We start from the raw sequence: 259,032 nt of genomic DNA on the forward strand, positions 1-259,032 counted from the left end.
TGCTGCCTTTTCGTTGTCGGTGCTGCCAAATGTGCTGCCTTTTCGTAGTCGGTGCTTCCAAATGTGCTGCCTTTTCGATGACTGTGCTTCCAAATGTGCTTCCTTTTTTGTTGATGGTGCTTCTATTTTTTTAATGATTTTTTGACTCTAGTATTTTAGTAAATTGTTCTTGATTTGACTAGCGTATTATTCAAACCGGTTAATGTATATAAACGAGTCCTAGACAGCAGGACGCTCAGTTTGTTACTGCCGTCGACGGTGTACGGATCACCTATTTTGTTTCTTCTGGTGCATAAGTCGTGTAATTGCCTGGTCTTGAGACTTCGATGGCATCTTTACCGACTTTAACGTCGAACTCGATGGAGGTTGTACCATCGACTACGGGAACCATGACGTCAGCGCCGACGATGTTGGAGCAGATCCCGTTGGCAACGTCTCTGACAACACTGGAGGAGACTTCGATATGTGCTGTTCCACCATCAGCTGAAGTTTCATCAGCATTGAATACTTCAATTAATGAAGAGCGTACTTCGCATCAGTGCAAATACTGTGGTGCATCATTTACTATCACCTCAAATGCTCGCAGACATGAAAGAAGCTGTTGTTCTAATAATGTTCAAAGAATACATTTTCAGTGCAATAAGTGCAATAAACTAATTTCATGTCTCGATAGCTTACATCGTCATTATAAAAAATGCTCCGAGACGTATAATGAACATGGTTATTGATTTGACTCATGTGTTGTACGGGCTAATGAGGCTATATAAGTGATATGAACTTCAGTCCGTCTCTGGCTGTGGTGATGACCGGATCGGATAGACATTTAAAGTCATGTAAAAGGCTTAGTCCGTACAATAATACGACTGTTTGAATCGAGGAATCCATAAGGCTTTAGTAATTTGTCAGTGTTTTTTTTTTGTACTTGTAGTAGTGTATTGAATTTATGTAATATTTTTTTTTAAAAGAACTTGTGGTGTTTTTATTTTCTCAAACCTAACACTTATTTAGTATTTTTTTTTAATTAAAGTGTTTTGTATCGGCCAGGGATCGAACCAATGACCTTAGTCGATTTAATCAATCATTATATGGATTACAAATTTATTTAATGAATTTTGAACTTTTTCCCGAATCTCTAGCATTACAATTACGAATTTCCAATATGGTGGTCTTGATGTCTGATGGGATGATGGTAGTAGATGATTTAAAATCTCTTTACGAATGTTGAACATGGTTTATTGAAATTATTATATTTTACATAAAATTAAACGTTATTGCATCGATCGGGTATCGAACCGAGGACGGGAATCGATCGAATCAATATGTAAATTAATGAGTGATTTATTTAATGAATTTTGGAACTTTTCCCGCATCTCTAGCATTAAAATTACGGATTTCCACGATGGCGGCTAAATGACAAGATGGCGGGTGTCACAGCAATAATAAATGATTACTGCACTCTAGCGGGTAAGAATTAAACTAACATAGCGTCAGCGCACTCTCGCCGACGATACATTGATGATGGCTTCCAGCATCGAAGACAAGATGGCGGACATGTCATACTAGGTGACGATATATATGAATGGTAAAAAGTGGTGGGAGTCAGTATGCCAGCACCCACCGCGGGGGGAAGGATCGGTCGCAAATTTTTTTTGCCCTCACCTGGTTCGAACCGAGGACTCCGAGCTCCGTGTCGTTAATGTATATTTTTTATAAATATTTTTTATTAAATTTTTATTAATTGAATTTTTTTATAAATTTTAAAAAAATTTCATTAAAATCGGATAATAAATAAAGATTTTAAAGATGGCGGCCGTAACGGAAATTGCAACGGTGACGTCATCATCCACTATGGCTGTCATGGCATCCTAGTTTTCAAGGTCATGACCTCGGCGGCCTAGAGCGGCTAGCTCTTAGGAGTTTTAAGCCGCTTTTAGGAATTTGGGTTTTTTCTAGGGCAAAACGACTTTTGAGGATTTTTCGAAATTCAAATTTTTGGATTGTGGAATTTTTTGAGAATTTTTTTCAGAGAAATGTAAATTTTGACGAATTTTGAGGAATTTTGGGCAGTTTTTGCACAATTTTGGCGAATTTTGAGGGTCAAAGGTCAAGGTCATACTTGTCCCATTACGCTGTGTCCCGTTACACTCCTCCAAGATGGCCGCCGTGACGTCACAATCCAAGATGGAGGACGGGCCCACAGGCTCCACACCCAGGACCCGTGTCCCCGGAGCCCCTATTATATACTACTTACAAGTAAGTCGGAATGTCAAATTATAAATACGAATACTAAATGTGAAGTACTGCTGTATGTGACTCTGTGATATATACTACAGTTAATAAATAATCTATTATTCTTGGCATGATATCGTGGGGTTTTATTACATGAAAATATAAATATTGCTGTTGACTAAGTAAGTTATGTGTATTAAATATGTCTTGGCTACAAATACATATATATTCTCATTTGATGGTAATGTGTATGACTCTAACACAATGAATTCAAACAAATGTATCACTAATATGCCTCAGATATATCAGACTTGATTTGTGATTCATGGAATGTCACTTCATAATATTACTTTATTTATTTCTAACACAAAACCAAAACCCTTTTGACATAAACGATACACACAAGACAAAACATAACCATGAGTTTCAAAAACACCGAATTATCACAGAATATCAGTGCGTGCAAATTATAATAGTATTACTATTTAAATCTTATCTTACATCATATTTTTTACCTAAACTAAACATTACATTATCATTGGGACCTCCTACAAGCCTGCTCAAAATACAAATGAAATTTATTCCTGTACATATATAACTGAACAACCTGTAGAGCACTATATTTCCACAGTTTTTCTTTCAATTTTTATATATAATCTTCAGGTAACTCATTAGGTTAACAGTAGTATAGGTTGGCCGGTACTGGGACAGGCTGAGGATAGGGATTGTCGGGGCGCCAGCTTGGATTGTGACGTAACGGCGGCCATATTGGATGACCGTGACCTTGACCTTGCCCCTTCGGCCATTTTGGATCCGCCAACATGGTTCCGAAATATTTAAATCGAGCGCCCCACTCACTCTTGATGAAATTTTCGTCATGCCCGTCATATTGATTTTTTTTTCTGTTCCGCTGGAGGTCACCATCTTGGATACCGTCAACTTTGTTTCTGTTGTTTGTTCCTAGAGAGCGCCAATGTCGCTCTTGATTTTTTTTTGTTCTGCTGGAGGCTGCCATCTTGGATATCGTCGAGTTTGTTTCTGCTGTTTGTTCCTAGAGAGCGCCAGCGTCGCTCTGTCTCATCATAAGTATAAGGCCGATGTTCCATTACCTACCATAGCTATTATGGTCCTTAACGGCATATTAAATTTAATTTTTTATGCAAAATACATTGGAAGCGCTGTGATTCGAACCATCGCAGCTCTGATCTATAGGTTGGAAAACATACGCCTTTAACCGCACGGCCATCGAGACATTTACCTGAGTAAGAATTAAATAAGGTATATATAAAAATAACATGCATATTCGGACTTGTAATTTTTTTAATTTAAAGTAATAATATCATCACCTTTTCGAGACAGAACCACCATCTTGTATTAAGATGTAACTGTTGCAATTATCGTTACGGTTGCCATCTTAAAAATATATGTAATTTTTATGCTAGAAATTCCGAAAAAATTCCAAAAAATATTTTAAAAATTGCCTACTTCAAATGTTTAGTTATTTAAACGATTTCGGTCCTTGGTTCTAATTCTGGCGAGAGTAAACCAGTATTTTATTAATATATTTAAAAAATTCTCAATAAAAAGTAATAACAACAACATTCTGAATTATGTCACCACTTGTATCAATTATCGTGAAAGGTACCATCTTGAAAATCTTTATTTATTATCCGATTTTAATGAAAAAAAGTTTAATATTCACCCAGAAAATTAATTTATTAGAATAATAATTGATTATATGGATTCCCGTCCTTGGTTCGAAACAGGTAAGAGCAAAAATAAAAAACCATAGATCCTTCCTCCACAGAAGCTACCTACAGACTGACCTACCAACACCAATAACAAGGTATATATATCGTCAGCTGGTATGGCGTCATATCCACCATCTTTTCTTCGTCCGCTGGAGACCACCATCTTGTTTTTGTCTGCTAGAGTGTGCTGATGGCATGTTAGTATAATTTTCTGTTCACCATACCATTGACCTCGACAGTAGGCATTGATATTTGACCTTAATGTTGAAATTTGACCTTGAAATTTGACTTTGACCTTGACGATCATCATGGATCCGACATTTTGTGTTCAGTACGTGCTACCAGGAGCTACCACCTGCTATAGGACATTGCCACCATCTTGTTTTCGTCTGCTGGAGAACACCATCTTGTGTGTGTACTCGTCTTATAGAGTGCATTTCCATCATGCTAGTTTTATTCTAACCTGCTAGAGTGCAGTAATAATTTATTATTACTGAGGTGCCCGCCATCTTGAAATTAGGGCGCCATATTAGCTAGAAATGCGGGAAAAATTCCAAAATTCACCAAAAACATTTAAACCAATTTACAAATTTATTCGATCAGTTCCTGTTCTTGGTTCGATACTTGAACAGTAACAAGTGTAATTAAATATTAAATACATTTTATATTTTGGTTTCCATTACCTTTCATAGAGTTTATTTATCATTATCTCTTCTAAAATAAAACTCATTCAATGTACGACAATGTTCGATGAATTAAATACGTTGCCGATAAGCCTGACATGAAAGTCTAGTTTTTCGATACTTAGAATAACCTCTAATCCGTTCATGTACAAAGCCATACATACATAAAGACCAAACGTCTTCGGACCGTGAGACCGGGTCATAAACAATGTCAGATGTATAGACCGGTTATTTCTGAACCTCACGACCTTCTTTATTGACAGCTAATTATATTCAATTAAACCAACGTAACATGTTTTTACGCTTACAAGAGGACCAAGAATCCCATCAAAAAGGCAGCACTTTTTGGAAGCACAATCAAAAAGGCAGCACATTTTGGAAGCACAATCAAAAAGGCAGCACATTTTGGAAGCACAATCAAAAAGGCATCACATTTTGGAAGCACAATCAAAAAGGCAGCATAATTTGGAAGCACAATCAAAAATCCAGCACATTTTGGAAGCACCATAATCAAAAAGGCAGCACATTTTGTAAGCACCATCATCAAAAAGGCAGCACTTTTTGGAATCACAATCAAAAAGTTGAGTTTTTGTTCATACCGGTATCGAACCAAGGACGGGAATCGATCTAATCAATCATTATTCTAATAAGTTAATTTTCTGGTGAATTTTAAACTTTTTTCATTAAAATCGGATAATAAATAAAGATTTCAAGATGGCGCCTTTCACGATAATTGATACAAGTGGTGACATAATTCAGAATGTTGCGTGTGGCATAAGAAATTGTTATTACTTTTTATTGAGACTTTTTTTTAATATATTAATAAATTACTGGTTTACTCACGCCAGAATTCAAAGCGAGGATTGAAATCGTTTAAATAACTGAACATTTGAAGTAGGCAATTTTTAAAATATTTTTTGGAAACTTTCGGAATTTCTAGCATAAAAATTACATATTTTCAAGATGGAGACCGTAACGATAATTGCAACAGTTACGTATTAATACAAGATGGTGGTTCTGTCTCGAAAATGTGATGATATTATTACTTTAAATTAAAAAAATTACAAGTCCGAATATGCATGTTATTTTTATATATACCTTATTTAATTCTTACTCAGGTAAATGTCTCGATGGCCGTGCGGTTAAAGGCGTATGTTTTCCAACCTAGAGATCAGAGCTGCGATGGTTCGAATCACTGCGCTTCCAATGTATTTTGCATAAAAAATTAAATTTAATATGCCGATAAGAACCATAAAGCTCTGGTAGGTAATGGAACATTGGCCTTATGTGATGAGACAGTGCGACGCTGGCGCTCTCTAGGAACCAACAACAGAAACAAAGTCGACGATATCCAAGATGGTGGCCTCCAGCGGAACAGAAAAAAAAAATCAATATGACGGCTATGACGAAAATTTCATCAAGAGTGAGTGGGACGCTCGTTTTAAAGATGGCGGATCCAAAATGGCCGCCGGGTCAAGGTCAAAGGTCAAGGTCACGTTCTTAAAAGATGGCCGCCATGACGTCACAATACAAGATGGTAACCCAACAATCCCAATCCTCAGCCTGAAGTCTGTCCCAGTACCGGCCAACATATACTACTGTTAATTATTTCTGTCCACGACTAGTCAAAGGTTTGCATGAAAAACTAATAACGAGAACATCTGGTTTGAACTTTCAAATATGCTTAGTCTTGCAGTTAATTACAAAATTTAATGTCTGTAGTTCTGGGCAGTTGAAATTAAGACAAATAACTTTAACAGTTGAAAGTAATGTCTCTACGATTCTAACCGCAGGGTTAATTAAGCCCAAAACTGCTATAAATAAATTTATAATGAGCTCATCAATCTCTTCTGGCAATAGCTATTACATACTGAGCCACTAACAAAGCCAATTTTATTAATCGGCCATAATTCTTGCTAAAGTTATAGAATTCTCATACCAATAATACTATCACTGTATTTACTTCAATGGCACTGATTTGTGTGATAACATGACCAAACCCTGGCCTAAATGCCAATAATTATTCCCTAACTGAAGCCATGGCTTCCCCAAACTTCCTTTTTTTTTTGTCAATAAAATTTTCCTATATCTCAAAATTTTAAATCTACACTCCAAACTTTGGAACAATGCCCCTAGTTTAAATCAACATAACCACAAAATGGTTGCCTGATACATTAGATTTAAATTTAGAGTTCATCTATGCACAAATGCTAGACATTAGTATTGTTACGATTTATAATGTGGAGAGAATTGTGTTCGTAAAGGATAGCTCAATTACGTTTATTAGAGTTTTATTGATTACTACTAATATTTAGATCGATAATAAATAATTTTACTTAAAAATGTCCGTATACAAATCACTGGCACTTAAAAATGTTTATTCTCAACTTACTCAATGTCTATCAAGTTCCACAGTTCGCACTCCTCACTGGAGCTAAGCTTAACAGTGGTTCGCCCCTTAGGTACTACACGCCTGTCCACACACACACAGTCTCTCGCCACTAAGTCGCCGCACTCTCACACGATCCAGTTGAACTCCGCGTCACGCCACTCTCTAATTGGGGGGGGGGGGGGTAGTCTCTCACCTTCTTCGCTTCTTCGCAGATGTTGCACTTCCCTTCACTCGGAATCCGCTCGGAACTCCCGCGTAGGTAGGCGTCACTGCTTAAGTACTCTTGGGTCGTCTTTACAGAACAGACGAGAGCAGCTGTGATGCGTCATCCCGGGCCGACCCGACGCCCGAACAATCCAGAAGGGTAGCGTCCGTTCTCGCCACTCCGCGTGGCGGCCCGCGGGATTCCGCGGTAGATAACGACGCCGAGGCAGGATGAAGCGCGCGGAGCCGGGGGGGGGGAGAGGGGGGTAGCGAAGACCCTCGTAGTCCAGCCAGGCACGAGTGGCATGCCATTCGGCACGTGACACGGCGCGTGACTCCAGTGGCTGTGCAGGGCCGCCAGCCAGCCCCGAACCTGCCGCGTGTAGTGGTCCCGCGTTCGTAACAGTTCTTAAATGTAGGGAAAATTAAATGAAAATTAATCAAAATATTTGGAGTCCAAAACAATACATGAACTAAGACATAACTGAATACACAAAATTATTTGCCAAAGAGAAAAATTAATTTCAACATATATAACCAACTGCTAACATAGCTTTACAAATCAGTCGAAATCAGAAATAGCTGTAATTGCTGCTAAAATAATATTATCACTAACTAGATCGACTGGTACATTAACAATATTAAAACTTTTGAGGCAAGCTATGTATGCGCAATGCGTGCTGTGGGAACTGGAGTAGTATATAAATAGCCATTCTGGCACAATTGTAATTTCAGGTAAAAAATATTTATATAATGAAATAAGTATTGCAAAAAAACATTAAAAAAAAATTGCTTAAATTTCTCATCCAACAGCTGTCAGTAAGCTACCAATGCCATCTTGGCCGCCAGGTTTGGAAATTTGTAAGTATTAACCTAGATATTAGTATAAATTTACAAAAATCACCAAAAAAATAGTTTATTAAAATAATGATTGATTCGATCGATATCCGTCCTTGTATCGATCCTTAAATCATGCAAAAATAATTTAATTAAATTTACTCAAAAAAGTGACAGGTTCGAGAAATGAACCAAAATTAGAAATAAAAATGTATTATGTAATTTCTGCAATAAGAAAAATAACACTAGCACTTCTCGATTCCTGCAATCATCTTAGAAGGCGAAGCAGGTCCTTTACATGCCTTGACATGTATTTTCAGGGCAGATCTACATTACAGATGATTAACCAGGCACGTTCAATCAGCGACTAGGCACGACCAGCTGTTGGCTAGACACATCAAATTGGTGGTAAGCATTGGCGTAGCTGTGTTCATAAAGTTGGGGGGGACAAATAATGATTTTGATGTCATGTAAACCCATTCCCCTGTTACTAAGACGGGGGGTCCGGGGGTCCTCCACCGGAAAATTTTGATTTTAAAAGTGCAAAATAGAGCTTTTTAAGCAGTTTTTGTATCTAGCCATTGGATACATCGATGTTAAAATTATTATTGTTTCTTTAAGATAAAATTTGATGTGTGAAGAAATTACAAATAAAGTTGGGCAGAATAATATTATAAAATAAAAATATCACGGTATAGAAAGTTGGGGGGGGGGGGGGGAGGGGACAGTCCCATCCACCCAAAAAGTTCAGGGGGACACGTCCCCCCTGTCCCCCCCCCCCCCGGTTTCTACGCCCTTGGTGGTAAGGTAAGTCCAGTTGGTGGCCAGGCACGTTTAATCAGTGGCCAGGCAAATTCAGTAGTTGTTGGCCAGATACCTTCAGTCTGTGGCCAGCCACGTCAGATAGGTTGGAAATAAATGTTTTTGGTGGTCAGGCACTTGCAGTCAGTAGCCAAGAGGTGTAATATTTCGATACTTGATATACCTTTCAAACAAGTCATGTACAATGTCAGGCGCGTAGGCCTAGTGTCTTCGAACCATTTGGTATTTTTCGTTGATACTCAGCGAACATTTTAAATAGGTCATATTCAATGCCAGGCTTATAGAACTACGCGGCAAATCATATCATGACTATAACAATTTTCAATGCCATTCGTCAAAAAAAGAAGCACATTTAACGAAAAAGACGGACATTTGGACGAAAATTCAACTTGGTAAAATACGACACGTCACAAGGACACGAAGAGTAAACGAAAGTAAACATTATGTCTACGCGTTTAATGAATATCAAATCTAATGATAACATGTGACTGAAAAGGCATTGGTGATTCATAGATGACCCATACAGCTTCAGTTGATCCGATATAATGGCCAATATAGAAATTTGTAACTTCATCAATTAGTATTTGTTGAGCTTGTTCATTACTCCCTGAACCTAATTCAATAGATGCACTGTCATAGCCTTTATAAACGTATTTATAAATGTATTTTACATTTTTAACCTTAGTGCATACTTCATTATTTATATGGCAATTAAATTTGGCAAGTAAATTTGGATTGTATGGTACAACATAACGATTGTCAAAGCAACTACGGCGAACTTCAGCAGTAATACCATTGTTACGCCTTCTGTATAATGGATATCAATTTAATGATTCACATATAAAATGCTTAAAACTGGGCTACTCTCGCAACAGCATACGCACAACACACTCACAAGGAAGTTGAATGTACATAAATATATAGCAGCTCATACATTGAAACATATGTACCACTCGCAAAAACGCGGATGGCACAGATATACCTAGTTATTGAACTTCTAACCTTCCTTACTTCTTTGTGGTGCTGTGCGCAAATTTTGGTTAGTGGCCTATGATCACACGAGCTTACGCATAATTTAATTTCCTTGGGGAATGGGGAATAATAGATTTGTATGATTTTTTTATATTTTTTATTTCGTAATGAGGGATATATCCTTACACATTCTCCCTCTGCATACGCTTCTTAATATTTAATCATAAACTACATAGAGTAACTTACGATTGTTTTGATATGTGGATTTAATCGATAAAGAGGGAATATAATTAGATATTAGAATATGGTATTTATTTCCGAGGCACCGAGGCAATGGTTTGTAGTTAATCGTTTATATACGTTAAAAAATAATAATACGTAATTGAACGCCTGCTTTGAGGTAAATTAATGCTTTATATAATAGCTGACAAAATTCCGTTTGACGCTGAAAATTTCAACTGAAGTAAATATTTGAAGGGGGGGGTTGAACTATGTTGGGTGAGAATGTAACTTCGACTTCTATGTTATGGGTGAGCAGTTTTGCTAATTACATGCTATTTGGGTGCAACCGCGAATTTAACCTAGGCCATGGCCTTAGAAACCAGGTTTACATGCAGATAAGATAAAATACGTGTATAGTATTGAATTGAAACTCACGCGCGAAATTCATATTATTATGTTGACAAACTTTGTAACCAGTATGTGCCAACCGCAAAATACTTTTTAATTAAAAATAAATAAATAATGCATGCACATTTTATTTTATATGATGATTTTTTATGAGTTTAAAATCGTTTCTTCGAAACTTTCAGTAGATTAATTTTATTTTAACGTTTTAATTTCACAATTTTGTTGGTGAACTTGAAATAAACAACATGTGTTGAATTATTTTGCGGGCTGTTTGATATGTCCGTGTCAATTTTTTTAAATAGGTACGAATTGTTTTAAGCATTTGTACATTATTTATAAATGTCAAGTTCAACTTCTCAAAGTAGACGAGATTTTCAAGTTGTGGAAGATATTTCAAGTCCGAGAGAACAATTGCCACTTCGGAAAGTTGTGAAACAGAAAGTTTGGGTATGAAATAATTTACAAATTCTAGGCCGCCTTTAACGTATTGATCAGTTCATCCTTGTAGTGATTTTTTGTGTTAGTTTGGATACAGTTGACGGTCACTTATTTGCACTGGTGTTGATGTACCAGATATATGTCATTAAAAGTTTCATTAGTTAAGAATCTGCTATAATTTTTTATAATGCATTACAGAGGTGCCCGAAATGCAATTTTAACTCGAGCCAAGCTCTAAAATTATAACGTATTCAGTAAAATAATGTAAAAAAAGGGAGGTGGTTAGAATAAGAATACTTATTAATAAACAAAAATTTTTGAACACCAAATATAATTAGGCGATTCCGAATTCAAAAGTTGCTCACTCTTTCTACACTCTCTATTGCTCACACTATTTCACTCTCCATAATTGCAGATTTCTTCCCTTTGTGGGAGTAATCTACTTCGCAATTCCATAATAACACCATAACTTAACCAAGATGGCATCACTTATATCATTACCATCCCTACATTCTTATGGGATAAGTGCTGGGGTATGGGGGTTTTGGGCAGGGAACTATAAACATGCTATTTTTCACGCATTTCATTTTTTGAATATTATACAGTTTTGGTATGTTATAATATACTATAACTCTAATAGTATACTATGGTCTAGTCTATTTTGTGATACCAATATTTCATTTTCAAAGAAATTTATGTGTGTAGACGTTACATCTTGTGGCGGTATATTGAAGTATAACAACGTGCCCTATTATCATATTATGAAATATGCAAAAATTACTGTGTCTACATTCTCTCATGCCAAAACCCATAAATTTCTCCGCTTATATCGTAAGAATGTACAGTTCGTAATTGCTTCAACACAGCCTTGTTGATGATTTCATCAATATCCCCTATCTATTGTGATTTAAACATATTTTTTATTAGCTGACCCACCATTACAATAACTTTAGCTTTGTTTTATCTCTTCAACGGTTGCAAAACTAACCTAAAACACAACTTCCCTCCCACCTAAAACATAAAACAAAATGCACATAAAACTACAAATCACAAACACTTAAAAGTTATAAGAACCCACTTACCTTTCTTGCTTTATGGCAATAATCTTTTACTATCAATATTTCTCTTGTAGATATTAAACAAATGCCAAAACAATTGCCATTTCTCCATTTAATTTATACTACATTGTGAAACATGAATCCTCATTTACCTGCTCACTACTAGAATTCACACCCACACATTCTTTCTCTACACTGCACCGTTATATTAATTTAATATATATAAACATGACCTTACTCTTTTCTTGTGACTACTTCACTTTCTACACATATCCAATTAATTTCTTAATGTCTACTTATTACTTCTTGTGTAATGATGTATTCACTTTATAATAATATTTATTTCTTTATTAATGCACTTCTCTTACCACGATTGCTCTAAAATTCAGCTATCATTTGTCTATTTTCCCCTGGGCCATTTTGTCTTTCGCTTTTGCCAATTCTACAGATATTATATTTTCCTACATTCCTCAATTCAATATGTTGTCATTGACACTGCAACTTCCATGATGTCATACATTTCCCCTACTTTATTTCCAACCAATATGAATCCAGTATCGTAAAATGAACTTGACCCCCTCTCGGTTTAACCATGGCAAACTGGATTAATGTGTTTTTGCAGAAGATGATTGAATACTGAAAGGATTAATGGCTACATACAAACACACTAGATGTTATGCATTCAAATGAAAGAAATGAAAAAAAATGTAAATGTATAAGGGGTTAATTCTCTGCCATATCCTATTTTATTTCTAAAAAAAACATCTGGTCTAACAGCTGTGTATTAAAACAAAGTTTTTTTACAACATTAATGACATATATTTATGAAACTGAACTATAACAGCTTTCAAAACCAAGATGTTTACCAAAAAGTTGGTGAGAGAGCGGAAACCCAAACGTAAGTGTAACAACAATCAATCAATCATTCAAAAAATGAGTGAACATCGCCACTCACTCTATCTTTGCCCATCTTGCTCCAGTACAGTCAATGAGATAGCACACTCTCTGACATCAAGAGTAAGTAAAGCAAGAGACCTGTGTATAGATTCTGTAGACACCATTTTTGTGATTTTTTTTTCCCCAGAACGAAAACCTAACACGCACAATGGACACATTAACCTATCTGTCATTAGCCTTAAAATTAGAGTACTGACTGTTTTATCACAGTTTCAGTGATTTTCATGAAATAAACTGATTCAGTGCTAAACACCGAAGATTATTTTTTAGGAGAAACAATTTGTTGCAGTCCGTCATTATTTATAACAATATATTCCATTAAATTATTTGCTATGTGTGAAAGAACAAAATTTTTTTTTAATGATATTAAAAAATTGTTTAAAACAACAGTTGAAAACCAGAATTACCACTACTTTGAAGTAAAAAATTAATATTATCATATGATGTTTTTAATGAAATACAAAGGAAAATGTGTTTCCAAAATTCTCATTTCAAATTTTACATTACAAAATATGTTTCAGATAAATAATAAAATTTTTCATTACATTAGGGATCGTCCATTAATCACGTGAGGCTCGAAAAGGGGGAGGGGGGGGGGGGGGTTGTCGGAAAAAATCACGAAATATCACAAGGGGGAGGGGGGGGGGGGGTGTAGAGAGATATCACGTGTATTTTTTTTTCGCCCGATTTCTACTAACCCGAAAAGCGATGCGTGACCTTGAGTCGCCGTAGCCAGGCAACAATATCCCCGCCCGCCGCAACATGAACCACCGGCTCGGCTTGCCAGTTGCTAGTAAACTGTGATTTTGGCGCCGAATATATGCGTAAATCACATATAAGCCTTTCCTTTATTATTTTTATGCCAGTGAGAATAAACCTGCAACCTAAATGTGTATCTGGACATTTGTATCACTGTGCTTAATTTTCCAGAATTAAATTAGATTATACATATATTTAAAGATAATATTCCGAAATTTTAAAAATATTTTGCACCAAAAAATACACGTGATTTATTTGGGGGGGGGGGGGGGGGGTTTGTCTGAAACCTCACCACAAATCACTAGGGGAGAGGGGGGGTTAAAAATTTGCTAAAAAAACATCACGTGATTAATGGACGACCCCTTATCAGTTTTTTAAACAATTTTTGCTTATGGTGTAGACCTGGCAATATAACAAACCGAAACAAGGACAGCGCTAATGGGAGAAATCATGTAGGTGTTGGATAGAGTAGGTACAGTAAGTAAATACCCATTTAAATGCACACTGTAATCTAAGGATGAGACCCGCTATAGTGTACCTGCTAGATTCATCTATTTAAAATTAGATTGGTAAACAGGTAGGTATACCCTTTGTGTGTGGTCACTCCAGGAAGCCATCACATAAATAAAAAAATAAAAAACTGGTTAGCTTTAAAGTCATGAGAGAGAAAACAAAGCGTTTTTGATCCATCGTATTTTATAAGCAAAATAAACTATTGTTGTTTCTTCTGTACCTACTTAAAACTGATACAATACTATGCAAGGCAAAGCAAGAAGCCAAACAGAGTTTCTGTATAAATTTGTTAACATGAATTTTCCAGTTCATGTGATTATCTGCATAAAGACAAAGAAATTTAGTGTCTTTGTGTTCTTTAGTTCCAACATCAAAATTTATAATTTTTATCTCTGAAATATTACATTTTGCATGAGAAACTGTACAAATATATGTTTTTTCAATGTTATAATATAGTTAGCTGCAAACAATTAATTCGACTGTCAAATTGTAGTATTAGCAAGCTGATTGAGATCTTCTGAAGACTTACCAGATATTATGTTCTTGGTATCATCTGCAAATAAATAGGAGTGGTATATGGACTTAAACTGGATGGTAAATTGTTTATATAAATTAGAAATAGGGGAGGTCCAAGAATTAAGCGTTTGTGAACCCCATGAACTTTCGCAGGTTTTTAAATTGAACAACATTTAAGTTCACTTTAATACAAGTATGTTTCTGTCTTATCATATAGATTCATTTTATCTGTAGCACTATATCCTAAGTTTGTAAAATCACAAAAATTCTGAAATTAGATTTATTTTAATCAAGGGTGTTAAGGAATGTAGGACTAATTAGTTTCCTCTAAACACGTATTTGAAACACACTACATAGCAGTTTCGCGCCAGGGCAGTGAACTCCTTTTGGCACGTGTTGAATTTTGGGTTGCGAGCTAATTCTGGATCTTTATGAAAAAAAAAAGATTTGAAAATGAGACTGTTGAAGTTAATTTGTATTCATTACCCTGCAGGTGCAAAAATCAACAGTAAAGAGTAATGTGCAAATCTGATATAATGAATGAAACATCTGTAAATAGGGACATGGTACAGTATCAGTATTAGTTCAGACTTATTTAAAATCTGGCTGCGTGGTCAGTACATCCAGTTCTCTCTTTTACTTATTTACGACTGAGTGAGTGAGTGTGAGAGAGTGAGCAAGTGAGTGTGTGAGAGTGAGCGAGTGAAAGAGAGTGAGCAAGTGAAAGTGAGAGAGAGTGAGCGAATGAGAGTGTGTGAGTGAGAGAGAGTGTGTGTGTGTGCACCAAATCTATTTGATTAAATGTAAATGATTTTGTCAAAAAAAATTATATATATATATATATATATATATATATATAAAGTAAGTTTTGTTTCATCATAAAAAAAAAAAAACTTATATCTCCATAGCAAATAAAGCTAGATGTAAGAAACAGAGCATGAAATACTCAAACTCTGAATTACATAGGAGGCTTGTACCATTTTTCCATATTCAACCCCAAAGGCAGTGAACATTAGTTTTTATATTAAGAAATCATATATCCAACCAATTTAAGACCTTTTATATTTTTATCATTTTTTATATTTGACTGCAAAAGTGGTGAAAAGGTGACATTTTTTTTTACTATAAAATTTGTATCTCTAAAGCTAATCAAGCAGGTTGTATGTTATGTGGTATGATTTATAAACGTGCAAAATCTGCAATCTCTTATTTACTACGTGCTGAAGTTTTACTTTAAATATGGTTTTAACTTTAAAAAAATATCTTCTGATAAAATCAAACTTTATTTAAGATATTGGAAATTATTAGTAATTACCTTCTCTTATTCAACGTTCTCCGAAGTATCATCTATTCATTTGTAACAGAGGTTAATATTATAAAAAAATGAAAAAGTTATTGAATCAGTCTTGGCTAGATAAATTTTAATTCACTACCAATGTAAGTTTATTATAATTATTTTGGAGTTTACACAGGTAGTAAAAAAAGGAATAGGCCCTAATTTTAGTTTCATTTGGCTAATGGATATTGCCACACTTACTTAGTTTTGAATTTTTACGTAGCTATCTTTGTGGGAAAACACAAGAAAAATAAAAAATTGGGAATTTTGTTTAAGTAATTCTAAGCATATCTAAGAAGCAACTAATACTTGAGATAAGAAATTTGATATCTGAACTCTATATTTCAAATAAAGATGTAAATGTATCAAATATCTTAAAATAATCTGGGTATTTGTAATAAGATGAAATTATTTAATTCTTCTAAGCTTAGCTTTAACCATAATAAATAAAAGTTTTAGTGTAAATGAAGGCATAAACTTAATTGAAATGAAATAATTGTGTTTTTAACAATTTTTTTAACTTGTTTACCTCGTGAAATAAAAATGAGGTAATTTTGATTTCATCAAGGTAAAATAATCCTCAAACACATTAAAACATGAGTGATGAAACTAGATACTTTATATACTAAAATTAAAAATGCCTGTGCATAAACACTTCAAAAAATTTCATTCATAAACTGTTTTGTTATGAATTAAATCTTTATGCACCTGATAGTTTATTCTGTCTGTTTTCTTTAGTAATAATGTTTGAATTAATCCCATATTTTTCTCTCAATGGTAATATTTCAGGAATACCTTGAAATTATGTGAGCAAAGCCGCAGTTTATTAGCTAGTCTATGATAAAGCATCAGTACCACCAGCGAACCAGAAACGTCATTTATTTCTTGGAGTCATCATGACACATTAGCACATACCAAACAGAAAAAGGAAAGGTGGATCAGGTTCCTCTTTATGGCCTACATCTGGCTGTTGAACAAACACGTGTCACCACTGACAACTAATCCTTTGGTACAATGGGACAATATGAGAGCTATATTTCCTTCATTGTATAATGGGTACCTTTCAGTTCCAGCAGCATTGGTGAATTTCACTGACCGAACGTTTATTTTGGAATGCTATGAAAGAGATTATCAGCGAAATGATAAGATAAAATATTGTTTTTAAATTACTGCACAATGGAAGAGTGGGAAGTTAAAAGGTCAAATTTTCTTTATTTCCATTTAGGTTTCAGTACTTATAAATTGTTCACAGTTGCACTATAGTAGTTTGTTTTGTAATTTTATGTCATGTCATGTTTTTTTTTGTGGTTTGTAACTGATTTAATGCGTGTCTTGTAAGTATATTAGTACAATACATTTTTTCCAATGCTACTGTTGAGAACAGTATTAATACTTCTCATTTAATACCATGTCCCTCTGTTAGAATTGTAATAGAATAAAAATTATAAAATTGTAATACTCCAACATTGGAGGATTATTATGAGCTTAAATAATCTTGTAAATCTTACAGCCATCATCTGTTGATTTGCCATTATTCATAATTCTATACATTAAGTTAGTACATTTATGGACATGATATTTCTCCAGTATATTGGTGTTGCTTAATTTTGCTATAGTGTTGATATTGAATTCATCCTAAAATCCAAAAAACCTCATATGTAGGGATGCCAATGAATATCATATATAATTTATCAATTAAGGCTGTAAGATCAGGCTGAAGTGTCGTGAGGTGGAAAACCACCTCAGTCAACCTCACTTCTAGCGCCGAGACGGCACACAATTAAATTAAGGGGCTCTTATGGTAGAGCCATACAGAGAGAATCTGGCCAATAATTAGTGTTGCCAAAATGGCTGTGATAGACAAAAAAAAGAAATTCAAAACAAACGTATATTTATTTGTAAACTATTCAAGCAAATAACAATTTTATATATATATAAAATGTATAACAAGTTTATAAGACATAACAAGCGCACGCAATTCATAAAATTATTACAAAATTATTAATCATGATAAATAACAACCATCAGTAATAAATACGGTTAAGCATTTTGAAGCTAGAACAAATAAAAGGGGCAGTAGAGACAGTCAAGTAGAGTCGAGAGCAAGCGTGCCCAAGTGTCTTATCAACCAATGCAAACATTACTTAAGTATACATTAAAACAAACAACTAGAAACTGTGCCCATTAGCAAACATTACTTAAGTATACATTAAAACAAACAACTAGAAACTGTGCCCATTATAAAACAAATACAAAAAATACTTACGTGCTGCCTGTCCGGGGGCGTGGTGGTACGTCAGTAAAAGATCTATCAAGCTACACCTCGCTATGACGTCGCCCACAACAGTCATAAGGTGCCTGACCAATCAAATCAACCAGAGGCACGGAAGTCCGTCAACCTCACCAAAACTAAGGCGACTCATAACTGCAATGAATATAAAGCAAACTTTAAGGGTGGCTACAAACCAAACGAAGTTAAGTATTAAACTGTACTTGGTCACAACAAGCACTTCAAATCAATTGAAACGTGATAAACGTGTGACACTGACGAGAACTCTTGACGAGACCACAGTCACCCATGGCCCTCGACACACCACCACACAGCTGATGACCCCGGACGAAACAGCCCAGCTGAAGGCTGAACCAAGGCTTATATAACACACATCAAACAAGGGGTGCCACCAGTGTGAACGTAAGCTTGGAGAGTGGAGGGGGCGCCTACGTCATGAAACGTCAGAAGGGAAGGAGGGGAGGAAGGGATAGGGGAGGTAAAAGTGAAGGAACGGCAACGGGAGAAGTGGGCGCCTACTTCAAGGCCTTGAGATATGTTTTTTTGACGGTCATTAGAGCTGTAACACATGTTGACTCAATTTATGTTATTGAGTAAGTAACCAACTAGGGCCTTTTATAATTTTATAGACTACTTCCAGGAAACCTTGGAAAACTGAAATCACTATAGCCGAAGGCAAAAAAAAATATTAATGGATACGTCTGGCATTAAAATTAACACTTTTCATTCATATATATCTACACACAGCCTAGAGGTTTTTCTGTTGTAATAACTAAAGAAGAAACAGCAAGAATAATGACTTGCATGTAACATCAAAGAAAAATCTCTGGCATAGCATATTCTGTAGCTGGGCACCAATAGAGTCTCTCACGGCCAAGTTGGTTTCAGTAGGTCCGTTTGTTCGCCTAGGCCACCAGCATTTTTGGTTTGCTCAGAGTTTATATTTTCTGTCGTTTTTCCACAGTTTTTCTTGTTTTTTAGATTATTTGAAGAAGAAATCTGAATCACGGATGCAATGTGATATTATGAGATTTTTTTAAACATGTTTGCTCATCTGTGTTTTTTCTTTTCTTAGAAGAGCTTATTTTAATTTTTCTTTGATATTCCCGTTAAAACTATATCGATGTTCATTAATGCGACATGGCAGAGGTCCCTTACGTGCCGAATTAAAGACCTTTTATTTTACCTATTAATATCGTAACAACTACGAGCTTGGGAATAGGAGGGAAAGACCGCAATATTTATTATTGTCTCTTATACGTAGACACTTAATAGTAGACTCGTTTGTTATTTCACTATATAGACCTGTAAAGTTATTCAAACCTTTCTTTCAGAACCTATAAATTTAATCAAGACAGTACTTTTAGTTTTATGTCCAAATAAAATACGCTGTCAGAGTTATAAAATACAGTATTAAAATATTTTTTTTCAGACTGAAGATGAAGTGCCTCCCTCCCAGAGTCCGAGAAGGGACATGACCGCAGGCAGCTCTGACGAAGTGGATACCTCTCTAGCGGAGTCGAGCAGCGGCAGACATCGGTCGCGCGACAGGGAGCCGGGTTCCTCCGCAGCCGTGCTCCAAGCACGCGGGGCCGGCGGCCGTGCTGCCGTGTCCTCGGCAGGAGGCTCGCCTCTGGGGACAGTGCCCAGGCTCAGCACAGTGGATGAGAATACAAGGAGTCGGAGCACACCCTCACATGTAGGTGCCTACATGCTAGAATTCATGGCATGTTGTGTCAAGATAAGTATTCTACTGTGTTGCATTCAGAGTTTTGATTGTATCACTTGTCGAGTGTCCTAGACTGGTGAAACTACATTTGGGCCAGAAAAAATACGTAGCTGACTTGTCTAGTAGACTGGCAAAGAAATTCTATTTTTTATTTATTAAAAAAACCAGAGGAATAGCCTGTGGTACATCGCGTGTAGGGCAGTCTTTGTTTGAACACCGCTCATAAAAGACGAACACTAAAACTATCGTTAAACCAAAACCCTACTTGTGCCAAAACAACGCACAGCAACCATGAAAAAAGATGCACAAAAATGTGAAAAAAAATTTGAAGTTCTTATACATTGTTTTCTCTATACCGACTGCAAAAGTGGGGGTTTAGACATTCCTTCCCCCTCCCCTCATCGAGGTCATATGTTGGCCATAAGTATTTTGGTACTTCGAAATGTGATGTGGGTATGATTTATAGCATTTTGAAAAATGAGCAGTTTTGACCCCCACCTCCCTCGAAAGGGGCCATAGCCAAAAGTCTTGGGCAAAAGTCAAATTCAATGTAGAGAATTTTTTTGTAGTCGCAAACTTTGGAGAATTGCACACAAAAAATGTGAAAAATTATCAAAATCCTTATAGGCTACATTGTTTTGTCTGTACCAACTGCGAAAATTGGGGCTTGGACCCTCATCTCCGTTGGAAAGGTCATATGTTTGCCCAAAGCATCTGGATACTACTTCAAAATACGATGAGGTTATGAGTTTCAGCATTTTGAAAAATGAGGGGCATAGCCTCTTCCCCTCTCTGGAGGAATCGGGCAGTGGTCAAAAGCCTTGGGCACAAGTCAGAATTTTTTTTCATAGTCTCAAACTTCGAAAAATGACTCACGAATAATTATGTGAAAAATATTCCAAACCCTTGTACAACTGCAAAAATTATTAAGTCCAATTTTCATTTGTGGTGGAGGAGGGGGGGGGTGTGTTTCTGTTACCCCTTCCGTAATTTTATGGGGGCTTCCTTAGAGCTTTAATATAATCTAGCCCATGGATTTTTTTTGAATAAGAGGGGACCTAACCCTCCCCTCCCTCCAATTTCCCTGGGATGTGTTAGAATTATGCATGAAACTTCTTTCTTGAACAATGGGTTTCAAACTGTAACTGTTAAGCAGAATGCCATTACTACATTTTACGAATATATTTATTTAAGGTGACAGTTATAAGTTAACTAAATGAATGTCACTTATTTCTGTAGATTATTTATAATTAAAAATAATTTTTTTCAAAACAAAAATTAAAAAGCAATGAATACCAATGAATAGCAATGGTCTGTTGGACAGACTGCTCTGTTTCATGAAAGTAACTTACCATGATCACTTTTGTGTTAAACACACATTTTTGAATGGGTATCAATTTAAGTTTCATTAAATTTTACTCAAACTTAGGTTAACTTGCTTTCAGTCATTTAACAGAAAATCAGAAAAAATATAATGTTTTAATTTGGTATTAAAAAAGCAATGTTGTAATGATATTCATAAAATGTATTTTGCAATATAGTATGATTTGTTATCAAAGAAATGCACAGGAAGTTTGTATTTGATTGAAAATTTTTAAAAGTCATGATTAAGATATAATTTATTTTCAATGCTTTTCCTTTGGCATTTTTCAAAACCAACAATTTTATGGACCTAAAGACTCATGTCAGGTCAATCACACTAAACACATATAATATAGTTACAAATTTAAATTTTAGTTATGCCTATTACAAAAATTCTTATCCTAAGGATTATAAAAAAATAACAAATATTCAGCATCCACAAAGTCAGCTTTCGCCTTGACTAGTAGCTGGTAAGTGTTCCAGCTAGTCTGACAGTCATCACTGGCTACAAGAGGATAAATTTCAGCTTTTCTATAGCCTGACTTGTAACTTTCGGATAAACGTATTTTTGTTATGACAAGTAGTTCAACATTTTAACTTCTCAATGACCAAAAGGAAACACTTAGCAAGAATTTGAAGTGCTCAGATTAGCTGTATCGCACTTACTTCAGTGTTCACTAGCAGGGCTCAGATTGAGAATCAAGCAACAAGGAACGGGGTGTTTCATGCTGCACAGTAGTGCCAAGTGCGAGCCACCAGTAGAGCTTGGTACAGCACGTACCTGGGTAGAGTTGCCTGCGGTGAGTGGCACCAAGCTTCTGTCAGTAAGTGATTGAAAGAAACTAGTTTCCCCAGTCGAGTCGCCGGCGATGACGGCCTGTGTGGGGACAGGGCTCTGTGAAGAGTGGTGCCACCGGAGAGTGGCTTCCGAGGGACAGCTCGCAGCGCCAAGCCAGGGAGACTCTGAGCGTGGGCAGCTGCCCCTGGTCGGGGGAGGAGTCGTCTCCCGACCGCAGCCGCAGCGTGACGTCGCAGTCCGACACCCGCTCCTACCGCGACCGGCTGCGAGAGAGGTTCCACGCGGTCAAGGTGCACAGCCTATGGTTGTCTCGTACAGTGCAAGCCCACCCTACACGATGCCCGATTTCTGCATCTGCATCACGACCGTTTGTGTTGCACAAGAGAAGATAGCATTTTTTACTTCACACACAAAATTTCTAAGTGCAAACATAAAATAAGCCAACACATTTTCCGACCAGATCAATTTCTAATCTAGGTAGGAATAAGTGAATAAACAAGTTGCTGTTCAATTTAATGAGGGAAAAAAAACCAAACTTTCAGCCATTTATTCAAAATTATGCAACCTGGGGAATGGGTTTTTGGTATTATATTTTCTATACTTCAAATACAAAAAAATGCAACGAAGTTTTCTTACTGTGAAAAATAAATTCCATCCTAATTTTGAATTAACAGGATTGAATTTTCCTTGTTAGGCTAGTTTGGAAATCTAATAATATAAAATTAAAAAAAATACATTGTAAGTTATTTATGATATAATCATAAAATGACATGTCATTAGTCAGCTCTTCGAGATAATTCACATTAATAATTGCGTGCATTTAATCCTGAGTGTTAAAAGTATGTACCACCAAGCAGTGGTGGATCCAAGGGGGGGCACCAGGGGCAAGTGCCACCCCCCCCTCCCCTCCAAAAAACCAGTTGTCTGCTACATTAATATTGCAGACAAAAATTATTGTTTCTGAAACAAATAAAATATTTTAATATTATTAATGAATTTCTCGTAGAATCATATAATCTGGTGTTTGGATGTTATGTGTAGTGTGAGTAGATTAAATACAAATTTAGTAATTTGAAGACATTTTTTCTCTGGCTATTCTGAAATCCTAAAGTGCCCCCTCCGAGGTGAACCTCTGGATCCGCCACTGGCACCAAGACACATTTGTAAGATATGTTAATTGATTACTAATTTATAGATGATTTTGAGGAATAGTAACAAATAATATTTTTTACCTAGCAAGACAAAGAAACAAGTAGAGAATAAGATGATAGTAGTACACATTATAAACTTAAATTCTAAGTGAAAGAAAACCATCTCACATTTTCATCAAACAAGTATACTAAAAAGTTTTTGTTTATCCATCAATTAGGGAGTTATTTATTTTAAGTATTTTGTGTTCATATGTATTATTAATATTTATTATAGCTATATAATAAAGGCTATAGGCGTACTTAGTATGACGTCATCAAACTAATGGACTGAACTACGTACGTATTAAAAGTTATTATAGCAATTAGATCAACAACATATATTTCGTAAAATGTGATTTTTATAAATTAGTCAAATAAATAAATAAATATGTGTATGTATAATCAAGCATATAAATTATATAAGTTATTTATATAATCAGTCATATAAATAAATATATATATATATATATATCAGTCATATAAATAAAATGGAAAAAAATTATTCCAGTGACATGATTTTAACTATGTCAAGGTATTATATCTGAAGACTGGACCACACACGTGGCCACAATGCCTCAGACACACAGTTCAAGGAGGGCTGACACTTCAAATTAACAGTTCGGTAATGCTAGTTTTCTTATCTATTATTAAAGTTTTGATTACTATTTTTGTTTTCTATTATTAAAGTTTTGATTACTATTACTTTTTATGTTCATAAAATATATACCGGCATGGATTCACTATTATCATAAAGTTTTACTTACCACACCAATAATTTAGATATGTTCACCGATGTTCACAAAAGAAAATATAAATATGGGTGTATGCTGTCATACGGGGGCTTGCCATATTGATGATTTTGTCTCGTGGGCATAGCAAAAAAATAGAAAACATTCTGGCGTGGTTTTAGGCAAGAATTTGGATATGAAAACTTTTATACCCAAAGCCAGACCCTTGGAAGAGTGCTGAACTGGCACCTACACACGAGCAGATGCGCTAGCAGAAAATGGGCATGAAAACTGCTGAGGAAATGGGCATCGTGTGGGGCTGGCTTTACTGCCACACAAGATAAGTAGACTGATGTAAAGCAGCGGGCACAGACCTGCCACCTTTGTAGAGGCTATGTAGAGGCCTAAAGTGATGGAACCTCTGGGGGTTACAATCAAACAATTAGGGTACCAACTTGGTACTTATAGGTAGGGTAGATATTTTTCGTGAAATGATCTGATTGCTTATTAGACTGCAATAAAGTATGCCTGCAATATAGATTGTTCCTTTGCATTTGGCAACCGTCTGCAAGATAAGCCATTGCCCTGTTTGGCCGGGCCACTGAGGACGTGTTTGCTCTCGCACTGGATGTCTGTGATTGGTGTGCCTGAAATGAACCCAGACCTTTACGAAACACAGATTATGGTACAAACGTTTTAACACTCAGCTAGTCTGGAAATATTTTCATGAAAAATGAGTTGCCGTACTTACAGGTTCATTCATGTTGTGGACTGGAATAGAACCCACGACCCTCACTTGTTGAGGGTGACGCCTCAGCTATCTTGACCACCTAGGCCCCCAGCCTGGGCAACGTGAGAGTTGCTCAGGTGAGTTGGGTGTGGAGCAGTGTTGGGATGCAGTGAAGGAGGAATGGGAGTAATGCCAAGAAAACCCTCCACCATCTGCCATGTTCCCCACTTGTGGAATTTAAGGAGGCCTCACCAAGTTTAAATCACAGTGGTTATAGACCCGCATTTTAACTGCATAGCCATTGTACCTCCCACTACAGATTGTCAAAATCCAAAAATTAGTCTGGGTATCACCATGTTAGAAAAAGAGTAACTGTCTAGCTGGTAAGCTTCCGCTCACTACCTGCTCCTGCAGTGTATTGTGATTCCTGGACAATACCTCAACATTCATTAGCAGATCATATGGAAGTGTCTTTTGTTGCCTAATAAATTAAGTGTGTTGTCTGCATTTATATAGAGAAATTGTATTGTACTGAAATGTGCATAAAATAGAGCCTTCAAAGTTACTTTTGATACTGTCAAATTGGTGCTTTTGCATAAAAATTTATCAGTAATTTGAACATTGATTCTTTATGAAATCTGGTAACAAAAATCAAATTACTAAATTGAAGTTACAGGCATATTTTCAATAATCATTTTCTGGTTCAATTCACTGTTCAGCTTTGTAAATTATATGTGTACATTTGAGATCGGTCTAGGAACAACAAAATCTTAGTTACATTTTTTATAAATCTTCAATCCATATGTACTTCAGCTAGTCACCTATTATACAAAAAATAATAGTGACTAATAATGCTAATAGCTTTGAAAGGAAGAAAGATTGATTTTTGGAATCAGTAAGCATTAAATAAATAATGAAAATATTTTAAAAATGTGTTTCCTTATCACTAGAAATATTATAAAATTAAAAATTAATAAAGCCTATGTAATTGAGTACTTTTAATTTAGTCAAACATTAAAGTGAATCTGAGACTGAAATTAATTATCGCATGATGCATATGCCATCACTGCGCTGTTTATTACAAGTACATATGTGTTTAAAAGAATATTTAAGTTTTACCTGAAATTGTACTTATGTATTTAATTTTGGAGACTATCTTATTTTAAGAAAGCTAATAGATATTTACACAATTTTTTTAAATTTTTTAAATATTTTATTTTAATATTTTTTTTATAGACTTCCCAGTGATCACAGAAACTAAGCATATATCTTTTAGCAGCAGTGTTCTGCAATAATGTCACTGTTTTGTATCACATTTTTATTTGAACATGGTTCTTATGACTGACATCTAGATGTGTTCTTTTAGCCCCTAAACTGTACAGCAGTTCAGCTTGGAACTGATAAATAGTTTGTCAGTAAAGTCATACTCACTAGTAAAACATGCTTGCTTGACTGATTTTGTTAATATATCTTGCAGGAGCAAGTTGGCAGTTCTCTTGTAGATACACAAAATAGATCTCGCATGCGACGCAGAAGGGTTGTTCAATCCACAACACCACACATAGATGAGCAGGTGAGTTGAATAAATTTGTATAGCTTTAATAGTTCATTTTTTACAGTCATCTCATCTGTGCTTTTTTCTGGACCTGACTATGATCTTGGACTTTTCTTCCTATCGTGCCACTCGCACAATGCCACAAGAAGGCGTTTGCATACAGTTGGAGGGGACACGTCTGGGAACGTATGGTTGATAGCCAGTCAACCTTTCAAGAACGAGAGCCTGTATATGGGTGGGAATTAGTAAGCATGAAGCACTTGTAAAATGACATTCACCTCGGTCGAATGGGTGGCAGGCAGGCTCTTGCAGCTAGAGGTCGCAGGTGTCTTGAAGTGCGAACAGTTCTGCCAGACTGAGGAAGAAAGGAGTTGGGGCGATGATTCCCTAGAGGTGATAAGTCAGGTCAAAAACTAGAAAAGTTTTTTTTTCACCCAGCCAAACTAAAGCTAAAGTGTATGTGTTGGAAGGGTCCATGTTAGGGAGGGACCAAAGTGCGTCTCATGCTGAAGCCTGTACACGTCATCATGCTGGGAATTTACCATGCAGAGAATGGGTCACATGCATTGTGTGCTTTGTTTTGAGATTGGCCACTCATAATAGTGATTGATGTAATGCAAGCAGGATAAGTAGGGTGCAAGAATGTGGTCAAGAAGAAGAGTTGGGTGGGTAGAAATATTGCCATGCTGGAGTTGGGAGCTTGGACCTTCGCTCTCTTTGCTCTACATTGTTTACTTTATCCACCTCTGAATTTTTGTTTAGCCGGGGATGTATGCTACCATTCTATCACCACCACCCGGCTGCCAGTCAGCTCCTATGAACTATAGGAAAGAAAGATAAAGTATGTACATGCTTACAAGCCAAGCACTTAGGTATATTCAAGTTTCAGCATAGCAGTCCGCCCCACAGAGGATTCCACCTCTGCTGTGGCTACTTTGTTTGTTATGCCTATTATTTTTAATTTGGGTGCACATTGCTTGAACTATATTTAGAGATAATAGATTTTTTGTACATATTTTTTTCTTAGTTTTTTATTTTTTATATATAATTATTAGGTTATATCAGGGTATCTCTAGAACTGAATACTTTAACACTGCTGTCATTGGCCACTCAGTGTATGTTTTACCTATTGTGTGCACACTTTGTTGGTACAGTCGTTAGAGATGGTGACACACAACAAAAATCAAGAATATTGTAAATAATTGAGTCTTAGCTGATAGGAAGGAACCATCCTAGCATTTTTCTGGAGTGTTTTTGGGAAACCCTGGATGGTGAGCCTGGGACGTAGGTGCAGTGTGACCACCCTGCCCTGTTGTTTGCAACTACTGGGAGGCACGTAAGTAAACTCAGGTGTTACAGCTGAAGAGGGAAGAGGAGGAGGTCGTGGCAGCCCTGGAGAAACACGAGCGTGTGCGAACCAAGTGGCAGGATGCAGCACTACAGGTTTCATCGTCACAGGTAAGTAGTTGCGTGTTATAGCTCATTTACATCTCCTGCTTGAGCTGGTGACTAGCAAGCTTACTGTGGGTATTGCATGAGCTGAGGAATACATCTGTTTTCAAGTAGTGTTGATTGATTGGTTGCATTAAAATATTTAAAAATAATCCTCTCTCTCTCTCTCTCTCTCTCTCTCTATATATATATATATATATATATATATATATATATATATATATGTGTGTGTGTGTGTGTGTGTGTGTGTGTGTGTATACACACACATATATATATACACACACACACACAAATACATACACACACACACGTGTGCGTGTGTATTATTTACACATATTGGGGGACTCTTACTTCAACATAAATAAGTGCTATGATTTGCACGTAGTTCTTAGAATCTGAGGTTTTATGAAAATGCTTAGTCAAGAATCTCATGGTCAGAAATAGTCAGGAATCTTATTAATAACATGCACCAAGCCAGGAATTGCATTTTAAAATATTTTTTTAATCAGGAAAAAAAATATCTTTTTTTTTTTGGATTATCTATTCCACTCATAAATATAATCTTATTTTTAATTTCTAATAAATAAAATGTTATTCACAAACCAATTTACCACTGCCAAAACACATTCAGTTTAATTTGGGTATTAAATAAGACTACTATTTTATACAAGATTTTCTTTTATTTCTGAACTCAACATATATATTTTGCCATTGCTATTGAAAGTGCAAGACCCAACTACCTAATGCTGTGCAACTGTCAGTCATCATGTAATATAAGGTAAACATTTTTTTACTGGTAATGTGAGACACTAGAATTTGGAAAACTAACAAACATGCACACATGCATAATTTATGAATCTATATTTAGTATTCAAATATTTGTTCAATTGACAATCGGGTCTTACTGAATTGATTGTTCGTAAAGCCAATATTATCGTAGCCTACTGATGAGATTGTATCCCTGTGGCGAGAAATTATCCCTGTGTAGAGAATATATCCCTGTGGTGAGAATGTTTTTTCGCGGATTTGAATGTTTGTGCACATATACGTACATCCTTTTCGTTAAACGAGTTTCCTTTTTGTCGAGTTTTCATCCAAATGTGCGTCCTTATTTTTGAATGTGCTTCCTTTCTTAATGACCTTCCAAATGTGCTTTTTTTTAGTATGCTTCCTTTTTTGAATGTTGTTATGACTTGCATTTTAATATAAATGGTTTGTGTTTGACTAGCATATTATTCGAGCAGCCGCGGGTATATAAGCGAGTTAAAGACGACAGGGCCCTCAGTCCTCCTCTGACAGCTGTGCAGTGCAAATTGGCTCTTTATTTAGTATGTTACCTGAAGTTAAGTTGCTGTTCCAATGTTGAACGCCATTAACAGTTTACTATCGACGACGACAGTTCCTGTTGGCATTGACGACGGCAGCTACGTATACCTTGATGGATTGTGTACCATCGACATCAGGGACCCTGATGGCAGCGACGTTGACATCAACACAGATTCCATTGGCATCATCGACGACGACCACAAAGAACTCGATGGAATGTGTACCATCGTTACCGACAATATTTAAGGATACTTCAACAGGTATAGTTCCACTAGCAAAAGAGACTTCAAAGCTTTCAGTGCTGGCGGCAGAGGAAACCTCGATGAATTACGTGTCGCCATGGATGGAGACTTTAATGGCTGCAGTACCACTAGTATTAACGATGTCTCCTGAAGGTGCATTGGCATCTACCCCAGCATCAATGTCGTTAGTGTGACATAATTTTCTCGAACAACAGTAATGCTCGTCGACACGAGAAGAGAGAATGTGCTAAGAATCTTTCTCACAAAATATTTAGCTTTAAAAAGTTTTGCATGCAATTAACAAGAAATGCTAAATTAAAAACACTCATGATAACATGCAAAGGCTTTGCTGTTCGGCAGAAAGTAAAGGGTTCGCTGCAAAAATGATGCATCAGTGTGCATAGGAGTACCCGGGAATTGGTAAAACTGCAGCAACATCATCCGGTTCAGGTCTGGAAGGTTCGTCTTCGTCAACTAGACTTTCTTGTGGCTACTGCGATATGTCGTTTGCATTTGTCCATGATGCATGAAGACATGAGAGAAGTAAATGTATGAAGAATCCATCACGTATGAAGTTTTGCTGTGATAAGTGGAATCCTTAGTTTACTCGTAATGATAATTTGAGACGACATGTGAAAAACTGTAAATGTGAAGTTCATGCTCCTACTGTGGAACTACCTGCAGATATTTCAACTCTTCATGCATGCAAGCACACAATCAGATAGGCAGCAACTGATTGCGATGACATGGACATGAAACCAAACCGAAAACTGTACTCAATGTATTACAGGTAAATGATAATAGATTCCACTTGGCGAAATTTGCATTTCATAGAATGTTGAAAGACTACTTTTATCTAAATACACTTAGTGAGTCGAAAGACATTTGTTCTTTTCTTGACAATATCAAGCAGAACATTATCAATCAGCTTACTGATGAAGTAGCAACGTACGGACCTTTAAAATATAACTTGTGGCTGGACTGTTTATATGTTAAACTGTATTTGTTCAAGGATCAAGAGAAGAGGTGCACTTTCAAGACATTAGTTGCTACAGTTTATTCTTCTGATGATGTAAAGCAGTCAGTTAAACATGGTATTGAGAAACTCTGTCAGGTAGAGGAAGACTATGTCAGTAAAGAATCTGGCTTGTCCCTGTCTTCAGTAAACCGATTGGAGCTGAGTATCAGTCAGTTCAAGCCAATGCATAACTAAATGTTTATTAGATTACTATGTTTCACAAGTATTCCTGTAATAGAGTAGAAATTACATAAAAAAAATTATTTGTAATTTTGTTGCTTTATTTCTAGAACCTTTAATACTTCATAGTATTTTAATAAAATTATATTTTTTACATCAGTCAGGCATCTAACCAAGGGGAGCGAATCAACAATAATTTTTTTAGTGAGTGAATTTTTTTTAAGAATTTTGATTTTTTTTCCAAATTTTTAGCTTAATAATTCAAGATTTTGAAGATGGCGGCCAATACGGCCGACAAGATGGTGGGTGCTCTGGCAATAAATGATTCCTGCACTCTAGCAGGTAAAAAATTAAACTAATATGGCGGCAGCGTTCTCTAGCAAACAAAAACAATATGTTGGCAGCTGCCTCCAGCAGACGAAAACGAGATGGCTACCATTACGTCATACTGGCTGAAGTAATATCTGCCTTGGCATTAGTGAAGGGAGGTCAGACTGCCGGTGGCTTCTGTGAAGGAAGGATCCGTTGCCATTTTTAATCAATTCCCTTCGCTGGGTTCGAACCTAGGCTCTTATGATGTAAGTATGTTTTTTAATTAAAATTTTTTTAAGTAAATTTTTATGAATTTTAAAATTTATAACTTTAAAATTTATAGCCCCAAAATTATGGATTTATAATATGGCAGACAATTTTTAATATTTCGGAAGTTCTGTTTATTAAAATTGTATTAATTATATTTTTTTATGAATTTTAATTTTTTCCCATTAAAATACGTTAATATGTACGAAATTTCAATATAGCGGCCGAAATGAAAAGTGCCACGATGTTGGTCAAGGTCAAGGTCTATTCTCCCCACCATATGCTGAGTGGAGGCTTGTAAATGGTGAATTTAAGCCTCAATGGGAAATCTCAAGCCTCTGTCATTTTTGGGGAATATTTGTGGAAAATTTCTTTCAAAATGGAAATTTTTCCCTCAAAATAGCCCAATTTCTAGGAATTTTTATCAATTGTAAGTAATTTTTGAGGAATTTTGAGAAATTTTAAAACCAAAAATGGCCACTCTGACGTCACAATCCATGATCGCGGACTGTCAGTCACAATCCGCACCCAGAACCCAGGCACCGAAATGTTGAATCAGCTCAATAAGGTTGTTTGTTTGTAGGCAGTATTTACATATCGATTTCATTCGTTTGAGTATAATATGTGTTTTAAAATGTTTCAGTAATGCCTAGAAGTATAACTTCTAATGTGTGCGGAAACTTTATGGTATTAAATGTTTAGTGAATTTTAACAAGATGGACAGAATTTTAGTAAAATTCCTTGTTTAAAATCATATCCAAAGCCAGGGTTTTGGATTGTTTCAAGTCATTTTTGCTTTTATCGGAGCTGTTTCTAATAGTTTGAAATTTTGTGTTGTTTTGTGCTGCTATCTGCGCGTAATGGTGGCAAGCAACTTTTAACGATTCAGGCTGCGAATTCTAGAGGTGCAGAAAGTATGTGTGTGATTTGTATCCAGAACTTTTGTTAATTGAAAAGCTACCATTATACTTATATTTATGAAGTTCTGAATTATTTAAAGAATTCTATGTAAATTGTTGTGTCCTAGTTTGGTATTATCAGTTTATTTTGAACATGAACAACATGAGAACGCATGAATTTGCCTGTTACCGAGGTTAGATGATTACATATCATTGGCAAGTACTGAAAGTTTCTTAGATTTTTTTTTTATTAAATGCCTTGCAAAGACATCTTGCCAAGACATATTTCAGGAGCAGTAAATAACACGAGAAGAGTGATGTCCTGGTACAGATGGGCTGGGTAATGCTGTGGCGTATGTCTTATGTTGGTATGCCCAGTAGTTTTAAGTAGAGGGCAGCATATTTAGGTAATACTTGTGCCATTTAATATTCTTGTGACATGAAAAGGTTTGTGCTCTTCACCACCTAGCAGTATTGCAGATTCAAAATAGTTGGAATATTGTTTTTTGTTTGTGTTTTTGTTACTACTCAAGGTGGTGATTATAATTTGTGGTTCATCAAAAATTATAAGACAATTAAAGGTATAAAGAGCATGGTGAAATGCACCGTGCTTTTTTTCTCTTCTGCACTCTTATTACCTCATTTTGTATTTGACTATGTTTAATTTATCCTGGTTTGTAACAGTCTGTTATAACATTAAAATAGCCATGCTTGTGTAGAGAAAAAAGTTTGTGTACTTGTAATTGCTAGAGTATAAATATAGTTATATTTTACTATTCTGCAAGTTACTAAACTAAAGTTTTTTTATATAACTTTTTCCTTATCATTTTAAGATGTAAACATTCAGATGGATTATAAATAGTATCATGAGAAGTGTTTATACCATAATGAGGTTAGTAGTTTATAAATGCTCTTAGGTATTGGTAATCTTATTGAAGTACAAAATAATTCTGAATGTATCTTGAGTGAAAGAATTTCTTGAATTGGGGGAATATTAGCAGTACCTACTTACAACTACCTAGTCTGTAAAAGCTCCCTAGCAACCACAAACATTATTTTTACTATCCACACTGTACACCTAATGTAATATATTAGCACTGTTAAATAGATTCAGTATATTAGAATAAATAATCAGTTATGTCAGTTTGGTCCTTCGAAAGTCATTGAAGATGGAACACATCTGTAAGATTTCTGGTCCCTGGTAATAGGGAAAATAATTTTTGTGATTTAAATTTTTAAATAACTGCCACAGCCTCATGCCCGGCACAGTGGCTGATATCCTCCCCCTTCTCCGAAGTTGGAAAGTATCAGGGAAGCATTGGGTAATTTTGGGTGATGTCAAGGTTCTGATATTAGAACTTTGTGAGAAGCTGTGTCGTCTGAGGCTACTTTTGCAACTTCAGTCAGTAATGTTACGAGGCGGCCAGAGACGGCTGGAGCGGCGCGCCGGCCGCGCTTATCTCTGGGGAAACCCCGCTGCGACCAGGTGATGCCTGTTCATCCCCCTTCCCCTCCTTCAGCATGTTTGTAAATAGTCTGTGCGCCCTACTGTCTCTGCTGGCACATTCTGCGCGTCCAGAGAGAGCCGTCGCGTGAAGTGGCGTAACTAGGACGCCATTGTTCTCGCAGCTTCGAGTGTTTAGTCGGGGATTCTGACGATGCGAGTGGGGATTGTAAATTGTTTTAACCAGACGAATATTGCATCTATTAGGTAACAAATAAAACTGCATTTAATTAGTAAATATCGCAGGCTTTCGCGGCCATTGTCTGGAGTTGCTTGGCTTCTGGGTTGTAGTCGCGTCAAAGACGAAGAAATCACCTAGCTCCCTGATGATGGCGACTGCAACGTTGACCGAAACGTCGGTGATATCTTCGTCTTCGACGCGACTACAACTCAGAAGTCAAGCAATTCTGTATTTAATTAATTGGGCTATCCTGTTCGGGTCGGTTACGGTTTCAGTAGTAAGTTTTTTTCGATACACATGTTAAAATAGTAATGTTTTACTATTTTTTAATTATTTTAATCCCGCCCCCGCCCCTGTTTGAAAAAAAAAATTCCTTCTCCGCCACGGCTCGTATGTATAGTATAAGCGAGCAGCTGGAAGCCGGCCGTCTGGCGACACACGTGGGAGTCAAGGAGGCGGCAGTTGCGGCCCGCCAGGTGGCAGGAGGGCGGCGGAACAACCCTTATCGGTGTCTCCCCGTGCGCTGTTTGCGCAACTGCCCGCCGGCTGGAAGACCTGCCGCGCTATTGTGTGCGGAGCGGGAGCCTCCAAGACGCCGCGGGACATTGTCGAGCGCCACAAAGGCCGGCCTCGGCCGGGCAGCTGGCCGGCATGTCGTCCCCGCTTGCTAGCGTTCACCAGGGTGCCCGCCTTGTGGAAAGTCAGGGAATCTACGGGAAATCTGGGATAAGTCACGGAAATTCTCCAGTAGTAGCAATTTTAAGGTAAAAAATTGTGTGCTCAAAGCTGTTATCACTCGGACAGTGAAATATATTTTTCCAGATAGTGTTTTAGTACACACACACATCGATATATATATAAATAAATCGATGTATGTGTGTATGTATGTTCCTTATGGACTCCAAAACGGCTGGACCAATTTGGATGAAATTTCCAGGCAATCTTCATATTAGCCCAGCGGGTGATCCTGTGAAGTTTGGTAACGATCGGTTCAACAGGTTTTTTAAAAAATTTTAATGTTTTGCAATTTTGTTTCGTATTTTCAATAAAAATGAATAAAAAATTAGATTTTTTTTTTTTTTTTTAGATTTTTGAAAATTCACAATTAAAACCGATTTTAGGATCGCTAGTATATGTATATATAATAGGATATTGGTATGCATGACGTCAATAAACTCCGACATCTCTTGGCCGAACACCATGCAAGTTGGCACAGCGAAGTGTTTTTTCATGGAAAAGGTTTTTATGCTATCCATTTTTTTTTTGTAATTCGCCGCTAGATGGCGCTGCAGCCATCAACTTCTAAACCGTTCAGTCGATCGCCGTGAAAATTGGTTTGCATAGATATTTGAACACTGACAGTATTTTTGCGATATCCATTTTGCTATAACTCGCCACTAGATGGCGCTGCAGCGCATTAACTTCGAAACCGTTCACCCGATCGCCATGGGTAAACAGAAAATCATAGGTCGTAGAAAGAAAAACAGCAATTGTGTGTCATTTCTCTATGTTCAACACACTGGCATATAGCGCTATCCATGTTGCTGTAACTCGCGGACAATATATCACTCTGTGTTCATCCCGGGCAACGCTGGGTACTGCAGCTAGTACACTATAAAATTGCGTATGCAAGGTTCTGTTTGAATGTTCATTTTGTTTTATAATTCAAAGTCAGCTGTGGAAATGTTGAAAGCTGTATTTTCGTTATTTATTTCAGAAAATCGCAAAGTAAGTAAATAAAAAAAACAGGAAATTTTAACTTTTGGTTATGGTAAGTTAGGGAAAATTCAGGAAAATTGTATTGAATATTTGTGTGGACATACTCTACATATTTATCCATTTCTAGGTGGCGTTTTAAATTAGTCTTTTTCTTCTAAAACATTTTACGTTAATTTTTTTAATTTTGGGAGACGTAATCGCTAATCGAATTCAAGGGGAATGAACTTGAGTGCGAGGCATTGTAAGGCTCTGCTTCCACGTTGCCGCAAATCGGGAAGATAAATAAATAATTATAATAACTTGCCCTGAATTGCACCACGGAAACGTGCATACGCCTAGATGTTACAGGGTATAGAATTATAATATTCCATTAGCAGTGGCGAACCGATTAAACTGGCGAATGAGAAACTTCGTCAAATAAACTTCGTATTGAGCAGAATATTGGCAATTACGACTTTGAGCCCAAGGCACCGATTATAGCAGCGCGCATCCGCGTGTCCGTGGTGAAAAGAAACACGTATTTATCTATTATTTATTTTCCTGACTTTCGGCAGCGTGGTTCTTTGAGAAGTGGACTCGGTGAAAGAATGTCGGGGTGGGCGATCGTCTGTGACGAGGGTGCCGCTAAAGCTACGGCCACGCAGGGCGCTGTGTTCGCTACACGGTAAGATGTAGCCAGCTGCATCTCAGGTGTCACGGCCACACAAAGCTGTTTGGTTCTCGGCTCGTTTTTCTAAAAACGTCGCTGACTTCGCGCATGCGCAGATAAACGAAAACATCTGTTCTCGCGCGGAATAGTTCTGTACTTTTGCGTTTGCTTTACATAAAGTTTAATTTCTCTCAGTATTGTGCTTTAAACAGTCAATTCGATGAAAAAGTTAATTGAAAGATTACGATGATATCCAACTTTGTGGAATAAATCGATGGAAGAATATAGAAGGCATGCTATGCAGGACAATGCATGTGATTTGATTCCAAGGGGATGCTATCAAACTGAGTTGAATTTATACTGAAGTAACTCATTAAATTGGTTTCGTCCTCACCAGCAACTGCTTCATCAAATGAAATTCTGCAAATTCTTTTGTTTTTATATTAAATTCATGGACGCATTTCCTTTTTACGTTCACAACGTCACACTTGTCACTTTTTTTTAAACTAATCTGAGGAACACGCAAAATGCATAAATATTTTTAGTTTCTTACAACTATTCTTTAGTGTTGTATTTTTCTGCAGAATAATTAATTTATATATTTGTGCGGCATGTGTTGAATAATCGAGAAATAATTCTCTTAAAAACAGTTCTTACAAAAAAAAAATAAAAATTAGATTAGGTAACATACATTACAAAATAATTTTTGTGTAAATTTGTTCTTTGGGAACATCATGGCTACATAACAATATCTACTGACATGTTATTCTACATCTGCAAACCAATATGTCTAATACAAAACAGTTTACCTGATAATTGTTTAAAGATTAATAAAGCTGGATAAGACTCGGATACATACAGGACCAATGCATTGATAATAATGAAAACACGTATAAAACATGTATGTACAACACACGTGAGCACGTGTCACCATATGTGTGGCCACTCTCTGGAGTACGCATACTCGATGTTGTTCATCTCCGTCGAATCTCGACTACACGTGCGTACGAACAAGCGGCGGAACAATGTTGAACGATGAACAGCGCCGCCAGGCAGGAAACAAAGGTACTCTGCGGACGTCGATTGTCCAAGTGCGATAGATAACACATCTGTTCATTCGTACGCTCACAGTGTTATATTGCTGTGAATGCTACAACTAACACAGGTTTGGATACCACATACTACACCCTTCACTTTCGTCTGCGCCAGTTCCCGATCACCCTGTGTTGTCAGATTGCTGAAGCGGGCCGCGGGCTGCCAGTGCAGTGAGTTCGGGGAAATCAGGAACCAGGATCCTCTGTGTGTTACCACTGAGCCACCTCGCTCATCTTGGAGATAAGGGCGAGATGAAACAATCGAGATCCGGATGCCTGGCGTTGCGTTTGTCGCGATGAGATCTCAAGACTAGCGGTGTTGCGTTTCTGTGTTCCCGTGATTGGCTGAGATCCTCCCTGGTACACGCGACTCGAGCCATCCAGCGCGTCCTGAATGGCGGGCGAAACAGGGCAGTGGCTGTACTTGCAGACGGGCACCATGGTCCAGTCAGTCGATACATCGTGCCTTGCAAAAGGTGGGTAGAAGCGTTTTTTTTTTGTACATCGATGCCAACATTAGGAAACCAAGTTATCCGACATGGCTTATTTGCAGTCCAATGAGCGAGTGAACTCATGGCCCCAGGCCACGCTTGAGCCGCGGGGGGCGGGGGCGGGTGTTTCTTCCCGCGGGCCGTCACAAAGAGCCCTCGTCTTGAGCAGCTGGGGTCGTCAGCCTCAGCTGCCGCGCTCTCCTCGTCCGGAGGAGTTGCAGTTGGCCAGGGAAAGTAAGGGCATTCACTTTCAAGCTTAGACTAGTCATGGAAATTCCTCAGTGATAAGTGATTTGAAGGTGAGCTGTGACGTCAGGTGCTGATATATCAGACCAGAGCAAGCTTCCGAGTTCAAATAGGTCAGACAGCAACATCTGCATCTGATTTCATTGAAAATTCTCGCCAATGAGAAGCTTGGTCAGTACAAACTAACTGCAAAGTCGCGCGAAAATAATTATTTCCAAACAAACATTTTAATTGCGAGTTATCATTTCGTCTTGGGCACCGTTTTGTTTTACTTATTTTGAAAGTACGCAAACGTATGTAATAATGAAAAGAGCATGTTTGGCCAAAATATAGATAAACTATAGTGTAATTCAGAGAAGTATCGAAATTCCATTAATAAACATTCCAATTAATCTTATCTTGTATGAAGCTCTCGAGTGAAGCCTACATAAATATCCGCAGCATCTACCGTGCTACCTTATATGTATCTTCATGTGAACCAGATGCATCGGACGAGTGAGGCACAATGCTACAGAAGACGTGTCACACAGCATGGCCAGACAGCATGGACGCGTCTGCGCCCTATCAGTCCACTTTCCTGCCGGCCTAACCTCCACTCAGACAACATACCTGGTCTGGCCTTGCACAGGCGGCCAAGGCACCACACGTAGTTTCGACGTGTAACAGCTTATCTCTCGGTACACGGCATTTGGTACAGGCCATTTCGTGAATGGAACAGAAGTCGCATGGAACGGAAATGTGTAACCACGGTGCTGCCATCTGCGGCGTATGGCGCTGACGAAAGTTCACAAAGTCAAAGGTAAACTTTAGTCTATAGTATTAACTGCTTAATGTATTTTAACAATATGGGCAGTATTTTAATAAAATCAGGACGAAAGCCGGGGTTTGGTATTTTTTCAAATATTTTTCGCTTTCATCGGAGTCGTTTCATTATATAATTTAATTTCAGTCTGCAAACGGAATGGTTCAATAGCTGCTCCGGCAGCAAATTCTAGCGCGGGTGCGGAAACTACGGTGATTCGCGTCCAATAATGTAGTGAAAAACACAATTTGCGTGTATTTATCACGCTCGGCATTATATTAAAGATTTCTACGTTAAATTCCGTGTCCGAGTTTCGTATGATAAGTGTATTTGCCACATGAGAACACATGAATTAGCTCGTTACCAAGGTTAGATGTTAAACATCCCTGGCGATTTCTAAAAGACACGCACAATTGTTTTTTTCGTACACTGCCCAAATTTGAAACTTTACTGGTAATTATCTAGTTTAAATTATCAGTTTACACTTTATTGTTCGTCACACTAAACTAAACGCGTATGAAATCAGCCTCTGAATGACACCACTCTTTGTGTGTGCCAACGTAGGCCTATGTACAAATGCATGAGCGACGTAGTCCGTCTCTCATGAATTAACTGTAGAAAATTAATAAAAACAGGAAAAAATATTTTTTTAAACAATGATTTAAGTATTTTCAACGATTTATGTAAGCGTACTTCGGCTTGGAATTTCCAAATTCTCATTTCAACAGTCGAACATCGTGTAAACGAAGTATAATAACATAATTGTCAATGGTGGTCAGTAGGACATTGCGTTCCTTCGGGCGTAATGTATTAATTATGGGGCTGTGGCTTGGTGGCTTACTCAGTTTTGGCTTAACAGTCGTGAGGATTCGGCTATGTTCGGGCGTGTCCGCCAATCGATGCCTATGATAGGCAGGTCACCGGACATTTTAGAAGATTCCATATACGCCATATTGGAATCCGCTATTTGCAAAATCTGTATTTATTAAGCTAGAAATTTGGAAAAAATTCATAAATTCATAAAACAATCACTTTTTAAATATTTTATTGATTGATTAAATTGATTTCCGTCCGTGGTTCAATTCTTTCTCGATGCAAATAGTTTATTTTATGCAAAAAAAAATACTTATTTTATAAATTATGCCGAAATGCCTGTAAGGGGCATAATTTACTCATCTACCAGACTCCAATTGATTCGATCGATTCCTGTCCTAGGTTCGATCATTGTTAAATGCTAAATTTTTATTTAAAAAAAAAAAAAATCATGGTGAAAAATCCTAAAGATTGCTTGAATTCCTCATCCACCAGCCGCCAGTAAGCTACCGATGCCTACTTGGCCGCCATATTGAAATTATGTAATTTTTTAGCCATAAATAAAAAAATCACTTAATATAATCATCGATTCCTGTCCGCAGTTTGATACCATGCAGTACAAAGTTGATTAAATAGATTAATTATATATTAAACAGTCTAGGGTCCGGGGTGCAATAACTAAAGAAGCATCAATATAACATGAAACAGCAAGACAGGGAAGAAGCTAGCACACACCAAGTGCCAGTCACTCATGTGGTAAGGACCATGCGATCGATACCCACCCGCTAACTTTGTATTTTTTTTCTTGCCTCGTGTAGAAAAATAACTTCCAATGCATGTGAAGTTAAAAGTATTCACGTACGACTAGTCAAAGTACCTAAATTCAAGCTCGCTAACCACAAAGTTGTTGAAAAATTCTCAAGGCTATAGACAGAGGCTGCCGGACGAAGCCCGACTGTCGCTGCATGCCGCGCGCTCGCAGAAGTGGCGGGCGGCCGTCCATCTGGCCGCTTGCTCGCGGCACGCATAGCACGGGCCATCACGGCAATACGTACAAACATGGTTGAAATCGTAACCAGGTACATGCAAAGTACTTGTTGGAATGGCTTCAAAGTACTAAAAACGGAACGAGAGTAGAAAACTACCCTACGAATGAAACATTTTCGCCCCGAAAATTTTTGTAGTCCATTGACCAGAGTCGAACCCAGGTCATATGCCACAAAAAAAGACATCGCCACAAATCATAAGAAACACCAAATCTTCATACAGTCCAAGCATCTCCGAACCAACAGGTATTTTTCGACGATGTTCGGAGGACATTTTCAACAGGCCATATCCAATGTCAGGCGTTTAGGACAAGTGTCTTCGAAACCAAGAGGCCAGGTCATGTACAATGCCAGGCGTATAGACCAAATTGATACGGAACAAGATGACTCATTTTTTCGATACTTGGTATTCCTTTCATACAGACAAGAGTTTTCGAACTGTCAGACCAATTTGTATGGATTTAATATAATACAAGACCAAGAGGTTTTGATTCTTTAAATAGTCAATCCTGACGATAGATTCAATACGTGCATTTAACGAAAAGTACACAGTTTATGACGAAAATTCAACTCAGTAGGATACGATCTCGCGACAGGGATACGATCTCGCGACAGGGATACGATCTCGCCACAGGGATACGATCTCGCGACAGGGATACGATCTCGCCACAGGGATACGATCTCGCGACAGGGATACTATCTCGCGACAGGGATACTATCTCGCGACAGGGATACGATCTCGCGACAGGGATACTATCTCGCGACAGGGATACTATCTCGCGACAGGGATACGATCTCGCGACAGGGATACGATCTCGCGACAGGGATACTATCTCGCGACAGGGATACTATCTCGCGACAGGGATACGATCTCGCGACAGGGATACGATCTCGCGACAGGGATACGATCTCGCGACAGGGATACGATCTCGCGACAGGGATACGATCTCGCGACAGGGATACGATCTCGCCACAGGGATACGATCTCGCGACAGGGATACGATCTCGCGACAGGGATACGATCTCGCGACAGGGATACGATCTCGCGACAGGGATACGATCTCGCGACAGGGATACGATCTCGCGACAGGGATACGATCTCGCCACAGGGATACGACTGGTAGGATACTACGAGACCTCAATCTTAGTTAGAAATCAGATTACGAGAATAAAACTATCATATTTGAAATCCAATTAATTGTTTTTTATTTTTATTTTATACAAATGCAGGTAAAACAAGTCATTATTGTATGTAGCCAGCTTTCCTCAGTTCTTTGAGTATGAAGACTACTTCGTTTAGGTGCTAGTAGTTTCCTCCACTAATCGATGCCATCAGTAGTCGCAGACGATCGATCAATATGTTACGATTTTTTCATGATGTATAATCAATCTCTTCTGCTATCTTCATCTTCTTGGAATATTTTTTATTAATATATTTAAGATCACTATCGTCCCAATGAGCGTCGTAAGTTTGATCAGAATGATTTATTTTATCACGTCGTTTCCATCTTTTTGGTCTCAGTGCATCATCGTTGCTAGCATCAAATGCTTCTATTTTGTTCTCATTTTCTGTAAAGCATTGTTGCTGCCATGGCCTCCAGTAATATTATTTAATCCTTCAGCTTGAGGTAAAGTGAATCCATCAGAGAATTCTGTAGGAAGATCAAATCGTTCATGACTTTTTTTAGGAAACTTGTCATCATTTTCTTACTGTAGAACTGTATCTTGGTGCCATTTTTTTTTGTTGCTGGGATTTCATTACATTTTAATTCACAGGATGCAAATGTTCAAGTGTGACGATTTTTGCCAATTTCTCATGCATTCGGTTCAAACACAGACTTTTTTCTCAGTAGACGAAAAAAAATGTACCATCGCAGGTTTCGATTTTTTTTTTATCACTTCGTCCAAACTGAAAACCGCAGTTGTCGCAACGTAGCACTTTCCGCAAAGGACTCTTTGTCCAATTGCATTTGTCAAGACCTCGAGCATTGTTTGTTTTATTTTAGTAAACGAAATGCCACAGTACCGACACCGATTTTGAAGTATTTGTTTTTGACTCTTTGCCAACATTGAAAGTGAATTATTCCCTTATGATGAAAGTTTGTATTTAGTTGTATTTAAAATAAACTGAGTTTTTTTAAGATGATCATTTGTTTTATTATTATTTCTCAAGAAAAACATAAGTAGATCACTGCTTAGCCTACATGTCCAGATGATTTTCCACACATTCACTACAGGCTTAGCTCGTCGCTCGATTCCAAAAATAATAATTGAAGTTCCTTTTTTTATATGTTTAACAAAGGTTCCAGTAACCCGCGGAAAATATCCCGGGTGGATAAAAACTGTCACCCTGGGCCGATGCCGACGCCTGAGGTCAAATTTCTAACTAAAGTCCAAAAATTAAAAAAAAAAAAAAAAAAGGGTCATGTTTCGGCCTGGCCCCGACCAGCAGGCGTGAAATTCTCTATTAGTAAATCTCACTTCATTGTGAGCTGCCGACGACACGCTCGCACGCAGCGACGATCGAGCGACAACCAACTGAACAACGAAGTTGTCTTCGCTTACCAAGGTGACAACAAAGGGGAGGCAACCCCGTGTCGACTGACTAATCACAGGACAGGATCCAGAAAAATGACCATATATGTGGAGAGATACTGGAAAACGTTTATTCCTGAAAGTCTGGGAAGACACGACATCACACCACCTCAAGGCTCGCTCTGATTGGCTGGCGAGGCAGCGCTCAGCGAAGGTTCTAGTCCAATGCGGCACAGCCGCGCGCCCACGTGCTGGGTTTCCCCCCCTCCCTCGTCAGTTACTTACTGGCGTCAGTGTGTCGCGTCCGTGTCTTCCTTTCCTTTTAAACCTTATAGATCCTTCTAGAATGTTACAGTCTTACTGCCCAGAATATGCTTTAAAATGTTACAAACGTAATTAATAGACATTTTAATTTTAATGATCAAGCAAACTATAATTAAAAAAAAATTAAACACACTACATTCAAATCTCTATCAAACCACGTTAATAATAATTAATATTATAGCACAAGCAATATGACTTAAATGCCTATACGTAATAGAAGGAACATTAGTACAAAATAATTATGAAACATTAACATAACATCATTAAAATAACATATTCTAATTACAAATTTATTAGTAGCAGGGGGCAGGAATTATGCTAGGTTACAGCTTCTCCAACAGATTTTAAGTAAATTGTATCAATGATCTTTCTAGTGAACCTTATCTCAGTTTCTTCAGTTTATCAAGTTAAAATATTGAAACTTTAGATTTTGTTTTATAACATTGTTTAGCAGAAATAAGTTTTCACGTATAAAAATGCCTCAAAATATTTTTGAATTAAATTCTTCAAAAAAATGGAGATGAGAAAATATTTATAACCTTTTTTTGAACATTAGTTTCTTCAGTGTGCAATTAATTTGAAATGCATTAAAAAAAATAACAAGAATAAGATATGGTGAAACATCAAACTAATAATTAAAAAATTCAAGATAAAACTTTTAATGTAACAAAATTTCCTCAACTTCTAATTTATAATTTAATGGTGGTGAAACTGGTCTTAAGGTGACTAACATGTATTAGTGCATGCTCCATCTGCCAAAAATTATGATGCTTTGCCTTGTTTGATGTTATAAATGTTAGCATTAACTACTGTTTCGTAGATTGTATTCATTAGCAAATGAATACGTTGACAATTCGGAGATATTGTTTGCAATTAATTTATTCGTCAACTGATTACAATATGCATACAATAACACGAGCTACTACTTGACTCTGTTTACATAGGCCGGCCATCTTGACATTACTGGTCTATATTCATGACATCCTCCCTTTTCCAACGAGTCTATTCCAGTGCTATCGTGACAGTCTGACAATTACTAATTCTACTTCTAAATACACAACAGTACCCTAGGCTGGTATTTACATTACAGGTTCATTTTGGATGGAGGAATCACGTATCTTCCGCTGCGAGTCTGCTTAGGGATATGTGTGTCCATGCTTGTGTTCCTTTGGCTGAAACTGGTGTTCATGGCAGGGTTCCTATGCTGGAGGTTTTCCTTGAACCCCAGCAAGTTCGGAGAAGTGCTCCTTGAGAGTGTCCTATCAGACGTGGGTGGTTGTGCTGCTTCGCCCGCTGGGTGTGGTGTCACTTCCTCTTCGTCCTTTCTATTTTCCCCTGGAATGTGCGGCATTCTCCGATGTACGTGGTTGCTGAGAGTCACGGAGGAGGGACCCGAGGGTTTGATAACCACGAGTTTCTCCTATATCTACCAGTGGGTGTGTCAATGGTACTGGTTGAACAATTTTTGCAGGAACCCAATTCCTGTGTGCTTCCCGGTAAAGAACTTCGTCTTCTGGTAAAAGAGAAGTGGCTTTGATTTGTTTTTGTTGAACGTTTGTGTTTCCGCATGTCGTAAAAATTTGAGGTTATTTGCAATACCTTTTACTAGTGCTGGTAGCAGCAACTTATCACTGGTTGGAAGCAGCATTTTTGTCCTGCGACCCATGAGGCGTTCGGCTGGAGAGCCTAGCCTTCCTCGAGGGGTATTCCTGTGGTGCAAGAGGGCAAGCATTGTGTCTGTCTTGTCTATGCTGCATTTGCGCAATAAATTTTTAGCCTCTTGGACGTATCGCTCCGCTAACCCATTTGAGCGGGGAAAATGGGGGCTGGAGATGCGGTGTGAGAAGTTCCACTCTTTTTGGAATTTTCCAAATTCAAAGGAGGTGAACTGTGGGCCTCCATCTGTCCTAAGTTCGTCTGGAATCCCCTGTTGAGCAAACCATCGTTTCAGTTCTTTGATAACTGCATCACTTGTAGTTGATCGTAACTGTATAAAATCAAAGTAGCCTGAATAACTATCTGCTATGACGAGGAAGTTGTCACCCTTTATCTGAAATAGATCCGATGCCACGTACATCCACGGACGAGATGGGATGAGTTCTGCACTGAGACATTCTTGAGGAGGGTCCCGTTGTGACCGGTTGCAGGTAGCGCACTTTTGGACAAATTCTGTGATGTCCTGCGTCATTCCTGGCCAGAACACATGGTCCCGTGCGAGCTGTAAGGTACCTAGGATGCTCTTATGTGGACGATGTAAGTGTGACAGCACCAGTGGTTTCATGCTACTTGGGATGAAAATTATGTCCTTGTACACTGCGAAATCTTCTCGATAAGTCCAATATTTGCGCAGGCATTCTGGTAGAAGTTCCTGTTTGGACGGCCATCCCTTCAGTATAGTTGCCCGTAAGGTGAATAGTTTGTCACAATTGTTAATGGCTTCTAGCAACTCCATAGTGCGCTCCTTTGACAGTGGTATTAAGACGTGGATTTCAAAAGTGGTTGGACTGTTTGTTTCTGGAATGTTGTGGCAGTCTCTGCTTAATGCATCGGCTATGTACAATTGTGCTCCCCTTTTGTACGTTACTGTGGGGTGATATGGCAATACCTCGAACAGGATCCTTTGCAGTCTGGCAGGCGCGTCCAGGAGTGGCTTTTTGAAAATGGCCTCCAGAGGTTTATGGTCAGTCTCAATTAGTAGGTTTGTGTTTCCCCAAATATACTGGTGAAATTTTTTACATGCTGTTAGTATGGCCAGGGCTTCCTTTTCCATTTGGCTATAATTTAGCTGAGCCTTTGTCAGTGCCTTTGATGCATAGGCGATGGGCTGATCTTCTTGCATCAGAACTGATGCTACTGAGTGGCTGCTTGGATCTACTGATAAGGTAACTGGTTTTTGGGGGATTCTTGAGGCAGATTTTTAGTGTCTCGAAGGCTCTTGTACCCAGTGCCAAGCGACATTTTTCTCCAAGAGCTGTCGCAGGGGTGTCGATATTTCTGACACCTTCGGTATGAACTTGGACAAGTAGTTCACCATGCCAAGAAATCTCTGTAACTCTTGCACTGTTGTGGGTTTCTTTATTTGCTCGATTGCTTCCACTTTTTCGGGGTCTGGCGAGAGTCCTTGGCTGCTTAAGATGTGACCCAGGAATTTGACTTGCTCTCTATTGAAACAGCATTTACTGGCATTTAGCTTCAGCCCCGCGTCTTTAAGTTTGGCTATTACGGTCGTTGTAAGGGATTCCAGTTTTTCCTTTGTGGGGGCATGAATCAGGATATCATCCATCGAGCATTCTGTACCTTCAATGTCTTGCAAGAGATGAGTCATTACTTGCTGAAATACCTCTGGAGCTGAGGCTAGGCCAAACGGCATGCGTTTGCAAGCATATCGGCCCCAGGGTGTTGCAAAGGTCAAGTATTTTGAAGTCCTTTCTGATACTTCTATTTGCCAGAATCCTTTTCTACAATCTAATAGTGTAAAGTATTTGGATTTATTTAAGCGAGTCGCGATTTCCTCCAGCGTCTGAAGTGGGAAATGCCGTCTTTTCAGGTTTTTGTTTATGTCAGAGGGATCAATGCATATTCTAACTTGACCTTCCTTGCGTACAAAAACCATGGGCGAGACCGCCGGGGTGGGTTCAGTAATGGGTGTGATGATGTTGCTATTTACCATACTGTCAAGCTCTTCTTTGACCTTGTCCCTTATATGATAGGGTACTTTCCGAGGTGGGTGTACTTTAAGGTTAGGTTGGTCTACTAGGTCTATATCGTAAACAAAACCCTTCAAGCGCACTATACCCTAAAATAATTCATCACATGTGTCCACAATTTCCATGCGTTTAACAAACTGTAAGCTTTCACATGTTTTCCTTCCAAGTACACATTGGTTTCCCTTCTCGACAATCAGAAACTTGATCACTGTTACTCTCTTTCTGCTAGTTACTACTGTTGAGTGTGCTTCACCCAGCACTGCCACTGCGTCTTTACTAAAGGACAAGAGGCACTTGGTTTTTGATGGGACAATTTCCAGCTTACATTTGTGAGCAATGGAATCAGTTACAACATTGCACTGTGTGCCAGTGTCTAGCTTGAAGTTTACCTTGTATTTATTTTGTAGGGTCAATGTTTCCATCCAGTCAAACTCTGCTTCGGACCTGGCCAAACATGACACTAGAAACACTTCCTCCGAGTCTTCTAATTGGCCGGTGTTCTGCTGCTGTTCTACTTGTGAATTCACACTTGTAAGTGTTGTAACTTGCCTGGACTTGCACATGTGTGCAAAGTGCCCTGGTTTCTCGCATTTTCTGTAAGACTTCCCAAACGCCGGACATGATCTCCTTTGATGAGAAGTGCCGCACCTGGAACACTCAAACGGTGGTGAACGATTCCTTTCTGTTCCTCTTGATGAAGGCCTTCCTTTTCTATTTCTGTCCATGCAGATGGCTTCAACTGCTGGTGCATTATCCGTCTTCATCGTTAGTAATTGCTGTTTAGTTAGTTCTGCAGCTCTGCAAATTTTTACTGCCTGGTCAAAGGTTAGCTTTTCTTCAGCTAGCAGTCGTTCACATACGGAATCCCTGTAAATTACCACCGCTATTTTATCCCTCAAAAGGCTATTTGTCAATTCCTGGAAGTCACAGTTGTTTCCTTTATTTATGACAAAAGTCAGGAAATCATCAAAGGGATGGTAGTCCATTTGCACAATTTTGTTGAAGATATACCGTTCGTAGGTTATGTTCGATTTAGGAGAGAAATATGCATCAAATTTTGTTTTGATCTCTGTTAAATTTCTTTCTTCTGCCTGTGTGAATGAGAAGATATTATATATATTAGCTGCATCCGGGCCTATTATTGTCATGAAGGTGGCAACTTGTACTTCCGGACTTTTTTCATGAGGTTAGTTGCGACAGAATACCATTCAAACTGTTGACTCCATAATTTCCACGCATTTGCCATACCTTGTTCTGTAATAACTAATGGTTTGGGTGGTTTTAAGCTTACCCCCGACTCCGTGGCCATGACGATTTCATTCACGTTAGTTGTATGTTTGTTTAACTCTTCATAACACAGACCCGGGTTTCGGCACCATGTATTCATTAGCAAATGAATACGTTGACAATTCGGAGAGATTGTTTGCAATTAATTTATTCAACTGACTACAATATGCATACAATAACACGAGCGAATACTTGACTGTGTTTACGTAGGCCTGGTCTATATTCATGACATAGATGAACTTTAAAAGCAAAAAGTACATTCTGACCTCACAGAAAAACAATTTTTTGAGCATTTCCATTTAACATTCTAACTGCCCATAGGGCACAGTTAACTAGTTGTTGAGATTTTAAATTATTTTAGCACTTTGTTTTTATTCCAAACCATTATTACCACTTGTACTTCCACTACATATCTCACTTTCTCACTCCCACTCTTACCCTCTTTCCCACACACTATTATTACTCCATTAGACCCTTTTCACCCCCTTAGCAATCAAATTTTGGAAAATAAAAAAAAGTAATACATATCTTAATGTTAATTCGAGCTCAGTTTCTTATCTCTTGTAAAATTAGCTTTAAAGATATGATTTCTTATAATAAAACCAGACCTACCCCTTCTTCACGATCTTTTTCACTTCTTTAAGGGCTTTTTCATTTGGAAAAATTCTTCCTTACATTGAGTAAGTAGTTTTTTTCTCCAAATTTAATGTTTTTACCAATAGTAGTTGAAGCTGAGCTTTGGTATGTCACTTAGTCAGTTTATCCTTATGTACATATTGATTTTATGTACATTGTAAAAAAAAATGTTTTACTTTGTATTTTTAAAAGCAGTGCAAAGTAAGGAAACAATTTTGTTTTCTTTTATGATTTAATAAAAAAATATTCTATTGTGCTTTTCTTTAAAAAGTTATTTTTGGAAGAATAAATTTGAATTATATGTTGTATATATACATGGAGCTTGTCAAGATCAATATTTTATCATATTCTTAGTTACAATAAAATAATAAAACATAAAATTCAGTTACTAATACTAGGATAGGAAAACTTCTTTAGAAATACCATGCAATATCTTCCAAACATGATAATGGTTGCTATGTAAGCATTTTTAACAATTTTGTGCATCAAACCAAGTTGACTGTCTTGACTGAGCCGTACACCAATATGGACTATTGAAAATAGGAACAAGTAAATGATTACGTACCATCAAATGCAGACTCCATCTAAAATTCAATTTAGTAATAATCTTCAACCACAGATTATTTCATGAAAAACTACCTACTTATATTTTAGACTGAACTGCAGGTTACATCACAAAGTGCCTGTTTATGTGTGTGAAAACCACAGGTCGCTGTATGTTTAGCATGCTATCCTCCGGCTAGGGTGATTCTCATTTGATCCTCTGAATTTCCTCATATAGGAAATGTGACGAACATGATTAGCGGTAGAAAATTGTTTTTTTCTCATGGTAGTTACATACATTTAGGTTCTTATTTCATGTCATTTTGAGGAATTGTCATCATTTAGGCATACTAAATCAGAATTTTGTAAGTTGGGTGGAGTGTTAACTCTGCCTATTTATTTTTCATCACATTATTGTTGGTTCATACGTAAGGATTTAAAACAGTCTTGGCTTTTGGGTTGAAGCCATGTCATGGTGCAGGCTCATCAGGGTGTCAATAAAGCATTCTGTGGCCATGGAGCCTGACCATCTTCAAGGGTTTGCAGCATGTGCTTCTCGGTTGAAGAACTGGGTTTGGTCCCTAATATGTGTGTGAGTATGTTGGTGAGAGTCTAGGTGGATGTTGCAGGGCCCCAGCGATGTGGCTGTGTTGGACTTCTTCACACAAGTGTGGCAGGACGAGCAGCAGCTGGCGCCCACTTCAAGTCCCAAGTCTCACACAGGTACACGCACATTGCGAAGTTTTCATTGTGGCATCAGACTTAGACAATTACGTTTGAAAATATCTTTTCAGTCGCTATTGCTTGCCAACCAAGGACAGTTTGACCATGTAATAAATAAGTGTTTTTACTGTGTGTGACATCATCCCGAGTTACAGAGTTTAAAACTTAGCATCTGTTTAAAATTTTGATGCTATACTCCGCACAGAATACCATCCTGACCACATTGCCCAAGTAGCTGAATTGCCACAGCATTGCCGCTTCCTACTCTTGGCATCACGTTGTGGTGGTTCCTTTCTGATTATCCCAGATGTTGCATGTCCTAGATGTTTGGAGATTTATTTTTTTCCTTTCATTTGAGCAGCAGTGTTAGCTAGTATGAGGTGTTCAAAAAACCCTTTCTCATTGCAGAAACCTTGTGGTTGGTCAGAAAGATACTGCATTTCTGTCTGTGCTTCTTTGTCAACTCTGTTACAGATTGTTTTGTTTTGCTGTAATGCTGTCAGCTAGGGCCAAATGACTCAAGGGTTAAAAAAAAGTGCTGGTGGCTTTAGCTGGGAAAGAGAGAAAAGGAAGGGAGGGGGGCAATGAAGACAAGGGAAAGGCTAGTTAGTAACCTTGATTGGCCAAGCACAAGGGCTTCTTATACAGTGTTTGTGAATTTCACAACCCACTTTCACTGGCATTTTAAATTCAGTTCAGTATCATGATTATCCATGAGGAAGGAAAAAGGGAGATTCTAAACATCCTCTACATATACTCTACAGCAAACAATTTGTCAGTGATCTTCCGGTAAGAAGGGTAGTTTCATTTCAATCTACCAGATGATTCAAAACAACATTGACAGTCGACAGGTGATTTGTTACTAAAAGACAAAACTTTACAACTTGTTCCCTAAAGTGATTGTTAACATGGGCGACACTGTCATATCATTCCATAAGTATTTACTATGAAGGTGACCAACCTTTTTTTTTGCATGAATTTAATCTTGTTCCACTAATCATTATTGAAGGAAAATTATATTGAAACCATGTTTACACTGGTGTAAAACATTTGGTATAAGGTTACGTGCTGATTTCTTTCCAAGCTACAAAGAGTTTTTGGTGTTATAAATGTTTCATTTGAATTTAGGTTTGAGCCATTACGTGTTTTAGATTTCCCAGTCAGCTATTGACAACTTACAACTGGAACAGAAAATGTGGCTAGTATACACATCAGTTAGCTCAGTGAAAGTTGAGAAAAGTATATTATCCTCGACTTGACTCATTGGAGCTAAGTGCACTATTACATTCCACAATTTTAATCGCTTTTATTGTGAAATTGCGCAAAATAGAGGCTTTAGGTCTAGTGTTAGAGACTGATAATAAGTTAGCCTTGAATACCAGCTTAGAATCCAAAAACATACCATAGTTGTAGTACAGACTGAAAAAATTAATACAGGTTGTGTGCAACAATGCCATAAGTGAAACTGCAAATTGCAAATGTTTAAGAAAATATTAAAAAATCACTAGTTCCGTACATCTTAAAGTACTAATTTCTATGTGTACTACCATGTACATATTAACTTTGTGGTGACAAGATTGAGTTTTTGAATTACAGACAAAGTGACAAAATTCATATATCCTGACATAGTTCCAAGTTTGAGGGCGAATAAATAAAAAAACTAGATCTTGTAACAACGAAGCTAATATGCTGGAGCACAGTTAAGGATAAGTACTTTAATGAATAGTAGTTCACAGTGAGGTTCCCCAGTTTGTTTTTTTAAATATTCACCCTTAAACTTGGCACTTTGTAAAGAAATTATAAATTTTGCACTATGTTAAGGGTAAAGATAATACATGTAGTAAACACAGACATGTAAACTTAAGGTGTAATAGGCCTCTAGGAAGTACCCCTGTTAATCGATTACTAAATATTTTCTTAAACCTAGCACTTTCTTGCAAGTATGCCATTTTTGCACAAAGGCAGCCCGTACCATATCTATGCTACCTATGTTTTTGTTAGGTTTTTGTATTCAAAGCTGTGATTCTAAGCTAACTTATCCTCAGTGCATTACCTCAGCCTTTGTGACTGACGGGCACAGACCTATGCCTCTTACGTAATAGGTGTAGAACTTTGGCTGTTAATTGCTATGGATGGCCCCCTACATGTAATATCGACAATATTGTGAACATTTCTACCGACCCTCCATCCCTAATTTTGCAAGCATGTTTTGTTGTATTGTTTGATGTTTGGCGACACGTGAACTGTCGCAGGGGATGGCGAGGGGCAGGGGGAGCGGGAGAAGCTCCTGGCCAGCGAGGTGCTGGGTCTCGGGAGCGACTGGCAGCTGCTGTGGCACGCATCTCCCGAGTGCACGGACCGGGCGGAGCAGGTCGCCAGGGAGCAGGACCTCCTCTTCTGCCCCGGCTCGGGCCCCGGTGCGTCCACTTCCATCTCACTTCTACATCACAGTCTTGCTCATCTGAAAACTACTCTTCCACTAGTGCATTTCACAGAATAACAACATTTATGTCTAGACTGTGTGGTTGCCGCCCACAAAGGGATCACAAGAGGAAGGGTTGATTAGAGCGATACACAGACAGAGTGTTGTGAGAAACACTAAGTGTACTCTTAAAGACAAGTACAGCAGCGCACATTTACTGGGAGTACTCCTCAAACCCAAACTATAAAATAAGACATTTCAAAGTTAACAGAAAGTAATTTTATCATGAAAACCAACAAATTATTGAACCTATCATTATCATGAAAGTGAAACAATTATATTACAATACTAAAGTGAAAAAAGTTAAAATACTATAATAAAAAATTACAAGTGACTTTAAATGGTCTTATTGGAGCCTAAACGCAACTTGCTAAAAATGTCTATGAGATACAAAGTGTTTTCACTACAAAATTAATCACAATACAAACACAATTAACCTAACTCTTAACTTAATAGTTGCTGGAAAAAATTAAAATTTTACAAGTTCATTACACCTTGCATACATGCTTTATCAAATTATGTTGTATTAGGTCTGTCCAATGTGTACACTATATTCACACCAAAGTTAAACTTCCCTGTTAAGCGGGTGATGACTCAGTTGACACTCGCTTTAAAGATTGTTGAAAGTGAGGGTCCACTCCCGGAACCCACTGCAGCGAGTCGTCTCGTCTGCCGTACCTCGTCGTGCGTCGTCGTGGTGCCTGCTGTGTAGCACCCCTTCCCTAACGATGCTCAACACGGACTTCGCTAGCACGGACAAAGTGCGTAACACCAAGTTCCCAAAATGACTTCCACAGCTGAGCGAAAGAGCAGCCACACCTCGCTCTTCCGATGCTCATGACCTGTCACACTTATAATGGAGAATCACCATCATGCAAACATCTCCACATTGTTCGCGTTCTGAAGCTCTGATAGTGACATAAACTCGTCACACTTCTGCAGTTTCTACTTTGTCTAACACCCAAGTCCACAGTAGTGTTTGAAAGTCAAAGTAGGATTATTGTTTTTCTGCCTTTATATGTTGGCCATTGCCCTAGTCACACACACTAAGTCCTCTTTGTAGCCTTTGACGACATTTGCTTTTCTAGCATAGATACGCTCTGCCACTTGTCCACTCTCAGCGAGTAGAAAAAAAAGGTTGTCTGCAAATATTTTCATATTTTGGGGCAACTTGCTCTTACCCAAAGGTCGTAATTCCACTGAGTGGTTTTTCAGAAATTACGAGTCTTTGAACGAGTGACCAGTTACCTCTTCTGCAGTTGCCTCGTGTTGGCACCTCGGTGCTGATCTGGCCAATTCCGAACTCATTTGCGAAAATGTTAAAAGTTCAGCTTACTGTCTTCTGAGGCTAAATCCTACATGCAGCTTGGTGTGGCGTCAGGCAGAGTGACATTCCTGGTGATGTAGTGACGGGCAGCGTGACACAGGGCGATGTAGTCGGGTGTGAGAGCTTCCACTTCCACCTCTCCAAAGACTCTGAAGACTGCAGGCCGACCCAGGCCTTTATATACTCCTTGGGCTGGTATCGATATCATTGTTAAATCATCCAGAAGCATGGAGTTACTTCCCCGTCTCCAGGGGAGGAAGGAGGGGTTGTGAGGTCAGGTGACAAATCATGTGGTTCCACCTCCACTTTGTCGTAGCTGTAGACGAAGCACACCTGAGGGATAGGCCACCAGAGATATCTAGCTGTTCTGCCGGTAGAGTCATGTTCAAGGGCTTATTTACAAAACATTGTCACAATCAAGACTACGTTGCAGGCAGTGAAAACCAACCGCAACAGAGCATGAGTCAAAAATAGTCTAAATTGTCATATATAGGGGAGCTGATCCAAACTACTTGAGGCAGGAATCTGTTTGGATTACCATATTTTTGGATTAGCCGAAAAATTGCTATAATGCAATGGGATATTGTAAAATTAATCTCTGTAAGTATCAAGTTATTATACAACAAACTTTTAAAACACAAAATCAATAAACAATTTGATAATTGGTCAAGACATCAAAATTTTTTTTTAAAATACACTAGTTCCAAGTTTTTAAAAAAATATTATTCACCCTAAACTCTTTGCGGTTAGCCAGGTTTTCATTTTACTGGGTTTAGAATTAGCGGGACACAGCTGTATTTTATTTTGATTTTATATCAATACATAAATTTAAAGTTTAGCTATGTTATATATTAATAAATGTAGTTTCAAAATAAACTGTACACAAAATTTACAAAACAGATTACAGTGTAATGTTAAAAGTAAAATTAAATCTCTTGTGAGAGATTCACTTTTTGACATAAACTCTTTTTCTTATACAGTCTAGATATAATGATTGTTGTCATCTGCTCATGAGACTATATTTGCTTGTAGTTACTTCAGAATCAGCTAATGTAAACAAGGACACTGGGAGTTTGTTTACAAATGGTACTCCAACAGACATGTTTTTTTGCTAAAATTGTTAAACGTAAATTAGTACTTTGAGGCAGAACAGATTTTACTATACAAGTAATGAAATATAAAACACTTATCACATGTAGACATGGGAATGCAAAGTGCTGTGAAATTTTATAACCTCAATTTTTGCACTTGCAGTCTGTTTCCATTTTTAGTAAATGGTGCATTCTATTTATTTATCTTGACACTGTCTGTTCCATGCAGAGAACAGTGGCAGAAAACAAGGTTGACTTGTCCATTGTGAACACTTTTCTTAACAAAGAGAAATGTTTTAACCCACAGTAATGACAGTTAATTTATTTTTGAGCTCTAATTTTGAAAATTTTAAATTTATAATAAAATTCAAACCTGTTTTTATGTGATAATTTTTTACTGGTTATTTGCACAACTTAAAAAAAGTAACCTGTGCTTATTGTCAATACAAGCATTAATTTTTTTGTAATGTAAAAAAATTAAGAAATATAACTTTTTTCTTGTTTGCTGTAAACTATTCTCTGTGCAAATGAGACAGTGTATTGTTTTAAAAGAGTAAATGCAACTTTTGGAGAAAATAATGCTCTTAAAAGTTGACTTAAGAGTGCTTGAATTACCTAGTGAAAATGTATCGTATGTTGTCTATTAGGATTTGAAGAAACTTAGCCATTTGGCCATTATGAGCCAGTGAATGAGTTTTTTTATAGTTCACAATAAAGTTTGAAAATAATATTAAAAAGTTTCTGTGCAATTTTAGTTAACTTTTTTTCCAAATTAGTGAGAAGGTGGGGAAAATATTTCAAAACCTCATCTAGTTTTTATGTTACACTTAAATTAATAGCATATGAATAAAAAAGAGAAAAATATCGTTAAAAAGCTTAAGTCACTTTTCTGTTGTCATATCTTGAAACTTTGATACTGAAACAACCAGTAGACCAATTTAATTTGGCCATTAAAGCATAGCCATATTTTTTCCTCTGGATAAAAAAAAATCTGGATAAAGTACGTGGGGTTTACATCAAGACACCTGTCGTCATTAATGTTATTTTTGTTCAGGAAAGCTGAATTCAGACAATTTGTTCTCGTAGCAGTTTAGTTGTGACCACGGTCTAAGAAGGGGAGGTCTGGACACTCCCCAACCAGGCCAGCATGCAAAAGTGGCACACCTAATGTCTCCGTAGTTCCGCTCCGCTCCACCATCTGACCTGTAGCGCTGGTTGTTCTGCGGTGGTATTTTAAGCTTTGTTGTTATGAACAACTCAACATAATAATCATTTAAATGTTAATTTAAATGTTAAAAATGCATTCATCTCCATATATAGATACAGTATTAAATTGGTTGTGTTTATTTTTTTATAAGTTTGGGAATTATTTAATAAATTAGGTAAATTAGGTTACGAAGTACAGTTTCCACATTGGCATTTGCAGGAAGCCGGGAACTTCATTGTGAGCAAGGAGCATTGATTGTTAGTAAAGAGAATAAGCGTATATTATTTTAATTGTGAAAATGCTTAACCATTGTGTTGCACCTGGGTGCAAAACAAATTATCAGGCAAAGTCGGACGAGAAAGTTGCAATATTCCGAGTTCCCAATGATGACAATGTTAGGCAATTGTGGCAGAAAGCAATTCAATGAGACAAGTTTGTAATTAAAAGATCCCATTATGTATGCGAAAAACATTTTGTGGAAGACGACATTCTCACAAAAAAAGGAACACAAAGATCAGTTCGGAAACGTCATTGGAATAGTAAGTTAAATTTTATTATTTGTATGAATGTAGTCTAAAGATTACTTATTTTTGTATAGGCCCAACTTTTTTAAAAATGGAATGTATGATGTCGAATTTTATTAATGACCAGCACAACCCTGATAATACCTGTTTGTAAGTAGTTTGACAATACACCATTTTTTATTAAAATATAAAATTTGCAAAACGAGTGCGGTCTCTTCCTTAAAAAAAATAATAAAAATCACAAAAAAATTTTATTCAGTGCTCTAAACTTTCCTTTGTTATTTCAAAAGGCGCAGATACGGAATTCCAACTCGTTTAGGAGTAATCGCCGTTTGTAATTTACATTACAATACCTGTGCATTCATGTGGTTGAAGACATTATTTTTGCTTGCTGTGTATGTGCGTCTTGTTTGTTTTCGACAACTTATAAAAACGTATATATTTTTTTTTGGATATTGTAATGCAATGTAAATAAAAAATTTAAAAAAATACGTCCCTACTATGCACCCAAGCTGAAGCGTCAACCCTTGACATGAGACACAAAACATTGACGATAGCACTTATTTGTGTAGCAAATAATGTATTGTAAATGCAGGTTTGGTATCGTTATTCAAATACGTAAATCAGTCAAGTTATGTAATTTGATTCAGCCTTTAATTTTAAATGTTAAAATATAGTGTAATTATATTAAAATTCATTGCAGTGCATAAAATACTGTAATAACTCTCTACGTTTGTAATTATGGAGTAGAGGGCCACCAGGGAAATAAAAAAAAGTAAAAAAAAAACTTATTTTTACTTCCTTACATGATTCCTGATTATTCTGCAAAACGGCATTGCGATATTTTCAGAAATTTGCATAAAATTACCGTTTTAAACGAGTGTATTTTTTTTTAAGTTTTATAGATATTAACATAGTTTGCGGAAACGTGGCTCTATGCCCGATTATCGTTACTGTGCGTCCTCCGGCGATGATTTTAAACTATCGTTGTATCGTATATTATTTACCTCTTGTTTGTTTTTCACGAGAATTGACAAATTCATCATAACACCTAGTGATATATTTCCACCGCAAGACACCTAGCGCTAGAGTTGAATAGCGGACGTCTTACGAACTATGGAGACAGTAAGTAGTCACTTTTATCTGGCGAGTGTCCAGACCTCCCCTTCTTAGACCGTGGTTGTGACTTAAATTCGTAACCCTGAACAGAAAGTAAAAAAAAAAAAACAACTAATCAGATGGCTGAGCGTGTGTGTCGTGCAGTGTCGCTGGAGCAGAAGCTGCCTCCGGGCCGAGAGCCGCGCTACCTGGAGGATGAGGGACTGTACGTGGGCGCCCGGCCGCCCGTCGCCCGCCGCAACGCCTGCCGGCTGGAGCGCCGCCTCGTCTCCGAGGGCAGCACGTGAGTGTGGGAGCTCTTCCAGCCAGGGGTGCTGCTGTGGGACTCCCCCCCGGTCGTAATCCCTAGAACAACAGAAACCCTAACCTGTGATGTCAATACAATTTTTTTGTAAAAAAAATTAATTTTTCATTTTTTGAAAGTGTTTCTGTACTGATTGTCAGATTTACAAAACTTCAGTAATCTTAAAAGTCATATGCAACCACAGATTTGGTGATGAATATTCAATAAATTAAAATTCTTCTAAACTTTTTTTAAAGAAGTTATTATTTTTCATAACTATGGACTCCTATTCAGCTGGCAGTTCCATTTTTTTCATAGCCCAAAAACACTTAGGTCGTCCTCCCTTCTCTGAAATCGGAAGCCGTGTCGCCACTGAGTTGAGCCGTTCGGGTTAGATTCCAAGTGTTGAACTTGGCTGCCAAGTCTCACTACGGCACTGCCACAATTTTCAGTTTGCTCAGTGTTTATCACTGTTGGTTTTCATTTCAGTAGTGTTTCCTGTTTTCTAGGGGGTCACATTTCCGTTATGATTTTTTTTTTGAAAAAGAGATTGGAATTACAGATGTAAAGTGATATCAGAAACGTTTTAAATGGTAACACTCATCTCCAATTTTTTTATTTATGTGAGCAGCTTATTACAACTTGTTTTAAAAAGTACTGATTATTCATTTTTCTTTCATATTTCCATTAAAACATTATTGGTGTCCAATAATCTGGTTAAAATCGGTAATGTCTAATATGGCATGGTCATGGTTCCGAAAGTGCGTGATTGAAGATCTTTCACTGCAGCAGTTAATGTGAAACATCAGCAGAAATGATTGAATATGTACATTGCACCCTGTTGGATTTGTAAATAGTGCTTACCCTAGATTTATATTAACTAATCCAAAGTGTTGGATACTTCAAAATTCAAATATGGCGCCATTTTGCTGCCATTAACTCAAGCGATCCTGGTGGCCACCAGGAAAGACTCAGTGGTTCATCTGGTACCGGCGTCATACGACGTCCGGCTATCGTTTTTGACTTTCATGTTATCTGGTAACAGTTTCAGTACGAAACATTTGGTCCTCCGAGCCGGATCAATCCGCTAACCGTGATTACTGAGCTATTGGGCTCAGTTATAGTTACGTGGAGAGATTCTGAGTGTTTGTTTGGGTCGTTCGGTGTACCGAGTCTCCTTTGTCTATCGTTGCGCCGCCATTTGAACGTGAACCGGTTATCATCTTAATGTGCTATCAGCGTCCTGAGGAAGGGAAGATAACAACTGAGTGCGTAAGGGAAGATAAGAACTGCCTTTATCACACGGACGGTGCTGATGAAGCCCTTTTTGTCGTGCCACACTATTATTTCTTATCATCTTTCCACAGTAACCAGATACTGATAATGACTGGTCTGCTATAAGATTGCGTGTTTTCTAAGACTGGGGTTAAATATGACTATGAATTATTAAGTAGACCGTTAACGTAGATTTTGCCAAGTCTTTGTTCTGCATTACTACTCATATGGATACAAAATCGATTCAGAAAGTCGATTTACAGGACATGGAAAATCAATTATATAAACAAAACTTGGTTTAGAATCGATTTTTAGCTGAAAAAACGATTACATTTAACTTTTATATTTCGTGCTCCCATTCTTGTCTGATTGAGTGTATTTCAGTAGAATAAACATAACCATGACTGACAATGTTTCAGCTCTGGAGCGACGTGTGGAGCGTGCCAAAAACCGATTACAGCGTGCCGCGGATCTGGCCAAAAGGGTTACTACAGACACTTCCAAGCAGTCATTATTCTTTGCAACCTGTCGGGACTTATCTCAGCTTCGTAATGGGTTTGAAGATGACCATTTGGCTTATGAATTGGCATGCAAGGAGCAAGTTGATTTTGATGACACAAGGCATACAAGTAGGCTAAATCACTTCGACGATCTATATTATGAAGTTAATGCAATCTGGGACACATTAGTGCAGGATTCTAAGAACCGGAACAAAGAAACACGTAATCAATGTGCAGCTGGGTCGTCACCCCGTCTGCCATCTATTGATTTACCCCACTTTCAGGGTAATCCAACAGAATGGCTCATCTTCTCTAATCTGTTTGAGGCTCTGGTTGTAGACAACCGAAGTCTCACCAATGTAGAGAGACTATCTTACCTAAAGTCATCTTTGTCTGGTGACGCGTTGGCAGTAATTCAGGCATTACCCTTGACTGATTCAAACTACAGTATTGCTTGGGAGCTACTGTCTAAGAGGTACAGTAACAAGCGCTTGATTGTTTCATTGCACTTTGAAGCAATTATGCAAATACCATCTGTGTCATTAGAGGCCCCAGCATCAGTGAATAAAATGATGTCTATTCTGGTAGAGCACATTGCGGCATTGATAGTGCTGGATGTCAGTGTTGAAAAATGGGACCCGCTGTTGCTGCATATCATTGAAGCTAAGCTGAATAAGGTTTTGCGTAACCAATGGGAGCTGTTTATTAATGACAAGGGAGCAGAGTTACCTAAGCTTACCGAGTTTTTGTTATTTTTATATGGTTACCGCCATGCAGCTGAGTCACAGCTAGTGACGTCTGGGAAAACCTTTAAGAGCAAGTGGTCTATTTATTCTAAGCCAGCTTCTAGATATGTGCAACATCAGTCATTCGCAGGAAACACTGTTTCCAAGTCAGTGAAGTGTGTCATATGCAGTGGACCTCACGAAATCTACCAGTGCCCCAAGTTCCTTGAGTCATCCCCAAAGGAAATTTATCAGATAGTGAGGTCAGGAAATCTCTGTTTGAACTGCTTGCAAACCTCTCATCATGCAAGCGCATGCCTTTCGTTTTCTCATTGTTGGTCTTCTGACTCTCAACATCACACACTACTTCATTTTAGTGACATGTGACCACAGTCACTAGACCATGATGATGGTGTGAATGCATTGTGTGCTTCATCTCCTGGACAATATTTGGCTGCATCCGAACTGCATAATCAAGATAGTCCATCTACGATTTTGCTGTTCACTGCACTCGTAGAAATTCCAGTCAGTTCTGGCAGGACTCATACAGTTCGAGCACTCTTGGACTCTGCCAGCCAATCCAGCTTCATGACAGAAGGTTGTGTGAAGAGGCTAGGCTTAATATGTCGAAAGGCAGCTCTGCCAGTCTACGGTGTTTCCCAGGTACCAGTGCATGTCGTTAGGGGAGTAATTACTGTTCAGTGAAACCAGTTGGTCAGGAGGGTCTGCGATTGTCACTCACTGCCTTCATTTTACCTAAGATCACCGGCTCACTGCCTACAACACAACTGAATCCTCATTCATGGGATCATCTTTTCCATTTGCAACTAGCTGATCCTCACTATGCACAGCCTGGGCCTATTGACGTGCTAATTGGGGCAGATCTGTTTCCCTATGTGCTGAGCGGGCGCACACTAAGTCTCAGTACCCAGGTCCCTGTAGCGATTGACACTGTCTTTGGATGGGTAGTGATGGGGAGAGTACCCACATCTGCAGTATCGCACAGTTGTGTATCACTTCATTCTATTACACCAACACTTGACGACACAGTTCGGCAGTTTTGGGAGGTGGAAGAAGGTTATTGTACCCCCAAAGCCTTCTTCTGAGGTCATTCAATGTGAACAGATCTTTCTTGAGACATGCAGTAGAGATGAGAATGGTAGGTATAGTGTGGCCTTATTTTTCAAGGAGCCTTTATCTCATTTTGATGAATCATGTGTTCAAGCACTCAAGAGTTTTCACTACCTTGAATCCAAGATGAACAAAAACCCTCAGTTTAAGGCATCCTATGTAGAATTTATGTCGGATTACATTCACCAGGGTCATACGTCAATGGTTCAAGAACCCCAGTTGACTACACCATCATTTTATATTCCTCATCACTGAGTTTTGAAACCAGACAGTAGTACAACAAAGTTACTTGTGGTCTTTGATGCATCTGCCAAGGACAGCAAAGGAACTTCTCTGAATAATTAATTACTTACAGGACCCAAACTGCAGAGAGACATAGCTGACGTTCTTCTCTCATTTCGAGATCATGCAGTTGCATTTACTGCTGACATACGACATGTACCGTCAGATTCTAGTTCAAGAGGAATTCCGCGATTGTCAACAAATTCTGTGGCTCCGTCTGATGATGATCCAGTTTGTGAGTACAGGCTCAACACTGTGACCTATGGCGTGTCATCTGCACCCTACGTTGCTATCTGCACACTCCGTCAGCTGGCTGCAGATGAGATAGCTATATTCCCTCAGGCATCATCAGTCCTCCTAAAATACACGTATGTTGATGATATTGTAACTGGAGCACCCAATGCACCTGAGGCTATCTCATTGCAAAGAGAGTTAATTGACCTCCTCAAAGCTGGTGGTTTTCAGTTGCGAAAATTTGCCAGTAATGATTTATTTCTGCTCTCTTGGCTTTCTGAATACTTGGTGCAGGGCAGCAAGGCTCTCCCCTTGGACAACACTTGTGGACTCCCCACCGTCAAAATATTGGGTCTGCAGTGGCAATCTGAAGTGGATGCATTCGCTTACAATGTTCAACCTACTTCCTCGACAGCTACGAAGCGGAGCATACTGTCTGACTTGGCGCGAATATTTGACCCTCTAGGTTGGCTGTCACCTGTGGTCCTGTGGGAGGCAGGTGTAAAGTCTGTGAAGTCTCTCCTCATAAAGAGTGTAGGTGCTCAGGTACTCACTTATTAGGAGTTAGTTCTACACTCTCATGACACAAGTGGAGGCCATTCTCAACTCACGGCCTCTGTGTGCTCTCTCAAATAATCCAAACGACATGGCTGCTCTGACACCCAGCCATTTTCTAGTCTTGGGGCCTCCTGCACTAGTGCCCGAACCAGATTTGTCCAACCTCAAGCTAAATCGTTTTTCTCGATGGCAACTCATCCAGCAGGCATTCTGGAAGCGCTGGCACCAGGATTATCTACAACAGCTGCAGCAACAACGCAAGAGCCTAACCGACCAAGACATCCTCAGTGTTGGCACCTTGGTTCTCATCAAAGATCCGAATCTACCACCACTGTGCTGGAAATTAGGCCGTATTGTGAAGACTTTTCCTGGCTTAGATGGTGTAGTGAGAGTGGCTGAAGTGAAGACCCAACAAGGCACCTTTCTGCGGCCTGTGGTGAAGCTGTGCCCGTTGCCCGCCCAATAAATGTTTAAAATATGCATTTTGGTGGGCGGTATGTTGGATTTGTAAATAGCGCTTACCCTAGATTTATATTAACTAATCCAAAGTGTTGGACGCTTCAAAATTCAAATATTGCGCCATTTTGCTGCCATTAACTCAGGCGATCCTGGTGCCACCAGGAAAGACTCCGTGGTTCATCTGGTACCGGCGTCATCGGACGTCCAGCTATCGTTTTTTACTTTCATGTTATCTGGTAACAGTTTCAGTACGAAACACACCCCATCTAATCTGACGGTCATTTTTGTGACTGTATAAATTCAGCTTAAACAGTGTCTGCGTTACATATTCACCAATTTGACAACATGAAACAAAGAGATTTATTGCTTTCTTAAATTAAATAAAACACTTAGCGAGAATTCAAATGGGTTCAGATTAGCTGGAAGTCACTATAAACGTAACTCCATAACCAAGGAAAAACCCATCTTTTTTGCTGATGAATTAAAAGCAAGTGGTCATTCTTCCTATCAGGAGGTGCAGGGACATGTACTCTCCCAAGTAAAATTTTAAATGTCTCAGCAAATAAATACTTTTTAAAAGTGTTTGTGTTTTTGAGAATATAAATGTTGTATTTTCTCATAACCTGTTTCATCTGTTGCGAACTGTGTGACTTCATTATTCAGCAGGACTAACAACATTGGGCCCAGATGTGAGCCCACAACATGGCTCAGAGATGGCTGAAGTTGGTTTGCAAAGTCTGGATAAATGCTAGAAAGAAAACTTTAAGTGTGGGGGGCATCAATATTCCAATAAAAAATTGTGGTCTGAGCAAATATTTTTTTAACGCTATTGACGTGCACATCATCATAAATCTTAAAACACAAAGCAGTCTGTGAAATAATACACTTAATTATTAACTAATAAAATCATTATTGTATGGCAGATTGATGATCTACATTTTGAATTTGCTGTATTATTTTATATAAATTTACTTTTCAAGGTGTTTGGCACAGTTTTTTTATTCTTCTTAAAGTCTGTGTTTGTAGACTAGTTATTGCTTGGGGAATCCACCTGAAATCAAAATCAGTCATTGGGAATAGAGTGGGGCAAAAATCAGTTGTACTTATTCTCTTGCAGGATTCAGTTCTTGCTTCCTTTGCAGATGTTTCTTCAAATCTGAATAGTACTTTTAAAAGCCAGTATTAAAATGCCATGTCGCTGCCATGTCACTTGTGCATCTAACTTCTACAGTTTTTGCTGAACCATTATTTGTGATATTGTCACCGCCCCGGTCTCTGCAACCAAGACCAAGGCTAACAACCCTCCCCATCTCCCCACACACTTGCACGAAGAGGATCAAACTCTAATATTGCTTAAACAAATGACAAACACTAGAAATTCAAAAGTGCTCACTCCCAAATCCCCCTCCTACTCATGGTGTGTAAGAGCAATAAAAAAATATCAAGTTTATTTTAAAAAAAAATTAGAAGCAAAAGTAAACAGGGAAGTCTATGAAAATTTATTAATGTGCTCGAAATACAACACACATTACCATGACTGTGGCTGCTTTCATGATATAGGCCACCATAGACAATCATAAATTTACCACATAATAAATATTCAGAATAAATTTTACATTATCCATAAAAAAAAAACTATACACCTATCCCTCACTTAGCACAACTAATTCGTTCCTAAAATGCTCGTGTTATTCGAAATTGCATATTTTGAAGCATTATTTCCATAAATAGCAAGGCTAATTTATTTAATGTGTTCCTAAATTGTGTAGGAAAATATACTTTACGTAATATAAATGTGTTGAATAACACTCGACTATCAATTTGTCACACCATTTATCTTTATATGCTGCCCATCGCACTTTGTATGACAAATACGACACAGCGTAACGGGAGATACGTAGTTATGTACTTTATCGTCAGTCGGCTAGCGGACTTGCCCGCCCGGGCGTGATATTCAACTCACGTCGTGTACCTTTCCAAACCATCCTTTACTGACAGTGAAACCGATATTACTGTCCGGATAGTTAAATTTTAATTTTTCAAAAACTACAGACCAATGATTACTTTTTTTATTGCAACATTCATTTAAAAACCTTTTCCATGTGAATCATCTGTTCATTTCTGTCCCGGTATCTAATGCCAAATATATTCCTGCTAGTACAACCAACAGCATCAGACTTTCTTAAACTTTTGGTAAGAGTCCTTATTTCGTACGATTGTGCGCACAGTTGACTTGCATAAAACTAAAGTGCGACCAACATAAGCGTGGCCTTCGTGACAATCTGCGCGCCGTAATACTTCTAGTTTTTGTCTCAAATACTTGAACACAATGCATTATGATTGATCAAGCACGTACAGTTACCGGCAGCTGAATGGACAGACATTGCTTTTGTTTGAGCGAATTCCCTGCCACTGGCTAGACTGAGATCATGGCCTAGTTTGTGGCCAGGCGACAAAGGTACTGCACGGCGGCATATGCGTGGACGTAAAAACATTTGGTCCTTTACACTCCCATAGCCGCAATTTAACTTGCCATAGCTGATGTTTGTACAACAGCCGATAGCGTAGACAGACCTGCGCGCGCTTCTATTTCCCTCTTGTTTGGCTAACTGTATCCCACGGCACATTTGTTGTTTACAGAAGTTGAAACAGACTTCATGGCATCGTGCTCGACTTTTTTTTTTCTTCGTGGTAACAGAAATTTACAGAAGTGCTATTCAAGACTGGGGTAGTAAAATTTATATCGCACTAAATGAGTCTGCACAATCTGAAGACGTGCTAAGTGAGGGATAGGTGTACTCTAACTTAGTTATAAACTTAACTCTCCTATTACCTAACCAAAATTCATACAAAATATAAAAAAAAAATATTAACTATAAAATAAATTTCCCCTTATAACAATGCTAATGATACTACACCAGTTCAAAGTTAAAGAATTTCAAATCCATTGGATGCACATCATACTTGTATCGTTCAGGGCCCATTATTCATATTGCCTATTCGCTTGCCTTGAAAATTCATCGTCAAAATACTTCCAACTAGCAGTCTCAAACTCTGCGATGAAAATATCCTGTCTTCATAATTACCACTTTACGTTTACGCTCTCAGCTTCCCTTGCGGCTTCCCTCATACCTGTTGACGCATTATAACTGCAAGCTAAACATTGCATGGACGTGACCGTTAAAAAAAATGCAAGTTCTATTCCAAAAATGATGCTCCATAAAAAATGATTATGTTTATAAGCCCCACTAAATGTTAATCTGCCAGAACAGTGAAACTTCACCTGCTGAGGCATAATGAATGTTATTAGGTCGACTCCTTACTTTGCGTTGCGGTGCAGGAGCCCCACTCGGTCATGGCGGCGTAACAGGCGGACTTCTTCGTCCGGCAGCCAGCATTGTATTAACATTTTATAAATAAGCTCCTATAATTTTTTAATTAGCATTTTTAATGCAACTTGTTTATAACTTTGAATTACATTTAGGGATGTGCAAGTACCAATATTTTCGGGTACGGTTCGAATCCACAATTTCCCGAACCCGGAATCGTTGTACGTACATGAATTCGAACAGTATTACGAATATTCACAAAAGTTATAAATTAATTTAATACCGCTAAAAAATCCTAGCAGTGAAAAATAAAATTAGGCTACTATTACGTAAGTATTTATAATATGATGTATAAAAGAAAGACATGTAAATTAAATAATTAACACAGTGACATTAAAAGAATTTCGAGATTTCGAGAGCTTAAACTATAATTACGAATTTCATCGTACAGCAAACTATAAACTAAAAACAATTACATACCTACAAGAAAAAAACATCTTGGCTATTTATTGGAGAAAAAATGGTTTCGTTTGCTGAAACGTTTATAAAACTGATATTTCCCTGTGGCATGCAGTTTATTACGATTGAGTTGGAGAATCGAATATGTTTTGGTTTTCATATTTTAAAGTGTTTATTATTAATTAAGTTTACATAATTATAAACATTTCAATCTCAGTGTAATAAATAATTGCCAGTAGTTAGTTAGAAAAAAGAGAACACACATTATTTTTAAATTAATCAGTTATTTATATTATTCTGTGCTTAAAATTCGGAATCGGATTTATATCTTAAAATATTGCCAGGGATTCGAATCGGATTCGAACCGAACTGAAAATCAAGGATTCGCACATCCCTAATTAGTAATTACATTCTACAAGTTTGTAAACTAAATCGTATTCATATATGCAAATACATTCAAATAACACACTATTTCAGGTTTGTACAAATAATTTGTTCATGCCTTTCTAGATTTAAACATTAAAAATACTAATGCTGGTATTACTTAAAAAAATTGCTAGTGTTATATGCTAGCAAACATGAGCTGCGGGGTAAATTTATAGTAAATCATAAATCATCTGCATTAATTGGGTGAGGCTTGTATTTTGAAGTTATCTCGGAGGCATGTGGCGTGGCTTGCATCAGAGCATGGCAATATCACAGCATGCTGGTTACCAAAACCAGTGTAGAGAACTATATCCAGAACATCCCCACATGGGTCAAATGTTACATATGGGAGAATACCAAGTTTCTGTAGCACTGCTGTGGTTCTTTTCACACTCGCTAAAGCAGAATGCAAGTGTGTGAAGCCTGTTCGTTTTCATTTGACTATCCAACCATACACCTTTCGTCCATGAGATGAAAAAAATCTGTGGCAATGACGATGAATGTGTTGTAGTTCTGTAGGTCTTAAATAACAAACATATATGAAAATATCGTAATTATATATGCGCATGTGTCCCAGACAAACTGCAAAGTACGAAAATAAGGCAAGTCAGGTAACTGAGAGTCTTAGACAGGGTTGTTACTTTCCAAGAGTGAAATGATACATTTTGCACAACAATTTTGAAAACCACTAAAAAAATGTGTAGCAGTTGTTAGGCATTTTATCTTTATTTAAATAGTATAAAACAAAGTAGCTATTCTCATCTGTCTTGTCTGTTTGCACAATGGATTTTGAGGTGGTTTTCACCATCATTTAGATAATTTCTTTTGGAAGGTTTATGTGTATAATACATTCATATTTATTAATCAATTCAATGACAGAAAATAAAGCACAGGGTCAAACATTCATTGTTGCAGGAATATATTTGAGCATTGAATGCTTTTTGCATGGACATCTATACGTAACCCTTTTCCGTGTGACTTCTAAACAAAATCTGTTTGTGTTGTCTCATGAGAAAATAGCTGTCAACATTGTTTACAAAGATGTTCTTTCGTTATGGGCCATATGTGGTAGTATGTAAATAATTTTTGAAAACACTGGACACTTACGAGAATTTGATACTTACTATAAGCTATAAGCTTATTGTCGTGGCTGTGTATTTATAGCCGCTGGACATGTGCGTATGCATTCCTCGGCCTATTTGAACATATTCTGATTTTGTTTTTATTTGTATGGTGAATTTTTCAATATTAATTCTTCATTATTAAATCAATATGATTTCTTGGGGTTTCCACTACCCCAGTATAATGTTTTATCTTTATTATCATCCAGGTTGTTAATATATTTAAATCGCCTACCAAAAAAAAAATCACCCATAACAGCTGCCAGCTGGGAACAACCTCAGATTGAATCTCTCAAGCTAGAAGTCTTTAAAATGGACTATTTACTAAAATCTGTAGAAATGCTTTGTACTAAGGTCGATGACCTGAAGAATGAAAATATGATTCTCAAGACTTTACTCATTGATTCAAAATCTGAAGTTGCAGAGATCAAACAAGAACTAAGATATAAACTCACTGACAAAAAATTAGTCACTCCGGGAGAAATCATTACACGCATCATTTAACACCGTGTAACTCCGCCTCTGGACTTGATAACCGCTTGGATTCGGTTAGGAAGTGAGTCCACAAGGTTGTGCAGGTACGTCGCATCCAGATCAAGCCACTCGCTGAGGATTTGATCGCTCAATTCCACCAAGTAGCAGGGATACTGATGTCTGTGTTTTACCCGCTGTTCCAACATGTCCCACAGATTTTCAACGGGGTTCAAGTCAGGTGATTTTGTAGGCCAGTGGAGATGTATTAGGGTGGGGGAGTGTTATGAAACTAGTCACATATGTATCCAGACTGATGAACTTTGCTGTTGTCATCTTAAAAAATCAGGGTATCAATTGCATTCTCTTCATGCAGTTGTTGACTGAAAGGCAACACCTGATCATTCAGAATGTTTAAATAAACATGCTGGTTCATGTTAGTGATCACCGCAGTGAGTTGGCCCAATCCGTGATACGAAAAACACCCCCAAAACATCACAGACCCACCTCTGGCTTAAACCTGACCTTGCACACATTCAGGATGAAATGCTTCATTTGGCCTTTGGTTCACTCGACGACATATCATTGGATAACATGCAAAAATGTGATGTGTCAGACCACATTACATTCTGCCAGTTAGCTAATGTTCATGTTCGATGATTTCTAGCCCATTGAAGACACGCAGCAATGGCCTCTTGCAACGTGACCGACTTTAAATGTTCATTGCATGCAGCTCCCATCGCAATGTTCTCTCGCTAACAAGTTGGGATGGACCTTCATTCACTGACTGCAGCAATTCCTGTCGGGTTTGGAAGAGTTTTGATTCACAAGTTGTGAAACGCATCTCCGGTCCCTCTCTGTCTGGATTTTTTTCCGACCACAATTCTGACATTGTGTTTTGTGGCCCAGTATGGTATGCCACTGCTTGTGGATATGTTAAACAATCAACTGGAAAACACCAACAGCAACTTCACGCACCGTATGGCCATGGGGCCAAACACAATTGCCCCTTTTTGCCACTTTGTCATATCCTTACATCTACCCATGTTGACGTAACCTGTCCGCCTGAAACATAAATGTCTCACTAAACACTAATGCCTTATGCTCACATAGATGCAGTGCGCGTGCGGTTGAGCACAGGACTATTTGCTGCGCCATCTGTACAGGCTTAACAATCCATCTGTGCGTGTGCACTAGGGTAACTAATTTTTTGTCTGGTGAGCTTATTAAGAAACGTTTGTGTTCTAAATCTTACAGTCTAATTCTCAAGAATTCTTCTAATGGTAAGAAGGAAAACGTGTTGAATCTCCCGGTAACTCAGGCAGCAGCAGTTCTACTTGTGACCTACTTCCGAGTCAGCATGAAAAGCACGACATCAGAAGTGGCGACAACACCCAACCTATTGACCAAGACCAAGGTAGTGCAACACAAGCACAAGTCCAAGATAAACATAACCCCCAGGAAAAATATGATCAAGAACGGTAGAAAATGCCCATGAAAATAGGCATTAAAACATTCCCACTTTGAAAATGGTTGCCAAACCAGCAATAAAAAAAACCAAGGCCCTAGCTGTTACTCGATTGGATGCTACTGATCAAGAATAGGTTTCCCATGAGCTCAATCTATTCCATGTAAACGCCGTGAAACTCTGAACCAAATTCAATTCTTACGCTTCATTCTATATATCTGTCCTATAAGAAGATTTTACTAGGATCAATAATGTTGTATTTTGGCCCAGTGGGTGTTTAATAAGTCCCTTTTATGGCAAACTTTATCCCTAACAAATTGTCAGCAAAGATTCTTTCTCTGTTAATCTTGACCACTCAGCAAGGGCTAGCCCTAAACCTCTACCAGTCTTGAATACTGCTTCGATCCAACTCAGATGCCTAGAGGAGCTTCTTAAAGTTCTTCTGTGCAACTTAATCGTAAGGAGTGGGAATTATTTTATCAAAAGTCAGAGGTCTTAGAACCAAATCCAGTGGATTTTTCAGTAATCTTCTCAACTCCCCATATGACATCATCTACTTAACGAAAATCTGTTTTAATAATCATAGTATAAATTAACATTATTTCATTGACCATTATTGTATCTTGAGAAATGATAGAGATGCTCTACTGATGAGGAAAGAACGTGGCGGTGTATTTGGACAGCAGTCAACAAACTGAGTTTTTCTTCTGTACAACTTATTAATACCTTAAATTACCCTGGGTTAAAATTAAAACATTGTCAAATAAATGTGTTATTCTTAGAAATATATATTTTACCTTGTGCCGTTAATTTGTAAATTCGACACAATATATTTTAAATTTTTATTATGATTTTAAATTTTTGTGTGGAAATTTTATTTGCTCTACTATAGTGTAATTTTAATTTGTTAGTCCGGTGTACTCCTCTGAGTTAAACTTTGTCTCAGTGCTCTGGAGCCCCTTTCCCATCGGCGTATCGGATATTCTGCTGGCCTAATCCCTGACGAGCAGACAGCTTACCATTTCCCCCGCCTTCAGTCACGCCTCAAGCCTGTAATATTATTTCTCTTCGTGACCCTAACTGCAAAGGCAAGCCTGTAGCTTGCAGGCGACCAGTTCGCAGAGACGAGCTGAGATTCGCGTTTTTCATCACGTCTTAGTGTTATATTCGCCCCTCTGTAGCCACGACGGGGCGTAGTTTCCCATCAGCGTTGCATTTTACCCCACCTCCCCCCCTTCTCAGTTCCAAGTAAGACCAATGACCTGTCGTAACCCCCTGGACACCAGTGACCGTTCTCAAGGTCTTCTCGCAAAAGCGAGTGCGCCAAAACTGATCACGAGCACCACCTAGCGACCAAGTCGCGAACTTCTCCGCTAGCCTACCCTCCAGGCCGCCAGAGAGCAGCACCTGTTTCCCCTTGAGTTATATGGACGCCCGGCGCGAGTCGATTCTTTTCAACTCAGACTCCTCCGACAGAGTTCTCTACGGTCGCCCAGGGTGGCCAACTTCAAGACTCCTGCTAGATTTTTTTTCTCCGCCCGCGTTCGGGCAAGTTCGGTATTTGTCGGCGGCCCAGACACCCCCCCCCTTCCACCTGTTAGAGCCGGTGGGCATTTTTAATTACGAGACGCCTTTTCCCGCGACACAGATCAACTCGCGTCGCGTCCGCAGACAGACCTCCATCGAGTATCGGCGAATCGTCAAGACTTCATCCGACCGCTATGTAGTCGCTTTGTATAAGGGATGCTATCCCTCAAGTCATTTCTAGTAGATTAGTCTGTCTGCATAATTTAGTTATTTGCCTTAGAAATTTTTCTCTTTTAAATTTTTTTTAATCATGAAGAAATCATCCGCGTCCTGCCGCGCAATTCGCGAGCTCCAGACCCTGGCTGACTCCACGATGACAGCGTGCTGGGCAACTCCCCTGTTTTGACAGGGTTCGATGACGGGGAGAGATTGATTGCTCCCATCTCGTGGCCCCTACCCTTTCCTGTTCAGTGGGTCACATTAGAAGAAACTTTTCTACCACCCGATGTGATCGTTCTGAAGACCCCGGGTGGTAATGTAAATTCAACATTTCCCCCTTACCTAGCTACGAACTATCTTAACCGGATGACCAACCCACCAGCGACCAGTGTTTTTCTCAAGAAAATGTAAAACAAATTGAACTAATTATCAATGTAATCATCGGATCCATCCAACTTTGGGTGTAAAACTCATAATGCAAATGTTTATATTTCAAACTAAGAATGTAAATTGGTTTAAGTAAGCGCTGGCCAGCCCCATTTTCGTTTTTCTTTTGTTAATCTTTGAAAATTGTTAAAACCTTGTGTGTGTTAAAATAATTGAAACATGATAATTCATCAGGGCAAATAAAACAGGGAAACTATAGATCAAGTTAATCGTGTAGTTTTTATTTTATTGACGTTAACGATCCCCCAACTTCCCCTTTGCTTGTTACAGGAAGTTCCTAAATTGTGTTTGTTCCCACCTCGTGTCGCCTCTGGTAAATCAATTTATTTAACTTATTTTTCTTACCCAGCAGTTTCCAAGGCCTTTTAATTAATTCCAAATAATTCTATTTTGAGGCACGAGGGGTGTTACAACCTCCACATGCAACTAAAAATACATAACAATTGTACTTCGAGGCTCTTAAGATAAACTTATCTGTTATCAAGACAATATAGTAATACTTCCTAGTGATTTTAATTTTCCTGGTGTGAATTGGTTCAATAAATAGACATATAACATCACATATACTTTCATCAAAAATTTAGCATAGTCTCTGCTTATTTTTCATCAAGTCTTGATCTATTACAATCAAGGATAGATTTTAAGGATTTAACTGGATTGTCCAACGGACAGGTATAATTGGACACTTACCTGTCCGTAACTAATTCAACCTGTCCAGCTTACGTTAAAAAAATTACTGGTTATAAACTTGATATATGCTTAAGAACATCACTGTACTCAAAACAAGTCAGTTTTACACTATTTTAATATTAATAATGGAGTTTTAAATATTGATTTAAGTGTTTTGCACTAAATCACTGGTTTAATGTGTCTGAACTACTATCAAATGAACTGTCATCAGATGCATCTTCCTCATCTTGTTGCAGCCTAGCTACGCACTTTCTGTATGGGGGCTGAAATGGTCTGCACTTTCTCTTACCACGATTAAACCAAAGTTGAATAGCCGGGGGGGTAGGATTAAAATCACAGACACTACTTGATTTCATCTGGATATGCATCAGTGATGATAATTTATCATCAAGTTTTTTGCGCCAGTCCGTTTTGGTAGACTTCATCAAAGAAAATTCTCTTTCACAATCTGCGGTGTGAGCAGGCAGAGACTACACAAGATCCACGAGTGAATGAATAATAACAAATTTGTTCTTGTGTCTTGTGTTTATTTCCCTCCAACTGGCTTTGTACACAGGAGTACAATCCTGGTGAACAACAATTTTCAGAGCTATCCATTCTGGCTCCACCATTTCACACTGAACATTATTGTTCACAAGGGATCTTGAAAAATTCTAATAAATCAATGAACGCCGGCAGCACACCCGAAAAAGGATGACTCATTGTCCCATTACGCTCATTGTACGCTTGCGCCGCATCTATCTCTCTTCCACTCGATTGGAACAACCATCGATTTGATTTTTCGAGGCACATTAAACTTGAAACACTCCCATTCGTTTCTACTTTTCCTATCATCGTCCTATCCTTAACAGAATAACACAGATTGGAAGAAGTTAAATAGCAAACATGTATAAAAGTCATAGTTAAAATAATCTCTTCGTTAAAGTAATAAACATATTTGAATTAATGTGTGCAAACAAAAGTAAATTTATCAATTAAATTGAAGATTTCATTTCACTCCTTCTTTGTATCCATACAAAATAGTGATAATTCAATAAAAATGATTCAATTTTATTCATAAAAGTATGCAATCATTTCATCAATGTTTTGCTATGATGTCACGTTAAACTATCGTCCGTAAACCGACTTTACTGACAACCATTTTTTTTTTTTTTTCGGCGGCTTTGAAGCGCCACTTACATATGGCCACATTGCTGCACAAACAACTCTAATGTATAATATTAAAATATTGAGCGCCTTTGCGTCATAAACACCTGTCAAGATAGACACGTTAATTGTTTAGGGTGCCAGTTCCCACGTGAAACGAATGAGAAGGAAGGAATGTGAAGAATTAGTGTCGGGTGGTAGAGAGGAAGGGTGAAGGGAGGAAGGGTGAAGGGTGAAGGGTGAAGGGAGGAAGGGTGAAGGGAGTAAGGGAGGGAGGGAAAACCGGTTATCACTGTCACATGGCCGCACGCAAACAAACACTCTCTCCCCTCTCTGGCTGGTTTATTTTTAGATTTCCCCATCTCCCCCTTCTACAACAGCCTTGCTAGCGCCGCGCCGGTGGAAGTCGTTGAAGAGAAAGGGAGGGGTCAAGAACGCGGAGTAGAATAACCGCGCTGTAAAAAACTCCCGGAAGGTCGCACCATTTTTTATTACTCAATAAATCGGCATAAAATGTGCGACCCTTGACCCTTATGCGGGTAAATACGGTACTCCTGACGGACTTGTGTGGACTACTGAATGTTACCTTGAAATTTAATAGTAACCTGTCCCCCCCCCCCCCGGACAGGCACGTTTCGTTATATACCTGTCCGGACGGAAATTTGCCTGTCTCGGACAGGCGGACAGGCGTTAAAGTCGAACCCTGATTACAATACAATAATACTGTGCCGGAAATTAGGCATTTCGTCACCTTTTTTAATTTTTCTATCATTTTAAAATTTTTTTTTGGAAATCTTATTTTTTAAATTTATCTGGTTGCTGAGGGGGTGAGTTACTTTTTGTTAGGCCGGTGTACGCCAGGGGTTTAAACTTTGTGCCAGTGGACCGAAGCCCCTTTTCTCAGGGGGCCTATCTGATATTTTGCTGTCTAATGTGGACGTGGGCAGTCCGGATGAAATTTCTCTCGCCTGCAGTCACGTCCCGAGTTGGTAATATTATTTCTCTTCATGACCAAAATTGCATAGAGCAGCTTCTGGGCTGCAAGCTGCTACTTCTTACAGGCTTGCTGAGAATAGCAAGTCTCGTCACGAATGGGTCTCCAGTGGAGCTGCGTTCCCACCTTAGTGGCTATTTCTGTCCCACCTTCCTCTCTTTCCACCCAGGGACGTAACTAGACATTTTTCCACCCGGGGCAACATCTCATCTTGGCGCCCCCCCCCCCCCTTCCTTTAATTTTTCCCCAAACCAACAAAGAAAGATTTACCGAAAACACGTCACCATACCACTACATATGAATTCCACAATTACAAATATGTTTTATTAATTAGATAACAAACAAATGTATTTATTTAAAGCAATTCAATTTTTACTACAAGATAAAATACCCACTTATGTCTAAGATACTTAATTGACATGTAATCTAAGAGTAGCATGTTTGATATATACTTTCACAATTTTTACATAAATGCTGCAAATGAAATGAAAAGTTTATCATCAAATGACAGAACAATAGGTGTGGACTGAATCGACAAAAAGAACAGGATATTTGATTATGATAAATAGAGTTAATATTATAAATAAAAGATTTCACTCAAGTTATCATCTTGAGAATCATAATTATACATTATACACAATATCTTAATCTACTGGCTAATTGTGATAAAAAATTAATTCACACACAGAAAGCTTGAACTAAAACTTAAATTTACGGGCTCTTTTGGCTGCAAATGTTTTTACAATCCCCTCAAAAGACAGCTTTGAAACTAACTTGTGCTCTATTGATATGATGCTCAGGTTGGTTAGTCGATGCTGACCTGTTAAATTTCTAAGGTAATTTTTTATGATTTTTAGTTTGCTAAAACTCGTTTCATTAGAAACGGTTGAGACTGGTATGTGCAAAAAATTCTCAATGCTGTCGGTATGTTGGGGTATGCGTCTTCAAGCACATTATTATATATTAATGGCAGAAGATCTGCTGGTGAAGCTGTTTTCATATAGGGGCTTAAATCCAAGGCATGATACTTAAAACTTTCAACTTCTATCGCCAGCTCGTCCCTGTTTAAGTCTTCTTTATATGTGGTAGCTAAATCAAGTGCCTGTTTCTTCAATTCTTCTCCATTCAGTGTTTCAAACAGAGCTTCATTGAGGAAACCAAATAAACTATTCATGTTTTGAATAGCTTGAAACCTTTGTCTCAGCTAACTCAGAATCCGATCTATTATTTGTATAATCAACAGTCTGAACTTTTTTACTTCTGAGAAATCATAGCTTTCATATTCACCCTTTTCATCAACCATCCGCTTTTCTTTCTTTCCCTTGTTTGAAATGAGGATCTAGGTTAAGCTTTTCTGCTATTTCTTTCGCTTCTCTGATTGCGTTTGTGGAACTATTTAACCTTTCTGATCCTAATTCTGATATCAGACGGTTAATATGTTTTGCTGATAGATCTATAGTGATGGCATCTCTTTGTAATAATTTGTTGACGATATCAATGCGGCTCAGTTCCCTATACCAAAAACAGAAAAAGACAATGAATTCAAACTTTCTGACATTTCTTAGAAAAGAAGTTGCTTCTGTTTTTGTTTCAGCTGTTGTTATTATGCTGGTCACGAGATCATTCAAAGCATCTATAATCTTTTCTAGATGCTTATATATTACAGCTACAGCTTCTATCTTAGTCGACCATCTGGTATTGCTTTGCAGTTTGAGAGATAAGGGAACATGTTGCACTAGAACCTCCCATCTATTGGTGGATGAAGCAAAGAAATTGTAGAGACAATTAAGTTGGCCAAAGTAGGACTCTGCCTCTGGTGATAAGCTAGCAGCATTCACCCCAACTAAATTTAGCGAATGTGCTGCACATGGCACAAAATAGGCCAAACCATTTACTTCTTTGATTCGAGATTGAACTCCTTTGTACATACCAGCCATGTTAGCCCATTATCATATGACTGCCCTCTGCAGTTCTTAATATTTAATCTATCATTTCTGAGTTTTTCTAAAATCTCTTCTGAAAGAGCCAATCCAGTTTTTCACTAACTATTATGAAATAAAGAAAACTTTCCACCTTCTCAGGGCCATTTTCGGTGATCTTCACGTAACGAAGAACTTCAGACATTTGTTCAAAATGGCTTAGATCGGGCGTGCAGTCAAACATAATGGAAAAGTATTTAGAAGCTTTGATGTCATTAACTATATGTTCTCTTATTTTTCCAGCGATAATTTCTAAAAATTCATTTTGGATATAAGTTGAAAAGTAGCTGACCTGGCCCTTTTTATTGCGGAGAATGTGCTCTCTCAGTAGGGGTTGATAAATATACCAGCTCTATTGTGTTTAAAAACTTGCCACATCTAAGGTCACCAAAGTCTAGGGATTCATCGGAACCTCTTAATGGACTACCTTGTTTTGCTAAATGTATAATAACATCAATTACATACAAAACTCCTCTCCAGTGTGTTTCCTCCTGTGCTATTTGATCCTGCAGCTCTTGATCAATACCAGAGCATTTATTTAAGGATAATTCCAATGTTTTCCACGAGCAAAAACACTTTTGTGGTTAAGTGAATTTTCATGCTCAGGAATCTTTTCACTCAACTTTTTACACTAAGTGAAACCTTCCTCCTTGGCCAAAACAGGACTTTTTTGTTCAGAGAACATGTAGGAAAAAAGTTTGCATGCTACACAAACAAGGCATTTTTTGATTGACTGTATGTTAGCCATGTTCGGCGTACCTTTAGACCACCAGCCAATGTTTTGGTGAACCAGTCTTTGGTTTAATTTCTTCCATCTCTTGAGGTGTTACTTAGATAAGCTCTACCTTCCCCTCATTCAATAATCCTTATATTATAAAGAATTTTTCTGTATCCGAAAAGGCTGCAGGCCTGAAATCAAAATGAATAGCAGGCTCACCCTGGACGAGGTCCTTTGTCGGAATTGTAAAATCAGAAAAAAAAATGCCTTTGATGTTCCAACAGTAGTCGTAAAATGATGCTCAGATACAGTGCATGGTTGGAACTCATCTTCATTGATGACTTGTGTTACTGGAATTTGAAGTTCTTCTTGATGGCTTCTTGCCAGCTCACTCTCTGTTCCAGTTACACATACCTCTTGAATTGAATGTTCTTCAGGATCCTTACTGCTACTGCTACCACCCACAAACTTGTTTGATCAATGAGTAAGTCTAGATATGTGATTTTTGGTAAGCTATTGCTGTACTATTTTGAAATTCTAATTTGAGCTGGTAAATCCTAAACTCTTTTTCTGATTTTTTTTATAAGACTAACAATTGCTGCAAAGGGTTGAAAAAATAGGGGTGAAATAAAAAAAGGATAAAATTCGTACCATTAACACTATTAAATTCATTACTTTTTAATGTAAAACCTAAAATATTATCTACAAGATTCGTCTAAATTTATTTTTTATATGCCCAGCCATTACTGCAAGGGGCGGAAAGTAACAGGGGTTGAAGACAAAAAAATCATTACTCCCTTAGTAGGCACACTATTAAATCGGTACAAATTGTTTGAAAATCATAATTTTTATCTAAAACATTTGTATTAAAATTGTGTTGATGATTCAAACCATTATTGCAAGGAGTTGAAAAAACTTGGGGTTGGAGTAAGAAAATAAATAATAATTTTCAACTATGTACACTACAAATTCATTCCTTTTTTTAATTTCTAAATATTGTCTAAAACTATTATTAAAATAATTTTTTATCTGACCAAGTATTACTGCAAGTAACATGGTTTGAAATTAAAAAAGAGGCATTATATATTTTTAAATATACCTATATACTATTGATTCCACAATAATTTATTTATAAATTCTTAACTTCATCGAAAACTTTGGGTGAAACCATTTTTGATGAAACGAATTACTACCGCATACACAGGTTTTGAAATTTTAAAAAAATTCAAAACATCCTTAGTAAGTTGTAAGTATCAAATTTGTTCCAATTTATTTTAAACTGTCTTAATATTATCATAATCCTTGGTGCAAAGAAAATTTTTATATGACCACGTTTTTAGTGCAAGGAATGAAAAAAGTGTTAGAAGGTAAAAAAAATTAAATATTTACCTACCTTAGCTGGCACAGAGTCTTCAAAATACTTCCAGAGTAGCCTAAATATGTATTATTTCGAAATCTACATACGCCTGTAAGCTGTGCCGAAAGGGATTTTTTTTTTTTAATTTTTATTTAAAATGTCTATTTGATCCAATTTCCATAAAAATATTTGTATATCCTGGCTACCGAACTGGTTTATTAAGATTATTGCTAATCCATCCAGTATTTTTTAGTTTTTATAGTGAACCTTGCTCTCTCAAAATGCAGTCTGCTAAATCATTGATTAAAAAAAAATATGATTAGAAAATATTTACATTACATCTTTTCCAAGGATGTTATTATTAATTACCCAAAAACCTACAAAATAGTACAATAATTGTATACACAAAAATATCAAGTTTAATCATACATAATTTTGCTTTACAAAGCACTGAATTAAACATATATTACCGGCAAATAGGCAGATAGACTGACATGCGCAGCAACGTACTAATGTCCTTTGTTTGCGTACAGACTTACAAAATGATGTTCAAAATGATGTATTAGATCTAACGGTGGCCCTATTTAAGTTATAATGCAATCCTTTTCTATTACAAAAAATAAAATAAGAATGTAACATTAAAAAAAATTATTGTTACCTTATTTTTTTCAATTAAGTTAATAACGTACCTCCTTCATTAACGTCTTTGACATTAAGCCAAGATGATAAAAAGGACGAAGACTGGCGAGCTTCTTTTTCTAGTTCTTTAGCTCTTATTTTGAATTCTGCACCAGACGGTTATTTTGACATGTTTTGAGATTAAACACGATTGTCAAACATAATTGAAAAGGTTTACGAAATTGTGTATTCAAAAATAGCAAAAGTGACGTAACTGAGAGAACAGAAATGCTACACACATGAAAAGATACTCCCGGGCGAATGACCCTACTGGGTTGTGGTTGTGATCAACTGAAGCTATTTCATACACCCGATGCCTGACCTGGCCTGGGCGGGGCGGTGGGGGTGAGAAATGTCGCGACTTTCCAAGGTCGGGTGGGGATTTCCCTCCATGGTTCCCACAGGGCCACGGCAGAGTTGCCAGACGTACAATCTAGAAGGTATTTGTACCTACCAAACTTCAGTGGTATGTACCTACCAGTTACCACCGTTCCTTCGCAAGTTAGAATGTACGCGAATAATATCATTTTTATTAGGTTATATATTATATATCTTCCAATAGGAATAATTCCGTTAAACTGCCCTCGACTTTTTTTGTTCTAACACTACGATATTGAAGTAAATATATATATATATATAGTATAAATTACTCTGCCAGTTCAGCGCCCCTCCAAATGCGGCGCCCGGGGCACAAGCCCCGTCTGCCCCCCTCTAGTTTCGTCCCTGTCTCCACCTCACATTAGTTCTGAGAAACCAAGTCGGGAGCAGTGACCTGACGTGAACTTAGCCAAGACCATGGCCGACTTCAAGGACCTTCTCCCTGGTCCGACAGAGACGTCCACGACATCTAGCGGCAGAAAAAGTAACAGCGGGCCTGGTCGCCAGCGTGCAGAGCTCACCCTCATGACACCTGGTGGCAAGTCAGCTCACCCTGTTTGGTGAGTTATCTGGCCTTTTTTTTTCGTCCCCAAATTCCCGTTTGTTGGCCTTTCGTGCCGACTGTGTATGACTGTCTGGAAGCAATTCTAATTTGTTTTGAATTTGACATGTGTTTCAGACAGGGTCAAAGTTTCCGGGGAAAGAAATTGCTCCCCGCATGATCTTCGGGCCCTCCAGCTGATTTCCCCCTTAAGAAGAGTTTTCCTCTCGGTCCGACGTCATCCTGGGAAGACCCGGGTGATATGAGCTATATATATTTGCTTGCATAGAAGGATCTAAATTCGTTAAAAAGATACCAGCGAGCAGTTTTTTTTAAGAACGTAATCCTCAAGAACATGTAAAATCAAGGAAACTAATATTTATGTAATCATTGGGAGAATCAAATTTTGGTGCTATACTTGAAATTTTTGTTAATGTAATCATTTGTTTGTTAAGGTGTAATATGTATTGTTTTAAATAATGTAGGGGCGCCCCCGTAACTTTGTTAATTACTAAGATCTTGATTATCATGTAGAAATAATGCTAAAACCAAACCTCTTACTAATAAACCAGGAAAACCTATGGACCAAATTATTTATATAGTGTATTTATTTATCATATACCTTCCTCTACATAACGATCCACGAACTCCCAAGTTACTAGTGTGCAGGGAGTGTAAATTTTGTCTTGTTCACCGTCTCGTGCCCCCTCTGGTAATTAACTTTAATTTTCTTAATATTTTGCCCAGCAGTATCCAAGGTGTTTTTAATTAATTTAAAATAATATAGTTTTTGGGCATGAGGGGCGTTACAATACTTTAGTATCTAAAAATCGGTTGGATCTTTATTTTACAAATTTATCTCAGGGCACAGTAGTTCAAGCAAATGAAGCTCTCGTCAAAGAAGACATGTATACATGGGCGCAAATCTGTAGGATTTCCAGGGGGGGCCCGTGAATTCTGTGGTTTAAGAATTTTGCGCTAGAGGTCAACCGAAACAAGTCTTCTAGATGATAAGCTCGTATGTTATACACTTTATTTTTACGTAAGTGATATTAACAATAAAGCGGAGCAAAATATGTTTCAGTAATTATTAATTAATGACTATAAGAAGTGATCTCTCAAACATGTTTGAATAATTTCCTGAACTAAATACATAAAATATCCATGAAAAAATCAATAAAAATAATATACGTGAATATAATGCAAATAGATAACACCCCACCCATACATTACCATTTTCCAAAACTGTTTATTCTAATTTCAGATCTTGAAGCAAAATGTCAGCTTCACCGTAGAGACTGATTAAGTTGCTAAGAAAATCAGTAAAAATTTAATATTAGGGTAACAGATCTTATTAAAATCATCTCAATCTGACGAAGTTTGAGATGTAAAGAGTGGGGTTACATTTTAAGGCTTCCGTACCCAAAGGGTAAAACGGGACCCTATTACTAAGACTCCGCTGTCCGTCCGTCTGTCTGTCTGTCCGTCTGCCACCAGGATGTATCTCATGAACCGTGATAGTTAGACACAACAAATACTAAAAGCATAGTAAAATAAATATTTAAGGGTGCTCCCATACAACCAACGTGATTTTTTTGTTCGTTTTTGCTCGATATTGAAAACGGCAACATGTAGACGCTTGAAATATTCACAGAATATTTAGTTATATATTCACTTTAAAAATAAATGATTAAATCAAAATAAAACAAATATTTAAGGGGGGCTCCGATACAACAAACGTGAAAAAAGAATAAAATTTCACAAATGATGTATTTCTGTTGCCGCTATAACAAGAAATACTAAAACAGAATAAAATAAATATTTAAGTGGGGCTCCCATACAACAGACATGATTTTTTTTGCCGTTTTTATAGATAATGGTACGGAACCCTTTGTGCGCGAGTTCGACTCGCACTGTGCCGGGGTTTTTTATGCCACATCACATAATTACTGCGATTCAAATGCTGTTCGTGAAATTTTTTGTTCACAGTTTTTGATGCGCCCTAAAAACCCAAAGCGCCAAAGCTAATAAACAGATCAACATCAAATGAACGATCGAATCATATTAAAACCCTTAAAAACTATTTTATTTAGTAAAGGCATCAACCAGGTAAAAAAGAAAAAAATAACTTAATGACACAAATGAAACATCTCGGAGATAGAACTATGAAATTTATCCTACAGCTAATTGAACCACATACATTTCTCGGCTTATATTTAGTATAATCAGTATTTTGGCAGTGAATTATTTAATTAAAATATGCCGCTTGATTAGGTATTAAAGAGGCGCGTTTGCTTCCTTATTAACTTAAATACGAATGTGTAACGTTTAAATACTTCTTTCTCTTTCTTACTTCTGTTTACTCGTGCAGTGTTGCAGTTATAAAATAACAAATGTTATAAAGTGATTATCGGCCATGAATTGTGAAAATTATCGTTTGATAATAAAAGGGGAGTGATTTTAAATTCCATATTGACGAGGAAAAAAATTTTTCCCTGTATATTCACATGTAATGTACAGAGCAGCTAGCCTTATTACAGAATGGAGATGAGCTAAAAAATTCCAGAAAATGGTATATAAGTTTAAGTTCGTAAATAAACTAAATTCTGCTATAATTACTGTTAAAGTATTAAGTTGGTTATTTACTGGAAAAAAAAAACGTTACATAATCACTTAAATAAAATATATTACCTAACTTATAGTCACTACTTATAAAACAATCAAGCTTACCAGGTGAAAATCAGATTCTGTTTTCCGTTTCTTCCGCGTCACGAACTTATCCATGTTGATGTTTGCCAAGAAAGCAGAAGACTGGCGCACACGAGAGCAGAACCACTTTAAAAACAGACTACCTGAAACCTATAATACTGTCGTTTCAGAGGACAAGGTAGTGTGGGTAACAATGGGGAGGAAATGCTAACGGAACCCTACCCTAGCTTCGTCCTTTGGAATGAACGGTTTCTAGGAATTAAGTGTTTCAAAGTTCGCACTGCAAAACTCCATACCATGGCTTTCGCAGAAGGGGTAAGGGAAAATAACTACGGAACTCGAAGGTAGGAATGTAAAGCATGTCAAAGTGTCTGTCGTCGTTGTAAATAATAATCTGATATATATGTTGTGTACATCATTAACTTTAAAATCACGAAGTGGGCCCCCCCAAAGAGGGGCCCATTAATTCCAGGGGGGGCCCGGGCCCCCCTGGCCCCCCCGGGATCTACGCCCGTGCATGTATAAACCGGTCTTAAAAATAAAAAATATAATGGCCAATTTTTCCTGCATGATCACTCCACTGTCTTTAAGAACTTTAAAAAGGGTGATTACCTAGGTCTTTATAATGTCATAAAAAAATTTTTTTTGGCCCAAATTCTTTTTAAATCGCAACGACTTATTCGAACAATTAACCACGTGTATATATTGTTACAATTTTAATAATCGTTCAGTGCAAAGAACTGAGTTCGTATAGGGATAGCCCAATTATTTATTTTTTTGCACAGTTTTATTGACTGCTAATATTTACAACACTAATACATAATCTTACTTCAAATACCTACTAATCAATACTCGCACTCAGTATCTCAGTCCTCACACACCGCACACCTCGCTGGGCCGCACCCCTCGCACAACTCTCGCCGCAGCACTCCTCGTGGACCTCCGTCGCCGCCGTCGCTCTTTCCTTCGCCAAGGATCCGCTCTACGCTTTGCTCAGAACTTCGCTCGGGACTCTTGCCGCACCCAAAGACCCCTCGCCGAGCAGGTCACTCCAATGCGCCGAGCAACTCCGTCGCCGCCGTCGCACTTAGGTACCTTCGCCGAGCCACTGTCGCGGAGGCCGGCGTCCCGGCTTATATAGATCCTGTCGCCCTTCTAGAAGTGACGAGCGCGGCTGGGGCCAGTCGCATCATCCTGTGCCGACCGACGCCCGAAGCGTCGAGAAGGGCATCGGCAGCAAGGCAGGGCGCCGCGCGGGGAGAGGAGACTACCCTTGTAATCCAGACAGGCACGTGGGCATGTCTTACATTAATGGACGGCGCATGACGTCAGTGACCGTGCGTGGCCGCCAGCCAGCACCGAACCTGGCATCGCGGTCTGGTCTCTCGCGTTGGTAACAATATAACAACATTAATGTCTATATTCCGGTTATCACAAAAAAAATGCCTCTAATTACCCCTGCTGGTTTTCCAGTGAGTTAATTCAAGCACTAAAATCCAAGAAACATTTTCATAAACTTTACAAAAGAAATGACTTGTATTGCTATTACTTCAGTCTCTCTACCGGAAGTATCTCTAGAAAAAATTAATTGACAAAATTAATAGTACCAGAACTGCTAATAACAACATCAAGGACAACCCCAAAAGGTTTTGGCCCTTGTTAAATTAATGAATGGCAGTTTTTATAAACAACATCCGCCAAAATTTAAAGTGTTGTTTCCAGTGATCCAACTGTAATATCTAATGTTTTGCTGATTATTTTTCTAGTGATTATTTGTCCTTGAATGATAAAATCCAAACTAATACTTCAAACTTGTGTTGTGATACACTCTCAGCTCCTATCATTTCGGAAAACCATGTGCTTTGGGGTATTAAGTCCCTTAAATCTTCCTTGCCCTCTGGTCTCGATGGAGTACCTAATTTTATTCCAAAAGGTTCTCATCTACTAGTAACTCTTCTGAAACATTTATTCAATATGAGCCTTAAAACTCAAGGTTTCTTCTAACATATGGAAAATAGCAAAGGTTTTTCCCATCCACAAAAGTGGTTCCAAATTAAATGTTAATAATTACAGACTTATTTCTCTTCTCAATGGTCTTTCTAAAATTTTTGAAAAAAATTATTTTTAAATCCATAAACTTTCCTTTAAAACAACAAATATCACTCTATCAACACAGGTTTAGATCATGAATGACTACTGCTACCAATCTTATTACCTTTCTGAATCCTATTTTCAATGAAGTTATTAATAAAGGTCAGATCGATGCTTGCTATTTGGATTTAGCCAAAGATTTGGATACTGTTAACCATGCAGTTCTCCTTGGCAAATTATCTCATTTTGGTCTAAACGGCAATTTTGTTAACTGGTTCTCCAGCTATCTCAAAAATAGAAGTTGCTTTGTATGCATTAATAATTGCAACTGTTTACTCTATATAACCTGTTCCGGTGTTTCACGAGGTGATATCCTATCACCCTTACTCTTTAATCTATTCATTGATGATAATTTCTTATGTTCCCAATCACTCCACTGAGTACTGTTGGCTGACGACCTCAAAAGTTATAGTAAAATGAACTCTTTTAATGATGTTCTATTATTACGAACTAACATCATTGCAATTTTCAATTGGTGCAAACTTAATTTAGCATCTCTAAACAAGGAAAAGGGGGTTGTCTGTAAAGTCGGTTTACGGACGATAATTTTACATGATAACGTCATAAGAAAACATTGATGAAAAATGAAAAGTTAATGTGGTTTGTATGTAACTTCACTTCATAAACAGTTGACAAAACAGTTCACGTGTAGGTTGTGTGCTGCCGCTGTCTCTCTTCTACTCGGACGCATCTGCCGATGGAGTGGAAGAGAGATAGATGCGTCACAAGCCAATCGTGCCTCTCTTATCGCTTGTTCCGCACTCTCACTTGCACGCTCGGCTCAGGCGGAACATGACAATGAGTCATGATTTTTCGTGTGTGCAGCCGGCGTTCATCGATTTATAAGACGTTATCACGTCAAAAAACAAAAAATCATATCTCACTAGGAAAAATTTTTTTCCTATTAAATATGATTACAAAATAGATCACACTGTAATTCTCAAATCTACTTCAAAAGATCGTGGTATTATTTCAGGAACCAAATTATAGTTTCATCAACATGTTCATCACCTAATCAGTAGTTCCAGAAGAATTTTAACCTTAATCAAATATACCGTATCACCTTTTATGCTACTGCTTCTGATTCTAATCTTTTTCTTTATTTTTCATATATACATCTAAATTAGAATATTGTTCAGCAATTTGGATATCTATTAATTCATCCGATAGAAATAAAATTGAATCAATTTAAAATAAAATTTCAAACTTACGGACATAAAACATTTTTCTTAACCTTGGCTTCTCTTTCAAACCGAAGAGCATACCTAGATTTACTTTTCGTTAAAGTGTTACTTCTCTAAAAGTTATTGCAAATACTTTCTTGATAATACTGGACTAAGAGTGCTACAGTTTCACAGTCATTTGAAACCATCTTTGTGCACACTCCACAAAAAGAATGATATTGTCTTTAGCATAATTTTCAATTTTAACAATTTAGAAAACCTGGTAAATTAACTTTTTACATGAAAATATATAAAAAATTACAAAAGAGACCAAAACGGAAACTATAATTTAAAGCCCTTGTAAATAAATTTCACTCCTGACTGAAACTGCATGTTGAAGAATTCAGCCCAATGACTAAATATTTAGATTAAAACTGTAAAACAATTGCCTTAATTACTTTCTTGGCTTAACTATTTTGTTATTTCCTTTATGTCTACATTATCTTTTATGATCATGGGCTTTCAAAAGCACTGAAGTTAACTTTCCATATATTATTTATTAAAGGGATAATTTTTAATTTTTGTATTAATTAAAAAAAATTTTGTTTGAAGAAACAAACATTTTTTTTTTTTTTTTCAGAATGCATTGATTGTTCTATATTTATTTTTGTTTTATTTACTTAGGCTTATAAGAATATTTATTTTAAAATAAATAATTATTAAAAAAAATTTAAAGAAACACTTATGATGGTTATTTTCAACACTTTGTAACATTGCACTTTTGGTAAAAGCCAGCTTTAACAGAATAAGTACTCAACCTCTACAAACTGAAAGAGGGTAAATGGCTATGATTAGTGAGGTATTATGCTTATGTGAATAGGGTCGTGAGTTCTAATCAATCTCTTGGTATGACTCAACTTATGAGCATCAAGTCGGTATCAAACATGGTTCAAACTACCCATTGTAATTACGGATATCCCATCTGCACTGTGGAACGTAAAACATTATTCCAGTTCCAAAGATTGGTAGGTACATATTTGAATCATTTTTAGTGCTGTGCGGCCGGCCGGAGCTTGGCGGTGACGTGTGTTGATCAAAACATGTCGTCCACTTAACTTGAGTACATTACGTATGTCCTTTTATAATAGCGCCATCTTGACCTCCCTTCTTCATTACCGGCCTAAAGGTTTATTGAAGTTTAATCAAGATTAATGTTAAAATAATTTATACCACACAATTTTGCTCATTTAATTTTACTTAATTTTATAGATTATTAAAAAATATTATGAGTAAATTATTGAGGGCAATGAAATGAAATGTGTAATTGTTTTGGGGTTTTGGGGGGGGGGGGGGTGCCCACCCTTCCTTTGCAGCACATGTGGGTATGCATAATATTCATACTTAATATTTTACGTTCTGCTGTTTAAGCATCTGTGGTATGATTTTATATTATAAAACCAGAATTACCCCCTTTTCACCCACTAAACATTTAAATTTTAAAAAATGGTTATGTATTACATAACCCTTTTTGAATGAATTTATCCTCAGTTACTAATTTTCCCCTTAGGTTAGTCCTGTTATAATTTTTTTTCCCAATTAAATGAAACCTATCTTATTTTAATGCTGGAATTTTAGAAGATGGTAAAGAGTAGTTCATAGTTTAAAATAATTTATTTCTTATCTGAAAAATTTATGTCTTCAGAAATATGAGTTTTTACCCCTTTTATCTCCCTTAGCAAACAAATTTTGAAAATTAAAACAGTCACACAATGTTACTTCAGTGTCTTACTTCTGGCTTGGTTTGCTTAGTAGAAATGATTTATTTTAAAGCTAAACTTATCTTATTCTCACCCCCATAGCAGTCAATTTTTAATAAATTAAAAAATCCCAATACTTTACAAAGTATCTTATTCCCGTTCAGTTTCTTATCTTCTGCTTGGTTTTCTTCAGAGATATAAATTTTTTTTAGAAAACATCTTTGTTCAAATTTACATCCATAGCAATAAATTTCAATAAAATTAAAAATTCTCACTACATAACTCTCAAGCATGTTATTTGTGCTATGTTTATTATTCTCTGCTCAAGTTAATTTAAAGATAACCAATTTATTTTTATCATAAAACTAAATTTAGTCTACCTCTTTTGCCCTTGTGGAGGGGATTTCAGAAAATGGTAAAATGGAGTTGGTGATTTTTGTATGTTTGCTTTTAATACCCAATATCTGAACTTAGAAGTTATAATTTTTTTAACCTAAAACTGTATTTACCCCTTTTCATCCCCTTAGTGGTGGAGTTTCATAATGAAATAGTTAACTGTTGAAGTTAGCAAAACAGTACTAATAAAATAGTTTCATTGGTATATTTTTAATAGTCTGTCTGTCCAGCTTATTGTGGTTTAATGCAATATGGCAAACATAGACTTAACATGAAGTAGACTAATTGTGGTCTTCTGTGCATGTGCCCACCATTGGCTTACGATATGCCAATATTTATTTGATAGAACAATAACATATAGTACTTCTCTTTACATTTTTTATTCTAAATAAAAACTGTGCTTTTGTTAAAAATGTTGCTTGTATTGGCACTTGCACCCAGTGTAGTTGTTAATGTACAACAGTGAGAGTTCTTTTGTCTGGCATTCTACAGGCACCAATCAAGCCGCTCAAATTCAGAATTTATGGGTGGATTCTGCTGTTTACCTTGGCCGCAAGATCGCGTCACTGTGCTGCCTGTGAATTTAGTTTGCTCATAGTTTGTTATTAAGGGTTTTCATTTCAGTATAGTGTTGCCTTTTTTCTAACAGGTTACATTTCTGTAATGAATTTTTTAAGAAGATTTTTTAATTTTGGATGTGTGGTATCAGAAACTTTTTTTAAACAGTAACTCTAATCTGTATTGTTCCTTTTACAGAGAAACTTATTACAGATTTTTTTTAAGTCCCATTGTACTTTATATTAATTTTTCTTTTGTATTCCCATATTTGGTATTGACATTTGATAATCATGTAAAATCGTTAATCCAAAATGGATATAAGATGTTATAACATAAAACATGTACTTCTGCTACTCCATTATTAGTTTGTGTTTGTTTTATTGGCAAGCAAGTTATCACTGTTAAACAACAACTCTGTTCACTAACTGCTGGTGTACATTATACACAGTTGTTCTTTGTTGAAACAAGTACATAATTTTTGTCATGACAGGAAGTGGTTTGGTGATGATGGTGAAGTAGTCACTCTTCCTGACCCTAGACAACGCATCCCGTGCAACACTGCCATGTTCAGAGAACTTCACTGCAACCAGGAGGTTGAGTACAAACCAGTGAGTAGCTAAGGATTAGGTCTTGTTCCCTGGTATGACAACAGTAAGACCCTTTTAAGTAGTTTTACAATTGGTCAACTTTTGATTGTCAGGTTTGTGGCTTATCTGTGGCACCTATAGAAAATACCGCCTGAGGTAGGCCTTGAAGAAGAAAGAAGTTTAAAAATATTAATACAAGCGATGGATGCTAACAGATCAGTTCAGACAATGTTTAAGTCTTCGAGTGTAGCGAGTGCCCTACCTCGGGTGAAGATCTCAATAGACTGGGGAGAGAGCAGCGCACAATGGCTGCAGAAAGCATCTAATCACTGAACTAAAATTACTGTTTGGCCAATTTCAAATGCATGCCAAAGGCGATCAAAAGAATCTCTTCAATAAAATCCTTAAAAATTTTACAAGTGCTTTTTTACAATAATATTACTAAGTTCTTAAGTTATTTGGGTTTACGAAATATATTTAGGAACAGGGTGCGTTCTGAAATTCAGGTGTATAGCACAATGCCATTCTTATTCATTTATAAGCTAAAAAAGGAACATATCCATTTGGACGGTTATAAAAATAGTTGTCAGTATAAAGTAAATATGAAATAAAAGAATTACAGGAATGTGGCACTGATAGCACAAGTTAGAAAGACACGTGCACACGGTAAGAGATGCAGGTGTGCACTGTGCAGGTGAATGAAGGAGTGTGTCGGTGGGTCACATCAGGCTCCTTGGATGGGCTTAGCCCCTGGGTGACATTAGACCTTGAGGTACCATTGAACTTACTGCATTTCTGATGGGGATAGGTAATACTGTTAAGAGTTGTGGTACCCAATGACCATTTCAATATTTACAATAGACAAGTAAACAAAATGTTACAAAATACTGTAAATCCCTGTTAAGAAATTTCTTAAGGTGCTTAGAAATTTAGACTTAATACATAACAGGAAAATTTTATTCAAAGGGAAAAATTGTATATATTTATAGGTCCTTTGATAAATTGTATAACTTGCTTTGCAGGAAATTTTCTTAAGAGATTTCTACTGTAGAAGCACAAAAAGTATAAACCTTGAAAAATATAGTTCACTGTAGCAAATAAACAATTATGGAGTTCAAAAACACTTTATTTAAAAAATTTGGTGCTCAAAGGGGCCAAACATCAACGTGAAATATCGTAATTTTTTTTTTAAAGACAAAATCTGGTGTTCAATTTATTAAGTGACTGGTGATTTCTCAGCTTCATATTTGTGAGCAAAGTTCTTTAATGCAGCACTGAAGATGGCAGACACGTAACAGTATGGAATTCACAGCTTATATTACATTTGTAGTTTTTTTTTGCTTTCTGTTCAAGCAAAACACATGCAATGAAAACAGTGTGAAACAACCTTAGGAAAATAAGGTGTCCACAACCTGAATATGTAATGCTTTTTGTAGCCTGGTAGAGTGACAGCTTAACGGTGCGTCGTACGTATCATCTGTTACGTAGGAAATGACTCAAGGATATCGGGTAAGGCATGACAGGTGTTGTGTGCAGGCGGAGGTGCGGTGCCCGGGCCGCGGTGCAGTCCTGCCGCCCGACGGCCTGTACCTGCTGGAGCTGGAGCTGGGCGGGGTGGAGTTCAGCCACCACCCGCTCTTCAGCCGCGAGCACGTGCTGAGCCGCCGGCTGGAGGAGCAGTGCCGCCACCACGCCCGGCGGGTCGCCCTGGGGCAGGAGCGGCGGCTGGCCGGCAAGTTGGCGGCCCTGCGCCAGGCCCGCGACAGCCTCCGGGCCCTCCCGGACCTGCTGCCGGAGCAGGCTGCCCGACTCGCCAGGTCAGCTGCTGTTCCGCACAACCGGGACAAGTAGGACAAATACTCACTTGTAGATTGTCATCTGAGATACAGGGTTAGCTGAATATTATTATTTTTTAACTATATAATTTTTTTGTACTGAAAAAACAAAATTTGTCAGTAATTTTTAAATATATATATAAAATAGAGGAATTGGTAGTAGGTAAATAAACACAAAATTGTACTATAGAAATTAAAACCATTATTATAACCATTTTAATGCAAGATTTTTAACATTTGAAATTTATTTAAAATGCCAACTATTTAATTTTTAAAAATTTCTGGAAATATATTTATTCAGAAAAGAATCCTGGGGGGGGGTGTGGAAATTTCTGAAATTTTTTAACTACAATATTGTTTTTGTTAGTTAACATTTACTTAATTCAGTTAAAATACAAACTGAATGCCTGATCTCCCCAGAAATGGTTTGTAGAGGCTACTAATGAATAATGCTTCAGTCTATTTATGTTTATATGAACACTTTGTAATCAATTTTTAAAAAACAAATCCTTGCCTGTGAACTGCCTATGAACATGCTCATGCTCTGGCATTAACCAACTACCGTATGTATGGCAGCACGCCAAGAAAAGTATATAGCTGGGCCGTAGGTTTATCTAGCCTGACTGTGAACATTGCTTTAGCCGGGTCGTGCGCATTGCTCTAGCCGGGCGATTGGCGTTGCTCTAGCTGGGCCATTGGCGTTGCTCTAGCTGGGCCATTGGCATAGCTCTAGCTGGGCCATTGACTTTGCTTTAGCTGGGCCATTGCTGTTGCTCTAGCTGGACTATGGGCGTCGCTCTGAACGGCAGAGGATGTTTCTCTATCTGTGCCGTGAGTGTTGCTCCAGCCGGGCTGAGAGTGTTGCTCTAGCCAGGCCATGGGTGTTGCTCTAGCCGGGCCATGGGTGTTGCTCTAGCCAGACCATGGGTGTTTCTCTAGTCGGGGTGAGAGTGTTGCTCTAGCCAGGCTGTGGACATTTCTCTAGCCGGGCCATTTGCATTGCTCTAGTTGGGCCGTGGGCGTCGCTCTTTCCGGCCACGGTTATTGTCACGCCCTTGACCTTCAACTTTGCGGTCAAGGTTGACAAATTTCTCACACATTCTACCAAGAGGGTTATGCAATCAGCTGCCCAAATTAAACCTGTCCTTACTTATTTCCATTAAAAAACAAGAGCTGAAGTTTGTTATTTTCTCTAAAATTTTTTACATTCCAATCATGACCGTCACAGCAAATATTAGTGTTTCTTAATGCTGGTATTTATCATTTAATCCACAATGCTGATAAAACTGTACACGTGGTTAAAATGTTTTATGTACATAATTTTTTATACCAAATATATAGGTGTTCTTAATAACCTTGCCATACGAATGCGTTTAAAAAAAATAAATGCCAGGTAAATATAAATAGCATAAAAGTATTCTCTCAAATATTCTATTCTTACTAACACTAATTCCAGTAGAAAAAAAATATTCAAAAACAATCAAACCATCAATTTAAAGTACTATTACTAAATGGAGCGCTCCAAAAATTGTTTTTCTGGCTATTCAAAATCATCGCAAAAGTTCATGTCCATTTCCTAACATGCTTGGCCATATAACTCTACTCCGTACACATTCAGTTATCTAATTCACGAGTCATTTATTTAGTTATGTATTATCGTGTACTCGGAATTTCCATCCACAAACACAGCAATTTCGCAGACAAGAAGGCAGAACTCACTGCTTATTAACTGTTTCTATTTTCTCACACTGGTGTATAGAATTCATTAGCAACCAACAACAAGATTTTCTATACATGTGACATAATGTTATGTTAAAATGCAGTGTTAGATAAAATCAGTTTATACCAAAAAATCTGGTACCAGTGTATTCCTTGCTAAATTTCATTGCAGCCTAATTTAAAAACACAGCAAGTCCGCGACACTATAATTCATCTTCCGAATTTGCAAATTTTTGCCCTCAGCGGCTTATAGCACGTGTCGATAACCTTACTTCGTTTGGCGACGCTAAACTCCAGTGGCGTGCATTAAAACTCACAGTAGGAATTTAGTGCCGTCCTCGCCAGGCACTGGCAGTTGGACCCACTACGCTCGTTTTTGGTGAAATTACAAGTCCTCGCATCATCGGCCGGTCTCGTTCCACACCGCCGACTGCCATTGAATCGCTTCAGCTTCGTTCTACGGTTCCGCTGGGAAGTCGTTCCGAAAACATCCGAAGGAAGGGATCGGAAAGCGTGCGTGGGAAGCGTAAATAAATACCAGGAAATTAACATGGGAAATTATTTAAAACTAAAAATAAATTAACCTGACTATTAAAATAACACAATTCAAATAAAGTTAATAAAAATTACAAGGAAATATTATTAAAGCATAATAATGGAACAATGTTAACTCGGGTGTCCAACCCATGGAGGTAACTGGTAAGAGTCGCAGGTACCGGGAGGAGGTGCGGGAGACGCGCCGGCTGTGGCAGCAGGAGGGGTGCCGGGACCGGCAGCTGCTGGCGGGGATCCTGTGCCTGTGGCGGGACCTGAAGAGACTTCGGGAGGCGCAGGGCTACTCTGTCACCCCTGCTCGCCTGCACATCCGGCAGGAGCAGGGCGGGGACCCGCGGGAGCAGCAGGCGGCGTGGGACGAGGCCGTCCGGCGGGAGACGGAGGAGCTGCTGGAGGAGGTAACCCAGAACCATGCAGCTTCCTCTTCATCTCATTGTCAAGTTGTGGGCTGACCTAGCTACTTTGGTACCACTAACCTTTAAGTTATTTATTTCAACTATTTTTTAAAATTTAAATTGGGTATGAATCTATATTTAGGGAAGAAAATGTAAAATACAGTGTAGTTTTGAGCCTTCATTCAGTGCTAGGAATGTTGAGATTGAAATTTTAGAAATAAGTTTATTTTTTTCTCAAAACAAATAATTTTTTTGTTTTTTGTTTTAAATAATTTGTTGTTTGATTGGAAAAATTTTTTAAACGTTCTCCGTGATTTTACATTTGTTTGGTTACTGGTAGACCTGTGCCAATTCATATCCGTAGAAGCCGATATTGACTTTATTTATTAGTATCAGCAATACAACTTTAAGTGTTTTGCAAATTTAATCCAAAATCACAAAAGTAGCTGCCATAACATAATATTACACAACACACTTCACTAAAATTTGTTTTTTGAAGAAACATTTTAGGAAATCTAGTACCTTATTTATTTGCATGTATTCTGTCAACATGTACTCATTAGCTGCTAGCATGGAAGTGATAGTGTTGGGATGCACAGCCTAAAGAGAAGAGAGGGAAGACGTAACAGCTTCACACTGCGCCAAGCGCACCAGGCCATTACCTTGTATTTGCATCTGCTGCCTCTCTTTTAACTGTTAAAACTCAATCTAAAGTAGATGTCTCTGCTCTGTTTATTCATAAAATTTTCAAATGGAGCCTTTTTTCACTTTTCATTTCCAAAATATGTTTGCCCCGTTTCAACTGAACTTGAAATGTTCTTATCTCAGCTGCATCATCGTGACCTCCCTTTCCTCGTCATGTGCACATCTGGCTTGGAATTATCTGGCTCAATTATTTGCAATTTGTAAATTCACAAATTAAAAAATATACATATCTTAGGATACTGAAAAATAAAACTACCATAGTCATATAAATATATTTTTTAATTTGTTTCATTCTAAAAACAGTTTCAAAAAATGAATGGAAAACTGATATGTAGTTTCCCCATGAGGCAAGGTCTACATGGATGTGATCAGGCTGACACTCTTAGTTATGTGGTTATAAAATTTCCTTCTGCCGAGGCGATTGATACCCGTTGGGGACAAACCTGAGATATTCCGGAATTGGGAAATGAAACAGACGTTGACATGGCCTATGTGTGTACTCAGAGTACTCTTGTTCCCTCCACTCCACCAATTCATCCCAGCATTACTCCACACCCCATCGCACGTCACCTCACGCACTCTTCAAGGTGGCCAGAACAGCAGGTCTGTCCCTTGGGCAGGGCAGCCGGCTCCTGTAAGTGTCACACTCAACAAGTACTAATGTTTGTTTATTAGGGTGGTCCATGATGACATGAGAAAAATAAAAGTAAAAAATATTAATCTCCACACTGCTGTCTTTGTTCCACTAAGCAAAGTGAATAACCAAACCAAGATTTGGATCATTGGAGAAAATTTTAGGGGCCATATACGAGGGACGTTCTGGAAGTAAGTTTCGTCATTGTTTTGAAAGAGCAAATGGTACACCAGGTGAAACAAACAATCGCCGTAAGAATCCACACCATTTGCTGGTTCAACGACGGAAGTAGTGTCAGCGCGCCGACGAGAGAGTAGCAGCAGACCGGCGTGCCCAAGGTTATTTGAGTACAAATCATGATGTCAGACAGACGTGTACTGACGACGTGGTTGCCAATGGAAGTACGTGCTGTTATCCCAGCATTGAAAACCGTATCACTTCCAAAACACTGTTGAGATGGAGCAGACTGTGAACATTTCCTTGCATCGCTGGGCAACGAGTTGTGCCAGAGTGGTTTCTTCAAACTGATTGCACACTATGACAAATGTCTCAATGTTGGTGGAGACTATTTTCAAATTTAGATTTGTTTTCAGAACCTGTTAATGAGGGTATGTTGTCTGCATACAGATACCAAAAGCATTGCAATGTAATTAGTGTAATGATTTGATGGTAATGAGTGGTCACAAATTGATTTGTGGTGTTCCAGAGGCAAGACAGTTCTTGTATTGAGTGCAGTAATTTACAACAGGCATAACTGCATATGTGTTGGTACAAGTATTTATATTATTTATTTTTATTTTATTTATTTATTTATATTTGTAACATGCCCTACACCAACAGCACAAGGCTCCAATGGTGGGCACAACATGTAGGACAAGTACAAAACAAATACAGTAACAGAACAAAAACTAGAACAAAACAATTATAAGAACACAAAAATAGTAGGACAAAACAAAGACAAGACAATAAAACATACAAATATCCATATGAATGCTTAAATTCTAATAATTGCTTAAACTAACAAAAAGTTTCATGAGAATAACATGGTTATATTAACACACACACATATATATATATATATTAACATATATTTTAATATATATTAACATATATATATATATATTAACACACACACACACACGTGTGTATATATATATATATATATATATATATATAAATTTTTAGATTAATTAAAAATTACAATTATATAAAATTTAAATACTACATGTAACTAAGGTAAGTACCATAAAGGTAATTAATCTTTGGATGCCAAAAAAATAATTTTTTTAACAAGTTTTTTTCTCTGTGGTAGGTTGTAAGTGATTAACATACATATTGAAATTATTAACAAGTCTATATATAATATAATTTGTATTTAAGAGTGTGCATGTGCACAAAAAAGGTGGTTTATGGCTATTAAATGAAGGAATTTTAATGTCAGTTACATCAATCATATGAGGACATATAAGATTACCATAATAACGATTGAAAACAAAAATAGCATCTAAGATCTTTCTTCTAGTTGATAATGAACCGAGGAGGGAATTGAAATCTATGTTATTGATGGGATTTAATTTTTTGTTAATATAGTCAGATACTTCAGATTGAAACCTATCAAGCTTTTCAATGTCAGTGCTATTGATGCTATTCCATATACATATTAGAACCATATTCAAGTTTCAATCTTATTAGAGCTGTATAGAGAGAGAGAATAGAGTAGTCGATATTTGAGGTGTTGGAGGTGATAAGTTTAATTAGACCAAGTATTTTATTAGATACCGAGATAATGTTTTCAATGTGAAGATGAAAAAATAGTTTTTGATCAAGTAAAATTCCTAGGTCTTTGACATGTTGAGATTTTGTAATAGGTGAGTTATTAAGTTTGTATTCATATTGCAACGGGTAGATTTTTCTAGAGAAGGTAATGATAGAAGTTTTTTCCATATTAGAAATAGAAATTTCTGTAATATCACATTGTAGTAGATAACTGTCATGATATGAAGTGATGTTTCTATATATCTTTAAGTCATCAGCAAAAAGAGTGCCAACTGAGTTTTTTAATCCAGATATTATATCATCAATGTAAATATTGAAAAGTAAAGGAGATAGTGTGCCACCTTGAGGGACGCCAGAAGGAGTTGGGTGGAGATCTGAATTTATATTCTGTACTGAAACATAAAATGTTCTGTTATTTAAATAGCTTGTTAACCATGATAAATATTTATCACTTAGCCCAATTTTGGAACATTTGCTTAGTAGTATTTGATGATTAACAGTGTTGAAAGCTTTAGCTAAATCAAATTAACAAACATCTACTTGACCACGTGTGATGACTTCAGAATAAATGGGATTAAGAAAGGAGACTAAGTTTGTCATGGTTGTTTTACCTGTTCTGAAACCATGCTGTGAATCAGACAATCTATTATTTACATTAAACGCTAAGTGTTTAAATATTATTTTGTCAAATATTTTGGCAAATCCATTTAAAAGGGATATAGGCCTGTAATTTGAAACAATAGAAGTTTTGCCCTTTTTGTGTACAGGAATAATCTTGGCAATTTTCCATTTGTCGGGGTAGATGCTATTTACAATACTGAAATTATATATATGCTGTAAGAGAGAAGCAAGGATTAAGGAGCAACCTTTGATAATAAAATTTGGTATGTTATCAGGTCCTGTGGACAATGGAAATTTTAAGGTTTTTATACTCCAAAGGACTAGACTAATTGAGATACTAGACATAGGGATATTGTATGAACTACAATTGGAAATATATTGGTTATTTTTGTTATTAGGAGTTACATAGACACTTGAAAAATATTCAGCAAAGCAATTCACAATTAAATTATTATTATCCGTAATTGAGTCATTAATTTTAATTGAGGGATGCTGACTATAACCCTTTCTCATTATTTTAACATAATTCCAAAAAAATTTAGGGTTTTGTTTAATTTTGTTGTTAATATTACAAAGCCAGTTTGTTTTATCTCTACGCAGAAGTGATTTAGTTTCCTTGCGGTAATCTGAGAATAATGAATAGTAAAACGGATTCAGATTTTGTTTATATAATTTATGATAGTGCAATTTCTTCTTAAGAGGTTTTATTAGCTGGTTAGAATACCATAGGGGATACTTCATAGCCTTTTTAATAGAACCATATACAGTAGTCAACCATGGTATTAGGTAATATTTTTAGAATTGTATAAAATTGACCAGTCATGGTCCCTAAGAGCAATAAAAAGGCCTAGGTAGTCACCAATCTTATAGTTTTTATATGACGACGATGTATTATCGTTAATTGACATATCAAATTGGAAGGTTATCTCTAATGCAGGATGAAAACTATCTTCTTTAACTAGTGGTTCCAGAGCTTTGCTAACCAGACATAATTCCATATTAGTAAAACATAGGTCCAAGAGTTGGGCCGAAGGTTGAGTATGATTAAGCTGAGTTAAACCTCTTGCTGATACAAAGTTGATTAATGATCTGGCTTTCGACTTAATATTTGATTGAACTATATTTTGGGTATACAGTTGAGACCAGTCAATGCCTGGAACATTAAAATCACCTATTATTATTAAAGAGACATCAGAATTCACAAACTTATCTTCAAGGGCTTCAAAGTATGATGCATGGAATTATGAGACCAGGGAAACCAGGAATAGGGAATATTGAATATTGAATATTGAATATACATAATACACTTGAGAATAAGACAACCTTGATAATAAGAGACATTTGATTAATGTAAGGTGACCTAAACTCTAAATAAAAGAATATTTGAATTATTAAATCTCTCATAATTTACAATAACTTAAAATTTGGGTTAAATTCTGCTGTGTCAAAGATAACACATACATCTTTTGGAATTAATTTGTCTGAAAGGGTTGGATTTGTTTACAGAGTGGCCAATAATACATGTTTAAGTTAAAATACCTTAATATATATTTTTCCATGTTTCAAAAGTAAAAGGGACTTTTCATAGCTCAGGAATTATTTTGCATCAAGAGGTGAACCTTAATGAAGAATTTTTGTTTATGTTTTCATTTCATTTGCATGTTAAGGTATCTAACTTTTTAGTTTTAATTTCATTTAAGAATAGCAGCAATTGGCGATATTTCCTCCTGAGTTTCTCACTGGCCTTCATATTCTCTCATAAGACTTGAAAGCAGATGGTGAAGAAATACAGGGAAATGAAGCACGAGAATTGTAGTTGTTGATACTGACAATTAAAATTTTAGTTAAATATGTTTAAAAAATTTAAAATTACACAGCCCAGTAGTTGTGTTGTCACAATTGAAGCTGTTTGGCCTTATTAAGCCAACATACCCTTGATTTTAGTAATGATGAGGTAGTAAGTATTGTGCTCAGACATGACCTCAGAATGTGGAAAGGGGCGAGGTTGGTGGTGATAAAATTCGCAAGCAATGGGAGGATCATTTTTAAAGTAAACATTCTCTTGTAAAACATTCAGCAGCATACCTTATTTAGTAACGCATCGTACTGATACCGGAGACCCATAAGTGTTTAGCATTGCAGATTCTTACCCTCTCGACATGTAAAACATTGGCATAAATATGTAATTTGTAATGGTTTTTGACCATTTTTCAGTAATTGGCTAGGTTTTCTGTTTCAGTGTTAATACTGGCTGATTATATGTTAGCAATGTGTTGTTTTGCTCTTATTTCAAATTAAATCATTAAGTTTTTTAAGTGTGTTTGTTAATTAACTAAATTTAAACTTTTAGGGCAAAAAGTTTATCTGGCTGGTTGGTTAGTTTTCAGGTGCAGACATATATATTTCTTTGCTTTTTTTTGTTATTATTCTTTTTATGAAAGCATGATAATCCAGTGTGACTGTAAATTACCTCAGTGTTAGAGTGCAAGAGAGAATCAGAATCAATTATTCCATGCCGAATGTGGAAACTCAAGGACAAATGCATCATCATAATTGGAAAGAGACAGAGAAGGGAAAGCCCTTAGTTATATGTATGCAGAGTTATTTCATTTCTTGTAACTTGTGCTTTATTGGCTGATCTTTGAAAGTATGTTTTAAGCTTGTATGTGATTGGTTGTGAGGACATGATGTAGGTAGTCAGGTCGGTCGTTAGTCATGTAGTTGTGAGAACAAAGGGTTGCGGTCAGATGATGGCTCAAAATTAAATAATAATGTAGTGAGTTGAAGCAAATTTCACGGCTGTGGTCCAGGCAGCACCTATTTATAAACATTTTTGGACATGTTATTTAGAATTTTTTGATTGCAGTCATTGGTGCTAAGCCCCCAATGAGTCTTGAAAATTAGTTTAGTCAATGTTCCATGGACAGGGTCCTTGGCTTGTGCTATGAGTTAGTGTGTGAACACAGACATAAATATCATTAATAAATCTTCTCTTTGGCAGACATTTTGGTACCATTTTAAAGTTAATTGTTTTCTTGAAGCAACAAACTTTTGTGTGATGGTTTGTGAATTATCTGGAACAGTGTTGTGTTTGGAAGAGGGTAGCTTTTGTGCTAATGTGAGTTTTCGGTATACGGTAATAAAAAGCAGTGAATTTATTTTCAGCATGAATCATTTAGAGCAACTTTTTTATGAAATTCGAACAGTATTTTTGAGTCCAACAAATTATTCAAGTGTATGTATGAGCAATTCAGACCAATTTTGAGCTAGCCGGTGAGGTCTGGATTGTTACAAGTAGGCTGATGATGGGACCATGCATGTTGTTGACCTGAGGGTATATGATTCAATACCCCTTGGTACTTTGGCCACATTGGGCTTACTGCTACAGCCAGCCGTGTGAGGTAGGGTTGCATGCCACTTAAACTGCTTTGACATGAAGAGTCATAAATGGGAAACAAAGATGGTTGAGTAATATATATATATATATATATGTGTGTGTGTGCATATATATATATATACACACACACACACACACACACATCTATATGTGTATGTATGTTCCCTAGGGACTCCAAAACGGCTGGACCGATTTTGATGAAAGTTTCAGGCAATCTTCAGATTAGCCCAGCGGGTGATCCTGTGAAGTTTGGTAGTGATAGGTTCAAGAGATTTTTTTTTGGCATATTTGTGTCAAATTATTACAAAACTAGATTTTTTTCTATTTTTCTTTTAGATTTTTGAACATTCACAATTAAAAGTGATATTAGGATTGCTATGTGCTATAAATTTGTTTAATAGCTTGAAAAGAACTCGCTAGGAAAAATTATAAATATGCCATCATGTAGTGAAATTGCTAAAGAAACATAATACCAACACATATGCAAGAAATTAGGATTAAATTCCATTATAACCAATAATTGTTTTGCTGTGCAGAAGCAAAAAAAAGGGGGGGGGGGGGTTAAAGGTCGTTCTCATTTTGACTTCAAATATTAAAATGGCAAAGATTGTATACACCAACTCCCTTACTTCTTACCTCCATATTTAAAACACGAGGAAGGTCAGTGATCAGGTTAAATTTCGAAAATACGAGTAGTATCTGAAAATTACCATTAAATACTTTATGTCAGTTCCTCTTTTCTATGGTCCGACTAATAATGGTGGCATGCGAGTCAAGAGAGAGATGGATGGATATATATATATATATATATATATATATATATATATATATATATATAGACAGAGAGAGGGAGAGGGGTAGAGAGTGACAGTGAGATTGAGGGGGTTAGAGATAAAGTGATAGAGAAATATAGAGTGATGGAGAGAGATATAGATATATAGATATAGAGTTATAGGACTAGAGAGATATGTAGAGTGATATATATATATTAAGAGAAATATATATATAGTAGATAGATAAAGATATAAAAATATACGGTTAGAAATTTAGAGAATTATACTGCTATATTTCTGTAGAGATCAACAGATATGGATATATAGTGTGCTATAGAGATATATAGATTGAGAGATATGGAGATATGGAGTATTATGGAGATATGAATATACAGAGATAAAGATATATATATATATATAGAGAGAGAGAGAGAGTTACAGAGAGATAAAGAGAGATAGATAGCAAGTGATGCTTTGTATATGTGTACAAATTTAAAAAAAAATTACAAAAAAAATTCTAAAGAAGGATTGCAATGCATACCAGGCATTAGCTAGTATGTTTATAAAGAAGATAAGGATAACTGTAGTAGCAACCACAAATTTATAGCAGCCTGAGAGTATTCAAAAATATTTAATAGTCTTGAATAATTTGATATTCAATGTTCAGGAAAAATGTTATGTTCAATTATACATTTCAAATTTCATATTTTTTCTAATTATATTTTTCCAGTGGATATGCCTACACCATGCAGGAATCATTCACCAAATATATATATATATATATATATATATAAAAATTAACATGGATAAGGCTGAGATGATTTATTGAGAAATTTAGATTTGTTTTCTGCAACATTATTCTCATATTTTTTTAAATATTTTACAACTAATCAGTGATTATGATTTAAAATTATTAATAATACTGATATTTGGTGTATATAATAATATCAGCAAAACAACTTTCAAACTTAAAATTTATTGGTTAAAAAATGCAGTGACAGTTTTTTTGTCTTAATTTCCTTTATTTTACACCTGTTCATTATGGTTCTATATATATTCCTCTCTGTTTTTAATTTTTTTTATTTTACTGTACTTTCAATCAGTTTTTCTTGGATTTTTGTGAAGTATGAAAATGAAATTCATTACCGTGTATGTTTCTAACTAGATTCGAAAAATATTCAACATTCGTGAACATTGTAATATCCAATTCAAATGAAATAAAAAAAACGTATTCATAGAAGCTTACAATTGTATTGTACAACACAATCATAACTAGTCAGTGCTCTCAGTGGTATGTGTGGAGTTCAGGTGAATGACAGCTTGGAACACTCACATGCCTGGGAGGTCAGGAAGTCACTCTGGCAGCTGGGTGTGCTCTCAGATGCACTTGCTTCAGGACCTGTCCCTTGCTGAGCGGACCTGTGTGCATGATTCCCGGTGGGGCCAGACAAGTTAAATATAAATTTTTTTCTTTTGAGGCACTTATGTTTCCTTCCCCTAGGCATGCTATCAATACTCCATCGACATCTCGTCACCCCACGCCTCCAGACATGTCAACAATCACAAATCAGTAGTAATAGTTACAAATTATGGATGGTTCTCCAGAAATTCTGATTTAAGATAAGTTTGGCAAATATTTTAAATTTTTTACATGTAGAGAACAGTGAACACTTTGTTTTGTGACCCTTCCAGAAGAAAAGTTGATCTGCTAGCGCCTCGCACATTAGAGATGTGTATTGTGTGTGCTGATTGTTCCTATTTGGAAAATAAGCAGTTGTTTTTTTGCTATTTTCAAGAAAATTTGTTTATTTCAGTGTTTAACCATGTACACCTATCCCTCACTTAGCACAACTAATTAGTTCCTAAAAATGCTCTTGTTATTTGAAATCATGTATTCTGAAGCATTAGTTTCCATAAATAGCAAGGCTAATTTATTTAATGTGTTCCAAAATTGTGTAGGAAAATGTACTTTACAGAATATAAATGCGCTGAATAACACTCAACTATAAACATGTCACACTATTTATCTTTATATGCCTCCCATCACACTTTGTATGATAAATACGTCACAGCGTAACGGGAGATATGTGGTTATGTACTTCATCGTCAGTCGGCTGGCTGACTTGCCCGTCTGGGCGAGACCTTCAACTCACGTCGCGTACCTTTCCAAACCATCCTTTACTGACAGTGAAACCTATATTACTGTCCGGATGATTACATTTTAATTTTTCAAAAATTAAAGTGCTTATTCGCATATCACCACCTGGTTCACACCAGTCCTGTCAGGCCAATGATAATTTTTTTCATTGCAACATTCATTTAGAAACCTTTTCCATGTGAATCATCTGTTCATTTCTGTTCCGGTATCTAATGTCAAATATATTTCCGCTAGTACAACCAACAGCATCAGACTTATATAAACTTTTGATAAGAGTCCTTATTTTGTACGATTGTGCGCACAGTTGACTTGCTTAAAAGTAAAGTGTTATCAACATAAGTGTAGCCTTCATTACAATCTGCGCACTGTAATACTTCTAATTTTGTCTCAAATACTTGAACATGATCCATTATGAGTGATCAAGCACGTACAGTTACCGGCAGCTGAATAGGCAGACGTTGCTTTTGTTTGATTGAATTCCCTGCCACTGGCTAGACTGAGTTCACGGCCCGGTCTGTGGCCAGGCGACAACGGTACGGCACGGCAGCATATGCGCGGATGTAAAAAAATTTTAACCTTTACACTCCATATCTGCAATTTAACTTGCCATAGCTGATGTTTGTACAGCCAGATCTGCATGCGCATCTTTTCCCCCTGTGTTTGGCTAAATGTATCCCACGGCACATCTGTTGTTTACAGAAGTTGAAACAGACTTCGTGGCGTCGTGCTTGACTTTTTTTTTTTTGCCTGCTGAGATTTCGTGCTATTTGAGACTGGGGCAGTAAAAATCACATTGCGCTAAATGAATCCATGCAATCTGAAGACGTGCTAAGTGAGGGATAGGTGTATTGTGCAAATTTTCTGTAGTATAGAAAATAAAGTTTCAATAGTGTTTTAGGATACCTATAAGCTATAACTGTATTTAAAGTTGGTTTTCCTGTGCCTCTAATGACATTAATGTCAGCGAGACATTAAGTCCTAATTTATTAATTCAGTAATTCCTGTGAGTGAGTTGCCAGCCCATGCACATTTATATAATGAGTGAGGGCACTCACAGCGTACTTGGGAAATGTGGATGTCTAATATTAACATTGTAATACACTTTCTAAAAAGGTTTTAAACGCATGAAGTAAGGACTTGTAAACAATCGTACTGCTTGCATGTGCAGCGCAAGGCATGCAAGAGGCAGCAGGAGGCTGCACAGGAAAGGACGGAGGACTCGCGAGCCGATGAAGCGTCGGAGGACGAAGAGGTGGAAGAGTCTGGGGAGCTGGACGTCGTGGGGATGGCTGCTGGTGTGGAGGAACGGCTGAAAGAGTGCATGCGTCCCCCAGGAGAGCCCCTGCTACATCTGGAGCTGACTCACAGCCTCCCTGTGGACCAGAACCCTGCACCAAACAAGTGAGACCACTGCAGTGATTAGTGCAACTCGGATCAAATCATGTTCCTCAACGTGTCTCCACGGCACTTAAAGTAGGTAAAATTACAAACACAGGAATGTGCGATAAAATATATAGGGCTCTCTTTGCACTTCCAGATTTTACACTTTCCTAAATTTTTACTCAAATTTTTTTTTGAAGTACTAATAAAATAGTTAGGTGTATCTATGTACTGAGGCAGGATGATAAATTCAATGATAGCTGCTGCATCTTGCGCAGTATTGCCTCTAAATACAAAGCTCTGAAATGCCATGAAGTCTTCTTGTCATGCATAGGACAACTATTAAATTTCACTGGTATCTAACATTATATGATGGATAAATGAACATAAAGACATAATGCAAGTCCTTTGAATGCTTTCAAGAATCTATACCAGGTGTTTCATGACTAAAAAATATTCTGATATGATGTGGTTTTAGCCATTTTCACTGTCTATAGTTTAATAACGAATTATATCCATCTGCCCTCAACACATTCTTAAATGCTTTTCATAAACTGACACCACTCGTATATCTTGAGCAGTTTTAAAATTGCATGCTTTCTTCAGAAGCAATTGTACACTGTAGTCCTCGGAACAGTGACAAAATTATTCTTATCATCATTGTGGGTTGTTACTGACAACTGTGGCCAAAATTTCTGAACAAAGTTCCTAAACACAAAAAAAAAAATGGTTTTCTGTAAAGTCAGTTTACAGACAATAGTTTAATGTGACAAAGTCATAACAAAACATTAATGAAATGATAGCATACTTTTATGAATAAAATTGAATCATTTGTAATGAATTATCACTATTTTGTATGGATACAAAGAAGGAGTGAAATGAAATCTACAATTTCATTGATAAATTTACTTTTATTTGCACTCATTAATTCAAATATGTTTATTACTTTAACGAAGAGATTATTTTAACTATAACTTGTATACATGTTTGCTATTTAACTTCTTCAAGTCTGTGTTATTCTGTTAAGGATAGGACGATGATAGGAAAAGTAGGAAACGAATAGGAGTGTTTCTAGAATGATGTGAAGGAAAATGGCTTACCCAACATCAAGATGCAGTCAAAAATAATATATTTGCGCCACGGACTCTGCAGCAATGCTAGGATGAACGGGTTAGTAAAGAGCAATGAAAATGTTACATTGAAATGCATGAAAACAGAATTACGCCACGGACTCGGTTGCAATGCTAGGAGGTTCAGGTTAGCAAAGAGAAATATAAAATGAGCGTAATGGGACACAGCGAAACGGGACAAAGTGCGTAATGGGACACTTTCATGCGTGCAGCCGGCATTCATCTATTTATTAGACGTCACGTCAAAAAGTTCAATATACACGGTATAGCCACAACCACAGCCGTTATTAAATTAATTGCAAGCCATTACGTGACCGCGACCTTTCGGTGCCGCAACCACACACTGACTGACTCTGTGTTCGCCCTGTGTCCTCCAACAAGGAGAAAGTTACTCATGTAATGTAATTTCTGACCAATCACGACAATTACAAAAGAAAAATGAGCCAATCACTGGGACATAACAATAGCCTCTCTACCAAAATCACTATACTTTCCCATGCACGGGCACTGCCTGTCTTTCTCTCTCATGCTTATATAACTGATAAAACCATTGCTTCAGTCCAATTGTTCCAGAACCTTCTACAACAATTCCTGTATCCCCATATTAACAATGTAAAGAAATACAATGAACAATACCTAAAAAATAAGTGAAGCACATAGAAGTGTAACCATACAAATAAAGAAACAGGTAAAAATAACTTTAAGTGACTTATTCACTATAAAACAAGTATATAATCAGAAATACAAAAGCACGAAATAATGTAAATTTTGATCAGGAAACACTTGGCAAACACATGAATACTTCTCCAAAACAATAAATATCTGTTAATTACATGACATTGAGAAACCTTACCAAGTACTATGATCAGAATACATAATAGATCTATGATTAACTCATTTAAGAAATGGGGATGGCATTAACCAGCGACACAGTTGGTCAGGGATTATCAGAGCATCACTGAATAACTAGGTCATCTCTCACTGGGATTCTCACACTTATTACCAAGAATACTTAATACAATCACGGAATGTACATAGTGCTGCATTATTAATGTCACCTCTGCTAGCTCAAGTGTAGTTTTTATACGTGAAGTGTATGAGAAACTTGCAAGGCAAAATCAAGACTTTGTTACTTCACATGTTTAAAGTGTGCCGTTTCAGTGCTACTTTCAGGCACAAATGTACGATTTTAAATTTAATTTTAAATTTTTATAGAAGGATACCAGAAAAATAAGGTAGCATTTTTAATTTCATTTAATTTTGTTTCCATTACTGTACACTCCGACTTAATCTTGTGCAACCCAATGCACCTGCGCTTGTTCGCAGGCCCAATCAGATACCTTTGCTAACATTTGGTGATCGCAGCATCTCGGCAGCGGTTTGCATCACGTTTTCTCCCTGTAACAGTATGACTTTTCGTGCCAGTGAACGCTACCCCAAGCCCACCACTAGCAACTTTTATTTCTCGGAGGCAAGCATGGGTAAGCTGTTTGTCAGCACGTCGAGGAGCATATTACAGTCCGCGGCGACGCCTTGGGACGGTCCACACGACGCCTTTCCCAGGCGACTTAGCAAGTTTAGACCCCCCTTCCCTCATCACCCACCTGGAGCTTCACGAGAATTTCAACCCGGATCATCATCCTCCAGTGAACCCGCTCAGGGTACATGGTCTCCCCAAGGACATTCGCCCTTGTCAAAAAGCGCCCTCAGCGAAGTCTAGCGGCGGGAAAAATCCCTAACCTCACTCTGTCCGCCAGTTGCGAGAGCACCCATTGCAATCTAGCGGACGTTTCTGTGACCCTCCAGACAGGTTCTCATCTTGGCCGCCCGAGCGCACTACTCATCCCTCCCATAATAGACAGCTTGTCACAATCGACCTTGGCAGCAGTCGCAGTGCAATTGCGATCTCAGTTTGCCTGCGACTCGCGTTAGAGCGCGGCGAGCGTTTTGCAGTCTGCTTCGCACCTTCGGGCATTTCCGGACACCTTCGGGCAATCACGGCCCCCCCCCCCCCCCCCTTCTTTGGAGGGTGGCAGTTACTTCCTACTTCCTTTAATTAGGCGCCTCGACGCCATTTTTCGAATATTCGGCGGGCAGCATCTGGTCTGTGCGGACCACGCGTCGCGATTCGCGAGAGTCAATCTCTGTTGTTCGACCAAGACTCGACACTACGTCATGTAGTCACCAACGTCAAGGCATAGAGGCCTCAATCTTCTTATTTTTTAATTTGGCTGCCCGTAATAGTTTTTTTTAATCTAAATTATTTCTTCCTCTCTCGTCATGACTACCGCGAACTTCCACGCCGGGAGCTGCCTTTTCTGCTCCTGGAGCCAGCCTATATGACTTCACCCCGCTGTTTTGGGTAAGTGGTCTCGTCATATCTCCCCCCCCCCCCCTCTCTCTTTTTGGCCTTTCCCTGGGCGTAGTCTTGCCCAGACTTAGCCGCCTGTTAACCAGTCTAAGCAATTTGGGACTTTGGTTACATGCGGGGTGCAAGATTAGGCGCAAGAATAATGTGCAAGATTAACTGCAATATTAGCTTCAAGACACCAAATTATAATGGAACTTCACTGCCAAATTAGCAGTCTGTGATTGGGCTCATGCTGTCAGAAGTTTTCTCCCCTCTCCAGTCGAGATACAAGTTTCTACATAAAATGATTTCTTCTGGACTTTAATCTACCGAAACCTCCGGTGCCAGGACACAGGATTTAATTAAATTCAGTTGAAAAGAAAATTAAAAACAAAACATAATTGTTTCTTTCTTTTGAGCCTGCGAGCTCACTTAAAACCAGGGTCAAGTTAAAGGGATATGATTGTTTTACTTTTATATGTATTTTGTTGCCCCGGGTCTCCCTCCTTTTTGTAATTAATATATGTAATATATGTAATTAATACATGTTTACTTGAAAGTTAAATATAAAAGAAAAAACTAAGTAAATTATTTTAGTAAAAGGGCAGTTATATAAATAAAACCACCAGTCTTGTTATTTCATTATTATTCATCCTCGATCCACATAGCCTCCTAGAGTTCCTAGTAGGTTATAAATAAATTCCTTTGTACGACGTCTGGGCACCTCTGTGATTTTGGTTGTTGTTGTTTTGTTTTCTGGGCTGATGCTTCCAAGGCCTTAATTTTTACTTATTAATTTATTGAGTGTTTACCTGCAGCCCAGCGTAAGTTACAAAATGGTAATCAAACCGTGGTTTCCTGCTGCTACAAAATGGTAGCATAGAGCATGGTTCTGCTACAAGTTGGAAGTTGGTAGTAGTTAACGTGGTTTGGTTTATATGCATACCCAAATTTTATAAGCATAAATAAATAAAATAAAAATTTAGTTTAAAATTTAAAATTTAAATTTTAAAATAATTAAATATATAATTACAGGATTTTAGGGTTTATTTAGATTCAGATTGTATGACACATTATTGTAAGTCCTAAAACTGCCACCCCTCTTCTTTATTCTTAAATTTATTTAAGTTAAAATTCTGTTTTCCCTTTGACCGACGGACACGTATTTTTCTCCACGCCGCCCAAGGCGGGCACCTGGCCTCTACACCTAGCTGATGGTCTTATCTCTAGGACGTGCCCACCCGGTGCAAACATTACCCTCCCCCCCCCCCCTCCGCCCCTTATCACTCACGGCACGCGTAGTCGCATCAAGTTCAGTTCAGCGCCCAGGGTGACCTTCACAGGACGACTGTACTGCCACAGCGGCCTGCTGGGCGCGCAACTGGACGAACGTCCTTCGTTCCCCGAGCCAAGCAGTAATAATTAGTTTTCATTACCGGCTAGGCCGTATGTGTTTGACCCATCCTAGGTATAAAGTTGAAGTATTCTAAACAAAGATTTTTCGTTATTTTGGGCACATACTTCCCGACCTGCGGGAATAAAGATGGTATTATTAAACTAAGTTAAGTTAAGAGTGTCTTATGTATAGAGTTTAAGGTACCTTTTAAACAATAGTTTTAAGTTCTTTGTTGGTATTTTTTTAGACCAACCAACGTCAAAATTTAGTGTTCTTTTAATTTTTGTAAGATTGGACCAAGGTCCAACGACAAAATGAACACAATGCTCACGCCGGAGTGTCTCCTCCGTGATGAGCTTATGTATGAACTACAGTTCCGAGGCTTATCAGATCTCGGCAACGTGACCACGCTTCGGAAGCGACTCCGAGCGGCGTGTGCAGAAGAGATTCAGCCACAAATAGCTAATCTCGCGCACGTGGACCCATTAAATGAATTTAATTGTGTTTGTAACAAATTTCAAGATCTCTACAGCTATACTAATTCAGTAGCAGATGAAACAAATACGAGCCACATCCTACACGCGCTAACTCGTTTGAATCATATCGCCACGAGGTTTACTAACCTCAAGATAGTAGCCACAAACAAATTAAATGGGATCTACCAAAAGGAGATCGACAAATGTAGGCAACAGATCCCGGGTCTAACCTTCCAATTGCGGAGCAAACTAGCCGCATTAGATCAAGCATTACTTGAACTCGTAGAGGCAGCGGCAGGAGGAGTAATTGACACTCAAGTACAGCCACCTCCAACACAAATGGAACCTGGAAGTAGCATCAGCTCCCCACCACCTCCTTTACCCTCCCCTCCATCACCCCCCGTGACATCACGCCGCCAGGCATTACCTGTCATTACCTCGACATTCACCCAATTTCATTTTCCATCTGCGACAGTCATGGCGACGGGTACTCACCTGAGTACCAACGTCACTTACACCCATCCCACCCAATCATTCACCGCTCACCCATTCCATCAACCCCAACCCATGTACCTCCCCCCCACCACACCCACCATGTTCAACCCCTATCGTGAATTCAGGTCCGCCTTTTCATCCCTTCAGACCTCCCCGGAAGCCCCCCCCCCCCACCTCCTCGGCCATTGGCAGGTCAGCTTCGCCACTTAAAGCCTTTCCTTCCGCCCTGGCAGCTACGCTGCCACATGCAGCATCTGTGCCACCCGGTGGCAGAGTAGAGTCGCAACTTCCTTACATCAGCCCCGCCACCACATACCTGCCATTGGCCCCGCAGGTATATCAACCTCAACCTCAACCTCAACCTCAACCAGCCCCACCTCCATCCTCTACCCTAGCACCGAACCCAGTACCTGTATTTTCTACCTCCAATCAAGCAGCTGGAGGCAATTTCTATGCTAAGATTCCACATCCCGTGGAGAGGCTCTTAGCCAATTTCAAGGAAACCACAGGATTGGAGCCCAGGAGCCTAATCGAGTTCCTCAAGCATTTATTTAGGGTCAAACAAAAGGCTAATATTCCAGACAGGGAACTGCTGGAAATCATTTTCCCCTTCACACAACCACCCTTGAGCGAGCGAGTTACGCTCGCCATTGAGCAAAATCATTCATTTGACCAATTTCACGAAGAGTCGAAGACGTACTAAATTTTTTATTCCAGCCTGTTTGATGAGCAACATAAGGCTGGAATGGTACAACAGGCTACAACAAAGAAGTGAAGCCTTACTAAATTTCATAGCAGACATCAAACTAGCTGCACAAATTCTTCAGTTGCGAGTGTCTGAGAAAGAGATAGTATCAAACATCCTTGATGGAATTAATCTGCAGGAAAAATCGCGGGCAGTTTTCCAGTCTCGACCGCAAAACTTTGCTGAGCTTGACCGCCTGTGTATTTCCAACACAAACGTAGAATACGCTGACCACCAGCGAAACCGAGAAGCTAATTCCTACGCCCACAACAACGCACGGACAGCAACAGAAAATAAACAGCAATTTTCCAATAAACAATTCCAACAAAGGCACAAATAAGCCCCAGTACAAAGTTGAGAGCATACCGGTTTTTAGATACTGTAAAAAGTCTGGGCACTACATCGAACAGTGTCATGCAAAAAACTATCGGCCAAATTATCAAAATTTTCAACACTCAAAAACTGTGTAAATCGCTGGCTAGGAAGAATTCTTCCTAAGCCAGCAGTCCAAACAACAGTAAGAAATTTTTGTTTTCACACAGACTCAAAAAGAAAATCCAACCTCAAATTCCAACAACAAAACACAGCTTCCCCAAATAGGTGGAAAAATAAACAAAGAAAGCAAAAACACAAAAAAACCAAGAAAGTCAAAATTAACAAAAGAAAACAAACTGATCATAGCAACACTGTTACGCCCAGGGGTAATAAATGTAACTGTCCTCGCACGACTGACAAACGAACATGTCATTACATTTTCGTCAATCTACCCACAGTGTTACCCTATGCTAGAGGTGGGTTGTTACAGCAATTTTCGGTATCAGTACCAACATGATACTGATACAGTAATGTACTAGTTACAAGTATCTGATACTTTTGTATCAGATAGAGCAGTAGCTGTCCCAGGAAGCAACGAGGTATCAGCATTCTCGTTACAGGTTACACATCCTCCGTGCCGTCATCACCAGCGTAAAAAGGTATCGGTGTCTCTGATACATTATTTATCACGCCCGGTAATTCTCTACCTCTGTTACTCTCATGCCTGCCTGATACAGCCAGTATCAATCAGTTCAACATTCACTGCAGTTCGTCCTGGCCGTGGATTACCATGTACATTGTTGCGGGCTGTCATGCTTTGTAGTTAGTATCTTTATAGTGAAATAAGGAATGGATAAGTGCAAAAAAAAGACTTCATTTGTGTGGAATTTTTTCACGGAAAATAATGAGTTTGCTAAGTGTAATTTGTGTAAACAAAAACTGAGTTATAATGCAATACTATTTGTTAAATAGTGACTGAACTTGCAAAGTGTTTGTTTTTTTATCAATATTGGCACTGCTATCTGCCTGATGTACCTAACTCAAATGTCTATTGATATAGTATGCTTACTAATGTACCTATCTGTTTTTTTTTGTTTTTTTTTAATTTTTGATAAAATCTTAATCTTTTAATGTTTAATGTATGAAAACACTAGTTACTAATTGTTTTCGAAAAAAGAAAGTCCATATGTTGATTACATCTGTTAGTGTTAACTGAGAATTTATTTGCATTTTCGTAGCTGTTAGGTGCACAAATATAAATATTATATCTTGTATTAATGTACTTTTTAATATTAAAATTTCATTAGTTTTATTATTGAACGAGACGGTGCACGCACTGCGCACTGAGCATACTTTGATGTGGGACAATAAACAAAACGACTCGTAGCTATTTCGCTCTGCGCCTCTCCTTCAACGCCTTCCCCTGTGCTTCCTCCCCTACATTATTTCCCTTCTTTATCCCTTATTCGTCGTGCCGCTCCCTCCCCTTTCACAAGCTCCGCCCAAGTGACCGTCATCTGCGATCGGGTTCTGCGCATGCGCACATTGGCCGTGGTGTTGTTCCAGGCGAATTCAAAAACTGATACTAAAGTTCTTGATACTTTTCAAGTGTACTCGTTTGCCAACCATGATACAGGCGTGTATCAGTTACAAAATATCAGGTTGATACTTTTCGACCCACCTCTACCCTATGCAAACACAACAATTGGAAAACAGGAAGTCCCAGGTCTAATTGATACTGGATCTGTGCGATCATTTGTGTCAGGCCAGCTGTTCAGGAAATTACAACAGGACTGTTTGACTCAAAAGGTGGAGCCAATAGAAATACAGTGTTTTACAGCTGCTGAACAGCCTTTGAAAGTAAATCGCATTGTCCTTGTTAAAGTAAAAATCGACTTGTTTTCTTGGACTTTCCCATTCTTAGTAGCAGATGATTTAGCCACAGATTTAATTTTTGGTTCAGATTTCATTGTTAAAACAGGCATGATAATTGATTTGAAAGCACAAAAATTTCACTTTAAATTTAACAACCAAGTTTTTGTTTCTTTTGAGTCACCTGACGCAAAATGTAAGAGCAATGTAAATGCCATTCACACAGATGCTAAAGGTGAAAACAACATTTCGCTAACCCACCTTAACTCCGAACATAGACAATAAATAGAAAAGTTATGCAGGAACTTTCCCGACGTTTTGAGTGAAAAATTAGGACGCACCCATCTCACACATTGTGAATTTAAGCTTTTGGACAAAACCCCAGTTAGGTGTCATCCTTATCAATTATTAGGACCTAAAATGCAGATAATGCGGGATCACATACAGAATTTGTTAGACAAAGATGTCATCGAACCTTCCACCTCCAGTTTCGCCTCCCCGGAATTTTTGGTACCCAAAGATCAAGGTCAAGGTCACCGCATGGTGGTCGATTTTTGCAGTGTCAACCGTCAAATTGAAGTAGAAATGACACCATTACCAGATCTAAATACGGCATGGCACTGGTTCAGTAAAGCCAAATTTTTCAGTGTGTTTGACCTAAACTCGGCCTATCATCAAATACCACTAACTCCAGAGTCAAAACACGTCACAGGTTTCTGCGTTCCGTGGAATCTCTACCAATACAAAGAAGTACCTTTCGTTCAAGCCACAGGCAAGTGTTAACACACCTTCTAGACCAAATTTTCGGTGACCTGAAATTCAAATTCGCTTTTAATTATCTTGATGACGTTGTTTATTCAGAAACTTTTGAAGAGCATATTGCTCATTTACAAGAAGTTCTTGAGCAACTACGTAAAGCTGGCCTAATGGTCAATACAAAGAAGGTAAAATTTGCAGTGCAGAAAATCTCTTTCCTCGGACACCTGATTTCAAGTAGAGGAGTAACCATAGACTCAAGTCGCACACAAGCGATAAAGGATTTCCAACCCCCTTAAGATGCTAAAGGCATTTCCAGATTTATCGGCATGGCAAATTTCTACGCTAAATTCATACCTAATTTTGCTGAGCATGCAGCACCACTGAATGCTCTATGTAAGAAAAATTCAATTTTCAATTGGGGTCCAGAACAGGACAAAGCCTTTGATTTCCTAAAACAGGAAATAGCTAGCCCTCCAGTGCTCCAAATGGCTGATTTCAGTAAGCCTTTTATTCTGCAAATCGATGCATCCACCGTGGCCATCGGTGCAGTGTTATCCCAAGAGTTCGATGGTTGCAGGCAACCTATAGCTTTTGCCTCCCGCACCCTAACACACCAGGAGAGAAAAGCCTTCTCGGTATACGAACTTGAGTGCCTTGCTGTAGTTTTCGGCATAGATAAGTTTCGGCCATATCTAGATCATAAAGAATTTCTACTAGAAACAGACAACCAGGCCCTTGCTAGGCTTTTAGTCCATCCGAAGCAATTAGGTAAATTAGGTCGCTGGTTTGTAAAAATTGCTTCCCTCAAATTCAACATCCAACATATTCGTGGTTCACAAAACATTGTGGCAGACACTCTTTCTTGAATGTTCGAGAACCCTTCCAACTCCGATATTCAGGAAAAAATCCCATTGCCTGCCGTGCATCAAAATTCTGATCCACAATTGTCAGACATAATTAACCAAATAAAATCAGGCTCACCTCCAAAATATTACAAACTTTCAAAAGGCATACTTTACCGAAGGACCCAACAAGGAAAAAGTTTCAGAATAGCCCTACCTCAAAATCTCAGGGACATGGGTTTTTAGTATTACCTATCGTCACCTTTAGGCGCACATTTAGGAATTTTCAAAACTATTGAAAACATTCACAGGAATTTTATCTGGGATGGGATGCACAAGGCTATTACACAAAGGATAAAACTGTGCAAATTATGAGCATTGAGTAAACCTGCGCAGCAGACCCAGTTCGGCTATTTAAGTTCTGACGTGGCCGAAAGGCCCATGCAAAAGCTTTTCATAGATTTTGTGGGACCCTTCCCAAGATCAAAGGACGGAAATACAATGCTTTTGGTATGTGTAGACGCCTTTTCAAAATTTGTGTGGTTAATTCCAGTCAGGAGAGCCACTGCCGAAATTACCATTCGAGCCCTACAAAACAACATTTTAAAAATTTCTGGAGTTCCTTCCATCATTGTTTCCGATAATGCCACAAACTTTAAATCGACTCTTTTCAAAAGCATGTGTTTTTTACACGGAATACAGCATGTAACAACTACATCATACTATCCCCAGCCTTCGCATGCGGAGCGTTTGAACAGAAACCTCCGATCTGCTCTCATAGCATTTCATGCGAACTCGCAGGATAAGTGGGATTCTAACCTCGTGTGGTTACAGATGGCTTTCAATTCGGCCAGTCATGAAGGTCACAAAACAACACAGTTTGAACTCATGTTTACCTACCAGCCCAACACCCCACTCTCTAATCAATGGTATTTGAAAGAGTTACTACCAGACGACCCCAGGAACATTAAGGAAGTCTGGAGTAGAGCTCGTTGAAACCTGCACTTAGCCCATGAGGCAAGTAGACAGAAATATAACAGAAAACGTTCTCCCAATCCCTACAGACTAGGTGATTTGGTGCGTGCGTGTGTGCGTACGTGCGTATGTGCGTATATAGTGTTGTATGTAATTCAATAAAGTTGGTCACTAAAAAAAATAATTGTTGCACTCTTACTTTTATGAATGCTCAATATTAATATTATGCATTGTTTTTATAATTATTATTGAATGATGTTATAAATTGGGCCCAAATGGTTAACCATGTAATCAGTTCAAACATTATAACTATTACTTATTTTTTACTTCAATCCTGTACTTCATAAAATTAGTGTAATACAGTTTTGCTGAGAACAATATTTGCAATTTGATTTGACTACACAAATATTTTACATTCAATTTGATATTCGCTTCGCATCTTAAACCCAGAATTTGCACAGGCCTAATTGTATGTTTGGTCAACACCACCCCATGTTGTGTTACAGTGCAGCAAGTGTATACACACATGGGTGTGTTCTGTGCAGTGAAAGAGCCAGAAGAGCCGCCGTGAGGCATCGGAAGCTGTACGTCAAGATCTTCTTCAACGACAGTGTGGTGTGTGAGTCCAGCCGCCACCCACTGAACGACACGTTTGCCGTGACTTTCGGGGAGGTGTTCCCTATCTGCATCATCCAGCTACCAGAATGCCTGAAGATCGAGCTGCACGAAGAGGAGAGCACTTTTAAAAGACATTTGATTGCAGAAGTATACGTGCCCTTTCCTTCCAGGTTTGTTTCATGAAGCAATGAATAATTATAACATTTTTAACACTTTTCAGTACATAGTTTTTAAAAATCTTCAAACTTCCAAAAACTCTTAGCAGTATTAGAGTTAAAAATGTGATATATTATGCATTATTTGTTTATAAATATGTTATGTAACAAATATATACGTGTTCAAATTAACCTCAATTGAAATTTAGACCGCATCGTTTTTTGTCAGATATGCAAACTTTTTCTACTGAATAATTAATATGACATAGCTTATTGATGGACCAAAAATTTTAACAATTACCTATAGAATTTTTTTTTATTTATTTTTTTTTTTTTCAAATTATAAAAGTAAATTTTTTTTATTAAAGATTTGACAAATCACATAAATTTTAATTATATATTTATGAATATAAAACCAAAATTATTGTACTTTCTTTTTAAATTTGTAATAAATATTTGAAACTAAATTTTAAAAAAAAATTTTTTAAATGAATGTATGTATGTATGTCTTAATATGTGAAGTTTTTTAAAATCTATATTTATGTATGTGTTTCTTATTTGTTATGCATCATGATTGTAGCATCAGCCAATTAATGTCTCCCCTGACTGTTTGGCTAACATTAAAAACTATAATTTTATTTTAATTTATTTTTAAATACATTTCTGAAACTAGTTCAAATCAAATATATGTCAAAAATTACAGAAATTGTTTTATTTTAAAGGTATTTTTGTTTACCTATGTAAACATATTTAATACTGTGCAAATATAACTGTCTTGCTGTAAATATAAAATTGTTACAAATAGGGAAGCGGGTTCAAAAAGGATGCCGTGTTAATTAAATACTGTTTTATTTCTTACCGAATATTAACAATATTAATTAAATCATGACCTTAAAATATCTGCCTACAAATTAAGTAATCTCTTTTTCATGACATTTACAATTTACTCTCTCCACTGGACACTGGGTCTCCCTACTGCTCGTCTCTTGCCGCGCACCTCTGTCCCAACACTGCCTCGCACTGCTCACTCGTCTGTCACACACACAACACAGTCCCAGATGTTTCTGTCCTCGATGCACAAATCTTCGCTCACAAAGCCTGTCGCTCGTCGTCCACTTTTGCTCACCAAGGGGTATTTCGCCCTCTTCACTTCACTGCTCTCACAGGATTCCAAGGATCTGCCAGTGTCGTCACCAGCCTGGCGCACACACACGCCAGTGTCGCCAACACACACACTTTGCTGCAGGCCGGGCTCCGTCTTAAATACCTGCCAAGTCCCGACATTGAAAGGTCTCATAGCCCTCAAAGTGTCGCATCATCAGCAGTGACTGATCAAGAGTTCTGACCGCCCTAGGCTAATTATGAGGATGTGCCCCCACCAGGTGTGTGTGTTACGATCTGCCTAAAAAGTAGTATATTAGTTTTGACTTTGTTTACTAGTGTGAAAATTTTAACATGGTTCATACTACCTATAAATGTTTTCAGATCGATCTGCAAGCGAAACTAACGTCCTTTAATCTGCACGACATTCAACCTTAGGGTGGCAAACCATTTTTTTAGCTGACCGTACGTAAAGGCAAAGCACCTCACGCATTATACGACCAAATCATGACATGTGACTGCAGGCTACCAAGTAGAAAACCAAATCCATGTTGTGTTTGGCCGCATGACTTGTATTGGCTGCAATGATGCTAGATTAATAGTGCATGCGAAGACACGATTTCAGCGCACCCCCCCTCCCCCGAACCTCGTGCCTTAGGCTGCAGCTTAATTAGCCTAAGGGTTAATCAGGCCCTGATCATCAGAATCCCAGAGTTAACTCTCGAAGGTCCAAGAACAATGGCATTCTAGTTACACCACTTCACGTAGACGGGGCTCTGGGAACGTGCCGAACCCTTGAGAGATGCAAAGAATCTCTACACTCAATGGCAAAATGCTTAGGGAAGGGGAAGGGGGGAGTGAGGCACCGCTGCTAATCAGATGAGGCGTGTTGCGGTATTGAAGGGAAGGTCACTATTTGCATCATGACCCAACCGCTGACACGCACATAGGCTGGCTGGCCAGCCTCGTTGCTAGAGTCCTAATAACATATAAGAATTTTCAGCAAACTGATATCTAAATGATTTATTCGTATGCATTTTTAAAACCTGTCACAACACTGGCCGGCTGTTCATTAGTTTTGTTTAAAACGGTGGAAAGGAACTTGTATGGATCTGGTAGGAAATATCTGCTTATAAACTTAAGGCACAATGACTCTGTTATTCTGACATGCTATGACATGTTGGAGCAGGTATCCACAGCGACCTCCTGACCGCCCTCCCTAGGGCTCTGACTGCCGCTGGCTTTATTCAAGCATGGCACACACTTCACTCTTCATAACATTTCACATGTCTGTTTGTTTTCCTTATGAAATCAGTGTCAAATAGACTTGTGCTCAGTAAAAGATATAGATAGTTTCATCATGCATTGCATCATGTTCATGCCTGTTTTGGTGACAATTGGTGGTCTAATATGCTTTTCTTGGGTATCATTCTTTTTCGGAAGATGTCTGCTATTAAAATAAATTTAAATTTAATTTTGATAAGTTATGAATTTCGTTCCAGAGACGACTGAACACTGAGGACTTGGTGAGAAAAAAAAGCATATTTTCATTTATAGTGGTTGTGGTTGGGTCAGTCAGTCCTATATGTTCATTACGCCCCTTCCCCATATACTATGTCTATGACCTTATTGCTGGGAACAATGAGGATTCATAACAATGGGGTGTTAGTGTAGCTACATCTAAAACGTAAACACTACAATTATTGCCTATAACTAGCAGTTGCAGCTTAAGTCAAACAAATCTAAGTAAGATGACCAAAATGTTTGTAGTTCAACAATTTCTCTTTTTTAATAGTGCTTTATCCCCCTCAGAAGAGCCAACCGGTTGAGGGAGAGAGAGAAAAAATAGCAGTGTCTTTGGTTAGGAGTAACAGTTTTCATTTTACATGATACACAGCTTGGTTGCCCTGCACTGGCTTTGAAATGTACTGCTGTTGGATGGTTTAAAACATGTTCGTCAAAAGTCTTAATAATGAATGGATGCTTTGATGAAAATTTACAGATCTTTACATAGCATTTAATGCATAAATATTTATTCAGTAATGATATTACTTTATCAGACATTACAATTTAGGATGAATTAATCTTTCTCTGAATGATAAAAAAAATAGGTTCACAGCATTGTGCCACTCGGCAGAATGAAGCACTGGAACTGTGGGAGGTGACTTCTTGTGACATACATGTGGGACCTCGCCTGCTCTCACACGCGCGTGCCTGCAGCTCGACGACGCTGCAGAACTGCAAGGCCATGCGGCTGGAGTTCAGCAGCACCCAGGTGGTGGTGCCGAGCCACTCTGGGGTCGGCAGCGGCTTGTACTTCAGCCCGTTCCCTGGAGGCAGCAGCCTGGGACGCGAGTGCCTCCACACGTCCGGGTACGTGTCGTGCAGAGCGGGCTGGGGCGTCGACAGCAGCGAGGGCAACATCCTCGCAGTGCCCGACAAGTATCTCACGCACACCAGGTTAGTGTTGAGGGACGGTTACCCTGCCCAAATTATTAGCACTCTACATTTATTTACCTATATATATTTTGCATATATTGCAGGAGATATCTATGTTCCGATTACACACATTTTCCTGCAACAAGCTGAACCACCATTTGTGGAAATGTCTCACGTGGGGGAAGACATGTCATTTGATGATGATCACCTGTTGTCTTGCCTCTGCAATTCGTCCTGCACCGCATTCACTGCCTGCTCTGTGCTGTCAGTCCCATGATGTTGAACACAGCTGACTGCACCCTTGTTGAGCTTGCCAATATTTTGCTACTCTACGGCGAAGTGAAGTGTAGTGGTACCTAGGGCTGCGCGGTAGATGAATCAGGGGAATTTTCTCCACTGCTGGATACTGTTGCGAGAGTTGAACAGCTGCTCCAGCACTGCCAGGAGGGCTGACTGGTGCAGCAAGGTGCCAGGAGGGTGCATCGAGGAGTGCTGAAACGACCATGCATGCCCTCACTGAGGCTCACTGAGCAGCACCAACACTCGCATCATCCCCACAAGGTCCAGGCCATTGCTCCAGTTCCGTGTGTGTTTCCTTCACTGTTCATTGTTGTGACATCATGTTCTCTTCACGGACGAGGCCCAATTCACAAGGGGCGGTGTGTCAGTTCCCACAACATCCATGTGTGGGCACAGGAAAACTGCATGCTAATAACCTAGGATGTATCCAGCTTTAAACAGAAAGGGGAATATTTTTGGGAACCGACACGGATTCAGTTTCTTTCATAGAGAAGGAGGGTCCATGGGCCGTACAATAATAAATAACATCAAAGGGAAAAACATAATTTATTTTTTAAAAAATTTTAACCAATTGTTTTATGACAAGTTACAAATTTTCCCCAACTACAGGACTTGCTCCTGGCTGTATTTATTTTTTTCCACTTCAAAAGGAGGTGCAGCATTTCCCTCCTCCCCCCTGCTATTACCATCACTCTATATACACCCATTCTAAGAACTTTAATAGATTTCAGTAATATACACCATCGATATGTGAACAGGGTTTTAGAACAACCATGTGCCAGCCCCCTTCATGAGTAGCATGCTTTAAATTTTCCTTCCGCAGGTGTATTGCTTGAGCTTTTGGAATATGTAGCATTGACCATCCAGCATGCCACGTGGTTTAGACACGACGGTGCACCACTGAACGTGCACATGCTGTCGACGGTCACCTCTACGAACGATTGGGGTGACGGTGGATTGGCAGTGGTAGCCCAGTTGAGTGGCCTACACATTCGCTGAGTTATATCCTGTGGGGCCACATGAAGAGTGGAGTCCCAGTAGAATCTGTTTGCGCGACTTATGGCTGTGGGCATCACTGAAACGTGTAATAGCAACTGCTTTCATGGATGCAGAATCACTGCAGCAACGACGTACGTACTTCGCTCTGCTCATTAACGCGTGTAGGGAGAGCTGGATGGTGCGGGGAAGCGGGGTAATGATCAGCCTTGTTAAACAGAGCCCCCTGAAGGAGGGGGGGGGGGACAGAAGTAATGAACAGTGTTGCTAAACATAAAAACTCATTTGGGGGGAAGGGGATGCTCCACAGCTAGTCACGTGGCTGTGTTATTCTCAGCTGCTTGTGACGTCATATCTCTCTCCCCTCGCCGAACCTTGTGGCAGGAAGCATCTGCAATATATTTTATGTTTGAAGCAAAAAGTCTGTAAATTGTATGAAATGACAAATATAGCCATTTACAAAGGCTATTTACATTATTGAGAACTCAAAAATATAGTTTTTAAAATTTTTGTCTGTTTATCTGTTCGAGCATCAATCGAAAACCACTGGATGGATTTTGATGAAGTTTTTTTTTAATGGTAAGCTCTTTGGCTAACTTAGAAACTAGACTATTTCAAAATACAGAATACCATCTAAGGGGCTGAAAGCAAGGGTAAATATGGTTGAACGATAATTAATTATATTTCCGAAACTAATCAAGCTTAATAAAAAATATAATAGGTACCAATAATTAACATTCAAAAACTATCCACCATAATTTTTATACTTTGCGAGTTTCAACCCCGAAGGGGTGAAAAAGTGGTAAGTATGTTTTAGAAGTTAATAATTATATCTCTGAATTTAATTAGGTAGAATGAATGATTTTGGGTACCAATAATAAACATACGAAAACGTACAACAATTTTTTATATTTTGCGACTTGGAAATCCGTCAAGAATATTTATTTTAATTTAGAGACAACCCATGACAGTTCAAAATAGTGGGAAGATAATTGCTGAGAAAGGTTGCAAAGCTGTGTGATAAGTCAAAAGCCTGGAAAAGGGAATTATAGTGACAACATGTTACGTTATCCGTTATGATGGCAACTATTTACCACCTGTTTTGATTTTTCCTTGGGTAAATTTCTGTGATATAATGCTAATTGGTGCTCCACCAAACTTCTTAGGTTTAACCAGTCCATCGGGTTGGATGAATGGTGAACTTATTGTAAAAACAATGAAGCTTTCCATACAATTTTCTTACAGCTCAAAGAATAACCCATCCCTTTTGAACAATGACAACCATGAAGGTCATATAAATTTAGAGATCTTTGAGTTAGCCAAAGTAAATGTTGTTCACATTTGACATTTCCTCTATATTCATTGCACCGAATATAGCCACTCAATGTTCGTCTGTATTGCCCTTTCAAAAAGTTTTATAACTCTGCTATTGATTTTTGGAGGTTAAGCCTACCAGGGAAAACTTTATCAATTTATGAAGTAGGTGAATTCTGTGGAACATGCTTGCCACGTGCATTGACACCAAGTAACATCATCAATGCTTTTAAGAAGGCTGATATTTTCCCTTATGACCCACAAGCATTCAGCGATGATGACTTCCTCCCAAGCTCAGTTACGGAACGGCCCCTACCTAAAATTTGACAACAGAGGAAGCTAACAACTTAGCGGGTCCATTAAGTGGTTTCTGTGGTGTTCACAGACTCATCCATGCTACCTAGGTTTTGCCAAATGAAGAGGCAGCTAATACAACACCAAAGATTTCCAAAAGTTCTGCTGAAATCAGAGGCTATCCAAAGGCAGAATATGGAATAGACACTGGGAACCGCAGAGAGCTTGGTAGCAGCAGAGTTTTGACTGCAAAGAAGTCTGTTTATCGCTGAGAGTGAATATTCGAAATCTGACAGTAAGGGAAATGTCTCTCCAAGCAACGAGAGTGAATATCTGTCTGATTTTATTTCAGCTCAATATTCATTTCTGCTAAATGACAGAGAACTCATAGAATATATGTAGTTATGTTATAGTAAAGTTTAAGTATAAGATGTGTAAAATGCAAAGGTAAACAATTTTGCCAGTTCTCGATAAATGAAACGATGGGGAAAAATATGAAGTAAAACTTTATTAGGTGTTAAAAAAAAAACAAGTGAAGTTTATTTTTCCACAAGAAGATGATATTTCAGTAGTGACTCGTTCAGATATCTTGCTTACACTGCCTACTCCAAAAGGGTGTGATAGTAAAACTGATTGTCAAAATCATTTCTGAAGTGGCCTGTGAGATTTGCTTCATTCAATATGCTCTTAAAAGGTTGCTTATGGACTTCAGAAAACTATTTATTTGCATCAGTAGTTTTATTAATGGGATTAATTTTCTTAAGTTTATTTGTAATTATGTAGTACTGTGTTCAATGATTTTACATAGAATGTAAAAGTCTAAGTAAATTAATATTACTACTTGACACCATAACAACTTGAGGTGTGTATGACCTGTGGTGCCCCAGTGACCGGCCCTGTGACACTACAAGTTTTCTCCACTCACTCCTAATCTTCTGCTCACTTTACAGCAGGGTTGGCAGCGGTGGGCCCAGCCCGCGGGTTTTGGGTTGGGGTTTTTCGATAAAACCTACTTGAAAAAACTCGGGCGGGTTTTATTGAAGTGGGTTTTATGTTAATTTCAAAATAAAAGTACGATAACATTTTATACCTAATTGAAGTACTATTTGTACACAAACACTTGAAGCTTTTTATTGCCTATGGAAGCTATGCATAGTTACCAATTCCACCAATTAGCCTGTTTATGTAAATAAAGAATCTGTGGAATGGAGGAACTTAGTTCAAAAAAAATCTTCCTGTTTTTAATGTGTTTTTCATTTACCTCTGAAATAACAATAATAATGCAATGTTCCATTGTTATTGGCTTCACATGTTTTATTATGACCTCGAAACTAAAACTACTAAAATATGCAAACACTTTCCAATGTTTCATTGTCAAGTCACATATTTATTAGTCAATAGTCATTAACACAATTTTTACAAGTCCTTAACACATTTTGAACAATTCCATCAATCACCAATCCAAAGGCTGCCCATTAAAATATCGGTACACGTTAACTAGTTTGTGAGCTTTGTCAACTCCTAGCTTGTTTCTCAGTTTTGACCAAACATGACCGAAAGTTAAAAATACTCTTTCGATTGATGCAGAACTTGCTGGGCAGCTAAGAAAATCTGAAAATAATTTGCACATGTTAGGAGATGGTTTTTTACAGTACAGGTTTTTTTTCTCAGCAAGCATCCACCACTTCCGAGGAGAGAAACTTGCAACCACAGATGCATGAAACAAAGAATTGGGGTAGAAGTCTAGGTATAGTTAAGTATTGATTTCAAAGTAGGACATTGTGTGAGTATATATTCTTTTAAGTTTCTTGATGAACAAATAATTGACTATAAAAATATTAAAAAACATATTTGTATTTGAAGTTCAGTTAAAAACTTTGAAATTATCATGTTAAAAATTATTCTCAAATTACGTAACTTTTCTAATAAAAATTATGGTACAACCACAAAGCATGATATGTATGTGTAAAACACTACTTGTCAACACGTAAAAAAAAATCCAAAAATTAATTGAATAAAACCCAGGTTTTTTTTCCAACCCTGCTTTACAGTGCTTGTGACCACACTGTGACTTGCTTTAGTGACATTTACACATTCCGTGTGATAACCATTGAAAAGTAGGTAATCTATGTATGTTTCCTTCATGAGGCAAGATCACACAGGAGTCAGTTGCTTAGTGGAGCTGGTACTATTGTACCAAGACAAACCTTTTTCTGTCTGATGAATGCATGAGGTGAGATTGGTTGGCATGGATCAGGGTAGAATGAAGATGGGAGGGAAACATAATTCACACCATACAAGTGTCTGAAACACTGTCAACAATAAAATTAACACATCACTGAGGTTTTTTAAGTCAGATCCTTGACTTCAACAAGGAGACTTTTATTTCTTATTCTTAAAAACCTTGTGATCTTGGCAATGAATGTTTAATTGAAATTTTTTGTTACTGAAAATAACTTTTTTATTTTCAGATTATTAACAAATAATATAATATTTGTTAAACATCGTTACATAAAAATGTATAATAATGAGTTTTTTTCCTTCAGGGACAATGGCAGTGCAGACATAATGGCTCTGCTTCACACAGATGGTCCTGTCGCAGTGACCAAGCTGAGGCAGTGGGTAGAGAAGTCCCACTTGGATCCAAATGACCCAAGCAATGCTTCTTTCTTCAATATTATCAAGGTACAGTATTAAGTAAGCTCTCTCTAATAACACTATGTACCCAATTCACAAACTACAGTTAGTAAAAAAAGTTGTAATTTGTGCTCCCAGTAAATGAGTACTTTGTTTTTATAATTTATGACATTAGTCATGGCAGAGCTTGTGCACATTTTGCAGATCTTTTTGTGTTTGAAGTCTGTATATAATGAACACAGAAACAAGAATCTCCATTTGACAGATAAACCTACTGCCATACTCTTCTCAAAAAAGTAGATGCTGTGCAGATGGACTTCTTATACGCACTGTCGTATAGAAAGTTGTATAGCAGTTTTGGTGTAACCACAATGATTTATACTGTTACAATTTATAATATGGGGAGAACTGGGTTCGTAAGGGATAGCTCAATTAAGTTTTATTACAGTTTTATTGATTACTAATATTTACATTAATAATAAATGATTGTACTTAAACAATTTTGATCACAAATCATTGGCACTTAAAAATGTTTATTCTCAAGTCACTCACTGTCTGTCAAGTTTCGCATTTCACACTCCTCACTGGAGCTAGGCTCAACAGTGGTTCGCCCCTTCCACACACACAGTCTCATGCCACTCAGTCGCCACTCGCCACTCTCACGATTCAGTCGAACTCTGCGTTGCGCCACTCTCAGAGGGGGTCTCTCACCCTCTTCACTGATGTCGCACTCTCCTTCGCTCGGAATCCTCTCGGAACTGTTGCAGGACTCGCTCAAAACTCCAGCGGAGGCCGGCGTCGCGGCTTAAGTACTCAGGCGTCCTTCTCAAAAAGACAAGAGCATCTGTGACAAGTTGCGGTTACCCGGGCTGACCCACCGCCCGAACAGTCGAGAAGGGCATCGCTATTTCCTTGCCAATTCGCACGATAGCCCGCGGAATTCCCAAGGACGCTCAGCAATAGATAATGTCACTTAGGCAGAACGATGCATGGGGAGCAGAGGGATGGGGTAGTGACAACCCTTGTAATCCAGCCAGGCACGCATGGCATGCCTTACGTCAGTGAACACCACGTGACACGACGCATGATGCCAGTTGCCTGGCAAGGCTGCCAGACAACTCCGAACGTGGCACGTGTCGCTGTCCTGTCTGCATTTGGAACATTAGTGTTAAAACATCTGGTTAGAGATTGTTACTGCCCTTGTGTAGTTAAAGAAAAACTGTATATAAATTAATTTATCAAAGTTCAGGAAGCAGCCTTATATGCGCTACACAGTAACAACTGTATCATCAGAGGACATAAGGGAGAAACATTTAAAATTGAATTAATTCTCACAATAGGAACTAGAAAGGTGGATCGTATTCGAAATGGAAAAACAAAATCTGGTTTGTTTATCTTCTACCTGTTTTATTGTTAATTAAGATTTGTTATATTATCTTTGGATATTCATTGAATTTACAAAATTACCCCTGACTGAATTAATTATAAGGAGGGCCCGGGCCCGGGGCATTAGTAAATATCAATTAAAACTATCTGATACTTTTAACAAATGTTTTAACAGTCCTATTTTCACAAAAATAAATTTAACATTAATAAATTTAATTGTTTAAGGCATTAGCTGTTCTGATCGGTGCTGGAGTATATATTCACAATATTCCACACAGGACTGTTCACTGGCTGAGGATAACTACGAGATTATGGCATTCTTCAATTTCCAAGCGACAGTCGTGAATTTTTTAGATTAAATTTTGAAAAGTCTTGAACTAATTCTTGAATTGGGACTTGAAAAACTCTTGAACTGGCTGTTACACCCCACTGGAACCAAAAAGTGGTCAATAATCCAAATAAATAGAAAAGTTAGGGCAAACGATTAAATGGGGAGGCAAATGTAGCCAAAAGGACGTTGAATTTTCCAATTAACCAGTCTAGTGTTGTAGTGAAGTGTGTCACTCCCCCAGGAGAGGCGGCACGTGTGGTCGCGGTGAACTGTTTCGAGACATCGTAATAACTAGCTACTCGGCTGAACTAAAGCGACTAGCCAACTATATGAATAAAAAAATTAGGGAAAACTCCAGAACTTAAGTGATTACATCTCTTAATTGAGTTGCGGCCGAAAATGTTAAAGTCGCGGGCGATGAGCTCCAGCGCGAGATGTGATCGCAGTGACTGCAGAAGGACGAATCTACCTATCTCCCAGGTGACATGTGGTTAAATTTGGGGAGAGAGGCCCGAAGTCTTAGGGAATGGGAAAAATGGCCTCTGATTGGCTGTAATAAGCCCGCGGAGTACTTGCCCCGCCCAACAAGAAAAAAAATTCGAAGAGGGCTAATTGCCTAACTTATAGGGGCCTCAGTGGTGCATGGAAGAGCGCTCTGTCGGGGACAAGTGGAACTGACTTGGTGTTGGTACGCCAGAGTCCCGCAAGGGGGAACTAGCGAAAGCTTGGTCCATATGGAGACCAGTGGGGCGAGCTCTGTCGGGGTGGAATGGAACTTAGCGGCCGGCAGAGGTCTCGCTCCAACGCCTAACTAAAGGTAAGTTAGTTCGCTTTGCCTCTCGGAGATGACGCAAGCTGTCTGTTTGCCGGCCAGTGGTCTGTTCAAGAGACCGGGAGTTAGTTGATCTGGGCGGAAGTTCCTGGAATGGATGTTGGGAAGGGGGGAGGGGGGGAGGGGTGTTAACTTGTGGTAAATCTCTTGTGCCGGGTGCCGATATGTGCCAGACGGCACTGAAACACTAGGAAGGGGGCATGCCTGGCGTTGCTGACCTAAGCTGGGCTCTTGGAACTGGGTTGCTGCGGGAGGCAGCTGGGTTCCGGTTGCCTGTCACGAAGTCGGCCACTGTTTCTGGTCGGGTTTGTGACTCGAGGTGCGGAGAAAAGTGAGGCGAATTTCTAACATAGGCGAAATTACATCTGGGTGTAGGTTCTAGCGTTGGGTAAGTGTCGTGGGACTTTTGTAGGAAATATTTCATCATTATGCACAAAGGTCTAACAAAGTTTATGTTGGTGAATTTAGATGAAAAATAAATTTTTGCCAAATACTTCAAATTTACGTCACAAGATTTATCTAAAAAAAAAAAAAAAACACAACTCACAGGTCAAAGTTTCTGAATTGTGATTGCTCCACCAGTCAAATGGTTTATTATTTTTATTCATTTAAATTGTTACGTGTCTACCAACAGCAGAGGGCCAAGGTGGTAGAAACCATACATAGGTACAAACAAATACATACTAAGATACAGACAATACTAAAACAAATACTAATATACTAGACAAATACACAGTAAATGAAGAAGAAAAAAGACACATAAAAGACATGTAATAGGAAGTAATATCTAAAAGAAATATTTCAAGAAAAAAAGGTAAATTAATGAATAACAATTGACATAATGCAATAAGTTACAACAGCTATTATATAAGTATAAAAACTAAGATAATTAATCAACTATTGGACAAATCATTGCTATTAAGAAGAAAAAAATGAAATTAATAACTACAGTAGATTAAAATATTCTCTTAAGAAACTGACACTAAATTCTTTTTCTACTATTTGAAAAATACTATTTATTCTGTTAAAATTACTGACTAATCTGTATAAAATGCCATTCTTTTTACTAATAGTACATAATAAAGGATGGCTGCAACCAGGGCTCGATTTTAGCGCCTGTCCGCCTGCCCGGGACAGGCAAAATCTCGTCCGGGCAGGCAAAATAAAAAAGGCAACTGTCCGGTGGACAGGTGCAACTTGTGATGCCGAGGTTATTCGCACGCACTAATGCAGCAGAGGTGATTAATAACATTTATGTGACCGCGACCGCAAATAAAACGTCTTTGACAATATCTATAAATAAACAATAATGGCTGCTCTTTTGTGACGGACGACTCTGGCTATTGAATACCGCGGAAAAAAAATGTAGGTTCAAAAAAAAAATTAATTTAATTAATAGCTGCAATTGGGTACAAAGTACCCGGTGGCAAGCATTCTCCCTACTTCACCCTCACTCTCCTTCTGAACTGGTCCACACTCCCAGCCGCCACACACAGCCTATTCCATTCCCCTACTGTCCTCACGACCATCACATTTTTTCCCCTTTCTGTTCTCCTCCTCTCTTTGAAAAACTTCCTAGTATTTTCCTTCCTACTTCTAGGCATTCCCATTTTGACTTTGCCCCCCAGCTCTCCCCATCCTCCCACTCCACTCAGCACCTGGTACATCTTGACCAATCTCTCCTTCTGTCTTCTATCCTTTAAGCTCTCCCATCTCATTCCTATCATCATCTCTGTGGTACTGCACTCCCCCTTCCCTTCTCTGTCCGTTCTCCTCCACTTGCCCTTCACCCATCTAGCTGCTCTCCTCTGCACCCCCTCCAGCTCCCTCTCAAGAACTGCCGTGTATGGGTCTCACACTGCTGCGGCATACTCCAGCATGGGGCGGACCATAGTTTTATAGGCCTTGTCACGTATGCTGCTGCTTCCCCCCCTGAGCACTCGTCCCAGCATGCCCAGGGCCTGTCTGCTCTTCTTCACTACCTTGTCTACATGCTCCCCTCACCCCAGGTTACCCTGCAGCACCACCCCTAGATATTTATAGCTGTCGGCCTCACTTATCACGTCTCCCCTCCAGCGATATTCCCTCCTGACAATCTTCCTCTTCCTGGTAAACCTGACCACTTTCGTCTTTCCCACATTTATTTTCATACCATTATTTTCCACCCATTCTTCCAGCCTTTCCAGATCCTCCTGTAACCCATTTCTCTCCGCATCCATGTAAACCACGCAGTCGTCTGCAAAAAGCCTAATATGCCCTTGTATCTTCTCTCCTATATCATTCATCATTATGGTAAAGAGAAGTGGGCCAAGCACACTGCCCTGCGGCACCCCTGATGTAACCCTTCCTTCCTCCGATAACTCCTCCTCCACACGTACCCTCTGTGTCCGGTTACTTATGAAGTCACCAATCCAACCCACCACCCTCCTGTCACTTATAGCTCCCTCCACTTTTTTCATCATTTTTTCGTGAGGAACTTTATCGAATGCTTTTTCAAAATCAATGAAGCAGGCATCAATCTGTAGACCATTATCTACCCCCTCCACCAGCTCCTCCAACAGTCCAGCCAGCTGAGTCTCACACGAATATCCCCTTCGAAAACCATGCTGTCTCCTGTCAATCCACTTTCTACCATCCAGCTCCCCTACCACATGCCTGTGCACTAACCTCTCCATCACCTTGCCCACCGCCGATGTGGTACTAACAGGTCTATAGCTGGCTGGGTCCTCTTTGCTACCCCCCTTCTTGTATATCGGTACCACCACCGCCTCCTTCCATTCTTGCGGCAACTTGCCCTCCTGCATCGATCTACTGAATAGCAGCTCCAGGTACTTCACCATGGCTTGCCCCCCCAGCTTTATCATCCCATTCCCAATGCCATCCTTACCTATGGCTTTCCTGCTGTCTAACCTTTTCACTACTTTCTCAATTTCTTCCTTCCTGATCTCAAGCCGTTTCTCGTGTCGCCCTGTACTATGCTCAGCATGTTTCCTTTCCCACTGTTTTCCCTTCTCGAACACTGACATGTACTGCATGGCCAACAAGTTTGCCTTTTCCTTGGATCCCGCTGCAATTTCACCTTCCTGATTCCTCAAAATTGGTACCCCTGTCCCTGTGCCCTTCGTGCTTCTAACAAACCCGTATAGCTTTTGCCAGTTGCCTTTTGTCCCCTGTACCATCAGGTCCCCAGATAGGCCTCCTTCGCCTTCTTTATCTCTCTATTCAGTTGCTTTCCTATTTCTTTCAGCTCCTCTGTTACAGTCTTCTTTCCTTCCTTTTTCCCCAGCGCATATAACAGTCTACCCTTCCTCTTGAGTTTCCGAATTTCCCTTCCATAATAAGGTGGATCCCCTCCCACATTAATCCTCTTTTTAGGTACGTATTGCTCTTGAGCATCTCCCACCACCTTTTTGAAATCCTTCCACAGTTCCTGCACATCGATGCCTATGCTCCATTGGTCGAATCTCTCTTCCAGAAACTCCTCCACCCTTGTCTGTACTGCCCTCCCATACAACCATATTTGCCTGCTGCTGCCTTTCATGACCTTCTTGTCCAGGCAAATCTCCACAACGGGAATATTGTGATCGCTTATCCCATCCACCACTTTAGAGTGAGTGGCTAGCTCCTCGGGTCTTACCAGCACTACATCCAATATTGAACCGCCAGCTCCCCCACCCATCCTAGTTTCCTCTACCACCACCTGTTGTAACCCCATGTTCACCAGTTTAGTTGCCCTCCGTTGTCCCAGTGGCCCCACCAGTTCCTTACCACACTGCCATTTGACCCCTGGAAGGTTGAGGTCACCTGCTACAACTACCATGCTGTCCTCCTTCAGCATATCAAGCCTTTCGAGTACCGCCTCCACCTCTGTACCCCCATCACCCGGCGGCCTGTACACCGCAAACAGCTGCATTTTCCTCTTCTTCCCTGAGATCTCCAAGTGAAGTATTTCTTCCTTTTCTCCCATCCACTTTACTTCTGCATCTAACTCCCCCCGAACAAGAACCATTATCCCACCCCCTCTCCTGTTTCTATCCCTTCTGAAAACTATGTAACTCCCTCTCCTTATTTCGTTGTCTGCAACATCCTCATCCAGCCATGTCTCTACTGCCACCACTATATCTGCCCCATAGAGCTCAACCACTGTCCAGAACTTGTCCACTTTGTTTAGGATACTCCTGCAGTTAACAACCATTATATTTACTCTCTCCCTTTTTTTCCTACCCTCTTCTCCTGTTTCTATATGCACCTTCCCCTCCCCATCCTGCTTTTGTCTTTCCCTCCCTCTCTCCATCCCTTCTTGATTATTTCCCCTGCCTCCCCCCTCCCCCCCCCACCTTTCTCACTTTGTTCCTTCCTACTAGCTGCACCCTACCTTTGACCTCCCCCCTACCCCGTTTCCCTGCCCCATGTTACCCGCTCTTAAACCGTCTATCATCACCTGCGTCAGGATTCCCACGCCTTCCCTATTCAGATGGATTTGATCCCTTGCCATGTGTCTCATCTGAAGTCGACTCCTTGCGCTGATGTAGTTTGCTCCACACTCCTGACACTGCTTCAGCATGATGGCTTCCGCAGCCCTGAGCTTGTGGATAGGCACACCCCTCCTAGGCAGCACTCCACTCACCAGGATGTCTCCCCTCACTTTCCTTTTTAACTCACAAAGCATTCCCTTCATGTCCTCCTCAAACTTTCCTGGTCCTCCCCCTCTAACAAGGTTGTTTGTGCCCACATGCACAATCACCTTCCTTATTCCGTCAAGCTGGCTAGCCTTAACTCTATCTCTTACATCCTCCAACCTCTCACCACTCCTCCCTGCCTTATACGCCCCCGGTATGTTTACATATCTGAGCATCGAATCCCCGAATAATGCCACCTTTACGCTTCCGATTCCCCTACCTTCCATAGTCCCCTCATTCCCATCCCCTTTATTTGACTTATCTTCCTTTAGCCTGCTTGTGTCCTCTCTGGCTACCTCAGCCCATGATTTCTCTTCTCCCTTTTTGGTTCCGTCATTCTTGCATTTCGTCCCCTCCATTTTGCTTACCCAGTCATCCCTACCTTCCCCCTCGATTGTATCTTTCCACTTTTGTATCTGACCCTCTAGCACTACCTTTTGCTTCCGCAAGTTGCTGACCTCTTCCTCCAGGTCCCTAACCTTCCCGTTTTGCTTGCGTAGTCTGTCAATTTCTTTTCTCCCCTCCTCCAGTTCCCCCCTTAACATCCACACTTCCTTCCTCAATTCAGCCTCCTTACTCCTAGTTTGCCCCAATGCCGTCCTTTTTTCACCTCTTGCATTTACCTCCAGTCCCTGCCCCTGCTGCATCCTGTCTGCTTTCCCTGCTTCATGCTTCTCTCCTATTCTTGCCCTTAACACTTCCTGCTGGAGGTCACCCATGTTCCCCTCCAGAGTTTTCACCTTATGTCTTAGTTTAACCACTTCCTCCTCCATTCTCTCCTCCCAGTTTTGCCTCCCCGCCCTTATGATGTCCACTTCCCTTTTGGTACCTTTTATTAGCCCTTCCAGGTTTTTTTCTCTCCCAACTAGCTCCCTCTCTACGTCTCCCTTCCAGGTACTCCACTCCTGCCGTGTTCCCTTTCCTCCCTCCACTATAGTTCCAATTATTAGCTCCTTTATCCATTCCTGTATACCCTCCCAGTTGTCTCTCATCACTCCTCCTATACTCACTACCTCCTTCCCCTGTATGGTTACCTCCTCTCCTTCAAGCATGTCATTCGTTCCCTTTATATTTTCTTCCTACTTTCCCCCTAATGAACCTCTGTCTGTCCCCTTCACCAATTCAAAATCCTTGCCAGGACAATGTTTTTGTCCTTCAATTAGCCCCTCCTCATAATTTCCCCTACACAGTTCACATTCCCACTCCTTGTCTTTGAGACTTTCTAAGCCCACTGTGATCCCTCCACATTCTACATGGTACCACTCGTCACATCGATCACACTGAACACCGTTCTCCTTCCTTCTCCACGCTTTCCCACACCCCCTACATTTCACTTTAACTCCCATCCCTAACCTAATTGCCACGTGCTTGCCACCGACCTTCGCCCTTTTAACTCCGCCTAATACGCACTCCCGTTGCGTATTTTATATATACACAGTAACTCCCTAGTTCCTAGTATGATTTAAAACATATTTCGCTATAAACCACTGTATATTTATTAAGCCCTTCACTAAATTACACCACAACCGGATTTCACATATACCACATCCGCCATCACCAATAAACTTACTTATGTACAAACCGTGCTGAAATCTTCTGAATCATAATTCTTAAAATCTTACGTTCACGTCATGATTCACGTAACATAGTCGTATTCGTATGCTAGAGATGCAAAACGTCTCACACCGATGATGTTTGTTTTTGTTGCCATGTTTTAATATTAATTTCGTTGCAGTGCAGCCAACAATTACGTAATTTACAGTTGTATACTTTCAAAATATAATTTTTTAAATTTATTGTCTTTATAAATCGCGACTTTACTAATTCCTTGCTCTACTTTAACATAGTTTGTTAACAGAAAAGCGTTTTCGCGTGGTTAACATTTCACGGCGTACTCCAGATGCAGCTGACAGTGGCCACAGTGACTGCGACTGCTTGAAAATTCGCCTGTCAACTGTTGCATCAAAAAATAAACATTACTTGTTTACAGAGAACACGGTAATCTTTTACAGTTTATCTTGTCACGGCGATTGTTTAAGTATTTAATTAACTGCTTTACACAATGTGGAAATTCATTACTGGTGCTTCAAAACCACCAGAAAAGAAAAGAAAAACGGACGAGGACAAGTCAGAATATAATGTTAAATATGACAAAATCGCCCGGTCCCGTACCTTTTTAACGTCTTGGTGTTCCGAGTTTCTTTGGCTTCGTTACGACACAGAAACAAAACAAATGTTTTGCAAAGTCTGCGAAACACATTCAAAATTATCTGGATCAGTTTTTCTTACGGGCTGCTCAAGTTTTCGCAAGGAAAACCTAACGTCGCATGCTACAAGCAGTGCCCACAAGTCTCAAGATATGGAAGATGCAATACTGACAAAACTTGGACAATCCAAAGCAGAGATTACCTTACAAAGTATTCAAAAGGATGTTTTCACTAAACTGGAAATACTGTTTCGTACGTCTCATGCCCTGGCTAAACATGGGCGACCTTTCACAGACTTTGTTTGGCAGTGTATACTTGACACAAAGAAAGGCCTGGATGTTGGTAATACTTACCGCACTGACAAGAAGTGCAAAGAATTTCTGGGTTCCATTGCAGAAATAGAACGCCAGGAATGGAAAACTACTTAAGAAGTGCACCACATATTTCAGTAATGTGTGATGAGTCTACAGACAGTGCTGTACAAGAACAGGTCATTGTTTATGTAAGGTTTGCTGTTAAAGGGGTAATACATTGTAAGTTTGTAGGTGTTAAATATCTAGAAAGGCCTAATGCAGTCCTGATTTATGACTGCATATTGTGTGTTTTAAATGAGTATTGTGGGTTCACCATTTCAGATTTAAAGCTGCATTTGGTAGGCTTTGCAAGTGATGGTGCAGCAGTGATGCGAGGATTGCATAATGGAGTTAGTACCAAATTGAAGCAATCAATTCAGCCAAATTTGGTTGCTATACATTGTCTAGCACACCGTCTTGAACTCGCATTGAAGGCTGCACTTTCTGAAACACCATTGAATCTCAAAGTGGAAAATTTCTTGAAGAAATTATATGCATTCTTCCACCACAGTCCAGTGCACCGAGCGATCTTGAAAAAATATTGTGAAACTCTGAGAATCAAGTTCTGCGTACCTACCAGAGTTGGAGGCACTCGTTGGGTTTCTCACACCAAACGAGCCTTGACAAATGTGCTCAAGATTGTTCCTGCACTTATCCTCACTGCAGAAAATTTATGCCAGGAATCAACGTGTAATGCATCAACTGCTGGTTCATGCAAATTTATTGAAGATGCACTGAACAATTTGGAATTTTTTCAGTATACATATTCACTTATTTTGCGATGTAACCTCCATTTTGAGTTACTTTTCACAACTTTTGCAACATCCTTATTTGACTGTAGCAGAAACACAAAAGTCACTGTGTGATACTATCACCATGTTGCAGAATCTCTGTGACAAAGATGGCTTTCATCTCCGTGCATGCAACAAATTAATTGAAGATGAAGCTAAGCAGTTGAAAGGAGCTCCTTTGCAGACACCCAAGAAAACAGCTGTTATAAATGCAATTGTTGAAAATTTAGAATCTCGCCTTGGAGATAAGAAAACTGGAATCTGTGAATTACTGACTGCTACAAATTTGTGTAGTTTTAAAACGTGGCCTACAAGCATTCAGCCAGAGTTTGGTGACACTTGCATCGTTAGGTTGATACACTTTTTTTCTCCCTCCCTTGTGAATAATGGAGTAAAGTGTGAAATGATTGAGTTGGAATGGACAAGTCTAAAGACCACAGTTTACCAGCTGTATAATCCAGTAACCAAAGCAAATTGGAGTGATATCAATCTCAAATACCACACTGAGTATGAAAATGTACTCTCTCTCATTGATCTTGTGCTACCCCTGCCAGCTCACACTGCAGATTGTGAGCGAGGGTTCTCGCTCATGAAGTCTATAAAGACAGACTGGCAAAACTGTCTAAATGATGATACACTGTCTGCCCTCATGCATGTTCAAATACAGTCACCTTCTGAAAGTGAGGTTGATCCAGCACCAGCAATAAATCTCTGGTATCATAATGTTCAGAGAAAACGTCGATCCTTCCAGCCTCCTTATCGAAGATGTTCAAGAGAGAATCAGCAAAGTAATTCGTGCAGTGACTCAGACAGAGACTCGTCTGAAAATGATGATTAAATAAGGATGTTAGTGTGTGATAAAAATAGGTGCAAAATATAGCAAAAATCCTTTTTTCTCATTTTTTCAGCGACTTTGAAAATTTTTTTATTTGGGTAAAACAGCGGACAGGCAAATTGGATGGCGGACAGGCAAATTTTCGATTACACCTGTCCGTTGGGCAGGTTAAAATATTCCTTAAAATCTAGCCCTGGCTGCAACTATTGTTGAGTTAGTGTTAGAAGCAAAATAGTTAATGTTCTTTTGGCATTGGCTGTGATTAAATTAATGTGGTAGTTATAATAGTATAATAGAAGTTATAATAGTAGTTTTCCCATAGTTAAGATTGACTAGATTTAGCTTACACCAAGCAACAGTAGCATTTATGTCATTTTGGAATAAAATATAATCCTGGAAAGATGATATTTCTCTGTAAATTTTTAAATCGTCAGCAAACAAAAGACCTTAAGAATTTTTTATTGCATTTATAATATTATCAATCAAAATGTTAAATGGTAAAGGTGATAGTGTACCACCTTGTAGGTCACCCGAACTTGCTACTAATATGTCAGACGTAATATTCTTTATCGAAACATAAAAAGTTTGTTCTTTAAGGTAACTGTCCGACCATTTTACGCATTTATCAGTTAATTCAATCTTAGATAGTTTTTAAAGTAATTTGTTATGGTTAATTGTATCAAGTGCTTTCACATGGTCAAAATAGCAAGTGTCAACTTACCCTCTAGTAAATACTTCTGCTAAAATTGGATTAAGAAAGGAAAGAACGTTGATTATGGTTGACTTTCCAGCCTGATGCCTGTTGTAAGCAGGGCCGCAAATCTCCAAGTCACACTTCAACAACTGATACGTCAAAAATACTGAACCTTAACTACATCCTATATACACCTTGAAAAACAGTTCAATTTTGTTATTTACCATGCAGACTAAAACAATTATACAGTAGCATACCAACTTTCAGTATTAAGCTAACACAGTCTGTTCCCTTGTTTTCCCTAGTCGGACACAAAATACATTTACTAAGTATTCCCGTAGTTGCTGGATCAGATCACCTACTACTTGTTGCGCCACCGCAGGTCCCGTCGGTAATGCAGTAGTGGCTGACTACCGTGCGGCTGTCTTCTCTTGAGGTTAACCAATTACTTCCTTTGGCGTCTACCAATGGCTGACTCTCTTTGTGTTTCTCCTTCCACTCACCTCTCCACTGTCTGCGCTGCCAACGCTGCGCTCTGCCACCTTGCGCAACACAAAACACGGTCACCAACAGTCTGCGCGCCAAATTTCCCCATACGCGTGTCAGACAACTATAACCTTATTTTAGGTTGTACGCTGGACTTGCAAATACAAACAACTGACTGGAAAAAATTTTAGAAATACAGAAAACGTAAATAAATTATGAAAGTACATCAGTTAATCAAAACAAAATACTGAAATATATCAAATTTAACAAAGACCTTGCACCATAACAACTTCAAAAAGGCTTTATAAACAAGTGTGGTAATTTTAAGGTAGCAGGTACCTCATTAATTAAAATATTCTCTCAGACAGGTGACACTACATAAAATGGGAATATAGTTGTTAATTTTGCAACTACATATTTACAACAAAACACTCAATGTATGACTAGCAGAAGTTGAATATAATAGCATCCAGAGTTAGAGCATTAAATATCAACCATTATTAAGGTTTATGTCCACATACTAGAATTACACATTTAACTTGTATAAAAAATTACTGGCAAAATATTTAAATATGCACCAATTAATCCCAGCCGAGAGCAAAGCAGTGAAATTCTTATCATAAATAAACAGGAACTTCTGAGATATTATTGTAGATATAGTGCATGAAAAATTTATACACTCAAACATGGATTAATACTGTTTAAAATAATAAATAAATCCTCTTTACACCATGCTAGTTCTGGAGTACCACAAGGTGCCACTCTCTCACCTCTCCTCTTCAATATATTTATAAATGACATTACCATGGTCCTTAATTACTCAACTGGTTTACTCTTTGCCGATGATCTGAAAATCTCTAAAATAATATCTACAGTCAATGATTGCGCTCTTCTACAAAGGGACATTAATGAAATCAATAATTGGTGTCTTCTAAACTTGGTCAATCTAAACGATAATAAAGCTAAGGTAATATCCTTTACTAGGAAATATAACCCTATAGTTTATAATTACATTCTGAATAATAACCCAATCTCAAAAACTTTCATTATAAAAGACCTTGGTGTCTTTCTAGATTCAAAATTGTTTTTTCATAAACAAATCGACTATTTAAATTCCATTTCAAGAAGAACATTTGCTATCATAAAATATATCACTCATTATGCTACCAATTCCGATTCAATTCTTTCTCTTTACTTGGTATTAATTCGATCTAAATTAGAATACTGTTCAACTATCTGGAATGACATTGGGTCGACTGATATTGAGAAACTAGAAAATTTACAAAACAAATTGTCTCAACTAATAATTCATAGAGGTTTTCCGCATCCCAATCTTATGCCTCTAGCAGACCGTAGAGCCTATTTGGACTATCTTTTTGTTCATAATATTTATAACTATAAAATTAAATGTAGCTACATTCTTGAGAACACCGGATTGAGAATCCCCCTATTCAATTCTCGCCTCTTTTCTAGTTTATGTACTATTTATAACAAGAATGATCTTATTTATAGACTTGTTACAAACTATAATAGACACAACACCAAGAAAAATTAATTGTGAGCAGAGCTATGATTTGCTTATCTGTTTGTAATTTGGTATTTGTATTTTGTTCTTATTGTCTCATTCAGAATGTGAGTTTTAACATTCTTGTTTATGTGTTTGCATTCTTCTGTCTTTCGTTGTGTGGGGTGCTGGCGGGTTATGTTGCATCTATTTGCGAGTGTTGGCTACCCGCACGGATTGTTCTCCTTGCGGGCGGAGCCCACCTTGCGTAGTGCAGACATGCTTGCGGTGCCTTGACTCGGGCAAGGACTGCTTTCTTTGTGTTTGTTCGTGCCCACTGTTGGTGGGCATGCCACAAATTTAATAAATAAATAAATAATTAATAAATAATAATGTTTAACTCAAAATGAAACAGTTAATTTATAAATATGGTTCTTTTAGCATTCACTTTCTATGCTGTGGTTTTTAGTTTTACATAAGAAAACACTTTCTCATGAATATACGAAACTATACATACCAGTGGTATTACCACTACAACACCTTGTTTGTCCTGAACCTCAAACGAACACTGACATCCTTCACAACCTGGGCAAAAGTTCTACTTGGAGCAGTAGTTACGAAGATGAAGTTTCTATGCTGCTCTGTTGCCACAGCTCACACTGCTGAGGAGTATATCAGTATCTACTTCTACCTTCAGCACTGCTGCTTGATGTTCCAGTCGCCATACATAAAGTTCCTTCGTTAAGTTACAAGTTACCAATGAACACCAAACTGTCTTTCATTGATTCTCACAGAAGCACGATCTTCTGTAGTTTAGTAATTTATAGTTGATACAGATGATCTTATCATTTCTTGATTTTATTATACGCTAATTGTAAAATTATTGTTTTTCGCATTTCCGTAGACTGAACACAATTCTGTCGACGAAGTTCTTGTTTTAAATGTCTTAGGAAGATGTCACATGAACTCTAAACTGCAGTCTTCAAAGAACATAGTATCCAGATATATTACCAAATAACTTGACTGATATTTTCATATACATTAAACATTATCAAACTTTAGACAGTTCGTAGTAGGACAACTGACTGGCTGAAGACTATACATCCAGTTGCTTCCAATGTCTAAAACATTCTGCTAATGTTTTGAAAAGAACCAAACTTTTCCTGGTCGTTCACCAGCAGTTGTTTTTCTAATAGACATCATCTACAAGCCATGTATTACCAATAAAGTAACCAATTTTTTAATACATTTTTCATACTTTATAAGTACAATGTTTGAAATAGATAAAATATATTTTAAATTTTTAATTATTGTAAAATTTCCTTATACAGTATAAACTCTTTATAACGTCACTCATTTAACGACAAACACCTTAAAACGTGTAATTGCTTGACTTTGGTGGGTTTACCTTGTTTTATATACACTAATACACTCTTATAGCATCACGCTCACTCTATTTAACGGAAACAATACGTCATTATAAATCATTAAGCAGTACTTTCTGAGTTGCAGAAGTTGTTTAGTACTGCAGCTGTGTACGTTCTTTTTTTTTTTCTGTTGAATTGTTGTATTATCTAGCACGTGTTTACTTCAACTGATGTACCAGAGATTCTAAGAAATTTTGTCTTTTGTTTTTATATTAACTTGAACATGTTTACCTTGGTCACTAGACTTTTTTCAAGTTGTTACACGTTATCATTATCGCAGTTGCTTACAGACTTTTGAACTGTAAACATGGCGAGTAAACAAAAATCTTTGTGTATTGATGAAAAAGTTTTATTAATACGCTCAATAGAGGCAGGAGAAAAGATCAGTGATGTTGGAAGACGCTTTGGATTTAGCCGCTCTACCGTGTCTATAATATGGAAAAACAAAGAAAATATAACAGACTATACGCAATAAGTTTATTATTTGTATGAATATTAATGTTCTTGTGTGAAATGTGTACTATATTAGTAAATACATATTATTATAGAATAGTAAAATGATATCTTTTATTTATTTCCACTTGAGGGCGTACCGGTGTTGAGGTGATAATATCGGTGGAAATTAATGGGCGCCACCACGTGAGTGGGCACGTGGACCCGGCTGAAAGACTCTAACTCAGGGCGTTACGTGGCCCGTGTGCGGCGAGATATTAGCCCTCCTGATGTTTTACGCAACTCCTGTCCCTAACTAAGCCCGCTCTCAGCGTCGGGCACGCTCCTAATTACCGCAGTGGGCTCTCAGGGCGTCCCACACGCCACTGACCAGGTTAAGGACCCACGTGGCCCCCCGAACACAAAACACGTAACTCAGTTAATTGGTTTTTATTCTACTCACGGTACACATCTTTACACGATCCTCTGTTGATACAGCTATAAATGCCCGAGGCAAGAATCAGATTAGGTGAGGAGGCGAACCACGCACGTGGCCGCCTCAAGCCGTTACTTAATACACCGATGAGACAAAAACTCCGAAGAGTAAATAATTATTACTTATGCAGTCTCTCCGACCGAGAGAGGCCCCGAGGATGAAAAGAAAGCGATTTGGATAAATTAATTTACAGAATTACTACTCGGTGAACCAACGGCGATGTCCTCGGGGTGTCTGCAGAGACGTCCGCTCTCGGCCGGCTGTAGAAGGAGACTGGGCTGAGCTCATGGCTTGCGGGAGGCAACATGGCGTCCCTTCGCGCCGAACACAATTACCGTTACAACTTTGCTGTAGCATGCCCCGGGTTACTATTAGAAAACACATAAATCCTTTTACAATAATTATTAAATTACTTCCGTGTCCAGACCGTCTGTAATAATTACTTATAAGAATAAAACATGGTTCAAATGAGTTGCATGCTAGTTTCTCCGTCGCCCGCTAGGGAGCGTCCTTGTTCGTGCTTGCACTTATTAAATAATAAAAGATCATGAATTTGTTAATTAAAGGACACTCACATGCATAGCCATCGTTACACTGTTTTGGGGCGGAAAGAAAAAGGATTACAATATTAATTAATATATATTAGGGGTGCGGCGCACTGCAGCTAAGCGCCCTCTTGCCGGGCTAGCAACACACGCACACACGAGCGGGAGGTTTGAACAGAGATGGTGGTTGGGCGGTGTCATATCGGGCTCAAAGGAGCCGCAGGCCCGGATGACGTCACACTTAACGACCACTCTCCATAACGCCGAAAAATGCTGTCTGTTAAATGTTGTTATATAGAGTTTACACTGTACTTTCAATTAGGATTTAAGTCCAGTTAAAGCCTTTTACAATTAATCTTTTTTTATTTAGTTTGGCAGCATTTTAATCAGGCTTGTGTTGTTCTCCAATTTGTTGTCTGGTTTAATTTTTTTCTTTAAATACTCAACAATTGAAACTGATTTTAGAAATCTTTGGTTTCCATTTAGACTATTTTTGTACTTTTATGTTAATTTGCGATCATTAATGTTTATGTTCTGTAACTGTGGGAAAGGTTAATAACACATTCTTGCAATGTTACTCATGTGTTAAAATGTAATATATCATAAAACGTGCACACCATAGAGTTTATCTGTCAGACTGTATATGATTTACTTCTACACATGTTGGCAGTACTGTCTGTGTAGTTTGGAATAGAAAGTTATGATTTCAGGCTGTTACACACATTCAAGGCCAACTTTATGTCAAAAGCATCCAAATCAAACATATTTTTATTGTTTTTTAAAAGAAAGCACATTAAAGCTGTAGAAGTGTAGACTGTTTGGAAAAAATTAGCAAATGTGGACTGACAACACTTAACTAGTAAATAAGAGTGTAATAACTTTTTAATTTGTCTACAATAATTATGACCCCATTAATAATTTGCATTTAAGAACAATAAGAAAAAATTAAACCATTTATAATTATTTGCTTTAATAAGAAGCAGGATAAGAATTAGGATCAGAAATGAGGATTAAAACAAAGTTCTTGATGTAAAACTAAAGTAAAATAGAGCCAACTAATTAAACCTAGAAGCACATTGGATTAATTAGAGTTTTTGCCGATTGATCAGAGTATTTTTCAAATTTAATATAAAGTATGTTTATTTAAGGAGGTATTGTCAATGATCAATGTTTTGTGGTTTATTAATGAGAATTTTATGAATTAATGATAATTAAGGTTTTTCCAAATCAATAAAAATTACTAGTTCACTCTTGAAAGTAACATTTTGTATACAATATTGTCCTTCAGAGAACATTCTTTTACTACAAGTGTTTTATCGCCCAACAAAAACAGCACTGGTTGTCACAAGTTAAGTTATTTGACTAAAATTATACAACCCTGTCTTATGAACTGCCTATTATTAGAAATTGCTAATTAATAATTATCATAATTTGTAATTACATTTGTAATTTTACTGGCATGTTTTTGTGCCCAAATTGATTAATAATGGTTTCAAAAGAGTATGGAATACCACGTAATCAGAATTGAAGATCAGAATTTCAGTTTGTGTGTATGAAACCGGGAATTTGGCTTGGTATATTTTTGTAGTCCAGCGAGCACTGCGGTCGATGTTGCAGAAAGCAGTGGCAGCGGTGCCGAAGGAGCCGGAGTACTTCCGGCTGGACCCCGTGCAGTCGCAGTTCGACTTCTGCTCGGGGAAGCACCTGGACGACAACCCTCGCCTTCGACTGCTCCGGCTGCGAGACAAAGGCGAGCCGGAGTTCAGGGGCGTGTGTGCGGTCCCGTTGAACGAGAAGGAGATTCCCATGGAAGTGTTCTCTGTGAGTGGCTCTGCACGAGGCTCACGGGAGTGGTGGGGCCCAGTAGAATTAGTACTGCATTTACCCTGATAGTAGTTCTACTGCTAATAGTCAAGTTATGCAGTACACGCAGTTTACATACAAGTTTACAGTTATCAATATATATTTCTTAAATTTTCGGGTTTGAAAAGTTGTTCAGTGTGGAATAAATTAAGGGGGGTTGGGGGGGCGGGCAATTCTACTTAACTACTCTACTTGCCCCCGGGCCCTTAATTTTTCTGATGGCCCTGGGTTCGCAAGAGAAACAACCATACCTGTTCTAGTGTTCTACTTACCTTTAGTGTAATCTTCAATCATCTAAAATTTATACTCTATTGTTATTATCCTTCTTGCTGAGTACCAAGCACTGTGGCCCCAGGTAGTGAGATGACAATGATTACAAAAACTTGCAGTAGTTTTCATGGCAGGGTGATTCTGCGATGGCTTTCAACTGCCTTTTGCAGTATGGAGGTGAAGGACAATTCAACTCTGAACTGAAACAAAGCAGGAGTCATGACTAACTCTGTGGAAGAAATTTATTTTCAAGATGTTAAATGCCTATCATCTTTAAGGACCTGAAAAATTAAATTTGAGGTGGCCACTTAACCAGGTAAGTTGGGGGAAAAATCAAATGAGCAGTGAATGTGGAGGCTGGCACATAATCTCTTTTTATAACACTTCCAGAAGGTGAGTCATCTGAGCCTGGCTCATATATGTTGAATGCTAAAAAAAAAATTATTTAAATATTATCTGTGTTCAACTCATGTAGCCTAGTCAGACACATTTAAGTTCACAAATGTAAACAAAATTTCTAAATAGAATAAAATTAAGATATTTTGATTACATTTTTTCCAGTTAGCAGTAGCAGTTAGGTTCTTCTAAGTTGCTTACTCTGAAATTGAAGCATTGCCAGTTTGTAGATGCATTACTGAATAAAGTAGATGTTGAAACATTTTTTTACCAAATATGGCTTGATTGTGACGGTGGTAACAGGATGAAAAAAGAAACTTATAGCGTGTTCCTTTACTCTTTTTTAGTGAGTTAGTAATGTAAACCCAGAATATTTATTTTGTTTATGTTTTGTTATTTTTTTAATTTTAGTGTAAATTTAGTATTTTATTGGTTTCTACAGTGATACTATGATGCAAATTACCTGTTTTGTATTCCTGTCATAGGAAAATAACTCTTTGCTAATGAATGCTGTTTGTATTGTACACGATATACAAATGCTAAATGCTAAAAATGCTCTATGTGTAAAAACAATATGCTCCAAAATGCTAAATAATAAAATTTAAATGCTAAACCAGTTTTGCACGACAACATTTTTTTCTCTTTAAATGGTCTCGCAACTATGAACCAGCTTCCAGCACATCTCAGACTTGTAGGCAGTTGAAGTGCAATATTAGGATAAGGATTTATTGGGATAAACAACAGATAGGTTACTTTAATATTATGTGGATTTTTAAATTGAAAACATTGTTATGAAACATTTCTGACTCAGAAAGGACAGAGATTAGGTACTTGGCCAAAGAGATATAAATATAAAGAGAGCAGCACTGTGCTGTATACGTTGCTGAGCTCGTATTCGTTCTCCTCTTTGTGTGATGATTCATCCCCTGCACCAAAAAAAATAGAACGGAGAGAGATAGACTGAATAAGACAGAAAGTGTGCACATGCGCTTGTTTCATAAAAATAGATATAGGTATCCTATACAGTCAGCCGTAGGTACCTTGAATTTTATATTAGCTACCAGCGTGCTCATATTCCTCCTTGTTTGACCAGCAGCATAGATAGCGCTGTTGAGACAGTCCCTGTATTTCCCACATAGATAGCGATACCTGTTATGACTTTCATATTTCTTTCACTTATTTGGAATGTTCCAAATGGCAGAATTGTTTGAAGAAATAGTAACCAATCCAGTTTTTTTAATGGTGTGAGTTTTTCAACAGTGAGTAATATTTATTGTTTATTAATCATTATTTATTGATCAATAATCATTGATAACCTGAGCAGTTATTTTGAAGTGAGTAATACTTTTGTTATTTCGTGTTTATTTCGAAAATTGTTTTATTTCTCTCTTTCAATCTCTCTCGGCATTTTTACCCCTTACAATATACTTACGAGTCAAATTTTGAATTGCCAAAGAAGTTTCACTTGTATAATGTGTACTGAGCTATGCATGCTTTTTTTTATTTTAATAAATGGTAATAATTTTCATGTGCATAACTTTTTAACTGAATATGTTGACTTAAAACAGTTCCTATGAAGTAGTTCAGGTCTTTGTGTAATCAGTAATCATTGTTATCTCCTCTGCCTGGAAAATCAAGTTGACAATAGACTAGGAAAGTTATTTCCCTGTTATGAGGTAGTTTTCTAGTTTTTGAGTGTGTGGCCAGGCCACAGACATCGGTGACCTATGGCTAGGGCCTGGAAAATTTCGGTGTTTTCAGTATGCAAAAATCGGTACTTTCAAATTAGAAAAGCGGTGGTTTAAAGTCGGTATTTTCGTTATGCAATGGATTTAAATGTTGACTAAATTGTGCAGTTATTGAATATAATAGTTTACATATTTAATAAACAATCCATGTATACTAGGAATAGACTAATATGCATAATAACAGCCAATTAAATCCAAAACAGTTACACAAAACAGACACGTTGCTATAGATGTTTGCAACTACAAATTTTCTTTTTTTTCGGCTGCCGATGCCACATGCTTAGCCGACTTTAGGTGTTTGTCAAGGGAATCTTTTCTTTCCCATGAAACTTTACAGTTGCAAAATTTGCACTTCACTGTGCTATTGTCAGTACAATAAAACCCATGTTTCTGATACTGATATGCTTGGTCTCGAGCACTCAAAGTATTATTCGGCATTTTCAAACTCTAGACAGAAATATGTTGCAACATACTACATACAGGCTGTTACGAAAACAATCAACTAAACTTGGTGCGCGAATAAATATCAGCAGTGGAATGCCACTACGTTGGGAACGCTGTCGCGGCTCGTGACGTCAACAGATTCTGGTTGCATGATAGTCACGCATGCCCGCACACTTCCAGTCTCGCTGCGCAGACTAATTTCGTACCTGCAAAATCATTATTTGCTTATTCTCTTGCTATTTACGAAGTTACACAAAATAAACAACTACGGTAAGATAAATTTGTTAGCCGCTAACATATGTGTTTAGCTTTACACAAAAAAAAAACTTCGTTAAGGAAGCATTTGCTTACGTGAGATGTTAGTAGAAGCTATGTTGGCTAACCTGGACAAACCAAATTTGTTTTGTTTACATTTTACCGTATATGACGCAACTTGGATAAATACAAGATATTAGGTTATTCTTTTGCTTTGATATAATATTTTATACACTTTTCGCAAAATACAATAAACGCGTTCTCATATCCGGCCAAGTGTGCACAGTAGTTTAGAATTCTGCATCATATTATTTTTATTTTTCGTAGAGTGCAAAAGTTTGAGTTTGCTTGCATTCAATAAATACGGTATTGGCATAATGGAGTGGAGGAACACGGGGTTGCCACTTGAACAAACATCGGCGCACAAATGAGAAGAAACTTTGTGCAAACTATACCCGAGATTGATTTTGAGCATCAAAACCATACACAAACACGGCTTATGTAAAAATAAGGTAATTATGCTGAAACACAAGACTTGGCTTATAGGATACTTTAACCTTGCGTGAGTATTAGTGATCTGCAAATAGCAGAATCCCGCTGATGCGACCCCTCACGGTTTCCGGAAAAACTGATTTATAAACGGAATGGTTGCAATAGAGAATTCGGGCCAATTTTTAACCCCCCCTCCTTCCCCCCCCCAAAAAAAATATCTTAATACATAAAAAATCGCCTTTGTTCGCATAGATTTCATATTTAAATAGTCTATGGTGTAACGGTTTGTTACATACAAAATAAAAAGATGTTGCGCCAATTTTTTAGTGTTTGTTTTATTTTTTCAAGATAGAATGCACAGACGAATCCAATCACTTTCACAGTTTTACTCACTCGTTCAACACATACATCTGCCAGTCGAAAAATGCTCACATAACGTCCTTCATTAATATTTTACTGTAAGTACACGAAAATAGTGCGACCTCGAAACGGGCCGCACCCAGCGAAAATGCACTTCGCCACGAGCCAAAATGCCGACGAAGGTGATCGCAATTTCTAATTTGGTACTGTCCGAATGAAATATAAAAAAATTAAGTTAACTTAATACTCGGCTTGGCTCTGACCACCAACGTTAAATTATCTCTTCACAAATTCTACATAATTTGGCGAGAAGCCACCGAAAGCGACCTACTGGTGCAGCGACCGACGGACGACAGGTGAACTCTTGCCACTGTCTCCTCCACGCAGGGAGGAGAAGGCACATGACCTCACCGACCAATCACACGCACGCTTCATTCACACTTACAGATACAAGCCAATAGGAACACAGAACGCATATTGAAAACAGTTTTCTCTCCATAGAACTAGGGACTTTACATTCTTCTCCTCTTTCCCACACCGTGAGACAGCAGTTATCACACATTTCCCACGACCAGTGGGGAATCCCAGCTTTTGTCTCTCTCTTACTGGGGAATCACTGTTCCTTTCTCACTTGCACTTACAGGCCTCTTATGCCTCTCTCTTTCTACACATCACCCCAGCCCAGACACAGTCCCGTGATCTATAATTATATTGCAACACGTTAATTAAAATTAAGAACAGCAATCATAATACAAATTACTTGACAAAATTCAACTTATTGAGAAAAACCTGAAAAAGTAGGCCTAAACAGGCAAAATTCTAGTACAGCGACTTATTTGTGAATAATTACATAAAAAATAGTAGATAGAAAACGTCTCTTAAAATACAAGGTACATTCTTAAAACACTCAGCAAGTGAAATATCAACCCTTAAATACATAAAAACGGTAAAATATCATTAGAAAGACTTTTTAAGAAATATTTACATGCATGAAAATAGTTTAAAAGAAAAATATTTAATTAGGAGGGCAGGGGTCTTGCAACGTTACAATGGTGTAAAAAAGACAACTTTTTAAAATCATATTAAACTTTGGACTCGCATTCCCCGAACAATGGGTTCCGATAAATACTCGCGCTCAGTGAATTCGCGTCACGCGAGTTCGGCTATGCTAGCCGGCTGGTGGTTATTTTCGTTCAAAACGTGGCGAAGGAACTTGTGGATCAGGTAGAAAACATTCGGCTATAAATGAAAGATATAAGAACAATGCTATCCTGAAATGCTGTGACATGTTTTTGGAGTAGATAATCACAGCGACAGACCGACAGGATGCGCTCCCGCCCTTGCTGTCAGCGATGTTTATTTTGACAGCTCAAGCAATTATCTTTTCCACATCCCTTCACAGCGTAAAAAAAACAAAGAAGAATAAAACACGTTGGAATGCAGATGGAAAAGTAACCATGCAGTAAAATCAATATATTTACGGCCATGCTAAATTTTTCTATTCAATAAAATTCGAGGTATAAGTGATTTTTCAGCAGAAACTGCTGTGTGACTAATAAACAAATTATATCATAATAACTTAAGCTTATAAAGTATTTATTAACGGCGAAGGACAGTTGTATAAGCCCATAAAAATATTTATTTTACCGAGAATGGACTATACAACCTGGCTTTTGTCGCACGCGGTGTGGGAGGGGAGGAGGATGCTGACAGTTTCTCACACAGAATGTGGAAATAAGGGAGGGAATGTATTGAACTGTTAGGTGGAAAAGAGGGGGGGTGGTTTACATGGTTTGTGGCTCTGGGAGGGATGAGCCTTGAAGAATTAGAAGGGGGTGGAGAGGTAAGCATCACGTCACGTATGACGTCAAGCCGCCGCTACCGCCAGCCTGGCCGGACGAGTTTCTTACGGTCTCGCAGAAGCTACCACAGCGGCTTTTCATGCGGGCGGGTAAGATAACATGACAGCTGAGACGGCTTTTCGTGCGATAGTGGACGCGCCGAGCTTGGCTAGACACTGCCGCGTGGACAGTCTAGAGGGGTGGTATCTATTTTTAGCCGTCTTTTGTATGCCTGCCTGCTTACAGTATAGCTTTCGCCAAGATAAACGTGAACACATAGCGCCCAACAAAGTGTAACATACTTGTTTTTCAGCCGATTTTACTCAAATTTTCGACTTTCTCTGCTCAAATTTTTCACGGTTTCTCAAAAAACAGTTGTATAAACGGAATGGATGCATCGTAGGGGGTCGCATCGGCGAGATTCTACTGTAATGGTACTTTTCGGGGATATATTCGCAGTATAATATAGAAATGTTGTGGTTTTCGCAAATATACTTTTCGCGTTTTCATGCGAAATTCACGCGAATTTTCGCAAAATTCACGATTGCGAGAAATTCCAGGCCCTGCCTATGGCCAGTAGTGGTTGTGTACACAGTTGCAGCCCATGGATGTAGCTTGTCCGGCCCCCAGGTGTGCGAGAAGCGACAGAGCGGTGCGGGAGAGCCGGCGGACCCCGCGATGGAGCCCCTGGACGCACATCGTGCCTACGGCCGCAGGTTCCTGCTGGAGGTGCGGCAGCGAGTGTTCCGGCAGTGTCGCTTGGCACGGCAGCACCGCGAGCTGCGCGACTTGGTCACGGAGGATCACGTGCCGGACATCGGGTGTGCCTCGCGTTTCATCATTCATCACAGATCTGAGTTGCACATTTTCCCCCAATGTGTTTTTAAGACTAGAATGTGGTGTCACTTCAGATCATTACAATGAATTAATTTGCTAAAATTAATTAAATTGGGACTAAACAAAATTTATAGTACTGTGACATTTTAAAATTTGTTATAAAATGCAGGAAGGTCCAATGTATGAAAAAATTGCACAATCTCAATATCACATAAAGAAAGAAAATATTGAAATTAGAGATGAGGTTGTTAAAAAAATGAAAAAGTTATTCGTTTTGTTTATTTGTCTAAAAGCTTAAAAGAAATTGTTTTGTTTGTGTTTAAGTTTTAATCTAGATTTGAGCTCATAAGAAAACTAATGTGACCGTAATGTAACGGCTTACAGAACGCTGGGCCTGACGCTCATGAAGTGGCTGCGCCCGAAGCGGCCCTTGCGGCCGGAGAGGCAGGAGCGCAGGGCGGTGGCGGTCCAGAGCCTGGCCGGCGCGGAGGTGAAGATCATCGTGAGCGTGGTGCAGGCGTTCCAGGTGCCGGCGAGGAAGGACACGGACACCGTGGGCAGCGTCCTGGGACTCCGCGTCCAGCAGACGCCTGTGGTCCGGCCCTTCGTGGAGGTCACCTTCCAGGAGTCCACTGCCCGCACTGCGACGGCCGAGGGATGCAGCCCGACCTGGAACGAGGAGCTGCAGATCCCCGTCAGGTATCCTCCTGCGCTATACCATATTGTCTGCAGCCTTTTTTCAGTCTTAAATATAATTTAAAGCAGGTATTTCGTTTTTTTTTTCACGTATTTTATCCGTGTTCATGGATATTTGAAGGATAGAAGGACTCATTAATTATAAACAGCAATATTCATGGATATTTACAACGCTTCAGCGATATTTTTCAATTTGAATTATGTTCGTGTAAAATTTACATTCCACTAGTTACTTGCACTTGTCAAAACATAGAAGCATCAAACAGTAACAAACACTTCCATCATGTGTTGCGCATTGACACTTCCGAGCATTTAACCACAAACCAATAATATAAACTCTGGCTCATCGTTACATGAAGTACAACAATATCAATTGTTTCAGGAAAAAATTTTTTTTAGTATTTTGAGTTAAATGCTGAAAAGTGTCATGCCATCACTAACCATTTTAATTCTTTGCCATTTCAAATATTTAGACACCGTATTTGTTGAAAATACTGATGTGAATAAGTTCAGTAGTTTTGTGTCTATGCAAACTTGTGATGGAGAAAAAAACCAAAGGCTTCGCCGGACAGTTCATTGTATAAACAACGTTATCGTAAAGAATGGAAGCAAGAATTGAAATGGCTGAGCCATGGAAAAATGGAATTTTCCACCATTAGTTCGACTTGCAACTCAGAATAAACGTGACAATAGGCAGCTTGAAGGCTCTTTGGCAGCATGAAACATTGCAAGTTCATGAAAAAAACCGACGAGCTGCTGATCAGAGTTGTTCTTTGACAAGTTTTGTTACAAAACCAAACAAAATGATTGATGCGGAACTGTTATGGGCAAACTTTGTTTGTGAAAACAATTTACCTTGAAGCTCAGTGATAATTTCACGAAAATTGTCCCGCAAATGATTCCAGATAGCAAACTTGCAATAAACATTCACTATTCTCGCACTAAAACTAGCCAGATAGTTAATCAATCTTTGGGTACATCAGCTGCAGATTACATTTCCTCTGCTATGAAAACACAATTTTTCACACTGAATGGCTTCCTGCCTCTCGATAATGATGTGTTGAAGAACATTACAATTTTTGATCCCAGCAACAAGCCATCAGGAAGCTGGAAAAAATGGAGAAGCTTGCAAGTTTTCAAATGTCGAAGGCCGATGACATGGAAAAACTTGTAGCCACCTAGACCACAACAAACTAGAACAAAGCGGGAGGGGGTTTTTATATTAAAACCCGACGACAGTGGACAACTGGTGCTGTAACAAAATTATATAAGGCTTTACAAAAAAAAAATATAATTTATTCATAATAAAATGCAATTTATAATAATCATGCGCTCCTCGTGCGCTCCCGCGGGATGCAATATTAATTAATACAATAATTAATACAATCATTCATACAATTTAAAACAATGTGAGAGTAAAGCGGGCATGGTGGCAAAGCGTTAGAAGTAGCAAACAAGTAATATGGGTCGCTAGGCTGAAGGCAGAAGCGAGAAAGAATTTATAATGCGGCTTGACAGGTAGTACTCGGCGTGAGCAAAAGAAACTAAATTCAAACAATGACCTTAAGGCTAAGATCCTGAGTTTCTCGCTAGCGGGCAAAGACACGCGTAGTTATCTTTGTCCTCAACAGAGCGCACTAGCAGTACGGTTGAACGATGTAGCGACGCGCGGAAAAAGGAGGGGGGTGGGCAAGAGGACGCTGTTCTCAGAATTCTTATCGCCCAGCGGGGTGTCATGTTTACGACCGGTTAGGTCGAGGGGGATGGGGGAAGAGTGTACTCTTCCTCGGCGAGCATTAGATTTCCAATCCGTTTGCCTCTCTGTCCCTTTCCCATACACCCATCCAAGACTACTCGATCCTCAACAAAGCGCAAGAGAATAAATATGACTATTTTTGGTACATTTCAGTTAGAAACCCGTACGTAACCGAGTGCAACTCAAGGTAATTATAATAAATATTAATTTGGTGCACTACACATGTACGATATACAAATTGTATGTTTTACTGCGGTGATTATGTGGCCAAAACTATCAAGATTTGGTCTCTTTTCCAAGAACGCTTGTTCACAGCTAACCGCTACATTCAAATAAGTTGGCCAGTAATGTAGTTTTCCTGCCCCCGTAAAAAAAAAAAAATAATAATTTTTAACTGTGTACTAGAAAGGTTTTGCGCTCCTACAAATTTTATTTCTTTACACATTTTGTCACAGGTGTGTGCGTATGTGTATTACACACACAGTTGAACGTTGACCATCTAATAGCATGACGTTATGTTGCAAAGCGGTATTATTTGCTATATTTGATATCTCATTAGGACTGTATTTTTCTTTGCAACTATATATACAGGTGAACTTTTTATACTATCGGAGAATATTTTGTAGCTGAATATCTGTCTTCAAAATATTGCAGGTTATTGCATTAATTTTAGTGTTTTAAATGTATTATGTTTTTAAGCATGTATACATGAGGCTAGAGCTAGAAAAATGTTTGGTTTCCGTTTTTAGCTGACCTGCAGCTTATGGCTTTTGATTACACTTCCTTTTTTTATATGTGATGTTTAAAAACGATGTTATTTGTAAATGTCCTGGCATTCGTACTTCTTGTAAAAAAACATAATCATATTTTCGAAAAATAAGCTATCATTTAGTAATTTATTATTGCAATATAAATACGTGTGTATGCCAGTCGCGTCTGGCGAAATGATGAGCTCCTTCACGCTATCCCTACTGGTGACGTCAAGCATCACTGGTAGTTCGTCTTTTATGTATGAACTGGAAGTCAAAGAGGCTCGAAATAAACATCAGTTGTAACTAATAATAATAATTTAATTCTGAAAGGGCCACATACTCGAAGAATCGCCTTCTCTACGCAATCAAACGTGTTGGAAGTAAAATATCTAAGGAGTAGGCTACACGTCATAGGTTGTATAAGAATATTTCGGAGGGAGCTAACCAAAGGATATTTTATCAAGCATACAGATAAAGTGATATTTTAAGAGTAGTAATTCCCCCCCCCCCCCCAACACCACCCACAAACAGACGGATTTATTGACACATCCGTACATAAAAAAACACTGCTCCACAATCTGCACCTGAATCGTCTTAGTGGGGAAAAGGTGTACATAAATTACGATCACTGACTGAGGTTATACAGAAGGTAATCAACCAGAGTAAGTGATTAGGAGCAAGGAATACTAATCCAATAAATATGCCATTGATATAATTTTATGATAATTTTTACTCACGTTTTAGAATTTGATATTGCTGAATAGCAAATTTACATTTTAAAATATTGTAACAATGAAAAATTGCGAACCAATAAATATTTTTTGCTGAGTGTATAATTTGATTATGTCTTAAGACAAATAGAAACTAGATATTATGAGTACAAAATATTTGTAAGTAATAAAAATTTAGATAATAAAATACTTACATTCATACAAAATACAAATATTTTTTCTTGGATATACAAGTATAACTTCAATTCATTTTCGGCCAACGAACATAAAGTTATGCTTTGGGCCCTGATAATAAATAATACCTACATAATTACATTTTCACTTTTCACCAAAAGTACATGAGGTACAAAAGTCAACAAACCTTAAAACACAATAAAAATATACCCGGTATACATTATATTTTAATACAAACACCAATACAATACTAATTTTAACTGAACATTTTTTGGAGGTATCCATAATTTTATTAAAATTAATCAGAAAGTAATGCAGTTACATGTTTACAACCTTGCGTACTTCACTTGCCTTTGACGAATCCGGGTATGTTCAATGTTTAGCCAGCCGAAAAGGATGTTTGGATTTTATTTTTAAACACATGTGAAATTAGTCCTTTCTTTTAACACTTCATCGCTGTCACGTGAATTTAAGGCATCTTACATTATTATTGTACTTTTGTTTTGTAGTAACGATCGGTAGGCTAAATATATACATGTGTTTGTTGAAACTTCGTTTTAAACATCCATGAATTAATTTTGTCAATTTATTTATTGATACCAGTAAAATACAAAATAAATTATATTTATTTTACGACCTCTTAAATTATTTAAATGATATATAAAATATGACCAAATTTTTTTCAAATGAAGACGTATTTTCAACTGGAAGTACGCGAGAATTACACAGATTCATTTACTTGCGTATTGCATAGCATACTTCACGTCCATTTCTGACAGCCTTGCGAAGTCACTTCCAAAGTATCTACAAGTATATTCTTCAGGCGAATTCGGACACGGCATTATAATCTTCCATTATATCTAGAAGACGTGTTCTTACATTTGCTTGGAGTTTTCAATTATTTTTTTGAAATAATAAAGGCAATTTTAAAGTTTAACTCCATATCAGAAACACTTACGCAATATATTTGGTGGTTCTCTAAAAGTGTATTTTGTGTTTTATTCTATTTCGATAATGAAGTCAATCTGAATTTATTGCCTTTTTTTTCAGATTTGTTTATACATTAGATGTATTTAAATATAAAAATGTATGTAACAGGATGAATCTTATATGGTTTGAACAGTTATCTATAATGACTTAGTTGGTTTGTTCATTAAAAGCCTTTCTTTTTTACTGTTCAAGTTGGATTCCTTTATAACTCAAAATAAATTATCACGTAACTAAAAAAATGAATAAAAGAGCAAACTTCTGTTAGTATAAAGGTGTTAATTTTATGAACATAATGTAATACAAATTGTTCTCTAGATAAGTAGATTTAGAAGTAAGACTTCATATATCAGTCGTTACCGTGGTACGACTTCCGGAAAAGTTTTACACACACACACACACGCACGCACACACACACACACATATATATATATATATATATATATATATATATATATATATATTTACAGAAGGTACCGGAGCTTGCAGGTTGCGCAGTAAGTAATTGTATTGTTTGCGAGAGTTCTCTGTTGGCAGTAACACCTATGATTTATCATTTCACTTGTTCAAAAGTATTTACATGTATATATATGCGTGCGTGTGTGCGCGCACTTGGTACTTATGTTTCTTTGATAATTTATAGTTGCAAATAATGTAGCGGAAGTTAAATTGAAAAATATATAATTCTTTCTGGCCAATATTTATTTACAAACATAATTTTACATGACCCCAGAAGAAAAATAAAAAAAAAAAAGAATCGCCACTGCTTTGTAATTGTGTTTCTAACGAAGTTGTGTAACTAACGAAAATGTTTAACTGCTCAAGGTTAGTGGTACAATAAATGCTTGGGTAGTGAAAAATCTATTGTTAAAAACCAAAGGTAATTTTAAACGACTTTTAGTTAACCATTGTTCAACGACAGCATCGAGATATTGGCCCTTATTTTTGTATCGTTATATACATAACTAAATCATTACGGGAGGAAGTTGCCATAGGCGGCTGGTCCTTCAGTTACTATTTTTTTTTAAACATCTCTATAGAGTTGCAATAGTAACTATTAATATTTTGATCATAACTCATTTATGTAACATTACACCCAGAGGTATAGCCCATTCTACTAGAGCTAAAGTCGAGGTACAAATATAATTAAAGAAACACAATTAAATAAATATAACTAAAGAAATATAATTAAATAAATTTATAGAAAATCATTGTCATTTTGCAAATAATTTTTTTTACAATAATTGAAATATTCTAATAAAATCTTAAACATTATTTATTTGTCTTGAATGTAGGATTCTTGAATAGAAGTATAAATAATAATAATTTAATAATTTAAATTGATTTTGGAAGTTATATTATTATAAGAAACCATTTTGCTATTATTGTAATACACCGTGATTGCAGGATTCATTCATGTGCTAAGGTAAAGAGTCATATCAAAATACATAATGAAGTCACTAAGATAATATGTGAAATAATGTTGTAATAAAATGTAATGTGCGACGTTCACGTAGATGCCCGTAAACGAAACAGGTTAGATATTATAATCATATTTAGCACTTTAGTATTTCCAAAATAAGTTTTTTTTTTAAGACGCCCAACTATTATAATAAATCTCTATCTACTAAAACAATTCAGTAATTGTAGTTAGATGATTTTAAATAAAAAATATTCTATGGATAAATTTGTCACGACAAGTGAAGCATATTAATAATAATTTACATCGCTGAAAAGCTGACAAATATATCTATAGAAATTGTCGACAACGTGAGACGGTTTTCAATTCATTGATTACTATTGCTGATACTAGTGTTGTGTTTTGACCGTTTCGAAGCGATAATATTCCCGCCTGAACTCATGCGATATTAGAGCCATCTAGTGAGTAAACTCGGAACTAAACGGAGCTCTAGCGGCAAACTGTTGAACTCGTTCCTTTCATCAGCGGCAAGTGACAGTTAAATCACAGTATTTAATACTCAGATTATTTAAATTCTGTACGCTGTATTAAAAAAATTACTAGACAGAATTGTTCATTGTACTTCCTATAAGTTGTGTGCAAAGTAACAGCCGTGTACCGTTAAAAATATACCTAATATTTAGTTTTGAAAATTTCAAAATTAAAATTAAATAAGAAAGCATTTTTTGAAAAAAATTTTATCGTCATATTTACAAAATTCAAAGTTTTATTTACAATTCTGTCTAGTATGTATTTTTTATCTACTACGATATCCATGGGAGAAATAATTTTCTTGGAGGCTGCAAAACTAAGGATCTTAGCCTTAAGGGTCCAACATTGATAGCAATTGCGAAACATTACATTTCATGGCAAAATACAAAGGTGAAGGCGCGGCCACGATGCGCAGGCAAGAATAATACATCAAACTCGATTACAGATGCTAAGTTTCACAGCCGAGTACATACCAGAACGCAGCGCCACCCCCGCAGTGACAGCCTTCGAGTCAGATGACCGAGAGACTGCGACGAATAAGCTAGGAGCCGAGTATATATAGGCCCGGTAAACCAATCATCAGAGAGCGCTAGTGAGGCGGCAGGGAAGGGAGGAAGAGGGGTGGTAGGAAGAAGAAGTATGAGAGGAAGGGGAAAAGAGGAGAGGGGAAAGGGAAAGGAGGGGAAGGAATGCTGTACAGGGCCGAACTGCTTCAACCTTAATGATGAATTTATCTCATATTCACTATGAGAACCTGTACGAGCCTTACCAAACAAAGAAATAAATTATTACTTGCACAGTGTCCCTCAGCATAGGCAACATGATGTGGTGGTTTTCCCAGTGCTCTCAAAACTGGCGTGGAAAGGTTTTCAGTTTCCTCAAGATGATGAAAATATCTCAACCAATCATCGATGGAATCACCGATGCTGAATACACTGTTGCTTTGCAGATTGAGAAAATCTGCAGGTCTGACTTTCAAGCAAAAAAAAAACACAAAATCTGAAAAAGTAGCAATTTAATTACAGTAGAATCCCGCTGGAACGACCCCTCACGGTTCCCGAAAAAACGGTCGTACTTACGGAAGGGTCGTTCCAGAGAATTTGGCCAATTTTTGGCCAATTCCCCCCCCCCCCCCCCCCCCCCATCGCCACCCACCCAACCCCCCCGGCCGTTTCACGGAAAGAACCGTCCTTTATTTGGGCAGCTTTAAAATAACATTGTGCTAACGTTATGTAACGTGAGTAGTTTATTTTTTATCCATTAATTGCCCCCCCCCCCCTTTTCGGCGTCACCATATTCGTCCCGCCGCGCCGGATCCCTGCCAGACACATCTCTCGGCGCCAGGCGAGCTAACGGGTGGCGGACATAATAACCAACCGACGTGAGAAGGGAAGCGGATGTCAGAGTATTTTCCCTGGGTTTTAAAAGTGTGACAGCTGAGGTTGTTATAAATAAGGGTCGGGCCAAAAAGCTCGATCGTTCATAGAATCAAGCCAATAATTTTACCAAATCAAAATCCAAAAACAAATGCGTGTGTCGTCAACAATATACAAAATTCACAAAATCAAACCATTAACCAAATCTGCGTCCAAGAAACAAAGCGTAATAAGTCGTCAACAATAATAAAAACCAAGAAATATCCGAATCAACAAGCAAAAGAAGCGTATCCACCAGCGAGCAAGATCACACTAACAAGCCACAAGACAAAGACACGGGATCGAGACGGCAACAGAAATGCGCATGCGCACCACTTTTTACCGTTATCGCTAGGGTGGCCAGTCTGGACTCTGGAGGGGTGGTATCTATTTTTAGCCATGTGTGCGCCTGCCAACAGTACAGCGCTCGCCAAGAAAAACGTGACGCGCAGCGCCGTACATAGTGTGTAGCGCACTTGTTTTTCATCCGATTTTACTCATTTTTTTTTTAATTTTTTCACGGTTCCTCGAAAACTGGTCGTTCTTACGGAATGGTCGTTCCAGAGGGGGGTCGTTCGGGAGGGATTCTACTGTATGTAAAATACATTTTTTTTTAAACTTCTTAATATTTTCAGTTGTATGCAGGTATTTATATTTTGTAAATAAGGAAAAACACTAAACAGGCCTATATTGACATGAAGCTTTCAACTTACCGTATTGGTCCGAAAATAGTCCGAACTCGAAAATAGGCCGACCCCTTCTACCACTGCTCAGAGGCAACGTCAACAGTGTTCTAGTCTGACTGCTGAACGTAAAAACAGGGAAAGGTTTTATGTAAAGAAAAATAGAAGTTAATTTAGGTGGGATGAGGCGAGGCATGAGCTGGAGACGGCCATAGATATTTATGCCCCCAAGGTAATGTGTTGACACCATTTTTAGAAAGCCAATGCTTATAGTCTCCTGAATACAGTGCTACTGTGTTCACTCGCATAGTAAACACAGCGTGGCCTTGCGAACGGAAATGATACTGACTGCCGAGAATCCGGGAATTTTGAAGTAGTCAATCCAGGTAATGAGGAAACAGGAAGGATTGCAGTACGTTGGCCTTAACACTCTTGGCTATACACAAACCATCCTCCATCTTGTACAAATAATGTTTAGGTCAAAGTCCCACGTACTCCGTGTTAATGTTGCCAGCGGCTTCATCTTTCATCACTCCTGTTACACCCTTGTTGACTACGGAGAAGCACCTAGTGCATAATTGGAGGTATCAAAACTTGAAGCTAAATTGGGATGAATTGAATCATAAATTTCTCACACTCAATGTAGTACATCGAAGAATCAGTATCTGAGTATAAGAGATGCAGAGACTGTGAAGGGAATTTTTCTTGCATGTAATTATAATGAAAATTGTAGTACACTAATTTTAACAAATCCATAATGGCGATTCTCTTGTACAAAGGTTTATCAAAGGTTATCGATCTTTACTGCAACACGATGAGAACTAAATTTTCATTTATGATTTGCCGGGCCTTGAATTTCAGACAACCAATCAGCTCTGCTGCCCCATAAATCGACTCATACTGCAGAACAACGTGTATAGCCCTGTGGTTTCGGGAATTCTCAAGGCTTTTCCCGTAAATCGAATTGCACATTTAAATAACGGTTTCTTGAAGGGATTTGCTGACTGTGCACGTCACTCAGTATTAAAAACTACGTATTTTTTCATCCAGGCCGTCTGTTCAAAAATCAAAACCCGGTGAATGTGGCTGTTGACCGCCCCATAATGATCGTAGTGCAGCAGTGTTTTGGTATGAACAACTAATTTTTTCGTGGCACGAGAGTGAACAGTAATTTACTCAAATGCCTGATTACTCTGGAAATGACAAATATACTTCAACAAAATATGATGTATCACCATCTATGTCCATGGTGCTGAAATCCCAACTCCCAACTCACATGTTCATCTTTGGGAACCCATTGAAAACTACTTACAGGAATTTTGTTTAACATTTTGTGAGCATACAATGCATTTACATCGAAATAACAAATGTAAGAAGGCGGAAGGCTAAGGTCATGACTTAACATGTAATTATTGTTGGCTTTTGCATGACGACAACTTTATTTGTTATATCTCCACCTACGGCGGACTCTAAGAAGAGATGTATGTCCGTGTTTGTTATGAGCTCAAGTCGTGCACCGGTTTTACTGAGAAGCACGTCTCATGCGAGTGAGGGTGAAGTAATGTAATGAGCAGGATCCAATGAATATTACTGTTAACAAGGGGAACAAAATTACTCGAATACACCAGCCAGCAAACAAGTATCCACCTAGAAATAATTAAATGTACTCTTGCAATGTGGTTTGAGTGTAGTCCAGATCACTCATGTCCTTCCCACTCATTAAATTATGGAATGCTTTCTTTGGGGATAGCAAGGCGGCCTGGAAATGTTCCACGGATTGGAAAAACTCAAACTGTGCGTCGTCTGGAAACATTTTATGTGTGATACTCAACTGATCTGACGTAAGATTGCCAGCAAGAATTTTTAGTGATTAATTTTGAAAAAAATTAAGTGAATCAATTAATCTAAGTCTCACAGTGCGCACGCCTCCTTGCATATTATCTGTTACGTAAATGAATTTTGTAATACACTCACTTCAAACTCTCTAGATACGCCTAGGACCTTAACTTCCCCGGGGTTCTCAACGAGAAAGGAACCATCCGCTGTGCAATTCGTCACAATACTTAATGTCTTATCAAAAAGTGGGAATCGTAATTTTGCAAATTATGAAAAACCGCGATGAGTTGATTCTTTTACAACTTGAAAGCCAAGTTGCTCTTACTATGGACATAACCACGTATTTCACCAGTCATGTGATCGTGGTTGAGCAGCCTCTGCCCAGCCAATACATTCTTACAGATATGGCAATGTGTTTGTTTCGCTAGCTAGGCAGAATCGGCTGAAGTCGGCATCTTAACGGTAATGGTCTTTGAATAAATATTAAAAACCCACTTGGCCATAGAAACTAACTCTGCAAACATTTCAGCAATCAATTTTCACCCTCGAATTGCACATATTTTGACAGAGAGCTGTCGTACCTACAGACTAACAAAATTTTCCTTGCGTAAGGTACATGTTCGTGTACCCGTGTGGTACTAGAAGACTCCTCACCGGGCAAACAGGTGGAGAAAGGCTTAAGATAACACTCGTATCACAATACGCAATGAAACTGAGTCAATCCTGTTTTGCAGTTATGCTAAACTCTAAAAATATGTTTTCCTCTGTAGGTAAACAGGACCACACTGCCTTATGCTGGCTGCAGAGAACAGTTTGCGAAATTAATCCATCTTCACTTGAAATGTATTGACGACAGTGCTCGCAAATCCATTTATCATAACCCCAGAACATTTGCAAATGCAATAATCTGGACAGCCTCTTAATACATACAAAATGTAGGTGTTCTGTTGCACTACTCAAACGAATCGCCAAAATGTTCACATGTCTCTCACTTTTCTCAGAAGGTACGCGAAGAGGCCGGATCAAGGACTCAGATTTGCCAGTTAAACATTCATGAACAATATTCCCTTTATAATCCAAGCAAGCGTGACGTTCACTCCTTCGCCCTGCCTGATGTTGCCTGGTGCGGTGGTGCTATCTCTCGTCCCAGCTACACCACCTTCCAGGAAGTCTGCCCATAGCCAAGTTTTTATTCCTTCTCACATCCATTTGTTGTTGTTTGCCGCAGCGCTCCCAGCTCTGCTGATGGCCACCTTGAGCAACAGCAAAAACAGGGCCACCAACAATACGTGCACCAATTTCCCTCGTGCGCACATTTCCTATAAGGCCAGGCTTGCAAATAACCTGTTAATTTTAAGAAAAAAATTGCAATAAACTTAATTAAAGTAAAGAACCAAAGTAGGACATGTAACCAAATAAGAAATATTTAAAAACTTACATAAATTATGAAAAGGCAGTACTAAATTGAAACTAAAATACATTTTATCACCAGAAGTGTAATATTTTTAGGTACCAGGTACCTCAATACGTCACACGCAAGTCACTGGCGGGAGGTTTAAAAGTGTCATGAGGATAGGAGGGTTTTGAGGGGTGGTGATATATTGGGCTCTGACGGGGCAAAGCCTTGAACGATGTCATAGTAAACCATTTTTGGTCAAACAGTATACAACTATGGCTAAGGAAACAACGAATTATGAGACTTTAAAACATCACATTAACACACATGATCAAAAATAAAAATTATTTTAAATCATGCAAATGAAATAGTAATTACAGTGAAACTTGTTTGATTAAAGGGTAAAAGATTCTACGGCAATCTGCAATCTTAACTGGCAGCAATAAAGTAACAACTCAACATTCTGTTGTGAACTTTTTAATTTTCTGATTGACTATTGCTTAAGGTATGAGGAATTATTTTTTTGTTATAGTGACAGTATAAATAAATTTTATTAGGGGATAATGAATGCAAATATAATTGTAAAATTTGGTAGGTTATATAAAACTAGTAAATATATTTAAATAAAAAATATTTTTGCTTACCTTTTTACTACATAATTTTAGTTTAAATATATGTATACAATTGAAAATATATTTTACTAGCTGCCCGACCCGGCTTCGCACGGCTATAATAATGGAAAAAAATTAAGCCACATCTCCCATTTACAGTGAAAATTTATTACAATGCTGTATAATGTACCGGAGAGAAAATGAATAGCACCGATGGTTTCCCGACTCATGCACGCAACGTACAACTGATGTACCTGTACTTCGCTACGGCAGTCTACAGGCAGATCACTCTTGCGCCGCTCATTATACATGCCCCTCCATGTGGGTACGCCACTGCCGCGCGATGCCCGTTGCCATGGAGACGCAGAAGGCATGAACAATGCAAAATCCTGTTCTCATGCAGACAAAGTACCTACTGTTGCCTGGTTTTAACTACCCATGGGATCTAATTTTCGGAAAATGTCATCCTGCGTAAGATAAGGAACATTACTGTGAAGTTTCAAGTCTGTAAAATATATATACTTGGAAAAAAAAGGGCAATAAAAAAACAAATTAAACACAGAGAGAGGAAAAAAAACAATAGCTTAGGTTTGCGATTTAAAGTGATAAAAAGTATTTAAATTCTAATTGAACTCTTATGAGGGTACTGATTGCTTCGTTGTTAATATCACACGGGTGTTTTTTACTTGTATGGGAAAATTAAGAATGATAAGGTATCTAGTGTGTGGCAACAATGTTAATAGGCAATAGGAAATAAACTTCTAGCGCATGCAGCATTGTCAACACACACTTCGTACGTGTACTGCATGTTGTATCTAACACCATCCAACGCATTTGATTCTAAATTGGACTTTTAGTAAGGATCTCTAATGTTATTGATAATATAATATAGCCTATAGCCTTCCTCGATAAATGTACTATCCAACACTGAAAGAATTTTTCAAAGCGGACCAGTGGTTCCTGAGATTAGCGCGTTCAAACAAACAAACAAGCAAACAAACTCTTCAGCTTTATAATACAGTAGAATCTCGTTATAGCGAGCACGGTAATAGCGAGAACACGGCTATAACGAGGTATTTTTGAGGAATTTACGGCTTGATCGTTTGAAGCGCGCTTTTGTTATTTGTCTGCTTTATCTCCACCCCTCTCGCTCGCCACTAGACATCTTGCGGCGTTGACGCCTGTCACATTCTTCAGCCGTGCAGTCGCCACCTAAATGCGTGGCTTTAAAAATAGAATCCCGTCCTTTCTTTCATCAAACTTCCGTTAGTTATCTGTGCCGTCTGCCGTGTGTAGACAAAGTTTGAGATTGGAACAGAAACAACGTAAGAAAGTATTTTTTTACAAATTAGAAATATGTATGTTTTTGTTTTTATAATCGCGTATATTTTCACGTTTTTTTGTGTTATCTTAAAAGAGATAATATTTAAAAACCGCTCTAATGAGATTTAATTGTTTCTTGGTTAACAACTATTAATTGTTTATATTCTATTTATTATTATTTACGCGACGTCATACTGCACGCGTACGCAATACGACTGGATTCGTTGCTACAACATAACATAGCAAATTATGCGGTATCAAAAGAAACGAGTAACGTAACGATAGTAACAAGTACTAATTGTTATAGTAACGAATACATACGGGTACACATTTTTTCGTTACTTTTACACCTCTAGTAGGCACTACCGTATTTATTTCCGAATCGCTAGGACAGTTTTCTTGTAACTTTTGTTTCGGTCAGTTATTGGGGTATTTGTCCGGGAAAGGGGTGGTGATGGTTTGAGTTTAATCCCAAAGTTGACAGGTTTCTTTAAATGAAAAAGAATAGTTTTCCAGCGACTATTTCGCTTGAGGCGTACGTGCGTTGCCGCAGCCGCACTCCTGCTTTTTTGTAAGGAATTAAATCGTCGCGCTACACTAGCACCACCTGTTAGGAACATCCCGAACCAACATGGCCGCCAGCAGACAGCCCGTGTCGACAATAGATAGCAGGACAATGCTGCGTTGGCCGCGGGCTGAGATGCTATACTTACAAGGCGTGGTAGGGTATTCTGGTTATTTTGACGCAATCGGTGATCGCATCCGTACTTATGGGGTATCGTTTTAAAGAGAATTCACACATCTTCTCACAGAAATTAAGATTTCGTTAATATAACCTGTTATTTTCCAATTATACAGGTTTAAACACAATTTTTATGCTATTTTCGGTTAATTTTTATTTTTTGGGGGCCAAAATTTGTCCAATTCGGTTTTAGCGAGGACACGGTTATAGCGAGGATCAAACCCGGAACCGTGACACCTCGCTATAACGGGACTCTAGTGTATTAGTATAGATGTGTATTTATTTGGGATGATGTACCATAGCTCTTAAGAACAACAAATAATTTGAAGGCTAACTGAATGAATTATTGAATGTGCTTGTGAATGAATGTGGTCAGTAAACTGAGTCAAGGTATTAAAGTAATTTACCTATTTGTATTATGTTGCCAATAAGTGTTTTTTTCAGTTGGTAGTCTAAACACATTGTACCTGCATGGTCTTTAAATCTTAAAAAGTCAAAACACAGCTTGCTTCATTGGCCTTAAACTGTAATTCATCATTCATTAATACATTTATTCAGTCATACATCATTTACTCATTCATCCTCTTATTCATTATACTGGGCACGTGATGTGCTTGCCAGTTTCGTCATTATTACTTTTTGATTTCTGTTCAGATAAAAATAATTTAACACCATAGACGGCCCCATATTAGGTATTATTGCACATGGCTGATCAATAATATATATTCTTAACTGGCTAAGTACTCTAATACACATTGCTACCATTTTTATGTCTTAAATATAAGCCCACAAAGTGGTGATTATAGTTGCTTCTATATGTAAATAACTTCAGATATACATACATATAGTCTATGTATTTATAAAATTAATTACAATTTTGGTACATTGTTTACATATTGTTAGCAATTTCATAAATTAAATAAATTTGAAACTGTTGACTTAGTTTTTTTTATATTTGTTCACGTGATGTAAATAAACTTAGCTTGACTCACGCAGAAGGATGATGGCGAGTGCAGCAAGCGTGTGTGCTCTTCCAGGGCCGTGGGCGGGGACGGTTCCGCGGCCGGTTGGCAGTCGGTGCGAGACTCCGTCTTCTTCCACCTGTTTGACGAGGTGGTGGTGGACCTGGTGGAAGACGACCGCCTCAGGCCGACCAACGTGCACCATCGGCTGGAGAGGAGCTGGCTGGGCAGCCTGCGCATCCCCTTCACCGCGCTCTGCTACAACCCCAGGGTGAGCAGACTGCCGCTTGTTCTACCTCGATGTGAAGCTTCACAGGCCGCTCAGCGTCTTTCCTTTCCTTGCCACCGTGCATCGCCGCCATCTGGAACGGAAGCAGGCGCACAAGAGTTCCCAGGTCATTATCCGCCTTTCTCCAGCGTCACTGCTTCAGTGGCGTGATCAACTGAGTGTGCGAAAAATGTTCTAATTCATTTATAATTTGGTATTCAATTTGACATTTCAAAATGGAATTTTTCTTTCAAATTATTTGTTACCAATAGATAGGCCTAAACTATGTTGGACACATTCACAAAAAAAAAAAAGTATTAAAAAAATTAATATAACATGTATTAGGGTTAGATGATTTATTGAGAAATTTAGATTTGTACCGCAAAATTACTCACATTATTTGATATTAAACAAATAATCATTGATTAACATTTGATATTATTAATAATATTCTATTTTATGTGTATAACCAGATAAACAAAACAACTTAGAAACTTAAAATTAACTGATTTAAGAAAATACATTCTCAAGGGTTTTTAGTAGGCCTGTGCAAATATTTGAATTTTTGAATATCAAAAGGAATAGTTTATTATTCGTATTCGATTCGATTTCGAATACTAACACTTCGAAAAAACGAATATTCAGTCATTTACAAAAAAGGCTGAGTGGGATCATTACATCTGGCCACGTAAAGCCCGTTTGAACACAGTAATTCGGAGCGATAACTAACGTATTTTATGTAGAAGAATGTCGTCAGGTCGTTTAAAATAGATGTGAACTGTCAGCATACTGATTTTCAGATTAGAGGGTGAAACATGGTTTGTCGGCACTGTAATTTCGTTCCGAACGTGACGGCGAAGAGAAAGAAAATTGTACAGACCATGTGGAAAACATCTGGCCGCATACTCACAGCAAAGACTCCAAAAGCCTAACATGCTACTTCAATGTTTTTCAATAGGATAATTCACAGTAAACGACCGGATGCAGGCGGCAATTCCCCCCCCCCCCCCCCCCCATCCATTCATACCCTTCCCACCCTTCCCAAATTCCTTGCGTAGTGACAGCTCAGGCAATTATCCTAACCGGCACATCAAAAAAAAAACTATTGCCAAGAACTTACTTTAAAGCTTGTGATCATGTTACATGGTGTACCAAGATTTTGAAGTAAATGTGTTTTTTATGATGGTAGATCCATGGTTCAAAGGTTCACTAATTGAGGATGATAATTTAAAAAATATATGGGTTGAAAATTTGTGCAGGGAGGTATGTAAGCTGTGTAAGCTGAACACAGTAGCTGAAACTATAACTGAGACAAGTGAGGCTACAAGTGAAATGCCTATTAAGAAGTCATCTCTGTGGTCCTACGTGAAACCTTCAACAGCAGCTCAGTCTACGCTTGCAAGCTACAAAGAAACTATCCAAGGAGAAGTAAACGAATATCTGGCAGCACCCTTAATCCCAAAGAATGAAAATCCTTTCAGTTTCTGGTCAGAGAAGGGGCGCACTTGTTTCCGAAACATAGCTGTGGTAGCAAGAAAGTACTTGCCTATACCTGCCACACAAGTGTGCAGTGAGAGACTTTTCTCAACAGCTGGCAACATTGTGACGTGTAGAAGAGAGAGTCTACTCCCCGAAAATGTAGAGCAGCTTGTGTTTCTCCACAAAAATTTAATTTAGCTAATATGTAGTGATGTGACAAGACTCTTTTTAATACGAACTAATTATAAAATTGGAGAACCTTAAAATTTTAAGTACTGTCAGTTTTTTTTATTCTACATACATTGTATCAGTAAATATGTACCTGTTATCATATTGTAATGTGATGTGATATAACATGTTTTATGGGATTTCAATTCTCATTCCAATTATTCGAACTCAATATTCGTATTGGAGAATAATTTGGTATTCGTATTCGAATTCGATTCGAACTAAAAAACTGATATTCGCACAGGCTTAGTTTTTAGTATTATTTTTCTTCTCTCCATTATTTTACACCTCTTTCAAATTGTTACATGTATATTATTCTGTTTTTTAATTTACTTATTTTGGATAAATTTCTCATTGACTCCTATAAAGAGTAAAAAAAATCTCTGTTTGTTAAAATATGATTAGAAAAATGTATAAAAAATACATATGAATATTGTGGTACTAGATAAAAATAGAAAAATTAAATATTGGTAGAACCAAAGTAAATGTGCGCAAATGCGGACAGCCACTGGAGCACTGGAAAGTCGGAGGCGATGGATACAGTTCCCAGGAGACAGGCCACACACCACCATACTGCAGTAGTATCACTGTAGAGTCTGCCTCCACAGAGTTGCTTGTGGTTTCGGAGGTGATGGATACAGTTCCCAGGGTGCAGGCTCCACACTGCCGTACTGCAGCAGGCAGCATGACCTCTCCTCTCTGTAGAGTCTGCCTGCACAGTGTTACCAGGGAATGAATTAATTATGAAACATTAAGAAAACATCAGTAACATAAAATATTCTCAGTTAATTGTTAACTGGAGCACAGGGCAGAGTTGATGCTATGATACAAGAGTAGTATAGAAAAGGGGCTCCGGGCACATGGCCGACCGCCATCATGGATTTTGACTTAACGGTGGCCATCTTGTATGACCTTGACTTTGAACTTTGACCTTGACAGATGAAATAGAAACTTCACTAATAAATTTCTTTGGGTGGGGTAACGTTTTCATGGCACGCTCAGCAACTGCAGTATTTTCTAACGGTGACGTCATAATCCAAGATGGCGGTCTTAATCCTAGATTATGTCAGAGGCTTATCAGTGGCTTTAGACATGGATGCTTAAGGCTCGGTCTCAGTCATGAGAAATGGTCCTTGCGGCACTCTGGCCGTTGAGGGGTGGAAAGATGAGCAGAATTCACAACACAATGCCTTACCCCCTCTCTAGACCAGCGAGGGAGGTAGGTTTTCCTTCGCCCCTTGGTTACCCTTCACCCCTCGTCAACGCATGGAACCGGTATTTACGGACTGCACCCCTCCCCCTCTTCCTTCTTGTAAGTTGTTATCTCACAGGCTACCGGGAGGGAAAATCCTTTCGTCTGGCCAAGGCTCAGTAGCCTCACATTTCAGACGTGTGATTTGTCACGGCTACTATTGGTAACCCACCACGGCAGTCAGAAGGTGACGTCTGCGTGTCATTCTGTTCTGTTTTGATATAGTTTGTATAGACCTAGTAACACATTATTTTGCCCTGGTTTTATAACTGGTTTGTTTTTATATCTCAGCGCTATGGATAAGTGTATCAGTATAAATAGTTTTCCAATAACATATTGGGAAAAAATAATAAAAAATTAAAAAAGATAGAAATTTATCTTATTTTCAGTAATTATGGTGTTTATAAGATCTTGTTTGGCTAGCCTTGCGTTGCATTCCTACTCCAGACATTACAATCTGTAAGTGCGAGGTTTACTTTTACCAATGCCAAACAGCAAATCGACACATAAACACATTGCATTTCTTGAAAACACTGTACCGTTGTCATGTAATTTTCATAACACGTCAAATTCGGCCATTAAAAATACTTAAAGGAAACTACGCAGGCAAGATTTAAATATGTGCTTTTTGACTATTTTCACAATTTTGTTTTCTTTTCATATACTAAATAGGATAAAATCTAAAGGATCATCCATAGATAATAAATGTTTAAATTTTATTTGGAAAAAAAAAACATAATCCCACACCGTTTACTTCCTGAGATACGCACATACGCATACAAGCTAAGTCTCACTAAAAAAAAACTACATCCCAAGTCCTCTTGAATAGATGTATGGGAACGTTTTCAGTTTTCTGTATAATTAGTTTTAAGACGCAGTAATTTACAATAAAAGAATGTAAACATCAACGCAAGTTAGTCTCCAAATGAAAAAAGTTGTCCGATTACATGTAAAATGTCAAAGAACCATATTCTAAACTTATCCGCTTAAATGTCATGCTGTAAACAAGGGAGCATGAAAATGTTCTGCATTTCATGGAGTAAAGTGGGAGTACAAATTCGATTATATATATATATATTGACGCGTGCCCGCCCTTCCTATATTAAATATCACGTTACTTTACGTGATAATTAAACCCAAAAACAAGTTTTTATAAGTTCAGAAGCAATTCAGGGAAAAATGTATTTCGGCAATAGGCCTACTCACGTAATATGTGGCGACGAATATGTGCGACGTCGTAGGTTATAAACAAAGCGACGAACAATAGAATAATTCATTAAAGCAACGAACCATCTTCGCCCTTTATTTTTCACGTCGCTATAACCACACATATTAATGTACTGCAGAATATAATTGTAAATATGGACGAGTTATGTACACAAATGTATATTTTTCTCCTGCCACAGCTAAACATGTACATTGTGACGCCATCTTGTGAACGGTGAACTACCAACTGTATTTATATTTTATAAAAGTATAAATTTAACTAATTAAGTTGTGAAAGAAAGTTTAAATACTTTTTAATACATAGGATTGAATATTAATGTAGGAACATATAATTATTTATGCCACATTTATCTTTTCTTTTTAATTATTTATATCTAGTTTATACTTCCACCACCAGGGCAGGGAAATTTCAGTGAGATTCATGCGCGCGCATCTCATCCCTTCCAAAGAGGAGTCAGTTCGCCCCTCCCTTTTTCTTCGTTCCCGCGCATTTCTCCCTATATAAAGGCGAGGTCATCCACCTGAAAGTCAGTTGATCGGCCCGACGGCCAGTGAGGCTGGATTCCGCCCACTGACCATAGGACGATCATAGGGGGAGCAGAAGAACGACTGGCTATCCGTTTTCTGCTGCATCACACCCCTCCTTCGCGAGTTAGGCCATCCGAGGACCTATCTTGGCCTAGGGAATTTGTCTTTCCCCCCCCCCTTTCTGGACGATAGGGTGTACCGTGTATAAATTCTGTGTATGTTGTAAAAGCCGATGCAGGCAACAAATTGAACTGTTTCGACAATTCAGGTCAATAAAGTTCCGTGGAAAATACCGACATTATTTTTAATCAATAGTTTAGTCCCTATCTCTCACCCCACTAGCTATTCGCCTGCATACCAGCCGAGTGTGAATCCTGCCGCAAGACCAGCAGCTTGGACCTTCTCCACCCGATACCTGGCTCTCACCCAAGAGAGTCATCGGTGAGAAGAGGAGACGACAGCACATCATTCTGGCGCACCAACGCGGGGCTCGTTGATTGTTCTACAATACCCGTGAAGACCCATTGCAAGCTCTACCAGATGGACTAGCCAACAACCACTGGAATGGACCCTTGCCACCACTTGCAGCTCATAGAAGACTTAACCAACAGCAGGCACACCATGGCCCACGCCGGGAACAGCAGCAAGCAGGCAAGTGCTCCTGACCTTCCTACCACCAGGGATCCTCGAGAAGCAGACCCAGACAGCGGAGGGAAACAGCCTCCCCTCCTGGCGCCCAACAACTCACCTACCTGTACATACCCAACGACGGCGGACGCAGTCCATCGACTCTGCGGTGTAGAAGACTGCCCTGGCACCGGAATCCATCAGATCAGCTGTGCTCACTCTGGACTCCTGTTCCATCACTTTTGGCCAGACGAGCCCCGAGATCACGCCGGACTAGAATATCGATGCCTCGCATGCCAGCAGAGACAATCCTGCTGCAGCATGGAACCAATTAGCTCTAGACCTGATGGGACCTTACCCCAGAAGCACGACAGGTAAGTGCTTCCTACTCGTCATCACAGACCTTTTCTCACGATGGGTCGAAGCCTTTCCCCTCGCTAAAGTTGATTCATTTTCTACTCCAAGATGAAGTGTTTCCTGGATGGGGATACCCCAAAAGCATACTTACAGACAATGGGGTGCAATTCACTAGCAAATTATGGGCCGACACTTGCGCCAAATGGGAAATAGAAACCTGGGCCACTCCAGTTTACCATCCCCAGGCAAACCCTACAGAGCACCATAATCAGGAATTGAAGAAAGGGCTCAGGTTGCGTACCATGGCCAATCATCGCCACTGGGATCGCTACCTGGGAGAAATCCTCTTCACACTGCGGCGTAGACACAATGAAGCAATCGGAACCAGCACCAGCGAATTAAACTTGAGACGATAGATCCAGCAACCTGGAGAATGAAGTGGAGTTCCAACCCCACATACCGCCCTTCAGCGAAGAGATCTGTCTACAAGCTGCCATCAGAGTAGATGCGCACGAAAGGCTCAACTAGGGTACCTAGCCCGCAAGTATTCTACACCGAAGAATCCGCCCAACCACCAGATTGCTGAAGGACAAAGGGTACTAGTCAAGACCCATCCACTCAGCAATAAGCCTAACCACTTCTGCGCCGGATTCGCACCAAAATGGGAAGGACCCAACCAGGCCTCTACCAGGCCTCTACCAGCCTCCACAGCGTCGCCAAATGCCGTGGCGGAGCTGCAAAGGAGACCCCAAGGACCTACCAGGACGGTACCTAGAGACGGTTTGGCGGACACCAAACCAACGGCCTTACCAATGGCCGAATCCTACAACCACCGGCAGCAGTCCCAATAGGCGTTCCCAGGAGACCACCGGCAGCTGTCCCAATAGGCGTTCCCAGGAGACCACCGGCAGCTGTCCCCAATCAGGACTTCCAGGAAGCTGAAGAAGCCATATCCGAAGTGATAACCCAGAGACTCGTACTCTACAGAGACTGACAGTTATCTATGTGTAAAGTGTTCCTCCAAGATGTCCTAGCGTCTTCTCCCGTAAAGTAACGCTCGCCACTAGGGGGGAAATTGACGCGTGCCCGCCCTTCCTATATTAAATATCACGTTACTTTACGTGATAATTAAACCCAAAAACAAGTTTTTATAAGTTCAGAAGCAATTCAGGGAAAAATGTATTTCGGCAATAGGCCTACTCACGTAATATGCGGCGACGAATATGTGCGACGTCGTAGGTTATAAACAAAGCGACGAACAATAGAATAATTCATTAAAGCAACGAACCATCTTCGCCCTTTATTTTTCACGTCGCTATAACCACACATATTAATGTACTGCAGAATATAATTGTAAATATGGACGAGTTATGTACACAAATGTATATTTTTCTCCTGCCACAGCTAAACATGTACATTGTGACGCCATCTTGTGAATGGTGAACTACCAACTGTATTTATATTTTATAAAAGTATAAATTTAACTAATTAAGTTGTGAAAGAAAGTTTAAATACTTTTTAATACATAGGATTGAATATTAATGTAGGAACATATAATTATTTATGCCACATTTATCTTTTCTTTTCAATTATTTATATCTAGTTTATACTTCCACCACCAGGGCAGGGAAATTTCAGCGAGATTCATGCGCGCGCATCTCATCCCTTCCAAAGAGGAGTCAGTTCGCCCCTCCCTTTTTCTTCGTTCCCGCGCATTTCTCCCTATATAAAGGTGAGGTCATCCACCTGAAAGTCAGTTGATCGGCCCGACGGCCAGTGAGGCTGGATTCCGCCCACTGACCATAGGACGATCATAGGGGGAGCAGAAGAACGACTGGCTATCCGTTTTCTGCTGCTCGCACCCCTCCTTCGCGAGTTAGGCCATCCGAGGACCTATCTTGGCCTAGGGAATTTGTCTTTCCCCCCCCCCTTTCTGGACGATAGGGTGTACCGTGTATAAATTCTGTGTATGTTGTAAAAGCCGATGCAGGCAACAAATTGAACTGTTTCGACAATTCAGGTCAATAAAGTTCCGTGGAAAATACCGACATTATTTTTAATCAATAGTTTAGTCCCTATCTCTCACCCCACTAGCTATTCGCCTGCATACCAGCCGAGTGTGAATCCTGCCGCAAGACCAGCAGCTTGGACCTCCTCCACCCGATACCTGGCTCTCACCCAAGAGAGTCATCGGTGAGAAGAGGAGACGACAGCACAATATATATATATATATATATATAAAAAGAAATAAAATCGTACAGATTTGGTACTTACTACACCAGAAAGTGAACTATAGTTGTTTCTGTAAGATCTCTTCCCCCGGCAGTAACAGCTACAACTGTGAGTAATGGAATGCCATCATGTTCTTTGTGACCACGTTTCTTGGCCTCTTCAATTTCTTCCTTCACAGCTGTTTTCATTTCAGTTTGCGCAGCCTTCGCCCAATGTTCCTCCAAATTGTCATATTTTTTAAATGTGTTAGGTGACATTCATGGGATATCCATTTTAGTCATAATTTATTCTAGCTGAGACTGTCCTCCGCCAGTACTTATTGATGCTGACACAGCAGCAGTGTTTACATCCATGGATTTAGAGCTCCGTTTTATATTCGTCCAAACGGTGGATTTCAAATCGCCCAATTGGCATTTCAGTACTCTTCCCGAATTCAGGCCTTCTCTTTTCTCAGAAATGGGAATCATATTTTGCAATGAACAATGAAAGGGAATGTGATCATCTAAGGTTTTTAACAGTTGGAAAAGGAAACCGATATCAACAATACTTCTACCTTTAAAGGAATATGCACATTTCTGTGTACTCGTATCAACATAATTGATGTTTTTGGAAAAAAACAAAGGTCACCGTATACAGACAATGATAAATGCGTACTGCGAAGTGCAATAGAAAACAGTTTATTTATATGGTTGCTATTAAATACCTAAAAAAAAAATATAAACAGTACAATGGTACAATTTGTTTGTAAATAGTTATATGCAAATAGTTTCCCCTCGTCAATACTAACACAACGCAGTTTATAACTGTCGGCGAGTACGTTTAGTTTCAGGGACATACAGTCAGGTAGAGGTAGGGACAATTTTCAAATGTTGATTTCAAAAGACCTAATCTTACCGTGAACAGCCTACACGGTAAAACAATACATACAGTAAAACATGTTTTATACTTTTTTTAAAAAAAATTCGAAACTAGCTGGCAAGAATTTTATGGTGACAATACACATTATTTACAATATACATTTTACAAGTAATTTGTGTGTGGTCTACCAGCATCATATATCTTGTCGAATTGTCGAGTGAAAAATATTTTTTTTAAATGTTTGGCTATAATTTATTTTTAAAATCGCAAAATTCTGTATGTGTAATTTTATACATTTTTGAAGTAGCTGATACCGCCATAGATAAGTGTAAATTATCTAATTTAAGTAATTACCTTAGTTTGTATTATTGTACTTCTGTTAAAAAAATAATAATAGTTTAAGAAATTAAAAAACATGCTTTGATAGAAAAACAGACTAAAAAGTAAAAATAAATAGTTTAAAAAACTACCAATACACGCTTTAATAGAAAACCAAACTAAAATAAAGAGTATAACATAATTTTTAATAAATTTAAATTAAGAATAGTGTGACCATCAAAAACCATTATTTAATTTTAAAAATGTGTGGGGTGCTTTTTAAGATATTTCCATAATGACTCTACTTTTACCAATATCTGTCAATAAAATATTACAACAATTGACCTCAAGCACCCCACGTTTTTTACAATAATTTATTTTTGTTTATCATACTATTCTTAATTTAAATTTATTGAAAATTATTTTCTACTTTATGGTTTGGTTTTCTATTAATGCACGTTTTTTATTTATATTTTTAATTTTTAGTTTGGTTTTCTATCAAAGCATGTTTTTTTAGTTTTAAAACTATTATTTATTGTTTACTTTTTAGTTTGGTTTTCTATTAAAGCGTGTTTTTTTTAGTTTTCAAACTATTATTTATTTTTACATTTTAGATCAATTTATCATTAATGTGTGGTTTTTAATTTTAAACGATAATTTATTAAGCTCCCTCTGGAAACTTTATTTCATACGAGTACATGGTGCAAGACACTACCGTGTCTCCGGGTATAAAAAATCGCTAATCCTGAAGATCCTGATCAGGATAATGGGTCAAACTGGTACTTTGTATAGAATGAAACTAGGTGGTGCTTTGTCGTCTCGAGCTAAACAGGGCCCGCTCCCGCGACGACGAAGTTAAAACAATAAAACTAATACCTGGAACGCGGGAAAGACATAATCCACCCGACCGACCACTTTGTGCATCTTCGTGTATTGTCGGAAGCAAAAAAAAAAAAAAAAAGAGGGTCGCAGGTAAGTTGTGGCCACAGCGGGTGGTACCCCACCCCCTAAACCTCCCTTGCGAAAGTCCAAGCTCTCGCTCTGCCGGAGCGCGGAGGGGAAGGATATTGCCGGTGGTGGGGGAACAGATCTCAGGGTCGCGCGTTATTGAGGCAAACGCCGGAACTAAATATATATTTTTGAAATACTGTTTATAAGCAAACCATCTATCGAATGTACACAAATGTATATATATTAAATATCGTTGTAATATTTCCAATAGCTGTATTGTAAAATAAAACCATTTTTTGATGATTAAAAAATGAACAAATATAACATTTTTTAAAAATTATTAAAAACAGTTAAGCCGCTAACTTTTACTATGCAGCCAATGTCAACAATGTCTACTTGCTGTAGATAATTAATTTGATGCTTTAAGATGTTTCTAATCTGTGCTAAGAGTGCAGCAAAATGAACACTTTTTCCCATTGTATATCTGCTATGAGACCGAGCCTTAAGCCTCTTTTAGGTAGGGAAGGGAATTTTTCGCAGTCGCGAATTATTCGCGAATTCTGAGGCAAAATGCGAAATATAGCATAGTCAGGAAAAATAGCAAAACTTGCACATTATTGTTAATAAAACACTAATAAACATAGGTACACTTAATTACAAACCGTGGTGTTTGATGGCAAATGCAACAGGGTAATAAAATCACAATGCGAACGGTTTGGAAAAACGGGATTATCTACTGTGGAACCTCGCTACTACGAGACCTTCGAAGTTACGGCAGTTTTGTAATGCACCGTCAGTTTTGACTACCTAAATCATACTGGTAATTAGGAGTGTTTCTTTGTCGGTCCCCTCGTAAGTAGGATGATTTGAATGGCATCTCCAAAGAAAGAAAAGAAAAAATTTCACGTAGTAAACACAGCCAGCAAAAGGAGCGATATTGTGGGGGGGTTTGCGCGTGGTGCGCCGCTACTCTCCCTCCTTGTTTTGTGGTCGCTGTCGCTACGTCGCGTCGGCGGACTGGGACTCTAGCATGTTGAAGAGGGAGGGGTGAAGAAGGAAGTGCTGTCGGGGGGGGGGGGGGGGAATGGAGACAAACAACATGCTCTCTCTCTGTTTAGCGCTGTCACTTGAAGGCGACAAGTTTCCCTTCCCCTACCCCTTCGCTTTCCGCCCCCCCCCCCCCTTCCCGGGGTAGTTTCTGTCTAGCTTTCGGTAGAGGGAGGGGGAAATCTAAAAATAAACGTGTGAGCTGTCGTGACCATTATCTCCCCCTCCGACATAAGCAATTTTATTGTCCATCTTGACAGGTTTTCGTGATGCATGAAGCTTATATTCCACTTAGGCCTACTACCTGCATCAAAAAAATATTTTTCCCGTGCGTTATCCCACGCTTTTAATGACGATATTTCATGCATGACACTGCAACCATTTTTCAGAAATTTGTGCATGTATTGTAGCAATCCATCCTTGAATTGTGAAAAATTTCTAGTCTTATCGCAACAGCATCGAAGCTGTACCATCCTACGACATCCACTACACACGCTGGTATTTCCTTTCAGAAACAGCTTCAGCTTATGCAGTGAGGATAGTGGATAGTAGACATCCTTCCCTCCTCCCCTCCTCCCCTCCTCTCCTCCTCCCCTCCCTCCTTCCCCCCCATTTTTCTCCGTTCGTGCAGGGCACGGTGATTATTTTAGCTGTGTCTCTGAGCGCGGCCATTAGGTCAAACCATTTCATTCGTGATTAAAACAAAAACCGTTGTAGATAAAAAAAATTCATAGACCTTTTCTATTCGTAATTTAATTTGCTACAACTTTTATTCTATCCGATTTTTCACTACTGTTGTTGGTCAGCATTTTTAAACACACGCAAGATAAAACATTTGTTTAAGAAGTTCCTGGATGAAAAGTTCCCCTGTTTCCAATGCCAGTGTTGACAAGGTGGTGGTCTTCCTGGTACGACTCCACTTCCTACCTCGCCGACAAGGACATTGTTTAATTTTTGACCAGTGATGAAATTTCCTGTATCAACAACACTGGAGTAGAGTACTTCTCTACTGCATCAAGGGATGATGTTAGGTGTGTGAAAATCCAGGCAGTTTTTGTAAAAGAAGTGTGTGAGGCTACTGTACACCTTATCAAGAAACTGGAAGGGTCATCATATCCTTGCAGTCACACACTCAGTGGTGAAATCCGCAAAATAGAGCAGATTTTGCAGGTTGCTACAAGTGGAAACTTTGGGCAGAAAGTAAATGAGCTCTTCATTGCTTGTGAAAAAATGGTCCTCAAAGGTAAAATCACATCTGCCTTGGTGACAGCAGCACACATGCATCAACAAAACTCCTGTCATTAAAGGCAGGTGATCCTTCTCAGAAATTTTATCAAAATGTTGCTGTATTTGATCCCTCAGAAATTGTGCTCGAAAGCATCTCTCTTGAACTCAGCAAAAAGTTGAAAAATCTGTTCTTGCTCTCCAAGCTCTGTGAAGATATTTTACTTAAGGGGTACAAGGAACTGCAGTTCCTTGTGCAAACCAAGTTGAGTGAAAACCAAACTGTTGACATTGTTTCACTCCTTATTGCGGTTTCAGTTAACCATCCTGACTTTGCTCGTGCTGCTTTGCAGTCTGTTTGGGCACCATGTGCTAACATTGACTGTGAAAGGTTTTTTTCTAACTACAACAACATTCTAAGTGATAAGCGTCATCGTTTGAAACAAGAAAATGTTGAAATGTTCACTGCAATTTATTTTGAAAGTTAAACTTAGCTGTTTCCTCAGACATAGACATTATGTTAAAGATAAAATATTACTTGCCAAGTGTTTCAGTGAATTACATTGTTTTCATATGTATTATGTTGTTTCCTCAGTTAAAAAAAAAACACTTCCCCATTCATTAATTCACTTAATTGGAAGCATCAGATGGTTAAAATTGTTTATACATCACGAGAAAACTATTGCGGGATCATTAAAACACTTAATATGAAAACACTGATTTTCCCTTCCTGAAAGTACCGCTATCTGGATTTTAAAATACCGCTTTATGCCACTTGAAAGTACCGAAAAATTCCCATCCCTACTTTTAGGTCATTGTGTTCTTTCTAAGGTAAAAATTATTTTTAAGTTTTCTAAACCTAATTTTCGAACTGTGGAATATTTTGAGAATTTTTGGCTGGACGTTTTCCCAAAAAACTGGAAATTTTGGTGAATTTTGGGCTAATTTTGACAAACTTTGAAGTTCAAAGGTCAAGGTCAAAGTTCAAAGTCAAGGTCATACAAGATGGCCGCGGTTACGTCAAAATCCAAGATGGCGGTCGGCACCAGGCACTACGCGCCAGCGCCATGTGCCCTGAGCCCCTTGTCTATACTACGTACTTACAAGTAGAATTTAAATCTGCACCCAAAGTCAAATTTTTAAGAAAGCTTCATATATGATATACCTTCCATTTCAAATTTTAATGAAGTTACTCAACTAACTTTACTATAATATTGTCGTGTGGCAGAATTTTCTCAGGGTGTTTGAAGTCAAATTTGGCGAATTTAGTTTTGGGACTCTGGGCTAGCTCCTCTGTTATTGTCTGGCGCAGGTGGCGTAATTTCGCAATTGGTACATGGGGCTGGGCGTGTGCTGCGGGCATGCAGATGTTACAAATTCTTTTGTGGTTTGTTTGTCCGGCCGCGTACTGGCGCAGCCACGAGCCAAGGTTATTAAGTTGTGCTTGCGCTGCAGGCTTCGCGGAAAGGCAGCACGTATGATTGGAAAGGGGGAGTGGTTGGCTCAGCTGTCCTGGTTAGTTTTGTTTGTAAATTTGGTTTCAGCAACTTAGGATTGGTTGGGTATGCGTGGGCCGCGGACGGTTTTTAAGCGACAGTGAAACTAGGATCGAAGCTCACTCATGTAGAGGCTATGCCAGTAGTCTGAGATAACGAATTGTTTAGATAGTTTGGAATGTAGTCCTTAGGTTCACTCTGGGGATGCTATGCCTCTCGTCAGTGGTAACGAGTCACGCAGTTTTTGATAGTAAGGGTTATGAGGGCAGAGGAGACCCTTAAATAAAGTTTTATCTTGTTTAATAGAAAACTGGTGCAATGGAGTTAAAAATGTGAGTACTTTTCTATCTTCTCTAATGTTTAAGATAAAGTATGGTTTTAGAAGAGATTAATTTAACTTGAATATCAGACTTACGGAAGAGTTAGGTGGCGTTTTCTCTCTATAAACTGACTTGTCTTAATGTAATTGTAATTTACTACTGACGATACAATTGTAGCTGTTTATTCTTAATTTTTATTGAAGACTGAAATAATTTCAATAATTGTAAAGCCACAATTTAAATGTGAGCCATTGTTGAATCTCTTTAAAATAAACGTAGTTATTTTCTAAACGGTATTAAGTTATTTAATAGCTTCCATTAGTAACCGCACTGTAATGAGCGTAGAAAAATATTCGATCTTGTATTCTCTCTCACCCTAGCCAAGCGAAGTGTTCTTTTGTTGAGAGCTACATTCCCCCCCATTTTTTTTTTAAAGAAGTATTCACAGAGTTGTTGTATTTACTGTAATAATGAATCTACATATAATTATGATTGTAAAACTTAAATCTCACACCTTCAATCTTTCTTTTAACTATTTACAATTATTTATTTATTGTACCACACCACATTACAATATTCTAAATATATGAATAAATTCATTATAATTTCACCAATGCTAAACATTGCAGGCTACATAAGATAAAATTCATAGTTTTTTTTTGTTTTCATATCGGAGTCCAATGCTATTGTTTTTAGAAATCGGAAACCGAAGATACTGTCATGAATTTGTTGATATAAGGAAATTTAGTTTCAGAATTTATTAAACTGTAGAATTAATGAAATTTTCAAATTTCAGATTTTTTTGTCATCCTTGAATTGTAGTAACCAACATGTTTTAAATTCCCTATTTCGTACAAGAAAATAATAATACACACTTTGTATGGTTATGAAAATAGATAATAAACTTTTGGTTGCTTACATCATCATTGGCTTCTTTTTCAGCATCAGTTGTATATCCTCTTCTAGTAGTACTCACATCAATAATAAACCTCAAAGATATAAGGTTACGGGTTAGATAGTATAAATTGTTTATGTATTTAAAATATTCCAGCAGTACAGGTGAAGAACATTGAACTGTGCCATTATGCTACGTTAGCCACTGGCACGCCAGCCAGGTCGCTGCCGGTAAGTGCCGTGATGGCTGGAGGAGGGGAAATATAAAATATAAACCAGCCAGAGTGAGTGTGTGTGCCCATGCAGCGGTGCTGATGGTTCCCTCCCTCTCTCATCACTGTAATGTCCGTGGACTGCCACCGTGCACCATCTTCACGTGTCTATCTCGACAGGTTTTTATGATGCAACATTGTCCAACCATTATTGTTTTAGAGTGAGATTTCCCACGCTTTCAACTGTAACATTCCATGACGTGCATTATAGTTTTTATAGAACAATGCAGAGTAGCTTGCTGCCTTTCCTCTCTTCAGAAAAGGGTAAAGAATATATGCATAATAGACGGGAAGGGAATCATGGGTATAAAAAAAGTAGGTTTTTTCCTTTGTCTTCTGTTAGGTGAAGTGCAAAAAGGATGGGTCAAAAGTTTGGAGGGGCAGAGAAGTGGGCACAGGACAGCTGCCTCACCCTCTGCTGGAGTAATGAAGAAGGGCAGAAAGCAGGCAAGGGACCAAGGCTAAACACCAGTGCTGTATTTCTTATGTGACAATAAGCTGAGACACGAAACACAAAAACTTCACTTGTATCTATGGAACTATACTGAAGACAGATAGATATATGGTTTGACCCATACGCAGGAATGACCCTTCTGCGGGAAATATCAGCATGAAATATCAGCGTGAAATATCGGTGAGCATGATTTCGATTGAAGCAATCGGTAAGACAATATTGGCCGATTAATCAATCAGAAATAGTTATCGGCGCAGTTCTGATTCTCACCTTTAGTTATCAATATAGTATATCATTGTATTTCGTAACACCTGGGAGTGTTCAAAATTCAAGTTTAGAATAATTATTTTTTTGTAATATTTTAACTTGGATTCTTGGTCTTTTAAAAACTTGAATTTCGAGCAAGTGTTTTTTTTAATTCTTATTTCTATACATTACTTTACAAAATTGTGACTCTCTTCCATTATTTCGGAATAAAATCCCACTAACCTGGTTTCATTTACTTTCTAATATAACATTATCTTCAAATACTTTCTAACATTCTATGTTACTTTCATCTACAGGCCATCCATAAACATTTAAACGGAACACTATCTACTGGTAACAACTAACAACCAGCTGCAAAATGTAAAATAATATTTTATATCTACAAATCTCAAATCAAATAATTTGTATTAATTAATTAACATACTTCCTTTAGACAGAGAACCATCTAGCACATTTATTTATTATACTAGAAAAAGACTATTTACAAACAAGTTTATATTTTTCCATCTTTTGATGCTTAACCCAGTGTAGGTTAAGTTACATTTTGGTTGCCATATTTGATACATAATTTTTTGTGTACTAAATGTAAATCAATATATATTAAAAACACAATTCCCTCGACTCGACTCGAATGCATGAGTTTTATCTTAGGACTTGATTCGAACTCTACTCGACTTACACCCCAACTTGCAGATGTCTAGCGTTTTCGAGTTTGTTGCTAGACAGGGCTTTTGATAATATTCCTGTGTCTTGTAGGTGGCCACAGTTACTGGTCATGATCATGTGTTCCTGTTTGATACAGACAGAGGGCACATTCAGACTCAAGTGCCCTGCGGTCCTGCTGGGCTACGAAAGAGAGCCACACCGTGGCCAGCCCTTCAGAGGGACGAGCTCGCCGGGAGCAGACACCACGATGTGGAGTCCTTCCAGGGATGCAGCCTTCCTCACCCTCTTCATAACAGTGCAACCCACACTCAACCCGCCCAAGCCAATCAAGGTACGACGTGTTGTGCAAACTGTGTTGAGAAGTTCCTCAAGTGACCAGGAAAACTTCTTTAAAGGGTTCGATTACACGTTACTGTAGATCATAGTGAAAATAATGTCTGGAGGTCGTACGGCCTATAACCAGACCCAATTACTGGCATGCCCCTGCAGGCACCTGACGTCACCCAGCCAACAATAACTTCCAATTCATGAGTGTGCATACTGCTGTTTCTAGCTTATGAAAAAATAATGCACAAATAGATGGCAAACTGTACGTACAAAGGCATTTAAATTATAACTGTCTATCTCTCTGCAGTTTGGATAATGAAAACCAAACATGTTTGCTTGTACTAAACAGAACAGATATTCATTTAGTATTTCATAATGGAATATTTATTATTATATAGGGTTGTCTAAAAACTTTTTTTTTTTTTTTTCAAATCAAATCAAAGTCGAAAATGAAGTCAAAGATTATTTAAATATAATTGCTTCATGAAGAAAATTTCATTAATACAACTTTGAGCATGTCTCGAGTCTCCTGACTCCCACCTGTGGGTGATGGGACGGTTAGGCCGCCTTCCTTTCCCGCTGCTCTGCCACAGGGCAGACGGATGGGGCTCTGCTCTGACCGGGGCCAGAGGCAGGGCTCGCGGTGCGCGTACAGTGGAGGGCCACTTGCTCAGTGTGGGCGGCAGGGCAGTGTAACCAGCGGCAGGCTGGACCGCCAGGTACCTCTTGGGCCCGGCTCCGCTCGAACAAGGGTCTCGAGGACTGCGGGACCTGCTCATTGCTGCTGTGCTCCGCCCGGTTCTTTGTCTTTGGCCAACCAGGCTAGGAACGCTTCTCGCCTCTTTACTCCCTCCCCTCCCCAAATAGGCCAGGCAGGGTAGGAGAAAAGAAAGAGATGGTTATAGAGGTAATTGGTAGCTGCGATGCCCAGCCGAAAACGCTCGCGGTGGTGCAGTGTGCTGTGGTTGCGTTTGTAACTGACCACCCCGTCCTCAGGCGTGACTGTTTTCCCAGCGGACCAATGTCACGCAGTACTTGCCGTCCTGTCCAAGCTTCTGGGGCATGGCTTATCAGAACTCCTTTTCAGTGGTATGTTGCATATTAAACAGTGTAACTATGTGTATAAATTTTGTCAAACAGTTAAGTAATTAGATATAGTGACATATCAACATTATTTGAGGCAGGTATAAAATATATCTGTCAAAGCCTTTGTTAATGAATCTTCACAGCATTTGCCTGGCGTGATTTTGGTAAAACATTAAAACTGAATTCAGGAACAAGATTCAAACCTGTGTCCTCTTGAAGGCAAATCCAGTGTTGAAGCACTCGTAATTTCGCTATGTAGCTGGAACTATGTGACATTGTTTACAGTCATTTACATTTATGTAAATGTATTATTATATTGTTACAAACACAGACAGGACTGCGAGATGCGCCAGGTTTGGAGCTGGCTGGTGGCCCTGCCAGGCCATGCACCATATCACTTGCCGTTCACTTACGTAAGGCATGCTACGCGTGTCTGGCCGAATTACAAGGGTTGTCGCTACCCCTCTCCCCCTCCGCTGCCCACACGGCATCTATTGCTGAGCGGTCTTGGGAATTGTGCGAGCAAGTGAAGCTATTATCGAAGCGTCGGGTCGGCCAGAGATGACGCGACTCCTCACAGCTGCCCTCGTCGATTTGAGAAGGGCGCCATAGACTACTTAAGCAGCAACGCCGGTATCTGCGGCAAAGTTTTGGCGACAGAGTCCCAGACAGTGAGGACCGATGAGTGCCGCGAGAGTTCAGCAACGGGTGCTGCCTGAGTCCCACGACGAGTCCTGTGATGGAGTGTGCCGCATGAGGAGTACCGCGAGAGCGCCACAATGAGTTCCGCAACAGTGCGGCGAGAGTTCTGAGCGGATTCCGAGTGAAGGGAACTGCGACATCAGGGAAGAGGGTAAGAGGCAACCCCCGCCCGCCCCTGAGAGTGGCGCAATGCGGAGTTCTACTGGATCGTGAGAGTGCGGCGATTGAGTGGTGTGAGAGTGTGTGTGTGGACAGGCGAGAGGTAAGGGGCAAATCACTTTTGAGCCTAGCTCCAGTGAGGAGTGTGAACTGCGGATCTTGACAGAAATTGAGTGACTTGAGAATATACATTTTTAAGTGCCAGTGAATTGTGATTGGACATTTTTAAGTACACTTATTTATTATTAATTTAAATATTAGTAATTAATAAAACTGTAACCCAGTTCGCCCCACATCACATAGGTTGAAACAATATAAATGTATAGTGTGTGCAGTATTTTCTCAATTATAAAGTACCACAATTGTTGAAATTATTTGCGCTTTTGATTTTCATGTTTTCATATAGAAAAAAGTTTACTTAAAATAAAAGTTTCACCCATGTTTAAAAACATGTTTATTATTTATTGGTACAAGGTAAGAGAAATAATCCTGCTGTAATTGTTTTTGTTTTTTTTTTATGTATTTTACTGTCTAACAGGTTTTGTGCACAGCTTTTACCTGTCAACCATGTGTTTATTTGACTTCTTTATCCTTGAATAAAAAGAGGTTTTTCTTTGTAAATGAAAAGTGCTTGGTGTCCTAAAATTTACAGGTGTCTCACATTGTCAGAATTACATCCAGAATTACTGTTATTAATTTAAATAATTATTACAAATTTTTGTTTCAAAATATAGGAAGTCATCAATATCAAATACTAAATAAATGGGTGAGTCTGATTCAAACAAATCCAGTGATTGTAAGATGTCATTTGGTTGTAAGATATACCCAATTTTTTTAATGAAAAATTGTGCATCTTAAAATTGAGTAAATTGGTACATATGTTGTTTGGTCAGTAATGGTGTTAATGTATGGTAATGTATGTGGTGTGACAAGGTTCGGCTGGAGAGCTCGGAGCTGGCCCATGTGGAGCACCATCTGGATGCGTGGGAGCGGGACGTTGCTAAGCTGTTCCCTCACAGGAAGGTGAAGACTACTGTAGTCGACACTAGCGGGAAGACTGTCTGTGTAACACGTTTCATCAGGCCACTGCCCCCACCAGGTGTGCAACACATCCCCAAACTGCTAGTTGCTTTTAGAGATGTGAGAGATAACATTTTTCGTTGTTTAAATATAACCTTGTGCTTTATATATATTATATATGAAGAAAGAGTTCAGAATCGTTCAGAATGCAGAGTAGGTGACTGTGATGGCAGCCTGTCTCTCTTGTTCGAATGATTGATGTTTGTTGGCAGTCATACTGGAAGGAGAGGACACCACCGCAGAGATGGCGGCACGGTTTGTGGCCATGATCCCAGTAGTTGCTGGCAGCATGCTGTTCCCGGGCCTCTTCGACATCTGGCTCACCTCTAGTGTAAGCAGTGAGGCTACGTTCAGCCAGTTCCCTCTCTCTAGGACCTTGGCCATCAACTTTATATAATGTGTAACAGCTTAGCTCTTGGTATATGCCATTCGTTGGAGTAATTTGATGATGGAACGGAAATGTGTAAACACGGTGCTGCCATCTGTAGAAGTCTCAGAAATCTCGAAAAGATGACGAACGACTCCCCATTATTCGGAGTAATGCCAGGCAAGGAGTCCACGGATAACCGAAACACAAGGCTAAAGCAATGTAAAAAAACTAGATTTTTTTATCTCGACTATCTAGACAAACATTATAACATCCGCTTCTCAAAGTAACGCCCTAACTAGTCACAGTAAAATAAAGTGCTAATAAATACAGCACTAGTGAAATAAGTTTTTTCCAGAACATAGTATTTTAATCAAAATAGGTTAATCCATTTTCCAAACAGGTAAATTGCTTGCCATTGAGGAAAGCGAAAAATATTGTTTTTTTGGATTAGTCACATATGACATATTTAATTCATTGCATTAAATATTCATTGCATTGTATTTAATGCTACACAAGTGCCATTGCCACTGTGCGCGCATGGAAACAAATTAAAAATTATTTTTGTTTTTATGGTTTTATGGCACAGTATACCAGCAAATACATAGGATAATCTACACCCAGATAATCGGGAGTCTACTGTATGTATTTATAGTCATGAAAAGAAATAATGACAACAAAAAAAATATGTTAGAATCCTGGCATTACTATTTTGACAACCGTTAGTTAACATTGAAATGTAGAGATAGCTCAGCATTCATCATATTGTAGACACACAACAAATTGTTAGCCCACATATACTTGACTCCATGAAAAAGAAAAGAAAATTTTGTGATGAATTTTTTACTGTTGGATCTTAAATGTTAAATCAGCTCAATGAGGTTAAGGTCTGTTTTTATGAAGTATTTACAGACTGATTTCAGTTTTTAAGGCAAAAGCAAATATACAAACATATATTTAGTGTTACAATATGTGTTTTAAAATGTTTCAGGTTAATATTTTAGTAATGCCACAGAAATATAACATCTAATGTGTGTACCTAAGTGTACACTCCTTTTTTTTTTCTACAAAATAATTAAATTATAACATATACTTTCAAACTTTACTTTAAAATGAGAAATTTACAACGTGTTTGAATATGTAACATTTATATAACTCAGGGAAATAACAACTCTTCTGGGTTTTTTTTATAAAGGGGGGGGGGGGAGGGGGTTAGGAGAACAAATTATGATACCTTTGAACAGCATTTCCTGTGGGATTACGTTTACTTACCGGTAGAGGAGAGACCACCCCACCTCCCTCCCTGGTTGCCCTAGCTCTTTTTGAAACTTCACTTGTATAATTTTTGATATGTAACTTCGTACCTCTCTGTACATAGCATTTGATTGAAGTGATTTCATGAATGGGATGAAAGTCAAGGAATGGAAATGTGTAACAACCAAGCTGCTGCCATTTGTGGACAAAGTTCATAAATGCAAATGGAAACTTTATTATATTAACTGTTAATGAATTTTAACTAGATGAGCCTTATTTTTAAAAAAAATATCCTGTCGAAAATCTGTCCAAAGCTGGGGTTCACTATTTTTCCAAGCCTTTTTAGTTTTGTGGGAGCTGGTTCATTATTATAGTTTAAAATTTCACTCTGCAAATCAAATAATTCAATAGTCGACATAGCAGCTCCGGGAGTGAATTCTAGCGACAGTTGCGGAAACTACGTGTGATTCGCGTCCAGAAATATAGTTGGAAATTCAATTTTTGTATATTATCACACACTGCATTAATTTTAAGAATTCTGCGTTAAAGTTTGTGTATTATAAGTGTATTTGCAACAGGAGAACACATGAATTTGCTCGTTACCAAGGTTAGATGGTACACATCTCTGTTTTTTTTTTCTGGGGCGGGGGGTAGCGGGTTCTGTACATTACTAACTGTTAGTTCATAAATTGGATAATATAGAAGTGGCCATTTTCACAGAAAACATGTTGCTTTGACCTATCACTAAAAGTTGTATGGAAAGTTTTGTAAATTGTAATTTTGAAGTGTTCTCAAACTATTTATTATTTTACAATATAATTATATGGTATTATATTTTAACAGGATACATTGAGGAAACTTTTTAATTCAAACTTCTTAATTTCATCCAATTATGCAGGAAAGTTGATAAGAAAAACTCATATTTGCGATACAAAATATTAACTGAATTATTTAATAGAGTAACTATTTTGGTAGTTACATTGTGAGTAGGGATGGGACGAATCCACATTTTGGTCGAATCAAAATCCTTGTTAGAATCCTCACTGTTTGTCATCGAATCTCGAATCCCAGTCCCACACTAAACTTCACCACATGTTATTAAAAAAATCACACATTTATTTTTAAACATTACATAGGCATATGTATTAAAAAAAATCACATGTGTATTTACAAAATTATAAAATAAGTGCATAGTGTATACACCTGATATAAAATAGAGACAAATAACCTCAAAACCACACACGTAAGTTTGCATCTGTCTAATTCTCTGTTAAATTGACCTTCCTATGTTTTCAATAAAATATGTTTGTATAACAGACACCATTTTAAAAAAGTTCCTTTTTTTCTGCAATGTTATATTATTGAAGATTGGAAATGATCGAGTAGTTATGCTAATTGACAAAATGCAGCATAGTTTATCTTATGTTTGTGCTATTATAATTTTTTTTTTTCCATAAATAAATTTTATTAACATTTTGTGGTAAGTTACCTATTAAGTAATTACTGATGAAACAAATGATTATTTAAATTGATGTGTGGTGATGTGTCAGGAAAATAGTTAAATTAAATACTCTGCCACCTGAAAGCGAAACTTTGTGGCATACTGTACCATCTGAAACGACACGAGCAAGCTAAACTCTGCTGTGTAGATGGAAGATAATGAAGCGCTGTATCGTCACAACTGGTACGAGGCGGGAGGGAGGGAGGCAGGCAGGCAGGAACGGGACTATGCCATCAAGTAACCTTGACAGTTGACAGGACTAAACACCACCACTGCCGTCACCGTTGCTAAGCTGGCGTGGAGGACTAGATGACTCACAGGTAGCTGCTGGGACGAGGAAGCGAAGGAAGTGGGCGGGGGACTGGTGACAACATGCTCTCTCTCTTTCTCTCTCTCCCTCTCCCTCTCTCCCTCTCCCTCTCCCTCTCCCTCTCCCTCTCCCTCTCTCTCTCTCTCCCTCCCTCTCCCTCTTTCCCTCTCCCTCTTTCCCTCTCTCCCCCTCCCTCTTTCCCTCTCTCTCTCTCTCTCTCTCTCTCTCTCACACATTCTGTTTTTCTCTTTTTCTCTGGAGGCGGCAAGTAGCGAAGTGGCATTTCTCCACCCGGCACTGTTAATAGCTGCTGCGCTGGCTTTCTGTAGAGGGGGAGGTCTAAAAATAAACAAGAGAGACCAATGATGTGCGAGCTAAAAGGAATGGAGAAAGAGATAGAGAGAGAAAATGAAGAGAGTGATGGAATAGTGAGCGTTGAGAAACGCACTCTCCTGCAATCTTTCCCTTTAAACGTCACCCATCACCCGGCAGTTAACGCCTCCCCGCCTCCCCGCCTCCCCCTCTCACCTTTTTTTCCCCGTGTATAGCGCGCATCCTTGATTTTTTTTTTCTTTTACTTGAGGGAAAAAAGGCAGCGCTATACACGAGTATATACAGTAAAACTCTTAAAAACCCACCTCGAATCCCACCTCGAATCCCACCTCGAATCCTACGAATCCTCGAATCCATAGGATTCTGTATATTCGACAAATCCAAGATTCGAAAATCCCATCTCTAATTGTGAGTAAAATTTTTCTTATCTAATTCATCTTAAAGACGGTTCTTAAAAGTACTATCATTCCTACCCATTTCCCAACTGGAACTTACAAAACACATGATTATGACACAGATGACTACACAAAGTTGTTTACAAATACTGTTGTCAGAACAGCAGTGGCTGAGGGATACATAGTTCATTATACTTCTTTTGAGACAAGTTCTAATACACAAACCATGATAAATTGAATATATAACTTATCCTCAATTTTATTTATAACACAGAAAAAAAAATTTTTGTGGTTATATCTGGTTATAAAAGCTTGTTCATCAATTATAATTATAAGGCATGATAGATAGTCTAAGTTTTTAAGTTTTTGTGTGTTTATGTTATGACCTTTCCTTTAACATGAGAGTGATATTTTATGCATTAAAATTTTTGTCAACCATTAAATCCAATCATAAATTTAAAATAAAATAAAAACTTTTTCATTAAATAGTGATAATCTAAGCCCATATTTACATTTTAACCCTAGTTATTCACATTTTGTTTGCAAACAGTAGACTTGCTAAATGTATTTCAATTCTGCAATATTAAACAAATTTACTGCAAATTTTGTATAGAATCCAGATAGGTACTTCTTTCAAATCTGTAATATTTAAGATAAATGCAACAAGTAAGTTGCTACTTGTTGCATGGTGGTAGATTGGTAGGAACCAGATTGTATGGTTTGACTTTTAGGACAGTTTTGTTTTTAAAACAGGAGATTTCAGTGTTATAGTTTTTACTTTTTACATTGTCTGTTCATTAAAAAAAAAAGTGTTATTCAACAAATATGAAACTATAATATATCTTGATGCTTATTTCACCAAAATAGTCTCATTTTTATTGACACTTGATTCCTTATACAGTAAAATCTTTAGTAATAAGCATGTCTCGAACAGAACTACTCAGAAAAAATAAAATTAAATTGGTACTTTTTTTTTTGTTTTGGAAACATGTGCCATCATTAATGTTGTATCTGTGGTCCCTTGATTTTCCAAAATAGGTTCTAGTTAAATAAGTGGATGCATACTGGCCGTTGTTATACTCATATTAGAATTGCTTTGAAAATTATACATCGGGGGTTTCGGACCCTAGGCACATTTAATTTCATGAAACATTGTTATTTCATTTTAATGTATTGACTTGACATTTTCTATGGGACATTTCCTACCATTTTACTTATCAGGAATAAAGATGTGCATTGCAAGGTACCTAATTAAAATCTTTAAACAAAATAAAAATATTTTGGACTTAGTTTTTACTTATTTATTTTAAGACGTGAACAACTGTCTGTAGAAAGGCTAATGTTGACAAATATATTTTAAAGAGAAGAACTCCTTCACAGACATTTTAAATGTAAGAGGACAGAATAATCAATGATTTTATAAAGTCTTGGATTTTAAGCCAAATTCATGAGTTACATCTTGACTTTTCAAAATAAAAGTAAATATAGTTCTTATCTAAGTCAGTGGACGGCACTCCAGCCGCTAGACTGCAGACGGGTTGTGAAGCAAAGAGTTCAGTCTCCACTTCCATCCTCAACCAACGCATTGAGTGGAAGTTTGAAAACGAGAAGGAGGTGAAGCCAATGTAGAGCACTGTAGTCCGATGAAGTGCTGTCGGACCCTCTGCACATACCTGTCCTGCAGCGTTCAAATACAAAACAATACTAGACCAAACGCGAGGAAGGGAGCGTTTAGAATGACAATACTTACCAAGTAATGTGAGTAGTCATGGCCTAAAAACAGAAAAGACCAAAAGTTGAATAAAATTCCTGGTGTGTGTGTGTCTGTCTGCATGTGTGTGTCTGTCTGTGCATGTGTGTCTATGTCTGTCTGTCTCTGTGTATGTGCCTCTGTGTGTGTCTGTGTCTCTCTGTGTATATCTGTGTGTCTGTGTCTCTCTGTGTGTGTCTGTCTTTATCTGTGAGTCTCTGTGTTTCTGTTTGTGTGTATCTCTGTCTGTGTGTGTACGTACATCCTTAACTAATATAAATGTGAAAGGGAGTTTGTTTGTTTGTTTGTTACGCTTTCACGTGTAAACTATTTTACCGATTTTCATGAAATTTTGTACACGTGTTCTCTAGGGTATAGTTAAGGACATAGAACATTTATTATAAAAAAAAAAAAATTTTTTTCGGAAGGGCAAAAAATTTGACATTGTTATGCATTATCGTCCGACTGAGAGTTTGAGTAATTTGAATGAAAAACAACATCTGGCGTTTCAATAAGCGAATTAAATAATTCGCCAATCTAATTCTGTGATACTGGTGGTCAATTCACTATTCCACATTTATTTTTAGTTTTCTGTTACTGCCAAGCAATACTTTAATTTTTTTTAATTTTTGAGGTTAGGTGTCTTTATTTTCTTCTGTGATGGTTGTTTGGATGTTGATGCTGAAGGTTATATTTTACTTTCAAGAGAATTATGTAATTTAGTAGAAAATGATGTGGATTTTAGTACTCAAGTTTTATCGGACTGGCAACAAAATTTGAATAGTGATAAATGGTTGTGCGTAAGAGCAATATTGGTGCCAAAAAATTATATCCTTATTAAAATTAACACTTATATTTTAAAAGACGTGCAAGGGGAAATGAAGGAGTATTTTTCAATAGATACAATCATGGATACAGAACAAAGCACTTAATATTCTGCAGAATATTTTCATTCACTTGAAGTTTCTGGTGTTCCTTCACATAAACTTCAAATGAAACTAAATGTACAAGTTATGCTTATGCAAAATCTAGATGCTTCTCGACCATGTAATGGAAGGAGGCTTTGGATCACACAGATGGGGCAGAATATACTTGGTGCCACTATTTTAACAGGTGTAGGTAAAGGTGATGTTATCATACCTCGAATTCCAATTATCCCCACTGATCTACCGTTCCAATTCAAAAGAGTTCAGTTTCCTGTCAGGCTTAGTTTTACTGTTACCATCAACAAAGCGCAAGGGCAAACAGTGCATGCTTTTCCCATAGCCAACTATATGTAGCCTGTTCACGTGTGTCCAATGCTCGAAATTTACTCATATTTGCACCAGACAGAAAAACATAACATAGTGTACAGGAGCATCCTAGAATAATACTCTGATTTAATCTCTTTTAAAGAAAAATTAATTTATTATACGTTAATACATTGAACTTTTTAAAATGTTAGTATTTAAAATTATTTATTTTTTTGTAATAGTGAAACATATTTCGATAAAGCATGTTTTCATTTTCAGTTTGTTAGGCTAAATTGTATGTTAGAATCTTTAAATACTGTTGATACCAGTCACGCAATTAAAAAAAAACAATTACCATATTATTTTATTTTATGTGCAATGATCTTTGATCCTTATTTAAGGATAACAACGCGAGCAAAGCCGCAGGTAAAAGATAGTGTGTTTGTGTGTGTTTGTGCGTGTGTGTCTATGTGTGTGTGTGTATACACACACACACACACATATATATATATATATGTGTGTGTGTGTGTGTGTGTGTGTGTGTGTATGTATGTATGTATCACTTTTTCACTACATTTTAACTTAAACTGGATAGAGAGAAAAAATAAGAAATAACTATTCCTTCTTTAACTGACTACATCCTGTATAGCAGATGGCAAACCCAAAGACAAAAGCCACCTGCGTGCTGGAACAGCACGTATTTATGTGAGCCCTGAAGGGCCCAAGACAGAGGGACTGTAGTTCCTAGTTCTTGTCACAAGCCTGGAGGATCAAGGCAAGGGTGGAGACAGAATAGTGACCAGCGGAATAATACAACAGGGCACCAAGTGGGGACTAATTTAATTTAGTACATGGAAGTAGACCACGTTAATGTACAGGATAGTGAAGAGGGGGGAAACACACTGTGTTTGTGGTGAGATATGGTATAAGGGTGGTGAAGGAAAGAAAATCCAGAGTGGTGTGGGCTTACCATCATCTGACAGAGTTGCATGGGCTAACACCTCTGTCGGCTGGGGGGGGGGGGGGGGGGGGGGGGGGGAGCTGGAGAGATGTACAAATTAAAAACTTTAAGTATTAAAATTTGATAAAAATATAAAATATTCCAGTTAGAAATGATATTTAGAAAAATGTTACTTCATTAAATTTAAAAAAAAAAAATAATGGTGCCATTAAATTAACCAAAAATGGCACAATGTAAAAATGTGCTAATAATTTCAGAGATGAAAATTAATGCTAAATTAATTATATTCAATGAATTTACCATCATTAAAGATTAAAATTAAGTTTTCTCATATAGGTGGTTGATTTCATGTTTTTAGTTACATTTCATTGCAAAATGGTGTATTAATTTGCATTTTGGTGTTACATGTTTTATTGACATTTTTTGCAATGTTATTGAGGTTTTATTGCAATTCACCATATAATTTTGTCCCTATATAGTGGTCATGACACTAGATTTAATCAATTTATACATTGTTCTAACTATCGCATTTGTATTATTTTAATGTCCATGACAGAAGAAGGCCCATGATTTCTGCTGTAATTGATGATTGTAGATGTTGATTTATTTTTTCCCCTACTGGTGCTTGTAGCAAAACAAGTAAAAAGTTTTAAATAATTATCTGTTTGAAATGGGGTTGGTGTAGCAGGTTATAATGATCCTGCAGAAAACAGTACATCTCGAATTCTGAAACTACAAATAGTTTAAAGTTCAGCCTAATCTTGGTTGCTAACCGGTTTGCAACTTAATAAAACAAAGGAAAACTGACCTAATTAATTAAATTTTTCTTTACTATTTATGCAGAAATAAACAATGACAGTGTCAATATCAGTACCAGAAGCCAATTACTTTATAATACACAACATCAATTAAAAACTATTTACAGAGAGTGTTTTAGATTTACCAAATTATTCTGCAGTGTTGGCATTTTATCAAACATTGATGCAAATGTAACTAATTTTTTTTTCCATGCCAAATGGACAAGTATAAATAAGCTAATATGCAGTATTGGCAATTTAAAGTAGAACTTTGCCCAATATAAAACAACACATGAAATTCACAAGAATGTATAGACACTAACACACAATATAGCACATAAATGTGGAACCATGTCCAAATTAAGACATTTAACACCCTCTTCATAAACACAGTCAATATTACCAAATGCACCAAAACAAAAATACAAAATTGTGAACTGCTGACTGCATAAAAAAGCTCTTATCATTTCTGTGCCATCAGCACAAACAACTCTAATTTACATACAAACGTAACTGTTTACACCCATCTCTGCAGGCCTTGATACACCTTCAGAGAGCCATGCAATGAAGCTAAGGCTAATGCGAAGCAAAATGCCAAACACCTAAGTTTACAGTAACGCTAGACACTAATGTACACATGCAGTACAAACTAAGGTGGGTAGAACAATATACAATGCTACAGATGGAACATGCTTCTATTAAGCATGCTTACGACCACGAGGTCTGGCAATTGTGCCGTTTATCATAATTTTCGGGCAAAAATTTGAATTTTAAGTTTCATTTTTCATTTCTAAAGAAGGAAACCAAAAAAAAAAGTTGCATTTTTAATTTCATTTAATTTTTATTCCATTACTGGACTCTCCGACATAATCTTGTGCAACCTAGTGCACCTGTGCTTGTTCGCATGCCCAATTAGATACTTTTGCTGACAATTGGTTATCGCAGCATCTCAGCCGCAGTTTGCATCACGTTTTCTTCCTGTAACAGTATGACTTTTCGTGCCAGTGAACGCTACCCCAAATCCACCGCTAGCATCGTTCATCTCTCAGAGGCAAGCATAGGTAAGCTGTTTGGCAGCACGTCCAGGACCATGTTACAGTCCTTGGCGACGCCTCGGGACGGTCCACACGACGCTTTTCCCAGGCGACTTAGCAAGTTTTGACCCCCCTTCCCTTATCTTCCCCCTGTGGCTTCTTGGGAACTCCTACCCGGAGCATCGACCTCCAGTGAACCCGCGCAGGGTACATGGTCTCTCCACGGACATACGCCCTTGTCCGACAGAGCCCTCAGCGAGCTCTAGCTGCGGCAAAAATCCCTAACATAGCTCTGTACGCTGGTTGCGAGTGCGCCCACTGCACTCTAGCGGACAGTTCTGTGACCCTCCAGCCAGTTTCTCCTCTTGGCCGCCAGAGCGCACTACTCATCCCTCCCATAAGAGACAGCTTGTCATAATCGACTTTGGAAGCAGTCGCGGTGCGATTGCGACCTTAGTCCGCCCACGACTCTAGTAAGCGCGCGAAGAGCGCCTTTTCCTTCTGCTTAGCCCTTCGGGCATCTTCGGGTACCTTCGGTACACCCCCGCCCCCAACCTTTTGTTCCAGGGCTGACTCTTTTCGCGCGCACCGACACTTCGGCGCGCGGGTCCTTTCTCACTGGTACTACCGTAATCGTCTATGTTTGTCTTCGCTAAGAAGAACGCAGTCACTTGTACCATGTAGTCAACAGACTACGAGGGATGAACTCCCTAATTTAGATAGAATTGTTTAGCCAGCCAGTAGAGTTTCATAGTCGAAGTGTTAGAGTAGTTTTCTTTTTCTGGTTTTATTTAAATTATATTAAATGATGGAATTCTTTGTAAAAATCGTGTCGCGTGTGTCGGGACTCCAATGCGCGACTCCACCCTGAGTGACTGCATCATCCACCCTGCATTGGTGAGTGTTTATTTTCGCTTTGCTAGATTCCCCCCACACCCTTTTCAGGCATTTTGGGCCAATGTTTTTCGGGACTGTCTGCAAACAGGTCTTATTCGCAAGAATGGATCTCTGTTGCAGACAGGGTCCACGAATCCAAGAATCCAAGAGACGGATTCCAGCCCAAGATTCAAGGACCACCGTCCACGTAATAATTTCCAAGCAACAAGTCCATAATACAGCAAAAGTTTAAAACAAAACTAGTCTTGTTTTGTTAAATGAAATTTATTATGACATTTTTATTATTGTAATTTAGTATTATACTTTGTCATATGTTTTCAAGTTCAAAATGTCAAATATAGGCAATGTTTTCAACCAGCACCATGATTTTCCGCTACCATTTCACGAGACCGTAGAGTGAAATAACTTTGATTACTTGTGTGTTTAAAATGCTGAGTTCATTTCTGCGTTTAATAGTGCCAATGGAAATTTTTACGCCATTTTTATTTGTTTCAGTTTGAAATGCATTAAGGCCAGTTTTATAAACCTCACAATTAACACAAAATTGAAAGGACACAACTTGCAACTAACGTAAGAAAATCAATGTTGTTTATAAAGCATGAAAGTTGCAAAATCCCACCAATCATGTTACTTCTTATTGCAAAACAAAAAAAAAAATTTGGAACACTTCTTTTCAAACATGGAAGGCGGAAATGAACTTTGAAATTATAAACTTTAAAAGGTTCGCCAGTGTTTGTGTTATGTTTTTGTGTCTTGCATAATTTATAAACAGGCATTCTTAAACGTGCTTATTTAACTTTCTGTTTTTTTATAAACCCGACCTAAGTGTTACATATTTGATCAGTGATCAGTGATCAATGATCACATACATGTATGTAGATTAAAGAACATAGTTTGCTTCAAATATAGTTTAATGGAATCACCTTTTACCCCATATATATTCAAACAATTAAATCAATTACTTATTATCTTTGGGACATCCAAGACACTAAGAAAAAAGTGAAAAAATTTATGTTGAATTCGGAAAAACTTGACAAAATATTAAAGTCAGTAACCTTGTTTTATTTTGTGGTACAAATACTTCTTTAATGCCCACTTGTGACAAAGCCTGGAACAGGGCTAGCAAAATAGAGCGGGATACTAGAGCTGATAGTACATTTACTGAACATTAAATGTCACACACATAGGACATTTCACATTCTGAAAATAAAAGAACTCAGAGAGGTCTGCTACCAGGGTGTTCCTCAGTAACTTGTCATAGTAATCACTGTAACACATGAACCATGGCATAAATACATACGGCAAGCAATAGAAAGAAAATAAATATTACTTAACAAGTTAAGACTTCATAGTAAAAAATGTTTTAAAAATCACTTTCAGTCAGCATATTCAGTAAAACAGTAGGCATACTAATTTTAAAAATATTATTTACAAAAAGGCTTTAAATTTTCAAAATGGCCCAAGTAAAATCTACAGGTCTCAACTCCAGCCAAAAAGCCATCAACTAGGTTCTGCATTGCCTAGGAACAACAATATTATAAACATATCTTAACGGCCGTGTTAACTGCAATGATTAAACCACATCATAATAATAACAAGAGAAAGAGAACAGGAATAAGTATGTAAGCAGTAGAACTGCATGCGACGACTGGTGCGTACAACTAAAAACAACAACTCGCCTATAAGGCTGTTCAGAGAAGTGCTCCCTGCAGAGTTCTTTCTGTCTGATGGCGGCTGACACGATGCCTCATTCTAGCCGAAGTCCAGTGTGGGCAGCGTTCACAGATAGCAGTCGTTGGGTCATCCTGAGTTCCGCCCCAGGGTAATTTTCCACGGCTCGTACAAAGCAATTAGCGCACTACAGAACACAAGTTGGAATTATATTCAGGACACCAAGATTTAGAGACCTGGACTAAAGCTGTCTGGCAATGTTTTTTAGTAGTCTCACAGAAACATCTTCACATAACACACTGATCAGACTCCACAAGACTAAGTCCTCTTACGTACACCTGACATAAGCCATTGTGAACGTCAAAGTAAACTTTGAGCTACAGTTTTTGATTTTGAGAATGTGGTTGGCACAGGTGAGAGGACTTCAAATAAGCATAGGCTAGCTCCTTACGTAAGGTAACCTCCGTATGTAACGGACGTATCTTACGTATCTTTCTTTACTGCCTTGCCGACCAACACGAGTCCCATGAATGTTACAGTATTTGTTTACCTGACTCCTTGCATACTCCAGCTTAACAAATTCGCCACTAATGCTGACAACCCAGAAAAGTAGAATACTAAGTCCTTAGAACGCTCATTGTCTATCAATCACTTTGACGAGAGATTATTTAAAAAAAAAAAGCTAAGTCCAAACAACACTTTTCTCAAGTTTGAAAATTATTCCAAGTCCCACTGCTGGGTTCACGAAATAATTCTATCCCTCCACATTAACATAGTGACGATAACATACCCAGAGTGTTCTTTGGCGGTGATCTTGGTGGCAGCACGACGACGGGCATAGTGACGATCAGGAGTGAGTGGCGGTGCGGAGGTCTGGTCGACAAGTCTCTCCGAGGGCTTCTCCTTTTGCTCTCTCTCTCTTCTCGACAGCCTGTGAGGGGCTTGTACACTCGCCCAGCTCGGACAACAATCTGCTTCCTTCTTCCAGAACAACATGGCGACAACCATTTCTGGGTCACGTGACACTGGGGACACTTTTTTTATCCAAGCAAAGTTTTTTGTTAGTATGTATGTAATTAGCAGTTTTTTTTGCTGAGGCCTTGCTGGTGGTCTACCTCTCAGGGATGACATTTAGCACAACACACGTCACAATTCATCGAGGGCACAGCAAAAGGTAAAATAAGGTTCAGGGGAGCCCAAGGGGCACAACACACCAATGAATTCATTGATCAGTACATAGGCCTGAACAAAATTAATTCAAGAAAGTTACATATTTAATTTTATTAGCAAATGATAAATTTCCGTTTAAGCTTATTATTTAATTTTTGTACAACTAACCTAAATTATGTTACATATTATCTTAAAAACTCTAGATATGTATGTTTCTGTTTTATATATAGCAAAATGAGATATTATGACAAAAGCAAATATTTTTTGACAAAATGAACCAATATACTTAAAGTAAGTCTCAAGTGATATTATAAACTATGTCCTATTTCTTTTAATCATTCTATTGATAACAGTGTAGTATCAACATATGAAGTATAGTATGACACATTACACAAAAATCCATTGTATTTTGTCTGTGTGCATTTTCATAGCTGTTGTCTAGAGTATAGCAGTACAGACAAGTGGTTTACTTTTCCTGTTGGATACACATTGACATTTCAGTGTAGTTTAATGTGCCGTTTTTATTATATTCGTAGGCACTATCTAATGCAACTTGGCTGTGAGAGAAAAGAGGCGTGAGAAAATGCACAAACAAAGGTGGGCAGCAAGGGCAGATGCAGGACCGACTTCTGGGAGGGACAACGCAAGTCTTAGTATTCCTCCCCGATGAAATGGGGGGAATGAGACATGATATCTAGACTAAGTTAGTATTGAGAGTTGTACATCCACCTGTGATAAGTATGTAATATAAAAACAGCCCTACTCCCGTTGTGGGCAGCGGAGTTGTGTGGGCTGACGGGCGGCTGTGGGGGCAGCAGGTGTTGCAGCGGAGTTGTGTGCGCTGACGGGCGGCTGTGGGGGCAGCAAGTGTTGCAGCGGAGTTGTGTGGGCTGACGGGCGGCTGTGAGGGCAGCAAGTGTTGCAGCGGAGTTGTGTGGGCTGACGGGCGGCTGTGGGGGCAGCAAGTGTTGCAGCGGAGTTGTGTGGGCTGACGGGCGGCTGTGGGGGCAGCAAGTGTTGCAGCGGAGTTGTGTGGGCTGACGGGCGGCTGTGGGGGCAGAAAGTGTTGCAGCGGAGTTGTGTGAGCTGACGGGCGGCTGTGGGGGCAGCAAGTGTTGCAGCGGAGTTGTGTGGGCTGACGGGCGGCTGTGAGGGCAGCAAGTGTTGCAGCGGAGTTGTGTGGGCTGACGGGCGGCTGTGGGGGCAGCAAGTGTTGCAGCGGAGTTGTGTGGGCTGACGGGCGGCTGTGGGGGCAGCAAGTGTTGCAGCGGAGTTGTGTGAGATGACGGGCGGCTGTGGGGGCAGCAAGTGTTGCAGCGGAGTTGTGTGCGCTGACGGGCGGCTGTGGGGGCAGCAAGTGTTGCAGCGGAGTTGTGTGGGCTGACGGGCGGCTGTGGGGGCAGCAAGTGTTGCAGCGGAGTTGTGTGAGATGACGGGCGGCTGTGGGGGCAGCAAGTGTTGCAGCGGAGTTGTGTGCGCTGACGGGCGGCTGTGGGGGCAGCAAGTGTTGCAGCGGAGTTGTGTGGGCTGACGGGCGGCTGTGGGGGCAGCAAGTGTTGCAGCGGAGTTGTGTGGGCTGACGGGCGGCTGTGGGGGCAGCAAGTGTTGCAGCGGAGTTGTGTGAGCTGACGGGCGGCTGTGGGGGCAGCAAGTGTTGCAGCTGCTGACGGGGGACAGCGAGGACCACGCGGTGCTGCTGTGCTGCTACCTGCTGCACGCCGGCCGGCAGGCGTGGGTCCTGCTGGGAGAGGCAGCCCCCCACGGACCGAGTGCCTACGTCCTGACCGTGGAGCCGGCCGGCCGGTACCGCCTGTGGGACCCCGTCACCGCCCACTGCTGCGACGTGGCTGACAGCTTCTGCCCTCTGCGCCGCGTCCACTGCCTCCTCAACGACAAGAACGTGAGTCCGTGCATGGGTGTTGCACTGCGTACCTGGCTATCTCTGTGATGGTGCCAGACTTCAGTGCTCATCATGCCACTGAATCTACAACTACTGCTAAATCATTTTTTACTAATAACCAATATGCATTTTTAACTCTTTGAGTAGAATAAAAATACTATGGTCACAATTTGCACTTCTGATGTGTACCTTGTTTTGCTTTTTTTTTTTTTCTGCTTGAAATTTTCTCAACATAAAATTGTATTATCTTATAAATTCTCAGCATAACAAATTAATATGTTAAAAACTACAAAACTATGAGAGCCAAAATAAATAATGTGCATAAAAAATCACCAGTTAACTATTTTTTATCATCCTAAAATAAACTGCTTACACATTGCTACAAAAATGTTGTTCTTGGTGCTGCCTATATCAACTAGAGAACTAAATATTCAGTGACATTTATAAAACATATGAGATGTAAATGAATGTCGGATACAATTATTGAAGCCTTGCAGTGCTCATTTCATTTTAAAAGTTACAATGTCACAAAAAATCCAATTAGTTTGATTATATGCAGTTTTTTTTTCTGACAGCTTAAATATGTCAGAACATTTCTTGCAAAATGTTGATGAGCATAAAACATATAACATAAATGTAAATATTAATTGTTTTCCTAAATATTTTCGTGAACTTAGTAGTTGACATCAGTCCACAGCATTATAGAAAGTCCTGTAAACTACAAAAGGTTCCAAGAAAGTATGTAATAAAGTCTCAGCAATTCTTAAAAAAAAAAAGTTCAGTTCTGAATCCTTAATAGTTTCACAAGAGAAACTATTTAATTTGTTGAAGCCAATTATTGTAAACTTTAGACATTCTATTTAATTACATTCTATGCCTTAAAATAGTAACATTTTTTTAATGACCTATAATAAATTGTCAATACAAAAGAAATGGTGGATTGTAAGATAGCATCTTATAGTTTCTCTAGCTTCCATGCAAATAAGGATGTAGGCTACTTACTGTGTTTGTCTGCGAATGAGTGTATACCTATGTGTTGAATTAAAAACTTTTGTAGTCAGAAAAATAAATACCTTATTTCCTGGTGTGACATAATACGTGGAATGCTATGCATGTCTAGAGAGCATGAAAAGCCGGGCGGTGCCGTGTGCAGGTGTGGGCCAACACGCAGCGGGAGGACCTGCCGTGCCGCACACGGTACGACACGGGGCGCCGCTCCGACTGGTGGCCAGCGTTCAGTGCGGACGTGCCCGCGCCGTGCAGCAGCGTCCAGCCGCCCGTGCTGGAGTACACGGAGACCTCCGTCGCGGCGTGCCGGCGGCTGAGGGATCGGCTGGAGAAGCACCTGCGCGACAGCCTGGCGCGCTGGCGGCCGACCACCAGGCATGATCTCCTGCTCCCTGCCGTAGTTGCACCAACAACAAAATCTGTTCCGTAAAAATAAGCGACTCTGATCGTTTCCAATTGGGCTCTCCGAATATGGGTAGGGTACACGTGTAGCATATTCAGCACCTAAACTCTTACAATTGTCTTGGAATACGGGCCTCAAAGCTAAAACATTAATCTTATACTTTTCCTTGAGCTGTATGTCTGGAGGCCTTTAGCCAGGTGTGGATAGTATCAGCTGCAGACTGCTTTTATTTACTTTGAAAAAACCAAACATATAACCTAATTTTTTTTTTTACTTAGATAAAAGCCTAAACTTAAGATTAATCAAAATCTATATTTAAATAGACAGAACGAAGAAATTGAAGTGCATTTCACAACATTTTGTGTTTTGCCTCATAGTTCAGTGCTATGGAAGGTAATGACTTCAATTTCAGTGTTTGGCATTGTATTGGCTGCAATTTTCCTGTGTGTTTTTTATTGCTATTCACCATATAATCTTTCCACTAATATGTCTTGCATGTAGGAAACTGCGGTTAGTACGGAGTTAAGTATTTAAGTAGTGATGGTTCTGGGACATGCCTAGGTGGCAGGGGGAGAGGGGTTTGCTAAACATAGTTCCTAGAATCAGGTATTAGCTCCCTGAGTGTCATGTGGATATTTAAATAACACTTGGCGAGGATTGTGTTACACTTATGCTATTCTCTGCATCTATTATGTTGTCTGCTGGTGAAATCACAGTTGGTTCAGCAGTGTGAAGGTAGGTGTTGCTGATGTCAGTAGCACTGGTTTTATTTTTAATAAAATTCCAATTGGGGTGGCTCTGTACAGAACTAAGTGACATTAGCAACTTTGAGGTGGCAGGCAGAGACCTTAACCACTGTGCTATTCTGTCAGTTTAGAATGGATGTTTAAAATAAAGTATTAATGCTACAGGTTTTAAAATAAACTACTAAAAGATGCCTCATTTAAATTTTAAAAAAGTATCTGGTAGAAGGCTCTGTATTTAGTAGCAGCTGTTGCGGCTATTAAGTGCCATGCTGTAGTACTAGTGACATCCGCTGGTGGCACCATGTTTAAATTCAAACCTAACTACTAAAGGGTGCCACATTTAAATTTATAAATGTATCTGAGCACTTCTAGAAGGTGTTCCATTAAATGCATTATATGCATGCAAAGAGTTAACATGGAAATATTACCCAACCACCTTCTTGGTATTCAACAACAACCATGTTCTTTAGGCATAGTCCGGAGGCGTTCCTTTACGTGCATGCAGAAGCCGGGTAAGAAAGTTTCCAGGAATGTAAATTTATGTGCCTTTGTAGTATGTATTCAATTTGTGGTAGCTCTGACTTATAGGCATACTTTCTTATGTTAAATAAAAATAGTGAAGCATATAGGAATTTTTTATAAGGATAGTATCCCTTATATTCTTTAATTACTAAACAATAAAAAAGTTTGTGTTTTTAGTATGGTGTAGTGATTTTTATTTAAATGAGGACACTATTTTATTAAAAACTTAATAGTTCCCCAAATGGCAAGCCAGCCTGTGCAGCGGTGTAGGGTGAATGGTGCTGAAATAAACATTAACTCCTCGGGAGGTAACACCCTCGCTACAGGGGTCCCATGCTGGCCCCGCTCACGCAATGAACTTAACTTCAAAAAGCAAGGCACTGAGTAAAAAGATTGAAATATTTTATTATGGAAAAGTAATTTTTTTGAAACACACAATTTCTGCAACAGATTATTGCATGTTCCATACTCAAGCTAGTGTAAGTACCGTGTAACTTATATCTCAAATTATGAACTGTACGAGCCAGCTATTAAACATTTTAAAATTACTTGTACCTGACAAATTTTCTTGAACCAGTTAAAAGTAACGTACATAACAAAAAGGGATAGTGAAATATTGTATGCAATGCATGGGGATTCATTATAGACACTCGCATGCATACGCAGATGCATACACAGATGTGCATGTACATACACACAAATTTAATTTTTTTTTCATTGCCAATCAGTTGTGCCAACACCTAGGAAGTGGGTAGTATGGGAGTATGGGTGTGTGTGATGACGAGGCGGTACCCCCGAACCACCTCCGCGGTGAGGGCTAGTCCCCAGGGACACATGCCCGACGGTCTTGCTACCACCTCCACCACCAACACACCATCTGTCCGGCGGTGGCAGGAGGTGAACTCTGTGTCCTTGAAGGACACAGGTGGTTCACCTCCTTCACGTCCTTCTCTGGAGGCATGCTTTCCTCCACCACCTCCTCAAAGAACGAGGTCACCATCTCCATTGAAGTAGAGTAGACCTTAAACATGACATATTTTTAGAATCCTTTCACAACTGTTAATTCTAGGTTCTGAAGTTAAAAGTGTGAACAAAAAAATGTTTGAAGTTATAACAGGGGGTAGGAGTTATATAAAAATAGCTTTTAAAAAGGCTAGCCTGTAAATCACACATGAGTTAAATAAGTTTACCAGTTGAAACATATAAAATAAGTTAAGATTTGAAACATCCCTACATGTGTTAAATAAGTAGAAGTGTTTAACAAAGGCGGAACATAACGACGGTATTATCGCCATTAGCATAATGGGGGATCCATTTGTGCAAGTTTCATCTGAGAAGATGAGGATGAGAGCGCTATTGTTTTCTTACAACCTCCCTCGGGAGTCAACTGGGGAGGCAAAATAGAGTGATGTGTGCCTTCTACGTACATAGCTCTCAGAGCAGGACAGGATGAGAGAGTGTTGGCATTTTTCTACTAACACCACTCAGAGGCAAAATCAGCAGTATTCTGATCACTTTATAAGATGACTGACTGCTGAACGTAATAAAAGGAAACGTGTGAAATTCAGAGGGGATGAGTCATGTTACGATCTGGGGAAGGGCTTAGATCTTTATGTCCCCAAGGCACAAACTTTTTTCAATCAACGTTTGAACAGATTAATCCTATTGTTCACTGGAGGCATTGTTCTTTCTTATTTTTTTTCCTCTGCTTATTTCGTAAGTGGAACCCAAGTTTTCCTATCCTCTGTCCATTTTCTTAGAACGTCATACTGTACTGTACTGGATCAGTAGCTACCTTATTTACTCCTCTCTACAAGGCATGTAATGTTTTCTGACTTTTGCTTTAGAATCCAAATAAATCAGAGGGTAGTCCTAGTCTGTGCAACAACTGCCTTTTTATTTCTCTTCGGTTTGTGTCTCGCAAGTTGCGTGTGCGTACTTCAATATGGAAGGACCCACTTGATGTAACACATCCATCATCAAAATCTATTCTCTCTATCTCACGGTCTTTAAGAATAAATCATTACTATTCTTACTTCAATTTCCAAAATTACTCCACCTGCAGACGAATCTTAATAGAGTTTTTTAACAGGAGTTGGAAATTAGCATTTTGGATTTTTTTAAATCTATTTCAAGATCTGATCCCATTTTAAGAGCATTTAATTTATCATGAAATGGTTCTACGTGTGACAAATCAAATATGTGTGCTTTTGAAAAAGTTTACTATGTAATCAGATTATCTAAATAATCTTCTAACTCTTTTAGTGCTTCGACATTTGTCATCATAATAACTTTGACTGAAAAAACTGTGATATCTTTTATTGATCCCTCTTGTTTATGCGTCAACATATTTTTAAGCATTCCTTTAATGTTTTTGTAAAATACAGCACAATATTAGAGCTGAATCTCGACATGTGTTACAATCAGTTATCTTTACCCAAGTTCTAAGCAAAATGTCACATAAACCTAGTGAGCAATAAAATGAAACAATTTGTCTACCATTGCGAGGACTATGAACATAATGAATATCAAATTGGTACTCCCAAACACAACCTACATGTTCCTGATAATCTTGTGCATCGCTTCTTTCCCTGTCTACCGTATTCTGTTCGGATACAGTTATACGAATGAATTGAATAGTTCTGGGCATTGGTAAAGGGCCTACAGTCTACAATATTAAGATCTACAACAACTTCTCTATCCGCATTCATTTAAGTCTAAAGTGAGCACAAAATAATATAATCTATCTTGTAATAAAATTCTGGAAGCGAACGCAAAAATTAAAACCCTTCGGAGGTGGATCATGGTACAGCCATCTGGAGACCTAGTTAAATAGCTTATACCAGTTGTTATGTCCTGCATGGCAAAGACAACAAATCTATAGAAAGCAACAATATTTATTGTACAACAAGCAAGAAAGCATACATACAAATTTAGTACTCAGTAGTCGTAGCGACGTAGACTGGTAAAAGTAAGTAAACTAACAATATTACATTACACTGATCAGAGAGCATCTTTCTGCTCGAACATTAAGTTTGGATGAGTTGAATATCGACATCGGAAATGATGTCCCTAGGCGTCGATAGCTGCAATGTGGCATTTACCAGAAGCAGGCTCGGAGTGACAGGGTGGGGTGAGCATGCCTCCTTATATGTGATGAGCCAAATCGGGCATGGCTGATGGGTGTCAGGCAGTCACGCGGCATAGCGCTGCAGGCAGGGTGACGCAAGACATGCTGTCTAGCACGTGATGCTGAACAATCACCGGGCGGATGTAGCCAGGTCACAGGAAATGATCTCAGCGTGACTCAGCCATAAAACTGGTTTGTGCCTCGGATGACCTTGAACAGGGCAAGGCATGAATCTTCAGAGAAAGTGGGCTTGGCAAGCAAACCGGCCTTCAAGTAACAGTGGGTTAAGCCATGGACCAGCCGTGGGGCACTACAATTCATCTTCACTGCCATCACTACTAGTTTCCTCATTTTTATTTAAGTCAACTCTTGACTTAAAGATTTGAGCACGCAAGTCCACACACTTTTGAACTACAGATGCAGAAGAAATGTGTAGTTGTGTATTCCAGTGCAGCTGGTACTCGCACCCAGTAGTTGGGTAGGTGAGGAATGCACAGAGTATAAACACCTGCTGTTTTGATTCATGTTCCAGAACGTTGTGGAACCGCTACTGCACGGCCGTTCTTCGCAAGCTGCTGCCAGCTCTAGAGGAAGCTGCATGGAACAAACGACAGTCGACCAGCCCAGAGCACATGCAGCAACTGCAGTACATCCTTGCCTCTCACAAGGTACCAGTCGTGGAGACTGCGCCATGGTCCATCATGATGGTAGCACGGCCAGGCAGGGTTTCTGCAACTGACTACATCTGTACATTCTACACCTGTTCACAAACATTATAACAAAGAAAATTATTATAAATATTTTAGTTGAGGACTACAAAAAAGAACTTAATGTTTATTTAAATAACTTAAAAGAAAATTATTTTGGTAACTGAATATGTAAACGTACACTAGAGTCCCGTTATAGCGAGGTGTCACGGTTCCGGGTTTGATCCTCGCTATAACCGTGTCCTCGCTATAACCGAATTGGACAGATTTTGGCCCCCAAAAAATAAAAATTAACCGAAAATAGCATTAAAATTGTGTTTAAACCTGTATAATTGGAAAATAACAGGTTATATTAACGAAATCTTAATTTCTGTGAGCAGATGTGTGAATTCTCTTTAAAACGATACCCCACAAGTACGGATGCGATCACCGATTGCGTCAAAATAACCAGAATACCCTACCACGCCACGTAAGTATAGCATCTCAGCCCGCAATCGATTACTCGGCTTGGCACGCGGCGACGCAGCATTGTGCTGCTATCTATTGTCGACGCGGGCTGTCTGCTGGCGGCCATGTTGGTTCGGGATGTTGCTAACAGGCGGCGCTAGTGTAGCGCGACAATTTCATTCCTTACAAAAAAGCAGGAGTGCGGCAACGCACGTATGCCTCAAACGAAATAGTCGCTGGAAAACTATACTTTTTTCATTTAAAGAAACCTGTTAACTTTTTTAGAAAATAAATTTGGGAATAATCTCAAACCAACACCACCCCCTTCCCGGACAGATACCCCAACAACTGACCGAAACAAAAGTTACAAGAAAACTGCCCTAGCGAATCAGAAATAAATACGGTAGTGCCTACTATTTGTCAGATAGTAAAATAAATAACGTGACGTGTTTGTAAACGTGTCACGAATGAAATCATTCCAAACAAGTTTATAAATATTTGTGTATTATTAACGCGATCAATTAGCAACAAGTATAAAGATGGCTCTGACTTTTTTGGCCTAACATAGTTATAAACAATGTTATTATTCGTTAATGAAAATGTCCCAACAAATTAATTAAGAGCATTTATATTTAAAAAAAAAGTGCACATCGTTATGTTTAATGGCGGGAAAAAATAGATTTTGTCTATTTTCTAAATAAGAAATGCGTACAAGTATATGTATATTCAAAGGCTTGGTTTATTCGACTCGAGCATACCTTGGCCTTGAAGCCAGCCAATGATGCTGTGACTGAGTCGCAGGCACAGATAAATAACAGAAGTTTGATAAAAGACAGAAAGGATGGGATTCTATTTTTAAAGCCACGCACTTAGGTGGCGACTGCAAGGTTGAAGAATGTGACAGGTGTCAACGGCAAGATGTCTAGTGGCGAGCGAGAAGGGTGGAGATAACGCAGACAAATAAACAAAGCGCGCTTCACGCGATCACGCCGTAAATTCCTCAAAAAGACCTCGTTATAGCCGTGTTCTCGCTATTACCGTGCTCGCTGTAATGGGATTCTCCTGTAGTTTGCAGTAATTTATAAAATTGTGCTCTGATGGAATCCTTATGACTTAATTAAGTAATCCATTTTTACATTAAATCAAAAGAGCCGATTTCATCATAAGAAATTACTGATTATGCTAAAAAAAAATTAATGTGCATTATGACTCGTGTTTTTTTCCTGCAACAATCTATAATATATGCATTTCATATATATCAAATAATCTGTGATTATGACTACAAATTAACAAAAATATATATATTTTTAAATTAAATTATCTGTAGGCTCAATATAAGTTATCAAACTTAAAATTTTACTGGTTAATGAAAATGCATGGCCTTTTTTTTTTTATTATCTTGCATTTTACACCCTTATATAATTTCTTAACCCCCCCCCCCCCCCTTCCACAATTTTGCATCAATTTTGCTTTGACTCCTGTGAAGTATGGAAATAAAGGTTTCACTGTACCTATGTTGAAAGTTCATTAGAAAAATATCTTGTACTGCCAACACAGTGCCCAAGGGATGTGGCACAAAACTATGAGGCATATAAAACTATATTAAAATTCCCTGGAATGTTCATTACTTTAATACTTTGAATACGTACAGAACTTGCCAAAAAGCCTCGGCAGCTGAAAAAATAAATGATGAAAAAAACCATGGTGCCGCCGAGTCGCGCACCTGTCTCTCGTCCTTTCTTTTACTCAGACAATAGCAAATGTTCTAGAATTATTATGAATGCTTCTGAGTAGCTTCAGATGTAAAATAAATGCATTGAAACAAAATTTATAATAAATAACATACTGATAAAAATACATTTACACATATAACTTAGTAAGAAAAATGAGAACCAGTAAAAATATTGTTAAATGGCTTTGCTAAATAAAATATCTTGACACAAATATTATTTACAAGAATATTAATAATAATAAACTACAACTATAAAAATTAGTTCACTATAACCATGAAACCATATAATCAGCTGATTCCTCTGAATGATTATGTAGAATATTTAAAAACACAATAAAAAAGAAACTTTATTACACTCACTATCGTCAAGTGAAAGAGTAGTAGAAAATATTGCATGGACAATGGAACACAATGATTTTTTTTTTTTTTACTTTTTATGCTTGAAAAAAAATTTTGTATTTCTTTTGACATGCCTACCAGTAGCGGAGCAAAAAATAAAAGTCTATGACCCTGGACTACATCAGAAATCATGGGCTGTCTTATGCCATGGGTATTAAAAATTAAACATCCTAGTTGCAACTGTGTGTAAATTGATATTCATTCGTTATCTTCCACTACGTGACACACAGCTTCCTTTCTGCGTTTATCTACGAGGGTTGTCTGAAAAGTTTCCGATCTCAACATGAAGATGGCAGCACTCATCAACAAAAATTGGGGAATGTGTTTAGTCATGTTTTGGAATATACTGTCTGAAATTTCAGCTATTTTGGACGAGGAGTTGTTTTTTAACAATTGTTTGCGTGAGTCTCTGCATAATAGTTGTTTACGAACGTGATAGCCTCCTCATTCGACAAAAATGTCTGTCCTCTGAGTGCAACTCTTAGCCTAGGGAACAAAAAAAATGTCAATTGGGTTTAGATCTGGTGAGTTAGGAGGGTGGTCAAGCAGCAGTTCGTAGATTTTCACCATGGCAACCGCTGAGGTGTAAGCTGGTGCATTGTTCTAATGAAACAAATTTTTTTGTTTCTGCAAATGTGACATTTTTCTGCAATTTCTGCCTTCAGCTTGTCAAGTAATGATTACGTAGTTATGTTATTCTTTTTTCAAAATAATATATTAAGATAATTCCATGACTAGCCTAGAAAACAGTATCTCTGTTTTTTCTCCGGCCAAAGGAACAGTCTTTACATTTTTTGGAGCTGATTCTCCCTTCGCGGTATTTAGTGTCGCAGACGTTCATCGTCACCCGAGCTGGTGTGGCCATGTTTGAATTGAGCTGCCCGAAATATCCCTGTGGTAAATGATGGCGCAGAGTCACCGTGCACACCGTCCAACTTGTCTTCAATTAGCGTAGGCGTATTGCCTTTCAAAAACAAACATTTAATGACACTTCGATACAATTTTTTTTTCATTTTCACAAAAATATGCGCATCGACTCACAAAAACGATGGTTAAAAAATCAATTCACGTCCAAAATGGCTGAAATTTCAGACAGTATATTCCAAAACATGATTAAACTCATTCCCCAATTTTCATTGACGAGTGCTGCCATCTTCATGTTGAGGTTGGAAACTTTTCAGACACCCTCGTATGACCTATTGGATGTTGTGACAAAAACTAAATACATAATAGAACTGTTCTGCATTTGAGAGGAAATTTTGCAGTAAATGTGTTGATAATATTACTGAACTTAAGTACAGTTTACGTGACCTCTGTTAACAATTAAAGGGTTCAGAATTTTGAGATCATTTGGTCACCATTTTGCCAATAAAGTGTTTTTTAAAAAAAATTTCTGTTTTATGTGAAATGGAGGTGATTTGACGTTATTTTGCAGTTCGTGAAACGTTACTGACCCTACTAGTAATCCACATGATGGTTCTAATTAATAAGAAATACATCAAAGGGTTTTTTTTTGCTTAATCAAACACACTAACTTTTAAAAAAATTATATGATATTGAAAGAAAGGGAATTGCGAGTATTTTATGTTTGAATTGAGCATTTAGAAATTCCTCAAATACTTATCCCTAAAAAAGTCGAATTGAGCTAAATGTAAATAGGGACATTACAGTTTCGCAGACAATGTTTTAATTACTTTTTTAATAATTTTTTTCCTGTACGTATTTCAAGCAGAAAAAGTATTTTCTATCAAGTGCTGTTTACTATTGCATCAGAAAAACCTAAGAGTGTAGTATCGTTAGATTCAATAATGTCGATAGATGGCTCTAAGCACTTTTGTGATACTTTTTTAAGTGAAAAAGTCTGTAATTATCATACATTTTTACACCCATGATATTACACTAACTGAATGGAATTATTTGCGGAAAAAACAAGTATAAGGGACATAATGAGTTAAAATTAGGGATGGGCCGGTCAAATCCTCGAATCCCACCGAATCTCTAGTATTCGAAAGATTCGAAATTCGAGGGAAAAGATTCGGGATTCGAGGAAAAATATTGATGTAAATGTAGTACCTACGTACTTTAAAAACTTAAATGCTTACAATTTACTTGGCCTGTTTACGTTTTCCTTGGAACACATCCTATTGAGGTACAGCAGAATCCTCGTTAATACGTGATGGTCAGGACCGAGATAATCACGGATTACCGAATTTCACGGACTAGCGATTAAAAGCCCGGAAGGTCTTGTCAAGCTTCTCAGACACCGGCGTGCAGCTGGGTTAAGGCCGTTCACGGTAAGGGCCGGCCGTCTTCGAATTAGTGTCTCGGCTTAAAAAAAATACAGCACTGCCTAGCCATTAGTTCACGGTTATTTACAACAGCCGAAGAGAGAAAGATAAGATCGTGCTGACCTTGCACCCCCCCCCCCCCCCCCTTCCTCGTTCAGCCGAATGCCAGCCAGACACGTCACTCGCCAGGCGCCTGCCGTGCGTTGGCGGGTGGAAACAAACAAAGGGAGACCAGAAGCAGAAGTCAGGACATCCCCCTCAAGTTTAAAGAGTGACAAATGTGACAGCTGAAAGGGGGGCGATACAAAGGGTCAGTACAAACAGCGTTGCAGAGTTTGGCGGCCCACGCGATGGCTTGTAGTGTTTGCCGGCCGCCGGTGACGTTAATTTTAAGCTCTGACAATTTTTACTTCTCTTTTTTTTCTTCTCTTTTAAATCGTCCCGGATTATCCAATTCCCGAATTAGCGCATCACGGATTAACGAGGTTCTACTGTATTGTCCTTTTAATTCGTTTGTAGCTATTTTAACTGTGCGCGCCGCATCGGCTTCCGGCACTCAGCTCCCCTGCTCCTTCTCCCTTCTTTCTCCCCCTCCTTAGTGTTTCTATGTCTACTCGTTCACCCCCTCCTCTCGTTGATTGGCGCATGCGCGCGCTGCGGCGCAATGTTATAAAAGCTGTGTTTGTTGGTCAGGAGCTCTTTTTCTTCCTTGATTTTTTGTCAGGCTCGGTTGTCAGCGGTTGTAGTCTACGAGCATGTAGTCGTTTAGGTCAACTTAGACCTACGTGTGTGTGCGACCTCAGGGGAAACATGTAAGTTGGAATTGAGTTATGTGTGAGGCGGTGGCCCTTGCTTTAATGTAGTCATATATTTGTAATTTGTTTTTCTAAATTCCCTTTCGGCCGCCACCTGGAAAATTATAAGTTTGGATTAATGTTTTAACGTGACTTAACGTAATCTAACTGGGAAACTTAGTTTTGTTTTTTTTGGTGATTTTCTACCCCTGAGTCGTTGTCGCATCTGTTTTGATCTTTTATTTAATTATGTAAATCTTTAAGTATAACTGCACCTTGCAGTAGCTTTGTCATCGTAACGCTTTTAACTGCACTTTGCAGTAGTTTGAAAAATGTAAAATGTTTGAATTGTAATACTAGACACTGCTCTTACTTCACGTCATCTGCGTTGTGTAATGGGATCGTTACACGGTGTAGCCGGCTTACCATTGAAGCCCGTTTTGTCCTATATCATTTTTCTTTGCCTAAAATTGTATCGACTTAACAACATCAGTAATTTATTGTTTTGATTTAATTGTTTGAATAAAAATGTCTGTGTACCTGAAACCTTTTACCTTGCTTACCCAACTGCTCCAATCACGTAAACCGCAGTCCTAGCCAGGCTCTGGTCTTCCTTCAATCCCTAATAGGCCCCAACCTATTTCACGTTATTATATAAAAAAATTATGAAGCATGTACTGATTTGGGAAACTTACTTTATATTCATGAACATGGATGCATTGTCGCTACATTGGCATTAAATAAGGCATAAATCACATAAGTATTCTCAGAATATGCTAAAAAAATAAAATAAAGCACATTTAGGATATAGACTAAATATGAATCTTGTTTTTTTTTTTTTTAAATAACTTTACTGAGAAATCTGTTATTTAGTAATACAACAATAATGCCGACTTTCATCACAAGTTACGGTCGCACATGTAGTAATAACAATGAAATAATGAATGACAAAAATTAATACATTATACAATTATTATTTTAATCGCAATTCAATTTTAAATATTCTGATACAGATTCTATTTATGAATTTTTTTAGGACAAGTTTGGTTTGTGTAGACTACCAACGTTAAAATATGTATTATCTGAGAATTCCATGATGGCCAACCAATGAATTTGTTAACCAATCATTTTGAGCAACATGAAAAATAACTAATATTAATATAAACAATTTTAATGGGAAAACTAGAGAAAACACCCCGTCACTTTTAACTTCGGGCATATTAATCACTATGCTTTAGTGAGGCTTAATTTTAAAAGATGCACGACAATATTTCTTATGGCCTAAAACCATTGAAGCCAAGATGGCGCCTTTCAGTTTCCATTAAATATTTCAGGAAAGCGTTTACCTTCATTTGGGACTTTAAACAAATGTTAAGTTGGTAACTACAAAATATTGTTCCGTCGGATGTTGAATTTCGTTTTCCGATTTCCGTTGATACATGAATCACTGTACTCACAGATAATGCCTGAATGCCTTAAATCCACCAAGTCGAATTCTACAGCAATTGATGAAGTGACCAGATTCTTACGTGATCCTACAGTTAACCCAGAAATAAACATTCTCGAATACTGGAAAACTCAGTCTGCGTGTTCACCCAGGCTACATAAACTGTCCAAAAAATATTTGTGTTCACCACCTGCGAGTGTTCTCTGAACGTTTGTTCAGCACTGCAGGAATTATATGTGACCAAAAACGGAATCGTCTTGATCCAGACCATGTCAAAATCCTTGTTTTTTTTTTAAATAAAAATTTAAAGGGTTAAATAATTCTGCATAATGTTTAAATTTTTCTCTTAACTTATAAATTATTTTATAATTAACCCTTGAGAACTGGATTCGGATTCGAGGGGTGGACTCGAGGTACTGTTTGGGATTCGGATTCGAGATTCGGATTCGAGAAAAATGGAATTCGAACCATCACTTGTTAAAATTTTAGAAATAGACCTTGAATAAAAGTAGTGATGAAAAAAAACAAAACAAAAAATCATCAAGGTGGGTGGGACAGAGCCTTAACAACTGTTGGGAGCAAACCAATTATTATTATTATTATTATTATTATTATTTTCTGTATCTCTTTTGAATTTTTGCAAATAAAACGTTTTTTGAGTAATCTAGTTCCTAGGAATATTTTCTTTTAAAAAGAGGAAAGCCTTTCAGTAGAAAACAAAGGAGTTTAATTAAAATTTAAAAGTTGTTTTTAAACTATTCAAAAAAATTTCTTAAAGGGGATTTCAAAATGTGTTTAACTTGAGGGGTGATCATAATATTAATCTTGACTTGGAAAATACATACATTTCTGTGTTTTTCTTCCAATAGAAATACATGCTTTATGCTCCGTTGACACAAATTTTTTAAAAGATATTGTATTTAAGAGTGGAATGTGTGCACATACTAGCCACAAATATGAAGATGTTCTCAGTCAAAGCATTTAGGAGTTAGGTGCGAGGTCACATGGAACTACCACTGATTCTCACGACTTGCACATCCATGGATAATTAAAAATCTATATAAGTAACTATAATTTAATTTTTAAAATCATAAAAAAAAAAAGATTTATTTATTTATTTATTTATTTACTGTCTCACATTCTGATGTGCTATTTAGGCGACTAGACTTCCATGATTATTAAGGAGCCAAACAGTAGTTTCATTTAGACATAATTATATATGTTATTGTGAAGGTGTTCGTATAAAGATGTTACAACTAGACCATGTTAACATGCTCAAGTCATTAGAGAAGTTTAGAAAACTTATTACAGGACTTAGTAGCATTTTAACAAATGTGTTTGTTGTAATTTGCCTTAAAGCTCTGTCTCACTATCATGTTGATTTTTTCACTTCTTCATCCTTAATCATATTTAAGGGCTTTTTCTGAAATTTTAACATATCTCCCTTGCATTTATTTAATCTTGTCATCAATATTTTTAACACATATTCACTAAATGTAATATAATGAGAGTAAAAAGTCTCACAATTTTTCATAATTTTTATCACTTGTACAATTGTTTACACCCATTATATTACACTTAGTGTGATCTGTTGAAAATATTTGTGACAGTACATCAAATGAAAGGGAAGTATTGTGTTAAAATTTCAGTAATATTCCTTAATAAATAGTAATGACAAGAGCATGAAGAAATTAGCAAGGTGAGTGAGACGGAGTCTTCACTCAGAAAGAACCAAATTGTGCATGCTGCTTGCAGATGTGTGGTTTCCCGATAAACCTGCCGTACGTGGACATGACTACAGTGACGGAGGCAGTCAAGGCCACGGGTGTCCACTTCAACGAGAGCCCGGACGTGGAGTTCGCTCTGGCAGTACACATCCACCCGTTCCCCAACAACGTGCTCTCCGTATGGGTGTACGTCGCTTCGCTTATCAAGAGGCGGTGATCTGTCGGCTGTATCATTGCTCTGTGCCTGCTCTCTTGTCTTGCATAACTGTGAGCTGTGGAGGTATCTTTCATTTCTAGTCTGTGAGCACCAAATATTTTTACATACAAATAAATTTTCACGGAAAAAAACACAATTGTTTGCTTGTGTATTTCAAACCTTTACTTCTAATAATTAAATACCATATGTTTCTTAGCACATGAATTTCTTATGTAAATTTCAGTGAAATTTACTGCACAAATAATTTTCAGTGACTATGAAAAGTTTTAAATATAATTATTGTTCTAGTGAGTCGCAACTGTATGAGGAAGATAGATTCAGCATCGTTGCACTCAAAGACGGATGTTTGAAGGTGATGCCTCCAAGTCAGCACAAGCGTCTGTAAGGACCAGTCCATCCAGTAAACCCCTTTCATCCACCGTGTGTTTGGCTATCCTGGCAAAAACACTCAAATTCCCCGTAAGTGTACTGAGCACTAGAAGACAGTAACATGGCCTTCAGGTTATGGACAGTATCTCACTGTTCAAAGACCATCCAAACAAAACCACCCGGACACAGCCACCACAAGTTCCGCATGCTAGCAGACAGTGCCATCACTGCAGCAGTACAGGGTGTCTACTGACCCTGGAAAACCTGGAAATATCAGGGAATTTTGTAATCAGGGAAAAATCAGGGAATTTTTTTAAAAATCAGGGAATTTTTTTAAAAATCAGGGAATTTTTGTTTGGTAGGTTGTAGTTGGCAATATACGTTTTTTGTTTATTGATCAGCTTGCATTGACGTGGCATCATGTGTATCCCCTCCCATTTTTATTTTTGAATGACAAATAACGAACAGTTCCCACGTCAAAATTCTTTTATTTACCATCGGATTCGGAAGTGGCTTAAAATCACGTGATACAATCTGGTTCAAGATGGTCTGTTATCCCGCTGACATGACGTGCTGCAGCATGTGCTTCCCACGTTCAGATTATACCGATAGGTGCATTTAATTTTAAGTATTTATGGATGCCCTCAACGTAAACTGGACATTTTTGTTAGCGTTGAAAATACATATCACAGACACTTTTGGTGAAGATTCACCATCGTTGCTAGAAATTGGTAGCTGTGGGCTTCATACGGTCCATGGTGCTTTCAAAACTGGAATTTCTGTTACACAATGGGACGTTTTTAGTTTTTTGAGGCACAGTTACTATTTGTTTAAGCACATATCTGCAAGGAGGGCAGATTACATTAGAATAACTGGATCAGAGCTTTTTCCCAAGAAATTTTGTGCAATCAGATGGAATACTGCAGTTGCTGAGCGTGCCATGAAAACGTTACCCCACCTAAAGAAATTTGTTAGTGAAGTTTCTATTTCATCTCTCTCTTTCAGTGTAGTGAAATGTGCTCTTGAAGATAATCTTCTAAAAGTAAAATTGACATTCTTACATTTTTTGGCATCAGAGCTGGAATTGTTTCTCACAATGTTTCAAAGTGAAGCACCCATGGCACCTTTTCTCTATGATTCACTGGTTTTATTAGCTTTGGCAGGAAAATTTTGAAACCAGAAGTACTGAAGAGCTTTAGGGAGAAATGCAATGTATCTCGATTGGATGTAGATAACCAGGAAAATCTATTGACTGCTAACAATATCAAGTTAGGTTATGCAGTACGCCATGCCATAAAGAAAGAGAAAGTACCAGAAAAGTCTGTCCTGTTACAGAAAAATGATAGGACATGTCTAAAGGTTATGGTAAAAAAACTTCAAGACAAAAGTCCCCTGAAGTACAATCTTACCAAGGGAATTTCCTGCTTATGTCCGTCTGTGGCTTTAAATTCGGGTGTGAGGAAACAGCATGTGAAGTACAGTTTAGAATATTGTCTTCAAAACAGGTGGCTATCAGGACAAGAAGCTGATAACATTGAGTGATCATATCAGTTGGTATGTTCCTTGCAAGATTCTGCAGCACTGTTCTCGTCTTTTTCTCGAGAAGACTGGCGCCTTGATCACTTGTGGATGCTCATTCTTAAGGCATATACAGTAGCTTCTAAAACAGGCCTTCTAAAGTTTGTGAGGATGGTGTTGGTACTTTCCCATGGAAATGCATCATTGGAAAGAGGATTTTCAGTGAATTCTAATCAGCTGACTGAAAACTTGCAGGAAGAAATACTGATCGCACAAAGACAGATGAATGACTTTGTTCAACATTCTGGAGGTGTAGAGCAGTATGTAAGAAATGCTAGTTGTAGGCGTAAGGAAGCCCTGCAAACAAAACAAAAAGAAAAGGAAGCTACAGACAAGAAGAAGGCAGAAAAAAGAAGAGTAGAAGAGGAGATCAAGGCATTGCAGTTGAAGAAGGCTCGAATGTTGGATTTGGCTCGTTCTGAAGTAAGTGCAATAGACGCAAAAGTTGAGTCACTGCGAAATTGATGGGAGCTTCCTTTTACTAATTATTTTTGCAAAAGGAAGTGTGTAAAATATTTGTAGCAGCATGTTTTATTTGCCATCAATTGAGTCACTTTGGCCACGTTTGGAAGAAGGTAATTTTTTTACTAATTTAAGTAAGTTGAAATACTTTTAAACCCGTCAATGTAATATTATGTAATTTTTTTCAGTTTCTTGGAATGTCGTAATTGTGTTAAAGAAAACCTGGAAAAATTCAGTTTTAGACCTGGAAAACCTGGAAAAATCAGGGAATTTAATTTACTAGATCTGGTAGACACCCTGAGCAGACTTGGAAACCTCCACACGCACGTACATTAGAGCAGATTTGTGCAGTATCACTTGTCAGTATTTTGTGATACGTGGAAGAAATTAACAAATTTGCTCTTTAAAAATATCTCAAATTGATGGCAATATATCACTAACCACATGAACTCAAATACTGGTATCACAAAATTACCATAGCATAACAATCAACATCACTAATACTCATATAGAAACTTGATTTTGTAACCAAATTTCAGTAATACACATACCGTATCACTTGTGCAAATAGTGGTAATATTCAACAAGCTTGTAACAAACTATCATTAGAAACTGCTACAAGTAAATATTGATATATTGCAAGTATCGCAGTATTGCCAATATAGCAACCAGTATATTGACGTAAGGCACAGCATAAGCATACATCTGTCGCGGCACCACCTGAAGGCCTGGAAGGAGGGTTGGAATAATAAGATTTGGTCGGAAATGGGTGCCAGCTGGCAGTGGGATTAAGTAAGCGTCACGGCAGAGCACATGTGGATGGGCTCTTCCAACATAGTCATGAGGTGGCGGCCGCAAGCATGAAACTGACACAAGTCCTGACTGCGAATTCTCATTCTCAGGAATACTTATAAGTCAGACAGGTTTTTTTTTTATTATTTATTTATTTATTTATTTATTTATTTATTTATTTATTTAAACAAATATGCACCAAACTGTACCTGATGTGCTGCCTTCTGATCCTATTGCTTATCTTACTCACAAATATATAGTATGCACCCAATTCTTATTACTAGAAATTCAGCAGTGGCATGGCCACACGTATAAAAGTGTTTGTGCGTATGATCAAAATGTGCTACTGTCTGCAGGATGTCCACCAACTGTGAATGTCAGGAAAACTGGGAAAATGGCTGGGATTTGAATCGACCAGGAACTAAAAGAGAAAAGCTGTGAATTTCTAGATAATTCCGGGAATATTAAGTTGTGTTAGTATTGCTTTCCTGTTCCACGCCCCCAGGCCAACAGTGGACGGCTCTGTGAGTGAACGCATTTTGCTGGAATCACAGTAGTGCAGTGGTTTGACAAGTAGGATGCGATGCAACAGAAAAATATCCAGATACGCACCCACTGTCACTTTTCCCTAGCGGTTTAACAGCTGCTGGCGATGGTTATCTTGACAGCTAAGGTAATTATCTTTTTCCCTGGATTGACAGATAAAGATCACTTTACAGTGCAAAAATATTTTTCCAAGTGTTACATCTGCACAGCATGCACCCTTTTAACATTCCACGTCTCGCTCACTCATGCAAGTGATAACAAAGCGATGTCATGGCACTCAACCGTCTTGACCTCTCTGGAGTGGTCCATAGTTAAAGCCATTTAGTAAACCAACATTGCAAGAAAAATTCATTTCAATTTCCTTATGAAATTAGTTCAAATGGACATAGCGCTAATTAAAAGATATTTTTGTGCTGTGAATTGTGTCGTGATTATACTCATTTTGGTGACAATTGTTAGTCAAATATGGTTTTTGTGGGTATCTTTCCTTTCAGAAAATGTATACTATTAAATAGGGGTGTGCGAAGCTTCGAGTATTCGAAATCGAGTCGAAGATATTTTTTTCCTTTGACTTTGGCTTCGACAAAAATAAACTTTGAGTGGAAAAGTCGAAGATTTTTGCCAGAAACGTTTGGCCCACTATTTGGATCAATATATATACTGCCAAAATATATTTGCGGCGGGTAATTTCCCGTTTATGTATATTCATTGGTTGTTTATTATACCCGCTGACACTTTTAAAACTAAAATTTACTGCGCAGCAGCGATATAATTATTGTTTTATTTACATTTGCCGGCACAATTTGTCACTAGGCCGAAGTAAACCAATATCGTAAAATAAAATCACGGAATTATTTATTTGGGGAAATAATAAGATACAACTTGCCTTAATGTTAGCACCTTTCCCGTGAAGACTACACGCCCAAGCCTTCTGTGGTCCCGAGGAGGGGAGTGACGGGAGCGCTAGTGTTGTAGTGAGAGAGGGGTGGGGAATGAGGAGGGGTTGGCAGTAGGGGAATACCGTTAGCTGTGGAAGCAAGGAGTATACACATGCGTTCATAAGTGTATGCAACATGTAAGCATGATTACCTGGATGAAACGATGGCCATGAAGTGCAGTCGTGCAGTAAGAGATGTTGTGATAAGGTGAAGGTACAGTCGTATGAAACAGCAAAACACAGTGTCTACGGAGATGTCACAGTGTGTACCAAAGTGTGTCATAGCATCACATCGTACCGTTTGTGTTATAATAATTATTTCACTCAGCACCATATTTAACATACATGTCGGTATACATTTGCCTATAATCAAAGAAAATATTGATTGTGTGATTAATTAATGAAAAGAATGCAAGAAACATTTCAACACAGTTTCGTGCATAGTGCATGTAACAAACGCTCACTCAGCCATTTAGTTCTTCAATTCCTGATATGTTACCATTGGAATATGTGCTGCAGTTGTCCGAAAAGTCCCATTCACTGTCTGAGCTGGACTCGCCAAAGTTAACAACAATTTTCTCAATTTCATGCTCCATTAGACAGTCACCTGTCCAGTACTCTGCTTCTGTATGTTTTACATGTAAAATAGCATTTTGCCATTCTTCTTTGGTTACGCTATTGATTGCTTCTGTTTTGATATTTTCAATGGTACGTGATGATTGAGCGACATTTTTTTCAGCAACACGTGATTTCACAATGTTCCATACATACTCAATAGCATTAAGCTCACAGTGGTATGGTGGTAATCTTATTACTTCATGCCCATGTTCTTCTAACATCTCATCCATGCGAAACCTGGGAGGTGGACGTCGACCACGAACGAGCTGGAGGAGTTCACATTTTGTCATATCGTTGTCATGCGGAATGTTGTTGTTCTGTAACCATTGGATTATATCTTGTTTTCTTGTACCGGCTGTTGGCTTATTTAACTGAATGGAATGATAAGGGGCATTATCCATTACAACCAACAAAGTAGCAGGCAGATTTGGAATAAGCTTGTCTTGCACCCATCTGGAAAAGTTTGCGAAGTTCATCTTGTCGTGATAATCGCCACCTTTACCTTTGGACTTGAAAATGAGATATGCACCTGGAATGAAACCTAGATCGCAACCTGCATGTACAATTATCCAACGTTGACCAGCGCTGTCATTCTTCAAAACACCGGGTGTTTCGTTGTCTTGCCAACACTTGCTTACTGTGTACGTCGGGTGAATCCAGGTTTCGTCAATGTACACAACTATTTTTTTCTTTTCACCAGCCTGCTCATTTGCTTTCATTCAATGTAAATATTTGCCCCTACAAGCAATAATGTCATTGCGTTCCATTAATATTTTCCTTTTATTCTTGCATTTTTTGAACCGGAAACCCAATTTATGCAGGATTTTTCTCAAAGTTTCTTTTCGTCCAGGGAAATTTATTTCTTCTTGTAACACTGTAAGCTTATTAAGTGTTGGAACCTCTTCTTTCACCATATAAAACTGTTGTACGGTGCGCCGTATTACCCCAAGGTCAAACTCATCAACCGATATCTTGTTACTACTTGCTTTTCTTTTCTTTCCTGGTGTGCGCAAAATTCCCCCACTGATAGCGGCTTCTTTACTTTCTTTTCTAATTTTGCATATTGTTCCTTTCAACTGCGGCCGCACGCTTTGTTGCATTACATAATGGATGGGTAAGTTTGCCTGATGCCTTCTCCTGATCACAAAATGCAATCACATTGCTAATCACTTCCCTGCACTGGCTATGTATAGTTTTGTGTTTTGTTGTACTGCCCGATGCCATTTGTCAATACACGTTATATTAGTCACGCACGCTTCGAAAGCTTGCTCCGCTTTCAAAGGATCCGTGAAATACTTGAACACCGATACGCCCGTGTCCGCGCACTGTGTCGTGACTTATGGTACCAACTCTACTTGCCGTCCCACCCGCGACATGACGCGCTTCGACCCTTGAGGCGGACTAGGGAAAGGGAGGGGTTAAAAACCAGACTTTAAGACAGTCATGTTTATATAAAATATCATAAAAATGAGTAGGCCTAGAATAGGTGAAAATTGACAGCCATGGGGAAACTAGATTTTTTATTTTTATAATTATTATTATTATTAAATTTTTCTACCTGCTAAGAAGATAAAAATGTAATCTAGCTATAAATGTGGGGAGCTTATTCCATCATCTAAAGTCCACAGTGATTGTGATAAAAAAAAAGAGTTAAATATAAGTCTTATACTGTGGAACAAAGGATATCACATTAAACGTGAATAAAGGCTGAGTGCTTACCTGCCTATATACACGGCACAGGTGACAAAACAAAACAAAGACCAAACGGAAGACTTGATGTCTGATACAACGGGAAACTGACTTTTTATAATTTACAGGTGTAAGAGATGTTAATAAACCACTGGTGCTTAGTGACACGGTACCAATTTATCATTTGAATATGTGCATTAAACATATCTTTACCAAAACAAAAGTAAATTTCCAATGGAGTAAATAAGGTTAAAACAAATTAAATTTGTTAAGACACAAGTTAAGCTACTTAAGATATAAGTAATAAAACACTGAAATCTTTAGAACGGTTTCAATGACAGAAAGTTGTGGTCATTGCTTTATCAGTAGCACAGCGAGAATAAAAATTAAATCACAAACACAGAGCTAGCAATGGTGATTAAAACCAAACAATACTACAGACTCCTTTTTATTTATTTATATATATATATATATATTAACCTCCAGTGTATCAAAGCCTTGGTTATGACCATGGTCTACAAATAAAATAAAAATCTACAATCATCTTTGTTGCTCTATACTTTTCTGATCTGCAGAGTTTTACTTGTTTGTTATCTTACGTTAGCAGTAACATAATCTACTAGGTTTTAAAAAAAAAATGAAAAAGGCTTTTGAACATAATGTTTTTACAACAAATAATAGAGATTACCTACATAAAACTATTTGGTTTATGGTCGTTTCAGAGTCCAAATTAATTTCAGTTCTTCAAAGTTTAAAAAAAAAACTAAAATCATATGACTGATAGTAGGTTCTTCCCTTGAACATGGTCGGACAGCCGCTGTGCTGGGAGCAACCTGGGAGAAGACATCTTCAGAATTTGTTGGCGAGGGAATGCCTTAAAAGGCAGTATGGCAGAGAAACAGTTGAATTTGGAAGACACTTGGACCCACCGCATAACAAATAATGCAACGTGATTAGTGACAACACTAACCAAATGAACTTCAACACAAAGTTGTAACTTTTCATTAGAAAATAAGGGTCATCGAAGTTTAAAATGTTGTTCACAAAACTGAATTGAAACTAATAGTTTAGCTGCATGATGCCCAGCCACGAGGAGAAACGGTAAAAGACTAACGAAACTATTTACAGATGGCACTGCTGAACACGATGGCCGCAACAGTGGCGCACTCACGATCGATGGCGCAAAATATAAATATCCAAACCACCACACATTCTAGCACTACGCCCAAACATACCGCCCACCAAAAATGACCTTTTTTATGTTTCACTGCACTGGTTCTTAGTTGACTGGCAACCGACACAATTTTACCACTGGCCGCTTCACCACTCGATGCTGCTGTTTGATGGTAGCTACTCTTGACACATCATCCTGACCAGGATGTAGGGTTGTGACGCGGCCGAGTTGCCACTGCAGGGGTGGAAGGTGGTCTTCTTTGATGAGGACAAGGTCACCAACCTGCAGGTCACCTTCGCTTTTGGTCCACTTGCCACGTGGTTGTAGTGTGTGCAAATATTCCTTGTGCCACCGCTGCCAGAAGTGCTGTGATGCACTCTGTACCAGCTGCCATCTGTCTAATCTGTTGGTCTGAATTTCCGTGAGGTCTGCAGCTGGAGGAGATGTCAGAGAAGTGCCAACAAGGAAATGTGCTGTTGTAAGGGCCTCCACAAAATTTGGGTCTGATGAAATGGCACAGAGTGGACGTGAATTGAGGACAGCTTCAATTTGAGTGAACAAAGTCGACAGCTCTTCAAACGTGAGTATCTGCTGGCCAACGACTCTCTTGAGATGGTACTTCGCAGACTTGATGCTTGCCTCCCACAGGCCTCCAAAATGTGGTGCAGATGGAGGATTGAGGTTCCACTGAATCCCACGAGTAGCCAGAGTATCTGCGAAGCTTTGCTTGAGCGTGAGTTCTTCCCGCGATACGGGTACCCCGCGGTCCTCCTGACGGACAACGGGATGCAGTTCACGGGGAGACACTGGCGAATGTCCTGTGCGCGGTGGGGGGTGGAGCATCACACCACGCCCACCTACCACCCGCGCGTGAATCCGACCGAGAGGCTGAATCAGGACATCAAAGCTCAGCTCCGCATCCGGTTCGACGAGGACCACACCAAGTTGGACCTGCACCTGCCGACGCTGCTGTACTGCCTGCGCCACCGGACGAACGTGATCACGGGCCACTCTCCCACCGAACTGGTGCAGGGCCGCAATCTCGCCCTGCCCGGGGAGGCAAACGCACTCGCCAACACAAACACAATGACCGTGGTCCGACGGCGCCAGCCTGGCCCCTAAGTGAGTGGGCCCGCAGGAGGTGATTGCCCGACTGGGTAACGCAAGGTACTTCGTCCGTCGCACTGACGGGCGCACGACGAAGGTACACAGGGATGACCTTCGACTGACGGACTCGACTGAAGACGACGCACTTCAGAGCACCGTGCCTACAGATGACCTGGAGGAGGAGCCCGATCAGGCCGGATAGGAACAGATGACCCTGGGAGGGTACCAAGTAGTGACCGGCCGCCACGCTCAAGCGACACAGGAGTGAGCGACGACTTCTGACGTGTCCGACGGAGGGAGACCACGGGGTGGTAGCCTGGATGAGCTGGAGCGCCTCATGGACGCGATTCTCCCCTACAACGATGACGAACAGCACAAGGCAGACGTCACCATCTAGGACGTGTCTGCCGACGACACCATCCTCGGAGACCTACAGACCTGAGCGACCCGACGGTTACGTTTCCAGATCACGGGGTGAAGCGCCGCAGGAGGCCCACACGCCCGTGGGAACGCCGGGTGGAGAGCACGCTGGCGATTAGGGACGACGCGACGACCGACGGGGTGACAATGGAGCTCCTCAGCCGGGAGAGCGACGTTGACCAGGCCCAAACTGTGGTCCTGAACATGCCTTCCGAGGGGACGACGACGGTGACAGATGTGGGGGACAGGCCGGAGGTGCGCCGGTCCACACATCACAGAATAGCCCCTCGCCACCTCCAGGATTGCGAATGGGAGGGGCGATACAAGTACCGCAACATACGACGGACAGACACGGGTTGACTGCACTGCAGCGTTATGCGACTTCTGCCGCGGTTCGCCCGTCCTCTGACGAACGAGGAGAGCATGCCGGACGGACTCGACCGCGTCTGCCGGTCTGAGCCGACGATGGTGGGCAGAACGGCCTCGGGAAGAGGACGACAGTCATCGTGCCCTCCTAGGCTTAGAGGCCGTTTCTGCCCATCGCCGTTAACCTGAGGGGACACGCCCTGTCCCCCCCAGCCAATGCAGTGCAGTGTTCATCATAAGGACGCACCCGCGTGCGCCTTAAAGTGTCCATGTTTAAAGACCGCTCAAAGATGGACAACTATTGCATATGTGTAAATATTGCTTTGTTAATAGTGTCATGTTTATTAGGGTTCATGTGTAGCGATGTAGAGGCCGCACCTGTACCGCGGCGAGCGCGTGGTCTCGTTCGTACCGGCTTCCCCCCCCCCTTCACTGCTCCCCCTCGCACGGGGCGGGAGCAGGAAGTCGCCGCTTGGCAGCCACGGAGTGCGGACCTGCGCCTCCGCGCTCCGCGAGTCTCAGCGTCCGCGACCACATGCAGACTTATGTTTTCGGCCAATAACGTTCGACAGTCTTACGTATTCGTCAACTACGTATACGGTCGGGAGTTTTTCAGTAGTTTAACGTTTTCGCGGTACTACGAGAGGCGAGCGTTACCGTTACAGGTGCGGTCAGGGCAAAGGCGGACCAGCCGCAATAAACCCGTGTACGAACAGTTAGTGGACATTACCTAATTTCGACCTGATTTCCACCCTCATCAATCCATCCGAACCTTTCCTCAGTTTCTGGTCCCGTCCATAGTAGGCCTGAACACCTACCTGCTTGCTGGATTTGCCGGGCAATTTACATTAATCCATATTCCAGACATTATTCGGGGACCGGGAAGGGGCTAAGAGCCCTGGGGACGTCAGTATGTTTACAGTAATTGCGAAAAAAATATATAATGGAGTATTGTATTTGAATTATGAAAATGAGAATATGTTTCATTTATAAAAGTAACTTCTAGACCCCATTTTAATTATTGAAGGCTTAAAATGAAAACCAATTTGAGATTATCCTTAAAATTTTAAATACCTTTAATTTATGAGTTATAAATAAATATATTTAAATATATTAAGCCTATAACATGGTCACCAAGCCCGGTTCCCCACCTGCTAATATCAGTCCTTGCTGGCAGCACGCACCTCACATCACATCCGTGTAGGGCCTGTGGATGACGGTAGGGAGTGCCCTTGCTGGGTCAGGTCAGTTGCTAATGTGGACAGCACAGTCAGCGACCAGTGCATCGCGGAACTGACATTGTCATCATTGCCAGTAGCAAGCCGCCCTGTCCATATGCCTGTCTGTGCCTGTCTGCGGCATCGATCCATGAGTCCCAGGCTGCGGGGTACCGCCCATCACCTCTTGTCTTGTGTCTGTGTGTACATTTTTAATGTGTTTGGGTGTAAATTATTCTGAAGTCTGTGGTAGAGGGTGGCTAATTGGCATTTCGGATGAGGTGGAATGCTGGTGTCTGGTTGCATGGTTGAATGTGGTAGAGTGGGGAGTGATGCGCTCACGAGGTCCGTCAGCACTAGCGCTCTCGAAAGGAGGAGGGAGCATTTGATGTACTGCCCACTGGCCCTGCACTGCACTCTGCCAGTCTGTGCCTGGGTGTTGTCTTTTAGTCATGCTGGAGTGGTCTTTATTGGCCGCCGGAGTCGACCTAGGGCCATTTAAGCAGAGGAGTAGATGAGGAGAGGGTTTGGCCAGAGGCCATCCCTGACTCGTGCCGAGCTCAGGCTGCAGTATAACCCCCCCTTCCCTCCCAAGGGAATGGCCTGACTCAAGCTCATGTGGCGTATGTCTGGGACACCCCTATGTTCCCTCAGGTCTTAAGTTGTGGTCGCCAATTGGCAGCGCGGTCGGCCCAGTTTTGTGATTGGCCGCCCTCACCTAGGCTGCTGGTGCCTGGTATGCATCTTCGGCCAATTAGTGCTTGTGAGGCAAGCCTCGGCCGACATCGCGGGTACCAAGTGTGTTACAGGAACATTCAGGGGTGTCCAACCACTCGGATCTTCCCCTGGTCACTGTTTGCCGAGCCACGAGGGCGTGGGTGGCGGCCACCCCTTCCGGGCCTCCTCTGGGCTCTTGGATGGTGCAATTTGGGGCCCCAGGTGGGTTCCGTGCTGTCTGTTGTGTCGGGTTTCGTAGTTGTCTGTCATGTGCCATCTGCTGTTCAGTCAGGGTCAGGCAGGCATGGTCGGCAGTAGCTTTCGATCTCCTCCGGGTCGTAGCTACTGAGCTCACGAACAAGGGTGTTGCTGTGAGCCCTAGCAGCCTCGTAGATGTGAGCGTTCTGTGTGATGATGGTGTGTGAAATGAGATGGCATTTGGTGAGGGCGTGGAGTGTCGTGATTCTCGTGTATCTGTTGAGTCCTGTGATGAGCCGGAGAATTAGGTTTTGGACGGCCTGCAGTGGCTTGACTATGTGAGCTGGGGCCTAGCCCCACATCTCCACTCTGTATAGCATGGCTGGCCGTATGGACGCCTGGCAGACGCAGGCTTTCATCCAGCTGGGAAGTGTGTTCCCCCTGAGTAGGGGGTACAGCACACCCACCATCTGTCAGCACAGCACCTCCTTGTCCTCGATATCGGCGCACCAGGTGAGCCAATAGTCAAGAGTCAGCCCCAGGTATCTTGCCGACTTAGCTACCGGTATGTCTGTGTTGAAGAGTGTGAGAGGTAGTGGGGGCTGCGGCCTGCGATGGGTGAAGAGGAGGGAGACCGACTTTTCGGCATTGGCCTTAATATGCCAGCGCTACAGCCATTCTTCAAGGTCCTCCAGGTGGTCCTGTAGACAATCTCTCAGGCCCTGAACACCCTTTCCTGTCGCAAATATGGCTGTGTCATCTGCGAACAGATGTCGTGGGGATGTCTGCCACGTAGAGGGCGTACAGGAAGGGACTTAGTCTGACCCCCTGGGGCATGCCGCTGATTATGGGCCTAGGCTCAGAGAGCACCCTCTTTACCTTCACCCGAAAGGTCCGTCCCAACATAAAACTGGAAACTAGGAGAACGTACCTCGGCGGGAACTGCCGGTCAAGCATCTTGGGGAGGAGTTCCTCATGCTAGACCTTGTCGAAAGCCTTTTTACATGTAGGAGCACTGTGAACATGTGCTTTCTTTCGTTGAAGGTCTGGGTGGCCGTTTTAACAAGGCGAGTCAGCGGGTACAGCGTGGAATATCCCTCATGGAACCCGAATTGGAAGTCCGGAACCAATCCAAGCTCCGCTGCATGGCTCTTCAGCCTTTACAGTATGATCGTCTCAGCAAGATTTGCTGAGGGTACTGAGGAGGCTAATCAGCCTGCGGTATTGCGGAAACATTGGGTCTATGCCCGACTTTGGTAGGGAAATGATGTGCGCCTGTTTCCAGGCCCTAAGGTAAGTACACAGTTTGCAGGATCGCCGTGAGGAAGGCCACCACCCGCTCTGGGAGTCGCATCAGCATCTGATTGGACACCCGGTCTACTCCCAGTGTTCACCTCGGCGGGAGTTCCCTGAGCGCGCGCCGAACCTCGGCCTCTGTGATGTGCTCCAGCAGGGCGAGGAGGGTGCCACCAAGTCGCGGATACACCGACACACCTTCCTCCCTGTCTCGTTGGGCGAGAAATGCCTCTCCAGGCACTCAGTGATGGTCTCCGCCTTGTCCTCAGGCGTGTAGGCCATGCCATTACATCCGGGAATGGCTGGAGTGGACCGGCAGGAGGAGGTCCCTTTGAGTGTAGCAGCCAGCTTCCACATCCCCTCCGGGGTGTCTCCCATGGTCCGTGTGGTATATGTATAGTATTAAGGTTGGACAGTGTGTGAGGGATATAGTGTGTGAGCAGTTGGCAATGCACGTGACGTCGTGACTAAGTGTGGAACAGATGTAACTATTGTAACGGGAATGAATGTAACGTAATTTAGTAGAAATAAAGATGGAATGAAGAAGCAAAATATTAATGTCTAAACATTACAATTTGGTGACGAGTAGTGATTGAATCCAGTGTGTATCCGATGGGTCCTTAGTGCCAAATCCTGACTCTTAAGAAAAAATACTACAGAGGCCAAAATGGCTGAAGCAACGAGGTATCTCTCGGCCGGAAACTTTACGCAATTTAAGCTGGGAGAAGACGACTGGGAAATATGGTGTGAGAGACTTGAACAGTATTTTATAGCAAATGAAGTTGTTGAGGAAAAACGTGTGCCAATATTATTGACATTGTTGGATAATGAAGCATATGCCTTGCTAAGGGATTTGTGTACACCCAAGAGGCCGCCAGAATTAAAATTACCAGAAATTATGACGTTCTTGACGAACCACCTGAAGCCAAAGACATCTGAAGTAACAGAGCGGTACAAATTTAAGGAGAGAAAACAACTACCATATGAATCAGTTGCAGAATATGTGGCTAGTATAAAGCGATTATCGCTTAACTGCAAATTCTCAAACCTAGAAGAGAATATTCGAGACCAATTAGTATGTGGATTGCGCGAGTCTGGACTTCAAAAACGATTACTTAGTGAACCAAAATTGACTTATGAAAAAGCTATTGAACTGGCTTAAGCATTTGAAACATCAGTGCGTGAAGTAGAGGGAGTAAAGAATGAAAGAGATTCCACAGAAGGAATAAACATTCATTATACCTACACGAGTTCAAAGGAATTCCAGAAATATGGCACTTAAACAGCAAGTGACAACAGAAAAAGCGCCAGTATCGTGTTTCGTGTGTGGTATATCAAATCATAAGGCGTATCAGTGTAAGTACAGAAGATATAACTGTAGGGCGTGTGGCAAACAGGGTCATTTGCAAGCAGTGTGCAGGAATCAGCAAGAAGTGAGATCTCGTGAAGAGGAGATACACAAGATAGAAGCTGCACCAAATGATAAAAACTGCAAATGTGCTGCTAGTGAAGACATAAATGTGGAATACAGAAGACTGAGTGATAAGGTAACACCCCAACAAACTGTAGAGGTCAGTAGTACTACAAGTAGGAAGGACAACTTTGACTACTTACTAAATATGCAGAATGGTCATGTTGAAACTGACATTAATTATGTTAGTGCAAATGAATTTGAAATAGAAGTACTAGTTGAGGGTAAACTAATTAAGTTTGAATTAGACACGGCTCAAATGTTTCAGCAATAAGCGAGGACATGTATTTTAATAAATTTGAGGGTGTAGAAATGCAAAAAGCTGAAAGGAACTTTAGAAGCTTTTCAGGGGATGTAATTGAATGTGTTGGGATAATTGAGGTTAATGTTAAATTGAATGGTAAAACAAGAAAAATGTTATTTCATGTAATAAAAAATGGGGGGCCAAAACCCCTGTTTGGTAGAATGTGGATGAAAGAATTTGGTTTGACAATACATAACATACAAGCTGTCAACTAAGTTTTGAACCTGACAGCAAAATATCCAGAAGTGTTTACAGATAAGTTAGGCTTGTATAACATAAGTGAGCTAAACTTAGAATTAAAAGAAGATGCCAAGCCAATATACTATCAGCCATATTCAATACCCTATGCTTTGAAAGACAAGGTTGAAAACGAAATTGATCGTTTGGTAGAAATGGGGGTACTAAAACAAGTAGATCCCTCAGATTGGGGTACGCCTATTATTCCAATTGTAAAAGGTGATGAAACTGTAAGAATAGCAGGGAACTTTAAGATCACAGTTAACCAGTATTTGAAAGTAGACAGGTATTCAGTTCCTAAAGTAGATGATCTATTGAGCACTTTAAATGGAGCCAAAAAATTTGTAAAGCTGGACTTGTCAAGAGCTTATAATCAGATTAAATTGAGTCAGCAGAGTAAACCGTTACTAAATATTTCAACACACAAGGTTATTTTTGAATATCAACGATTGGTATACGGTGTGGCATCTGAACCTAGTTGGTTTCAAAGGGAAATGGAGAAATTGTTGCAAGATATACAAGGTACTGTTGTTTTCATAGATGATATATTAATCAGTGGCGAAACAACTGAGATAGTAATAAAACGAACTGAAAGGGTGTTGGAACGACTGAGAGATTGTGGTTTAACCTTACAGTTAAACAAATATGAATTCCTAAAAAATGACGTGAAATTCCTTGGTTATGTTGTGGATGAAAATGGTTTTCACATGGATCAGGATAAAGTGGAGGCCATTGTAAATGCACCAATTCCTAGAAATTTAGATCAGTTGTAAGCCTTTCTGGGTTCAGTAAATTATTACTCTAAATTTGTACCAAATATGTCTAAAAAATTGAGGCCCTTGTATGACCTTTTAAAAAAATATGCCATGTGGGTGTGGTCGGAGGCATGCGAATGTTCATTTCAGGAAATTAAGGAGATTTTATCATCTAACACAGTGCTGGCACAGTATGATCCAGAGCGGTGAATTATTTTAACTTGTGATGCAAGCAGTTATGGTTTAGGTGCTGAAATTAGCCAGGTGGGTAAAGATGGAAATGAAAGACCCATAGCTTATGCTTCGAGATCATTAACGAAGGCAGAATTAAATTATTCCCAAGTGGAAAAGGAGGCTTTAGCAATTATTTTTGGAGTAAACAAATATTATCAGTACTTATATGGAAGAGAGTTTGTGTTGGTAACTGACAACAAACCACTAGTATCGATATTTGGTCCTACAAAAAGGAATTCCATCCATGGCAGCTAGTAGACTGCAAATATGGGCAGTATTTTTATCGGGATTTACATATACAATAAAACTGATGACTTCTAAAGAGAATCGGGCTGATGGGTTATCTAGATTACCACTTAGTAATGTGTATCAAACTCAAATTGAAGCAGACGGGTCTTCCTATATTAATTTTGTTGCAAATGAGGTACCTGCGGTAACTATTCAGGAGGTTGCGAATGAATCCAAGAAGGATATCATTGTCAATAGAGAAATGCAATTTGTTCTAAAAGGTTGGCCGGAAACCAAACTGCCAGAAGTTTTTAAACCATTTCAGAATAAGCGACATGAATTGGGTGTAGACAGAGGTTGTTTAATGTGGGGCCATAAGTTGGTGATTCTGAGGAAACTTTACGGGGTATTATTAACAGACTTGCATACTGGCCATATGGGCATAGTAAAAATGAAAAGCTTGGCAAGGTCATATTTTTGGTGGCCATCCTTAGACCAAGACATTGAAAAACAAGTGAAGGCCTGTGATGCTTGTATACATATCCAGACAAATCCTCAGAATTGAGTAAATGGCCTTGGCCATCTGGACCAAATAGAAGATTACATGCTGATTTTTGTGGCCCCATTCACAGTAAAATGTTTTTGGTGATAATGGATGCTTATTCAAAGTGGGTGGATGTGTTTGAGATGAGTAAAATTACATCAACCAAGAAAATTATCGCATTCCAGCAATATTTTTGTACATGGGGTTTACCAGGGTTGATTGTGACAGATAATGGACCTAGTTTTATGTCAGGCGAATTTGCAACATTTCTTCAGAATAATGGGGTACGGCATATAACTACAGCTGTATATATGCCTCAATCTAATGGGGCTGCAGAAAATTGTGTGAAGACATTCAAGGCTAGTTTTAAAAAACAAATACTACAAGGTGCGGACACAGTGAGAGCAGTTCAGTCTTTCTTGTTTATGTATCGAATCACTCCCCATATAACGACTGCATGCTCTCCAGCGGAACTTCAGTTAGGCCGTAAGCTACGCACAAGATTGGACTTGCTAACTCCTGACAATAATAACATCTTTGAGAAGCAACAGCAGGAGCAGGCCAAAGATAGTTTGGGAAATAGGACACGTAACTTTACTGTGGGTAGTCCAGTGTACATCAAGTACTATACCAGCAGGGCGGTAACTTGGCTTTCCGCAAAAGTTGTTAGAAAGTTAGGTAATGTGATGTTCGAGGTAAAAACTAGTGATAACAGAGTGTTCAAACGGCATGTTAATCAAATGGTAAAACGTCTGAACAATCCTTCTGTAAAAAAAAAACATCTATAATCGACATTCCTATTGACAGCAATATACATAGCAGTGAGGGGGTAGGTAATTGTTATGGGAATGAATGTGTTCATTCACCGTTGGGTAGTCAGGAGGAGGCAGAAGTCAGTGGGAATGAGAGCGATGATTTTAAAGGTTTTGTAGTAATGAGAAATGAAGCAGTGGAGAATGCCAATATGGATAAAACAGTAAGGAGGTCAGGCAGACAAATAAAACCTAGACAAATACTGGATTTGTAACTGTCATGAGAGTGTGAATGTTGCAGAAAATAGAATAAGACTGTACGATTAAGTGAAACATTGTAATACTTTGAATTGTTTTATGCTAAGTTGTAAAAACCTAAATTTCTTTAAATTTAAATAAGTATTGTGAATTAAGGCAGGAGAGTGTGGTATATGTATAGTATTAAGGTTGGACAGTGTGTGAGGGATATAGTGTGTGAGCAGTTGGCAATGCACGTGACGTCGTGACTAAGTGTGGAACAGATGTAACTATTGTAACGGGAATGAATGTAACGTAATTTAGTAGAAATAAAGATGGAATGAAGAAGCAAAATATTAATGTCTAAACATAACAGTCCGGACATGATTTTCCCATTCAGTTACTCTGAAGCGCTGGGTAAGCCGGTGCAGCCGTGTCTTTAAGTTGTTGTACTTGGTTTTGTCAGCGGCCGTGCGGGTTCGCTGATAAGCATGCCTCGCTGCATTTTTGTGTGCAATGAGGAATTCCACTTCCGGGTTCTCATTTCTGAGGCGCTCCTGGGGTGGAGACGATGTGGTAGCACTTCTCTCCGCCTGTCTGAGTGTTGCTGTGAAGCAGCCTACTGCCACGTCCACATCATCAGTTGTCACCAGTTCCATGTCCAGGTAGTGGATGTCGTCCAGTAGCATTTCGTACATTGTCCAGTCTGTCTTGTGGGTCAGTGTCTAGGACGTCTCCAGATCCCCCATTGTACGGGTAGTGCATCGAGGTCTCCGGGGCTTAGACCAAGTACTCGTCAGTGGCATATTTTTAGTCGCCTGCCCACGGTGTTTAATCTCTGGGAGCCACATTTGGTGTGTTTGGCATTCAGGTCTCCTGCCAGCACGAATGGTGGGCAGCGGGACACCAGTTCTGTGAGGTCGGCTTCGCGGAGGGGGTTGTGCGACGACCGGTATACGGCCGCCAGCAGCTACTCCCCCGCGGGCGTGGGAACCACCACTGCCTGGCTGTCCAGACTGAGGAGCTCCGGCCCCTCGGCTGGATAATGCTGGATTCCATGCCGCACCAGCACCGCCATGTCATGCCCCGAGTCGTCCCTTAATATGCTATACCTGGGGACGCTGAAGCGACCAGGCCGCAGTCAGCACTGTCTCCATGATCATAAATGCCATATGTCTGGAGCACCTGACGGAGCTACTGGAGCTGTGTCCTGAGTCTGTTCGTGTTCCAATACAGTATGTTGAACTGGCTGTCAGTGTGTTGGTCTGCACATCAGACATGGGCAGGCTATAGTCTGCCAGAGCCATGAGAGCAAGAGTGTGACTTTGGAGCGTTGTTCCTGATGTCCTGATTTGCTTCATGTGGGGTGCCAAACATTGCTGGAGCCTGACAAGATCCAACTCGCCTATTAACAGGAATATTTCCTGCATGGACACTTCCTTGCCGGGCTTAGCCTCTACCCGGGGTCGCCGCATATTTTGTGCAGTGCTCGGGAGCCACTTCGGCTTGCGCTGCTCTGGAATAGCCTTTGGCGCGCTCTCCAGACGAAGAGTTGACTGGGGGGTTTTTCCAACTGCCCAGTCGCCAGGTCCCGCTGCTAGGAACGAGAGGCATTAGGGGAAGGCCAGCCCTTCCTCCACCGCGATGGCTCCAGCCTCGCCCACTTGGCATGGTAAGGGGGCGGGGGACGGAATGGCGGGTTCTCCAGCACCCTCCCCACCTCCCGCAAATCCCGTGGACAAACACGTGACACTCCCTGCGTATGTGGTAGCTTTTTGACAACCTAGGAGCGCCACCTGTGTGTAGCACTGGGGCTTGGCGCCTCTGCGCTCCGTCGGCTGCCCTGGCACTGGACAGTGCTCGCGTTCCTAAATGATCTCTGGGGTGGGCTCAGGATGGTTTGGTGCCCTTGGGAAGGCCTCTGTTTGGGATGGGTTTTGTGATTTTCTGGCCTCTGGTAGCTGCTGCTGGTTCATTGGGCGTTGTTTATAGTTTTCCAGTTGGGGGCCCCTGCAGTTTTCACAGGTGGCAGGCACAGTGGGGTATTTTGTGCACGCACTAGTCAGGTGGCTCTGTGCGCACTTGAGTCACTTAGGGGGCAGTTTGCATTGATTTTTCGTATGGAGCCACTGTTGGCATCATCGACATTGTGCTAAGATTGGTGTCTTGGGCCTGAATGGCTCAAATGCGCACCTAATGTGGCCCACTCTGGTGATTTTCTGGAAGCCTTAAATCTTGTAGCCTGGGGGTAGTCTGGCCACAAAGATCAACAATTTCCTGGTCTTTTGTTCTTTGGTAGTCAGGTCCTGGTAGGTGGAATATATCTGCTCTATGTTTTAGACTGGAACTTCGTCATCCCGCAGAGCCTCCACGAGGTCCTGTGTGGTGATGTAAGGGGGGACATGGCAGATGCAGACATGCACAGGCTTAGTCCTGTTGGGCTTGTACCAGTAGGCCGGGATGTCCATGCCCCTCATGCGCCTGCACAGCTAGTCGAATTCGACGCGCATCTCCACCCGAACCTGGAGACTTCTCCAGCAGGTGTAAGCTATCAAGTAGTCAGCGCGGCAGATCTCGCGGCACAGCCTGGTGACCTCCTGGTATTGGATGCTGTACTTCACTATTATGTCTTCATTGTATGGCGGGTGGCTTGCAATTGACCCTGAGCTGCCCCTGTTCCTGTGGTTTCTAGTGCTCAGCTCTGCTTTCGGAGCTCTGAGCAGTTTGCTAGGGTTTCTTTGCCCTATTTCAACACCTTGTCTGGACCATGAAGCCAGTCAGGTCTGGGGCCTGGTCTGCATCTGGCTTAGCAAGCCCTTCATAGATAAGCTGTGGGGTGGACGACCTGGGAGGGAGCTGAAACGCCCCTCATGCCTCAAAATTATATCATTTTGATTTGATAATTAAAAAACCTTGGAAACTGCTGGGTTCAAAAAGATTGAGGAAATTAAAGTTATTTACCAGAGGGGGCATGAGGTGGTGAACAAGACAAATTTAGACTCCCTGCACACAAGCAACTTGGGAGCTAGTGGATCGTTAAATTGGATAAGGTGTCGTAGCCACGGATATCACCCCCCGTGATTTTAGCTGATTAAGTCCTATTCTCGGGTCAGGGTTCAGGCCTTGTGGCAGGGGGAAATTATCACTACCCGTGCTACAATGAAAGTTCGTCAATTTGTGATAAAACATTTTACTTAGTCTTTCACTAAGTCCCTTTAAATGGGCTGCGCACGGCTCAACACCCGTTCTCTCCGCGGAGTGAAGCTCGGCTACACGTGTTTCGGCGGACAGGCACCAAGTGCGGGTTGCCCCCATGGTCTCGCGCTACGTGCGTTTGAAGAACTTATTATGCCCCTCCTGAATGATAGCGAAAAACAAAGTCAGTCTGATTGCCAGCGCCGGAGACGTGAAGTCCATCTCATTGCGTTACGCATGTGTCCGCCGATACGCGCAATGTCTGATTTCGCGGAAACAAGAAAAACACTTATATACAATTTACTATTTACAATAACGATAAACCGCGTAACCTGCGTGGTCGTGCAGTCTCGATTCCCCTTGATACAATCTCACCCGTCGGTGCTCTTGGCTCTGCGTCTCACCGTGCGACCTACTCGTCCAGCCGCCAGATGCCAACTGCCCCCTCCTGCTGCGTCTCTGCCTCTCCGCCTGTCCTCCCCCCCCCTCCACCCCTCCAAAACACGTGCAGCGCTCGGAGAGATTACGGGTGTTGGCCTCGGCTTCGTCACCCGGTTACAGCAATTAACATTATACTTTAGAAAAACATATAATTATAATGACAAAAGTTTACAAAAAATATAATACATACAAATAATAAAAATTACACATTATTAAATATAAAGTATGTTCCACATAACACACATTCACTGCATGGGGCAGGGGAGGATCAGGGGAAGATCAGGGGTTGGCGCAGCATAACGGACTTTATGAGCAGGGGAGACACTTGGGTCGACATCAAAGGTATATAATAAATTGCCGTCCGCCGCGGTCTCGTGTTCGAGATTGGGCGCAGGTCCTAGCGGGGTGGCTGGCTTTCTTAGAGGTTTCTGTTCCGGGAGCGCGCCAGGCTAGCTCGGTGTCTAACCGTGTGATGGTCGTGGGTTCGTTGCCCCAGCGTAGTCCGCTAGAACCGTCGGCGGTGATGGAATTTGTTTTCTGATTAGGTAGGGTTGTTTAGGTTAATTTACATACACTGTTCTGGTTGTTCTACGGGTCGCACGTCGCGCACGGGGGTGCGGGGTGGACTTTTTATTGTTCACGATTGACACTGGTTCATTACATTGGGCGCGAGGTTTACTCGGCGGTACATGACTGCCAATGAGGCGTCGGAACACGTAGAATTTTTGATTACACTATTATTACAATTACACTTGATAAAACGGCACTCTGTGGTGCTTTTACGTACACGATTACACTGCACACGTTATCTGAGAGGGACACCTGCGTGCCTCTACGTGCGTTTACTTATTAAGTCCTCACGCCAGTTGCAGTCGAGGGAGAGCGTTCGATTAGCATCGGCTAATCTCGTAATCTGTAACTTGCGACGCGCGGGCCCACCTGTGCGGACCGCGGCTCGCTACTAAATTAAAAACACGTTTAAGCTTGAATGTATCCTGTGCCTGTGCACTGGGCGATTAAATAAAGTTCTGGGGTGGCGGGAGACGGCCCATACCGTATACTGCACGGCCCCACGTAATGCTTTGTGTGGGGCATGTTAAATTGACGCGGCTGGGTTAGGCATTACACCGGAAAAGGACCGGGCGCACACGGGGAGTGTTTAAAAAAAGGGTTTTGGTTGTGACTATAATTACCAGATGGACGTTCGGTGAAACAAAGAGATGGTGGCTCCCCGTGGGACGTGCGTCCGTCCCGGTCCGCGAGTCGCGCTGTACTGGCGTGCAGCCATGGCGCGAGGGGAGGGGTGAGCTCCCTGTCGCGCCAGAGTTTCTAAAGTTCCGTTATTCGTAAAAATCTATATAATTAACTAATTTTAAGTGGCTCTAAATTCACATAATAAAACTTAATGATTAACTTAATATCTATATATGTTTTAGAATTTACATTTAATAAGTTTGTCTAAAATAAGTTTGAATATTAGAGTCAAGCTGGAGACTGTCTGTTTCTTGATAACTACTCCAGTGGCGAATGATAATGCTAATTTGGGGCGGTTTGCGTTACGTCACACGTTTCACTACTGAATTTAGGCTGAAGGCCGCAAGGGTTGCACTCACTGCTGTTTTAGTAGAAAACTACACGTGAGTGACCCGGGCACTCCTACGTCGCACTTTATTAATTAGGGGTTTTTGTTTGTTTTTGATTACTTTATTATTGTGTGGGGAATTTTGTAGGCACGGGGAGTGCGTTGCATGCGTAATTAAAATGGTTCGCTATTCTCTACCTTGGGCTGCGGTCCGCTCACTTGACTTAGGTGGGCCATGGCTAGGGGTGCTTTCCGTTAGCGGAGCCGAGTACTGGCGGGTGCAGGTTGGGCTTTGGGGTGGTCTTCGGCCGTACGATGTCAAAATAAATACCACATTTGTAGCTTGGTCTATTGGTTCCCTGTTTAATTTAAAAATGTAAATAATTAATTCGGTTTTCCATTTGTTTTGGCATTTGTAAGTTTCCCATTGAAGAGCATTAACAATCTAATTAACTTATTTGGAAATGGGCCGGCCCGATATTATTAAAACAACACATATTCAACTTTAACAAACGACGATTACATAAACAAGAAATTTGAAGTATCACACCAAAATTTGATTCGTCCAATGATTACATAGATAATTAGTTTCCTTGATTCTACATGTTCTTGAGGATTAAGTTCTTAAGTCACTGCTCCCTGGTAGGCTATTCATTCGTTTAATGTAGTTCGTCGATAGAAAGGGGGGAGATGTTTATTTTACATTATCACCAGGGTCAAGGCAAGACGTCGGGCCGGGAAGGATCTCTTCTAAAGGGACTCGGTGCTCGAGGTCCAGGACAACAAGCTGGGAGCAATTTGTCTCCCCAGCACTTGGACCCTGTCTGAAACACAAGTCAAATTCAAAACGAATTAGACCTGCTTCCAGACAGTCAAACACCATCGGCGCAAAAGGCCAACAAACGGGAATTCGGGGAGGAAAAAAATCGAAGTCACTCACCAAACAGGGTGTCTCCAGGGCTCAGGAGGTGTCTCGCGCCGACATCAGGGTGACACGGACCGAGGAAATCGCGGATGACGCGAAAGAAACCAAATTTTTAGTAAAATAAAAAAATAATAAAATTTAACTAAAACATGGCTTTTTCTAATGACTACTCCTGACTGGCTACTGTACAACTGGGATCACATCCCTCAAGACAGCTGACTACATTCTAAATAGTAGGCGTTTCCGTCGTAGCCACGACAAGAGACGGAGAGAAGTTTTGCCCGAACTGCTGCGCGGTTAGTAGCCAATGTCAGAGTCCCCTCACAGAGGACAACGCTCCTAATTAAAATGGGCGCTAAGGCCCTAGGTAAAAGGAGGGGGAAGGTTCAGTTCTAGGCCAAAAATTTCCGAAGGAGTCCGAGGCGGGCGTGATAACAACACAACATGCGCGCTCTCTACCGATGGTAACAGGAAGCTACATACAATCGACTATTACAAGCAGCGGGGAGGAAGCATAGGGCCTTAAGGCGTAGCTGGTGGTGCGCTCTGGCGGCCTAAAGGGGAACTAAAGGAGGCGGTGAACTGAACCGCCCCCAGGTGTCACTGGCGTAGTCTCTGCTCGCTGGCCACCAGGGCCGAAGTTGCTTTATCTGCCGCGAGATGTCGTGGAGGTCTCTGTAGGACCAGGGAGAATGTCCTTGGAGTAGGCCATCGTCTTGGCGAGGTTCACGTCAGGTCACTGCTCCTAGCATAATTTCTCAGAACTAAGGGGGGGGGGTGGAGAGAGAGGGGAGGGTGGACAGAAAATGCCACTAGGCTGGGATCGGAGGTCCACTGGAGACTCGTTCGTGCCGAGACTCGCTACTCTCAGCAGGCCTCTAAGAAGTAGCAGCTTGCAGGCCAGAAGCTGCTCTCTGCGATTTTCGTCATGCAGAGAAATAAAAATTACAAACCCGGGACGTGACTGCAGGCGAGAGAAATTTCAACCGGGCTGCCCACATCCACATAAGACTAGCAAAATATAAGATAGGTCCCTGAGAAAGGAGCTTCGGTCCACTGGCACAAAGTTTAACTACGTGGTGTACACCAGCCTAACAAAGAGTAAATCACCCCTGTAACCAGATTATTAGAAAAATAAAATTTCCAAAAATAATTTAAGATTATAATAAAAAATTTAAAATAAAGTGTCGAAATGCCTAATTTCCGGCACAGAGCTCTGGGATTGTCTTTCCAGGATTTGCCTGCTGGAGAGTCCGGAAATGCCGGGGAGGACCAGGGGTGCTTGCACGAGCACGAGTGGTCCGTATTCACATCCCTCCGAGTGGATGGGCCGGGGGTTAGGGTCGAACACTGTGTGTTGTGCTGCTTCCTTGCTGTCCTGTGCCCAGTTTCCTGTGGTGCAGGGATTTCTCTAGGCTGGGAGGTCTGGGGGTCCTGTTGGGGGAAGGCCGGGGCAAGGTTTCCACCGTCAGAGTCGCTGAATGAGACATGTGATGGGACGGGCAGGTAGGGGCCCAGTTCTTCGCTGTTCAAACAGTCCAACCACTCGGTCGGACTGTGTGGGGGCACACCAGGGTCTGCTACAATGGCCTTTGCAGGCGGGGTGGTTTGCGGAGGTTTTCCCCTCCGACTAGACGCAGAGGCGCCATTGCCTGAGGGCGAGGGCTTCGCGCCTTGCTTGGCCTTTTTCCTGGCCGTGATGGTCTTGCTCTTGGCCCCGGCACGCTGGCCAGGGGTTCGAATGTGGGGTGGAGATTAGACAATCGGAGGCTTCATCCCTGCCCTCCTTGCACGTGTTATTTGCGATACCTGGCACTGAATCCCTCGTAGCTCCAGGGTTTTCTCCGGTGGAGAGGAAAGGAGGGGAGGCGTCCGTCCGCTTTTCCCTAGCTGTCTTTGAGTTCCAGGCAGAGCGGATGCACTGTATGGTCCATGAGCTCGCCCGACAAATTCTTCCCCCACTCAGCCATGTCACCTAGCCGAACTCCATCATGTTTTTTTCCACCTTAGCATCTTTCTCTAGTGAACGAAGCCCTAAAAAGTCACTCACCGATATTCGCTGCTGCAGATAGGTTCCGGCGGAGAACCATCACCGAGCTCAGCATCCCCCTGGTACGCCACAAGCCCCCATTCGAAAACATTTTTTGTGTATAGTCCTCGGGGACAGGAGGCAATCCAGGAGCAGAGGGAATGGGGTCTTCGAGCACACTACCTCGCCCTAAAACTGCCACATTGTCATGATCAATAAGAAAGACGTACTAGCAGGTACTAATATGCCCTGCCGACTGCCCAAAACTGCCTTTACTACAACCGACAGCCTGCGATTCCAGATCTACGCGATGTTGTTCGAGCTGATGGAAGCTCCTGCGACTTCCAGAACATGATGGTCCGCATCCTGAATGGCTACATTAGGAAGTTTACCATAGCCTACCTGGAAAATGTGATCATCTGGTCACACATGTGGGTAGACCATGTGCACCATCTCGCCTTGGTCCTTTAACATCTAGCCAGGCATGGCCTCACCTGCGCACTGCATAAGTGCCACATTGGGGTGTAAAAGGTCGAGTTTTTGGGATATGTTGTTAATGCCGAGGGCTGCCGCCCATTGCCCAACCAACTGTCCCTCATCTGGCTGAGGTCCTTCATCCCACATTTCACCACCATCTCCAACCCTTAATGTATCTCCTGTCAACTAGAGCAAGTTCAACTGGACACCAGCCATGGACCAGGCCCTAATCCTAGCCAAAAATTTTTGGCAATGTCACACAGTCCCACCTGGTACCCAAAAAAGCCCTTGTTCGTGCAAACCGACACCAGACAGAATAACATCGGGTCCGTTCTCTAACAACTGGGCGAGGAAGGCCACAAACAGGTGATAAGAGTACACCATTGCGAAGTTTCATCTGGCCAAGCGGCATTACCATGTTAATAAGCAGGAGGCCTTGCAATGGTGTAGTCACTCAAATGGTACCAACACCTCGAGGTAGAGGTGGGTTGCAGAGTATCAATCTGCTACTTTGTAACTGATACATGCCTGTATCAATAATTGCAAACGAGTACACTATTCAAGTATCAAGTACTTTAGTATCAGTTTAGAATTCGCCTGGAACACCACCACGGCCAATGTGCGCAGAACCCGATCGCAGATGACGGGCACTTGGGCGGAGCTTGTGAAAGGGGAGGGAGTGGCACGACGAATAAGGCATAAAGAAGGGAAAGAATGTAGGGGTGGAAGCGCAGGGGAAGGCGTTGAAGGAGAGGCGTAGAGCGAAATTGTTACGAGTCGTTTTGTTTATTGTCCCATATCAAAGTATGCTCAGTGCGCAGTGCGAACTTCTTGCAAAGACTGAAGACTCTAGTTTTTTCGATTACGACTCGACTACAAAGAATGTAGAATGAGAAAACTGATACCTTTTTACTAAGAACGTGGAAAGAGAAATCTGATACCTTTTTATGCTGGTGATGACGGCATGGAGGATGTGTAACCTTGACGTCGTCTGGCCGACGACCACCCCAGAGCCCGACCTGCACCCGCCAGTATACGCTCCCGCTAACGGAACACACCCCTGGCCATGGCCCACCCGAGTCAGGCGACCCGAACAGCAATCAAAGACAAAGCCGCGGAAACCTGAGTAGACAAGAGAAGAACCGTACCCATTCCTCCTAAAACATTAAATTAGGATTTTAGCGACAATAAAATCTCTTCCAGACACACCCGTTTGGAGTCTAGCGTAATGAGGTCACGCCTGGCGCGAGAGAGGCCGAGCCTCCCTCGGACGCCATGCCAGTTCGGCAGTTCAGCGCAGCTCACGGACCGGGGCGGACCTACGTCCCACGGAGAGGCAACATCCTTTGTCTACATCGAAAGTAACGTCCGGTAAATATAGTCACTAATTAACAGAACCCCTTTTATTACTTAACCTCTCCGTGAGTACCCGGTCCCTTTTTTCGGTCCAGGACCTAATCCGGCCGCATCAATTTAAAGACACCCCGCACCACACTTGGTCAGCGGGGCTGCTCTTCAGTATACGGCACGGGCCGCCTCCCGCAACTTACAGAACTTTATTTAAGGTCACGCGCACGGCGCTGACCACAAACCCGCAAGGGAACTTGGACAAACTTAATTGCGGTGCGTGTTTCACCACAGTGGGCACAACACCCGCGCCGAGACATTTGCATACGGGATTGGCCGTCTCCAATCGTCCACCCCCTTAATTCAGTGTATTTTTGTGTCTCGTACTTTGTATTGCTAACTTACGTTACCCGAGTAACGAGTGCCACGTAATTTGTGCGCGCCCCCTTAATTCAGTGTATTTTTGTGTCCCGTACTTTGTATTGCTAACTTATGTTACCCGAGTAACGAGTGCCACGTAACTTGTGCGCACCCCCTTAATTCAGTGTATTTTGTGTCCCGCCTTTGTGTTACGAAATTACGTTACCCGTGTAACCAGTGAGACGTATGAGACGTAGCAGCGTCCGAGGCCACGTAACGCGGAACACAAACCATACGGCGCCACGGAATAACGAGTAAACCCCCCCCGGGGACCTCTGTAGAGTGTTGTATTGTGTACGACTCGTTCCTATGAATAAAAGGTACGACACCACCACCTTAACTCCACGCCTCTTATTTAAAATCATCTCACGCAACACCGCCGCCGGCCCTAGTGGGCCACGCAGGGGCACATACATCCACGACCCCCAAACTCACGACTAGAACCGAGCTAGTCTGGCGCCCACCCGGACAATACGTAGCAAGAACCGCCTTTTCCCACTAGGAGCCACACCGGGACTCGAGCCCGAGACCCCGGACGACGGCATTTGGCGCCCGCTGCGTGGGGCAGAAAATAACGTGAAAATTTTTTTTTTCTCCACCTCCTGGACATTTTCGAGATAAATTCACCAACAGGCGACAGCGGAGACACGAAACGGCCATTTTGGACACAGGAAGGGTCGAAGGCCAGACAGACCGGCGCGACGAGGCGAGCGGACAAAGGACACTCCAACCACCCCCACCTCCACACGTCATCACGGCGAGGCGAGCAACGGAGCGACGTCACCACCCCCACCCCGCGCGGACCGTTTTCGCCTCCTCTTTGTGCGGCTGTCCGGGCGCTCTCGGCCATCGCCTCACACGCCCATCCGCACCCCCGCCCATGCCGCGGCCATTCTCGGCCTCTGTTTTGTGCGGCTGTCCGGGCACCTGCCTAGCCGGCGAGCGCGACCCCGCGCGCAGACTTGCACAGCGCGCACAGAGCCACGAGTGAAAAACACGACTCGACACAGCTGAACACGCACGATAACAAGAGATGGATGCAGACGAATGCAGTGGGTGTTACCACCTCTACCCGAGATGGTACTTAAACGGCAGGATCGCCGCGGGGTACGAGTGTGGCTATTGTCAAGAGTATCGCACATACGGGATGACGATGTGTGGAAGCCGGTCGTGTCCTGGAGGAAGTAGCATGGGCTACCACTGCGACGAGTGTACCGACCTATGGCATCGTGACTGCACCAACGAGCGTGAAGGTACTTTGAGGCGCGAGTCCTTCACGTTCACGTGCGCGCGATGTACCGCAGGACGAGCCACCCAAGTGCAGTATTCGGGAGCAGCGCTACTAATTCCTCCCCTACGATACGCCGCGACAATTCACGACATCGAGACGCCACTCACGCAGACGCAAGACGTATCACGAACTCACGCCCCGACGACATCCGCACCGTCACGTACAACCGTCCCGACACCGACACTCACGCAGACGCAAGACGTATCACGAACTCATGCCCCGACGACATCCGCACCGTCACGTACAACCGTCCCGACGCCGACGACCTTCATCATGCCGCCAACAATCCCGCTCCCGTCGCCTCCTGTCCCGGAGCCACCAACCTCGGCATCCCTCGTAGACCTGACGCCTCCCGACCCAAGTCCGGAAACACCGTCACCAGCGAGACCACGCTACATCAACCTGACGCCACTCACGCCGACGCACTACGCCTCACCAAGGACGCCTTCCGTCCCGACGCCGACGCTCGTCACCCTCTCGCAGCCAATCCTGCTCCCTCCGCCTCCGGGCCCAACGCCACCAGCCTCAACACCCCTCGCAGACCTGACGCCACTCAACATGACTGCGACGACGCTTGACCCGCCAAAGCCGACCGAACGACGCACGACGCCGACCGTCCCACCGCAGTCTGCCACGACGACCCGAATCCGCAGCGTGTCGGAAACACCTCACGACGCCGGGATGGCCTCGCCACCGCACCTGACCACTGTCACAGTGCCGCGAAGGACCGTTCCGACGCAACCCGCGTCGTCTACGACACACGCCTCATCCGGGACGCCACCAGACTCGGCACCGACACGTCGCGCCACACCGTCGCCACCGCCTAGCTTCAATTACATGCAGCCGTCGTCACTGCCACATGAGCGCGCGGTCTCAAAAGGGACGCTGGAAAACGGAATGCCCAGGGCCACGACGCCGAGACGCCTGTGCGAGGCCCCGCCACCGGGACTCGCCCCGCGGTGCCCGCCTGGCTTCGAGGCACAGGGGATGGAGCCCACCAAAACGAGACAGACGCGCACGACATCGACGTCGACGCCGTCTTCGGCACCGCCTGAAACATCAAAAACGCTAGAGGCGCCACGACGCCGCCCCTCGGCCGGCCTGCCACAGCAGCTGCCGAGGCGACGCGCACTCTGCCCTCAGGAGGCGCCACGACGCCGCCCCTCGGCCGGCCTGCCACAGCAGCTGCCGAGGCGACGCGCACTCTGCCCTCAAGAGGCGCCACGACGCCGCCCCTCGGACCGCCTGCCACAGCAGCTGCCGAGGCGACGCGCACACTGCCCTCAAGAGGCGCCACGACGCCGCCCCTCGGACAGCCTGCCACAGCAGCCACCGAGGCGACGCGCACACTGCCCTCAAGAGGCGCCACGACGCCGCCCCTCGGACAGCCTGCCACAGCAGCCACCGAGGCGACGCGCAATCTGCCCTCAAGAGGCGCCACGACGCCGCCCCTCGGACAGCCTGCCACAGCAGCTGCCGAGGCGACGCGCACACTGCCCTCAAGAGGCGCCACGACGCCGCCCCTCGGACCGCCTGCCACAGCAGCTGCCGAGGCGACGCGCACACTGCCCTCAAGAGGCGCCACGACGCCGCCCCTCGGACAGCCTGCCACAGCAGCCACCGAGGCGACGCGCAATCTGCCCTCAAGAGGCGCCACGACGCCGCCCCTCGGACAGCCTGCCACAGCAGCTGCCGAGGCGACGCGCACACTGCCCTCAAGAGGCGCCACGACGCCGCCCCTCGGACAGCCTGCCACAGCAACCACCGAGGCGACGCGCACTCTGCCCTCAAGAGGCGCCACGACGCCGCCCCTCGGACAGCCTGCCACAGCAGCCACCGAGGCGACGCGCACTCTGCCCTCAAGAGGCGCCAGGACACCGCCCCTCGGACAGTCTGCCACAGCAGCCACCGAGGCGACGCGCACTCTGCCCTCAAGAGGCGCCACGACGCCGCCCCTCGGCCGGCCTGCCACAGCAGCTGCCGAGGCGACGCGCGCTCCGCCCTCAAGAGGCGCCACGACGCCACACCGTGACGTCACCGCGGCTACCGGGTCGCCTGAGCTCCCTGCATCTGCCTGACGCAATGCAGGTCGACGCCACGGCACCTGGACGCCCGACCGCCCCCCCACCGCACGTGACCGCCACTCGGCCGATGACACCTGTCATCCGTCTGGCACGACGGGCCGCGAAACGCCCGCATGTCGGCAAGGCTGAGCCGGGCCGTGCCGAGCGCCGCCCGCGCTTGCAGCCCGCCTACCGAGAGCCACCTGACCTTGGTCGCCGCCGCCCCTGCCGGCCGGCACCCTGGCCACCACCGCACCGCTGCACGCTGCGAGACACCGCAGCCACACTTGGAACCACTGTCACCCCCCGAGAACGAGTCCGGGGAGGTGCTTAGGGCACAACCGCACAACGACCACGCCGACACCACCCTCATGATGATGGAACTGGACGACGGGGACGAGGAGGCCTCTACTCCAAACCCGCCCGGTACACCGGAACGGGAGAGGAGGCTGTACCCATCCACGCCGTACCAGACGCTGAGGGCCAACGTCAACAGGCCAGCACCCGGATGTTCGGCGTGGGACGACCCGGGACAGGTGCTCGGGCCCTACCAACTGCGGCCACCGAGAGCGCCACCCGGGTGGAGCTGTTGCCGGAGCTAGGAGGCGCCACGACGCCGCCCCCGGCACGCCCGCCACGACGGCAACCGGGGCGGCGCGCACGCTGGCCCAGTCGGCCACGTTCACCAGGTCCAGTGCGCTGACCCTATCAGCCGCTGACCCCACCCAGGCGCCACGACGCCGCCCCCGGCACGCCCGCCACGACGGCAACCGGGGCGGCGCGCAGGCTGGCCCAGTCGGCCTTGATCACCAGGTCCAGTACGCGGAGCCAACCAGCTGCTGAGCCGCGAACCACGCCGGGATGGAGTGGCCGGAGCTAGGGGTGGCCCCATGTTAGCGGGACCATAAGCGGCGCAAGGTCGGGCTTCACAGGGGGGGGGCGTTTGACGTCGTCTGGCCGACGACCACCCCAGAGCCCGACCTGCACCCGCCAGTATACGCTCCCGCTAACGGAACACACCCCTGGCCATGGCCCACCCGAGTCAGGCGACCCGAACAGCAATCAAAGACAAAGCCGCGGAAACCTGAGTAGACAAGAGAAGAACCGTACCCATTCCTCCTAAAACATTAAATTAGGATTTTAGCGACAATAAAATCTCTTCCAGACACACCCGTTTGGAGTCTAGCGTAATGAGGTCACGCCTGGCGCGAGAGAGGCCGAGCCTCCCTCGGACGCCATGCCAGTTCGGCAGTTCAGCGCAGCTCACGGACCGGGGCGGACCTACGTCCCACGGAGAGGCAACATCCTTTGTCTACATCGAAAGTAACGTCCGGTAAATATAGTCACTAATTAACAGAACCCCTTTTATTACTTAACCTCTCCGTGAGTACCCGGTCCCTTTTTTCGGTCCAGGACCTAATCCGGCCGCATCAATTTAAAGACACCCCGCACCACACTTGGTCAGCGGGGCTGCTCTTCAGTATACGGCACGGGCCGCCTCCCGCAACTTACAGAACTTTATTTAAGGTCACGCGCACGGCGCTGACCACAAACCCGCAAGGGAACTTGGACAAACTTAATTGCGGTGCGTGTTTCACCACAGTGGGCACAACACCCGCGCCGAGACATTTGCATACGGGATTGGCCGTCTCCAATCGTCCACCCCCTTAATTCAGTGTATTTTTGTGTCTCGTACTTTGTATTGCTAACTTACGTTACCCGAGTAACGAGTGCCACGTAATTTGTGCGCGCCCCCTTAATTCAGTGTATTTTTGTGTCCCGTACTTTGTATTGCTAACTTATGTTACCCGAGTAACGAGTGCCACGTAACTTGTGCGCACCCCCTTAATTCAGTGTATTTTGTGTCCCGCCTTTGTGTTACGAAATTACGTTACCCGTGTAACCAGTGAGACGTATGAGACGTAGCAGCGTCCGAGGCCACGTAACGCGGAACACAAACCATACGGCGCCACGGAATAACGAGTAAACCCCCCCCGGGGACCTCTGTAGAGTGTTGTATTGTGTACGACTCGTTCCTATGAATAAAAGGTACGACACCACCACCTTAACTCCACGCCTCTTATTTAAAATCATCTCACGCAACACCGCCGCCGGCCCTAGTGGGCCACGCAGGGGCACATACATCCACGACCCCCAAACTCACGACTAGAACCGAGCTAGTCTGGCGCCCACCCGGACAATACGTAGCAAGAACCGCCTTTTCCCACTAGGAGCCACACCGGGACTCGAGCCCGAGACCCCGGACGACGGCAACCTTTAATGAGAATGCTGATACCTTGTTGCTTCCTGGGACCGCTACTGCTGTAGCTTATACAGAAGTATCAGCTACTTGTAAACAGTACATTACTGTATCAGTAACTGGTTGGAACAGATACCGAAAATTCCTGTAACAACCCACCTCTACCTCGAGGGGAGGCCCTTCAACCAGTCAGAGCCTGTTGTGGCTTGACCTCACCAGTGAAAGAAGTAAAAGTTCACCAGGTGAGCCCTAATGGTTCAAAACTTTTCCTTCACTGTGGAGCAAGCCCCTTGAGTAAAAATCAAATGGCTGATGAGCTGTCCAGGCACCCTGACCCAATCACAACCTTCCACAATAACCACGAATGGGACAACCTGCAACCCCCGGCGCACCAAGCTTCAAGTCATGAACCGGAACCACCATCCGTCATACTGTACACCATGCATGGGCCCCACATGCACAATCCACCTGCCACCATGGCCAACCTGGTCGCGCATGTGCGTGACATACATCAGCGTGACCCAACCACCCGAGCCTGCTTTGACAAGAGCTTGCTCCAAACCCAGAGTCCCAGCAAGGGGCGCTAGTGGCAGGTACTGCATGTAGCCGCCATACTGCAGTTCCTGCATACGCATGAGCTTACATGTGTGTCCTGGGGCCGAGCAAATGTTGCAGGAGGTCCGAATAACTTTACGCTGGCCAGGGATGACCTTGGACATTAAGTGGTACGTCTGCGCGTGCCTGTGCTTCCAACAAAGCAAATTTCACAAACCCAGACGGTGTCAAGCGATTTGACAAGCCCTTCCATACCATGGCCTTGGACATCATGGGTCCTTACCCGCATAAATCTGAGGGGAAAGCAGTTCTCGTTGTAGTTATAACGTCTTTACCCAGTGGGCAGAGGCGTTCGCGGTGGCCAATGTAAAAGCAGAAACTGTAGCGGCCCTTATGACCAGTAAGTGTTCTTGCACTACGGCTTCCCGAGGGTGCTCCTCGCCAATAACGGGGTACAGTTCATAGGGCGGCATTAGCGAGTGTCTTAAGTCCCCGATCTACCACCCCCCGCGAGAACCCCACCGAACATCGTAATCAGGACATAAAGACCCAGCTGTGGCTCAGATTGGATGAGGATCATTCAAAGTGGGACTACCACCTCCCCACTCTCCTGTATTGCCTCCATTGCAGGACAAATTTAGTCACAGGCCACTCTGCAGCCGAGTTGCTACAAGGCCGCAACCTAGCACTACCTCGGGAAATTTGCTCCAATGGAATCACCTAACAGGCCCTGTTAGAGGAATGGCGGGAAGAGGCACGTTGGCATCAGGCTCAGTTTCAGGCTCTTTAACTCCCCAATCCACAAATTCCCCAGTTCAACATGATCACATCAAGCGCCATCATCTGTCGGCTGGTTGGTGCAAGTTCTGCATAGGCCTAGCCTCTAAATTATCCGCACCACGGAAGGTGGTGGCCCATCTGGGGACCACCATCTACCTGATCAGACTGCTCAATGGGAGGACGGCGAAGGTTTCCCAGGATGACATGCATGTAGCTGCGAGCCAGGAATTACACTAACACCACCATTACTAACTCTGCCTCCCATGGGGAACCAGCAGGATCCCGAGATGCACAAACCAGACCAGCCCGAGCCTGTCTGGTCTCTCGGTCTCTGCGCACTTTTTGCGTGCGAACCTGGATTCTAAATTTGGCATTCCAGGCAGTAGTGGCAAAGATGATTCAAGTGCGACTTCAGCACCTATTTGAAAATTCTTCAAGAAATTACCTGATAGGAGAATGCAATCCACTTTAGCCCTTCTGTCCTGAAAACTGAGTATGGTTAAACAACAGGAATGCACAGGCACGTAATACAACATCCTAATACAAAATATGAGTTATTTTTACAGAAAAAAAAAAATAGAAACGAAGGTTTCCACTGAACATGTTTTCTCAGTGCTGGTCGTATTGTAAAAAAAAAAAAAAAAAAAAAAAAAAAAATTCAAAGTGAAAATGTTGAAGAATTAGTATTTCTCCAGGAAAATTTGAAGTTGGATAGGGAATAAGATGTTAGTTTTTATTTCCATTATGTGTTACTTGCTATTTGTCCTTATGTATCAATATATATGTTTTTGAGAACTGCTACCATGTTGAAGCAGATGCTTTTGCTTCCAGCCGCAGCGCAGCGCTCCTATCCCCTTTTCCCCTCTTCCCACACCCTGCCGCCTCCATCCCTCCCTTATTTTCCCCACTCCTGTCTTCTCCTTATCTGCCCGCCGCTACACCAGCGCTCCTGGTGTCGTAGTTTTCAGTGCTATATAAGCCCGTGTTTTTTTAGCTCTCGTCGCTGTCTTCACTCATTAGGAGCTGTGGACAGTCCATCGGGCATCGTTATGGTCTTTCTCCGCAGCATTCGGCGAAGCTATGTTCAAATTCTACCTAACATTCTTGTTCGTGCGTTGTTACCGCATCACTCGGTATACTAGATATGGCCAGTCATATTAGTTATGTTCAGTTTTTGCGTCCCTGTTAGTTTGTCTATTTTCCATGATTAATTTTGCTTCCTCGAGTGTCTTGCTACCTTGATCATACAAATTATATTTCAATTGCTTACCCCGTTTTCACGTATAAGATTGTGTGGGATTCTAGTGATGGCCAGCGACGCTTCACGTCAAGCCACACTTACGCTTGCTTAGATGATTAAGAGCCCTCTGCTCAGTCTAGCGGTTCGCTGTTTGTCGCTGTTAGCATTATCTGTCAACTTGTTCTTCTGTGCCTGATGTCTCATGAATATTTAGTAAAGCGCGACGCGTCGCCCATGCTTAACAGTTGTGTAGGCACTTGCCCGCTAGCCATGTACTCCGCCCATAAATGCGTATATCGTATTTAAGTACTGTTAGCTAAAACATATCAAGCTTGTATTTGTTCAAGACTTTATACGGAAGTTATTTTGTGGTAACAGAACGTTTTAAAAATTACTGTATAGAGCTTATAATGGTATTTGTCACACAGTTTACATTATAGTAATTTGTAAGCATTTGTTATTGTTATGTTGAAGATGTTAAAAAAATGTTTATAATAAAAATCTATTTTTCCTAGCCTTCTCTTTAAATATGCATCAAACTCCGCAAAACTTAGGTTCTATAACCTATTGATTTCTTATAGTGACATTGTCTACTGGTGTCAGGCCGCGTGTCTAGTGCCTAGGCCTGGCTTCAAATGTATTAATGGTTTATAGGATGGATGAGATGGTTTATCAGAATTATTTAACAGTAATTTTTTTTTTCTATATACCAAGTTATGTGACATATTGTTGCTACCAATTCCAAACATAAAATATCTTTCCTGACCTAATCCCATCCCCAAGTAAAAATGCCATTTCTTTAAAGTAACTTTTCAGGCATTAACTTTATTATTTGGAAATACATATTCTCCTTGCTTTATTTAGTAACTTATTTTGTAAGAGGGGTCCACCCTGAATTTTTCACAAGTGGGAAACGTGGTTAACCTTGCAGTGAGCGGTGGTTAGATCACCATTGCATTTTCTCACTGCTCCCTTCATATCACTTCACCCCTCATCACTGAACACTTTGACTTCAAAAAAACGTAAGAAACACCTGACCATCCTCACAAATGGAGATGATTCCACACAATATTCAAAACAGTAGAAAATCAACTTTTAAAATG

At 39.8% G+C, this 259,032-nt stretch overlaps 1 protein-coding gene across 4 annotated transcripts; it reads left to right on the forward strand.

Moving 5' to 3' along the window:
- The first annotated feature begins 10,778 nt into the window (after window positions 1–10,778).
- Window positions 10,779–221,222, forward strand: LOC134531185 (coiled-coil and C2 domain-containing protein 2A). Of its 4 annotated transcripts, none has more exons than XM_063366819.1 (26): window positions 10,779–10,967; window positions 19,820–20,086; window positions 22,370–22,567; window positions 26,403–26,498; window positions 27,840–27,938; window positions 50,383–50,476; window positions 52,729–52,893; window positions 58,371–58,509; window positions 90,846–90,963; window positions 92,479–92,759; window positions 95,209–95,449; window positions 106,679–106,911; window positions 118,791–119,033; window positions 122,340–122,579; window positions 128,009–128,147; window positions 146,715–146,918; window positions 153,397–153,587; window positions 153,988–154,302; window positions 169,694–169,889; window positions 186,720–186,914; window positions 189,791–189,956; window positions 190,150–190,268; window positions 205,258–205,509; window positions 206,663–206,892; window positions 211,851–211,986; window positions 220,888–221,222. In XM_063366819.1, exons 1-26 carry the CDS (start codon window positions 10,860–10,862, stop codon window positions 221,074–221,076), a joined length of 4,854 nt encoding a protein of 1,617 aa, XP_063222889.1. In that variant the 5' UTR covers window positions 10,779–10,859; the 3' UTR covers window positions 221,077–221,222. The 4 variants fall into 4 exon arrangements, with proteins under 4 accessions (XP_063222889.1, XP_063222892.1, XP_063222891.1 ...); XM_063366821.1 differs by having other exon boundaries at window positions 10,790–10,822; XM_063366820.1 differs by lacking the exon at window positions 10,779–10,967 and adding an exon at window positions 12,877–12,914.
- The last annotated feature ends 37,810 nt before the right edge of the window (window positions 221,223–259,032 follow it).

The sequence above is a fragment of the Bacillus rossius genome, chromosome 3 (genome assembly GCF_032445375.1).
Source record: "Bacillus rossius redtenbacheri isolate Brsri chromosome 3, Brsri_v3, whole genome shotgun sequence".
In the NCBI taxonomy this organism is placed as follows: domain Eukaryota; kingdom Metazoa; phylum Arthropoda; class Insecta; order Phasmatodea; family Bacillidae; genus Bacillus; species Bacillus rossius.

Coding starts and splice junctions, on each gene's coding strand:
- LOC134531185 (XM_063366819.1), top strand. CDS start 10,860: ATGTCAAGTTCAACTTCTCAAAGTAGACGAGATTTTCAAGTTGTGGAA. Junction 92,760..95,208: donor CAGGCTGCCCGACTCGCCAG/GTCAGCTGCTGT, acceptor TAAGAGTCGCAG/GTACCGGGAGGAGGTGCGGG. Junction 153,588..153,987: donor GATCACGTGCCGGACATCGG/GTGTGCCTCGCG, acceptor AACGGCTTACAG/AACGCTGGGCCTGACGCTCA.